Source organism: Lissotriton vulgaris, chromosome 12 (assembly GCF_964263255.1).
Source record: "Lissotriton vulgaris chromosome 12, aLisVul1.2, whole genome shotgun sequence".
NCBI classification, from domain to species: Eukaryota; Metazoa; Chordata; class Amphibia; order Caudata; family Salamandridae; genus Lissotriton; species Lissotriton vulgaris.
Genome location: NC_141700.1, coordinates 538,472,388 through 538,760,745, shown reverse-complemented (window position 1 = coordinate 538,760,745; position 288,358 = coordinate 538,472,388). Strand labels below are relative to the sequence as shown.

Sequence of the window (288,358 nt, the reverse complement as noted above, 5' to 3'; positions counted from 1 at the left end):
CCCTCCGCCTGCACCATCTCTCCCTCTGCCTGCACCATCTCTCCCTCTGCCGGCACCATCTCCCCTCCACCTGCAACATCTCTCCCTCTGTCTGCACCATCTAACCTCCGCCTGCACCATCTCTCCCTTTGTCCACACCATCTCCCCTCTGGTTGCACCATCTCTCCCTGTGTCCACACCATCTCCCCTCCGCCTGCACCATCTCTCCCTCTGCCTGCACCATCTCTCCCTCTGCCTGCACCATCTCCCCTCTGCCTGTACCATCTCTCCCTCTGCCTGCACCATCTCCCCTCCGCCTGCACCATCTCTCCCTCTGTCTGCACCATCTCCCCCTCTGCCTGCACCATCTCCCCTCCACCTGCACCATCTCTCCCTCTGTCTGCACTATCTCCCCTCCGCTGCACCATCTCATCCCCTGCCTGCACCATCTCTCTCTCTCTCTGCCTGCACCATCTCACCCTCTGCCTGCACCATCTCCCCTCTGCCTGCACCATTTCTCCCTCTGCCTGCACCATCTCCCCTCCGCCTGCACCATCTCACCCTCTGCCTGCACCATCCCTCCCCCTCCGCCTGCACCCACTCCCCCGCCTGCTGCTCTTTTAACCCTTTCCTCGTCGCCTTCTCCCCCCCCATGGTTTCTCCCTCACAGTTCTCGGCTATTCTCAAAGTGACTGAAAAAAACACATGAAATGTGCTTTGAATTCGTGAGCGATCCGCTGAGGATAAGTTTAAATAGACACAGAGCAGAGGCGAGGCTGCAGAGCTCCGACCAGTCATTCTGGACCTTGGTAGCTCCATAGCCAACTCCAACCCGTAGAAACATTGCACGATCTTTCATTACATGTTTTAAGAAAGGCAATGTGCACATGAAACAGAACACACAAGTTATTTTTCGTACAAAACCGGCATCTTGACACAGAGCTGCCTTTCACATTTTCCAATGTGGGAGGCAGGACCTGGGGTGCTGCAGCCATTCTAGTGACTTCATAGAGACCACTGCGCCCTTCTTATGGCTACCATACGACCTTTAGTAATGACTTGAGATAAGATTTCATTGTCACCTACTTCAGATGGACCTCTATAATGATGGGTTTCTGGGAGATTGGCATTATTATGCAAGCCAGGAAAATGGGCCTAGTGCCTCAGTTTGGTTGCAAAAACAGATAAAGCTGGGGTGCATTGGGCCCCTCGCACCCAGAAGCACCAGTGCCATGCACCTGCTACACTGCAGATAATAACGTTGTTTCACACAGAACACGTCTTGCAAGTGATTGTGTCGGCGCTTAAGCCAAAAGCACTTTCTGCAATACTTCTACCAAGGGTAACAGAAAGGCAGCACTGGTGGGTTTTTAATGTATCCTAAGCAGCATATTGTTTGTTCTTCATAGAAACTAAAGGATGACAATATTTTATCCCCTTTCCAAAAAGCATATCTGAAAATGTGTGCTAGATCTGAAAGCTACAAATGCCATGTTTTGTGGTAGTAATGCACATGTGGTATATGGCCGGCGATCTGGTTTTTGGTTTTACACGAATATCAGACTCCTATTTTGTGCCACCGAACACAGGGCAGGCGTGTCATGAATTCGTGCCCACATCTTTAAAACAACACTCACCTTGTCTGGTTTGTTCAGCCCCTTACGGGTCACGCTCGCTGTAACCCTAGAAGACCTAAAATGTGTTTACCTTTTCTGTCTGTAACAGCAGAGCCGTCCGCTACCTTCCCTCGGCTCGAGATATTACTGCCATAAAGCCTCACGTGATGGATGGTGTCACCCCATGTGAGGGTGTCACCCGGTGCGATCCGCACCCCCGCACCCCCCTAGTGACGCTACTGCGCCTGATGTCCATGGGTGTGTACAGAACAGCGAGTATTTGTCATACACGGTTTCGGACCATAATCCCTTGTGGTCTGCCTTAGCTGGTCCAGGGTTAGAGTGAGGATTCCCACTTGGCGTCTTTGGCCAGAGAATTTGGAGGATCAGGTGTACCAGGCTGAGATCCGTGCAGTTACTGAACAATACTTTGCGGAGAACGCAGGGACTGCTTCCACACTCACGACGGAGTGGGAAGCGTATGAAGTGGTGCTCAGGAGTAGATGCATTTCTGCAGTGGGGGTTAAGGAGAACTCTTTTGCAGACACACTACAAGAAGAGCAAATCCTGCGTCGCATTGAACGTGTCAGTCCAGATAATGTAGATACACAAAGCGAGCTCCTGGAGGCATGGAGGAGGTGGTGGGACATGTAGAAAGGTTGCACTGTTTTGATTATAAGAACTGTATGGCAAGGGCACATTCTGAGAGGGAGAAGCCTGGAGGCTCTACTAGCTTGGCTGGCCAATCCGGCTAACAGGGGAACCGTTATCCTAGAAATGAGAGGGGACCAAGGAGAGGTGTGGCACCGCCAGCAGGATATTAACCAGCACTTCTCTGACTATAAAACCACCCTTTATAAAAGTAAAGCTTCCCCCACAGCTGCAGAACTCATCAACTTTATTAAGGGTGTTGAATTACCAACACTAGGTGAAGATGAGACAGAGGTCTGTCTTGGGGAGAGAGATAGAGCTTAGCGAGGGCTAAAAGCGCTGTTAAGACCATGGCCAGGAACAAGACGCCGGGCACGGATGGGTTCCCAATAGAATTCTATGCAACATATATAGACCTGCTGGGACCCCGATTGGTAACTTTATATAATCAGGCAAAACAGGAGGGGAACCTCCGGGAACCACTAGGGAGGTGTTGGTTGTTCCCTTATTAAAGCCAGGGCTGTTGATGCTCAGGCTTGACTATAAAATCCTGAGTAGGATACTGGCTTCTCAACCATTGCCACCGATGACGAGTCTCATACACTGGGACCAAGCTGGCTTCATATCAACAAGCAATACGGCAATGAATGTGCAATGGTTTATCCGAGTGCTGGGGGCAGACTCTTATTGTAAAGAAGAGGCTACTATCCTGACAATCAACTTTGAAAAGGCTTTCAATACTCTTTCATGGCAGTATTTATTTAGCGTGATGCAAACCTTCGGGTTAGGGCAGGAGTTTGAAGCATGGACTGCCCTGTTGTATAGAGACTCCACAGCTCGGGTTCGGACAGGAAAGCTTATATCAGACAGGCACGAGGTGGAAAGAGGGATGAGACAGGGGTGCCCCCTATCACCCTTACTGTTTGCGGCGGCTATGGAGACACTAGCTGCTAAAGCCAGAACTGGAAATTGGTACAATGGGCTCAGCGTAGAGGGACGTGATTCTGCTTCTCAGCAATACAGGAACAGACCTTGAGAGAGCCAAAGATCTGCTGTTAGCCCTAGAGAGAGTAGCAGGCCTCAAGGTGAACCGAAAGAAGTCATGTCTGTTTCCCATCATGCAGGGGCTAGAGAAACCGCAGACGGTGGAGGGGATTGAATGATTGATTGGGGTGCAAATATACCACAACAGGGTAGACATCTTGGAGGGAAATGTGGGAAAGGTCATACGGGGGGAAAAGCCAGTGTTGACTTCTGATGCACACTCCCCTTGTCGCTAGCGGGCAGGGCCTTCCTACTAAAGATGATGACTTTCCCGAGGCTCCTGTTTGTGTTTGGGGTGCTGCCGGTGTGGATCCCAGCAGAGAAGTTTCAGAAGCTCCGGACGATGGTGACAGAGTTCCTGTGGTGGACTGGAGGGAGGCGAGTGGCTTTGACCTTGATGCGGCCCAAAACAGAAGGGGGGTAGCGGTGCCGGATTTTGAATATTATTATATTGCAGCTCAAGTGCAATGCTGACAAAATGGGTGGCTAGCCAGCTCTGGGGAAAAGTGCAGCAGGGTGATGGGTGTCCAGCACCAGATCTCCTGCCTAGAATGGTGTTGCGATTACCTGTGCCAGAAAGGGATATGTCGGCGGAACTGCAGGTGGCTCATAAGTGTTGGGTCCGCAGCTTGTAGAGGGCTAAAATGAGGTGCCCCTATGTGCCGGAGATACCTCTGAAGTACTGCATGGAACTGCATGGTACGACCACACAGGGCAGATTGGAGGAGGCTAGAGGTATGGGAGGAGGCTGAGGTGCTCAACATGGGGCAGTTTTACGAGGATGCATGTTAATGCCATTTGACGTATTTAGTTAGAACAACGAGATACCTAGGGTGACTTCTTGCTTCATGCAGCCCTGACTGCCGCAATCCATAAACACTGTTTAAATAGGAGGATGAGCAAGGTGACACTCCTAGCGCTTCTGGGGCTGCAACAGAAGTGGGAGAAGGATTTAGGGGAGCCCATAGAGGACAAAGCATGGGTACAGCTCACGGAAAGGGTTAGTAGGGTCACCAGGAATGCTAGGTTTCAGCTGGTACACTTTTACACCTTCCATATGGCGTACCTCACCCCAGGGCACCTCAATAAGTATTTTAACCACATCGCTGCTATTGATATTTTGCTGCTGTGCTGCACCCTAATGATAATGGGTGTGGTCGTGACGGAACCATTCCGTCATCAGCACAGCTCAACCGTGACTGATGACGGAATGGTTCCGTCACCAGCATCGAAGGGGTTAATATTGTAACGGCAGCTTGTCCCAGATATAGAGAAATAGGCATAGAGTTCGTCCATATGTTTTGGGGTTGCCTGGTGGTAGGACATTTCTGTAGAGAGGTGACGGAGCTATTGGCCGAAATTACTGAACAGGAAATGCACATGAATCCAGGATACTGCATACTCCACATATTTCCACACACGGCCAAGAACAACGTCACCAGTAAATTTCAGGTCCTGGGATTGATACAAGCAAAGCAGGAAATCACAAGTTATTGGATGGCAATGGGAGGTCCTAGAAAGGCAGATGGAGAAGGCAGTTTGAGTTCTGGGCATGTTGTGAAGGAACAGCACGGCTAAGAGATGCTCACTGGCAGACGCTTTGTAAACTGCATTGGGTGGCTGCATGGGAGAGGAAAGAGGATGTGGCATGGTTCTCCTTTACCAATCTTCTGGAGCCCACAGATCATTTTCGATTACCTCCCCTGCTAATTAATCATCACAGGTTTGTTTAAATTGGGAACCTGACCCTGATAAGATGGGCCTCACTTATACTTTAATGAATTGACTAGTTGCTCTGACATGACAGCGCCGGCTGCAAGCATGGCACTGACTGTTGGAAACCGCCCTTCTCTGATGGTTCTACTTACATTTAAACCGTATGTAACCCAAACAGCACGGGCCTCCATATGAGGGGACTCGTGACAGATATGTTTTGGGCATAATTGTGTGAGTTTCTTTTAGTAAAATAACATTATAAACTTCAAATAATGAGGCCTCATGAAAAGAGGTAAAAGTATTTGGAATCTTCAAACTCTACACTGGATGTGGTCTTGAATTCTTTCCTTTAACAATTGAATAACAAAGTAATTTAAAAGTAATTTATAAGTAATACATGACAAATTATGTATGTTTCAAATTAAGTGTGAAGCTTTATATTACAATCTTATACGGATATTGCTTATCACTACAGATTTTTTAAAAAAAGAGTGCTGCTGGCAAAATTGATAGGAAAGTTGGCGACTTCTTACAGAAATTGTTTTTAAGGAACTACAATTTTTCAACCATAAACAAATTGAAAACGTGTAGAAAAGGATTTTAAATTTAAGGTGAGAATCATAACCCGTGAATATAGGGTATGTCCATAAAATTTAAGAGATTGGTTCATATTTTTTAATACGCATTGTTGAACTCTGTAGGTCACACCGATTTCAGAGGGAATCTTTTTACCTGTGAAACTAAGGTCAAATATATGAGCACCAGTCGGGAGGTAAGATAATACGTATACCAAAATAACAAAGTAGAAATTAATCTTTATAAAACTGAGTGCTCTAAAATTGTTTTTATGTTATAGAACCCACATTAGACAAGAGGCATGAAATTACTTAAGGGCTAATCTTGGACAATCATATGAAAGGTAATTAACCATATTTCTCCTGGAAATGAAAAATTGGGCCATCCATATAAACTTGGAGACAAAGTTAGTGATTATAAATAAAAACAAGATTCACTTTTTCGATATCATTTGGAAGTCCTTTAATAGGATAGTCTCTTGGTTGAATGGGTTGTCCCATTTGGATATTAGTATAATTGATTTTACTGAACTCTGTATATGTAAACCTGTTATGCATACATCAGATTTGTAACTATGTTCCATGTACATTTTTTATAGATGATTCTTGTCATTAACTAGAGTCCTGAAGAAGGTGGTATATCGATTTCCTTCTACCAAAATGCTGCGTCTGCAACTACATGCTACATAGCATATTTTAATTTTATGTGATATTTGTACAAGAAATATTGTTTATGTCATCTTGCTTATTTGAATTGCATGAAGCATCCCCTGTCTAGGGGATGTCCCTTAGTGCACAGCGTGTTGGCCGATTGGGTTTTCAATTTTTAAATCCACTTGATAATGAAAAATTCCACAGTAGAAATGTGATTAACTTAAGTTTTAATAATACGTAGTTCTCAAATCTGATAGAAATCTCAGTTCATAATTCTTTTCACAAGTAACTTTTTTATCATTCCAATGTCAAAAAACGTTCCCGATGCATTTCGGGCAACTAAGTGCCCTTCTTCAGGGAACTCATCTGTAGATGAAACCAAGCAAAATGCGCAATTCACCAACTGAAATATGTTACACATTCACAATACATAAAATCTATAAACATCATAGTCATGATAATGTCCGTAGTTCATATTCATGCAGTACAATTCTTGAATAATACAAAGATGGCAAGCAGTAGCAGTGGTGAAAACCGTCATGGAATATAGTGTCGATTAATGTGGAGAGATGTCCATTAATTTCAAACATCAAAGGCTACCGTGCTCAATTCGTATGGTGACTGATGTGAAATTTCATGCAATTTCAGTGTTGATGGTGGAGTATGATGTGTGAGATAGCTGTTTTCTGCTAGGTGCTTCCCTCGTGTGCTCTAGTCTAGCTAGATTGCTCTGGTTATTGGAATCTCCTAGCCTATCTAGCAATCTATGGTTAAGCCCCATTAGTGACCCAATGGTGGTTTTCAGGGCGCTGACCTCCTTATGTAAATCGGAAACAGAGATGCCAGCTTCAGGATTAGCTAAAAGTACATCGCCAGGTGGGGGAGTGCTTCCTTTTTTGCCCCCCTCAACTCATGGCTTATGTCCTCAGTTACAATGGTGGTTTCCAGAGGATCTTGTAATGGTAAAAATCTATTGTTGCTTAACAACTCAGTAGTAGAAGATGATAAATCAATGATCACGTTTTGCAACCTGAGTCGCACCCGAGGCTTTTTGAGGCTGTGGGTCTTTAACAGCATGCGCCTTCCAAAACATACAGGGTATGTGACCCTTTTTGACCGGGGCCTCGTGACTCATGGCAATTTTAGCACTAGAAACAGCATCAGCATTAGGAGGTGTTGGAGCCAACAGATGATCGCACTCTGCCAGTAAATCTTCAATGCAATCCAAAATGCCACCCCCACTGGTAAACTCTGTGCCTTCTTGGATTTCTTGGCTGCTTTTTGTGCCCCACCAACCCCTATTGCCCCCTCAACAACCTTTCTTTTCCCCATGGAGACTTTGGCGGGTTCCACAGGTGCTCTATCGGGAGCAAATATGAAGAAAAGTACACAGGGAGATGGTAAGCTCACTAGCCGGCTCGGCTAATGAAGACAACTAAATGATCGCAGAATGTTCTACATTGCATTTTCACAGAGCCTTACAGAACCTTAAAGTACCTTTGTTGAGATCCCTAGATGCAAATGTTAGAGGAGTGGCTCAGCCCAGCCTCTTCTGGGCTTTCACAGGCACAGAAGGGACCACCCTTGGCCCAGGCATGGCCCGACTATGCCCACACACATCCCACGCTGTGGGATACTGCAGCGGTTCTTGTTGGAGGGAGGCCCCTCCCTCTCCCTCAGGAAGGAGTGAAGCAGGCTGGGGGATCAAGTCCCACCCAGCAGGCAGCAACAGAGTGTGGAGTGATGCAGGCTAACAGAGCCTGTTGATCCCGTTGAGCACATCCCGCGCTGCGGGAGACTGCAGCGGTTCTTGATGGAGGAAGGCCCCTCCCTCTTTGTCAGGAAGGGTGAAGCAGGGTGGGGGACCTAGTTCCACCCCAGCAGGGGGCAACAGAGTGTGGAGTGATGCAGGCTAACATAGCCTGTTGATCCCGTCCAGCGTGTCCCGCGCTGCGGGAGACTGACGTGGTTCTTGTTGGAGGGAAGCCCTCCCTCTCCCTCAGGAAGCAGTGAAGCAGGCCAGGGGACTGAGTCCCACCCTAGCAGGCAGCAACATAGTGTGGAGTGATGCAGGATAACAGAGCCTGTTGATCCCGTTCAGCACGTCCCGCGCTGCGGGAGACTGCGTCGATTTTTGTTGATGTTGAAGTGAGGCTCCTCCCTCTCCCTCAGGAGGGAGTAAAGCGGGCCTGTTGATCCCATTCAGCATGTCCCTAGTATTGCAAATCAGCCTTGGCCCTGTTCCTCATGGGAACAGTCTAGGCCGAACTGCCAGGCCAGGTCCTCCCTAGATCAGAAAGAATCATGCTAGGACTGGTTTTGGGGTTTCACCCCCCATCAGCTAGGCTAGCTTGAATCAGTGGCACAGTGAGCCCAGGACCCATGTCTGGGCTTACCCGGCTCACTTAGGGTGAGAAAGCAAAAGGCATACTAATGATGTACTTAGGGATGGGGCAGAGGAGGCTGAGGCAGAGAGCTCTGAAACACTCCACTTACTGAGACTTCAGTGGTTGTTGTCATAGCAAAGACCAAAGCCTAATGCGGGGACTGGCCTTGGAATTGTAATATCTCCATTGTAGCTCCTTTTTAATGATTGTGAAATAATGACAAAAATAATTTAACATACATGACAACTTTGAAGACACGCCATGACATACAAACTAGAAAAGCTTTCTACGCACTAGGAAAGGCATGCAACAACAACAGGCAAATACTTAGAAAGAATACAGGAAAGAAACTATGACTGGAGGCAAATGGACTTTGACGTATAAGTAAAGGGGAGTCCCAACCACCTGCTATGCATGTAGTATACGGCTTGCCATAAATTATTATCCAAAATAAATTCTTCCTGGATTCTGAACTGAATGTATAGCCACACCGTATTGCTCTGGGAAGATCTAAACAAGTTTATCTTGAATAGATAATTTAGACGTACAGCCAAAAAGTGTTGCTTTAGGCTAGTAAAATTATTATACACTGAAATGTTCACCATATTTACATGGAAAAAAACGTATTTTCTGCAAGAATGTTCCCTCCCCTTGTAGAAGTGGACCTTTAACTGTCCTAACACCCAGGTGGATTGTAGGTAACTTTGATGCATGTGCCTTGGTTTGAACTCACAAATCTTCTAGGGGCCTGATTATGAGTGGCTGGTTATATTCCAAACCATGCGTAAGCCCTAGTTCATGCATTTGTCGGAATATAACAAACCACTCATAATTTGTTCCCTCGAAGATTTATGCACAGATCGGGATTACATGTTCCTTTTAGAGAGCCACCACTTTTTTATCCAACTTAAAGACCTGCCTGCACATATTTCTATATGGCTGATTGCAGCTAGCAGCTGTGGCTGCTTTCCAAAGCCAGGTTAGCACATTTTCTTCCAAAGTTGATGCTGCATGCATTGCAAGACACTGGGCAAGCACACACTTTAAAGGGCTGAAGTTGTCACGCTGTATAATTTGCAAATTACAGCAACTGTTGAACATATTAATGCAGTAAGATATGGGCCAGTTTTTAATGTGTTTAATATTTCAAGACTATTACGTTCCCAGTGCTTTCTAAGCTTTCCTTTATCAATAAATTAATGTGCTTAAAATGCACCATTTGCCAATCTTTTAACAATTTTTTCTGGGGATGAGGACCCACCCTGGACCCCACGTTGGTCCATTGAGCCTGCTCATGTCACTCTCTACATAAAAGTCATACCCACATTTTATGCCCCACAACTTTCCAAAGTCACCAGCCACTACTCGTTGTAGAGCATGTCAACAAGAAAGCTCTTTCCTGCTGCTGACAAGATCTGTGAGCTGCTACTTCAAATGAGGAGCTCCAGGTTTATGACATCTGCAAAAAAGCAAACAAATATATCTAAGCCCATTCCAGATCATGTACTCCACAGAGTAGTGTTAGAAGTGACAAAGAAAGCAATCATGTTTAAAAATCATCGTGTGACTCCACCATCACAGATGAAATGGACAATGCGTGAGTAATGTGACATTATCTTTGTGACATGAATACGGTGGTCAGGCTTCCAAATCTTCTGGAGAAAACAGGCCCTATAGAGATGTATGAAAAGCCAAGCTTTGTGTTCTTGCTTGCTGTAAAGATGGGAGTTTGGATGCATACCTCTGACTAGACCAAAGGATCCCTCCAATTACCATGGTGGCATGCAGAGGCTGAGGTGGGGCAGAACTCAGTTTTTATATCTGCCCAATATTGGCAAAGAAGGTCAAATACTGCACTTCCGGGAGTGGTCTAGAACACATTGGGGGTTCAAGGAATTAGGGGGTGGGGGGGGTGATGGAAAGAAGACAAAAAAATTGCATTCTATTGTTCTGTAGCATTTGTATTTGTAGCATTTCCTACTCCTTATGAAGTCTTAAAGCTCCTTTGGACTAGAAGAAGAGGCTAATCTATTATTCACATTTGGTAGAGTGTTTCTTTACAATGGCCTATTTGGGACGAACTTTGGTGTGCTTGAGGTTTCGTATTGTGTTCAAAACCTGTCATGGCAAAGTTGCAGCTGTGCGTAAGTATCTCCTGAGTTAGAGAGATTTATGAAGGATAGAGTCACATTTGAATATACTTATTCTAATTTCCCTAATTTATTACCTTCATGCTACTGGGTAAGCTCATAAGTTATCACGTCTAATTTGACCTGGATACCCAGGAAATCAACTGCATCCCCTACATACATGGGATTGTGCCTGCCCCAAAGTAGAAATGATGTAACCACGGACATCCACAAACACCACAAGAGTAGACATGTGGAGTCCACCCAGAAGTAGAGATGGCCTTACCCTTGCATAACAACAGATAACACCGTGGTAGATTCATGTGGTCCACCTAAGAGGGGTTAGGTGTAAGCTACATGAGTGAGTACTACTGGGAAAACGACAAGGAAATGATAAATGATAAACTTAAGGCAGAATTAATGTTTAAGTTTAAGATGGAGAGCGCGAGGTAGGATTGAACGGGAGTATATGAAAAGGAATGAATAGGTATGCGGTTGTGGTGAAAGACCCTTCTTGGTCCATTATGCCTGTGGAATCAACCTTCTTGTACCATGTAAGCACATTCGGTTGAGACACCAAAGACACTCACAGCTCTCTGACCTTCACAGAGATGTCTTAGCTGATGTCTTAGGAGGAGAATATCTAAATGGTCAGGAACAAGAAGAGAAGGTCCTATAAATAAGATGGCATAGCAAAGGGTGAGAGAATGAGAGTTAGCTAAGAGGAGGAGTAGCAGGGGCAGGCCCAGTTCACAAGAGGGCAGTGATTGGCAAGGAGCCAATCCATGTAGGAATACAGGCACAACTGCAAAAAAGATTCTCAACTGGGCAGGCAATCTGCATGCCTGAAACAGTGGCCTTATATATTATAGAGGCATGATTTAAAACAAAAAGAAATATCCCTAAAATTTAATGCTGAGGACTCCTATCATAGACGCTTTGGCAGCAAAAAGAATTATGAAAACATTAACGGGAATGTTTGCAATACAGTTGTCGTACATTAATAGTCAGTGAGCTTTACTCCAAGGGGGAAACAGCAAAAAAAACGACGGCCGAACCACGCTTTGGCTTTGCAATGTGGTCGGAACAACGAGTGCGCCTTAACCACATATTCCTTTACCATGCATGTTGTTACAACAACACGGCTTAGATACAGCGGCATTGGACTTTTAAGTCAAACGCATTCCATACTTTGCACAGAATGGAGTTGGAATAGTAAATTATACTGTTCCAAAGCCCAGCGCTTTCCCTACGGCAAGTCATTGTAAAGACTTGCGTGGTAAAGGAATGTGTGGTTAAGACGCATTTGTTGTTCCGACCGCGTTGTTAAGGCATGCATGGTTTAGCCATGTGTGGTTCTGTCATACAACCCTCACAGGACCTTTGATGAAGGTGGAATTCTACCTTCTGTTGACATAACGATCCATTACTCTGAAGATCCATTACTCCGATGAGCCCTTTCTTCCATCTTGTGTACACAATGCTCTCGCCATTATTCCAGGACGTCCCAGGATTAATCAAAACATGACCCCCCCCAGATCCCAGTACTGCAATGGTTAAACGGGAACTACTCCCGGATTCTCTGCCAAAACCCCCATAGTAGCATTTCTAAAAATATAATGTATTATATAATTACTTATCCTAAGAACGTGTTATAACGTGCTTGAAAACGATTGTTATTTATCAGAATGTATTCTGATGTACAAAGGACTCACAACCAAAATGGTGATAAATTAACCAGTTAGAATTTGAAAGTACCTCATAATTTCCTTCTGATGTTCGCCTTGTAACCCTGGCATATATGGTCAAGGGTGGCTCCTCATCATTGTCAGTCAAGAAATAAACTCCTCTGTCAGCTGCAGTACAAAGGCAAAGGAACAATGACATCATGAGAATTATATATTCAGTGTTTTCATATATTGTTACAAAAGGGAAGTATGGCTATGGTACGACTTTCACATCTTGGCCTGGTCTGCTAGCTTAGGGCTTCATGTGCTATAATCCATTTGCAAAAAAATGGTATCAAATAGTGCACTGACTTTGTGTGAATTTTATAAAACTGAACTATATACAAATAGATCAGTTCACAAAATACCGAATTGCCTGATTAATATTTCACATTCACAGGGATCGTAGCCTGCATGGATCAGCAGACCCCCATGCCTGTGTTAAAATATAGAAAAAACTTTTTAAGCCTGCCCATCTTATTTAAAGGAAACAGGACTGTTGTTAAAAAAAGTGGCATTTTTTTTAAAGATGCTCTACTGGGAGTTGCCAGTAGTCCAACACTCTCTTCCTTTTTCTTTTTTAAGATTCACCAAGTAGAAGAGGTCCAAAGGGGACCCAATTAACACTGTGAATCAGATACCACCACCCTTCGATGTGTTGACATCTGATAAATGGTTTGCAACCACAATTACAATCACAACAAGCATTTACAATGCAATGGTCTCTGCATTATTAAAGGTAGAGCTATTGGCATTGCTCATGACTTTTTTTTAAAATCATAAATAAATGGCATTGTCATTTACATTGCCAATAGCTTAATCATTAAATAAATGGCATTGTCATTTACAATGCCAATAGCTTAATCGCTCGCAAATGCATGACCGATTGCATTCACACCCACACAGAGCCACACACACAAAGCCAACCACACATACAGAGCCACCTACACAGAGCCACACACACAGAGCCACTCACACACACACAGAGCCACACAGAGCCCCCCACACACACAGAGCCCCCCACACCCACACAGAGCCCCCCACACACAGCCCCCCCACACACAGAGCCCCAGACAGATCCAGAGCCCCACACAGACCCAGAGACCCACACAGACCCAGAGCCCCACACACACCCAGAGCCACACACACACTCAGAGCCACACAGCCAGAGCCACATACACACCCAGAGCCACATACACACCCAGAGCCACATCCACACGCAGAGCCACATCTACACGCAGAGCCACATACACACACACAGAGCCACATACACACACAGAGCCACATACACACACAGTGAGGATCCTTGCTCCTAAGGGAGCAGATCTCTCGATCTGCCTCCTTGGCAGCCTTCACATATCGTCTTTGTGGGGGCCTACAAGCTGGACTTTTATCTGCGCCATCGTCCCATCTCTTTTTGTTTACCATATTCCAAAGCAGCCGCGGCCCACCGCTCTTATCTGCGTGGGCTGGACTGTTCCGAAGGCCAACCTGCACTAAACAGATACCACTACCATAATGCAACATAAAATCAAAGCAAATGAAAACTCAGCAAAATGTGATATACACTTAATTACAAGCAAAGTGCGAGCTCCTAGTGAAGGGGACAACGGATAATCTGCATACTGGGAGCCTGACTGTCTCTGGAGCTTCAGGTTCCATTATCTTTCATCTATTTATTTGTAGATAGCAAAGTACATACTAGATATGCAAGGAATACAAAATCAATGTAAACAAACAGTGTTATCAAAGTTGAAAAAAAATAATTCCAAAGCATCAGATATGCATTCTGTATGTCAAGGGCTGAACATTGAGGTGGTAAGCTGATACAGACCCCTTCCTGAATGTAGTCTACATGGGCCTGGAGAGCATGGGGCGTGTGTACAATACCCTGGACAGGTCATGGGGTTCAGGCCTGCCTGTATAGGCGCTTGAAAGACCAGCTGGTGCAGAGATTCACCCAGTGCCGGTCATGCATGTTGTGCAAACATTGAGGCCAGTTAGCCGTGAACGGCCAGCACCGGATGTATTAAAGTCTTTGCTATAGTATTTTTTACAGTAGCCTTCACAAATGTCAGCAACTTAGTCGTCAGTATTTAGGAGGCGTTGTTTGTTTATTGGCTGCGGTTTTATGATGTGGGGGGACATGTTTAAACAAGGCTCAGTCACTTCTGTTAAACATTATTTGAATTGACGGGCTGACGTCTCTTAGCATTCCTTCCCCGGGCCCCAGGAATTTCTCTTGGGAGTTTCCCTTGTGGAATTCCAGTTCTATCCAGTTGTCCCATGTGGCTAGTTTCGAGTATTGGGAAATGTTTGAGGTCAGCTCCCGTGGGGTGAACTGGTTTCGATCACTCTGCTGGCCTTCGTTGGTTTGAACTGCTCCGGTGGCTTTCAACCCATGTGTTTCAATCAGTATGTTACTTGCAGCAGAGTAGTTTTAAGGGTGGAGTATGTTTGGGGGTGTTACACCACCCTAATCAGTGTTTTCAGTAGTAAGTAACAGGGTACAACTCACAAGTGTTTTCAGTCGGGTATTGTGAGGTGTCTGTTCAATGTGAATAGACCACTACCCAATCACCTGAGAAGTAAAATTCTCATGGTGCGACGGGTCCCCTGGATAGGCACCTCGCACAAATCTATCTCAGGCGATTGTGTTATTGTCTCATTTGAAGATCCCAATACTGCACACTTTATCCATTCATGGAGCAATCACGGAGCTAATTCACCTATCGCAACTAGACCACTAACTTATTTTTATCCCCCGCGCCCCCAATTTCAAATGGGGGGAAACTGGAATTGGAACACGATGCCGGCACGAAACTGCATGCAGGGTGGGTCATCCAACTACTGGCAAGGCACCAATGGAGGGTGGAATGGGGTCCCCACCCACAACAGATTTGGATGCCTCGAGGACGTGGACTGACTTCAACATAGGGCAACTGATACTTCGTTCCCGGTAGATTTGCACACCTCTCTGTCTGACCCTTCACGTGGTCCTGTCCTAGTTACACCAATACCACATAGGATTACTGACACACTGGCATATTCACACTGCCCCCCACCACGTTTAGCCACACCTCCAGCACCGTATCTCCCTGGAGACTGCAAACAAATCACGGGCGATATTAAGTATAGGGAGGAGCAGGCCGTTGACGATTCCGAGGGGGGCACACCCACTGAGCATAAAAAAGACGAAGATGGTACCACCAACGCATGCCTAGCTGGTCATACCAACAAGAATAAAGCCCCTCTTGAGGTGCTCAACGCAACCTGCTCACTGGTACCAGAGGTTTTGTCCTTTTCTAACTACAGCCAGTCTAGGATAAGCAGGCGCCCATTGTCTTTCAATTCTACCGAGGAGCGGGGGGCACCGAGTACACTCTCGATACTTTCTTGGAATGTGGCCGGGTTGGCTAATAAATTGGATTCCACAGAGTGAGTGGAATTCATTGAGGAATATGATGTTTGTATGCTCCAGGAAACGTGGGCCAGAGAACAACACTCCCGTACAGGGTACGCAACCTTTGAGACAGTGGCAAAATGGGGAGGGAAGGGACGACCGTCTGGTGGTCTGTCGATCTGGGTAGGTTCCCATCTTGGATGCATGGTAAGAAACCTCGAAACCAACTCACCGGATTTGCAGTGTGTTGTCCTAGAGTGGGCATCCGGTGTGAGAGTAGCATTAATAAATGTATACTCCAGACCAGTTGGCATTACGGGCACTTCGGGAACTATCGAGGACTAATCTGCGTTTATCGATTGCACTACCCTCTGTCCATCACACATAATTGGGGGGGACTTTAACATTCAGTATGAGCCCCTCCCGGATCATATGGAAGGGGTAACTAATGAAGAGGATGATCTCTGGGAGATACCCACCTTGTTGGGCCCACCTGTAAAATCATGGTCACCTCTAGTCACTCAAATACTATCTTTTACCTTATCCCACTCATTGAGGGCTTGCAATGGGCGGGTTAAGGGAGACATCCCACCCCAGCCCACCTTCAATAGACCAGGGCACGAATCACGGATAGATTATATCCTGGTGCCGATAAAGGATTGGGCTAAAGTGAGGGACTTTACAATACTCAGTAGGACCGACAGTGACCATAATGCATTGTCACTGAGATTTGTTGTCCAGGGTGTTCCAATAGCAAACATAGATAAAAATTCAGCATTCCCTGAGGGTCTAGTTGCAACTAGCAACAGACGCAGAATCAGGTGGCCAACATTAGTGCAGAACCCACAAAATATTCAGAGGCTCTATGAGGCAGTCGTCCCTGCCCTTGAAAAGGTTAGGGATCTCTTTCCTCAGTCACCCACTCCTGATAAGTTCAGTGCGCTTGGGGATATTCATTCCGAGCTCTGTATCAATCTAGCAGAAGTATTGAACCCGGAGGCCAGGACGAAAAAGATCAAGGGGAGAAGAGCCTCTTGGTTCAATGCTGCTTGCAGAAGAGCAAAGGCTGCCCTCTTGGAGTCTCTTAAAATACGGGAAACTCCTAGTAAGATCAGGGCTAAACGGCTGGCCTATAAGTCTACCATTTGCAACGCCAAAATAGAATGGGACCAGGACAACTGGTCGGAAATGACGGCTGCCTTAGCAGTTCATGATGCCCGTAAATTCTGGCAGATCGTCAAGCACAGTTCAGCTGAACCAATAGTGGCAGTAAATGCAAATATTTCTGCCACTGTGTGGGAGGACCACTTTAAATCCTTGTACAGTGCCCCCGACCAGAGCCAATTAGGGAACCCACCTGAACCTGTAATGGATCGAACCCCTGAAAGCCTACCCCAGATGGAGGAGTTTACCCTGGGAGAGCTTAACACAGCAATTTTGGGTCTCGCGGCTGAAAAGGCGCCAGGCCTGGACAAGCTCCCAGGTGATCTTTATAGGCATGAAGTTAAGATCTAGGCTCCGTACTTGAGGGTGCTGTTCAACGCAATCTTGAACGGCATGATGATCCCCCCAACTTGGCTGGGGGCAGAGATAGTGCCTATATTTAAGAAGGGTTCGCCTCTGCTCCCTGCCAACTATAGGCCAATAAGCCTGATAGATGTTTCTCAGAAACTCTTCACCAGGCTACTTCTGGATCGTCTGTCGGAGTGGATGATAGATCACGATATTCTGAGCCCACTCCAGGCAGGATTCAGAAGGAAGATCTCCACCACAGACCAGGTCTTCCGGCTCGCCCTCATTTTTTGGAAAACGGTAGTGCTGGAGGGTGGCAGCCTCTACACTGTATTTGTGGACCTGAGGGCGGCCTTCGACCTGGTCCCCCGCAGAAAACTCTGAGAGGTGCTGGCCAATCTGGGGGTCCCGAGGGGCTTGTTGGAGATGATTATTCGTCTCCATACTGCCAACTTTGCTCAGGTGAGGTGCGGTAAGGATGGGGCGTTGTCAAATCGATTCCCCGTTGACAGGGGGGTAAGGCAAGGTTGTGTGCTCGCACCGACCCTGTTCTGCCTCTACGTCAACGGGGTAATCGCCCACCTCAATCAGGTTGCCAACTCAGACGCTCCTAAGCTGGCAGGCAGCAGGGTGCCAGCGATCATGTTCGCCGTTGACACCCTGCTGCTCTCAAAGTCCCCAATGGGGATACAGCGTGTCCTAAATGGTTTTGTGGATTTTTGTGGGGAACACGGCCTAGAAATCAACACTTTAAAGACAAAATTTATGGTCTTTAATTCCCCACCTAAATTACGTTTTACACCTATCATTGGCCGGAGCAGACTTGAAAGGGTACACACCTTCGAGTATCTTGGGGTCATGTCAAATGAGAAAATGACTTGGTGCACACACCAACAGAAAGCACTACTTAAATTGACCCAGTACTCGGGAGGGGTTTTGAGGCTAATAGGAAATAACAGGTCATCTATCAAACCCGTCGGCCCACCGCTCCAGATTTATAAGGCACAGGCAAGGGGGGCCGCAATGTATGGTTGTGAGTTATGGGGTCACGTAGCTTCCCCAGACCTGGTGAAAGAGGAGAACAAGTTCATTAGGCAGGTGGTCCGACTTCCGCCCAGTACGCCCCTTGTCCCACTAAGGTTAGATCTAGGGCTGCGACCTATAAGCGAAGAACTGGCACTGCGTCCCTTGGTTTATTGGCGGAGGCTGTGGGCAGTCCCGGAACTGATCAGCTATGGGCAGGCTCTACAAGAGGTCCTAGCCATGCCTAATGCTGGGAAAATTAAATGGCTAAAATTCATCAAAATTGAGCTAGAGGGCCTAGGCCTATCGACACTCTGGTCTGATCCCTCGACTGCATGTCCATTAATTTCCAGAAAAAGGCTGGCAAAGGTCTATCGCGACAGCAAACTAGCGGTACTGTGTCGTCAGGCAACTCTGGGGACACTTACGGATACATTTTTATGTATTAAGGATTATTACAGTTTTGAACCAGCCCTGGAAAAAATGTATCCCGTTTTACTCAGAAAACTCTACTTGCAATGGAGGCACGGGACCCTTCCACTACGAGCTCTAACTAGTAAGTGGAGAGATCCAACAATCAGTTTATGCCCGGCTTGTAGAGTGGCCAATGAATCAGAGCTCCACATGATCTTTTTCTGCCCGGCTTATAAAGCTCCCCGCAAGGAATGGATTGTCCCTATATGTAGGAGCCTGGGGTTTGCGGAGTGCTTGGCCGCGTTCAGAGTATTGAAAACAGACATGACTGATCACATTATCTTCCCTGTAGCCAAATACTTGGGAGCAATGTGGTCCCTGAGGATACAGTGCCTTAAGGCTGGTCACTGACTGTACCATAAAAATTTGAAACGTTGTATATTGTAAAATTTCTATGCATCCGGATGAATTGTGTTGTTTTTAAATGATTTTATCGTTTTAACAATTATGAATTGTATCTTGTGCATCTTTTATGGTGATAATATCACCGAAATAAAGATTTATGAAATGAAATGAAATGTTAGATTTCACCTGGCATTTTCACATACACACCGATTGACAAACACACACACACTCACTTATGAAGGTCTTAAAAACTGTTGGTTAGTTTGAAAAAGAAAGAGTTTTAAGTACTCTTAACACACTGCACCTTAAGCCCCCCTTGCCCTGCTTCTCATGTCATGTATTTTCACAAGATACTCCAGCGTGTTTGTTGGGAAATTTGAAGTCCCCCCCGCCCCCAATCTTGACCAAGCTACGCCCCTGGTGAAAGGTTACTCCAATTGTTGTTCCGCCGGTCAGCTGCTTTCGGTTCTTCGCAGACGCCCACAAATATATACTCTATATCTGGCTCCAGCACAACAATTTCCTAATTGACCTCTCGGAATTTTTATGGGGTGGCAGATAGATTCGATATTTTGGGCTGTGGTTAAATGCAAAATTATGCCAGCAACACCCTGGAAAATGTGATGCCCCCCGTATCCCCATCCATATCTCAGTTATTCATTGTCTTGGTTGGGGGAGCTGTGCCCGATCTACGCCCTGAATTTTGGAAGAGGCTGAAAGAGCGTGCCCATCACAGTGGCATAGCAACTGTGGTGCAAGCCAGGAAATACCCCTTCTTTCAAGCACTTTAGGTAGGATAAGAGAACCAAAATTGGATGCAGTGGGCTCCTCAGGTCTCCACCCGGTGCCACTGCACCTGCTGCACCGATGATAGATGCGACCCTCGTCTATTGAGCACCTCTGGAACAGAAGAAGCGTTTGTTCGGTTTGTTGTTTGTGGTTGTCATTCAGTCGGGGTCAGCAGGGTGTGTGTATTGCTGGTTACATTCACCTGTACTCCACGTCACTGTGACTGAGTGACTCAAGTGAGTGAGGTGAGCTGCAGGCGGGGTGATACTAGGCAACTGTTTCATTTCACTTTGCCTCCTTTTTTAAATGATCAAATATATGACCTAAAAATACATGACTTCAAGATCTATGCTTTACCAATCTTCTCCTATGTTTAATTTGCTAAAGACCTCAAAATACATAACTTCAAGATCTATGATTTACCAATCTTCTCTTATGTTTAATTTGATAACCTATAATGTTCCTCATGCATAATAGCAGCCCATGCCACAGAAAAATGTGCACACAACGGACTCACCTCTTAGCTCACCATTGGTATTGTTGTGGGTGGGGGTGGGGCAAGGGTGTCATTAATGTTTCTAGATTTCTGTTCGAAACTTATCACTTAAAATACTTCTCAATTTATCACTAAAAAATTGCTTCTCAATGCAGATATAATCTCAACGTACTACAGTGATTTGCTTCTGCAGGATAATAAAATACACTTTTTTTAATTTTGAAGAGACTTTACAATATTTTTACACATTTGTTGCAAGATGTTTTTAAAAATTAAGAGCTTTGTAAAGTTAAGTGGTGCAAGACACCTTCTGTTCTACTTTCCCTTTACTTCAATTAGGTATAAATAAACATTTTCACGATTATTTAACATCGCCTTATTGTGTGTGCTGAGTCGAGTAAACATAACCAAGAGCCCCATGTAATGGGCAGAGGGGCCACATACGGCCCTGGGCCTTATACAGAGTGTCACTCAGATGGAGGAATAGAGTAAACAAGTGGGAAGGAAAGGGAATGAGTGCGAATGTGGCAGGAGAGATGCCGAAAAGAGTGAGATATGGAGGGTCTGCAGTGAGGGATCGATAAAACGATGTGATATTACTCAAAACAATGAGCATGGAATGGGGGATGAGCCAGGAAGGGCAAAGGTGAGGCATGGAGAGGAGTGATAAGTAGAAAGAAGGAAAGAGAAAGGTGTGGGTTTAAAATGCAGAGGAATTGTGTAACAGAATTCGGAAAGGTATAATAGAGGGAATGTGTGAGGAATAGAGGAAGGAGTAAGAAAGGAGAAAATATTAAGGAATGAGAAAAGGAAGATGTGGGGGCTGAAGGAAGAGATGAGGGAAGTGGAGTGGGAGTAATGGATAGAGGGAAACAGTGCGACGTGAAGGAAGGGTATAAGAGACGGAAAGAAGGAGTGAGATATGAAGGAAGGAGACGAGGGATGGATAGGGGGATGGTGCTTGAGAGGGAGACTAGGACTGTGATGGAGGAAGGGAGTGATAGAGGGAAAGCAAGGAGGCATGAGACAAAGGAAACGAGGAGTGAGGGCTGTCAGGACGAAGTACGACCAGTTGGGAATGTTAAATGTGGAAAGGTGGTGAGGGAAAGAGTAAGAGTCGCTGCTCGGGTCCTACCTGCGTTGAAGCCCATTGGTGGGGCACTCAGGCTCGAGGAGCGGTGTCCTCAGTGCCAGATGGGGTCGAGCCGGGGCGGGGTCCTGTCAGGCTGCTGCAGGGGGGGGGGGGGGGGGGTTCAGGCCGCTGCGGAGTGTACAGCCGGTTCCATCGGAGGCAGCCCTGCTTTGAGGTTCTCCTGACGGGACCCCGAAGTCCATCTCCATTCCCAGCCTCTGTCTAAATGTTTATTTATTTTGGGGTTGGGGGCGGGGGGCGGTACTGTAAATAGTCCGCGGCCCCCTTGCTCTCCAAGTGACTAACCACAAGCGCCCTTGTGTCTGCCAAGCGCTGTGAGACCGAATAAGGGCAGTGAAGGTGCTATGCAAACAACAAGCATGGCTTGAAATAGCGACTGAGACCCCTGTGCGAGACAGATTATTATGATTTGATTATTGGATCGGTACATAAGCTCGTTACTTTTGGAAGACAGTGGTATTACTCTGGCCTTAGTCACAAGTGAGATGGACGTGGTGCCTCGTCGTGGACGCTCCGTGAAACTTCCTTCAAGCTGCTCTGACTGTCCTGCCCCCCAGCACTCCCTTCTGTAGTTTGGTATCGTTGGTGTATAGTCAGAGAGACCCCTTGGCTCCATTACTTGTCAGTAGCGTCACATGATGGAAAACTGTGAGTACAGAGACTCAGGTCAGGCACAGCAGCAGGCGCTCAGCCTACCCAGTTATTTCTTTGGCTCAGACCGCTGACCTTGCGCGCCCGGTTATTGGGCACAGGAGGCTGATAGCCGGGTTGGGAGAGGAGTGACAGGCAAAAGAAGAAACAAAGCGAGAGGAACAAAAGGAATATGAGAGAGCGGGACATGGGGAGCGCGAGCAAAAGTAAGCTTGCGAGAAACAGGCTGGAGAGAAAAACGTGAGCAAATGGGAATATTGGGGATGGAGAGAAATGAGTAAAAGAGAGGGAGAAACATAAGAAGAGAAAGATGGCATGAGAAGAAATGAGCTAGAAAGATGGGACATACGGTGGGACCAGAGCACACTGAGGAATTTACATGATGGTTTTTGCCTCCTCGGCTTCTGCTTTGGCTCTTAGAGCCAATCCAGTCTCCAGGCTTGGCTCTTCACATTATTTCTCAGGCTCGCTCAGACGCTCATCTCTCCCCCCAGTCTCTAACGCAGCGAGATGTGTTCGGAATGTGCAGTATTTCTGAAGGGACGGCCAGAATTTGGGAGGATGAAAGGAATGCGGCCTGCTTGGCGGGGAGGGGGTGGGGGCGCTGGCAGGTAGAGGGAGGGTTTGTTGATGTAATTAAGCCCTCTCAGCAGGTGAGTGTAACTTGAACCCACGGACACCTCTGTAGGCCGCTTTTTTTAATGTGCGCGAGGCTTTTCAGAGTAATGCATTTACATCACTGCATGACTCCCCCCTCTGCCGACAATGGATTGTTCGAGCAATCCCACGACTCTGTCATTCCGACCACACACACTGCTAAGTACGCTGCTTGATTCAGTAATGACCCTATATATCACATTCTAAAGGTTAATATCTGCTGTGGGCAAGTGACTCGCGATTTGCTCTGTGTTTTGTTGTGTTCAAATCAAAATATGATGAAAATTTAAGGCGGCATGGTTCACTATGAGTCGAACCGTAGTAGCTTGAATAAACATTAGTTTGTGTGTAGTGGTAGGTCCCGAGTTTGAGTCCGAATTAACAGCTGAGGTAGCCTTCCACGGATTGGCGAAATGAGTGTAATCAAATCGGGGTATATAATGCTGTTTATTAAAAGCGCTTTGAGACGAGAGAGGCGCTATAATAAACAAGTTCCCCCCAGAAGACTTACACACAAGCCGGGGCAGCATGGCGGCTGGAGAGGGAGGGAAGGGTGGGGGCCCGGGGGAGCGACGGAGGTGAGCTGCGGTGGGGTGGGGGGGGGTGCGACGGAGGAGGGCAGAGGGAAGGGGGGAGGCGAGCGGAGCCGAGCAGCTCCTGAAAGCAGAAGGGAGGCGAGCAGCTCCGGAAACACCACCACGTTTCTCCGAGGTGAGGTGGAAATGCCTCGGAAAAACACACGGTAATTTTCGCATTCGGGGGTGTGTTTATAGGTTTGAGTGACGGATGACGTCACAGGTAGAAAGAACCTAAAAAACACGCCCCCGAATCCGAAAAAGACGGAGCCTATTCGGAGGGACAGCTCTCTCCTCCAATGGCTGGCCTCCGTTTAGGAAGCCAGCCAATGGGAGAGAGGCAAAAACAGAGGCGGGACAAATAGTCCACTCTAAGAAACATAAAATCTCAGTACTTCCGGTTCTGTCTTCGGCAGACCGGATATTAGCTGGACCTAAAAACCACTCTTCTCTGAATTGAAAACAGGAGGGTTCCCCTCTCTCAAATCCCTCTTATTTGCTAGATGGACAGAGTCACAAAAGCCCTTTTATGAGTTTGAAAGAATTTGCCAAATCGTAAAAGGGCATCTGTACATTAAAAAAAGCCCTTTCACTGTTGCATACCCTGTAACTTTGCCAATTGTAGGCTTTACAATCACAAACGAGCCTAGTACGTGAGGTCTCTGCTTCCTACCAGTCTAGGAATGTACTGCTTTTTTGAATATCCATTCTTTGTTGTCAATTTGGGACTCCTATTCTTAGATACCCTGTGTTTTCACAAAAACAGGCAATGATTTAAACAATTTAGCTAAGTGCCCTAGTAGTACAAAGGCTACAATATATGTAAATCCCTTTTGCAACTCGTGACTGGATGTGGATTTCAGATTTTTATTTTTGAAAATATTGGTCTGAAAACTGAAGTTTCAGCTGAACCCTTGCCCTCCTTGGGTACTTAAATTAACAGGCCCTGCATAGCTGATTATATATGAACATGCTTCATCCCACCTTTCTCTCTAGGTAGTTACCAAATAACTACAATACAGCAGAAGTTGTCATATACTAAAAACAAGCAATGACACACCCAATAGGTAGCTGCATTTTTAATAGCAAGCCAGAACAAATGGCTTTACTTTGACTTTAATGTGCTAATACATGCAACATCAGATCAGTGAGGCAGGCTTTAATGTGCTAATGCCTGCAACATCGGTGAATCAGGTTCAACAGCACCTGGACTCAATGGCATAAGGGGCATGGTAAGATTTGTAGAGAGAGGCACAGTCTGAAATTTGTTGCACCACCCCCTCCTTTGCAGATGCAGCTTTCTTCCTCAGCATTTGAGCATATGTCCAAAATTCAACAAGAGGAGACGTCAATGGGGTTCACTTTCCAAATCGTAACATTAAGGCTGTATTAAATATAGCAACAATTATGAGGAATATTTTCTTCCTGGTCCCCAAGTGATCCAAGGTTTTATCCAAATGCGAAGTCTCCCCACGGTTTGTGAAAAGTGAACCCGTGTGACGTCTCTTCTTGTTGAATTTTGGACATATGATTATGAATACTTGTGGATTCATGTGTGGACTCCATCCTGGCTTGGAGGAGTTCTATTCCATTGAATAGCAGAGCGTTTAGGCCGTCTACATCCCTCTTGTCCTGAGGAAGACCCGCCATGATGTCGAACTATTGCTTACTATTGCTTTAAGGATCATGACATCCTTGCTCCTCCTCTGTTTCGTCTCTTAAGTAACCCTGGGCGGAGCAAGCGTAGTGCCTCTAAGCGAAGTTCCACAGAGTTGGAAAGCAACTCTGTGGAACTTCGCTCCGTTCCGCGCTCTCCTTCCTCCCAAAGTAATTAGAAGTAATTAAAAAGGCACTTACCTGCCCCGTGGCTGCCTCCCCCTCGACATGGCCACTCTCCTCCATCATCCTTGCTGTCCTTCTTCACTAATAACCCCTTCGTTGTACATCTTGCACGTGCGCAAGCGCACTTGCAAGACGTACAACATAGGGTTATCAATTTATAAGTGAAGATGGACGGCTAGGAGGAAGCAGGAGAGCTGCCATGTCGAGGAGGAGGCAGCCGCGGGCGGGTAAGTGCCTTTTTAATTACTATAAATTTCTTTGGGAGGGTGGAGGGGCGGGCTAAATACGCTTCGCCACGGAGTCATAGTGAGGCCTGAACTCCACATTTGCAATGGAACACAGAGTAGGCAAACCTACGTAAACTCCACTGGCGGAGAGTAGTTACCTCCTCGGGCTTACTCTTAAGCGCCCTCCATTCAGACAGCTGAAGAAAGAAAATCTCAGACTCAGAGAGAGGAGGTGATTGTTCCAAAATCACACACTGAAGTCAAATGGAAAGCCGGGATTAGAACTTAAGCCTACTATTCTTAATTCCATATATAATCAAGATTCAACCATACGAATGTATGCTACATCCATTGATACACAGGACAGAGGCAATCTGAGAGAAGTTTACCCCACAGGGGACTAACCCCCTGAACAAACCAATAAAGATAACTGCACAGGTGCATACAAGCAAATCACCACAGAGTACAATCGAGCATGCAGCAAACAAAACAAACTCAGGTCACAAAGGAGCCTTAGAAAATGACATTTACCCCAAAATGACACACATAAAATCCAAAAGGAAGGTTCCTGGTCCTGGTCTTTCTCATTATCTAATAATGTAGACCTTCTACAAGCCTTGGATCATAATACAGTTTGCCAAGAAGTTAATCAATCTGCCAGCCAAGAACAACGTTTCAAAGTATCTCAGATTTCCTGTGAGAACCAGCAGGAGTCGCTAAGGCAACAAATGAGATGGAAAGTGAAAGTGAGTCAAAAATGAACTCACAGGTAAAATTCAGGATGTCCCTCCATCACCGCTCACTTCCAGTCCACCCAGTGGAAGATTAACAAAAGGACAATTAAATCAGGCAAGAAAGGCCAGGCTCAGGTTTTCCAAGTAAACAGCACCTGGAACCAAACAAATCTATCCAATTTTTACACAACAGCTTAAGCCTAGCTTAAATAATATAGGTATAAAGGAATCAGCAGATGATAAGACCAGCTCTGAGTCAATGGCTCTAAGTCAATGGTTACCTCAAACAAATCTCCACAAAAAAGGTGCATGCCCCTGGCTCAAGAAACATTAACACACAGTTGAGACAAAAAGGAGCTACCCAAGCAAAAAATCCGGTCCCACAACAAAGAGGATTAAAGACGGAATCACCAGCACTAAGGCCGGAACTAAAAGATTGAAAAACAGACCCAGAAGAACACAAAGGAAATCTAGCCCTAAATCAGGTCTCGGCCCCAACATTATCCTTTGTAACTATTGAAGAAAAAGCAATAGTATCAACAAAAACAAGTCAGCAAGGAAATCAAATAAAACATGATCCTGGCAAATGGAATCCAATACAAGTAACAACAAATCGGCAAGGCCGCACAGGTAAAATAAATAACAAAGGAACTCCCAGTGCTGAACTTCCGCCGCTAAGGACCAGACAGAATGTAGGGAACTTGCTTTATGAGACAACAATAGAAAAGTTTAACATCTCAATCCTAGAAAACGTTCCACAGTACAAAATAGGCCCTAACAGACAAGTTCCCAAACATAATACAGATTATTTAAAATCCATTAACAAGAACTCCTCAAAAATAACAAAGGATTTACCAAACAAAACTAATATTTATGCCAGAATATTCAACTCAAGGGAGACAGGACACTCTAGACAGAGGCAATCTGTTAAAACTGTTTAGTGAGTTTCCTGAACTAAGCAAAACCTGACCTCCAACCACTAGAATTTCAGCAAATTAAAAATTGGCTCCAGGTAGAAGCACCATCAAAAACCGGGATTTACAATGAAATAGGTGTCTTGATCTATGCATTTAGAAATTCTTTTGAAGATTGGGGAATAACTTTCTTACATCAAAAGCCTCCTAAATACAGTATCCTCTGCTACAAAAAATAGGGTCACCAACACATCTTCCGGCCATAGACAAAGGCCCAACATCATTGCTGAGTTCGAGAAGTTCCTCACTTGAAGCACGGGCAAACTCAACCCAAATCCAGGTGGAATATAGTCAAAGCCAGACAGATTGCAAGCTAACGATAGAAAACAAGCAGGATGGACATGGGTTTCCAGGGCAATAGAACCTCAGCTGTCCGATGCAGCATTTGCAGCAAAAAGCAGGTGACTCATCAGGGGCCCAACTTAGAGCAAACACAGAGGAGCTCATCAAGATTTGGTCATGGAACATTCACGGTTTTTGAGAAATGTGGCAAGATAATAAGGAATCGACCCTCTTTCAAAGTTTTGATTTAATATTATCACAAGAAACCTGGAATCTAACACCAAGACCTATAGCAGGTTATGAGGAGCACCATATACTGGCAGAAAAATTCTGCAACTTTGGACACCCAAAGAGGGGCACGTCAATATATGCATCATATATGCCTCCTCAAAATATATTTGGACTACTGAAGAACTTGAAGCAGGAGTGAACTGGCTGCAATTCCTGAAACTTTAATGCAAAATTAGCCCCCAAACAAGGCTTGGACAGTTAATTATAATAAACGAATATATACCTCCGTAAAGAAAGAAAGATTGGCAAGCCTGGTAAACCTAAACGAAAAAAATTGCTGCAAACTTGCACCAGCATGGTCAAATAATTGTTTCAGGAGATTTAAACACCAATTTCATTAGGAGTAAATTAAACATGAGGAAGAATCAAAGTGCGCTAGAAGCTGTCAAACTACAACAACAGCTGGAAGGACAAGGCCTAATAACCATGAATGGAAAATCAAAGGCAGCATTTATGTTTTTGAGTGGAAAGAGCCAATCAACCATAGACTACACCTTTGTTAGTGAAGAGCTCATCCCCATGGTGATCTCCTGTAAAATTTACCCCTGTCTAGAGAGGGACCACCTCCCCCGAGTGTTGAGCATTAAACTCAAGCTGCAGCAGACAATTAAAACAAAGGACCTAACAGAATTACCTGTAAGTTACAAATTAATAAATCTAAAATGGCGCGGAACTAATACAGATCAAATTATGGACGTTGTCCACGAACACATAAATAAAAGGGGGACCTTGAGCAAGAAACAGATCATGAATGCATGGGTAATTCTAGGAAAGAAACTATTAAACAAATTTCCAGTAACACCGGCAACACACCGGAACTTCGACAAACAACAAGTTCAATGGGGCAGTAGGCACGAACCATGGTGTAACAAAAATCTGAGTGAAGACACAAGGAAAATAGCCAGGGAGGTAAGAACTCAGGCAGCAGCAGCAAGAAAGGGCATAATATCACATAAAAGTAAAATTGCAGCAATGAGGAAGAAATGTAAGAAAGATTGCAGAGAGGCAAAAATGTGTATATGGAAGAACAAATAATCAACAGAGAATGGATCACTTGTCCTTTAGTGTTACCAGGGTCTTAGGTTCTAACCATCTTAAAAACCCTCTTTGGTAACTATGTGAAAAGCATTCTTTTAGGGTCTTAATGTATAATTTCCTCCCCCTGGAGGAAGACCAACTGGTGATTACAGTAGTGATCAGAAATGGAAGTGAAGTGAATTTAAAATTACCTCCATCTCTGAAGATAAGTCGTTATTCTGTTGGAGATGAGGCTAGGTTAAAATAAGAAGCAGTGTGTGTCTAGAAGGGCTACTGTTCTATAGCACCTACTGTGAAAACGTGGGTGGTCGATATGTTTCAGCCTTTACAGTGCCTGGTCAGGTCAGAACCAGTGTGAGGCACATAACTGTTTGGTGAAATGCAGAGGTAAGATTTGCACTTACCCTTCTTCGCAGTGACCTATTAGATCACTGGGTGGCTATGGGTCTATAGTACCTATAACTGGAAAAAAGGAATAAAAAGAAAAAGACCATGACAACAGAATATGATGTTGATTTAACACATATGTAGATCTATTGCAAACAATGTCTGTCAGAAAAGATGCTTATAATAAATAGTTAATTAACTACACAAAACTTTGTGTAAGGGAAGAGTAGATCTAGAGAAACACACATACTTATGCAGGCAAATTGATAAAGAACACTTGGTTCTTTGCGGGGACATGTTTAGAACAATAAATTGATCTGTGCAGCAGGGTTTGGGCTGTGGTTAATTACGGAGACCAATGCGGGCCCGCTGCATTAATAATGCTAACATTACATGAGGAATTACCTGCGTGAGCTGTGTCATGTATCAATGTGGAAATTAGACTTAAAAATGTGTGCCGCTACTGCGGGCATGGCTGCGGCCCTACAGAGTGATAGTGACATAAGTTGGGGTGAGCTCATAGAGGTAGAATCAACTGGTTGGGAATCTTGCTGTTGCTGGGGGCAGCGCTGGTTTCAGTGTTAACGGTCCAGTATTTAGTAGGCGCATCCGTTACCATCTATAAAAGAATGAAAGCCTGATACTAGTCAATGTCTCAAGGACCACCCAGTTAATTTCATCAATAGTGTGCTTGGTCTTGATGAAATGGGTGCTAATTTTTGTAGTGGCCTTTTTACATTTGATGTTGTTCTTATGTTCATTGATTCTCTGTTTGATCTTGCGGCAGGTTATACATATATATTTGAGGTCACATGGACAGTGATCATGTAGATCACATGGGTGATGTTACAGTTTGTGTGATGTTGTAAGGTCCATTTTAGATCCGGTGTTAGTTGTATGGTCTTGGTTGCCTTGGTTAATTTCCAAACAGAGCAGGACCCACAAGGAAAGTGGCCAGTTACAGGCACCAGGTTCCAGATATTTGTGATTGATTCCATTCTGGGTTTTTCAGGAGGCAGTTTTGTGTGTACTAATAAGTCACATATGTTCTTTGTTCTTCTATTGGCAAATCTAAGTTTGGGCCATTTTAGGGATCCAGATGTGAGGATGTGCCAGTTCTTGTTCACAATTGTTTTCACAATGTTAGCGGCTGTGTTGTATGTTGTCACGCATGTGAGTAATTATTCAGTTGTTTCTTTTGTGGGCGTCTCCAGGAGGTTGTCTCTGTGCTGGTTTCTCACTCTCTTTTGGCATTTCTTTATTACACTGTTTGGGTAATCTCTTGCTTTTAATTTCTGGCACAAACCCTTTGCTTGTGTTTTATAGTTCTCTATTTTGCTGCAATTATGCTTGATGCGTAGAAATTGGATGTATGGACGATTTTCCCTCAGTGGGCGTGGGTGAAAGATGTTGAATGAAATAAGGCTGTTCTTTGCAGTTGATTTGTAGAACATCTTTCTATTGATGGTGTCATTATCTATGCAGATCGTTATGTCTGAAAATCCAATTTGTGGTTGTCTGCTATGTATGTGAATTGTAGAAACTCATCCCTTATGTTGATCCATCTATGGAATTCCTGCAAGCGGTCTGGGGTGTTGTTCCATATCATAATCACATCATCGATGTAACATTTCCACAAAAGTATTTTCGCTTTTTATGGGTTGGTGTCATTGAGAATGTGGATGTCTTCAAAGTTGCACATATACAGCCCTGCAATACTGGGGCGTATGTACTGCCCATCGAAGTTCCGTGGGACTGAAGGTATAGTGTTCCATTGTATTCAAAGAAGTCCTCGGTGAGGGCTAGCTGGCAACATTCTAATGCAAAAGTGTTGGGCCTCCACAGTTGTGCGAAAAGCATGTCTTCAATCGTCTGTAGTGTCCTTTTTTTTTTCTTAAGCAGTGGTCAACAAATTGAGATAAGGGCTCAAGCACTGAGCCAATCACAGAGACTATTGGTCGTCCTGGTGGTGGTGTCCTGTATTTGTGTGTTTTGGGTAGTGAATAAAAATATGTTGTTTTGGGAGATTTGGTCTTCAGAAAGTCAGCTTAATTCTTGGAAATACAAAGGTTAACCTCAGCTTCATCCACCATCAGTTTATCTGTGTCGGGTCCGTGGTTAGAATATTGTAGAAGTTCCTGTCAGACAGGAGATATCTGCATTGCTTGTCGTATTTTTTTTTTTGTCAGTATGACAATTTCCCCTCCTTTGCTCGCTGGTTTTATTATTTAGTCTTCATGTTCCTGTAAATCTTCCAGTGCTAAGCGTTCTCCTTTTGTAGTGTTCATAAAGAGCTTCTTTGTTGTGTTTTTCATGTTTTCCACCTCTCTGAACCGAGCTTGTTCGAAGGATTTTATCTCGACTGGGCGCAGATGTGTTGGGGGACAAAAGTTGGAATTATTCCGTAGCTTGGTGTCACTTGTAGCAGTGTTGGTTTCCTTATCTTTGAAGAAAGCTTTAAGTTTGATTTTCCTGCAAAATTCTGCAAATTCGCATTGCAGTTTGAACTGATCTAACAATGGTGTGGCTACGAAGCCCAGGTCTTTGCTCACGATTTTTTCTTGGTCTTCTGTCACCGTCCAACCTGTCAGGTTCACTATGAGCGAGTTGTCGTGTTGGGCCCCGGTCTCTCTTCGGACATGCTTCATGTTAGGACTTGACGTTCTTGTTCTGTCCAGGTCTCCCCTTTTCTTCTTCCTCTCCAGTTGTTGGGGCATCTCCCTAAAAAAGGCAGCCTGTGTGTTTGATGCTGTCCCATTAGTGGTCCCATAGGTGGTGGGCCTGGCATGTACGGGTTCATCCATTCCGGGAAATTTGGTGTATATGGTTGTGGATGGTCTCCAAACTGGGGTGTATGCCATGGGTTATTCCACCGGCGCAGATGGAGCCTATTTAGTCCACTGTTCTGTCGTTGGTAGCGTATTTAATCACCCCTCCAGTCAGAGGTGTCTGTGGACTTTCCTCCGTAAGACTCATTATCACTATGCTGCTCAGATGCAGTGTAGTCGTCTTTGGTATAGCGGTGCACTTTTTCCACCGAGAATCATTTTAAGTCTCTTCCCAATTTTTGAATTTTGTTTTGTGTAATGGGTTGTATGTCAGGACAACGCATGCTTTTACCCCGCATGCCATTGCAACGTGGGGATTACAACGCAAGTCGTTACAACGACTTGCGTTGGGGGGCTCTGGATAGTGGAATAGTTTAATTTTCTATTCCAACTCCAGTCCCCGTGGATAGTAGGGAAGGTGTTGGATAGAAAATTAAACTATTCCCTATCTAACAGCGCCCTCCAGCGAAAGTCGTTGTAACGACTTTCGTTGTAATCCCCGCGTTGTAATGGTAGTGCGGGGTAATAGTTGCGTCGTAAAGGATATTCCCCGTGTAATGTATTTTTTTGGTTTCATTAATTTCTTTGTTAATTTCTTCCAACCTCTTCTTATAGACCGAGATGTGGACGTTATCTTACGTTTGGCTTCACTTCACTTACTTGTATCTTGACGATCAGGGCTTCTGAGAGTCTGGTGGCTGTTTTTATAATGAGGACTAAGTAATCTCTTGTGCACTTCCAGGAGATGGCTGACTAGTATTTTTAGAACAGGATGTCCTGTAGGAAGATCCTTGGGGCATTGTGCACCCACAGGCTTCTAGGAGCGGTGTTAGTGCGAAAAATTCAGTCATAATAAGGCTGTGAATGGCCGTTCTGACTTGTTACTTTTTTGTTTCAATAAGCTCATCCCAATCGTTGGTCTGAGTTAGAGTTTGGTTAAGGTCACTCTCTTGCAGCAATGAGGGTCCAGGCAGGATGGCGTTGATTTAATCGTCTGTGTAACTGAGTCATGGGTTCTCTGCCATTCCAGAATATTATGATGTGTGTTTTCTCTTCTCGTTTTGCCGCCCAGAGGTAGTGGAGTATAGACGTTGTTCTCTTGGGAAATTTTCTCTCAAGAAGGTCGACGTGACGATTCCTGTACAGGAAGAACTCCCACAGCTGTGCACTGCTTCAATAATTTCTTAATCAATCAAGGGAGAGAAAAGCTGAGATTCATTTGGCTTCAGAAGCTTCGGAAGCAAAAATGGATCTCAGCTTCTCTCTCCCTTGATTGATTAGGAGAGTAATGGAAGAAAACCGGGGAAAATTACTCTGATCCGGCATACTGCTAATCAGTAAGGATTTTTGGGGTTTGATAAAGAGCCTAACTAAAGGCCAGGTACTGCACCAAAATGTTGTTATGTTATGTTGTTATTGGAGATTTCTAAATCACACATTCACCAACAGGTCTATTGGTGCTTGGTTTTATTCTGGAGTCACCTGTTAAAAAGTCCATGTTTAACTGTAAGCTTGGGTAAAAATCCAGGTCTCCAGCTTTTTCCTAAATTGTAAAAGGTCTGTTTCTAGTCTCAAGGATATGGGCAGAGAGTTCCAGAATTGGGGTCCCTGTATTTAGAAACGCCAGACTCCTCTCTGTTTGTGTCTTAATTTAGGGACCACCAATAGATTCATATGCATAGATCTTAGGATGCGCTGTGGGAAGTATCTGTTAAACAGGATACATCCTGTTTTAAACATGGAGCACTGCTCCACTGGGTGCCAGTGGAGCTTCTTCAGCAGTGGTCTGACGTGACATCGTCTACCTTGTTGATAGATGATTCTGGTGGCTCGATCTGAAATCAGCTGCAGATGATATTTCTGGTTACACAGGAGGCCTAAATAAATTGTTGCATAATCAGTTTTTGATAAAATCCAGGCAATAATGATTTGGAAAATTGTATTTATAAACTCCTTGTGGTCCCTGTTGGTTTTTAATTTACCTGAAGAACATTTCTGACCAGATTGTGGTTGCCCCGTTGTTACGATGGCTGAGAATATGTGCTCAACTGACCCCGAATGCAAACCAATTCATTATTTCGTATTGTATTGCCCTGAAGGGGGCTTTATATATTCCATGGCTGAAATACTTCAAGGATCAGACAAGATGTCTTGGTTGCCCTGAGCTGTTTTTGACACCTAGGCCCTGGGGCAACACCACTATTAGAGACCTTAAACAGCAGTTAATGGACACACAGCCCTTAGGGAGGAAATTGAACTAGCTAAGCCCTCAGTAAGAAGGTTTGTCACAATGTGCCTGGGTGCGCAGATTCAACCATAATTATCCTATATAAACAAGTCACATCACCATTTTGTTTTGACACAATTTCGGTTGAATATGGTTCCCTGGTTACTGACATATACTAAAGGTTACTCAAAACCAGAATTACTGAAACCCTGTCTCTGTGACAATTTCTCGGAGCAGGATACCCTACACCTAATGTTCTTCTGTGCTTTTTAGGATCTTTTGCACAGTAAGTTCATTCTTCCCCTACTCAAAGATTTTCAATTTGTTCAAGCGAGGCTGGCCTTGCTTTATCTCCAAATGCTAGCTTCACCCAGGGTTTTTTAGTGTGTTGTTTTGAGGTGGCAAGTTTTCTGACTGGGGCCATTGGACAAAGGAGTAAGCTGCCCATGAAATAGAGACCCTGTCTTATTGGCCAGTGTAAATATGTGAATCTAATTTATGTAATATATTTTTAATATGATAATATCCATGGTCTTGGCTCTTTGTTTCAGCACTGTTACACTTTACATTATAAATCCTTTGTAGGTTTTTAATGAGATTATTGTAATTGTAATGTTGGATGTTTTTTTATTATATAATGTATTTTGATGCAATATGCATTTTTATAAAACTGTTTGCTTTTATGGCTCTTGGCTGCCAAATAAAGTACTGATAACTGACTGCCTGTTTGGATACTCGCCTCTCTGCTTAAAAACCTTCTGATGTTTTGTAATTTTCCGAGTTGGAAAAAGCAGGCAGAGGTGACCGAACCGATCTACGAGCGCATGGAAAGATCTGAGTCGATCTGTATGCCTAGGCTCTTGATTGTGTTTCTGGGAATATGTGCAGAACCTAGCTCAGAGGGCCAGTGTGCAGGAGTCCAGAGCAGTAGTTTGTTGTTGGGGATGATGATTTCAGTTTTTTCAGAGTTTAGTTTTAATTGCTTATTGTTCATCCAATTCCTGATGAACAGCATAGTGTTCCTAAGAAACTCCGTGGATTTTGATGAGTCATCGATGGAAAAGTTCAGCTGCATAACGCAACGTAGGTAAAGATCTTTACCCCCATCTGACGAAGCATAAGTATGAGAGGGTGAATGTAGACATTGAAGAGGAGAGGCGACAGAGAGGAACCCTGCGGTACTCCACAGTTCATATTGACAATGCCGTATTTGTAGGGCGAAAGCCACACTGTTTGCTGCCGGTCCACTAAGAAGGATTTAAACCAATTTAGGGCAGTGCCTCTGAGACCTGCTGTGGCAATACGTTCCATCAGAATGTCATGGTTGATGATATCGAAGGCTGCAGATTGGTCCAAGAGAACCAAGGCCTGAGTGCAGTACTCGTCGACCTTTCCTTTTAGGTTGTCCATGATGGATAGTATGATAGATTCGGTTGAAAACCTGCCTGATGAGAATCTAAGAAATTAGTTTTCTCAATGAAGGTGCTAAAAGGTTTGGCTGCATGTGTCTCTAGTAGTTTAGCTGGACAGGGAAGAAGGAATATAGGCCTGTATTGTCTAGCTTCTGAGGGTCAACACCTTGTGTTTTTTTAAAGCGGAATAATCACTGCTTCTTTAAAGGCTGATGGCACAATCCCTTGTGTCAAGGATAGATTCAGCAGGGTGAGGATAATCTCCGGAAATGCAGTAAAGATGGATTTTTGTATATGGGGGGACAGGCATCTTTAGGGGAGCCTGACTTTGCTTTGTTTACAAGTTCAGTGAGATTTTCTTTATTTAGGTGTGGAAACGCAGCCATAAAGTTGGAGTTGGTGTTTCCTGAACATTCTTATACAACCTTTTGATTGAAATCTAAGGATTCTCTAATTTTCTTGATTTTATCTACTATGGGCCAGATGTAGGTAAATTCAATTTAGCGAGTCCTTAATAGCGATTTTTACCGAATCGCTATTAAGGATTTGCTAAATTGAATGTAGGTAGGAATCGCTAAAATATTATTGATTCCTTAATATTCCTTAATAACGAATCGGTAATTGAGATTTGTTATTAAGGAATACCTAGCCATTCATTCGATGGGCTAGTAGGCCCATAGGAATGAATGGGAAGATATTCACGATTTGGGATTAGGTATTAATAATAGTGGGAGGTATTTCAAGGGTGCCAGGGTGTCCAAAAGACACCCTGTTGCACCCCTGAAATGTGCATGTGTGCACATGTGGCGCACATACATGCCCTAAAGGCATGGATGTGTGCCACATAGCACTTTTAAAAAAGTGCTTTTTTAAAGAAAATCGCTACTTACCACCAACTTTTCCTTAAGACTGAAGTGCACGTTTGTTAGTGCTACTTATATTGCATTTAAGGAATCACTATTTCCGATTCCTTAAATGCAAGAGCAAAATAAGGAATCACAATTTTGCAATTCCTTATTTTGCAAGTAGGTTGAAACTCACCTACATGGCTCTCAGCCAACTACGGGTTGGTAACACAGAAATTCTGCGAATTTCTGCGTTACCGCGTGGTATTTGGCCACCTACATCTGGCCCAAAGAAGGAGTTTAAGTCATTACTTACTTTTTGTGTAGCAGTAATGGAGGGGGGGGGTCACACGATCAGGGATTGATAGCTCCCTTACTGTATTGAAAATGTATTTTGTCTTATTATTTGAGTTTAATACTTTGGTAGTGAAAAAAGATTTTTTTGCCTCCGAGATGGCTTTTTTATAGGCTGTTAGGCTCAATTTGTATTGTTCTCTAGATTCTGTCGAATAGGTGTTACGCCATTTCCATTTGGCCTGACGTGCTCTCAGTTTAGGAGATTTTAGGTCAGCAGTAAACCATTTGGATGCTTCATGCAGGAATATGCGAAGAAACCTGGAAAATAAATGTGTGGAAAATGTATACTATTTCCCCTAATAGGAAGATAACCCAGGAGATGAAGGGGCAAGAAGTTTTATTCCCGGAAAATCCAAAGTTCAGACAAAACCAAATTCAGCACACCAAAGGACCAATGGCAGAAATACGAAAGGGAATGAATAGGGTACTAAAATCTAGCATCCAACGTTAGGAAGGTGAGGAACCAGAAGGGGAAATTCCCAATTCAACCATACATGGACCTAAAGCATTAACTGATGGAAAACTTGCAGAAGGGATAGTAAAAAAATTAAAGACCAAGGGAGCAGCTGGGCCAAACGTCTCCTCAATACATTATTTAGGCAAGCTTCAGGTGTCTGGGCAGAGTTTTTCACACCTCTTTTTAATTACATCTTTCACACAATATACAAAAACGGAAGTCGCACCATGCCGTAAAATTACAGGCTGACAGCCTTGATTGACATGGAAGCACAATTATGTGCCTCCTGTATCCTATCACACTTACAAGTATGGGTGGAGGAGAATAGCGTGATTCTAAAAATCCACACAGGATTTAGGCCAGGCATGGAAACCACAACAAACCTAACAGTCTTAGCAATGTTAACAGAAAAAGCTAGAAGAAGGAAATCTTGGTTGTTTGCCTGTTTCATAGACTTCAGATTCAGATTCAGATTAGCTTTATTCGATTTTCATAGCGTAAAATCATAAAAGCAGTAGTACATATATATATATACATCTTAATATTTCAAGTATTAATAAATAAATAACATTTAGGTTTAAAAAGGTATTAAATCAGAATTATACATAATCTGTCACATATCAAAATTTAGCTAATCATTAATTTACGTTTCCTTAAACACTTTTTAAAAAACCTATCATAACCATGGTACATTTAACGTTTCCCAGCTGTTGCAGGCCAAGGTACCCGGGCCTACATTGCCGCCAGGCTCCCTGTCTCAGGTATTCTTTGGTCCATCTACTACGCTCCCCCTCATACAGTTTGCAGAACAGCACCACGTGAAAAGTAGATTGCAACGACATATTATGACATGGGCATGGTTCTAGGGTTCTGGTCCAGTCGTTTTTGGTTGGAAATGTGACCAGCCGATGAAATATGTTAAACCTAAAACTGGTCAAAATAAAACGGTCAAAGCCTATTGTGCTTAAAGTTAGGTAAGGTTGTATTGTATAACAGATCAAAGACAGTTGGTGTTGAATTACCGTTTTCTTTGTAATCTCCTCTGAGCATCTTAATAGGTCAAAATGGTTCATGCATAGCTTTTTTAGTACTTTCTTTGGTACCCCACAGATCAAATCCGGGTTACTAAATAGCTCTGGCCTTTGCGGGTCAGTTAGCGATTCCTGACATACTCGAGCCAGGCAATGCGCTTCGCATTATCCAGGCCCATTATATCCCTTATGATACCCTGGTTTAAGCGAAGTGCTTTAGTGGCCCATACTCTTCGCCAGAGCAAGATCGGTTGCAGTCTGATCAGGTCTGGTATATGGTCCATGCCAAGTTCTGCGTGACAGTTAAAAACAGACGTGCCCTGTGGGAGAGCCAGTACGTATCTAAAGAAGTTATTTTCTACAATTTGCATGGAAGATGTGTCGTGGTACCCGCAGATCCCTTCCCCGTACAGTGCAATACTTCTGCATTTGGCCACATACGTTTTTAGCATAATTTCGGGCAGTCTTTTGCCTAGTTTGGTAGAAAAATTCATCAACCCCGCCATGGATCGTTTAAAAGATAGGGTCCTGTTCTTAACCTCGGGTCCCCAAGTGCCCGAACCATCAATTAGTACCCCCAGGTATGGAAAGGTGTTGGTATGTTCGTTTTTTAGACCTGCCGCTTTAAGGTGTTTGCAAGAAGCAAAACCTTTGCCACAAAGCATCACAAATGATTTTTTTGCATTGATTTTAAGGCCCCTGGCTTCCATAAATTCTACATACTTCAGAAGGGCCTTCTGGGCACCCACCTTCGTTCTGGCCATCAGTCCCGCATCGTCCGCATAAAGAAGGGAGACAATCTGTTTGTTACCATACCTCGGGGAGTCAATTGTGCTGGCCCCCAGTTCCGCCTCCAGGTTGTTCGTGTATAGGGAGAAAAGGAAGGGGGCCAGCACGCAGCCTTGTCTTACACCCTTCTCTATGCGGAAAGACCCCGTACACTCCCCCCTCAGGCCATGTCTAACCTTGCCTGTTGCCCCTGAATAGAGCTGCCGGAGAAAAAGCATGATGGCGGGCTCAACATTAATTTCCTCCAGTATTTGCCACAGCTTTGCATGTTCCACGCAATCAAAGGCGGCCGAAAGGTCGACAAAGATTGCGTAAAGACATCCATCCTTGGCCCAGGTGTATTTCCCTTGTAGCATTACAAAGTTTAGGACCTGCTCCACGGTGCCCATCCCTTCTCGGAACCCGTACTGTACAGGGCTTAATATGCCATGCTCCTCAGCCCAAGTTTGCATTTTGTTTAGAACCACTCTACCTGCAATTTTCAAGAGGGAGTCTAGTAGGGATATAGGTCTATAATTAAAATCAGCAATCAATAGAGTACCACAAGATCGGCTCTGGATAAAATTGAAAGCATGGGAACTACCAAAAAAATTGCTTAATGCTATAATAGCACAATAAACAGCGATACGTGGGCTCAGGTGAAACTTGGAGACCCCAGCCAAGTGACAGCCAAAATTAACTTGAACAAGGTTGTGTGTTGGCACCGAGCCTACTTAATTTGTATTTGTCCGACATGAATAACTATTTTATACACTTTGAGAGCCATCCACCCAAACTGGCACACAAGTCAATTAAATGCCTGCAATAAGTAGATGACATTGTGGTTCTGAACCAATGCCGATCGGCCTGCAAGAGTAATTAACACCATGGCAAGTTACATCGAGTTGCAAGGGCTGGAGCTGAACCTGGGGAAAACCAAAGTGGTAAACTTAGTGGATACTCAGTTCAAAACATACAAATGGTACATAAAAGGCGAACAGGTAGAATCTGTCCGCTCATACAAGTACTTGGGAATAAACATGGGATCACTAACTGAACAAACAACTTTAATGCAAGCCAAAGCTCAATCATAATTATTCGCTTTTGATGGAGCGAGATGCTGAATAAAATTTTGTTCAGACTCGCAAAGTTAAACTTCCATAATACATGTAACAGCATTAATAGCATGTGTTGAATTTACTAACCAACCTAGTTTAGAATTGCATACATTACACGTGGGACTAATGTGCTTTTATGTTGCACTTTCAAGTATGTGGAAAATAATAAACTAACCTTGTCGATTGTTATTGTCGGTAGTAATGCGCATGTGCTATATTTGTGAGCACATGTTTTGTTGTGTCTTTTCTGTGGCAAAGGTTCGTGGAGAAACCCGGTGACCTGAAAGAAGAAGGTTAATATACATGCTGCTTTATGTGCTTTTGCTAGGTAACATAGATAAATGGGTTAATATTTAGCAAAGGGGAGGGTAACAGATTGGGTTTCAATTCTTTGATTAATTACTGTCTTCTGTTTGTTTGAATATAGTTCCCATGAGAGTGAGAGGCCTTTTGGGGCCTTCTGAAGATGGCGTTTTTTAAACCTGTCCAGAGAGGAGCCTTGCAAACACGAGAAGTGGAAAGTTTTACCACGTTGCAGAAATCAAATTATTCTTGAATAAAAAGACTTGCATAATGTGCTCATAAAGTTTGTTCAAGGACAGGAAGCGGCAGGATGGCAAAGTGAGGAAGTCATGTTTTGTAACTCGAAAGAACTTATTCTGATACATTTTCGAGGAAGCAAGTGACACGAACAATAGGGCTAAAGAAGAGCCCGTTTCTGGTTCGAAAGCAGTGATGACATGGATGGTCTGACATAAGTCAGCCAATGAGAACTCTGATGGCAAGGAAAAGTGAACTTTTTGAGAAGATTAGCTAGTTAGAAAGGTATAAAATCTGGCCCTACAGGCAGGAGAGGGCTCTTGCTTCCCGATTCCTGAATGACGTGCTGTTGGACTCTTTGGTGCACGTAAGGATAGCAGTCTTTATTAAATATTTTTAGGTAAAGAGGGTTTAGTCAGAGAGAATAGAATTAGGGAATGGGAACTTCTATTTGCTTTATTTCATGCTAAGTGATTTACTTTGAAATGTCAGACTAATAAGCCATCCTTAAATTTGCTTTCAAATTGCTAATAAAATAATGATTTCTGAATAAATGCTCTTTCTTTGACTATAATAAAGCTAATAAAAATTAGATTTTTGAAATGACAAGCTGGTCTTGTTTATTCATGGTCTAGTTATCATTATTAGATCCATTCGCCTATGTGACTTAATTAATGTCATATGTTTTAAACCATGATAAGAAATGACCTGTAGTTGTATATATTTTGTAAACAGTCTGAAAATAGTTCTGATTAATTAGGTCACATGATTCAGTCACTCAAAATTGTCTCATTGATTATGGGCCTTGGTGTAGAGATTTATGATTAATGGTGAGTATTGTTGTGATAGGTAGCGTTAGTGAGACAGTTTTTCATTAGGAGCGCTGGATCAATTACTTGGTAGCAGAGTTACGGTTACTATGGTAACTGTCATGCTACATGGTAGATACATAGGATACATGTCTAAAACATGTTAAGTTTGTCCAGTTGTTACATGTAGTCGAAAGGTCTTTCCCAGCAGTGTGAAAATTCCTGGATTGCCGGCAAACAGTTAAGTGTGACAAGTGACGTTACACAGTGCATTTGTTCTGTTTCAAAATAGTGGTATCAACATATATCACTAGTGTTGTGGATGTACAGCACAAGTTTAGGGATTTTTAGGTGTGATAGGTTGAATGTATAGTGAGGATTGTCTATGAAATTGTAGCTTTCGAGTATAGGGACAGCTGTCTGTTCTAAAACTTACTGTGAAAAGAGTAGTAGAAATTATCCAAGCTTGAGTGAAGGGTAAGGAAGCATCATCTTTTCTTACTGACAAGTGAGGATTTCTTTTGGTAGGTTAAAGTCCAGCCAAGAATTTCATGTATGAATGGTTAGGGATTCTTTCCGTATGATTGTATGAATCTTGTGAAAATAGCGTTGTCTATTTCACGCGAAAGGATACTTGAACGATTGAGAAAACTATCTCTTTATTTTAGCAAAACAGACAAATGGAAAGGGGCGACCACTCGGTCCCCCCGAACGTATGGCAGAGTGCCTCGATCCCCCCGGGAAGCCATTTTGGGCGGGAGGCGCGTCTCGGCTGGTATGCCCGAAGCGGCGTAGCCGGGGCGCGCTTTTTCCCGCCCTAGAGTGGGCTGGCCTAGACACTGACGCAGCCGGCCACGCCCTCGGGGCAGGCAGGGGCGGGTTTACGCCCGCCCTGAAGATGGATAAAAAGAGACGCAAGTCCAGAAGACATCCTCTTGTTCCTGTGCTCTGAAGCTGCACCTCCTCGCTGCACGTGAGCTCGAGACGGAACGAAGAGCCAATTTTGAGCGTTTTAATCGTTCTTGTTTGTTTTTCAGTTACTTTGTTGGAGAATGCCGAAGAAGGTGGGAAAGCGCATGACTACCGACCAGATGCTGCGTGTTCTCATGAAGGAGATGTCCGAGCTAAAGAAGCGGGTGGACAAGAATGAGGAAAAGGGTCCAAAACGTCCTTTGGCGGGAGCAGCCCCGGGAGGGAAAAACAAGAGGCCCAGGAGGGGGGCAGCGGGTGAAGACATCCCCGGTCCCAGTGCCCCGCTCGAGGCTCCAACTCCCGTGCCGGAGGAGGGGAATCCGATTCCCGTTGTGGTCACCCCCGTGTCCGAGGATGATATGCCGCCCGAGCTGGCAGCACAATTGGCAGCGTGGTTGGGTAAAGGTAACGAGGGCGCCACGGCTGTCGAGGCGCAGGCGCTGATAAAGCAATTGCGTGAGAAACGTGAAGCAGCCAAGGTGCCCGTGCCGGCTGCAGTAGGGGACAAGACACCAGGGACGATTGCGACCACAGAGGCAGCGTCAGGTGCAGGTAAGCGGCCATTGCCGATCGCGAGGGATGAGTCAACACCCTCTCGGAGAGAAAAGTTGGGGCAACATGTTCCTTTGGCAATTAAGGAAAAGATTTGGGCGGGGGAGTATGTGAATATTTTTTCATTGCTTGTTGACCATTATGAGGTAGAGCATGTAAAGAGTCAGAAGGATCTCATGCATCCGAGTGTTTGGCGCGCAAAAATGGCCGCCTTTAAAGTGAATGAGAATATTGGCAATTGGGGCAATGCCTGGGGAATCTTTACATCAATCTTGGGGGAACGTAGACCGGAGTTGCTTTCCGAGTTCCCAATCTATCAATCACGAATCATGGGGTATTCGACATCGCACCAGGGTAATCATTGGTTTTGTTACGATAATATGTTCAGAAAAGAAAAGGAGCATAATAAAAGTTTAACCTGGGATTGTTATGATGCCTTGACTTGGGATAAAATGAAGGAGTCAGGAATGTTGAAAATGCCGTTGGTTGGAAGTAATGTTGGCGAATCCTCCCGGCAGTATGGGGGGACCCCCTTTCGTTCAAGTACGGGTGCCGACGATCACTCGAAACCTACCGGCAATACTGGAAGAAAGGGTTTCTGCTTTAATTACAACAGAGGTAAATGTACGAGACCGCAGGGATCGTGTAAATTCAAACATGAATGTAGTGGTTGTGGGTCGTCCCATCCTGAGGCCTCGTGCAGAGCCAGAACGGGTGATAACGGGGGGAGAGGAGGTGCCAAACAGGTCTAATCTAGTCCGAGGGGCGCCTTTACCCACTCCGATTGATACCCTGGCGATGATTCCTTGGCTCAGTGATTACCCGGATCGTACTTCTGCTGGGGTGCTGCGGAACGGTTTTTCGTATGGTTTCCGCATCCCGGTAGGGGACTTTCAGGGTGTGGATAAGTGTAAAAATCAACTTTCCGTCCTGCAGCATACAACCGTAGTACAGGATAAGATCCGGAAAGAGGTGACTCGAGGTCGGGTCGCCGGCCCGTTTAGTGTACCCCCGGTCCAGAATTTTGTTTGTTCTCCCTTAGGGGTAGTCCCCAAGAAAGACCCTGGTGAGTTCCGACTGATTCATAATTTATCAGCTCCACGAGGTCTTTCCGTAAATGAGGCAATCGATCCAGAAGTGTGTTCGGTGCGGTACGCATCCTTCGATGAGGCCGTAGCCATTTTGAATCGCCTGGGGCCCGGGGCGCTGATGGCGAAGTCAGATATCGAGTCAGCGTTCCGATTGCTCCCGGTACACCCAGACGACCAGCGTCTCCTAGGTTTCATGTTTCAGGGTTGTTATTACATGGATAGGTGTATGCCAATGGGGTGTTCTATATCCTGTGCTTATTTCGAGAAATTCAGTAGTTTTCTACAATGGGTCTTCACAAAGAGAACGGGTTTCCAAGATGTAATGCACTACCTTGATGATTTCCTGTTTCTTGGGGCAGCCGGGGGTCTTGAATGTGGCCGGGCCTTGGCCGAATTTTGTGTGTTGATGAAACAGTTTGGTGTGCCATTGGCGCCGGGTAAAACAGTGGGTCCTACGACTTGCCTCGAGTTTCTGGGGATCGAGTTGGACTCCATTGAGGGGTGTTTCCGTTTGCCAGCCGAGAAAGTGTTGAAGTTCAGGGCTGCGCTGCAAATGTGTATAAATGCTTCGAAAGTTACGCTGCAACAATTACAGCAGGTGGTGGGACAGTTGAATTTTGCCTTGAGGGTAATACCAATGGCCCGCCCCTTTTCCCGTTCAATTGCCCAAGCGATGGTCGGCCTTAAAGAAGCCCATCATCGCACGAGACTATCGGCCGAGATCCGCCAGGACATGCGTATTTGGTTAGCATTCTTGGCGGATTTCAATGGTAGAATCGTCTGGAATGAACCAGCCGTGTCTTCTGAAGAGCTGGGGCTATGGACAGATTCGGCAGGAAGCATAGGTTTTGGCGCCATCTTCGGCACGAAATGGTCGGCACAAAGATGGCCGACATGGTGGCATGAGAATGGTCTGACGAGTAATATTGCTTTCCTCGAACTGTTTCCCATCTTGGTGGCCTTGAGAGCATGGCCCGATGGGTTCAGAGATCACTCTGTCATATTTTGGTCTGACAATATGACCGTGGTCGAGTGCATCAATAGTCAGGCAGCACATTGTAAACTGATTTTAAGACTGCTTAAGGAAATTGTTTTACTGTGTATGCAATTGAACGTGCTATTCAGAGCAAAACACGTTCCAGGGGTGATGAATCAGGCGGCTGACGCACTGTCTCGTTTTCAAATGCAGGCTTTTTCGGGTTTCCTTCCCTCAGCGGACCCAGAGCCGGCACCCTTTCCCGAAGCTCTCTGGTCTCTCGGTGCCCCGAACTTCGTCACCTCGTGGGAGAGAGTCTAGCCCCAAGGACGAGGAAGGCATATGAAGGGGCGTTTCGGGCCTATTTAGCCTTTTTGGGGAGTGATAAAGAGCGACTTTGGGGTCACGAGGAATGGGTAGTGAATTTCCTGATGTCCTTACGGAGGGCTGGGAAATCGGTGGCTACGGCCCAGAGGCATCGTGCTGCCATTTCCTTTGTTGCCAGAGCACACGCTATCCAGGACCCAACAGCGTCTTTCGTTGTACAGAAAGCGCTGCGTGGGTGGCAACGCCTTGAGGGTCGCAGAGTAGATGAAAGGCGCCCGATAGGTTTGGATAGATTGTCCCAGTTGTTGGCGACACTCCCTGCCACATGTTCATCTCAGTTTGAGGCGGTACTGTTCCGAGCCGCTTTTACGCTAGCATTTCACGGAGCAATGCGGGTAAGCGAACTAGTTGCAAGGAACAAACTGGATGTGGCGGGGGGTTTGTGCCAAGAACACGTTCAGATCAGGGGAGAAACAATGACTGTCTCCTTTGTAAGGTCCAAGACTGACCAAGATGGGATGGGTGACTGCGTCATCATACGCAGGATTCCTGGGTCCTCCATATGTCCGGTAAAGTGTTTAGAGGATTACCTAGCACGAAGGGTGGCATCATGGGGGGGGACTTTGTTAAGACACGCGGACGCCACCCCACTGACGAAATTTCAGTTTCAGCGGGTGCTTGCGATGTCAATTGCCGCTGCGGGCTTTAACCCGGGCGAGTTTGGGACCCATTCCTTTCGGATAGGGGCTGCTACGGAAGCTACAGCCAGGGGTCTTAATGTTGAGCAAGTGAAACGAGTGGGGCGTTGGTCCTCCAATTGTTATAAGAGATACGTGCGGTTGCACATGTTGTGAAGCTGTAATAATGTACTCACGCTTCTTGTTTTTGTTTGGTTTTCAGTTTCGCAAGCCTACGAGGCGGGGCGGACTATGCAGTCGACCCTACACCGGGCCAGCGGTCAGACATCACCGACTGTGAAAAAGGAGGTGTGGGTCGTGGGCCACTCATACGTGAGGCGTGCCGCAGACGTATTCAAAGCAGGTGACATGATTCACGTAGCTGGGGAATACGGGTACAGGATGTCCTTCTACGGAAGGGGCGGTCTCTGTATTGACCAGTTTCAATCATTTTTCGAGGGTTTGTTAGGGCGGACAAGGTCACCGCCGTCAATAGTTATAGTGCATGTTGGGGGCAATGATTTGGTCACCATCGGTAGACGACTACTCCTGGAGGCAATGCTTTCCACTGTAAGTTGGTTGGCGAGGAGAGTTCCGGGGTGCACGATTGCATGGTCCCATTTGATTCCACGAAGGGTGTGGCGGGGGGCTATCTCTATACCTGCTTTGAATCATTCTGTTAGAAAGCTTAACAAAAAAGTGAGTAGGTTGTTCCGTTCCAGGACATTGCATTCTATTTCTCATAGCTGTATTAATGATGACAGTATGTATTCGGGGGATGGTGTGCATTTGTCTTGGGTGGGGAATGAGTTACTCTTAAGAGACTTCTTAGCATGGTTAAAATCTTTGAAACATGACCTTTAGGTAGGAGTTTTGTGGGGGGTCCGGATAGCCGGTCAACTATCCGGCCTGTGGCGGTAAGGTCATGATCGGTGAGCACTAATTGGAAGATCCCTATGAGTGGGCGTCACCCAACACGGATGGGAGCGCTCGGGGGAGGTGGCCTTTGGCCCCTCAACGGGGAGGCGGTCCCTTCTAAGGATGGGTCGCCGAAAGAAGAGGAAAGGCGGTCAAGGCCCCTTCCTGTGTAGGAGGGGTTACAGCCCCCTCCTAGGGAATTTCCCGGGGCCAGTGACATCTGCGACGGCAGATGCGGTAAGTTGTGTGGGGTTGGGGGGAGGTCTACGATACCTTCTAGATACCTCACACGAGTCTTCGAACGACCTTTAACTGGCGTCGAGTTGATAAGTGCCCCCGTCAAGTCAAGGGAAATTGGTAGTAGTTGCACGTGAGTACGCCTCAGTGCTGTCGCCCCTCCCAAGTGGGGGGGGTATGTCTGGTTAGGGATCTTGACACCGGTTACGACCTTGCCGTTGGCCCTTAAACGTTAGGATGTACAATTTCAATATTTCAAGTAAATGTTTTGTAGGATGTTAGTTCGGCTAGGAGAACCTCTGTATTAGAGAATCTGTTAAGGTTAGCCAAACATCGCAATGTGGTATGAAATTGTACATTAATGTTTAAATGTTTTAATTTTTTGTTTTAATAAATACGGCCGGGAGGGTCACTCCCTCCCACTTCCAAAAACTTCAAGAACTGTTTCCGGTTTCCCTCATTTGGGGATTGTGTTGAGAGGGGGTGGCGGGTATCTCAGCCATATGGAAAGGGGCGACCACTCGGTCCCCCCGAACGTATGGCAGAGTGCCTCGATCCCCCCGGGAAGCCATTTTGGGCGGGAGGCGCGTCTCGGCTGGTATGCCCGAAGCGGCGTAGCCGGGGCGCGCTTTTTCCCGCCCTAGAGTGGGCTGGCCTAGACACTGACGCAGCCGGCCACGCCCTCGGGGCAGGCAGGGGCGGGTTTACGCCCGCCCTGAAGATGGATAAAAAGAGACGCAAGTCCAGAAGACATCCTCTTGTTCCTGTGCTCTGAAGCTGCACCTCCTCGCTGCACGTGAGCTCGAGACGGAACGAAGAGCCAATTTTGACCCACCCACCAGCCCCTGAGGACAGCTAGTTGTTTTAATAAAGTTGATCAGTTATTCTATTTCGTTTTCAGGTTGTTTTGGTGTTATGTTGATATTTAATGTGTAATAAAGATTGGTCTAATTTTACAAGTTTGTGATTAGAGAACTTCGGATTCAAGGTCCATTTATAAACAAGCGTTTTTCGGTCATAGTGGCCAATGTAGTTTCGTTTAGTTAGCATTTGTCGTATTTATTTCGGTCAGGCGGTAGGCGGTAAGGTCATGATCGGTGAGCACTAATTGGAAGATCCCTATGAGTGGGCGTCACCCAACACGGATGGGAGCGCTCGGGGGAGGTGGCCTTTGGCCCCTCAACGGGGAGGCGGTCCCTTCTAAGGATGGGTCGCCGAAAGAAGAGGAAAGGCGGTCAAGGCCCCTTCCTGTGTAGGAGGGGTTACAGCCCCCTCCTAGGGAATTTCCCGGGGCCAGTGACATCTGCGACGGCAGATGCGGTAAGTTGTGTGGGGTTGGGGGGAGGTCTACGATACCTTCTAGATACCTCACACGAGTCTTCGAACGACCTTTAACTGGCGTCGAGTTGATAAGTGCCCCCGTCAAGTCAAGGGAAATTGGTAGTAGTTGCACGTGAGTACGCCTCAGTGCTGTCGCCCCTCCCAAGTGGGGGGGGTATGTCTGGTTAGGGATCTTGACACCGGTTACGACCTTGCCGTTGGCCCTTAAACGTTAGGATGTACAATTTCAATATTTCAAGTAAATGTTTTGTAGGATGTTAGTTCGGCTAGGAGAACCTCTGTATTAGAGAATCTGTTAAGGTTAGCCAAACATCGCAATGTGGTATGAAATTGTACATTAATGTTTAAATGTTTTAATTTTTTGTTTTAATAAATACGGCCGGGAGGGTCACTCCCTCCCACTTCCAAAAACTTCAAGAACTGTTTCCGGTTTCCCTCATTTGGGGATTGTGTTGAGAGGGGGTGGCGGGTATCTCAGCCATATGGTTTGTTATTTGTGAAGTTACTAACTAAATTTCATTGAAAGATTTGTAAAAATATGGCGCTGTGAAAATATTTTGTAAAGGAGGGGTCATTGTAAGAGCGGAGCGAGGACAGCAAAGCTGCAGCGGCAGCATACGTCACAAGGTTCGCGCTGTGATTGGTTAGCATACGTCACAGTATTCGCGCACTGATTGGCTCATGTGACTAGACAAGCTTGTACCTGATTGGTTCATCTAGAAATTCAGTAATTCTATTCGCTGAACAGAATAGTGACGTGTCTTAACCTGATTGGCTTGTTGGTGACTTTCGCGCACGGATTGGCTAGTGTAGCGGAATAACAAGGAAATATTTACGATCTTTTCTAAATAAGCGGAATTATTTTAAAACATGGATTATTAACACAGGCAAGAGGAAAAGAAGCCTTCATGGTTTCAGAAAATGAAAAATCTTTTTAAAAGTGACAAGAAATTAGAAACGCGAGTTGGAAGATGAATTCATTAGTACAAAACACCTGCAGCCTATATGTTAGGTGAATATGGTTATCATACTTGCCTTTGGATGGAGAACTGGATGGAATATACCAAGAACAATGGTGTTTGGGCTTGGCCGGAAGATGGGTCATTTAACATTAAGGTGTTGAAAAACTTGAGAGAAAAAATGATGGGTCTCGTACCAAAACCTAGACCTACCCAATTTGAGGCTTTAGTTGAATGGGAAGATGAAATGATTGAATTAGAACGATAAAACAGAGGTGTAAGAAGAGGCACAAGATTAGACATTAATAGAGAAACTCATCAAGACAGAATGCGTCGTTGGAGACGCATGGATATGTGTAATGGCTTATACCCAGCAAGATTTAGTGAAGAATCTGGTCAAAAGAATACTGAAAAGAAAAATAATATTGGTGAAGACAGTGAATTAGAAGACTCAGTTTTAGAAGAGATTTATAACACAAAACTGAAACCGCCACCTTATCAACCAGTTTGCTCATGGTCTACCCCGAGAATTCCTCAAGGAACTTCTCCAAGTGCTCCTCCTAGAGAAATTAATGATGAATCTCCACCTAGATTAAATCTGAATAATGCAAAATTTCCTGAAAGAGTAGAAACAAGGACTAATTCTAGTACATCTGGAGAAAGTAGAAATTATATTGAAACTCCAGTTCAGAGAAATTAAATCCCAAGAAATGTAAAAATAACAGAAAGACTTGAGGATAATCCAGATATTTCAGAATATCTACGATCAAAAGAAGAGCTAATACAGCAGTTAACTAAAGGCATGGAAGCAGAAACGGTACCAGTAACTATTGGACCTGTTGTTCCAGTCTTTGATCAGAAAGAAATCAGACATTCAGCTTTAACTATTCCTTTAAATGCAGAAATTCAGAAAGTAGCTGAAAAATGTTTTCAGATTTAACAGAAATTCATCGAGAGAAAAAGATGCCAGACTTAACTTTTAATCAAAGTTATTCAAATGGTCAAACTCCATCTGTTGCAGAATCTGATTCTGGAACTCCAGAAAAGAGCATAAATAAAATGAATTTAACTCAGACCCCACAGCCCCCAGAATTTAAATTACTTGATGTTGCAACATTGAAAGCAGATTTAGAGGAATTGATTATTGGCACAATTGGACCTGACAATTTAAAGTTATATCAGGATGATTAATTAATTATTATTTGTAAAAGCATACAACGGAAAACGAAAAACAAATATGATCTGTTAGAAGAAATGGCTGCTGAATTAGAAATAGATATAAATAGACAGAAAAACTTGCAGAAACATTACAGAGTGGATTTCTCTGAAAAAGATATTGAAAATATGAACACTACAGGAAGGATAACTCATATAAAAGAATTAATAGTCTTTCTAAAAAGATTAGGTGAATTAAGCAAATGGAGAGTGAAATGGACTAAGAAAAGAGAGGAAGATAAAAGAGAAAGAGGGAAAAATTGCAAATGAGTTTCCTATGAGAGAATTAGCTGGTGGAGGTTATGTTCATGTTCCTTGGTCAAGACAGGAGATTTTATTGTTCACAAATGATTTCCCACGATTGAGAGAAAAACCTGTGGAATGGTATCGACAAGTGGAAAGATTTGTTAAAGTTTCAAAAGTTCTGTGGATTGATCTTGATGGATTCTTTGACATTGTTGTTCCTTCAGATCTTTGGACAGAATGTAAAAATTTCTATAGCTTGGCCAAAAGAAGAACCTACCCGAGATAAAATAACAGGTGCACCTTCAGCTGATGTTATAACTCTGTATGACAAAGTAATTGTGTGGCTGAAAAACAAGATTCCCCCAAAAGAAGTTGATTGGGTTAAAATAGACAGAACAAATCAGGAGCCAAAAGAATCAGTACATTCCTATTATGAAAGATTACTGCTGGTATTCAAACAATACAGTGGTTACGAAAAATTAAGTGAAAAGGATATGAGTCACTTCATATACAGATTTGTTTATGGTTTGAGACCTGAAATTTATGAAATGATCAGATCAGGAATAGTTGGTTGGCAATCAATTACAGTTGATGATATCCTGAGAAAAGCAAAATACTGCAGTGATGAGATAAACGCTAAGCAAAAGAAGCTGAAAGAAAAAGCAATGTGGGCTCAGGTAAAAGTAGCTGAACAACAAATTGCAACTTTAGAAAACAGAAATGTTTATCAGAATCAAGGGAAATTTAAGGGTAATTTTAATAAGCCAAAGTTAACAGGTAATATTGAAGAATTAAAGCATAAACTCCCATGTTTTAATTGCGGCGAAATTGGACACTGGAAGCGTGAGTGTAAGAATCCGCCCAGAAATGTTAAAAATGCATCATCATTAAATCCACAGATGCAGAATGAGGTAAATCAGCAGCAACAGCTACAGAGACACAGTTAAACTAAATAAATCAGCAGCAACAGCTACAGCGACAGTTAGTGAATCTGCAGAGTCAGATTCCACAACCGCCACTTCCAAATTGTGTTAATGTCCAGAGATACAATTCAGAAACAGGATTCTGCGGAGGTGAGCAGGTAAACAGATCACCAAGAGTGAATGTGTCGAATCTTTCTCAACAATATTGGTTGAAAGAGAATGATGGAAGCGAGTCTGAAGATTACTTATGACGGTGCCTGAGAGAGGAGGAACAGTGTGTGCTTGGAGCCACTCTTGAGGTAGATCAGGCTGGCCATTTGTAAATGGAAAAGTGAATGATGTAGAAATCACTTTTCTAGTGGACACAGGTGCTACCCGTTCTACTGTTAGATCAGTGGAAATAGAAAACCTGCCTCTCTCTGGTGACACTATCCAAGTAGTTGGTGTAGCTAATCAGCGAATTAAAACAGATTTGACAGAACCAGTTAAAGTTGAAATTGGCAAATTTAAAGACAAACACAGATTTGTAGTCTGTGATAGCAGCCCTGTAAACTTGTTAGGAAGGGACATCCTTTGTAAAATGAATTGTAAAATATATTGCTCACCTGATGGTATTAAGTTACAAACTCCAGATGAAGTAGATGGCCTTTATAAATTAACAATGTTTATGGATGAAGCAGAAGAAAGTAAATTATTTCCTGCTTTTGATAAAAACGATTTACCTGAAGAATTAAAAGAGACAGTCAATATTAAAATTTGGGATTTGACTGGAGATGAAATGGGTTTGATGAAACATGTAGACCCAGTACAAATTACAGTAAGACAAGGAGCAGATTATCCAAATATTCCTCAGTATAAAATGAAAGCTGAGACAATTGAGGGAGTTATTCCTGTAATTGAAAAATTCATTAAACAAGGTGTTCTGAAAGAAATTGAGAGCAGCCTATGTAATTCACCGATTGTGGGAATCAAAAAAGCCAAACGGAACTTACAGAATTGTTCAGGACCTGAGAAAGGTTAATCAAATAATTGTTCAATGTTGCCCAGTTGTACCAAACCCAGCGGTAATTCTTTATCAGATTCGGCATGATGCAGAATGGTATACAGTTATAGACCTTTGCAATGCATTCTTTACTGTTTCATTGCATCCAGAAAGCCAACACATTTTTGCTTTCAGATTCCAAGAGCGTATCTTAGCATGGTGTCGTATCCCTCAGGGGTATACAGAAAGTCCATCTATTTTTAATCAACTGCTAAAGAAATCTTTGGAGAATCTAGATTTGCCTGGTAAATCGACATTAGTGCAATACATTGATGATCTCCTTGTAGCTGCAAAAACATGAGATAATTGTGTGACAGATACTATTATTCTTTTAAATCATTTGGCTGATGAGGGACATAGAGTGTCACCTGCAAAATTACAGTTCTGCAAACTAGAAGTAAAATATCTTGGTCACAGGATTGCAAAAGGAATTAGACAAGTTACACTTGAAAGAATAAAAATGATTCGAGCAATGCAATCGCCAAAAACACAGAGACAGGTCAGAATGTTTCTAGGAATGGTAGGTTATTGTCGTCAATGGATCAGTGGATTTTCGGTAATTGCAAAACCATTGCAGAGACTAACAAAAGCAGACATGAACGGCCCGATTACCTTCACAAAAACTGAGTTAGAGGCCTTTGAGCAGTTAAAAAGAAGTTTGTGTGAAGCACCAGCATTGGGAATGCCAGATTATGAAAAAGAATTTAAGCTGTATTGCAGTGAAAGGGAAGGATGTGCATTATCAGTTTTGATTCAAAGACATGGAAAACTGAGAAAGCCAATTGCTTACTTCTCAGCAGTTCTTGACCCCGTTGCAAAAGCATTACCAGGTTGCTTAAAGGCAGTGGCTGCAACAAGTGTGAGTTTCGAACAAAGTGAAGGGATAATAATAGGGTTTCCTGTAAAAGTATATGTGCCCCATTCAGTCGAGATTTTCCTTACTAGGAACAAAACTCAGCATTTAACGAGTAATAGATTGACAAGATATGAAAAAGTTATTCTGGGATCAGATAACGTTTCGATTGCAAGATGTGTGAACCTGAATCCTTCTACATTATTGCCTGATGGTACTGTGACAGAAATCAGAAATAAGAATGACATAGATCATGAATGCTTGGATGTTTTAGAATATTGCACCAAACCTAGACAGGACATAAAAGATGTTCCACTGTCTGAATCTGATTTTTTTTATTTTGTTGATGGTTCTTGCTTGAGGACAGATGAGGGCATTTTGAGTGCTGCATACTCTGTTTGCACAGTTGGAGATGTGGTTGAAGTCTCCTGTCTCAAAGGAATTCGTTCAGCTCAAATAGCAGAATTGATTGCTTTGATTCGTGCTTGTGAAAGAGCAACTGGTTTGAAAATTACCATAGTGACTGATAGTCAGTATGGATAAGGTGTAGTCCATGACTATGGCCAGCTCTGGTCTCAAAGAGGTTATTTAACTTCTGCTGGAACACCTATCAGAAATGCAAAATTGATCAAAAGGCTGACGATGGCATTCAGCTCCCAGAAAAAATTGCTGTAGTAAAATGTGCAGCGCATAAAAAGGGGGATGATTATATGACTAAGGGAAATGCTTACGCTGATGAGATTGCCAAATTTTGCGCGAAAAATAATATGTCCATTAATCAAGAAAAAGAGATTGAACATGTTTTGAGCTCACTCATGCTAACATCTGTAGTTGAGACATGGCAAGGAGTAAAAGATTTACAAGATGAGGCAGATGATGAGGAAAAAGACACATGGCTAAAAGCAGGTTGTAGACAGCGAGAAGAAGATGGAATTTGGGTTTACAAAGATGACAGACCAGTAATGCCAAATTGCATGATTGCTGACATGGCACGAATGTATCATGGTCCAGGTCATTAAGGCAGAGATTCAATAATTAGGTTGTTTAGGCAGACATGGTACAATCCAAAATTCTGAATTATTGTAGAATCTTTTTGCCAAAGATGCTTGATCTGTCAGCAGATCAATCCGAACAGAAAAACAGTTGTAAGCCTGGGAACCATAGGATGGGAGGGTGGTCCTTTTACTGGGTTACAGATGGATTTCATTGATATGCCTCCACACAACAGATTGAGATATGTCCTAGTGATAATCTGTCTGTTTTCAAGATGGGTGGAAGCTTTTCCAACTCGTCATAATGATTCAGTTACTGTGGCAAAATTGCTTTTGAGAGAAATCATACCTAGGTACGGATTTCCTGTGACGGAAACTGATCGCGGCACATATTTTGAAAACAGATTGATGCAGATGATTTGTGAAGCACTTGGTATACAACAAAAGCTACACTGTGCTTACAGACCAGAAGCATCAGGCTTCGTTGAACAAGTCAATGGTACAATCAAAAATAGGCTTGCGAAAATGTGCTTGTCTACAGGAATGAAGTGGACTGATGCACTTCCTCTTGTGTTGATGTCTCTGAGAAGTACCCCAGATAGAAAAACTGGTTTAAGTCCTCATGATATCATCATGGGCAGAGTAATGAGACAAGCATTTGTTCCAGTTAGTAAAGTTCTTAGCATAAATGACAGTGCAATTATGGAATACTGTAAAACACTCTCTGACGTGGTGACTTCTGTGTTCCATCAGGTAGGAATTGAAGTACATTCAAAAGAAAAGGAACAGGCTCATGATCTTTTGCCAGGAGATTGGGTGAGGACAAAGGTTCATCGAAGAAGAAATTGTCTGGTACCCAGGTGGCAGAAGGCAAGGCAGGTGATATTAATCACAACAAATGCAGTAAAGTGTAGAGGTCTGAAAAGGTGGATACATGCTAGTCATACTATTCGAGTATCACCACCTGAGAATCCTGATGAAGAAGGTGATACAACAACTGATTCAGACTCTGAAGACGAACCTGAAATTCCTGATACTGAAGATCGACAAGAAAGTCGAGATCTGGAAGATGCAGATGTGAATCAGGCGTCGAATGAAAAAGATATAGAAAGTATGGTACTAGACTCTGAAAATGATAAAGATCTGCTAGAAAAAGAAGCAGAAAAAGAGTCTGAAAAAGAAGTCAATCAAGTAAATCAAGATCAGGACGGTATTGAAAAGCAGATTGGGAGCTCTAGAAGAAGGAATGAAAATTCTGAAACTGGTGGATTGGAAGTAATTCAAGAAGAAGAAGAAGACGAATTACCAAGCACCAGCTATAAGGATACTGTTCCTAATGGAGTGAAGATGCCGAGTAAAGAAGTATCTGAATCAAGATTTCAGATTTCAGAAAGTGAAACTCATGAAAGTGACGAAGAATCTAAAGTGAGAGAACTCAGAAAAAGAGCTTGGAGAAATGAATGCAATGAAACTGAGCCAAGGAAGAAGCTCTTAAGAAAAGGAGATAATTGGCCAGATGAAAATTTGAAATTCAAATTAGTGAATAAGTCAAAAGAACAGATTAATGAGATTTCCAGTCAGAAAAGTGTATTAGATAAGAAAAATCAAACAGGAAAGAAAATAGAAGTGATTAGCAGTAGAGCAAAAAGAATGTTAAAACCTAATCAGAAGTATAAGTCTCCTGAGTGGACATATATAATTATTCCACCAGTGGTGGAAGTGAGCAGTAGTAGTCAAGAAGAAATAGAAGACACAAGTGACAATGATTAAGTCTGTTTTTCTCTGTAGGTTAAAATTGTAGGTGACATAAGGTCGAAGAAAATGTGTTAGGTGACACAAGGTCGAAGAAATTGTGTTAGCTGGAAAAACGCATTGTAAGACGTAAGGTCGAAGAAAAGCTGTTAGTGGATTCGTTAAAAAAAATAAAAAAGGGGGGTGTATATTAATCATTATTATTTCATTAATATTTTTAAATTTTTGTTTTTTGTGAAAGGCTCTTGTCTCAAGTAAAAGATGCCTAATTCTAACAATAATTCAAGATGCTCTATTTAAATGAGATGTTGCAAAATGTCTTCTATTTGTGAGATTTTAATAATTTTGGTTTGGTTAATCTTAGCTGTCATTTTCCCGTTTGGAATTGACAAAGAAATGTACAGAGCTAATATGACTAGTAAAGTTGAAACTAAACAAGTTATTCATGATGTAGTAGGTAAGACTAATAGGGTCATTGAGCACAAACCAGAGATCCACCAAGATAGATCTGTTGGTGATTTTTCTAGTAATACTTTTTTCTAGACTCCTATCTGAATATGTTAAAGTGATGAATGAAAAATAACTGTTATATCTGTGTGAAATTACCTGCTTCTGTTTTGGAAGGGGTAACCTATAATATGCTTCCCCTAACTTATGGCATTACTTGTAGTGTAATAACAAGTTTGTTTTATGGGACTGGTCGGTTGGAATATTATTATTCTGACTATGACGAAATTTTTGCAAATCTAAAAGTTGTAAATAGCTTAAACAAAGTAAAACCTGCAAAACAGATGAGGGAATTTTTCTAAGTGACTGGTGAACTCAATTATGAGCATGCTTTTAAAAATAATTTAACATGTAAGTTGAGAACGGAGGAAAAGACATTGTTGAATATGGTAGAAGAGAGAAGAGCAATCTATAAGAGAAATATGATGCTGAAATAAACCAAATCTAAGTTTTGGCAGATTGAGGACGAGAAACTTAATGGAAAAAATGAAAATGTTGCTATTAACATAGATAAACCTGATAGAGGAAAGCTTTGCATTAGGAGAGATAATACACTTTATGATAATTTCTTTGTGGGAGCAAGTCAATGTGAAGATACCTATCGTATTATAGGGGGTTGGGGATTTAAAGGGGGCAAAGATCCAATTTTTAGTGGAATCTATTTCATTTGTGGGAATAAGGCTTACTACAGTCTCCCAGACCATTGGTATGGGACTTGTTTTGTTGGTTTAGTTTTTCCTAAAATATTTCATGTTGATAGAAATTCAAAAGGTTCTTTTGACATTGGTAATCACCTGAGTAGATTTAAAAGAGAAAGCTTTCCAGAAATTATAGGAGATATATTTGGCGCAATAATACCTATGGTGGGTATTACTCTGAATGCAAATAAAATCAGAAAAGTTTCTACAATTGTTGATAGATTATCAACAGACACTGCAAATGGATTTCAATTAGTTGACACTGAACTTGTTGCCATGAGATCCATGGTAATGCAGAACCGTCTTGCTTTAGACATTCTGCTAGCAAAAGAGGGAGGAGTTTGTGGGATATTACATGTGCAACACTGCTGTAACTTTATTCCTGATAAGAGTGGGGATATAGAAATGTATATAAAGAATTTAACAGAATTACATGCTGAAATTGAACCTGTTGAAGATGAGAGTTTCACAGAGCGCATGGCTAAAAGAGTCGCAGCAATTAGACACTGGTTTCAAGAGATTGGTAGTTCAATCATTGGGAAAATACTTTATCCTGTAATAGTTATAGTCATAGTGATACTTTTGTTAAAAATTAGTTGCATGATTCACAAGAGAAAGAAAATTGTGAGGGAAAACAAAAGAATTTATAAGCTCAAGAAAGAACAGGAGAAGGAAATGGAACTGGAAGAGTTTTGTAGAGCTCAATATGAGAGTAGTAGACAAATTGCTGAATCTAAGCTTTAGAAAAACTAATACAGTGAAAGTTCAAAACATAATTCAATAGATTAAAATGTTGCTAACATTTTTGGGTGTAGTTTGGTGATTTAGAAATAACCAGATGAGGGAGTTGATGGAGCGAGATGCTGAATAAAATGTTGTTCAGACTCGCAAAGTTAAACTTCCATAATCCATGTAACTGCATTAATAGCATGTGTTGAATTTACTAACCAACCTAGTTTAAAATTGCATACATTACACGTGGGACTAATGTGCTTTTATGTTGCACTTGCAAGTATGTGGAAAATAATAAACTAACCTTGTCTATTGTTATTGTCGGTAGTAATGCGCCTGTTTTAATTAATGGCATGTGCTATATTTGTGTGCATATGTTTTGTTGTGTCTTTTCTGTGGCAAAGGTTCGTGGAGAAACCCGGTGACCTGAAAGAAGAAGGTTGATATACATGCTGCTTTATGTGCTTTTGCTAGGTAACATAGATTAATGGGTTAATATTTAGCAAAGGGGAGGGTAACAGATTGGGTTTCACTTCTTTAATTAATTACTGTCTTCTGTTTGTTTGAATAATAGTTCCCATGAGAGTGAGAGGCCTTTTGGGGCCTTCTAAAGATGACGTTTTTGAAACCTGTCCAGAGAGGAGCCTTGCACACACGAGAAGTGGAAAGTTTTACCACGTTGCAGAAATCAAATTATTCTTGAATAAAAAGACGTGCATAATGTGCTCATAAAGTTTGTTCAAGGACAGGAAGCGGCAGGATGGCAAAGCGAGGAAGTCATGTTTTGTAACTCGAAAGAACTTATTCTGATACATTTTCGAGGAAGCAAGTGACACGAACAATAGGGCTAAAGAAGAGCCCGTTTCTGGTTCGAAAGCGGTGATGACATGGATGGTCTGACATAAGTCAGCCAATGAGAACTCTGATGGCAAGGAAAAGTGAACTTTTTGAGAAGATTAGCTAGTTGGAAAGGTATAAAATCTGGCCCTACAGGCAGGAGGGGGCTCTTGCTTCCCGATTCCTGAATGATGTGCTGTTGGACTCTTTGGCGCACATAAGGATAGCAGTCTTTATTAAATATTTTTAGGTAAAGAGGGTTTAGTCAGAGAGAACAGAATTAGGGAATGGGAACTTTTATTTGCTTTATTTCATGCTAAGTGATTTACTTTGAAATGTTAGACTAATAAGCCATCCTTGAATTTGCTTTCAAAAAGCTAATAAAATAATGATTTCTGAATAAATGCTCTTTCTTTGACTATAATAAAGCTAATAAAAATTAGATTTTTGAAATGACAAGCTGGTCTTGTTTATTCATGGTCTAGTTATCATTATTGGATCCATTCGCCTATGTGACTTAATTAATGTCATATGTTTTAAACCATGGTAAGAAATGATAAACTGCAGTTGTATATATTTTGTAAACAGTCTGAAAATAGTTCTGATTAATTAGGTCACATGATTCAGTTGCTCAAAATTGTCTCATTGGTTATGGGCCTTGGTGTAGATTTATGATTAATTGTGAGTTTTGTGGAGATAGGTAGCGTTAGTGAGACAGTTTTTCATTAGGAGCGCTGGATCACTTCCAACTTTCAAACTTTAAAAAATAAAAGATGTTGCTCTTTGCATAGCCACTTGATGAAAGTAATGGCAGCACAGATCCTACCCTCGCTGACATATGGCTTGGAATAGGGCATGGTAAGAAAATAGACATACTGAACAAGCTACAAACCATGGTGTACAAAGCAGTATACTGCCTCCCCAGGTAGCCTCTCCATCCCAGGTTCGTCTAGAATTTGGACTTCAAAATCAGAAATTCCAAAGAATTAATACCTTCGTAAAACTGTGCTGAAAACTTAATGCCTCAGAAGGTGGATCACTGAATAACCTATGCTGGGAAGATATTAAGGCACATATGGAGCAAAAGCAATTCATGGGGCGCCCATCTGGGAAAAGCATTATCCAAATTAGGTATCCAAGAAGCATGGAACAGCAAGCTGGGCAGAGCAGTATTTACAAGGCTAAATAATGTGATAGTAAAGAAAATGTTGCTTCTGGATGACAAAAATACCCTGGCTAAACGGCGACATGCATGGACCGTGATAAATTCTTACACCTACTTGAGGCCGCAAGGATGCATATCAGCGCATTTCCATCCAGCCATAAAAAGGAGCTTCACATTCTACCGCTTAGAATCCCTTTACTCAAAGATCTGCTTCCAACATGGAAATGCAGGAAGCAAAAAACAAATTACTGTTTATGCAGATACAGAATAGAATCTATAAGTCATGTGATGTATACATTCCCAATAGTGATGGACCTAAGAAAGATACTTCTTAAACCAATTTTTTTGAGAACTAAACATCCGTTCCTGTAGGCAAGCTGTTATCTGCTGGATAGGAGGTGCCTCTAACAACTTGATATGTCGAGGAGTAAAATTCTTCTTACGAATAAGCGGCCTCCTCCGAAAAGCAGACCTACAACATTAACGGGCTAAATAATAGAGAAATATAAACCTGATAAATGGATAGGTTTATGAACTCTAATGAACGGTAATGAATTATTTAGATAGTGATATTATATTAATGGCATGCATGCAAATGTAGATGAAAAGTATTTGAGGGTAAGGGTAAAACAAATATCTTTTTAACTTTTGTAAAACGTACATTTTATACAGTGAACATTTTTTTTTAATGAAGCACACTTTATGGTTATGAATAACCCAATGAATGACTGATGTCTTACTACTAACACATAGACATAGGGTTGAAATGTCAACAGCAATCCAATTGTTGCATATTCTCCGTCAACCATCTTAAAGAAGTGCCAATAATGATTTAGGATATTTGTTGAACTATGGCTCTGAAAGACAACAGAAATCTTTGTAAGCATTTTTCAATGTCTATCACGTTAAGGTCAGTCTTTGTCTATATTGTGTAATGTCCAACTTATTTTTTCACTGTATGTAAAGGCCTAATTATGAGTTTGGCTGTCCGACTGCCGAAGGACTGCGTCCGTGACTGCAAGGAGATTTCCTTTGGCCTTCTGACTGCCATATTACAAATTTCCAGAAGGGCGGGCGATGTGGCTAAGCCAGTCTTGTGGTGGTGGGCAGGGTATTTCCATACATATAGATGCCTGTGAGGACATTCTGACTGCATATGTGTCGAATGTACACATATGCATGATATTTGTGGAAAAATACCACCTACCTATTGCCAGAGTATGACCAATGTGTGAGCACTCCCGGTAATGGGTACATGGTACCAAAGCACTTACCTGTATTTCACCAAAGACAAGGTAGTATTCTTCCAGGTGAAGATGCTCCTGCATAGGGGGACCTGGGAAAGGGATCCACGTCTAAATCTGCTGGGAAGAACTGGAAAGGGGTGAGGATGCACCCCAAATCCTTTGTTCCCGCCATCATTAAGGCAGTGGGTGGACCTTCACGGTCGGCTCAACAGATATTCAACTCGCAATACAGGCAGTGGTTTGCCCTTCTGTACCACCCAATTGAGGCTGCCTTTCCCGACTACAACTCCGGCGGTCAGCGGTGTGCTGCTGGTCCATGCGGTCTCAATAAAGCCAATCTACCCAACTTGTAATACTGTGAATGGCTTTCTGCCATCGGACCGCCACTGCTGGGACAGCAGCACACTGACCTCCGAATTCGTGATGAGGCCCTAAGTCATATCTTTAGATTTATTTTTGTGTTTTTTGACAGCCTTATATGTAAAAGAAAATGTGTGCATATTATTTAGATATGGGACTTCCAATATACTAAAAGGTTATAACTGTTGTTGCGTGTTTTTTGTTTAGGCGATTTACTGTAGGGGTGTTGAATCATGGTCTATATAGGCCTCACTCTTCCAGCTCCTTGGAAAATGTACATTGATCTTCTCATATAAATGTGACTTTCTAACACCTTTTTTTCATGCAAAGAAATTACGGCACCCGACAGAACTCATTGTAGTTCATAACATTCATTTAGGGGTCGATCTTGACTGCTTTGCCGTTTCTGGTTCTCCCCTATGCAATCTCTCTTCTGTTCTGTGAACACTTAGAGATCTCGGTCTGTCTGCTGCCTGGACTGCCTCCCCTCTAAAAGACAGAATTTGTTATGTCTATGTATGTTACTGGCCCTTGTTCAAGACATTTCCCCAGTGGGCCGGAGCCTTTGGAGTTATTTTTTAATTGCAGGGAGCACCCATGGTGCCGCTGTCACATTTTTCAGCTATCCCAGGTAATTACAGCAGGCATGGGTGGAGCTGCAGGAGAGAGAGAGAGAGAGAGAGAGAGAGAGAGAGAGAGATGCAGAGAGTGAGAGAGGGTGAAAAGAGAGAGTGATGAGAGAGCAAGGAGGAATTAAGCAGGTCTGCATGAACATTTTTGCCAGGGCTGCTTATGGTTCAAAAGTCAGGCTCTGCTTAGTCTCTTGAAAAAAGGGCATCAAAACTGGGATTTTGTCTGTTTATGCCCGTTGGTGCTAAGACAGTTTTTCTGTCATGAGGACATAAGAAGACATTTGTATTCTAAATATATTTCACACCTCTGCTCAATCATAAATAAATAATACACTCTAAGTGAGAAAAATATTGGAGTTAATCAACTTTACAACATATCACTTATTCAATGTGTTCTTGCAAGAACTGATGCAGAGACAGTAAATCTATTGGTTATTTCTTCCTTCATAGTCAGAAGGATATCCGCTAATGTAGATGTAACATCGGATTTACTAGTATTTTCCGCAGGTGTTACTGCGAATTCATCAATAGTGATTTCGTTATTTACCACTTTTCCTGATGCTCCTTGTTTTTTCCGTACAACTGCACAGGATAAGACCGTGGCGCAGACTTCTGAATTACTAGTTGCCAAAACAGAGTATTTATTCAACAAGCTTACTTCTGGGTGTATTGTCATCGGAGCTTCTACTGCTTCCTGCTCACTGGTTAGTTTATTAGTTGCTCCATATACTAAATTTATATTGTTACCAGAGCTGCTAATATCAGTAATGGTGAGTCCCCCCTGCTCTGCTTTTAAGTGAGTAGGAGTTATTGGAGTTAACGAAGTAGTACTAGTGGCCATGACCTTATAGTAGGTTTTAAGTGAGGGCGTAACTTTTATCTGGGGTGGAGTACCCTTCTTAGCCTTCCCCCTCCTTCTACCAACAACAACGTCGCTCTTTTTTGTTCTGACCTCATCGCCCTCGTCCGGGTTACAAGCTTTAAATTTACCCCGTCTGTTGCTGGTTCTATCCTCAGAAATGGGGGGAGAAATACTTGGGGGATAGCCTAATCTCTCCTGCAGAGGATCTAAGACCAGCCTGGCTCGGACGGCGTACCTATTAATTTTAAGATTCTGCACCTGAGCCTCTTTTTGTGATGTCCCTTCTGTGGTTTCCGTGCCCTCCTGTCCAGGTGAACCAGCAAGATTACCGATGTTGAACCCACCGTCGACATCCATCCATCTGCCTGTATCCCCAGGGTCACTTTTCCCCTTTTCTTTTAGTACAGTAAATCCCTCTGCATGCAGAGAACTCCTACAGACACTCTTCAGGGTGTACCCTCTAATAAAATGTCGACTTCCTACCTTCGCAGCAGCACTAACCCCGGTTTCACTTCTTACACTGAGACCCACAGCTCTCTCCTCCTCCACCGACGAGACAGCACCCACACCACCTCCTCGACCACCGCTGCTGTCTCCACTGCTTGTGACCCGGAACATGAACAGGGCCGAGTCGCGTCTCCTACGCGCTCGGGCTGCCTCCGCCCAACGTGCACACCAGCCGCGTCCGCTGCTACTGCCCTCTTCGCTGCTCTCTTCGGTCCTCTCGCCAATTGGAGCATTCTCCAGCCAAATGCCAAGTAGGAGGGAAAAAGGGGGGGCTTTGTTAAAGTATATCCGCTATTTGCTTTGGCAGGAACCGCGTGGAAATTCTTTACTTTAATGCATCTGCCGAGGGAGCTGAGCCGCGGCCGTTCAGATAGCGGCCTCCATGTTCCTCCCCCAACTCAACTGCCGAGATGGCAAGTAGATTTTTAACTTCCGAGGCAAATCAGGCAGCAATTCAAGCTTCATGTGAAGCGCCAACTAAGAGACTGGATGATGTCACACTAAGAATGGAAGTTATGGAAAAAGAAATCCCGATGATGAGGGATTCACTCCGATCTACTGAAGTGGAAGTAGCCAAATTGTCTGTACAGGATAGAGAGTTGAAAGAGGACATTGAACGCCTAGAAAATCATTCCTGGCGGAATAATTTTAAATTGCTGAATGTCCCTGAAGCTCTAGAAGGGGCCGATCTAAAGGGGTATGTGATCTCGTTGCTGAAGGGAACAGTCTTGAAAGGAGTTGACGACGTGGTCTTAGTCTGAGAAATTTAAAGGGTACATCTTGACCCCTTCCGAAGGAACCCTGCTAGGCAAAAGCCAAAGAAGATTCTGCTCAATTTGTTTACCTATTCAGTTAAGGAACAGATCCTGTCTTTGGCCCTGAAGGAAAGGTCAATTGTATTCAATAGCTCCAATTCCTTCTCCTTCCAAATCAGATCAGATATTTCCCATGTAACAGCTACTAGACAGTGGGAGCTGGGGAAAAGGCTAGAAGAGCTGAACGGGTTGGGGGCAAAGGCACAGCTTAAGTTCCCTGCACTACTCCGGGTGATGCGGAATAACCGTATGCATCAGATCAAAGCAGGAGAGGAGGTGGATGCTCTGATTGTAAAGATCAGGGAGGAGCAGAGGGAGAAGAAGGGGGTTTGTTTTTCTTCGATTTAATAATGATAAGTACTGAGAAAGAAGAAAGCAATTTCTTTTTTATCTGCTGAGCATATAGTATTATAGAGCGACATATCCGCAGGAACGTAGTTTAATTAGATCTTGCATCTCATGTGGGGAGGAGGAGCTAAATAGGCCTCGCCTATTGGAAGGGAGGGTTCCTCATGGGGTAAAGGGCACAGGCACTGGGGTCTAGGGAGGGGGGGGTCACCCAGGTGGGGAGCATAGGGTAAAATATTAAAAAAACAATCTCATCTCACCTAACATTAAATTGTGACATGTCAAGTCAAGGAGTCAGATACACAGGTTATACAGGTAGACAGGAGAGATGGCGGAGGACCGAGGATTAAGGGGTAGACGGACCATTTTCACTTCATGGAACGTTAACGGAAGGAGATGTCCTCGAAGGCAGAGACTAATTCTTAAATATTTGGAATTGTCCAGCGCCCAAGTCTGTCTCCTGCAGGAGACTCATTTGAGCCTAACAGAAAGCCGTTTAATTTTCTCTAAAGTTCATTGGATAAAATATTTCAGTGTGTCTCATCAGACCTCGCATAGCAGAGGTGTAGCAATATTGGTGAAACAAGGCACTTCTTGCTCTATAAGGGGAACTCAAACAGACTCCTCTTGGAGATGGTTAGGGGCCCAAATGACGTTAAACAATATAGACATTACATGTGCTTAATTTTATGGCCCTAACATTGATGATTCTTCCTATTTGCTCAAATTACAATCAATATTGACTTTGGAGTCACCTGGGTGGAGATTTCAATGTTTTATTGAATCCCATAAATGATAGGTCCAATCTGAGCCACTATAAAGGAGCTCCCAAGATACGTTGTGCACTGTTAAACATGATTCATGACTTAGATTTGGCAGATGTTTGGAGGGGAAACATCCTTTACAACACAACTTTTACCACACAGTGCCTTTACGACGCAACTTTTATAACGCAAACCATTACAACGCATTGCGCTGGGGGGCGCTCTAGGATAGGGAATACGTTTAATTTAATATCCAACACCTTCCCTAGTGTCCACGGGGACTGGAGTTGGAATAGTAAATTAAACTATTCACTATCCAGCACCCCAAAGCGATATGCATTGTAAAGGTTTTCGTTGTAAAAACCATGTTGTAAAGGCATGCGTGGTAAAAGCATGCGTTGTAATGTCATACATCCATTTGGAGAGCCATGAAAGGCATCCAGCGGGGCTTTACATTTTATAGTAATAAATTCGGACATTCTTCCAGGATTGACTATGTCTTTATAGATAGACAATCTCTTATTGACATAGAGGACATTACTGTTAAGCCTAGTCATCTTTCAGACCATGCTTCATTGCAGTTTGTCTTTCTGAGCAAAGGTCTGCAGGCACAGTCGAGATGGACGTTAAAGAGAGCTATGCTTTTTAACTCTGATGTTATCGAATCCATTAAGTCCTTTTCTTTGAAATTTTTCCCACATAATATTGGCTCCTCAACCTTGGACTTTATTTGGGATGCCTATAAAGCCTGTTTAAGGGGAAGATTACATGGCATCATATGTGCTAAGAACAGGGCAGAGGCTAAGACGTTGAAGGACATCGAGGGAAGAATAAGTCAGTTAGATCTGGAAAGGACTGGCTTGAATAGTGAAGACTCGGAGCGACTTCTGCAAGTTTAGCCTGACGTGGACGAGGCAAGACAGGAGTATAGAGGGAAACTGGATGCAAGGTGTAAAACTTAATGGGATTCCAGAAACATGGAAAATTTCGAGTATGGGGAAAAAGCAGGAGCACTATTGGCCTGGAAAGCCAGAGTCGATCGAGCTAAGTACGATATTAAAGAACTTATTGTTAATGGCAACAGGGAAATATCGAGCAAAGTCGAGGATATGCAAACTTGTCTCCTCTCGATGTTCTCAGATCTTTACAAAGAAAATCTTGCTTCATCCCCAGACACCATACGTCTATGGTTGAGCAATAAAATACTGCCAACTTTGTCTGAGGAGGGCAGGAACAGCTTAGATGCCGCCATTACAGTGAAGGAAATAGTAGAATAGATTAGGAAATCGAAAAATAAAAAAGCTGCTGGCTTGGATGCACCTCCAAGTGAAGTATATAAACATCTAGCAGAAGAGTTGTCTCCTGTTCTGGGTACAATTATTAATTTGGTTTATACCCCTGCAGGCAGAGTGCCTAATTCATGGAAAGAGGCTATAATTGTCTTAATTTTGAAGCCAGGTAAGGACCCCTTAAGGGAAGACTCGTATCGGCCAATCTCCCTGCTGAACGCTGATTATAAGATCTTTATGGGCATTCTAGGTGGGAGATTAGCTAAATTGGCACCCAAGTTGATCCACACAGACCAGAAGGGGTTTGTGGCCGGAAGGCACATTGAAGATCAGACTCACCTCTTAATTGGGAATATAGATATAGCCATACAAAGATCGGAACCCTTGGCCGTAGTCGCATTAGACACGGCCAAGGAATTTGACAGAGCCTGCTGGGTGTACCTTTGGGTGGTCTTGGAGGAAATGGGGTTTGGCCCCGTATTTATCCAGACCTTACTGAACTGTTATCAGGGCGCCTCTGCGCGGATCCTCCTAAATGGCTTATTAACATCTAGTTTTAGTATACAGCGAGGTACTAGGCAGGGGTGCCCTATTTCCCCATTATTATTCAATATGTATATTGAACCCCTGGCACAAGCCATTAGGCTTAATGAATTAATTGCCCAGTTCCAGTCTGGGCCTTATAGCTCCAAATTGGCCCTCTACGCAGATGACCTGTTATTGTATACAAGTGATCCGGTTGCGGCGATCCCTCAGGTCGAGGAGTTGTTGGTAGAATTCGGGTCTATATCAGATTATGCGGCAAACAGATCAAAAACAGAGGTGATGTGTTGGAATCTGGACCAATGGAGGGGCCCAGTGAATTCCGAGTTCAGATATGTGGGGATATACATTGTGAAAGATCTGGAAAAACTTCTCCAGCTAAATCTAAATAGAGTGACCAGAGAAATAGATCGTTTGTTAAGTAGATGGAGAAATCTTCCCTTGACCATCTATGGGAAAATTAACATTGTGAAAATGGTCACTCTCCCCAAGCTTTCCTATCTATTTTCCACTACACCTCTAACCTTCCCAAACAAGAATATCAGCGAGGTGCAGAGTAAGATAGGAAGCTTTATATGGAGGGATAAAGGGGTTCGACTAACTTGGAAAAAGCTCAGACGAAGACTAATTAAAGGAGGGTTGGCTCTTCCCGACATTAGCCTGTATGCAGTAGAATTCCAGTTTAGGAGCATTCGGATGCTACTTATGAATCCAGATGGGTCGGCCTGGGGCAGATTGTTGGGAGAAATGGTGAGAGTGGAAGGGGGAGGTGGAGGAGAGGCTTTCATGTATAAGTTTGGATCCCCCAGATTTTTCAAGCGGGTTCGTCTGAAGGTTCTAAGGCCAGCTCTGGAGTTGTGGCACAGGGCGAGGCTCAGCTGGGGGATTGGTTATTATTCAGATTTGGCTCCTGTCTGGGACTCGCCCAGAACCCCGGAATGTTTGAGAGATACCTTGGCACTACCAATAAAGAGGGCAGGAATCACCACCTGGATGAAATTGATAGATGTTGAAGGAGTACATCCATGGGAATATCTGAGGGTAAAGATAGGGATTGGATTATCCAGATTCAAATATCTTCAGCTAGTATCTTGGTATGGTGTGGAACGGGAGGAGATAAAGGGAAATGGAGAAATTGAGAGGTTGTGCCAATCCACCCTACCATTTAAAAAGGAAATATCTATGTGGTACAATCACTTATTAAAAGCTGAAGATCTTGTGATCCCTCCCCTCAGAGGCGGTATGGAGTCAATCCTTCATGGGATCTCAGGCAGGAGCCCAATTGGAGCCATCTTTAAAGACACTATATAAGTTTAAAAACCGGCCTGTTTGAAAAAGAATCACTTTTTCGTCATCAACAGACTTTATTATACTCCCTATAAGATAGCAAAATTCGACCCAGCACCTCCACCTAAATGTCTGAGATGTCATACTCCGCTAGCCAATGACATCCATATCTTCTATGAATGTACAGAGTTGGAACACTTTTGGGAAGAGGTAGGGGACACTCTTTTGGAAGTTTTTAAAACTAGGGTGGAGGTTAATCTCTCCTTAGTTTTATTTGGAGATGATGGTCTTTTTTGTCAGACTGCTTCACGGCAGGACAAAGGTCTGTTACTATATATGATCCTATTGGCGAGGAGAGAGATCTGTAGCAGATGGAAAGATCCCCTCCCCCCAAAAAGAGAGGACTAGCTTAAAGCATTGTTTGTTATGGCCCGGCTGGAGTATGAGGGTGTAGAGGATAAGCCGACTACCATCTGGCATCCTCTAATGAGTTGGGGACGTAGTCTAAGACTGATCTAGTTGGTCCAATGATTACACCACGTCCCCGTACAAAAAGAGGATGGGTCAGGTGACCCGAGCGAGTGCGGCAAGCCGAGTGGTCCCCAGTTAGCGAACATGGCTGTACAAGTTCTGCAGCAGCTTGACATGGTGAGATGAGGATCAAACAAATATTTTTTTTAAAAGGAAGAACCGATGCATTCAGAAAAATACAACCTTGCTTTTCAGTATCACTTTCTTACTTTTCTAACCTTATACTGTCAATGTATAAGCCACATACTGATAAAACCACATTTTGTATGTCTGTATATATGTGGTACTTGTATAGTGCAGACCGCACCAAAAGAAAGTTTGCTGCTGTTTGGGGTAAAACACAAGGATAAAGGCACCAAGTGATTGGAGAGGTAATTCGTTTTTGGACTGTTACTGCATCATGATTCCTGAATTGAAGCAGGATTGGGGAGGTCCTGATGGATAAGGGGATGTCTTTCCTGATCCTGGTTACACAGACAAAAAACACTTTTTAGTCTCTGGTCTGATGGATTTCTGTCTGCAGGTGTGCCAAGAGCCCTTAGAAATAGCGAAATTGCCAGTCAGATACACAGGGTCGGATCACAATGGATTTATTAAGGATGCATCTGGCTTTGAAAATGGTGCAGGCCTGCAGTTGGATCAAATACAGTTCCATCAGGATGGAAGTGATGTGATCATAATTCTTCAGGCCCTTGATGAGACATGCTGACACAAGTAGGCTTGAACAGCGGTTGCTTTCTAGGATCAACTGTTTCACTTTCATCAGTAAAGATAGCTTGTACAAGGATATCTTTCGTTTTTTTGACGGTGAGATTGAATCCAAGTGACTTTGGTGACTTGTTATTTGTGACCATCACCATGATTTACAACCAACCTGTTGCTTGTGTCCAGCCTCATCTTGTTCTTTGTTTAAACTTCTGGTCAAGTGTTGCCATAGGAACTCTAATGATACTGCTAATCAGTACATTTCACGTAGCCAGTGCTCTCAGAAAAACTCTGCTGACAACACTTACCAGCAGTCTCGCTGAAGACCATTCTTAGGGCCCTCTCCGTGTTTGTTTTTTTCTTAAAATATCAGTTAATTTAGAATACAGCCTATTCAATTCTGCATATTTTCTTCCCATTCTGAGTGCATTCAGAGAATGGTCGACCTGATGCAGCAAGGAATATGACACTGGAGATTGAAGGTTATGGACAGAAGATATGAGGGAGGCTAATGGAAGCCAACGCCTAAGCTCCCTGCTGTGGTGGTGGGAGATACATTTTTTTAAAGATGGTTTCTGAATGGTTGACATTATTTTGTGGACACTTTTTGCTGAGTTCATATTTTTTAAATAGTGCAGTTTCACAGCAGCGTGTGCAGTAATGCCTCCTTCAGCTGCAATCCTCTCGACTTTCTTATCTCAGATGATCAGAGTAGGTATTGCTTGAGGGAAACTGAAGTTTAGTGCACATGAGTTTGTGAACTAACTTTTTATTAGGCATTCTTTCTTGTTTGAATCAAAATACTATGAGCAAGATGATTGTAGCCTTTTTTCAGTTGCAAAGGGCTCAATTAGCAAAATCCAGTTGTTTTAGACAGCAAAAAGGCTTTTCTTCATGTACAAACCACAAATAGACATTTGGTAACATGATATGAATCGCTATTTGGGGTTGGCATGTTTAGCAGTCCTTTCCAAATATTGATTTGCATTGATATGTATTAATGTTTTGCCTATGTTTTCTGCCCACAAAACATTAATCTTTACTTCCTCGTCAGTGAAGGTGGTAAGTCAGTTGCAAATGGGAAGAGGACCTCTTTCCCTTTGTGAATGTTGCCCAAAATATTTTCAAGAGTAGGCAGTGGTCCCATATATTTTTTAACATAAAATAAGGTAATATTACCAGACCTAACAATTACATCATATCAATCTTTGTGTTTTTTTCTGTGACTCTTTAAGTAGGAAATTATTATTACCCCTTACTATAACGTCACTTTAACCATTTTTTCCCAAAATATTTCATGGGATCTTTTGAACATAAAATGTTACTAACATACCTAACTGTACATTGTAGGCTATGGGTTGCAAATGGAGGCTTGGCTATGTGGAGGGGTGAGCTCTCAGTAAAGAGCTGCACAGAGAGCACAGCCTCTGATTAGCAGTGGCTGGTCCAGCTAATTGGGCTTTGGTGTCCGGAAAAGGTGCGCTCTTCATGAGGAGCAGCATAGTGAGCCCAGGCTATGCATAGCTTTGGCATGCCCACCTAAGGGAGCTTGGATGCCTGGTGAAAATGGGTTCTACACACAGTCTATGCACTGATAGCATACTGTGCGTACAAGGGGTTGGTCCAGGTAATGTAGCTGGGGTCAATTGTGTGAGTGGGTTCTGGGCACAGTCTGAACATTGAACACTTGCTGTGTGTAGTAGCGGTTTTCCCAACTAATAAGGCTTTGAGTTACTGGAGGGAGTGAGATCGCTGCACCAACTGGGCTCTGACCACTGACTATATGTAGTAGGGGCTTAAAATGTGGTTTGAATCTCTGTAGGGAGTGGACTCTCTTCACAGTTTGCATACTGAATTGTGGAAATTCATCTAATAGGTTTGCCCACTTAATGGGGCTTGCATGTCTGGTGAAAGTGAGCTCTAAGCACAGTCTGCGCACAGAGTGCTGAGTATGTTAAGCATGGCCTTGCCCACCTAATGGGGCATGTCTGGAGGGAGTATGCCGTACGAACAGTCTGCGCACTAAGCACAAACTGTGCATAGTCGGGGCTTGCCTATTTAATTTGGCTTAGGTATCTGGAGGAAGTGCAGACTGTGCAAAGTTGGAGCTTGCACTCTTAATGAAGCTTCATAGTGTATTGGGAATGCACTTCCTGTATCCGAAGTCTGTACCTGTACCTGGATTTATTTTTTTGGTCTCTCCCGCAAGACCTTGCAACCCAAAAACAATATTTTACTACCTTGTCCAAAAGATGGATCCCTGTGGGGCCTCCCCATATGGCCCAGCAGGTCAAGGTACTCCTACTCAGCCCCCTTGTATGTTTTTTATTTAATTTCTGGGATTCAGGACCGGGTCCATGTTTCCTGTAAAGGTAGCTGCAACATTTCTGAAACTGTTGCGGTCAGCCAATCATGGCATAGAATCTTACCATCTTGCTTCTAAGTCACATGGAGGTAAAATGGTCAACAGGAGAAAGGTTTATCTCAGCCGGTTCAAAACAATTAATTTTTCATTTTTGCGTTTGTTGGACTACTGCAGGAGTCTGCAGGACAAACTGTCAATGTATCTGTAAATGTTGAACCTTAATTTCTCAAAACTTACTCAACAGATTTACACCAAATCACAAATAGCTCGCTGTCTGGGTAAAGATCTAGCTTTATGCTAAGTTTGGTGTATTTATGTTCAGCTGTTTTGGCAGTAGATCTGTCTGACATTCCCTATTGAAACTGCATGGGGAAAAAGCTTTTTTGGGACGAACCATTTTTCTCAGCCCCTGCTTGACAGATCTCCCCAAAACTTCCCAGGAAGAAACTGATGGATGAACTTTTTTGTTGGAAAGTTTTGTGAAGATTTGTCAAACTGCGCCAGTTATTAGTAAAACAAAAAAGCTCTTTCACAGTGATGACCACCATTGTGTAATTATTTGTATATACAAACACACATGCATGCACACACACACACACACACACAGAGACTGCTTCCTAAATGGAAAGGGCATGCACACACACACACACACACACACACATATTTATACACACACACATACATATATACACACACACACCTATATATTTATATATACATATATATACATACACACATACATTTATATATAGTCACTGGAAAAAAACAAAGGTTACAGCAACACTATAGTTAGGTTCACATTTTACACACAAAAAACATAGAAATTCAGCAGTTATAGATATCTCAGCTAAACTCTATCTTACTCCCCACAAATGCACTGCTTATGACCTCACATACTACATTACTATCAATCATGACATGGTCAGTGACATCACTGATTAAACCATTCATGACATCTCAAATGACATCACTAATGACATCAACCACAGAACCACAGACATATCCACTCACTCATCCATAGAGTCCGTGTCTATAGATATCTATACTTCTTTTTTTCTTTAATAGTTCCACAACTACTGAACGGATTTACACCAAATAGGAAAAAGGGTTCTTTCTGGACCAACAGCTACCTCTCTCCCAAATTTGGTGTAATTCCATCCAGTACTGTAGTCATGTACAAAATCTCTATTAGTAAGTGCATGGGAAACACACATTTTTGACACCCCCTCTTGATGGATCATTTCAAATCTTTCCATGCAGAACTAAACATACTGTGCACCTTTTCTTGAATTTTTTTCTTACTATGTTCTAACTAAAACTATCTCCTGGAAACTGCCAGTAGGTAATATGCACATATCTCAATAGGAGTAAACAGGATAAGAAGGTATATGAAACTGTGCCTACCAAAACAAAAAATAAAAATTACTAACAAAATTGAAGCAAACTCTGCGTATATTAAACAAAAAGCAAAATATTAGTGGAGACAGACTCAATTTGTGAGAATGGGAGACAGGCGTGCCAAATGCAATTTAAAAGACAGGGCACTCTTTGGGATTCAAGATAATAATGCAGATACCTCTGAAGTTAAACAAGGGGGAATATAGCTGACTCTGAGCAAACTAATAAAGGAGTTGGAGCAGACACAGACCACGGAAATCAACAAGTGGTGGGAGGTGATCACACTTATGAACTATATTGAATGTGAAGAGTCCTGAGAGGAATGCATATTTTTGTGCTTCCTACATTTAATGATTTAGATTCAGACCTATTGGGATAGTGGCAAATGGACACAACGGAGTGTTTGATTAAACTGATGAACACATTAATCATACATGCAGAAAGAAAACTATCGAAACCCACCAAAAATATCAAAGAATTGGAAAAGTTACTGAAACCTCAAAAGGACAATGAAGAGGTAAAAAAAGCCTGGCAATTATGGAAAAGAAGTTAGAAAACATGAGATGGCAATTGAAATGAAGAAAGCTAAAAAGTTCAACCGAGATAGCATAGAATATGGGACAGGCAGGAAATCATGGGGCATATTACAAGCAATAGCGATAATTATCGCTATTGCTTGGTTAGAGACAAACATTTACCACTGAGCTGCGGCGATTTTTATCGCAAATAAACCTTGGTATTACCAAGGTTTATCGCAAATGCGATAAAAATCGTCCGCAATGCATGAATATCGCTGAAAAGTCAGCGATATTCATGCATTACCGAGCTAATGCTCTTAGCCATGTTATCCACCTCCCATTGGATAACATGGCTAAGAACTGCTCAGGGCAGGTGTTAGCTTTTGGAGATATTCGCGCCTAGCGCAAATATCTCCAAAAGTTGGTAATAAGAGATAGCGATGTTAGCGACTGTTTCCAGTCGCTAACATCTTGGCACGCCCACTTTGCATGTCATTAGTGATAAATATCACTGACATGAAAAGTGGGGCCCAAGATGGTCGCTATCTCCTACTAGCTGTCGCTAACTGGTGATAGCGACAGCTAGGTAATAGGGAGATAATTTTATCTCCTCTTTCTTTGCTTTTAAAGTAAAAAAAGCAGAGATAAACACCCTTGATAATATGCCCCGTTATTATCTGTATAACAGATACAGAATTGAGGAGAAGATGATAACAGAAACAGACTTGGCAGACATAGATATATCTGAGATCAGTTCAGGGGATGATGGACCAATAACCTTGAGGCACATATTAGATTGTTCCGGGGCGATGAGACTGTGCCAAATGGAAACAAGGAGTTGAGGCAGAAGAGCCCCAAGCCACAAAAAAGGGAAATGCCCCTCCACAAGACGGAGAACAAGGAGGTCCAAAAGGAGTGATAAGAGAATAAGGGTCAATGGGAGAAAGGACATAATGGATTCAACAAATAACAATTTGGTCATAAGTCTATCGCACAAAGTGTTGAATAAAAATACATCAAATTGTTGAGCACAGGATTACAATTTTGCTCTATTGTTGAGATGGATTTAGCAAATGCCAGAATAGACTGATGTATGTTTTCCAGGAAACTGAAGTTAAGGAAATATTTTGCACAAAAATCAAGTAATAATTATGGAGGAAGAGAAAAAGAAGAGAGAAGGAAAATTGTAATATAAGAACTGACATCTAGGGATATGGTACATCTGAGGTCATTGACCTCCCTTGCAATAGAAACTGACAACACAATGACACAGAAGAATCTAGAAAGCATGTCAGACTTACAGCTCTGTGGATACACGGGGATCTTTCCAGATGAGTCAGTTAGCAGCAAATGTAAACCAAAATCTAAGTTCTGTCCTCAACTCCCAGCAGGGAACAAAAGCAACATCTTTCATGAGATGATGACTGAGGTGTTGCATGGAATTAATGAAAATCATCCTCTAAAGAAAGGGAAGCGGCCTAATAGCATGATGAAAGATGATTGCCTGGCACTCTCGGATCTACAGAATGATGGGAACATCATCATTAAAGCCTCAGACAAGGGGGGCAACATTGTGATGCTGAGTAGGGAACAATACATAGAAGAAGCAAGGAAACAATTTGGAAACAAAGTACACTGTGAAAGGCTCCTCGGGGACCCCACTAAGGAATACATGGAGATATTCCACCAAAAATGAACAAGCTGGCATGAAAGGAAACTGTTGGATGATAATGAGTATTTGTATCTGAAAGCTAGCCACCCTATAACATCAACAATTTATTTCTTACCCAAAGTGCACTAAGACAAAGTTAACCCTTCAGGTAGGCCCATCGTTAGTTCAATAGGGGCCCTCTGTGACAATATTTCAAAGTTTATTGACATTTTTCTCTTTCTCCATGTAACTGTATTTCCATCATATCTGAGAGACTCCCAGAATTTCCTTATCAGGATAGATAGGATACCATGGAAGTCAAGTTACTGGGTGGACACAGTTGACTTGACCTCTCTTTATACTCCTTTCAAACACTCAGACATAATCAAGGCTTGTGAATATTTCTTGAGATATGAAAATTATGGATTTCTACCTTTGCCACAATGCCTTTTTATTCAATAACGAGGGCTTCCTTCAAAAACAAGGGTCAGTCATGGGCACCCCCTTCATGCCAACATATGCAAATCTCACCATGGTTTGGTGGGAGGCACAGGCCATGTGGAGTGATCACAACATGAGGAAAATGGACCAGGTTATTATGCGGGTCTGCCACATCGATGATTCATGCCTTATACGAGAAGGTGAAAGAAGGGGCTTTGAACAATTTTTTGAGTCCATGACAAACAACCCTCAAAGTCTCAAATTCACCTTTGATATCAGCGATAAAGAAATTAACTATCTTGACATCAGTGTTTATGTAAAAAAAAGCAGAAATTGTACAAGAATCCACAGAAAACCTACAAGCAGCAATAGTACCCTTTATGCCAGGAGTAGGCACCCACGGTCCCTTAAATGGACTATCCTATATGGGGAATTCCTCCATGCAAATATTATCTGTTCAGAAATGGAAGAATTTGTGAACAAATGGAAGAGACGTATTAACGGTTTAAGATTAAAGGATAAATGAAGAAGGTCATAGATGATGCCCTCAAGAGAGTGAGGGAAAAGAGAAGAGAAGATCTGCTTGTGGTAAAACCAAAAACCCCTAAAGACAGTGAAAGAATGGAGACAGTACAAGATATAATGGATTATGATTCATCAAACCAAGAAACTATGGAACTCCTAAAACGGAATTGGAGGATTCTTAAAGTGGATAACACCCTCAAGTATCTCCTAACAGAACACCCCAATATCACTTATAAAAAATACACTCTCTCTAGGGGATAGGTAACAAGCAGTTAAATGTGAAAAGAAAGGGCCGAGAAATCAGGAATATTACATGTTCCTTATAACGCCAAATTTGAAACACAGCATGGAATGTGCAGGAATATCAAAGAATGGATAACATGTGAAACCTCGTTTCTCATGTATATGCTAGAGTGCTCCTGTGGGAAAAGATACATGGGGAGCACCGTAAACGAGCTAAAAAAAAGGATTCTTCAGCACATGAGGGCCATTAAGAACAAGGTATTTTCCTATACTATTTCTAAACACCTCTGGGGAAATGCATGATCGAACTTTTACAAATATGTCCTTTTGTGGGATCCAAATGTCCCAAAAAAAAGCTGTGTTGGGGATAGAGAACTGGATCATAACAATGATGACTGAACAACCATGGGTTTGAATACGGTTGCAGAGCTATATGTACATCTATAGAAGAGCATCACCACCCCAAGGATGTACTCATGAGCCATGAAGGACAAAGTCTGATTACTGTTGCATGTATTTTTTTAAAACCTTTAAGTTTCCAATTAGGGAGGGATTGTGACTAATGACTGTGGCAATAAAGAGATTTTGCTAAGAGGTTGCTGTAAATAACAGATTATCTGTCCCTCCTCCTCTCCTATCCTTAGCATCTTGAACTGTTTGGTTTTGATCACATCTGAGTGGGAATCCTGGGGTATTAATTACTGCATTTATTGATGACAGTATTTCTCTGCCATGGTAGTTGTTCACAATAAAGTATGATTTTTTTGACCTGTGATGCCATTAATCAAATGACATGCCATAGGGCGCAATAATGCCTAAAAAATCTTATGTATGATTTTACAGGTATACGTACACTTGTAGCACATTACCTTCACATGAGGCATGTGTTTTTTAGCAACCAATGTAGCATATCAAAACCTGCACGTCACTTTACCCGCTTATGGGAGAACTGTTGTATTGACTGAAGTCCACAGGGATATGTACACTTCAAAATGCGTACTTTGCACAAGAGGCAGCTTAATCATTGTATTTAGAATATGATACTTTATCAGGGTTTGACAGGAGCACATTTATTATTTTCTCTATGTTTTTATGGTTTACCTTTAAACCGAATGAAGAACTTTGATGATGATGAAGATAGCAGCACATGCACTTTAAAGCGTTATTTTGCATGAGTATATGTTGCACTTTATGTCACTGATTTGTCTCAATATATTTCATATGATTGGCAGGAAATGGAGACCTTAGCTCAGATGTTGAAGAGCTGGAATATTTGCACTATTTTGCACTAAAATGCAGTCCATGGAGGAATGCACTTTAGACATGAACTTTGCACAAGTCGCAACCTAAATTGTGAACTTCTTCTCATTAAGAACAAAAGCGATAGTGGTAGGGAGCACTTGCACTTTAAATGCTCTAATTTGCACAAGCATATGATGCTAGCTTGCACTATTATATCTAGTGAGGTCTGCAATAAATGATAGCCCTGGCTCCAATGTTGGTATATTGTAGCTTACAATTGCTGCATTCTTTAACACTAAAATGCTCTATACCTTCATAGGTTGTTCTACAGAGATACACATTACCCTGATGTTAACTACATTTAACCTGTGATATCCTAGAACATTGAAAAACATCATATATAGGGACAGGGAGTGGACAATCCACTTCAAGCCCCTTCATTCTAAAGCACTAAAAGACACATCACTCAACTCTACTCTATTATATGCTGCTGCATTCTACTCCAATCTACTCTACAACATACCACCCCACTCTATACTGCTCCACTTTACACCATGCTACTCTATGCCACACAACTCTACACCTCGTTACTGTATGCTATAGCACTGTACACCATAACACTCTATAATACAACGGTGTATGCTAAGACAATCTATGGCACTTAATGCTACTCTTCACCACTATACATCATTCTACCACACTCTACGCAACTCCCACTATTCCACTGCACACCACTTTACGCCACTGTACTCTATGGCCCAACACTCCACTCTATTCCACTACTGCAATCTAAACCACTCCACTTTAACACACAGTAAAAACGACACTCAGTGACAGATCTCCACTCTACTCCATGACATGCCACTTCAGTCTACAACACTTAATTCCACTCTGTGACCTTCCACTCTATACCACTTTACTCTACTCTATGACATTGTAGGACACGCCATGTCACAGCACTTTACGACATGGCACTCTAATGTGTGACATGGCACTCTGCTCTATGACACACCACTCCACTTTATGACACTCTACTCCACTGTACAACACTACACCACTCCACTTTAGGACATGTCACCCTACTCTATGGCATGCCACTACACTGTATGCCCCTTCACCTTATGCTCGTCCACTGTAGGCCACTGTATGACACACCACTCTATGACATGCCACTCCACTCTACTTTACAACACACCACTCCACTGTGTGCCATTTCATTCTAACCTATGCCACTCTACTCTACTCCACTCTATGCCTCTCAACTGTATGACTCTCTACTCCAATGTATGCCAGTCTACAACTCTGTGCTCCACTGTACAACACTCTACACAACTCAATCTACACCAAAAGATGCTGCTTTACTCCATTGTACTCTATGACATGCTACTCAACTCATCTCTACTCTACTCCACTACACTATTCTATGCCACTCCTCTGTAACACAATGTACAACCCACACCTCTATGACACGCCACTCCATTCTACTACACTTTACACTACTCCACTCTATGCCAAACCATTCTGCAACACTCTACTTCACTCTATAGCCATCCACTTGTTATTCACCAAACTGTTTGACAGTGTATGACATGCCACTCTTCTCTACTGTACAACGCACCAATTTACTCCATGTCACTGCACTATGCATCACTCTACTCCACTGTATGTCCCTACATTCTACACCACTCAAATTCACTGTAGGACACTGTATACAACATGCCACTCCACTCTATGGCACTCAACTGTATGACATGCCTTTCCACTTTACTACACACCACACTACTCCATGCCACTCCATTGTACGACACACCAGTCCACTCTATGACATGCCACTAGTATGTCACTCTACTCTGTGCCTGACAATGCATGAAACACCATTCTACTCTACGTCACACCATTGCATTGTACATCACTCCATTCTGTGCCACTCTGCTCTACACCAATCTACACCCCTCCACTGTACGCCCCTCCACTCTTCTCCAATCATTGCCAGTCAATGACCCTGTACTCCACTGTACAACACTCTACATAACTCCTTCTATGCCACCAGATGCTATTTTGCTCCACTGTACTCTATGACACAATACTCTACTCTACTCGATTTTATTCCACTACTTAACTCTATGCCACTGCACTCTACGCCTCTCAACTGTAACACAGTGTACAACACACCACTCTATGATACCACAGTCCGCTGTACTCCACTCTACGCCAATCCAATCTAAAACATTCTACTCCACTCTATGTCTTTCCATTTTATACCAATCTACTCCCCTATGTGACAGTGTACAACACACCACTCTATGACACGCCCCTCCAATCTACTGTACGTTTCACCACTCCACTCAAAGCCACTGCACCATACAATACTCTACTTCACTGTATCCCCCCGCACTCTACGTCACTCTTCTCCACTGTACAATACTATGCGACACACCACTCCATTCCATGACACACCACTCAACTGTATGACATACCTCTCTACTTTACGACACACTACTCCACTCTACCACACTCACCTCCACTCTACAACACTCCAAGCCACTCCAATGTATGGCACATCAATCCCCCTACAACTCTGCTACTACACTGTATAGCACTCTACTCAACGACACTCCAAGCCACTCACATTTACGGCAAATCACTCTACTCTACCGTATGCTACTCTATTCCACTCCACTCTACACCCCTCCTCTCTATGACACTCTACTCTACTTTATGGCAGTCAATAATACTGTACTCCACTGCATGACACTCTATGTAACTACCTCTAAGCCACTTCACATTATTTTACTGTACCGTACTTTATGTACACTACTCTGCTCTATTACTTTACTCTATTTCACTATGATCTACACCAATCCACTACAACACAGTGTACAACATGCCCCTCTATGACACCCCACTCTACTCTACTCTACTCTACGAGATGCCTCTACACTCTATGCCACTCCACTCTACAACACGCTACTCTACTCTATGACCGTCCACGCTACGACAATCTACTCCAATATACAAGACTATAACAGGCCACTCTATGATTACTACTACTCTCTACAGTACAACATGCCACTCAGGTGACACCACTGTACATTACAATACTCTATTCCATGGGGCAAAAAGGTTTGCTCCTTGGTGTGACCGAGGGCCGCATTGATTCCAGCAGGGTGGCGGTTTGGACGGAAGGGGGGAAGGTGGGTGTTGTGGAAGCTATGCATGTACATCTAGTGGCTGAATTGTACAATTGAAATCAGAGAACTTGGGTACAATCCCACCTTCCCCAAGTGACCAAATTGTGTGATCCTAGGCAATTATTTTATTTCACTTTGCCTCCTTTTTCTTCATTATTACATACAAGAGCTCCTTAAAAATACACGAGTTAGGCTGTGTGCTATACACAACCTTCTTTTGTGTTTGATTTGATAAACAATAATGTTCACAATATTCTTTGGGTTGCAGGATTTATGTGCCCGGTTTTACAAACTCAGATCACCAGTTCTTCAACCGATAGTAAGTCCATATGGAAATGAAGTATGTATGATCCTAGAAAAAGACTCTTAGAACAGATCAGTCCACTTTAAGTCAATGAATATGATTTTATTCCACTTCATACATCAATAATTAGCACTGTCAGCCAATATATATGTTTTGTGACACAGTTGCTTCTTCAGGGCTGTTAATTAAAATAAAACCATCTTATGTAAATACCTCCAAGCATATGTTGTAACAACCAAAAGCTGATATTTTGCTACATCATTATATCAGTCAAAATTGCATATCTTGGTAAGAAATCCTTATCAAAAGAGGCATATTAATTAAATGATACAATAAAATTCTCTACTTCACACTTCTCAATATAACTTTTGGATCCACTGGTACATGACACCATAGCCAGTCTACAACACTGTACTCTACTGCACAATGCTCTTCATAACGCACTACACGCTACTTTACTCCACTGTACTCTTTAGCACAGTAATCGACTATACTATACTCAACTCCACTATTCTACCATATGCCATTTCACTTGAAACCACTCCACTATAACACAATGTACAATGCACCTCTCTATGACACGCCACTCCACTGTACTTCATGAGATGCCACTCTGTGGCACACCAGTCCTCTGTAGTCTGGAACGCTATTCCAATCTACACTACTCCACTGTACCACACGCCACTCCACTCTACGACACTCTACTCCACTCTGTGACACATCATGCGACTCCACTCTATGACACTTTACTCCACTCTATTTATTTATTTATTTATTTATTGGGCTTTTAAAGGGCGACAGCTACCCAAAAAGGGTACGCCACTATACTGTACTCCACTACACTGTACTCCACTCTGCAACACTCCACTGTATTACACCATGCTCTACAACACTCCACTTAACAACACTCCACTCTAAGACACTCCACTGTAAGACAATGCACTCTACAACACTCTTCTCCACTGTACTCCACCACACTCCACTTAACAACACTCCATTCGGTGACTCTCCACTCTAAGATTTCGAACAAATTAATATAAAAAAATAAAAACAATTGGAATTCAATGAAAAAAGCAAAGCTTAGTTATATTTTGAACAACTTTAGTCTTTCTATACAAACCTAACTTAATCTACACAAGCATTAGAAATTCTAAAGTTATAGTTATAACTTAAATGTATAGTTTATGCACCACCTTCAAATTATTATAACTCAAATCTCCGTACACAGTGTTGTCAACTCATTAATGACATTACATTAACTGCAACTCACACCTTTATGATGCATTGCTTATACCCTTTCATATACATTGCTTATACCATGTGAAATCATAACCATCATAACAACACTTATGGCATCTAAAGTGACAATATTTGTGCGAACAATGTGCATGGTAGAGGGGCATGTTAAGTCAAGGTCATGACAAAACCACTTAAGGCTTTTAAAAATTCTGAATACCTGCCTTTGTCTTTCCTTTTCATTTTCCTCTTCTTCTTCATCTTCGAGACAGCAAAAATTCCAAGGAGTAACAAAAAGATTAGCAAAGAGAATAGGGCAATCCGGATAGTGTAATACTGACACATGTGGGAATCGATACAATTGCCTAGAATGAGAGAAAAAATACTGAAAAATCCCTGCATATATTAAAACAGATATACTTCCATGAATTTTGCATTAACATAGTACTACTAATTTTAAACACATTAACATCAAAGTAAAGTGTCTGAATAGCAAAAAAATGAAGAAATAAATAGATACCTCGTAAAATAAATAACAAGCATTGACAGTATCAGTAAGTCAAGCTACATAGTAAGTAAAAGTGATTTCGCAAAGTTCTTTCTCAATGAGGAGTTCGTGTTGATGGGCAAGTCTGTTAAGTGGGTTAACTGTCGAATGAATGAGGATGTGTAACTTTCTGGATGAAGTTCCTGGATGAACAGGTGAGAGCATAGGTGGCTGTAGTTAGTTTACAGCACTCCAACAGGCTCAAGCCGCAGGAGTAAAAGTGAGATAAAATGCCAATAATTACTAATATATGCCAGTACAAGCATTACATCACAAAGGTACAACAGTGTCAAGCATTGTCTCCATTATATACTGTGCAAAAGAGTTAGAATGAATACAAGTGGGACCAATAAAACCCAAATGTTCCCATGACGAATATTAATTGTTACTTCCCAGGTCAGTACTTTGTGGTCCATAACATTGAGAGTTCTTTTATATTGCATTATTTGGCATCTGCAGTATTCTTTCATTGAAGGTAGGTTGACCAGTATTTTTTAACCTTTTTAAAATGTAATATATATGTATTTAATTATACATTTGAATACATATATATTCATAAAATTATATATGGAAATGTTGCATTCTAACTCAAAATAAGTTTGAATGCTAAAATTAATTTTACGTAAATATACTTAATTCCTGAAGCCTAATAACCTCCTTTATAACTCTAAACACTCTCTATCCCTGAACCCTAAATTTCGCTACTACCCCAAAACACTACCCATATTTTAACCCTAAAGGCTCCTTAGTAGCACTTACCTATTCCAATCACTGAACTGTATAAACTTCTTTCTATCCACAGCCCCTCACCCCAAGCCTACCATAGTCCCTTGGGATCCCATCCCCCGGGTCTGCTTTTATCATAGGTGGGTGCCCCGATGCCCACCCATGGTACCCACAAACAACACAATGGGGCCTCAGGGGCCCAACAGTTCCAGCCGGCTCCCTGCATGGTGCGGGAGCCAGTATTGCTATTCCACAGCAATTTATGCTGCTCCCTCTGGCAGCCTCAGTGTGAACAGTGAAACAGGTCACAAGTCAGCTTCCAGATGGCGGAAGCATTTTTGAAAGCTCCTGCAGACTGAGAGCAGACTTTGTATTTGTTACTGTATGGAGGGAGATTTGAAAACGTGTTTGCTCTGCCAGACAGGAGCAAACACGTTTCCCTGACTGTGATAGTGCAAGCAGCTAAACGGCTGTATCCCAGGGGTGGGCTCCAAAGGACACAGTAAGTAAGCTGGCATCGACGGCAGCACAACCCCCCTTTCTTTTATTTTAAGTGGCTACCCAGGGGCATGGGGTCTCTGGGGCCTTTTTAAGACTTGGGGAGGAGGCTGCATGGCCCCCCTCCCCTTATGAAACTCATTGGGCCCGAGATATGCGTTCCCCAGGGGCCGAATATGGCTTGAAGAGGAGGGATGCACACTCCTCCCCTTAATCAAGCCATTGGGCCCTGTGAGATGTGGTTCCCCATAGCCAAGAACAGTTTGGGGAGGAGAAGCTGCTCGACCTTCCCCTTATTAGATTGGCCCCAGGGATGGGGTCCCCAAGGCAAAAATGGCTTGGAGAGGGGGGCTGCTTCCCGCTCCCCATAAACGACATACCCGGCCCGGGGGGATATACTAGACGAGGGGGCCCTACTCAGACACCACTCCCCATTCACTTAAAGAAATGGCGACCACAATTTATATTTGCTTTTGCAAAAACTGCTGATTTGTTTTTATTTTGGCCCAATGGGGTCTCTCAGGGTCCCCCCACAGGGCCTACCTAGGGGGGCAGGGAATTGCTACCATGCCCCCTTATTTTATACTTTTTAAAATTCAGGACAGGTGACTAAGTCCCTGTGTCCGTCCTGTAATGGCTGCCAGCAACATTTTTCAAATGTTGCTGGCAGCCTATCAGAGTGCTTGTTCCTGTGGGAGTCTGACTCCCATGGAAACGAGATGGTCCAAGGGGAAACAACTAATTGGGCCACTTAGAACCCTACATTTTTAAATTGGCGCTACCACAAGAAGTTTCGAGATGATCCATCAAGCTGGAACCGAGAAAAAATGGGGCATCCCATAATGCAAAATCCCCATGCATTTTCCATAGGCTTCTTTAGAAAGGCTACAGCGATAACTGTTGAATAGAATTGCACCAAATTTGGCATAAAGTTAGATCTTGGTGCACAGATTGTGCTTTGTGTGATTTGTTGTAAATCCATTTTGCAGTTTTTAAGAAGTTAAGGTTAAAAAAATAGATATCTGGACATTTTTTTTACAAACAGAGCATTCTGATTGACCTAGGGAGTTTATTCTTTTCAGTGCTCTGATTGGTTGCCAACAATATGAGAACAATGTTGGTGGCAGCCATTGCAGAACTCAGGGACTTAGTACCCTGTCCTGAAGTTTGAAAAAAGAATCACATAAGGGGTCAGGGTAGGGGTACCCTGCACCTCTATGCCCCATGGTGGAGACCCAGACGGATCTCCACCTGGGGCCAAAACGCTAAACAAATCAGCCTTTTTTCCATGATCCAGCAGGATGCTAACAATGCTGTCATTTGAGATGTCATCAGTGATATCATGAATGATGTCATTGAGCATGTAATGACAGATGTAATATTTGAGGCCAAAAACAGTGTATGGAGGGGATACTAGTTTTAGTTAGCTCTGCTAACTATAACTAGTGGATTTCTGTGTTTTTTTAGTTCAAAATGTCAATGTTGTCATTGACATATTCAGCTAACTATGGTGTTACTTTAACCTTTTTGTTTTTCAGTCAATATATATGAATAAAAAGCAGTGGTTAAAGTGACGTTTTAGTTAGGTGTGGTACTAGGATCTTAACTTGGGTTAAAAAACACCTCAGCAATACCCTGAAAATAAACAAAGGTTAAAGTGATGTTATAGTTAGGAATGGTAATAACATCATAACCTTTTGTTAAAAAAAAACTCGATCATTCACCAGAAAAAGAAAGGATATAGTCTCTGGAATTGCCTACTTAATGCTTTATGACAAACAGTGAATAACTGTACATGACACAGGGTGTTGAAGTTCCTCATCATCTATTAATGTTTTTGAACACTTTGAATTTTGGTTTGCAACTTTTAAGAGATTTTCCAGTACCCCGATGCCCTTGGGTGAATGTGAGCTTGTAAGTTACAAGCGGTCAATAGCTGACTGACGAGGAACCTGTAGGTTCACCGTGACCCTAAAACCCATGATGAGTGTGTTACTGCAGGGTTTAGCTCCCTCATCATGTCCTGGATACAAAAGTAACTAAGCATGGGCCTAAAATCCGTTCCGTTCACGGAATTTGCAGAATTTCTGCAATTTCGCGGTCCATGAATCTCGCGAAATTGCAGAAAAATCCGCGAAATCACGTTCGGGACATATTTTCAAAAACTGAAGTACATGAAGCACTTACAGGGTTAGAGCAGGTGCCCAAGTTGAAGCTAATTTCTTTGTAACCATTTACAAAATGGTTACAAGGAAATTAACGTCAACTTGGGCACCTGCTGTTACCCTGTGTGTGCTACCTGAACGGCGCCTCCAGAGTTGTTGCCTACTTGCAACTATTCTATGACCCTGCTCTGACCCTCGAAGCCGGGTCAGAGAATAGTTAAAGTTGGCACAATGCTCCAGGCTGTCACAAAAATTAAAGCACAACAGGAAGCACTTACAAATAAGGAAGCAGGTGCCGGACATAAAGCTCAAATTCATTAACACATTAACCAGCCCCCGGTTGAGGTTGGGCAGGTGTGGTTTCTCCCCATAATCTACAGTGGTGAACCAGAGGGTGTTGTGATGAACCAAAAGGTGCAGTTGTGAACCAGAGGGTGCTGTGATGAACCAGAGGGTGGCAGTGGTGAAGCAGGGGGTGGTAGTGGTGAACCAGAGGGTGCTGTGATGAGCCACAGGGTGGCAGTGATGAACCAGAGGGTGGCAGCGATGAACCAGAGGGTGACAGTGATGAACCAGAGGGTGGCAGTGGTGATCCAGAGGGTGGCAGTGATGAACCAGAGGGTGGCAGTGGTGAACCAGAGGGTGTCAGTGGTGAACCAGAGGGTGGCAGCGGTGAACCAGAGGGTGCTGTGATGAACCAGAGGGTGGCAGTGATGACCCAGAGGGTGGCAGTGATGATCCAGAGAGTGGCAGTGGTGAACCAGAGGGTGGCAGTGATGAACTAGAGGGTGGCAGTGATGAACCAGAGGGTGGCAGTGGTGAACCAGAGGGTGGCAGTGGTGAACCAGAGGGTGCTGTGATGAACCAGAGGGTGGCAGTGATGAACCAGAGGGTGGCAGTGGTGAACCAGAGGGAGCTGTGATGAAACAGAGGGGGCAGTGATGAACCAGAGGGTGGCAGTGGTGAACCAGAGGATGCTGTGATGAACCATTTTAATAAGTTACTTTCTCTAAGGGAGCACTGTTGGAAATGGCCCTTTTTGCAGGGTTATCCCCAAACTTTTTGCTTCTTCCTCCTTTATTTTTCCTGACCTGTGGTTGTTTGCTATAGAACTCTGGGCCCCTTACCACTGCTGATCAGTGCTAAAGTGCATATGCTCTCTGTATAAATTGTTATTATGATTGGTTATCCATGATTGGCAGATCTGTTTCATCAGTAGGTCCCTAGTAAAGTGCACTGAATGTGCCAGGGCTCATTATTCAAATGCTACTAGTGGGCCTGCAGCACTGATTGTGCCACTCACATGAGTAGTCCTAAAATGGTGTCTCAGGCCTGCCACTGCAGTGCTTGTGTTCAATTGCTAACTGCCATGCTGACCTGGCCAGGGTTCCCGCTGGACAGACCTGATTCCTTCTCTTTCTGTACACATTTTACACCCCTCTGTCTTAAGTTTGTCTTAAAACAAACTTAAGACAAAATCCTAACTTCTGTGAATACCAAAAGTAGTAAGTTTAAGATTTTGTCTTAAGTTAGTTCTGTGAATCGGCCCTTCATTGTTTATACTAAAATAATTTGTAATTTAAAACCCTCTTTAATGGTGAATTTGGATTTTAAGTTATTTATTTATTTGATTTATAAAGTTTTATTTAGAAGTTCAGTTCTGAAAATGTCAGTTTTAGAAAGCTGTCATTTTCTAATCCTAACCATTTGTGTCTTCAGCAGGTATCCTGTGTCACATGAATGTGAATGGCTCTACTGTTGGGGTTTGTGTATTCCTTCTAGAGAGTGACCCAAAAGGGACCTATGGGTTGACAGGATGGGCCTTGTGAATGCCAACCGTACCAGGGATGGTGGCCTGCTGGGCTCAGCAGACCACCATGTCTGGGACTGCTTTTTAATAAAGCAGTTTAAAAAAAAAATGCAGCCAGTTTTCCCTAAAGGAAAACGGGATGCATTTAAAAAAAAAAAAAAAATGAAACCCATTTGAGCATGCAAAACGGGTCGTATATCTGGCCCTATATGTCATGTCTCTTTTACCACCAATGATGCTCACTTCATTTACTTCATTTGAGGGAGCTTGATTAATACACACCCCATTAACTATCTGCAACATAATCCCTCACAGTCCGGGCGTTACTGGGGTGCTGTTGGACTGCTTAGTGCCTTGTCAGAGTTTACTCAAGATATATACTTGGCTAAATAATGTGCTTCCTTAGAGAAAGTAACCTATTACAAATTGAGAAAAAACATCATTATGGCATGAAGAACAAATTTAGACCTCTGCTTAGCTTCAGAGAGGTTTACCAGAAGGAAATCTGTTAGAATGTATTTGTCTGGATCTGAGTAGAAAAAGTGTATTTATTTAAACCCTTTTGCTCTCTTGAGTTAACTATGTTAGATATTGGGGTCTCTAGTTGGCAGAGCTAGGTACCAATGTCCAAGTAGGGACCCCGGCTCCTAGTCAGGAAAAGGGGGATACACTCTTTAGATAACCCCTGCTCACCCCCTTGGTAACTTGGCACGAGCAGACAGGTTTATCAAAGGCAATGTGTAAAGTATTTGTACTAGCACTCACAGAAACACAGTGAAAATACCACAAATGAACTCCACACCAGTTTAGAAAAATAACGGTGCCGATGGAGGTTCTCAGCCTAGTGTTGACTCACCCAGCCATCTGGAGCCACCCCAGCCCTTGTCACTCACAAACCAAACATTCAATTCACAAACAGGCAGAGGCACACAGAAAGGTCAGACAAGAAAACAGCCAATTTCTAAACGTGCTGTTTTCAAACACAGGATTTAAAAACCATCCTTCGTAAAAGATGGGTTATTAAATTCTGAGTTCAGGGATACCAGATGATTTATCATTACCGTTTCAAAGATATGAAACATAATTCCGGTACACCTTCCTCATCAGGTATTACAGCTTAAAAGTGAATTAAGGAATTCCCAATGTTAATCTATGAGAGGAGTAGGCCTTGCAGTAGTGAAAAACAAATGTAGCTGTTTGTTACTACCAGGACATGCAAAACGTACAAGTACATGTCCTACTTTTGAGATAAACTGCACCCTGCCCATAGGACCACCAAGGGGATTTTAAGGCTTGGCAAGTACTTTTTAAAGGCAAGTCGAAGTGGCAGGAAACTGCACAAGCAGACTTGGCAGTGGCAGGCCCGAGGCAGGTTTGAAAGGCTACTTGTTTGTGTGGCACAATCTGTGCTGCAGTTCCGCCAGTAGCATTTAGAGTACAGGCCCTGAGTACATGGCATAGCACTTTACAAGGGAATTAAATATGCTAATTGGGTAAACAACAATGTCACCATGTTTAAGGGACCAGCACATGTCATTGTGTACTGGTTAGCAGAGTTAGAGTGCTCAGAGTCCAAAGGTCAACAAAAAGAATCAACAAAAAGAGGATGTTTCAAACAAAAGGTTAATGGGAACACCACCCTAAGGATGGCAGCTATAACAACCCTCTCTAGAGATCTGTTTAAAAACTGTTAATTTAGACATTGAGGCATTATGCCAGTTATCTCAAGACAGCAAAAGGGTTTAAATAAATATCCTTTTTCTGCTCAGATCCAGAGAAATACATTCTAACAGATTTCTTTCTGGTAAACCTCTCTGAAACTAAGCAGAGGTCTAACTTTGTCCTTCGTGCCATAATGATGTTTTTTATACATTTTTAATAAGTTACTTTCTCTAAGGGAGCACTGTTGGAAATTGCCCTTTTTGCAGGGTTATCCCCAAACTTTTTGCTTCTTCCTCCTTTATTTTTCCTGACCTGTGGTTGTTGGCTATAGAACTCTGGGCACCTTACCACTGCTGATCAGTGCTAAAGTGCATATGCTCTCTGTATAAATTGTTATTATGATTGGTTATCCATGATTGGCAGATCTGTTTCATCAGTAGGTCCCTAGTAAAGTGCACTTAATGTGCCAGGGCTCAATATTCAAATGCTACTAGTGGGCCTGCAGCACTGATTGTGCCACTCACATGAGTAGTCCTAAAATGGTGTCTCAGGCCTGCCACCGCAGTGCTTGTGTTCAATTGCTAACTGCCATGCTGACCTGGCCAGGGTTCTCACTGGACAGGCCTGATTCCTTCCCTTTCTGTACACATTTTACACCCCTCTGGAAGGCCCAAGGTACCCCCCTGGACATGGTTCAGTGTATGTGAAAGGTAGAGCATGTACTAGTGTTGGTGACATGCTCTGATAGTGAACTACTGCCAATTCCGTTTTCTCTATTGAAAGGCTATCTTGCCCATAGGCTAGAATGGGGAATGCTGTGTATAATGTTTACTTGCATATCTTCAGTTTTCTGAGGTTGACTAAATGAATACTGTTAAATGGAGTAAACAGTAAATTATTGACTGTGACACCAAGAACTCCACACATATAATACTATATTATCAATGTGCTCATTAAAATAATTGTAAACCACACCTCTGATTACCTACTTTGACCTCCTTCCCATCCCCAGGGCAATTCAACCACCCACACCTTTGCATCTGCATGCAACAATCACCTTGCAGGCCCTGCCTCCAAACCCTGATTTCTCATCTAAAGTTTATTTTGTTGCATGCGAAGAGCGAGGAGGGTAACTTCAGTAGGTGCACGTGATATGTCACTGAATCGATCCCGGTCCTTCTGACTTTCAAAAGCAGAGTACAGCTCAATTATCCCTCTTACAGCCTTATAAGTTATAAGCTGTGCAACGGCTGAAGTCCACACACCTGCATGAACATGGAGTGTGGCTTGTTCTTGTCCAGCTGGTGCAGGTTGCAAAGAACAGCTGGTGCATCTGCCCAGGGGGCAGGTTGGGACCCCTCTTCTTCCAGGAAGCCATAAACAGGAACAGTTCCAGGGCGATCAGGACACCCACCACCAGCAGGGAGAGCATGATTGCAGCACAGCCTCCTTCGTCACCTACTGTACAGTCTCCCATACTGAGCTCAGGCACCCATGAGCAAGGACTATAGTCCTCCCTCCCCTTCACCCTGGCACCATGTACACACATGGCTAGGAAACCGACAATCTCTGCGGGACACAATGCTATCTCAGTCATGCGGCCTGAATTCAGAATGGGCAGGCAGCGCGCTCCTTTCCGGTCATGAAGCGAAGGGCTCCTCGACCACTGCCAAACGCAGGAACTTATGGGAAGTGAGCATATTTTTTATAGTTATTCACCATGGAGTTTTCTCCATGGCCGTCTGACTGGATTGGTGTCACTACAATGCAGGCTATTACAACGCCTGCCGTTACAACGCGGTTTTTACATTGCATACCACTACAACGCATAGTGCTTTTAAGCGCTGGATAGTGATTTATTTAATTTACTATTCCAACTCCAGTCCTCGTGGATAGTAGGGAAGGTGTTGGATAGTAAATTAAATATATTCCCTATCCTAGAGCGCCCCCCAGCGCAATGCGTTGTAATGGTTTGCGTTGTAATGGTTGCGTTGTAATGGTAGTGCGTTGTAATAAATGCGTTGTAAGTGATGTTCCCCGTCTGACTCTACTCCATACCATTTAGCCAGTATTGTATTCTATTCTCTGCCTAGTACTTTTGCTCCTTTTATTTACTGTGCTGAGCTTGGTGGCAAAATGTGGATAAAAAGATGTATGGTTCTTGACCAATCATGATCCTTTTCTGTGATTTTAACTGATTGACTCTTTTCTGTTACAGTGTGACCAATGAGCAGCCACTCATTAATTCAATAACCTTTTTTCGATCTATTGAGATAGACCATAAAAGTTCAGGATGATAAAATAGATTACAGTACGATACATGCAAAGAAATATATCCAAAGAAATGGTTAAAATGTATACATTTACATTTAAAATACAAGTTGATGAGAGACAAAAAACTGAAAACCTCAGTTAGCAGCCCACTATGCATTTCAGTCTACCCAAATTTCCCTGGTCAGCCAAGTTTAGTTGGCCCGTGCGGGTGAAATCCACTATGCAGTGGCGGGAGGCGAAGTTTTTACCGAACTCTGCACTCCAGCTCCAACTAGTTTGTTGCACAAATACTTTAAAGATTGTCTTGTTCAATAAGCTGGACTGCTCTGTGCCAATCTAACAGAGGGTTACTACAGGTTATCTTTTAGTGCGTATCTAGCTTACCCTGATTAGAGTGGTGGTTCCTACTTGGATAGGGTGTACACCTCTGCCAACCAGAAACTCAAGTGTGCAACAGAGGGTCGCAGATGACTTTGAGGAATGGAGAGACTGCAGAGTTTAGTCCGATCATAAAGATGGACACACTTGACTTTTCTGCCTTTTGGTTTGGGCGGCCTTTTTGTGTGCTTGTTGAGTCTTGCTTACGGCATCTTGGAGATTGCATCTATTGTGTCCTGCTGGAGATCCAATTTATTGATGTTACCAAGGAGAGAATACTTCTTGGCAACTATCGAACATGACAATCCTGTCCCATCAGGGATCATGGAAACAGTACAGTACTTTTCCCTCAGTCACTCATGCTCACTTTGTCTACGAGAAATACACAGAATAAATGGTGTGGACATTTTCAATAAGCATTTATTGAACCAGCGTCATTTTAATGTAAAATAGGTGGGCTGAAACAACCATAAGACAGAAACTGCTATAAATGATTATGAGCACTAACAGAGTAAATGGGTGGGAGGTTTCTACCATAGTGCTAAAAACAACGAATACAGGCAGGAATTTAAATACATGACAGTAATAATGCATACTCCTACAATACAACCTTAACTAGATGTGCCTAAGTGTACTTAGCATGTATGTAGGTATTGAGCCAAGAATTCCCCTAGGCTGAAGCAAACCCCATTACCTGACGTAAGAGACTGTGGGACCCTGTCTTGGTCTCCATATGGAAACCCCGCGAGGATGTCATACCTCTGCATGCTAGAGTGTCTGTGTGCAGGAACCTCAGCGTCTCACATCAGTGTGTCAGCATGGAAGTCTTTCTCCTCCGCCTGCCTTGGCAAAGATATGGTGTATATATACCCAAAAGGTACCCTCAGGGGATTCTACCTTGCGTTGTCATGTCAGCCGAGGATGACGGAAGGGATGACCCTTATACATAGTTATTATGCAGAAGATGGTAATCCTGCTGTGATTCTGAGTATCCTCATGCATAATTGATTAGGCTAGTTTTCAGGGCAAACCACACAACATTTTATGCAGCGCTTAACTAGGAAAAAGGTCAATACCAAAACTTGTTATGTAGTGTAATGGTACAGTAAATTAAGTTGAAGGGTTCGGAGAATTCTCAGGCCTATATAGGGGTACTCTATGAACATAACTTAACCAGAGGAATGAAGTCAATCAATTTCCATTGTCTGGGAATGCTCTCCATTGTCTCGCCCGTGCAAACCCATGGGCATCAATTATTATCTATTATCTTTTGTAGATAATAGGTGAGAACTGTTAAGGGTGAACAGCACATGCCATCTGCTCCAGCATTTGCAGAATCTCCTTTTCAATGTTTGCATTATTTACCATTTATATTCTCTTTCACATTGCTATGATCATGGGGTGACTGTTTCCTACATGTGCTGCATAAATCTCCTGTTGTTCTCGAATATATGCATTTTCCCATTACTTTACACTTCCAACTCCTTAGCTAATTAGCTGTCATTTCTTCAGTGGTGGTTTAGTGGTACTTGAGCAGTGGACTGACGGTTCGTCTGATCTAATGCCCACCAGAGTACCTAATAGAGCACAATATCACATGTGCATATTGTTATGTTATGTTATGTTATGTTATGTGGTTTTTGTATAGCGCGCGGATGCCGCAGCAAAGTGGCGTCCCGGCGCTTGGAGAATAATAACACAACACGACAGAAAAAAAGGAGAGGATTAAAAGGAGGGCCTAAATTGTAGCAAAAAGGAAGGTTTTAAGTGCCTTCCTGAAAGGAAGCAACTCAGGAATGGAGCGCAATGGAGCCGGCAGAGAGTTCCAGAGGGATGCTGCCAGCACTGAAAAGGAGCGGCCGCCCATCCTTGATTTTTTTAAACCGTGGCACTATAGCCAGATTAGATCCGGCAGAGCGAAGAGCTCTGGTAGGGACATAGTGCTGAATGGTCTGTGCAAGGATAGGAGGGGAGGCTGTTTTGAGAATTTTAAAAGTTAAGCAGAGAGCTTTAAACTTAATTCTCTGCCCCACCGGCAGCCAATGAAGATCCTGAATGGTCCGACGAGCCGAGACAAACTTTGGAAGGCCAACAAGCATCCTAGCCGCCGCATTCTGAACCCTCTGAAGGCGAGATAGCTCAGCCTGGTTTAGGCCCAAAAACAGGGAACTAGCGTAATCCAGTCTGGTAAGAACCAGGGCTTGAACAATAATCTGTCTAGTCTCCGCATCGAAAAACTTGAAAATAGGTCGGAGACACTGCAGAGTACCAAAGCAAGTACCGGCCACCCGTTTTGTGTGGGAAGTGAAAGAAAGCTTATTGTCAAACCACACCCCGAGGTTTCTAACCTCTGCCACAGGGGCGGGGACAGGGCCAAGATCGGAAGGCCACCACTGATCTCCTCATAATTCACTTTCCCTACCAAAAATAATGACCTCAGTCTTAGAGGCATTAGGTTGAAGCCGATTGTTCGCCATCCAGCCTGCCACAGCTTTAAGGGCTGACTGAAAGGTGGGGGCATCCATGTTGGAGTCGCCGTTGAGTGCCACCGCCAGCTGCGTGTCATCGGCGTATGACACTAAGGAGAGACCAAAGCTGTGGGCTACCTCCGCTAATGGCTGGACATATAAATTAAACAAGGTAGGGCTTAGGGCCGACCCTTGGGGGACACCCTGGAGTATAGGGCGAGAGGCAGAAACAAAAGGAGGAGTGGAAACCTTAAAGGCACGATCCTTAAGAAAGGAGCGAAATCACTCAAGTGCCCCCTCTCCAACTCCGGCTTCCATCAGGCGAAGTAGCAGAATCTGGTGAGACACAGTGTCGAATGCGGCACTGAGATCCAGAAGGATCAGTGCCGCCGTCTGACCCAGATCCAACAAATGCCTGATGTGTTCCACCACCGCCAGAAGGGCAGTTTCTGTGCTGTGGCCTGCACGAAATCCATTTTGGGAATTATCCAATATATTAGCTTCCTGCAGATGAGAAGATAATATAGCATTAGCGTGAGCTTCTGCCAGTTTAGCTGGCCAAGGAAGAAGAGATATAGGTCGGTAGTGTTCAGGCTTGGTAGGATCAAGGGCGGGTTTTTTAAGGATCGGAATAACCGTCGCCTGTTTCCAAGCTTTAGGCACACTACCCGTGCTGAAGGATAAGTTAATAAGGCCATGCAGAGCAGGATAGCAGCCTTCAGCAAATTCCCGAAATTGATTGGGTCTCATGGGGTCGTCCGGGGAGCCGGATTTAACTTTAGTCGTCAGGGCAATGAATTCATCCAAGGTCGGGCTCGGAATGATCAGTAGTGGTTTATGGACCAGTGACATAGAGCTAGTCTCCGCAATAGGGAGCTGGGCGAATGACTTGTAAATAGCCTCCACCTTTTCTACGAAAAATAAGGCTAAGTTCTCACAGTGTGTCATGGAAGGTTGGAGAGCGGCAGTATCAATCCTTTTACCAGTAAGGTCCTTACACACCCTGAAAATAACCTTGGTGGGGTTGGTGCTGTTCTTTATTTCCAGGGAGTAAAACGCAGCCCTGGCCGTGCATATAGCCCGATGATACACTCTAGTGCAGGCCCTGTAGGCTGCCTTGAGGTCAGTATCATACGTTTTACGCCATGCGCGTTCTGCCTTTTTACAGGAGATTTTGAGAGTTTTAAGAGAATCATTGTACCAGGGGCTGGAAGGACTAGATCTAGTCTTGCTCCACTTAGCCGGAATAAGTAAGTCTAGTGAGTGATTTAACCACTCACAGAAACTGTCGTAGCCGCTAGAAACTTCAGTAGGGGGTGATGGATGAAATTTCAACAGGAGCTGATGAAAATGCTCTAAATTTAAGTTTCTCCAGGGGCGTCTAAGACTGGCAGAAGAATTATTCTTTGGTGAAGAGAAGGAAGTTGTGATATGAAATTCAATAAGATGATGGTCAGTCCATGCCATGGGTCTGGGATGGAGTACTGAAATATTCGTAGAGAGGTTGGTCAAAATGGGATCTAGTAGATGACCGCCTGTATGGGTTGGAAATTGTACCAATTGAGTCAGTTGGAACGCCTCTAAATCAGCCAGCAAGCTATGGATCGAGTTTGAAAGAGGAGCATCCATATGCAGGTTGAGGTCGCCGATAATCGTGAAGTTGGCGGTTTTTAGAGCTAAGGAGGAAATCACCTCAGGGAGGCTTTGACGAAACGCGGCGTCAGGCCCAGGTGGTCTATAGATTAAAAGTCCCGTGAAAGTGAAATGGGGATTCACTGAGATGTTAAAGAGAGCACTCTCGCAACCAGCTATGGTGACAGGTTTCCAGATGCAGGGATAACAGGTTTTTATCGCAACTGCAATACCTCCACCTCTGGTTTTGCGAGGGAGGGAGTGCATAATATAGCCCGCAGGAAGTGCTAGATTAATGACCGCCATGGATTGGTCATGTAACCAGGTTTCCGTAAAAAAGAAAATGTCCGGATTGTCATCTGAAATCAAAGAAAAGACTTCTTGGGAGTGACAAGACATGGATCTAACATTCAAATGCATCACTTTAAGGGTGGATTGATTAACTATGCCTATGGTATCAGTCGATAGATTAATAGCCGGGGGCTTCGACTGAAGACTGTTAATGCACAGTGGCAAAGGAAGTTTAAAAGGGCAAGTGGGGCATTGAAAAGGACCACTAAGAGGATCCAAGGAGCCAACGCAGGATTCACATACCTGATGCCGTAAAAGACGCAGATTCTCTGCAGATATCATGCTAAAAGGTCCAGAGTCCCCTGCCCTAGCCCTGCCTTAGCGCTGACGGGCGCAGACGGGCAGGACTCTGGCGAGACTCAGGCGTAGCGAAGGCGCGACCGCTGCGCTAGACCGCTACATCAGAAGCGAGCATTAAGTAGGCGAGTGGCGGAACAAGCGCTAGCGCGCTAACCCCCAGCAGGAAGGAACCAGCCTTCCCAAGATGGCGTCGTCACAAAGAAATCACGTGACTCGAGGAACCCGGGAGCCCGGACCCGCTAAGTAGCGGTGCTTTAATTTGTTTTATAGTGCAGTAAGGGCCAGGGGGGGGTCGCAGCAATGGCGAGGATAAAAGCAGGGTAATAAGAACGCAAGTTAAAAAAAAATACAGAAAGGGTTTTTTAAAAATGCGAGCACAAGCCACAGCGCAACGCAGTTCAAATAATTACTCTGAGCGCAATAGGAACGCGGTGGTCACCTTCTCCAGGCTGACCCCGAGTAACAGCTCACCTTAAGTAGGCGAGTGGCGGAACAAGCGCTAGCGCGCTAACCCCCAGCAGGAAGGAACCAGCCTTCCCAAGATGGCGTCGTCACGAAGAAATCACGTGACTCGAGGAACCCGGGAGCCCGGACCCGCTAAGTAGCGGTGCTTTAATTTGTTTTATAGTGCAGTAAGGGCCAGGGGGGGGTCGCAGCAATGGCGAGGATAAAAGCAGGGTAATAAGAACGCAAGTTAAAAAAAAATACAGAAAGGGTTTTTTAAAAATGCGAGCACAAGCCACAGCGCAACGCAGTTCAAATAATTGCTCTGAGCGCAATAGGAACGCGGTGGTCACCTTCTCCAGGCTGACCCCGAGTAACAGCTCACCTTAAGTAGGTGAGTGGCGGAACAAGCGCTAGCGCGCTAACCCCCAGCAGGAAGGAACCAGCCTTCCCAAGATGGCGTCGTCACGAAGAAATCACGTGACTCGAGGAACCCGGGAGCCCGGACCCGCTAAGTAGCGGTGCTTTAATTTGTTTTATAGTGCAGTAAGGGCCAGGGGGGGGTCGCAGCAATGGCGAGGATAAAAGCAGGGTAATAAGAACGCAAGTTAAAAAAAAATACAGAAAGGGTTTTTTAAAAATGCGAGCACAAGCCACAGCGCAACGCAGTTCAAATAATTGCTCTGAGCGCAATAGGAACGCGGTGGTCACCTTCTCCAGGCTGACCCCGAGTAACAGCTCACCTTAAGTAGGCGAGTGGCGGAACAAGCGCTAGCGCGCTAACCCCCAGCAGGAAGGAACCAGCCTTCCCAAGATGGCGTCGTCACGAAGAAATCACGTGACTCGAGGCACCCGGGAGCCCGGACCCGCTAAGTAGCGGTGCTTTAATTTGTTTTATAGTGCAGTAAGGGCCAGGGGGGGGTCGCAGCAATGGCGAGGATAAAAGCAGGGTAATAAGAACGCAAGTTAAAAAAAAATACAGAAAGGGTTTTTTAAAAATGCGAGCACAAGCCACAGCGCAACGCAGTTCAAATAATTGCTCTGAGCGCAATAGGAACGCGGTGGTCACCTTCTCCAGGCTGACCCCAAGTAACAGCTCACCTTAAGTAGGCGAGTGGCGGAACAAGCGCTAGCGCGCTAACCCCCAGCAGGAAGGAACCAGCCTTCCCAAGATGGCGTCGTCACGAAGAAATCACGTGACTCGAGGAACCCGGGAGCCCGGACCCGCTAAGTAGCGGTGCTTTAATTTGTTTTATAGTGCAGTAAGGGCCAGGGGGGGGTCGCAGCAATGGCGAGGATAAAAGCAGGGTAATAAGAACGCAAGTTAAAAAAAAATACAGAAAGGGTTTTTTAAAAATGCGAGCACAAGCCACAGCGCAACGCAGTTCAAATAATTGCTCTGAGCGCAATAGGAACGCGGTGGTCACCTTCTCCAGGCTGACCCCGAGTAACAGCTCACCTTAAGTAGGCGAGTGGCGGAACAAGCGCTAGCGCGCTAACCCCCAGCAGGAAGGAACCAGCCTTCCCAAGATGGCGTCGTCACGAAGAAATCACGTGACTCGAGGAACCCGGGAGCCCGGACCCGCTAAGTAGCGGTGCTTTAATTTGTTTTATAGTGCAGTAAGGGCCAGGGGGGGGTCGCAGCAATGGCGAGGATAAAAGCAGGGTAATAAGAACGCAAGTTAAAAAAAAATACAGAAAGGGTTTTTTAAAAATGCGAGCACAAGCCACAGCGCAACGCAGTTCAAATAATTGCTCTGAGCGCAATAGGAACGCAGTGGTCACCTTCTCCAGGCTGACCCCGAGTAACAGCTCACCTTAAGTAGGCGAGTGGCGGAACAAGCGCTAGCGCGCTAACCCCCAGCAGGAAGGAACCAGCCTTCCCAAGATGGCGTCGTCACGAAGAAATCACGTGACTCGAGGAACCCGGGAGCCCGGACCCGCTAAGTAGCGGTGCTTTCATTTGTTTTATAGTGCAGTAAGGGCCAGGGGGGGGTCGCAGCAATGGCGAGGATAAAAGCAGGGTAATAAGAATGCAAGTTAAAAAAAAATACAGAAAGGGTTTTTTAAAAATGCGAGCACAAGCCACAGCGTAACGCAGTTCAAATAATTGCTCTGAGCGCAATAGGAACGCGGTGGTCACCTTCTCCAGGCTGACCCCGAGTAACAGCTCACCTTAAGTAGGCGAGTGGCGGAACAAGCGCTAGCGCGCTAACCCCCAGCAGGAAGGAACCAGCCTTCCCAAGATGGCGTCGTCACGAAGAAATCACGTGACTCGAGGAACCCGGGAGCCCGGACCCGCTAAGTAGCGGTGCTTTAATTTGTTTTATAGTGCAGTAAGGGCCAGGGGGGGGTCGCAGCAATTGCGAGGATAAAAGCAGGGTAATAAGAACGCAAGTTAAAAAAAAATACAGAAAGGGTTTTTTAAAAATGCGAGCACAAGCCACAGCGCAACGCAGTTCAAATAATTGCTCTGAGCGCAATAGGAACGCGGTGGTCACCTTCTCCAGGCTGACCCCGAGTAACAGCTCACCTTAAGTAGGCGAGTGGCGGAACAAGCGCTAGCGCACTAACCCCCAGCAGGAAGGAACCAGCCTTCCCAAGATGGCGTCGTCACGAAGAAATCACGTGACTCGAGGAACCCGGGAGTCCGGACCCGCTAAGTAGCGGTGCTTTAATTTGTTTTATAGTGCAGTAAGGGCCAGGGGGGGGGTCGCAGCAATGGCGAGGATAAAAGCAGGGTAATAAGAACGCAAGTTAAAAAAAAATACAGAAAGGGTTTTTTAAAAATGCGAGCACAAGCCACAGCGTAACGCAGTTCAAATAATTGCTCTGAGCGCAATAGGAACGCGGTGGTCACCTTCTCCAGGCTGACCCCGAGTAACAGCTCACCTTAAGTAGGCGAGTGGCGGAACAAGCGCTAGCGCGCTAACCCCCAGCAGGAAGGAACCAGCCTTCCCAAGATGGCGTCGTCACGAAGAAATCACGTGACTCGAGGAACCCGGGAGCCCGGACCCGCTAAGTAGCGGTGCTTTAATTTGTTTTATAGTGCAGTAAGGGCCAGGGGGGGGTCGCAGCAATGGCGAGGATAAAAGCAGGGTAATAAGAACGCAAGTTAAAAAAAAATACAGAAAGGGTTTTTTAAAAATGCGAGCACAAGCCACAGCGCAACGCAGTTCAAATAATTGCTCTGAGCGCAATAGGAACGCAGTGGTCACCTTCTCCAGTGTTGCATCCTCCAATTCCATGCTAACTGAAAACCCCTCCTTTATATTACCAAATCTCTACATGAAATCAGTTTACTTCTGTTTGTTGGCACTCTTTACTTCCTTCGAATGACACTTTTCGAATTTCCATCCTTGCAAGCCGCCTCTATAAACACAATCTGCTCTGTCATATGGTATGTACCTTAATCTGTATTATTGCATTCCCGCAAATTGCAGACACCTCATTTTAGACATCATAGCAAACTCCTCTGCAAGTAATACCAATGCATCCCCTCTATCTCTCTATCCCCTCTATCTCTTTTATTTATCCCACCAACCATCTGCATGAACTCCCATGCCCCCAACTAATGGTCTCACTTACGTCCTATTCAATTTACAGCATAAAAATGCTAAGTAAATGCTCATAGAGATCATAAGATCTTTCACAATAATAAATAGACACTGGACTAACCACTAACAGAGGGTTACTGGAGCAGAGTGCTGCCCAGTGAAAGGCTTCAATACCTCATCAGGGGTAGAAAGCGCTATATTAATGCTCTTACTATACAGTACAACACAATGGAAGGGAACGGATCAACAAATTACCTCTTGGGCAGACATGGGAAGTGGAAGTGTTCTTGCAGTCAGCAGGATTGCTGACCAGGCAAAAGTATTGTGCATCCATTCGGTTTGTACTTAGTGACAGCCTCAACGTTTGTCCATCAGAGATGTTCTGGTACCTGGTCGATTCTCTCGTATCTCTCTTTAGCCAGAAGAAATTGAAATCATGTCCACTGGATATCCGACACACCAGTGTGACATTGCACCCATCATTGGTAGTGCTGAGTGCTTCCTTTTCTATATGTAGGTCTGGAACAGGATCTGTTTGTACATAAATATAAAATAATGGGATTTTTATTGGAAATTCGTTACAGTATTTTAATGTAAGGTGCTAAACGTAGCTGCAAATCCACATAATTAATTTGGTTATATTTATCTTAGTCGCATATGGCTTCAGCAACATTTGTGTTTTAGAGCGAAACACGTCAACAGTTGTGTAACTGTTTGTTTAGTGCAGAATAACATCCTAGAGGTGTTCAGACTATGATGTACTTTTTTTATACTGAGGATTTAGAATGTAAGCACGTGAAATAAAGCAAATTAAAGTGTAGCACTCATTCACATGATAGTTTATTGACCTTTTTTTATTATTATACGTATCCTGTTGAAGCCATGCTGCTTGCCCAAATTTTCTTATGGGTAGTGCTACTGTGTAGTACATAAGTCAACTCTGCTGCCTTTTTTGCATAATTATTTATTTGCCATACTTGCCAAATAATCCACCTTGACAACATTTGTAGATTGCAACATAAATATGTGGCTAGTTTAAGCGTATTAAAAGTCACTTACATTATGAGGTGCTGTGCATTGGCAGATTGGTCACCTTTTAGTGGCTGCTTGATATATTCACATGCTAAATTAGTACTAGTAGAAAGCCAGAATGCCTTCCATTAACACTAAAAGTGACACATGGTCCAGCCCTTAAATGAGGGTACTTCTAGTGACAGGACATTCAGGGCTAAGAGCCTGGAACCTTGGAGTGACATCAAAGGCCAAGTAGCCAGGATGTGATGTATATCCCAAGCCCTGACTTGAAAGGCCATGTATTCAGGATGTCATGTCAACCATGAGCCCTGACCCTTGAGCCAAAGTAATCCAAAGCGTTGGCCCTTGGACTAGTTAACTTCATCCCGGACCTAATTGGCCTGGAACAGTCTGGTTTTGTTAAAAATAGAAACACAGCCGACAATTCTCATCCTTTTTAAAAAATATTATTAACAAAGCTTCTATAATGGCCATCCCTATTGTTGCACTTATTTTGATTCTTGAGGTTACTGATTGTTATGTGGAGGCTGAGGCAGAAAAGGTTGTCTTGTTGATGGGCTCGTCCTTGCTTATTCCTTTTCAATCCCAGTCTTGAGCAATCATTCACTTCTGTTTTCAAATTGACCTAATAGAATGTATTAGCATGTAACAGTCTAGTTTTGTTAAAATCCTTTTTTAAATATTATTACCAAAGCTTCTAAAATGGTCATCCATACTGTTGCACTTATGTTTATGCAGAGAAAGCTTTTGACAGTATTATCTGGTGGTAAATTGATACCTTGAATACTTGCGTTGCAGGGATCTTGAAAAAATGTGAGCGTGTTGATCGTTTTTAGCTGCATCAGAAACGCAAACGCAAACTTTGTCTGTAAATCCTACCTCAGCCCCGCCCCTGAAGGTCTATTCAGACCCTAGGCCAGTCATAGGGAAGGCTATTGGGGGTTCTGAAATCCAATTCTCCCCTTCACACGTTGGAGGGAAGATAGTAAGGAAGAATGACCGTGTGGCTCCATTGGGTCATCGGGAGGGGGGTAAGGTCATCAATTGTGCTATCTCTAACCCCTTAACCAGGGATCCGGAAGGGGCCATTAGAGAAGCCTCACCATTTCCTGTTAAGAGCAACGCACCAGAAGCTACTCCCTTGGTGGTTTCCTATTGAAGCATTGAAATGGGATTATTTTGGTCCCAAATTTTTATAACTTACTTCATTATTCTATTCTTCTCCTAAGTTGTCAGCAATAGTAAATGCCACGCAATCCCTTTATTTTCCCCTTAATAGGGCTACCCCTCAACACGAGACACACTGTTACACAGGCCATCATCACCAGCCAACTGGACTACGTCAATGCCCTCTACATAGGGATCGCTGCACACCTCCTCCAGAAACTTCAGAACATACACAATTCCACAGTCAGATTCAGCCTTGACCCATCCTGACGAATCCATGTCACACCCCACCTCAGCAACTCCACTGCCGCCCTGTACAGATGAGATTCCAATTCAACCTGCTGACCCACACACACTAGGCTCTACACAACCAAGGACTCCTCCTACATTAACCACAGTCTGAACTTCCACCTACTGTCAAGAAGAATACACTCTTATTTATTTATTTAAAGGTTTTATATAGCCCTGGCTAGACCCAGGGGTATCAGAGTACTTTACAGGAGTATAAGGAGGAATGGAAATAAAAAACATTTATTCAATGAAATAGAAATAAGAACCATTAGACCGAAGAGAGCAAATGCATGTGAGTGCTATTTACATAAAGGATATATTAAGCTAAAGAGGGCGGTGAGTATTTAGGCTAGGGTAGGTGGGTAAAGAAAATATAAGGGAAGGGGAAGAAGTATACGAGGCGGGAGACAGTGGGAAGGGTTGTGTAAGGATAGGTCTAGGATGAGTAGATAGAGGCAGGGAGGAGGTTAGGGGGGAGGAGAGAGAGTAGCGTGAGGGTGCTGAGGTAAGAGGGGGAATGGGGAGAAAGACTGAAGGGCAATAGAGGGGAACCTGACAGGGGAGCAGAGTAGGAGTCAGTGTCAGAGGCAAGTATTATGGACCCCAATATTTGTTGAGGAAGTGCAGTTTTAGGTCTTTTTTTAAGCTGAAGTAGGAGGGGTTACAGTGCAGGTCTTTAGGCAGGGTATTCCAGATGGTTGGAGCATTTCCGGAGAAGGAGCGCGCTTGTGTGCATTTCTTCTTTAACAGAGGGGGGACTAGAATGAGGGCGTTGGTGCTCCTCGTCGGTCGGGCGCAGCCCGCTTTGTGGAGTTTATCTGAGAGGTACCGCGGGATGTTTTGGTGAAGGGCTTTGTGCATGATGCATGCAAACTTGTAGGTGGATATGCCTTTGACGGGTAGCCACTGAGGGTTTTAAGGGCAGGGGAGATGTGGTCAAAACGTTTGTAGTTGTAGATAAGTCTAGCAACTAGGTTGAGCACAGATTTGAGTGGTGCTTGGTGGACTTTAGGTGTTACAGCGAGGATAGCGTTCCCATAGTTGATTCTCGACAGGACCAGCGATTGGACAACAGATTTAAAGTCCTCAGCAGGGATGAAGGGTTTAATTTTCTTGAGATGACGGAGGGTGAAGAGTGCTCATTTGGCCAAGTTTTTTATGTGGGAAATAAGAGTAAGGCTATTATAAATGGTAATGCAGAGAGATTTAACTGAGTTGGAAATGGTGAGTGAACAGTTGAGAGCATTAAGGTAGGATATCCAGTCTTGTATGGTGTGTGGGTTGTTTTTAGGAGAAAAAAGAAAGATTTCGTTTTTTTAGGGTTGAGTTTAAGATGATTGTGGTGGAACCATGCTTGGATCTTAGTCAGGGTGTCATTGAGGTGAAGGACATCAGAGCGAGTTTTAATCTTATAACGAAGTTGAGTGTCGTCGGCATAGAGGTGGTAATTGATTCCTGCTTGTTTGAGAATGAGGGTAAGGGGTTCCATGAAGAGGTTGAAGAGAGCGGGAGAGAGACTAGATCCCTGAGGGACACCGAGGGAGATTGGTGTAGGGTTAGAAAGGCAGTCATCGATTTAGATTTGTTGAGTTCTGTGATGGAAAAAGGAGGTGAACCATTAGAGGACAAGGCCATTGAGTCCAAAGCAGACTTTAAAAGTGTTAAGTAAGAAGGAGTCGTTAACTGTATCAAATGCAGCAGGGAGGTCGAGGAGAATGAGTAGGCAAGACTCGCCATTGTCGAGGGGGTGATGCATGTCATCAACTATATTAAGCATGGCAGATTCTGTGCTGCACTCTTTTCTGGAGCCAGTTTGCAGTGAGTCAAAAAGGTTGAAAGTCTTGATATGATTATCCAGTTGGAGCTTTGGAGAGAAGAGGGAGGTTAGAGATAGTGCGGAGGTTATTTGGGTTGTTAGGATCGGAATTGGGATTTTTGGCAATGGGCGCGATTTGACCCAGTTGTAGGGAGGCAGGGACACACCCCGTGGTGAGGGAGGAGTTGATAATAGTGGTCCAATATGGGGCAATGATATGTTTTCGGTCTTGGACTAGGTTAGAAGGCATAGGGTCTTTGGTATGAGAGGATGGTTTTAGCTTAGTGATGATGTTATAGACTTCGTGCTCAGGAACAGGGTGCATATTATGCCAGGAGGCCTTATTTTTTTGCTGGGGAATATAGGGGTTGATTTCAGGAGGGAAGGTAATGAGAGAGAGATGTGATGAGTCAGGGGGAAGAGTTGATATGGATGGAGATTCAGGAGAAATGTCATTGGAAAATAGTGGGTTGGGTGAGAGGGGATTTAAGAGGAAGGATTGATCAATTTTGATGATTTTATCAAAGAAGAAGTTTGCAATTTCTTCGCATTTCTCACTTGAGGCTGTCAACTTTGGGGGGGCAGAGGATGTTTGGTTTTTGACTATGCTGAACAGTTCTTTCTGTCTATTTTTGACTCGAACAAGTTATGTATGGAAGAAGGAGGCCTTTTTATTGAGGATGTGTTTTTTGTAGTTGGACCTAGCGGATCGGATGAGGGCTTGAAGAGAGGGGGACGGGTGTTGCCTCCAGGTTCTTTCAGTCAATCTAAGAGAGCATCTTTCGCTGTTGAGATCAGAGTTGAACCAGGATTTGGAAGGCATGTTTCTTTGAGTTTTTAGTTTGGGAGGGGCCATTAGGTCTAGGACCTCATTGACTGATTTATTAAAATGTTCGGTGAGGGCGAAAGCATTTTGGGAGAGGGGAGTGAGCAGAATTAGGGCTTTGAGTTTAGTCTCCAGTTCGCCGGGGGGGATAAGATGAAGGTCTCTGGTCAATTTCCTGTGTTTGATGCTTTTAGTAGGGGGGAGGTGGGGCCATGGTGGTGATCGTGAAGAGGATGAGGTGATAGTTGGACCAGTCGATGGGGATGATGTTGGAAAGGGAGACCAAATCATTGTTTCTGATGTTGGCGTCAAGTGTGGCCCATTTGGTGTGAGTTGGAGAATGGCAAAGTTGTTTAAGGTCACTAATCTCCAGAAGATTCTTGAGGAGAATAACTGTAGAGTCCTCGGTATCATTCCAGTGGAGGTTGAAGTCTCCAAGGAAGAGATTTTTAGAGTTGTAAAGTGAGGATTGGTTGAGGAGGTCGGAATGTTCCTCTACGAAGGGAAGAGGGTCACCAGGAGGATGGTAGATATTCTGTAGACAAATTGGTGGATAACCCTGAGTTTTAAGTTCTGCTCCGAGGTATTCAAATGTAATAGGGTCAGAGTTCTTAACAAGTGAGAGTTGTAGTTCATTTTTAAAGATTATGGCTAGACCACCTCCTATTCTGTCCTGTCTGTCTTTTCTGAGTATGGAGTAACCGGGGGGGGGGGAGTAAGTCAAGGATAGATGTAGAGTGGACATAGAGCCAAGTTTCCGTAAGGAAGGCGATGTCAATGGCTTTGCTGAGGATGGTTTCAGCTATTTCTGTCGCATGCCGGACAGCTGAGGGGCAGCAGGCTTATCCTGGAATATGACAAATGCTTGAGGGACTAGAATTGTAATTCTTTTAGGGATACTATTAAAATCAATACAAATGAAATAGTTGGTAAAGTCTGTCACCTTACATAAAAAATGGTCTCCCTTATCATTATTTTGTGCATTGACACAATCAAGATGATGATTCTCTCAATTATAAACGTTTTTCTTATGATGATGCCGGTTAAAAGTTTTAAAATGTTTTTTGGTTTCTTGGATACCATATTATCTAACTTTCTTTAGAATGGGAAGAAACCAGAACATTTCCCTAGATAGATTTAAAAATCCTAAAATGTCTGACGATGTACATTTCCAGATTTCTACACTTATCACAGGGCATTTGGAATTAAACAAATTCATGTTCATTTAGTGTATCTTGTCTCCAACATTGGCAAGTTATAGTTCTATCTAGAGCAGGATATGGTTTTCCTTTTTTTGCCACAAAAGTTTTCTTTTTATGTCTAAACCACTGAAGTCACTGTTTACTATATCATATTATTATTCAAAATATTAGCTTTTGATCAGTTTTCAGGGGTTCCTTTGGTATAAAAAAATTGATTAAGAAAAACAGTAAAACCATATTGTGGAAAAAGTGGACGGATAGGAGCATTTTCACCATTTCACAATTGTTAAAGGACAACTTCACTCTTTCTTTTTCAGAACTAGCCAGCACATATAATCTCACAAGCAATATGTTCACGCAATATATTGAGCTGAAAGGTGTCCTTCACATTGCACTTGGGTCACTCACTTCTTCTAGCCTTCCGGCTGCACATCTGCAGAATAGTCCTAATTCTAGGAAATTGCTCTCAAAAGCTGCTGTATTCACAAATTGCTCTGACCACCTAATATGGACAGACCGAAATTTCCTAAAAAAGCTTAGTGGGAATAGGAGTTGGATTGTACATGGTCGGTTTTCACCTGGGATCAAATCTGGGCTAAAGTGTATTTTACAGCTCGCTCCACAACTTTAATGCAAAGTCATTTTTTGTATAATCGATTATTTTACACTCCATTTTTTTTTTTAAACTAAACTCATTGAACAAGACACCTGTTGGCGTTGTGATGCACATGCTGATTCATAACTGAATATTTTTTTTCTATACCCTGTTGTTTTTCAATTGTAGACTCATGATTGGAAAAATTGTAAACCTCTTAAAAGCAATTGCTTCAAAAATCATTACTTTAAACTGAAAATCCAGAGAAAATATTTCAATTAACTGTTGGTGAAATTTAGTATGTCACAACCACAGATTGGAATGTTTTAATCTCAACTCTCTACAGTTAGCAGTTAAACGTGAGAAACTGTTTACCTGTCACCAATTATTTATCTCATAGTGTTATAATTAATGCTACTATATCTCCACAAGACTAACCACCTTTTTTGATAAATTTCATCCAATTCATGCGTTATTATTCCTGTCATATTTCACTCTGATTTTAATAGAATATTTGTTATCATCTCTTACTATATAAGAGTTTTGTCTCAACATGTACTTGATATCCTTCTTATTTTCTTCTTTATACTATCTTCTTTTTCCTTCTCTTTTTTCTTCTTTTAGCTTTCATTCTTCTTTTCTATTTTAATTGCACTCCATATATTGCCTTTTTGGTGGCCATCATTTTGGGTTTTTTGCTTTCTTTTTATTTTTATATATTGTTCATATCCTACTATATTACTAACTTTAAGACATACTGACTTATGTTACGATTTATTGCTCTTATTTTTCAATTAACAAATTTACTAAAAACAAATACCATAAATGGAAATATATTTTTTCCTGCTTTTTTTCTTGTCTGTTTAGTAGCATTATTTGCTAGGAGACAAGTCAATGAAGCTTGTTTGTGTATTCCTTTTGACTGTTCTAGTCTCTTTGGTTCCTTTATGCTTCTCCCACATGCTCATACAAATATTGCTCTCAAGTGTGTACTTTCCCCCAAATCTTTGCACTTGACATCATGGATCACTTGTATCCTTCCACAGTTCATATCAGGGAAGTACGTTTTTCTTTTTGTTTGAGTATTCCAAGGAAGTGCATGTGTTTTCTTTCTCTCTCCCCTACCTTCTGATTCTCCCCTCACATCCCATCAGGCCAGCTTCCGTCCAGCCCATTCAACGGAATCTGTGGTCCTCTCTGTCCTGGATGAGCTTAGGCAGAGTGCGGACGACAACTCCTCCCAGGTCCTCGTTCTCCTCGATCTGTCCGCCACCTTCGACATGGTCGACCACTCCATCCTTCTCGACCGTGTCGGCGGCGCCGGCATTCGGGGGACTGACTGACCTGGCTCTCCTCTATCCTACAGGATTGGACACAGGCCGTTCATTTAGACGGCTTCTCTGCCCCCTCCTATTCTGTCACTTGTGGGGTCCCCCTAAGTTCCTCCCTTTCCCCTCTGTTATTCAATCTTTACATCCACCCTCTCATTGCTGCTCTACAAAACATGGAGGTGTCAGTTTTCAACTATGCTGACGACCTCCATCTCATCTTTAATATGTCTCCTTCCCATGATTCTATTCTTAAATTCCACACTTTACTTACCTTTATCTATGATTGGATGAACTCCAATCATTTAAAACTTAACCCGGACAAGACGGAGCTGATCCTCACTGGTAGAAGCCCTAGCCCCTGGACCCCTGCCTTCTGGCCCCCTGCGCTTGGTCCCTCCCCTTCCCCTTCTACTAAAGCTAAAACCCTGGGTATTCAAATCAGCCAAGATTTGACCTTGCGCCCCCAGATAAGCTCAGTCGTCTTGTCCTGTTTCTTGTCCCTTCGTATGATTCGGAAAATTTCTCTTTTTTTTTCCATTGATGCCCTTAGCTCATCATATTGGCCATTATCGTCTCCTACCTGGATTATGGCAATAGCCTCTATGTTGGGATACCGGCATATGAGCTCAGGCGCCTCCAGCTGATTCAAAACCAGTCTGCGCACCTTATCTATAGGCTTCCCAAGTGTCACCGCGTTACCCCTCTACTTAAATCTCTCCATTGATTACCCATCCTACAACGCTCTCTGTTTAAGCTAGGCTGCCTTACTTTCATGGCTCTTGCCAGCACTGCCCCAGGGTTTATCAATTCAAAAATTCGTGCCTACTGCCCCATCAGAAAACTCTGCTCCTCCACTCAAGTCCTCTTGGAGGTTCCCCGCTTTAGGAGGAAAAAACAGGGAGGCATGCGTTTCTCCATTTTGGCCCCTCATTTTTGGAATGCCCTTCCTTTCACTATCTGGCCCCTTTCCACCTACATGGACTTTCGTAAAGCTTTAAAAACTCACCTTTTCTCTTTAGCTTTTCCTTTGCAATAATCTCCCGGCTCGTCCTTCCTCTTATGCCAAGTCACAGCGCCAAGAAACCGCTAGGTGTTAGTGCGCTCTATAAATGTTTTAAATTTCAACTTCAACTTCAACATCCCTGCCAAGAGCATTCCGTGTTGCTCCCCACCCCTCCCAGCTCATTGATTAAAGCAGATTACAGATTTCACTTTATAACGTTGGTTTTGTTTAATCTCCTTTGTTCCACATGTAGCTTGAAAACCCAGGCATTTGAAAACAAAGGAAAGGGTGGGCTGCTCCACTCAATCAGTCAGTGTTTGAGGCAGAAGATAACTTTATCCCAGATTGTTTAGGAGCACCAGATTGCCTGAGCTTTTGTTTCAGTTCCAAGTTGCCCTTGGCAAGTTTTTAACTTTACATTTAGACAGTTCCTAAATTATGCCCTCAGCCATTTCCTACCTCCTTATAAGGACATGCAGCTAGCCCTCTGTGTTATTTCTAATCTGGATGAAGTGCGACACGCTTTATGTACATTCTGTTAGAGTTTCCTGAGTGAAAAAGGATTAGAAAAATAACCCATGTCCTTTCTAAGGATTGATCATATTGAATGCAACTGTTACTTTCAATATCCCTTAAGATATGTTTTTTCTTGTCCTTCAGTATTTCAATTTTTTTTAAAGTACTTTACAAACAAGTATTAGCAAAGCCAATAGCCTTGCCCTGTTTTATACCTGCAAGACCTGTTGACTTTGCCAATGCGTGTTTATGACAGTATGCACCAAAGATGCGACGAGTACAAATAGATACTTTTTAAGTTGCCTGCTGGTGATAACCCATTCCCAACTTCTTCTGTCAACACTTGCTGACTGATTGTCAGTCAGCAGCCGCGGTCTGTAGTGGGATGACCTGCAGGGCGGTGACGTGGGGAGGACGAGGGGCTGGGTTGGGGGTGGTAATGTATGGATTACGGAGTTTTACAGGTAAGTAAACATTTAAATAAATGCAACGAAATTCGTTTTATTTGTTTATATGTTTACTTACCTGTAAAACTCTGTGATCCATACATTACTACCCCCCACCCTGCCCCTCCCCCTCCCCAAGTCACCGCCCTTCAGGTCATCCCACTACCGACAGCGGCTGTCAGTCAGTCAGAATACTTTATTCGATTTTAGACATCTTTTAAAATCATAAAAGCAAACAATAAAATCAATTCAAACAATAAAAGTAAAATTTACTATGCAAATTCCACTAAACCAGTAGAGCACTTTTCAGTGTAAGTTTTATTCAGGGATGTATGACATTACAACGCATGCTTTTACCACGCATGCTTTTACATCGCAAGTTTTAAGACGCATGCCTTTACAACGCATAGTGTTGAGGGGTGCTGGATAGTGAATAGTTTAATTTACTATTCCAACTCCAGTCCCTGTGGATAGTAGGGAAGATGTTGGATAGTAAATTAAATCTATTCCCTATCCTAGAGCGCCCCCCAGCGCAATGCGTTGTAATGGTTTGCGTTGTAAAAGTTGCGATGTAAAGGCACTGCGTGGTAAAAGTTGCGTTGTAAAGGATGTTTCCCTTTATTCAGTTATGCTTTTTCTTTTCCTCACTATACTTTTCAAAAATCCAGCATAATACCTACGCAATAAACATTTTTCAATAGTTGTAAATATAAGAATGCTGGACGACTTTGCCTCCAGCCCCCCTGCTTCAAATGGCAGGATCCATCTTGCTCTTTCATTTAAATAGACTTTACAAAATAAAATCACATGGATTGTTGATTGAAATGATATGCTGTTGGATGGGCAATGACAAAGATCTCTGGATGAATCATTTATGACTGGAAAAGTAACCAGACAAACCTATACCTTGTGAGGACAAATCTATTGTACCCTCCCATGCACCGTTCCAGATGAGGTTGAATACGTTAGGTGACCAGAGTCAATTGATGCTGGATCACCATACATTTATTAAGTTCTAACACAACTCTTAAGGACTCTAAATGTGTCATGCACAATAATTTAAACTCCTTCCTTGAGGTAGAACTCAAGTTTCCTGGAGAAATATAAAAATTGGGTCTGCCCAGATCCATTAAAAATGTTTTAACATAATTCAGCTAGGGAATTTTATTTGCATGATGCAATTTCATGGAGTCCTTGAAAATATCTCTATTCAACCATGTACTGGTAGAGGTCCAGACTCGATGCCACAGTAAGATAGGTTGCATTTTAATTACATCTGAAATATAGGGAATCCCCAATTCGCTGTGACAATTAAAAACTGGAGCTCTGTGGTACTGCTAAAATAAACCTTAAAAAGCATTTTCTACTAACTGAATTGGGGAAACATCATAAAAACCCCATACCCCCGCCCCATACATTGCAATACTCAAGCATTTGGCTTGATACATTTTAAGAAGAATCCCCGGTGGCCTTTAGCCCTTTTAAAAAAAATTAACCACTGCTGCGGTAGACCTCCTAAAAGGAGAAGTATACTCTTGACCACGGGTCCCCAGGACCCAGTATCCTCAAATAGGACCCCAAGTAAGAGAATGTTTTAGTTGAATCTATCCTGCAGTTTCCTACAGACATGCTTCTACATTTAATTTTCCCCTTCCCGCAAGACATTACAAAAGGTTTTTTTACATTGAGTTTAAGGCCCTGATTATCCATGAAACTAACATATGCGGCAAGGGCTCTCTGTAGGCCCAGCTAAGTTACAGCCATTAATACTGCATCATCCTTGTAGAGAATGGAAACTATTGGTTTGTTGTTAATCTGTGGTGGATCTTTCGCCCTCGTCACTAATTCCTCTTCTAGAGTGTTGGTATACAGGGTGAAAAGGAACAGCGCCAGGACGCAGCCTTATCTCACACTCTTTTACACGCGGAATGGGGCCGTACATTCGCCCTGTAATCTGTACCTCACCTTAGCAGTGGCCCCTGCAAATAATTGTCTCCGAAATTGCACCAATAACGGATCAGTTTTTAAGTCCTCAAGAATTTTCCACAATCTACTAAGAATGCCACATTCGAATGCGGCAATAAGATCGACAAATGGCACGTAAAATTTCCCAGCCTTAGCTTGAGTATACTTTCCCATTAAAATATAGAGATTTAAAACCTGCTCGTTTGTCCCCGGCCCCTGTCTAAAATCATATTGAACCGGACTTAAAATATTATTATCTTCAGCCCATGTTTAAAGCCTATTAAGAACAATCCTTCCTGCTATTTTCACCAGGAAATCTAGAAGGGAAAGGGGTCGGTAACAAGCCGGATTTACTCAATCTACTTTTTTAAAGGTTGGAATTATCAAGGACTCCGACCAAGACTTAATAAATCCCTTTGCACAATATGCTTCTAAAACCAGAGTAAACAAGGGGGACCATAACGCTGGGTTACATTTTTTTATTTTTTTTATTTTTTAAGTTTTTATTGCCAGCATGAGACAAATCCGGTTACATACACATAATCATCATTAAGGAACCAAGAATAAAAAAGAAAAAAGAAAAAGAAGAGTTTTTTTTATAGAAATGGATGAGCAAGATTAGAGATTTCAGAAGAAAATATAACAAAGGAAAAAAAAACTCATATTATCGGTCCCCAGATTTTCTCCAGTTTCCGCATTGATCGTATCCCCCTTGTTTTGGCCAAGGCATATTCCATATCATATGTATCCTTGACCAGACTCCACCATTCCAAGACTGTCGGTGGGCTCTGCAGTATCCAAACCCGGGCTATTGTCAGTCTGGCACAAACAATTAAAATAGTTATTACATCAATGTGACCAATATTCCGATTATACCCGCCCACTAATACCTTCTGAAGCTGTAAGTGTGATGGGTAGTCCAAATTTCTGCGAAAGAATATTAATAACTCCTTCCCAAAATTCTGTTAGTTTGGGGCACAAAAAGAACATATGTGTCAGATCTGCAGCCCTCTGATCACATTTTGGGCATTTGGTACGATCATTGTTATTATGATTTGATGACCATTTCGTTATCCTTTCCGGGTGTAATAGCCTTCTCCTCTCCTAACCCTCCGCAGTCCTCCTTTGCTGCCTGCTTGCACGTGTGGTGCCGCGCAGGAGAATTCATCGCTGTCCCTTACCCTATCGGCCGATTAGGCGCCGTGGGGGTTTATGCTACATGTAGGAGGAGTGTTTGGGGAGCGGCCATCTTGGGGGGAGACAGGCACGCTGGTCGGCGGACTAGTGGTGCACTTGCTCTTAGAGGAGACGGCATAAATCTGAGGTAACTGACAGCCCTGGTTAGACCTTTGACCCTACTCCTCTTTGCCTAAGGCGAACGCTGAGTGTGAGCGAGTGGGTAATAGCGCTGCTGATTACGAGCATCATTCTTCAACTGCCTTTTAAATAAAGTATGTGTGTTGCGCGCTGATTGCTAGCGCTGCGCTTTTTAGCTGCACTGTTGTTTTTATTGTGTACTTTGCCCTAATCTAATTTCCTTTTTCGTTACCTGAGGCGGTTGCCGGGTAACATCTCGTTCTAGCCTTCTCCTCTCCTAACTCTCCGCAGTCCTCCTTCGCTGTCTGCTTGCACGTGTGGTGGCGCGCAGGAGAATTCATCGCTGTCCCTTACCCTATCGGCCGATTAGGCGCCGTGGGGGTTTATGGTACATGTAGGAGGAGTGTTTGTGGAGTAGCCATCTTGGGGGGAGACAGGCACTCTGGTTGGCGGACTAGTGGTGCGCTTGCTCTCGGAGGAGACGGCATAAATTTAGAGGCTCTCCTCTCCGCGCAGCGGTCGCGCATTGCGGGCGTGCCTCCTTCGCACCAAAGGAGCGCCCAAGGAAAGCCCGTCTGCGCCCGTCAGCATCCCGGAGGCTACCAGGTGCGGCCAGGCTGGGCTATAAATTTTATCTCCCATTGATTTTAGCATTATGTTGGCCTACAAGGCTGCCAAGCTTATCTCTCACAGGGGAAAGGCGGGTTGTAGTCGTATGGTTTTCCGTGGTCGGTTTAAAGGTAAGAGGCGTTGTCCCGGTTGTGGTTGGCTCCCGGGCAACACCCTGGCCTCTACCCCTTCTGTTTCTCCTAAAAAGAGCTCATGTTTGCTCCTTAATACTAGATCCCTTAGCAAGCATGCCCTTGATATATATGAACTGTTGGTCGAGGCAAAGCCGATCTGTTTGTTTCTCACTGAGACATGGTTAGGGGACTGTTCGAGTCCAGACATTGCCATTGCAATTCCCCCTAATTACGTTATCTTTAGGAAAGATAGGTTAAATGGCAGGGGTGGGGGTGTGGCGATAGTGGTGGACAAGCGTTTTACCTGCTTTACCATCCAAACCGATGAGATTCAGGGGTGCGAGTCCCTAGGGTTTTCTCTGTCCCTATCCCCGTATCAATCTTGCACAGGGCCATTGGTCTATAGGCCACCGGGTCCCACAGGCGCCTTTCACGAAGAACTGTATAGTTTGGTTTCGGCTCTCTGCCTAATATCTGAGCATTGTGTGGTATTGGTGATTTTAATATCCACATGGACATTGGGACTGATCCAGATGCCATTAAGATTTTTGACACTACTCACCCTTTGGGACTTTCCCCTTACTTGTCCACCCCCACTCACATCAAAGGCCACACGCTAGACCAAGTTTTTTCCACACTGCCGATTGATATTGCCACCCCTACATCGGTCCTTTGGTCGGACCATTTTTTGGTTAATTTTCAAATCCTTCATTTGGACAAACCTTTGCACAACATGTCCAATCGTCCTCTTCAGGCTTCACGTGCTTATCATCGTATCACCCCTAAGATGCTAGCTCAGGCTCTTTTATCCCATCCGTGCCCTTTGTCAGGCTCCCTGGAGAAGGACCTAGCCCTCCTGCAGACGTGGCTGGAGGAAAGACTGGAGGAATTTGCCCCTGTTACATCGTCCCGCAGACCCGCCTGTCGGGTCTCCGCTCCTTGGTTCACTGAAGCTTTGTTCGTGAAGCGTCAGCAATGTAAGATGGAAGAAAGGGCATGGCGCCGCCATTATGACATTGCTGCCAAAATGGCGTAAAGGGTATCCATCAATGCCTATCACCGCGACATTTTGTTAGAGAAAAAAGCTTATTTCTCAAAAATAATTGAGGCTGCCTCAAGTACCTGTAAGGAAATTTTTTCAATAGTGAAGGAATTTACCTCTCCTAAGATGAGCTCAGCACCGTGTGCTCATTCGGCATCCTGGGTTATGTCATTGGTGGAATTTTTTACCAATAAAATTAAGACTATCCAGGATTCCTTTGCGCGGTCTGGGGTATTGGCAGTTTCTGATATGACCCCTCCTCTTTTGTCTTCCCTGAGTGATGGGGCCTCCACTCTCTCAGAATTCCCGCCGCTTTCCTGTGTAACTTCATTGAATCTGATCACTAAACTTAAATCTGGTTCCCCTCTAGACCCTTGTCCAGCCAAATTCTTAGGTAGAATGGCGGAAGTGTTAAATCCCCTGATAAACCCGGTGCTTAATCTTTCTCTCAGCACGGGAGTGGTCCCTCCTGCCTGGAAGCAAGCTCTGGTCATCCCGCTTCTCAAGAAGCCCAATCTGGATCCGGCTGAACACGCCAACTATAGGCCAATCTCCCTTCTGCCAGCCCTTGCCAAAGTTGTGGAGAAATATGTACATTCTACTCTCTCCAACTTCCTTGAAACGAACAGCATTCTGCATTGCACTCAATCCGGCTTTCGCACCAACATGAGCACGGAGACAGCGTTGCTTGAAGTAACGGAGGCAATAAAGGAGGCTTTGGATGCGGGGGGCAAGGCTATGCTGGTGATGCTTGACCTGTCGGCGGCTTTTGATACTGTCCCCCATGCCGGTCTCCTTTTGAGACTCAGTGAGATTGGTTTGCGGGGGACGGTGTTCAGCTGGTTCAAGTCCTTTCTAGCGGACCGGCGTCAAATGGTCTGGGCCCCTCCGTTCTCTGCAGTGGTGCCGCCATTGGAGGTGGGAGTTCCTCAGGGCTCTATCCTGAACCCGACTCTTTTTAACATCTTTATGGCCCCCCTGGCGGCACTAGCGGAGTCGTTTGGTGCCCAGATCATGTCGTACGCGGACGACACCCAGCTCCTTTTCACGTGTGAAAAGGGGGGAGACTTCGATGGGGAGAGCATCAGAGGTTGCCATGGGGCTGTATTTCAGTGGTTTCTGCAAAGCAGCCTTAAGTGCAACTCGGATAAATCCGAAGTGCTCTTTTTTGGGCGTCGGTCCGATCCTGTGTGGCATTCTTGGTGGCCTGTGGATATGTTTCCGCCTTCGGTAGCTTCGACAGTGGCCAAGAACCTCGGAGTACAAATTGACAATACTCTTTCGTTGAAGCCCCAGATTCTTGGCCTAGTTGGGAAATGTTTCGGCCTTCTTAAAATGCTCCGAAAATTTCTCCCTCTACTCTCGCAGGCACATAGGAAAATCACAGTGCAGGCTCTAATCGGGTCTCGCCTTGATTACGCCAATGTCCTGTATCTTGGGTTGCAGGAGTATCTTCTCCAACGCCTGCAGATAGTCCAAAACTCGGCAGCTAGAGCCGTTTTTGGCCTCCATCGGAGAGCCAGAGTCTCTGAATTTCTGACGACCCTTCACTGGCTCCCCATCCATAAGCGAATCATTTTTAAGGCGCTTACTCTGGCCTTCAAAGCTCTCCATGCTATGGGTGCTAAATACATCCAACGGCGGCTGGCCTTCTATCTGCCTACTAGGTCACTCAGGTCAGCATCACTAGCTTTGGCCTCGGTCCCTATTATCAGGAGAGCACGGATTGGAGGGCGGTCATTTAGATGTCTGGCGCCTCAACTATGGAACACCGTGCCTGTATCTCTGAGAAAGAGCACAAACCTGTTGGCCTTCAGGAAGGAGTTGAAATCCTGGTTGTTTGTTCAGTAGTGCCTGCCCCCCTTTTCTTTTGCCTGTCCCGTGTTTGTCTTAGGTCAGAAGTGCCGGGACACTCCCTGGAGTAGCTGAGCGCTATATAAAACACCACCTAACATAACATAACTGGCATATTGTTTTATATTGTTGCTGCCTAAGACTAGAAGAGTGCACTGATCTACTTTTGCTACTAAGGGCTGTGGAGATAGTAGTTGCGGTAACATCAATATTCAATTTTCTGATCCATTTCTCCGCTACTTTCACACAATCGTCATTCTTAAGGCCATTAAGACTTTTATATCCAACACTGATCAAGGATTTATCTTTTTCTGCATATAAACAGTTCCAGATATCAGAGTCAGAAATGGCTATAAGGTTTAGCCTACGTGTGAAATAGTCACGTATCTGATAATACTTAAAACGCGCCCCTTCTGTGAGATTGTAAACAGCCTTCAGTGTTTGAAATGTCATAAAGCCATTATGGTTGTATAAATCCCCCAAAGTTTTTATACCCAGACTGAATAGATGTTTACCAGCTTTATCATGGAAAATTTCCGAAAAACCGGGGTTGCCCCACAAGGGTAATCTACGATGATAAAGTGATGTCTTACATTTAGTGAAAAATGCACGCCAGATAGTTACAATGTCCTGTACAGTCTTGAACTTGAACCGCTTAAACAGCATACATTTATGAAAAAAAGACTATTAGTAGGATTTAGTAAGCTACGGAAGCGGCTAAGAAAAGTTGACCAAAAATATAATTTAAAATCTGGGAAATCAAGACCTCCCTGGTTAAATGGAAGTTTTAATAGGGCAATTGCCCGGCGAGCTTTTTTATACCCCCAAATAAAACTGCTAAGGATCCCGTCTAACCGTTTAAAGTAAAGGTTGTCCACCCATAAAGGGATAGAACAAAATAAATAAAGATATTTAGGCAACATTTTTATTTTTATTAAGTTTATTCGACCAATGATACCTAACGGCACCTTATGCCACTTTTTAAGTGAAATATCAGTTTCTTTTAGAAGTACCTCGTAGTTTAATGCAGATATTTCACTTATTTTTGCAGAAATTCTGACCCCTAGATAGGTAGCGACATTACATACTCCCTGTATAGGGGCCAGGGATTTATAATTCATTAGAACTTTGGTCTTGTTGGTATTAAGTCTATATCCAGAGACGGCTCCAAATCTTTTTGCCTCCTGTATAATTCCTTTCATAGCTTCGGACAAATCTGTGGAATATATTGCGATGTCATCCGCATATGCTGTAATTTTAAGAGAGTTTAAGCTGACTACAAAAGGAGCTATCCGGGATTTATTCTGTAAAGCTAATAAGAAAGGCTCCATTGTTAGGGCGAATAGCAAAGGTGAAAGAGGGCACCCTTGTCGCGTGCCTCGCAGTATTGGAAAAGTATAGGAATACATCCCTGCGTAGCTGATTTTGGCAATCCGGTTATCGTATAAGCCTGGATCCAATTCAAGAATTGACCATTAAAACCAAATGCTAATAACGTAGCCCAGAGAAAGTCCCACCCCACTCGGTCAAATGCTTTTTCAGCATCTAACAATATCATACCGAGTGGGGTTGACTTGATCTGAGCAACTTCGAACGCCGTCACAGCCATGTTAATATTGGATGTGGTATCCCTTTTTGTGATGAACCCGTGTTGCTGAGGTGAAACCATACTCGACAATATTGGTGCCTACCGTGTTGCCAAAATTTTGGCAAATATTTTAGCGTCATTATTTATAAGCAAAATGGGTCTATAAGACCCACATTCATCAGCTGGCTTGTTTTTTTTTTTTAAAAAGATAATTTGTGTAAAATTCCAAGATTTAGGGGCCTTTTTCCCTACCCCTATAGAACGAATGACCTGGCTGAAAAGTGGAATCAGTTCTTCTATGCATGCGTTGTATAATTCCAGAGGTATTGAATCCTCCCCTGTTGCTTTGCCAGATGGCAATGCATTGATGGCAAGTCTGATTTCTGCTCTTGTAATATCACCTGTTAATGAATCAGTGTTCATCCCCCATATTTCTAATGATACTCCTGTCAATATATCTAAGTATCTCATCTTTGACTGTCTCATTTTCAGGAGTGTAAAGTTCTTGGTAATAATTAACAAATTGTTGCAGGGTTAGCCTATGGTTATTATAAACCTGATTATTAGGCCCCTTGATTTCTTTTATAGAAGTTTTAGCCCTGTCCTCTGCTACTTTATATGCCAGTATCTTGCCAATCTTTTCTCCACTTTCGTTCTGTGACAGTTGATATTTCTTCAGTTTATCAATACTTTTTTCCCTAAAAATGTTTTCCAGAGCAGATTTAAGATCTATCAGGCTTTAGCTCAGTTCTTCTATCTTTGCCTACCCCGAGAGTAGGTATACACCCGTTACAACGCATCTTTTACTCCGCACTACCATTACAACGCGACTTTTACAACGCATACCATTACAACGCATTGCGCTGGGGGGCGCTCTAGGATAGGGAATAAGTATAATTTACTATCCAACCCCTTCCCTAGGGTCCACGGGGACTGGAGTTAGAATAGTAAATTATACTTACCACTATCCAGCACCTCAAAGCGCTATGCGTTGTAATGGTATGCGTTGTAATGGTCGCGTTGTAACGGTAGGTAGTTGTAATAGTATGCGTTGTAACGTCATACATCCCCGAGAGTAGTGCCTCAGCTAGTCGATTCTCAATTGAGGTTATATTAGCAATAATTTTCTCGTTTTCTCTCTTGCGTTTCCTATTCTGTCTCCATATAAATTGTTGAGCAAACCCCCGTATGCTAGCATTGCAGGCGTCCCATACAACTATTGATGAGGTCGAGCCAATGTTTATATTAATAAATTCTTTTAGAAGTTTAAAAATAAATATCTAGGGAATGAAAAAGACCTAGGGCCTTGTCTCTCTGCTGTGATATTGAAGGAGAGGAGAATGGGATTATGATCGGAGGTAACTCTTGGGCAGATTTCCATAGTGCTTGATTCTAGGATCCTGTCCCATACACAAGCATTGTCTATGCGCGAGCATAATTTATGTGTAGCTGAATAATAAGTGTAACCAGCTATATTTGGGTGTAATACCCGCCATGCATCTTTTATGGCATGTATACGGCCCAGATCTATGATGGCAGCACGTGTCTTTCGCATTCTCTGAAACGACCCCCGTCTGGTAGTATCGATACCATAACTCATAATACAGTTAAAAAAACCCCATTAGTATGCACTACCCCTCCCAACCCAGCAGCTCCATATTAACTTGATCTAAAATTGATGGCTTGTCTATATTTGAGCCATATATGCAACAAAATGTGTATTTACAACCTTCAAGTATCAGCTGTGCTATAGCCCATCTCCCCGCCTTATCGACAGAGGTTTTACCAATTTCTGCTCTGAGCTGCCTTTGTTTAAGAATAGCTACTCCTCGTATTGAAGCATTTAAATTAGTACAAACAAAAACATCATAACCCAATTGTTTAAGCAAATTTCGATCTTTATATGCAATATGAGTCTCCGAGATAAGAGCTAGTTGTGGGTTGTACATCTTTAACTCTTCCAAGACTAATCTTCTTTTATTCCTGCTATTCAAGCCCGCCACGTTCCATGCCAAACATCTCAGCCAATACATCTTATATAATTTTGCTTCCCATCCTTGCACAGTTCAAACAAAAAAATCTTGCTAATCTTTTTCTCTGCACTAACTATCCTAAGGCTGCTTTTTTCCCCCCAGTTACTTCTCCCATCCCCAAAACCCACCCTCTACCCTTGCTTGACCCACCCACCGAAAACCACCCCTTTGCCCCCAGAGAAGACCTCCTCTTTTGACCGAGCTGCCGCTGTCTTGGGCAGCCAAACAGATTCACAGCTATGGGGATCTGACCTGCGCCTATGCTACCCGTATTGCTCTGCCCGAAAAGAGAAAAAAAAAATATATATATATATACAGTTCAGTTTCATCGTTTCTGCCTCTTAAATAGAGAAGGGAAAGTAAGAACAATAAAGGGGGAAAAAAAAGAAGAGAAAGGAAATATCAGAAAAATGGAGACTTTAAAACCCCCATTTGCATTTGACAAGTCAATCATCAAGGTGGGGAATCCAGGCATCTTTCTATCCAGTTCTAGTAGTCTGCATGATCTTAGTTGTCACTTATTTTGCATTTTTATCGGCCACTTTAGTTTGCCATTTAATTACAAATTGCTCTGCTTCTTTTTCTTCATCTGAAAAAAACGAGAAACTGAAAACTTTTAACCGTGCAGGCTCCAGCAGAAAGACTTTCCCACCGAGGGCCTTTATTAAATCGATGAATTGGCACAATTTCCAGCGCCTCTCCATTGTGGCTTTGCTCAGATCCGATCTCACAAAAAAGTGACTGGAGTATTAGGTCTTGCTTTTAATGAAATAGCCTGTCGTAGTAAAAAATTTCCTAAATTAATCAAAAATGGACGAGGATATTGACCCCCCTCGTTTCTTTGTGTCAGCGGCAGTCTATGGGCCTGTTGAATCTGTGAATCCAAATCCCAGTCGGAGAGATCGGGGAATGCCTTCTGGAATAGTTGCACCACATATGCCCATGAATCGGCTCCTTCGGCCCCTTCTGCAATCCCGAAAAGTCTGAGATTTTGTCGGCGTTGCCGATATTCCATGTCCTCGAGCTTGGTCTGCATACTCGCTATCTGAGCCTCATGCCTATTCACAATAGTTTCTGTGTGTGTTGATTTTTCTTTGGTATCCATGACCCTTTGCTTCAGCTCTTCAACCTCTTGAGATATGCAGCCCAATTTGCCTGCCATATCCTGTAACGAGGACTGTGTTTTACTGTTATCTTCTCGCATCTGTAATTAATGCTCTTGTGCCTCCTGCCTTTGTTCATTTAGCATTCATAGTATCAAACTAAATGCCGAAGGTGATTCCTCTTGACTACCTCCCACAAAGGTTACACAAGACTGTAAGATAGCTGGAGGTAAGTCAGTGGCTTCAGTATCAGGGACCTTGGCAGTAGGTGACGAAGAAACACTTGGAGCTGCTGTCGCCATAGATACTGGTTTTGGTACTACCTTTGGAGCAGGGGCTGATGTGATAGCCGACGTTGCAGGTTGACCCCCCTCCGGTAACCTCCGTTTAGATTTAGAGTTAGTTTTATCAGATGTGTCTGTTTTGTCAGGCGCTGGAATTCCATCAGTAGGACTGGTTCCGGAGAGTCGTGGAGCCATAGACTTGACACCGCCTTTCGCCTGTACCCATTTCCTCAGAGGGCTGTTTTCTGCGATTACTTTTTCCATTGAAGCAGTAGCTTTCTGTTTACTAGTTATTTTTTTAGTCTTATTTTTAGATTGGCCTCTTCCTTTCTTAATGCCAGCAAGTTTGTTTGTACCCAGAGGTGCACGACTCATTAATTCCACATAATCTTCATCGGTATCTGCTTCCTTTATTGCGTCCATCTCATCCGTCTCCTCTATTGTTTCGTCTGCAGCTGGAGGAGTCTTGGCACCCAGATCCACCCCTATATCATGATTTAGAGCCGCAACCATAGTAGAAGCTAAAGCAACAAAGCCTGGGTCTGGTACTGACGACAGGCTCCTCATTAAAAAAGCATTTGGGCTTCCCCCGGGAGCCTTCTCCTCTCGTACTTTCTCCCCTAGTGTTTTTGGGATCTCAAAATGTAAAGTTACCGGCACGTCAATGTTTTTCCGGACCCCGGGGTCTAAATCTGAAACCCGGCTCTCAGCTGATTCATATATTTCTGACTCTGTCTCCATGATATCTCCTTCAGGAGCAATGGCAACTTCGTTATTATTCCTTTTAGCTGTGGCTACAATGTTGCAGGCTAGATCAGCAATTGGCCCTAGAGTCACATTGTTTCCACAGCGCTCCCCTGCAGCAGTCCCCACACTCTCCGCACAGCCGACAAAAGACTCTGTTATTTTACCAAGCAACGGTAAGCGTAGGAGAGGCTTACCAGCTATCAGCCCTGCTTTCTTGGTTATTCTCGCTCGATAGCTGAATCCGCTAGTTCACCGCCATCGGTTGTATTTGCTTCATTTGTGCCGGCAATTCGCCCAGCACAAGTGTTCCTTGATAGAATTTTAGGCACCATTTCCCATGCTGCTGCTGCAGGGGCAATCCTGGGAATCATTCCCAGACTCAACCAGCCGAGCGCTGACCAGCCGACCGGGCCCAATGAGGGAAGACGAACAGAATGGAGCAGCCTCCTGAAGCGGCTCCTAAACGACCCCCACATCCGCTCCCAGGTCGGATTGCACCTTGAGCTGCGCCTCGGGGGAGCTTTTTTTTTCACCACCAAACAGGTCTTTGATTCAAAGCGTGAGGAAAAACAATCCTGCAAGGCTAAGAGGGCAGGTAGGTGCTATTCAGAGTCCTCTGGCATTAGCACGGCCGGATCCACTATCGGCTGTGCTCCGGAGCGGCGGCTTCAGTCCGCCATCTTGCTCCTCCCACTCAAGGAAGAACGTTGGGTTAAATTTGAACAGGTCCAACAGCACCCTATCTGGTCCTGGTGCCTTACCTCCTTTACTGGCATTAATAGCCATTAATACCTCATCATGAGTAATATGTATCTCAATAGGCAAGAAACCAGCAGAAGCTCCACAATATTGCAAATCAGGAACTATAAGTTTCCTCATTCCCCTTATTACTATACAAATTAGAGAAAAAAATCGATCCACGATTTTTCATCGATTACGACCTCAATCTTAGCTCCCTCATCATTAGAAAAAACAGAGCCTTTATAGCTTGCCAGAAGGAAGTACAATCCTTGTGCAGGGATGCTTCATAAAGATTAGCCCAAGCTTGTTCTTTGAGTTCTTTCTTGTGAATTTTCCTGACAAGGTTATATGCCCTCCTGCATGCTCTAATTTCTGCTTGGTCTTTCTCAGTTCTATGAAGTGTAGCCTTCAAACAAGAATAGGATTTATTGCAATTGGAGTCAAAGCATCCATTAACCACGGTGGTGAAACCCTTACTTGGAGCTTTGCATTACTGTTGTAATTTGGGAAAATGCTCTTAAGTATCCTCATAGGTTATACCTTCTTGTAAACACTCAACAATGGGAACCAAGACTTTAACAATAATCTCTTTGTTCAACACCTCCGGATCTTTCACACCCCATTGCAAGGAGTAACCGTTATGACGAACCAACGCAATATCTTGGGTCCATGACAAACTGTTAATAGTTAATTGGGTACCTGTTTTGGGAAGAATTATATTAATACTTAGCGGCAAATGATCACTCAGAACTTTAAAGTGGGTTTTAAATTTATCAAACCACTTAGCAGAACTATTTGGGAGAATAATACAATCAATTAATGATTCAAAACCTCTACCAATGAACGTATGGCCAAAGTCCAATGGTGGGGAACACAACGTATTAACAAAACCCAAATTGTGAGATGCCATGATTTTGTTAAACTTCTCGCCCCTTTCAGAGTGAGAAAAATGAAACATGTGATTGTTTTCTTCAAATTCTGCGCCACATAACCCATGTTCAGCCTGAGGACAAATATTGACATTAAAATCTCCTCCCCAGATCATAATTGTATCCATGCCTTTTGAGGCCCCTAATTTACCCAAATCATCACTATGGTCTTCAAGATGTCACCCAGTTGACACCTATCTGTGTTATTATAAAAATCTACTATAGCCACAACCAAATTTGAGACCAGGTAATTGGTTACAATTTGATGGAACATAGTCGATTTTATCATCACAATCTTTTTTACCCCCAGCACATTTGAGATATAAACACAAATACCGCCTTTATGTCTCCCGTGAACTGACCGCCTGGCTGGTGTATGAAATGTCTTATAACCATCAATGTTAATCTCATCCAGCTGCCAGGTCTCCTGAAAACATAGGTTGTCAAAGTAATGGATAAAATCGGACCAAAGAGGGTTATTCACCTTTGTCTGAAGGCCAGCAATATTCCAAAAAAGCACTCAAATATACCCTGGAACAGTTACATTTGATATGGGAGTAGCCTGACAATTCAGGACATGTCCAGGGCTCTCCACCCTACTCGCATCCCCAATCGTACTTGTATCAATATTTGCTTTAGGCAATAGGCCTAACAATTCTCCCCTGTTGAGAACCTCTCTCTGAACAACATTAAGTGCCTCAAAAGATCCAGTTAAGGTTGTCTCTATTGGATTTTTGACAATATGCACAAAAGTTGCTCTGAGTACAAATAGATACGTTTTAAGTTACCTGCTGGTGATAACCCATTCCCAAATTCTTCTGTCAACACTTGCTGACTGATTGACATTTTATTTATTTATTTATTTAATTTCTTGTATAGCGCAAGAATCGACCCCGATCGGGGTATCTCCGCGCTTTGCTCGCTAAGATGGTGAAAAAAAACAGGGGCATTGCAGATGAGCTGAGATTACAGTGGTGGGACTACAGTTAGTTATTCCTCTATGAACAAGTTGGTTTTTAGCCTTTTTCTAAATGATAAGTGATTTGTGATCTGTCTGAGGCTAAGGGGCAAATTGTTCCACAAGGTCGGCCCCACTAAAGAGAGGGCTCGGCCGCCTTGTCTGGTCTTTTTGATAAGAGGGGGTTTTAGTAGAAATTGATTGCTTGACCGCAGATCTCGGTCCGGTTTGTAAAGCTGTAGTTTTTGGGTTAAGTAGTTGGGGCCGTTTCCAAACAGGCACTTGTGGACAGTACAGCAGATCTTAAATTTGACACGTTGGCGTATTGGGAGCCAGTGAAGTTCTCTCAACAGGGGTCTGGAAGATGTTCTTGAGGGAGCATTCAGAATCAATCTGGCCGCCGTGTTCTGAACCACCTGTAGTCGATTAATGGCGTCCTCATTAGCTTGTATCAGAAGCCCATTGCAATAGTCTAATCGACTTATTACCAGGGCCTGTACAAGGGTCTTTCTGTAGGTGTCCGGTAAGAGAGGGAAAACTCGCCTGAGCAGGCCAATGGTGTGGAAACAAGCTCCTGCAATCACGTTTGCGTGTTCTTTTAGGGTTAGGTTTTGGTCCAGTTTCACACCCAGATTTTTGACGGTTAGTTTTGGGGAAGGTACTGATCCTAAATCCAGAGGCCACCAGTCGGGAGACCAGAGTATGCTAGCTTTCCCAAAGAGTATCACTTCTGTCTTCCCGACATTACATTGGAGGTAGTTGGAAGCCATCCAATTTGAAACAGCCCTCATACCTTCCGCAAAGTTTTCCCTAACATTAGAGTTGAGGGCATGGAAAGGGTAGAGGAGTTGAGTGTCGTCGGCGTAAGACACTGGTGTGAATCCATACTTCCTCACAATCTCAGCAAGGGGGGCCACATACACATTAAATAATGTGGGGCTTAGGCATGAGCCCTGTGGCACCCCCTTCGTGAGCGCCCTGGAGATGGAATGGTAGGGGCCCAAGCTGACAGATTGTGAGCGTCCGGAGAGGAAACTTTCCAACCATGCAAGGGCTTGACCTCCAATGCCCACTCCTTGCAGTCGGCTCAACAAGATTTTATGAGACACAGTATCAAAAGCGGCTGACAGGTCTAACAGCACCAGAATCATCGAGCCTCCTCTATCCTGTGACATCTTGATGTTATCGGTCACGGAGAGGAGTGCTGATTCGGTGCTGTAGTTGGGCCTGAACCCAGATTGAGATTGGTCCAGGCCCCCTGTCGCTTCTATGAAGCTGGAAATCTGGGTGTTAACAAATTTCTCAGCCAACTTGCTCAGGAGGGGTAGAAGAGAGATGGGGCGGAGGTTGGAGAGTTCCGTCCAAGGAGAGGTGGTATTCTTGCGTATCGGATTCACTACTGCCTCTTTCCACTGCTGGGGGAGTTTACCTTCTTTAAAGGAGAGATTGAGGATTTTTTGAATGATTGGGCATAATGTTCTGCTCAGGTTGTTTGTCAGTCTGGCAGGGAGAAGATCATGAGGGGAGCCAGATTTCATGTTGCTCAGTAGTGATAGAATATCACTCTCCGTGACTTCTGGGATGTCATTGAAGGTCTCTGTGGGTTTTTTTTTGCATGGGCTACTAAGGTCTTCCGAGTTATTGGGGTGTTTGGCCAGGATTTTATTGTAGATAGTGTCAATCTTATGCTCAAAAAATTGAGAAATGTTATTACACAACTCTTGAGAGAAAGTGTCGGGGCTTTCGCAAGCCGAGGGGTTGGTAAAGGTTTTGAGGATTTTATATAATTCTCTACTTGAGTTGCCAGCTTCATCAAGCTGAGATAGTAAGCAGGTTTTTCTTGCCTTTTTAATATTTTTATAGTAGGTAGATATTGCCTGCAGATAAAGTTCCTTACTGGCGAGAGAATTATTCTTTCTCCATTGTTTTTCCAGCTTTCTGCATTTTTGTTTCTCTATTTTTAGTGTTTCGGTGTACCATGTTTCTTTTTTGGTGGTCGAGGATTGTTTGACTATCTTTTGTGGGGCTAGAGAGTTTATGGTATCCAGAAGGGTATTATTTAGTTTGGATAGAGCCGATTCAGTGTTATCAGAGTCAGAGATAGTAGGCTCTCTCCAGACTTGCTCAAAAGAGTCCGGGGTGATTTTATGCCATGATCTCCGTTTAATGCTCAAAGTAGTAGGGGGATCAGAAGGTTTAGCTAGTTGTAAAAAGGAAAATTCCAGCATACTATGATCGGACCAGTTAATGGATTTGGGGGGGTGGCAATGTATTGAGGGATGGTTGGTAAATATTAAATCCAGAGGGTGGCCTTTCCTATGGGTGGGGCCACAGTTTCTTAAATGAAGACCTAAAAGAGCAAGGTCGGCTAGAAGGAGTTTGGTATCAGAGTCTTCAGCTACGTCTGCATGAAAATTAAAATCTCCAAGTAAGATAAAATTTTCTTTTGCTCTCATGTGTAGGGCTAGTATTTCGGTTAAGGCTAGTGAAAAGCCAGCATTGGGGCCCGGGGGCCGGTATACTAGAGCGCCTCTCCAGTGGTCCTTAGTTCTGGTGTTAATTTTAAAAATCATTATTTCCATAGTAGGCAAAATAGTTTGTTCTAACACTGTAATATGGAGTTTTTCTTTGTAAATAATGGCGGTTCCGCTACCAGTTTTTACTGGGCGGTCCTGTCTTAAAATTTTATATCCCTGAGGGATACCCAGAGTTATGGATGGAACAGTATGGGTCTTCAGCCAAGTTTCCGTAAGGAAACATACTTCTGGTTTGAGGCTCTGGATAGTGTCCCAGATCTCGACATGGTGCCCGGGGAGTGATCGAACATTTAAAAGAAAGCTTTTCCAGCCTTTAGTTTCAGTGTTAGTATTAGTAGCCCTTGTGAAACCAGTAATGATGGAGTCGGAAGTGGCTTGAAATCTGCATTGAAGACAAGAGAACGGGCCTTCAGGAAAAGGCCAGTTGTCACAGGCACACCTCGGTTGTCCCTGAGGTCGGAGAGCTAATAGGGATTGTGGGGTGTACATGAGGCGTATGCCCTTTGAAGAAGCCATGGTAGATAATAGTAATTAGGGTAGAGTGAGTGGCCCCTGGCCCCGTCCTGTCGCGGACGGGCGCAGACGGGCTTCTCTCTGGCGCATCTCAGGCGCTTCGCTGCGCGCGATCGCTGCGCGCTCCCTGTGACGAGGGAGCTAAATACCCCTCAGCATGCAGCGCCTAGAGCGCTAACCACTCGCTGTAGGCAGAAGTGACCTGGCTCTGCCTGACCCGCCCTCCGCTCAACGGCACTGGTTGCCGAGTCGGACCGGGGCGGGCAGGACGAATGATCGAGCACAGGCTGGCTTAGATGGTAAGTTTTGTTAGTTTGGCCTGCAAATGTTGCCCTGAGGCGTGTAGCGCTATTATAAAACAAATAGACTACAAGGGCTCCAAGCGTTATTAAAAATCGGCGCTATTAAATCAGCTATTAAATCAGCAATTCAATTTAAAATCAATTTAAAATCATTCATTTGCAAGGTCAGTCAGTTGTTCATCACCTGAGGCGTCAGCGGGTCGGGGAGACACTGCCACCGTCCTCCCTACCCCATGAATGGTATAATATAATACAGTGGATTTGCAAATGCGCCCAACGAAAATGCCTTCGCTCACACTGAAGAGAGCCAGTTTCTCAAGAGAGCTGGTGCATTACCCCAAGCTGTATGCTATTGTTGGGAATAATCTAAATATAACAATACAACAGATCAATGGATGAAGAGGCTGGCTTAAAGCCCCTAATATTAAGCATACCAGGTATACATATATTAGTTATGTAAACATGTAATTCATGTAGAAAAGTGCATCTCTAAGTTCCTTATTACAGTTGACCTGTGACATCGCTAGTCACATGTAATAAAGAAATAAAGTAGCTGCTCAACTGTAATAAGTGTTGTCTGACACTATATTGACTTTACTGCTGATACCAGGAGCTGTTTTTTGTAACTAGTGGTACCCCTGAGGGGAAAGTCCATTGTAAAAAGATCACCTTATGCCCGGCATCTGTGTGCTTTTCCAGCACAGAAGTTTTGGATGTTGCAGGGGGTGAGCCACCGCGAGGTGCAGCCGCTGGAGCACTACAATGTCCAAAATCCCCTGTGGGAACCACAGCTGGCTGCAATCAGCCCTATCTTAGGGCTCCAGAGTCCCACTGCACAGTCAGTGCCCAGGTAAGGCCCAGGCCAAGGGCGGGCCCATCCTTGCCTGTCCTAGCCCAACATTGCCAGAATTAGCCAGGGAGGGCCACCCCCCTTATTTTAAGACATCCAGGAATTTGTGAGTAAACCTAGAGATGTTTTTAATCTGTGTGTAAAGATGCTTTTGCTAAAGTACTGCCCAATAAACCACCAAATATGAAGTTACACTGTTATCGGATTAAAACCTTTAAGTCAGAGGTCTTCAATCTGTGGGGCACGACCTCCAGGGGCCGTGGAGGCCTGGGAAGGGGGTCGCACAATCCCCAGCTTCACTTGTAACACTATAGCTTCTAGGAGGGTGTTATAAATGCTTAAATAAATGGCTTTCAGTTTTTATAGCTGGTTAAAGCTTACTTTCATTGTTTCATTGATGAATCTCCGATCTGCCCATATGTAAAGTTTTCCCAGTATGCACACAGTTCATCTAACCTCCCACTTCCTGTATTTATTTATTATAATTTTTTTTATTTAAGAAGTTTTATATAGCGCTAGCCTGACCGGAAGGTATCGGAGCGCTTTAGAACAAGTAGAAAGCAGTGCAAAAGAAAGCAAATATAATACAGTCAGCAAGACATTCAGGATACGAGTCGTAGTAGAGAGGGTGCTGATGAGTTACAAAAACAGGTCTTAACAAACCGCATCATAGAGGAGAGCAGTGGCATTTTAAACACTCCGAGCAGTTCCTATCTGTTCGATAGGGAGCGGTCACGGAAAAGGATTTTGAGCTGGCTTTTGAATTTCGGGAAGAAGGTAATAGTTCTGATGTGGGGGGGTTGAGTTCCATATTTTGGTAGCATTTCCGGCAAAGGACCTGACCTTTTTTGTTTTCGTGCTTTTAGTGGCATAAGAAGTAGGGTGTTAGAGCTTCTGAGAGTCCGGTTCTGACCCGCTTTTCTGAGTTTGGATGCCAGATATTCAGGTTTGCCTGTGTGAAGGGCTTTGTGAGTGAGGCAGACTGTTCTAAAGTTTGCCCGCATTTCTATTGGTAGCCATTTGAGTTCTTTTAGTGCCGGAGAAATGTGATCACATTTCTTTACTCCAGTGACCATTCTGGCGGCCGCATTGAGGGTTGTTTTCAGAGGAGCAAGGTGAGTTTTGGCTATTCCCGTGAGGTTTGCATTTCCATAGTCCAGTCGTGACAACACCAATGATTGGGTGGCTTGTTTGAGATATTTGGATGGAACGAAAGGTTTAATTTTGTTTAGTGTTTCAAGTTAAGTAAGGCACTCTTTGCCGAGATTTTGATGTGTTTGATCAGGTCAAGTTTAGAGTCTAGCGTGATGCCTAATGATTTGGCGGAGTCAGCCAAGGAGAGGTTCCCATTGAGTGCATCAATATCTTTTAGCCATTCGATCATTTGTGGGTTCTCTTCTTTGTTCGAGATAAGAAGTAGTTCAGTTTTGTCCAGGTTAAGATGTAAATGGTTGCTTGACAGCCAACGTTGGACATCCTTTAGTGTTTCATTTAGTCTATGGATGTCTTTAGAAGAGGAGATTTCCAGGTAGAGTTGTGTATCATCAGCGTAGAGGTGAAAGGGCATGTTAGCTTTTCTGAGAAGGGTGGTGAGGGGTTCCATGTAGATGTTGAAGAGTTGGGGGAGAGCACTGAGCCTTGGGGTACTCCCCTTTTGACTGGGTGAAGGTCGGATTCAAAGCTTCTGATTTTGATACTTTGGGAGCGGTTGTGCAAGAATGAGGAGAACCAGTTGAGGACCACGTCGTCGAGTCCGGCCTTTTCCTCCAGAGCTTTGAGGAGAAGAATGTGATCGACCGTGTCAAATGCCGCCAATAAGTCTAGGAGAATGTGGAGGCAGCAATGGTCTAAGTCCAGTGATTTGTGTAAGTCATCAATTACGTTGAGGATTGCAGTTTCTGTGCTGCACCCTTTCCTGAATCCCGATTGATGTGAGTCGGGTAGGCTGGTATTGTCCAAGTGCCGAGTTAGTTGGTGGAGAACACATCTTTCTAGGATTTTGGAGAGAAGAGGAAGGTTAGAGACGGGTCTGAAGTTGTTTAAGTAATTTCTGCCCAGGCCAGGTTTTTTAGTAGTGGGGTGACTTGTCCCACTTTCAAACAGTCTGGGACTACTCCAGTTTTTAGGGAGCTGTTGATAATCCTGCACCACAGTGGGGCAAGGGAGAGTTTCAGTTTTTTGGTGAATTGAGCAGGAAGGGGGTCAAGGGTGTAAGATGAAGGTTTGGAGGTGGCGATAAGTTTGACTATCTCTTCCTCTAGAATGGGCTGAAAGAGTGACCAGGGTTTAGTAGTGGGAGGGGGGGGGGGCGCTACCCAGCACCCCACCATGTCTGCTGTGGGGGGGGGGAGCAGTTGGTGACCAGAGAGTGCTTGATCTTGGAGATCTTATCATCAAAGAAGTTGGCGAAGTTTTCGCTTCGTTCTTTGGAGGCCTGCTCCAGGGAAGTGTCTAGTTTGGAGGTTTGCTGTCTAATGATACTGAAGAGTTCCTTAGGTCTGTTTTTTGCGCTCTCCAGAGCAGAGCAGAAGAACATCGATTTTTTGTTCTTGATGTCATTATTGTATTTCTTCCGGATAGTTCTGAGTTTGTCGTGATAGCAGGTAGTGGGCAAGCTTCTCCAGCATCTTTCTGCGGCTCTTAGTTGTCTCCTTTCTTCATTAGTGTCAGAGTCGAACCAGGATCTGGATGGGATGGCTCACTTTTTTTTTAGTTTCAAGGGTGCTAGTTGGTCAAGAAGGAATCCCAAATTTGCGTTGTAGAGCGAGGTGAGGTCGTTTGTGGAGAGACCTTTGTCATTGGGTAGGAGCAACTTGAGTCTCTCCTCCATGATGTCCAGGGGGATCTGGTTTAGATTTCTTGACCATTTGGGGGATCTTGAGCAGGAGGCAGGGATAGGACTCTTTGATTGATGTGGAATAGAATCATGTGATGATCCGACCAGTCCACTGGGAGGATGTTGTCGATCGTGATTTCGTCTTGATGGGAAATGATGGCATCCAGGGTCGCTCTTTGTTGTGGGTTTCTTCAGAGCAGTGTTGGGAAAGGTTATTATCACAAAGGAGATTGTTGAGAGATTGAATTAGTGTGTTGCTGGCTTCCTTTCAGCGTAAATTCAGATCACCCAGGATTATGAAGTTAGTGTCTTTGAGAGCGCAGTGGGCAATCAGGTCAGATAGGTGTTCGCCAAAAGTGGGGGAATTGCCAGGTGTGTGATAGAGAAGGTGAACAACTAAAGAGCGGTTATCCTTGGTCTTGATGGTGACAGATAGACATTCAAAAGAGCTATATTTGCATGCGTCCGTTACAGCGATGTCAATGTCATCTTTATGGATGATGGCTACACCACCCCCGCTTTGACCTTTTCTGTCTTTATTGATGATGGTGAAATCTGGGGGTACCAGCATTTCTAGACAGGGTAGGGAGGTCTCATTTAGCCATGTCTCCGTGATGAGCGCAATGTCAAGGTCCTGAGAGAGGATGGTTTCAGCTAATTCTGTTGTATGCTTGGGGGAGGATCTGCAGTTAATGAGCATGCAGTTAGTCGCTGGATTATTTTTGTTCAGATGCTTTCCTAATGGGGCCCTCGGTATGGAGGTGAGGAAGGGCGGGGGTCTTGAAGTTTTCGCGAGAGGGAGGTCTCTTCCGAAGCGTGTGATCACTTGTATATTGGAGTTAGTGGGCATTGGGAAAGAGGAGTCATAAGTGGAGGCTAGGTCCGCAGCTTCTTTGGCGGACATAGCTGCTTCCATTCTGGATGGTCTTTGTTTTTGGGTCTCCACATCCTTGTTAGTGTGGCTCTGAGCTCCGGACGTGGGGGTTTTGATTCCTGGAAGAGATTGAGGAGGGATCATAGCGTCGGTTTTAGTGGGCCTCAGAAGTTTGTTCCTGCGGGCGGGAGCAGTGTCAAGTTGGGGCTTTAGTGGGGTAGACTCAGCCAGATAGGAAAGCATTGGTTGGGAATGTTGGGGCTTTCGCGCCTTGTCTAGGTTGGAAAGGATTTCATCAAGGCCTCTGAATATAATTTCTGGTATGTGGCGCGTGCCCACCTGTGGTACCCACATAGATCACACGCACAAGTACACACAGAAACAACGGTCACCCATACACGGAGACCAACACACACATAGGCAGCCAAACATACCAGTACCCTTGCACATTAACCAGCAGACATACAGACACCGGTGCACACATGACAATGGGCATTTAGGCACATACGTGCACCAAAATGAAAGCAGGCACCCAGAGAAATAAACACAGAAATACTCATGTACACAGTCAACATGCAGGCACCCATGACAGACCAGGCGCGCAGATGAGTAGGCATAAAGAAACCCTTGCACACACACTACCATACACACACACCATTGAAGATAGGCCTAGAGACACACACGTTCCAACACACATAAACTAACAGATAGACACCGATGCACACGGATCGTGGTTACCCAAAGGCCTCCCAGCGCTAGAACACTATTATAGCAACATTTCACCTGTTACACATACTGTCACCAAGCATAGAGAATAATAGACATACAAACTGCAATCCACGGAGACCACCACCCAGGTATCCAAGCACAGAGAACAATATACACACAGGCTTCAATGCACACAGACAAACACACAGGCAATAGACATAGAGACACCACAGCACACAGACTAACACAGAGGCATTCAAGCACAGAGAACCATAGACATACAGACACTGATGCACACAGACTAGCACACAGGCATCCAAGCACAGAGAACAATAGACATACAGACACCGATGCACACAGGCATCCAAGCACAGAGAACAATAGACATACAGACACCGATGCATACAGACTACCACACAGGCATCCAAGCAAAGAGAACAATAGACACACAAGCTTCAAATTCCCAGTAGCATAATGAAAGCAATAAAACAAAGATAAATATACGCTAGCAAAGAAGAGACATATCCATCTCTATTTTGCGGACCTAAGCGGTGCTTTCGACTGCATTAATCATGTCAAGTTATTGAGGATCAAGATGGACATGGGGGCCCCAGATGAAATTATATCACATCTGGCACAGATATATTCTCCCTTGACAGTGAGGTAAGATATGGGTTGGAAGGGTAATTATAAATTTTTGGTCATGTTATGTTCCCTAGCGCGTACCCCACCGACTCCATGTACCAGCTTTAAGTGCATGTAACTTCCCTCCTGTACCAGTTATGAAGACGTAAATACATTTGCGTCCAACGTCAACTTGTCCTCTTTCAGATCCACCCTGAATGGATTATATAGTCCGTTCCTAAGTATGCTATGCCACCGTCTTTTTGTAGTACACTTTACATGTTTTTCCTGCTCTGACAGAGTAGGCCCTGAATTTCTGCCATCGAGCCTCTTTCCTGGCTCTTGACTCTGACAGCCTCTGCCCAGGCTACCTCTGTACCCGTGAACTCTGACTTACTTTCAGCGCGGCCCCTCGCGCTCAGCTCAGCCTGCTTTCTGCCAAGACTGACTATAACCTTCGAGTTATCTGTCCCGTTCCTCGAGAATGCATTCCTGCCTACTAACTCCAGTAAACATCCTCTCCAGCTGCAGAGCCAAAGGGCCGACCTGTCTCAATGCAAGTAATTCATAGCCTCTGTTGCCATGCTTCCATGGAAGGCCCCGTGCCCCCACGCTTCACATTCAGACACTTAGGCGCTTATACACGCATCCACAGTTAGCATAGAATAGCTTCTGCCCTAGAGACCTTTCCGCCCAGATAGTATGGTTCCTAAACATCAGATATCAGATATGATAGAAGTACAAGTTGATCTGACATGCCAGACTTCTGTCTCTTTCCGTCAGTGTAAATGTCAAGTCCCCTGCACCCCGTCAATCACACGTCATGCAGCTGCGCGCGCATCCAAGCTTCCGATTTCTGCTGACATCGCAACAATTCTGTTAGCACCACCCCTTGGTGCCACCCACTTGCGTCACCTATCAGTGACGTTTCTAGCACACACCTCTGGTTCACGCCTAGTTCACGCCTCTTGATTACGTACTAGTACCACGTGTATACTGTTATCTTGTCTTCTCTCAGCTGTTACGCCTCTTACATTACTTCTTATGGTATAAATCAAGTATATAAGCTATGTATTGTTAATAAACGAGAGCGCTCTATCCCTTCTGACACCCCTGTGGTGTTCAGAACATGATATCCTGGTCTTGACCATTCCTTTATGAGGAATAAAACCCTTAGAAACTCTAACACCACGGACTCTGTCTTTTTTCATCCGATCTGAGTTATTATTGATTAAGTACTTACCTGCATAGAAATTAAGAGAGTAAATTAATTATTTACGTCATTTTGGCGCCCGAATAGGGACCCCTCCCCCACCTCACGCGCCGGTTGGTGCGTTGCAAGCTATGTCCCCTGCCATCAGTTAGATGGAACATACGCGTACTGGCAGGATTTCCTGCATCTCCCTCTGACCCACGGAGGTGACGAAGACTGCGATCAGTGCCCAGACGAGGCGGTGAGGAGTGCGGAGGATCCCGACCAGAGCCTAGCCGAAAGAAGCAAGGTCCGAAGTGTCAAGAGGCCCACCAGGTTTCCGAAGTTTTCCGAAGTTTTCCGAAGTTTTCCGAAGTACCGAGTCGAGTCCAGTCGAGTTTTCCGAGGCCTTCTGTTTCCGTGCTTCCCGGTGAGTACCATTGCTGGGTCGTATCTAGACGGGTTTGGGTACGCAAGTCCGGTCTGCACTGTTTTTAGGCAGTGTATCTGTACTGTTTAGCAGTATATCTAGTATTCCGAATTTCTGCACTGTTACACCAGTGTATCTGTACTGTTTAGCAGTACATCCAGTAGAGGGGGGTAGTCATCTATGTCTTCAATGTTCTTATGTGATTAATGTTGTGGTATGAATGTGACTGTTTAACGTGTATTATTGTGTTTCTCGTATAACCTAGCTGTCAAGAGTATTAAGGAATAGGGATTGAGTATTCAGTAATAAGTAAGCAAAATGCCGTTTTTCAACAAGTTAAAGCAGATAGGAACTAGGAAAGGGATACTGGAGGAAGAAATTCCTATTCCCCCTAGGGACACTCCCGGCAATTTTATGTACCAGAAGCATGGCATAGATGCCATATTATATCTAGATTTATGGGCCGATTACACCAAACACCTAGACGAAAGACACAGATGGCCTGTCACCGGAACATGGGATGCCGAATGCATCATGAGGGTAGAAGAAGCATTATGGAAAAAGAAAGCTAGACAATCTCAGAAGGACGCCATAGAATTTTGGCGTAAGGAATCACGTAAGCGTGCTGACAAAGCACTCCGTAAAGAAGACAGACTTAAAGAATCAGAGAAAGACCAAGAAAACGAATTAGTTACTGAAGGGATCCGAGTAAAAACAGAACAAATAGACCGTGCCCGAAATAATCTTGTAAACGGTATGTATCTTGCAGCAGATGGCACATCTGAAGCCCTATCAGAAATACCGAAAAACTTACCGACACCATTAGTCCCAACTAAAGTAATGCATAAAACTACTAAAGACATATTCCTAAATTCATATTTAGAGGATGTAGCCCCAGCTTACGCCAATCTGCCTGTTCGTGCCCTGCCTACTGACAGGGATGGGGGTGGCACTACGCCCCCAGATCATGTTCCGCCAGTACCGCGACAGACTTCCCCTGTTCCGCCAGCTCCGCCACTTCCCGCACTCAAGATTGACTTACCGAAACAGGTCCTACCTGATCCTACTAAACGACAAATTCAAGCTCAGATCCAGACTCCGCAGAGAGATAATGCCCAAGCATCCGCCTCAGGAGGTGCGACTGCGGGTCCTCAGACCCCGCCATTAACACACAGATTCAATTTAAGGGACACGCAGAATCCTTTCACGTTCCAGTCCCCCCGCCTTGACGCATTAAAGGAAAACATGTCAGTTTGTAGATATGATCCAGTACCCGGAAGAAACGATCTAATGATATTGGCATCCTTACGGTTAAGATCTGCCACTGATATCTTGCTATGCTATGTAGGAATGAAGGAGCGTCTCGATAGAATATACGAGTTTATACAGACAGGGAAAGACCCTGACAGTGTCAAAGATGCCATGCATAAACAGAAAGTTGACATTCAAGCCCAGATATTACGATTTTTCATAAATTGTCTAATAAGAGAACGAGACAGGCCCGAGACAGATCAAAGTGAATTAGATGGACTAACAAAGTGGGGTCAAAATATAGCCGAAGGAAAACATGACAAGGGGGCTTGCATAGCCAGTATGTCCCAGAAAATTAGAAAGGCAGTATTAATTGCACACCAGGAAGGGAATGATAAAGCTTCCTCCGAGGAGGAAGAAGAACTTACAGAACAAGGAAGGTCTACAGATACTATAGCGTATGTAGGTAAGGGAAACTACCTTAGGAAAGGCATCCGTCCGGAAAACAAGAGAGTTTTTCTCTCTGCTTTAACAAACCCGAATTCTTCTGAACATCAGTTCCAGGAAACTGATAAAAGGCTTCGAGACCGAATGGGGTACCATGTACTCAATTCTATGGATGAACAGGAACTAGCCCGGTCAGCCGTGTTATGGGCCGAAAACCCAGACATATATATAGACGATACGCTAGCACAGACATTCTTGAACCTTTCCCCAGACGAGCAGAAATTAGCAGGGGTATACATGATTCAGCACCTCCTCATCAAGTTCAGAAACAACCATTCCGATCCAGGTCCCTTACATGAAACATTAGAAGCACTACTCATGGATAGATGGAGAGGTTTCAGTACTAAGTTAATACAAATAATTCTAGAACAACGACGTAAATATAACACCTTCATAAGTTCTGAATATGTTCCCGCCCCGCCTCCAGAAAGAAAAACGTATCACATGCAATGCCTGAGTGGCATTGAAAGTCAGAACCCCTTACGAGAAGTACACCCAGTTATGGGTGCGGATCAAGTCTTGAGGCGTGTATATGTCCACACACCACTGACTAAGTTAGAACTGTTAGAAATGAAGAAATTAGTCCCGTGTCACGATAAAGACCCTGCAGGTTTTCACAGAGAGCTCAAAGACATGTTACTGATGGGAGATTACACGTATGATGATATTATGAAAATGTTGAAAGTACTGTTGCCCACGGGCATTTACGAGAAATTAAAGGAAAAGGATTGGGAGGTGGGAGAGTCTAAGATAGCATGGGCAGAAATAGAAGACGAAGAAAGCAAACGAATCCCAGGGGTAGGCCTTGGGGATAGGACTAAAGCATTGCCTGGATTAATAGTACAGGTTTTGCCAAGATTATTGACAACTAGAAAGGAAGATTGGGACGCAATCTCGTCCTGTAAACAGAAACAAGATGAAGATACTAGTGACTTCTATTCAAGATTCGAGAAATGTTTCATTATAAATAGTGGCCTACAACCCAGCAGCGAGTCATATCCACACCTTTTCGTATCAAAGTTAGTCGAGAATTCCCTACCATTAGTTAAAAATAGAGTGTACAAGGTTGAAAGTACTTGGCAGGCAAATACGCCATCCCAGATGTTACAAATGTTACAATATCATCAGAACAGAATTAGAGAAGAACAAGATCAGGAACAGAAGCGTAGGAAGGACACGAAAATGAAAATGTTGGTAGCTCAGTCGGTCCCAGCCGACGGTCAGAGAAAAGGTGGGGCCCAGACCAATCACCCTACAGCTCCCGTTAAAGGGACATGTAATTACTGCAAGCAGCCAGGTCACTATGTACATGAATGCCCAGTCCTGAAACATAACATCTCAACAGGTAAAACTAAAGAAAGACCGCATCCGCCTAGACATGAACATGATCATCAACAGACCTCACAGAATGTACAGCCAATACAGAATACACAGCCTAAGCATGCTCCATCTCACACAGCACAGACAGTAGCAGTACCACAGCCACAGCCCATTGCCGCGACTCAGCAAGTCTCACAACAGATGTACCAGTATGCCCAATCTGCATATCCAGATTACCCCCGATACACATGAAACAGCCTAGAGAGGGAAGGTGGTTTGCCTCTTATTGAAATTCCTGTAGATCAAGAAGGTCCTTATGTACACAGTCACGTATTGGGAAAAGACAGAAAGTTTTTAATTGACACAGGGGCAAGTCGCACTACCATCAGTCACAATGAAGTCCCAGGGGCACCCCTCTCAGGCTCACAGAATGTTTCCCTTGGGTTTTCAGGACAGCCTATTGTAAATGAAGTATCGGAACCAGTACCATTAGCTGTGGGTCCGTTATCACGAGTTACAGATTTGTTACTTACGAAATCATGCCCAGAAAATCTGTTAGGAATTAAAACACTGAAGGCTCTAGGAGCTATAATATGCTGTTCCCCGGAGGGAGTCAGACTCTTTCTACGGGATTTCAAGGGTCATTATGTTTTACGTGATTTTGATGTCAGATTGAAAAATGTACCAGATCACTTATGGGCAAAAGGCCCAGCCGACGTAGGTTGTATGCATATCACTCCATACCGTGTTACACTCAAGACAGGAGTTGTTCTACCCAGAATCAGACAATACAAGTTACCACCCGATGCTGTAGTGGCTTTACTGAAAATCATTGAAGAGCTTATTGCCCAGGGAGTGGTCGTAGAGACCGACTCCAATATCTGTAATTCACCCATCATTCCAATTCTTAAACGTACAGACCCCAATGCACCGCCAGTATATCGGCTGGTGATTGATCTTCGAGAGCTGAATAAATGCATTGTACCGCAGTACCCTGTGGTCCCCGATATCTCTTCCCTATTGACTGCTATTGATTCAGAAGCAACGTTCTTTACTGTAATTGACCTCAAGAACGCTTTCTTCAGTGTACCTATTGACCCGGAGAGCCAATATCTCTTCGGATTCAGTTTAAATGGACGAAGTTTCAAATTTTCCCGCGCACCTCAAGGATTCACAGAAAGCCCCAGCATCTATAGTCAAGCACTGAAAAGACAACTAGATTGTGTTCAAATGCCAGTTGACACCGCTTTACTGCAATACGTCGATGATCTACTGATCACCGCACGAAGTGAGCCCGAATGTGAACAAGCATCATTGACAGTTTTACATTTCCTGGCCGACAAGGGACACAAGGTGTCTCCTTCGAAGCTACAATTCTGTGTTCAGCAAGTTGTGTACTTGGGTCACTTGCTGTCCAAAGTGGGGAGACAGCTCACTCCCGATCGCATTCAGTTAATTACAAAAGGAAGTGCGGGCCTTTATAGGCCTCACCTCGTACTGCAGACAATGGATTCCTCAATATGCATTTCTAGCTAAACCACTCATCCAGTTAACGACGCAGGAGGCAGCAACTTCGCCTGCCCTCCCTTGGACTCAGGAACACACACAAGCCTTTGAGGAATTAAAAGCATTATGCCAAGCACCAGTTTTAGCGACACCATGTTACAGCAAACCGTTTACACTTTTTGTTACAGAACGTGACGGTACAGCATTGTCTGTCCTCACTCAAGATCAAGCAGGTTCACATAAGCCTTGCGCTTATTTTTCAAGTACATTGGACTCAGTAGCCCAGGCACTCCCTGCGTGCTTAAAGTCAGTAGCAGCAACAGCGTTAGCAATCAGACAGAGCGATTCAATTGTCCTAGGTCATCAGTTAACAGTACAAGTTCCACACTCTGTAGAGGTTCTGTTAAACAGAACTCAAACTCAACACTTGACTATAGCACGACTGACAGGTTACAAATTAACGCTATTCCAGCCACACATAGAAATCAGACGCTGCAGCATCCTGAACCCAGCAACACTGTTACCTACAGTTATGACAGATCCAGCTCCGCATGATTGCATAGAGATCATTAATGCAGTAACAAAGCCCCGACGAGATTTAACAGATGTTCCATTGACAAATCCAGACCTGACACTTTATGTGGATGGGTCATGTATGAGAACAAGTACAGGAGAATTAGTGGCCGCGTATGCCGTGACCACTGAAACTGAAGTTAAAGAGACACATCGTATTGATACACTGTCTGCTCAAGCGGCAGAGCTCATCGCTCTGACCCGAGCCTGTATTCTAGCCAAGAACAGAAATGTCAACATATACACTGATTCCCGTTACGCGTTCGGAGTCGTACACGACTTCGGCATGCTGTGGCAAGAACGAGGTTTTCTGACCTCTCATGGTGCCAAGATACAACACGGTCCTCTCATTCAAGCACTGTTAGAAGCAATACATCTGCCTTCAGCCATATCCGTCATGAAGTGTAAAGCACATACTAAAGTCACAGACTCTGTTTCCCAGGGTAACGACCTGGCAGACCAGACAGCAAAACATACAGCACTGACTCACACTCAGACAACTGATACGACAAAGACAACAGATCCGACAAACTGTATGACAGTCAGGGATCCCACACTAGATGTTATTGACATTCAGACACATGCTACTCCAGAAGAAATAAAGAAATGGATTGAACTAGGAGGGATCCTGACAGATCAAGGGTGGATGACGAAGGGAAAATCTACATGGTTTCTCCCTGATTCTATGGTTCAAGTCATGATAAATACAGCACATAGTCCTGCACATCTAGGAGAGAAAGCAATGTTAGACAGTTTGCAAAATCTCTGGAACAATAAACACTTACGAGCAGCCGCAAAACAGAAAGTGCGTACTTGCATGATCTGTTGTCAGTTCAATCCAGGTAAAAGCGTCCCTGTAGAGCAAGGTGGATTTCATCCTCCCGATCACCCTTTTGAAGTCCTCCAGATGGATTATATCCAGATGGACCGCTGTCGAGGATTCAAATATGTTCTCGTAATTGTCTGTGCTCTGTCCCGCTGGACCGAAGCATACCCAGTCCCAGATTACACTGCTCCGACCACTGCCAAGCAGCTGGTTCGTGAATTCTTCCCACGATACGGCTTGCCTCGTGTCGTGTACTCAGATAACGGTCAGCCATTCTCATCTGCATTAATGAAGGAAGTTTCCTTATTACTGGGATACCAGTGGAAGTTCCATTGTGTCCGACATCCCGAAGCAGCAGGCCTTGTAGAAAGGCATAACCAGACACTAAAGATCCGCCTTGCCAAAATATGTCAGGAGAAAGGGGTCGACTGGATAGTCGCCCTGCCAGTGGCACTATTCTACATGAGGATGGTCGCCCATTCGAGATCAGGGCTATCCCCGTACGAGGTGGTCTTTGGCAGACCACCGAATATGTGGGGGACGCCCATTCCGAAAAAAATTACTGATGTTGATGGTAATATGTTGACAGATTATCTTGCCTCCTTGATGTCTGCACTCCAATCATGTCGTTCACAGGTTGCCGCAGCCTTCCCTGACAACACTGATGTAAAGCCACACGACGTCCGTCCTGGTGACCTTGTGTTCGTCCGCAACTTCGACAGGAAAAGTCCGATGGAGCCCCGCTGGAAGTCTCCGAAGACCGTACTTCTTACAACAAGGACGGCCGTGAAAATCGAAGGAAGAAAGGGGTGGGTCCACACGAGTCATATAAAAAAATTCTCTGGACTGAAACCTGACCGAGACTCGTCCACCCCCACCAAAGACTGTGTCGAACAAAAAGACTTTACAGAATCTGAACGAGAAAAGACTCCTCAAGAAAATTATCGCATGAAACTCCGATCTAGCAAGTCAGACAGTTTAATTGTTTAAGTCCTCCCCTAGGTGAATCGGTTAAATAGTCTCTGACATGTATCCCCTAGATCGAGATAGAGAGAGAGAGAGAGAAGCCAAGAAACGTACATATTGTAAATCACTTCGTAGTCACTGTATAGTGACACTATTAATCATGTTTATTCTCAGTATTCTAATTATTATTGTCAGCATCGTATTACCCATCTATTATCCTATTTTCAAGCGTGAACATTCTGCCTATAATGTCTCTGCTGAACACACTTTTAGCAAGTTACCTCCACACGAGCTTTCCTACAGACTTGCGCTGCGCAACAATACATTCATTAGTATGCTACATCATTCCCATCAAACTAACAATGCTACAGACTGCTGGATATGTGGCCGACTCCCTCCCTACCAGAATTACAAGGGAGCTCTGCCCCTCTTTCCGTACCCGTTCACTCACAATGGCTCCTGCGGAGCATGGTTTAAAATAATTAATTCTTTAGATCCCGATATTGCTGTTTTCGATGGGGGTTGGGTTTGGGGAAACCTGAACTTGGTCCTGCTCGACGTCTGTTACCCAGATAAGGAGGGACTCCCCACTAGAATAGGAACTGATCTAGAAAATGAAGTATATGGATTAGGTAATTATACAATTAGCCTTATGATTCTTACTGTCGAGTCCGAAGCTGCACCAGTTCTACCAATTATGTCAGTACTGCCAGTCACTGGTGAATTATGTATCAAGAAGAAAGGTTCAGTACACTTAGGTCATAGTAAATGCACTACTATGATCGAATTCAGTGATCATGGAAAATCGTCCTTCAAAGCTATTAGTCATTCTTACTTTGTTTGTGGTCATACCGCATACATTCGTCTACCTCCAGATTGGGATGGTACCTGTTACATTGCATTCCTTCTGCCACCTGTTTTTCTAGCTCCTCCTGATTACCACAGAAATACTAATCTAGTAAAGAATAGACACAGAAGAGATATCCCACTTGTCGACTACACAGAAACGGCATGGGAACAGTACACCGACTTTAATAAAGGATTCTTTTTCTTCTTAGGACCTGTTCAGAATAGTAAATTAATACGCAGATTAACTAGAACACTTGAAGCAGTAGTGAATGAAACTGCCTCCGCCTTAGGTAACTTAACCGAAGAGCAGTCCGCCATGCGGGTTGTTGTCCTTCAGAATTGTCTTGTTATTGACGTCATCTTGGCAGATAGAGGTGGAGCCTGTAAGGTCATCGGGTCAAGTTGCTGTGTTTTCATACCACAAAACGCACCATCTGTATATCAAGCTATTACACGTCTCCATAAAATTGCAAATCAGATACATCAGAATCCAGGCACCTGGACTTGGTCCGGTTGGTTCTGGACAACGTTAACCGCTTGGGGATGGAAGATCCTATCCTTCCTAGGCATTGGCCTAGTCCTAGTATTCAGTTGCTGCCTGTGCCTACAGTGTGGGCCAGCGATTTGTGGACTGTGTGCCACGTCATGTATTGAACATTCCAGTTTTCTCTCAAAACGTAAACAAAAGAAGGAAGAACAAATGATGTTACAAGAACAATCTGATAGATTTATGAGGATCGATATATCATGAAGGGTCCGTAGGGAACAAGGAGGGAATGAGGAAATATAAATTTTTGGTCATGTTATGTTCCCTAGCGCGTACCCCACCGACTCCATGTACCAGCTTTAAGTGCATGTAACTTCCCTCCTGTACCAGTTATGAAGACGTAAATACATTTGCGTCCAACGTCAACTTGTCCTCTTTCAGATCCACCCTGAATGGATTATATAGTCCGTTCCTAAGTATGCTATGCCACCGTCTTTTTGTAGTACACTTTACATGTTTTTCCTGCTCTGACAGAGTAGGCCCTGAATTTCTGCCATCGAGCCTCTTTCCTGGCTCTTGACTCTGACAGCCTCTGCCCAGGCTACCTCTGTACCCGTGAACTCTGACTTACTTTCAGCGCGGCCCCTCGCGCTCAGCTCAGCCTGCTTTCTGCCAAGACTGACTATAACCTTCGAGTTATCTGTCCCGTTCCTCGAGAATGCATTCCTGCCTACTAACTCCAGTAAACATCCTCTCCAGCTGCAGAGCCAAAGGGCCGACCTGTCTCAATGCAAGTAATTCATAGCCTCTGTTGCCATGCTTCCATGGAAGGCCCCGTGCCCCCACGCTTCACATTCAGACACTTAGGCGCTTATACACGCATCCACAGTTAGCATAGAATAGCTTCTGCCCTAGAGACCTTTCCGCCCAGATAGTATGGTTCCTAAACATCAGATATCAGATATGATAGAAGTACAAGTTGATCTGACATGCCAGACTTCTGTCTCTTTCCGTCAGTGTAAATGTCAAGTCCCCTGCACCCCGTCAATCACACGTCATGCAGCTGCGCGCGCATCCAAGCTTCCGATTTCTGCTGACATCGCAACAATTCTGTTAGCACCACCCCTTGGTGCCACCCACTTGCGTCACCTATCAGTGACGTTTCTAGCACACACCTCTGGTTCACGCCTAGTTCACGCCTCTTGATTACGTACTAGTACCACGTGTATACTGTTATCTTGTCTTCTCTCAGCTGTTACGCCTCTTACATTACTTCTTATGGTATAAATCAAGTATATAAGCTATGTATTGTTAATAAACGAGAGCGCTCTATCCCTTCTGACACCCCTGTGGTGTTCAGAACATGATATCCTGGTCTTGACCATTCCTTTATGAGGAATAAAACCCTTAGAAACTCTAACACCACGGACTCTGTCTTTTTTCATCCGATCTGAGTTATTATTGATTAAGTACTTACCTGCATAGAAATTAAGAGAGTAAATTAATTATTTACGTCAGCTAGTTTCAAGGTTATCAGACATGGCTGCGTCCTTGCTTCACTTCTTTTCTCCCCTTATATCAACTGGGTAGACAGCTTCTTGCAACAGGCAGATGCTGATGTACCAAAAGTGGGTTCTCGCCCGACTCCATTGCTCCTGTATGCAGACAATGCGGTCCTTATATCAAGAACCACAAATGGTCTACAATAATTGATCAATTTATCTTTTGCATACATGGAGCAAAAATTATAAAATTTAAAGAAAACCTTTGTGATGGTTTGTGGAGGGGGGAATGCCAAGGAAAAATCCTACTTTGTGAGGGACCACAAAGTAGAAGAAGTGCAAAGAATTAGGGCCCCATTAGGATGGTGGGCGGATCGCCCCCGCCGGGCCGGCGGTCCGCCTGCCATCCTTGCTGCAAAGACCCCCCACCATATTACTATGGCTGGGGGGTCACTATGGGTGGCGGGGTCTGTTAGACACTGCCAGCCATATTAAGATGTGGGCAGGAACATGCCTTTCCGTGGCGGCATTGCCGCCATGGAAAGGTTTGCGGTTATTTCTTGCAGGGGCCCGTTGCGGGCCCCAGGTACTCTGGGGGGTGGGAGGTGCACATGGGGGGTACCTATGGTACCCCCCTGCATTTCAATGTACAATGTGGCAGGCACCGCGCAGTGCCTGTCACATTGTGCATTGAAAAGCACAACATGCATTTTTGGCAACCATCTAGAAATGGCAAAATCTAAGTTGGTTAGATCGGTGGAAGAATTATTTAGACTTGCTGGGAAAATAGGAAACAAACACCTTTGTGAAATGTTACAGCTCTTTAAGAGCAAGTGCATACCAACAGTCTCCTATGGAGGATCTATTTGTGGTTTCGCTGACTTGTCAAAAAAACTCTTTTCAATGTAAAATTTTAGCTGTCCCATGTTCTGATCCTGCCTTCATAACACCTGGTGAAACAAATGTTTCCTATCTTGAAGATATAGTAATGGTCAGCGTGATCACTAGTTAGACGTTAGTGAAATAAGAGAAGGCAAAAAAACGTGCATGCAAAGATATATGTCAGGCCCTATTCATCAAGGACTACATGGGTATTTAATAAGAGATACAAATGTCCAAGAGCATTTTTATCCGACCAGACTATGGTTGGGCATTTTGTACTATTTAGTCATACCAAAAAAGAGGCATGGGCACAATACATACCTAGGTGTCTGTGTGATGTGAAGGCCATTATACACTACACATGTCCTATGCCCTTGTAACGATATCTCAGAGCAGACTACAATTCACACTGTATTTTTCTGTAAATTGTATAATTTGCAAAGGAAAAAATGGCTATTACCGATTTTAAAGAAATTAGATTTAGAAAGATGCCAAACAGCGTTTTTAGCATTGCAACTTTTAAATAATAAATTTGTCATTTGGTGTCTAATACATTTTTTGAAAAGTGTGGTAAAATGCAGGAAATAAATAATAATATGATTGAGTATGATTCATAAAAACCTGATACTTCTGTGAAAAAAATAGATTTTGTAACTATTAAAATTGCGTCTATATTTATGTATGAATTTGTATGTGCTTTTATGATTCTCGTTTTCAGAAATCGAATAAAGCTTTTCTGCTACTACTACTACAGTGCAACCCAATGAAATTCTTAGCCATATAACAAGTCCCCCCATTGTTCTTCCTGCGGCAGTATCGAGTGCATGATTACTGTAGGGAATAAAACGTTGTCTAAAAATATCTGAGGTGACCCATGTCTCCTGCAGTAAACACATATCAAAATTAGCTATATACAGTCCCCAATCAACATCATGTAATTTGACCCTCAGCCCTGCTATGTTCCATGAGATAAGTGTTGGAGAAGGATCTGTGGGTTTCCAAGGAATGTGGCTTTTTAAATGCAGCCGTTCTAACCGATTAGTGGTTTCAGATTTAGAAACACTTTGCTGGATCAGGCCTATGAGGTCCTTCACTTCAACAACAGTAGGCCTAGGAGAGATTTTCGCTGATACCACTTCATAGGTGTTATTAAAAGTAGGGGTTGTTATTAAAATAGGGAAAATATCAATATTACTAGAATCTGAATTGTTGATCAAGGATTCGCCAACGATCGATGTGATATCACTATTCTGCTGTGGATGAGTACTAGTAGAGACCCTCATTTGGCAATGGCTACAAATAGGGACTCCCTTATCGCTATTCGCCTCCAAGTGTGCCTCCACTGTGCTAGCGAACTGAGTATTGGGCTAATGCATGTGGGCGGGGGCTTGCGTCTAACACAGCCAAATTATCTGCCAATAGTGAGGAAGTCAGAGTCAACTCAACATTGTCGAGCCCTGTCCTTCTATTCGCTCTTCTTACTACTCCAACAATGTCGTCACAAATAAGTGACCAACTGCCCTGAACATGAGATAGCCAATAAATGCACTTGTCCAATAGGGGCTCTTCAGTCTCTATTGCCGTAGTTTTGGTAAGTTTTGGGACATTAATCATTATGAAGTAGTCAAGAGTGACATTTTCCCTTCCACTCACTTGGGGTCAATTCCCCCATGTTTTCTCTGTGGGATCATATATGGCTGTACATGAACCATGGGAAAAACCTGATCCCTTGAATGTGGAGGCTTGTCATCTGGGATGTCAATTGTCTTCTGGTCCTGCCACTGCATAGAACGCTTGGTCTGGAACATGTGGGGGTTGTTGGATTACAGGAGGCCAGAAGAGCGCCCCCTACTTCTGCCAGCCCCTCCAAAAATCTGTTGGCTGAAAACCTTTTTGATAGACTGCTGGGCTTTATCCAGCGGCGAGAAGGTGTTCACAAAACATGAGAGTTCCTTGATAAAGGGATCACGGAAGAAACCCCCATTGGCCACCCCCTCAGGCCTCCATGGAAGCCAGCTCACCCAATTGTGGTTCAATTTTGATGAGCAATTAGCGTCTCCACTCAGTGGATAAAGCACAATTGGCGTTGCCAAGAAAGCAAAGGTCTTGCGGTGCCCAGCCCGAGAGGATCTGGGGATCTATCATATGCCCTCTTTCTTTGGCATCCTCTGCCATGTCCATGATTTTAGTAAGTGGTCCTAGGATGTCTAGAACCTTATCCTGGCATGAACCCCAGGATCGGTCCAGACCCTTCTTAGGGTCCTTAATGAACTTGCAGAGGAAGGTGGCCATCTGTTAGGGTTTGTGCATAGCAAAGAGCATGTCCCAACTCATGGCACTAGTGGTCTCTGTAATAGCTCTCTTTAAACATACTACTGAAAGCCGTTCTTGTTATCTCAGCCACTCCCTAAGCCTTCTGTGTATGTTGCTCAATGTATTCACAGGTTTGGACATTGCTGTCTTGTTTGCACATTGGACCTTGCTTTTACCAAGGCTTATTTAGAAAACATTGGACCTTGCTTTTACCAAGGCTTATTTAGAACACTCCTCCCTAGGCCAAGTGTTACTTCAACTCATTAGCATAATAACTGAAGCTCTGCACACCTGCTTGTGAGAACCACACCCAGTTCTTCGAACCACACCCAGCTCTTCGAACCACACCAAGCCATGTCTATAAAAGGCAGCCCCTGAGCCTCACCCAGTGCTTGTGCTCGTCTACCTCCCACTTACCTGAGAACAGATCCTTCGGCGCTGGCACTCCTGCTCTCTCCAGACCTTCATTGACTTCAACGGGCGCGGCTTCTGGCTCTTCCTTCTTCTGGTTTCCGGCTACTTCTTGCCTCAGCCCCTCTTCTGTCCACTGCAATCAACCTGCAAAAGAGAAAGAGGTCAAGGTTACACTGATCAGTATCCCTTTTCAGCAACAGGTAAGTGCAAAACCTTTTATTACCTGAAAGAACTTTATCAGCGATTTCTGGATTCATGTAAAGACAATTTGGAACAAGTTATCTCCCACGAACTTTGTGGTTCAAACCCTTTGTTACAAGAATACTTTGTGGAACTTTGTGAAATAAACATTGTTTTACATGGAACTTTTTTAAGAATCGAACAGGGGAAACCATTGACAGCAAGGCAAACAGTAAATCAAGGACTTGCACAAATGACTTGCTGTATTTTGATGTAAAAGTACAATGTTTGTTTTATAAAAAGTCTGGAAATGTGTGAAAAGTGAGTTTGCTATTAAGAATTTAGGCTTTAGTTATATTAAGGTGAATGTTAGACGTTGGTAATTCTGATAATGATATTCGTTTTATTTTACAGAAGTTTTACAGTAATAGAAAGCACATCAATCAATCAATCAATCAATCATGACATTTGTATAGCGCGCTACTCACCCAGAAGGGTCTCAAGGCGCTGGGTGAGGGGAAACGTTACTGCACGAATAGCCAGGTCTTGAGTCGCTTCCTGAAGGAAAGATGGTCCTGGGTCAGCCAAAGGTGGATGGGGAGGGAGTTCCATGTCTTGGCTGCCAGGTAGGCGAAGGATCTTCCTCCGGCGGTGGCTCTGCGGATGCGTGGTACGGCGGCGAGGAAGAGACTGGTCGATCGTAGCTGGCGGATGGGCGTGTAGAAGGTCAGGCGGTTGTTGAGGTACTTGGGGCCCAGGTCGTGGAGAGCCTTGTGTGCGTGGGTGAGGAGCCTGAATGCGAATCCTCTTGCTGACGGGGAGCCAGTGCAGGTCTCTCAGGTGGCCGGAGATGTGGCTGTGCCGAGGGGTGTCCAGGACGAGTCGTGCGGAGGCGTTCTGGATACGTTGGAGTCGTTTCTGCAGTTTGGCTGTGGTTCCAGCATAGAGGGTGTTTCCGTAGTCCAGTCGGCTGGTGACAAGTGCCTGGGTGACCGTCTTCCTGGTCTCGGTGGGGATCCAACAGAAGATCTTACGGAGCGTACAGAGGGTGTTGAAGCACGATGAGGAGACGGCGTTGACTTGTCTGGTCATTGAGAGGGAGGAGTGCAGGATGAAGCACAGGTTGCGTGCGTGGTCCGTTGGCTTGGGAGTGGAGCCCAGGGCAGGGGGCCACCAGGAGTCATCCCCGGAGGAGGGCGATGATCCCAGGATGAGGACTTCTGTCTTGCCTGAGTTCAGTTTCAGGTGGCTGTTCTTCATTCACTCAGCGACGTCTTTCATCCCTTCGTGTAGGCTAGTTCTGGCGGTGGCGGGGTCGTTGGTGAGGGGAGGATCAGCTGGGTGTCGTCGGCGTAGGAGATGATGTTGAGGTTGTGTTGTCGTGCGATGGCTGCGAGGGGGCTCATGTAGATGTTGAAGAGGGTAGGGCTGAGGGATGATCCTTGTGGTACGCCGCAGATGAAGATGGGTCCGCTGTTGGTTTCTTCAGGAGTGCGCTGAGCTCGGCGTGCTTCCAGCTCTCCGGGAAGGTGGTGGCGTGGAAGGAGGTGTTGATAATGTCCCGCAGATGGGGTGCGATGATGGAGTCGGCCTTGTTGAAGACGTGGTGGGGGCATGGGTCGGTTGTGATCCGGAGTGGATGGTGTTCATCGTGCAGGTGGTGTCTTCGGTGCTGACCGGGGTCCAGTTGCAGAGGGTGGTGGTAGGGGGTGTTGGTTCGGCGGGTGGGTGCGTGGTTGGTGCGCCGAAGCTGTTGTGTATGTCGGTGATCTTGCGGTGGAAGAACGAGGCGAGAGAGTCGCAGAGGTCTTGTGAGGGGGTGATGTTGTTGTTTCCGGAGCTGGGGTTGGAGAGCTCTTTGACGGTGCTGAAGAGTTCCTTGCTGTCATGGGCGTTGTTGTCCAGTCGTTCTTTGAATGCTGTCTTCTTGGTGGTGCGGATCAGCTGGTGGTGCTTGCGGGTGGCGTGCTTGAGGGCGGTCATGTTGTCTGTGGTCTGGTCGTGGCGCCAGGCTTTCTCGAGGGTGCGGCAGTTCTTCCTGGAGTCCTTGAGTTCGTCGGAGAACCAGGGAGCTTTCTTGCTGCCGGGCCTGTTGTGAGGGTTTTTTAGTGGTGCGAGGTCATCGGCGCAGGCGGTCAGCCACTGTGTGAAGTTGCTGGCCGCTTCGTTGGGGTCCGTGGTGCCGGCGGGAGGGTTCTAGCTGAGGGAGGTGGCGAGCTGCTCGGCGGTGATCTTGCTCCAGCTCCGGCGAGGAACTTGTTGTGGGTGGTGGTGGGTCGTGTTTCTCCTGAAGCTGAAGTGGACGCAGCTGTGATCGGTCCAGTGAAGTCCAATGGAGTGGCTGAAGGAGATGTGTTTGCTGGAGGAGAAGATGGGGTCGAGCATGTGGCCGGCGTAGTGGGTGGGGGTGTTCACCAGTTTCTTGAGTCCGAGGTTGGCGAGGTTGTCCAGCAGGGTGGTGGTGTTGCTGTCATTGTTGTTCTCCAGGTGGAAGTTGAGGTCCCCTAGGAGGATGTAGTCAGGGGAGGCGAGTGCGTGCGGGCCATCCCAGAACAGTAACACATTCCAAACCTGGAAGCTTGAGACCAGGATCCAAGAGGTACTTTTAGAAGAGAATTTCTAATAAGATTAAGGTTTAGTCAGGAACACATTTAGGGATAGGTTGCACTTTCCTGTTCTTTGTTTATGTTTCATTAGGCACCAGTTTCTACAGAAGTCAGAGAGGGCCGCAGATTTTAGCAGCTCTTCTACAGTGGAAACGCAAGAACGGTGTTGTCTCTTTTTTATTTTCTCCACTTCCCCCCTTCCCTTGAGCTTCTGGTTCTTAGTGCATTGTTTAAAAACTAGTGTGCTGGAACAAGCAGTTTCAGGGTGGGGTCGGACTGTCTTCAACCTCCATCAGAACTGAACAGAAACTCAGGTGAGCTGGGCTTTGACACCATCTTGGCATCAATATCGGGGGTACACGCCACCTTACCTGGGAGGGACAGCTGAGGGCATTCACCCCTTAAGCGGCCTCAGACCTCCTGGTCCATGAGCTTCAGAATCTAGCTGGCCACATAGGACGCTACCAAGGGTGCAGGAACCCACTCAACAGAGTGGGGTGATAGATTTCATCTGGGTTCAGTAAACCAGAGATATCAACCGAGTCCTAAGGTACCTCCAACCGGGCTGTCTTCGCGCCCCTTTCCAGGCACCAGGGTATGCTTTGACCTGGTTCCCCCTCTGACTCCTCATTTGGAGCCTCTGAGTCATCCCCAGTATCTCTGTCTTCCCCCTCAGGGTGGCAGGAATTGTCGCTGGGGGAATTCTCTGGTTGGGTATCCTCGGGCCGGTCCGTGGTATCCAGGCATCGGATCACTGAAATAATATCGAGGGACAAAATATCGACTTGCACAAATATAGTGGACAAAATATCGACAGTCAAAATATCGAGTTTGTATCTACAAACAGGTAAGTACAAAAATATTGAGTACAAAATATCGTTTACAATAGTATAGTTGTAAAAAATATCGACTTTATTAAAAACAGTGTTAAATTAAATTAATATTAAAATTTAATTACTAAAATATACTTAAAAATACTTACATTAACTTATAATAATTAAATAATAGATGAAAGTAATAAAAACATTTTTTTACAATATTATTTGTTAAAACATATATATATAGTAACATACTATAATTAAATAAGATACTGAAAACTGACCCTGAACCCTAAAAATACCCCTTTACCCAAAAACCCAAAACTGACCCTGAACCCTAAAAATACCCCTTTACCCAAAAACTGAAAACTGACCCTGAACCCTAAAAATACCCCTTTACTCAAAAACTGAAAACTGACCCTGAACCCTAAAAATACCCCTTTACCCAAAAACTGAAAACTGACCCTGAACCCTAAAAATACCCCTTTACCTCAAAAACTGAAAACTGACCCTGAACCCTAAAAATACCCCTTTACCCAAAAACTGAAAACTGACCCTGAACCCTAAAAATACCCCTTTACCCAAAAACTGAAAACTGACCCTGAACCCTAAAAATACTCCTTTACCCACAATTAATTAATATTATTTAATTACCAATTAATTATTAATTAACAATAACAATAAAGTAAATATATTAGCACATTAGCTGTAATTAATTTAATTTAATAATTAATATTATTTTTCCCAAATAATTAATTAACAATAACTAAAAATTATATATATAAATAAATTACTCTAATTAATGTAATTAACTAATTAATATTATTTAATTACCGATTAATTACTAACTATAAATATGTACAAAATTATATTAATTAATTAACTAATTAATATTAATTAATTACCAATTAATTAATAATTTAAAAAAATTACAATCATATATTAATTAATTATTATTAAATTACTCCCCACCCTTATCCCCTATTAACCCAACATCCCGCTACTAAACATTAACTACAATTTATATTACTATTAATAAAAATGTGTTAATTTTTTAACCTTTTTTCTACATATTATTGAAATTTTTTACTTTGACTATATATATTTTGTCCATATTTTTGTACTCGATATTTTTTTATCATTATTTTAATCGATATTTTGACCAACGATATTTTTATGATCGATATTTTATTATTATCGATATTTTTAACTCGATATTTTGTCCATTCAATATTTTGGAGTCGATATTTTGTCTGTGCACCCCAGGCATCTCTTGAGGAAAGCCTGGCGCAGTATCTCAAAGGTGTCGGGCGAGGTGAGGTCCCTGGTAGGATGACCCCGGGCTTTCACTTTGCCCTCACCCTTGGATGGTGCCCCCGGAGGGGTAGGAACGGCCCCAGACCAGTCGCCCTCAGTAGAGGAAACCACCCTGCGCTGAACTGTAAGTTTGATGATACATCTGCTTAAGGGCTCAAGGGTCGAGAAGACAGCCCTTTCCAGTGATGCATTGGTCGCATCCACCAAACACAAATGAACAGGGAGTAGCGACTGGTCCTCCTCCTCTTGTTCCCAGGCATTAAATGCACCTGCCATAATCAGGCTGAAATAACTGGCCAATGGGGAGAAAAACCAAAAGAGCTGTACCAAAAAGAATTGGTTGTGCCATTGCTTGTTGAGCACACTGAAATGTTACCAAGCTCTGCGGGAGAAACCGCACTGCTGGAGCTAATTAACCATAGCACAGAACTGCGGGAGATAATTAGGCGAAGCGACTGTGAAAGGCACACTCAGGTGCGATAAACGACCTCCACTACACAGCAGGAAACCGTTATCATGCGCCAAGGAGAGCCGGCAAGATGAGGAGGGTCTCCCTTTCCCTGAGGGCAAGCGCGTGCACGTCAAGCCCTCTATCGGGGTGAGTGATGCACCACACAGGAGGGGGGAAGACCCGAAGTGAAGCACCACTGGGCGAGAAAAAAGTTCGGCCGGACCACTGAACTCTCTGAAAGACGACCTCCTGCAATGCCTGGGAGTCGCACACTAGCATGAGGGGAGCGTTTCCCTATGGGAACAAAGAAACTGTACCAGCAAGAGCTTGTAAACAAGTAAGCCCCATACAATAATCAATTACATTTCTCAAACTCTATCCATATAAACAGAGACAAAGGAAAAGCACTTATTTGGCTGCTGAGCAGTGAAGAAAGAGGAAGTGGTGTTCCTGGACTCTGTTTATATGAGACTATGATTGTTTGTTTTGATAAAAACTCATGGGATTTGTAGTCTTTACTGTGTTTTACTGTTAAGGCTGCTGAGCAATAAAATGGAAGAGATTAGCATAATCTGAAGCATCCGGTCCTGCCATAGAATTCCAATGAAAATGAAAAAAAAGAACACTGTAACCAAGAGCTAAGAATAGGACAATACCCAACCCAACTCAAACCAACTAAACACATCATGAAACCTTAGTATTCAAAGTAGACTCTTTACTAACAATGGTGAACGGACATAATATCAAATGAAAAATGTCGATATGACATAATTTTGAGTTTTTAATATTGAATGAATTAAAATATTGATGTAATGTATATCGAATGCCAATATATCATTTTCCCCCCAAAAAATAAAAAAATGAATTCTAAAATATCGAGTTCAAAATATCGTAATGACAAAATATAGTTATAGTGTAAAGGTAATACATATCGAAAATGATAATATAGAATGTTAAAAATATCGAAATGTTTAAATATATCTGAATGTTAATGTAATAATAAGAATTGTAAAAATAGTTTAAATAATATTTGTTAAAATTAATTAAAAAAATAATTTGTAATCTAAATTTTAGGAGTGGGATGTTGGGTTATTAGGGGATAAGGGTGGGGAGTGTTTTAAAAATATAGATATTGATAAAATAGATTACATTTTTTATTTTTGGGGAGAGTAAATAAATAATATTTAAATTTTTAAAATTTTAAAGTTTAAATATTAGCAATGTTTTGAAATAAGATTTTTATATTTTTTGAGAGGAAGTACATATTTATGACATTTCTAAAATGTTAGCTTATAAATGTTAAATATTTAAAATTTGAGAAATGTAAATTAAAATTTGTATTTTGTTGATACTAAATTCATATTTTAGAATTAATTGTAAATTGTGAACTAATATTTGTTAAAATTACTTTAATAAAAAATTTACTATAAATTTCAGGAGCGAGATGTTGGGTTATTAGGGGATAAGGGTGGGGAGCGTTTTAAAAATATAAAGATTGAAAAAATGGAAAGACATTTTTTTTGTTGAGAGTAAATAAATATTTATGTCATTTTTTAAATTTTATAGTTTAAATATTAAAAATGTTTTGAAATACAAAATATGTTTTTTAGAGGAAAAACATATTTATGAAATTTTTAAAATTTACACCATTTAAATGTTAAATATTTTACAATTAAGAATTGTCAATTTTAAATTAAACTTTGTTGAGAGTAAATAAGTAATTTTGAAATATTAGTAAATTATGATGTACATTTTTATAAATAATTTTAATAACTAAAATGAATTTCATAAAACTATTTATATTATATTACATTTTTATATGTAATTGTAATGTAATGTAATGTAATGCGTCTTTTATACCGCGCTACTGTCGCTCCAAGGAGCATCTAGGCGCCCATGAGTGACCCAAAGATGTATGAGACGGTCAGACTGCTTATGTTAACTAGTCCAACTATCACACTAGTGCTCTAGGGTGATAGGTGGATTATTTAACAAAATATGTTATTTTTAACGATGGGTTTGTTGAATTCATAATTAATTAATAGATTATATAAATTGGGAATGTAACAAAAATATAAAATTTAATAACATTTGCAGTATAATTATAACAGTAAATTTGTTGTTGAAATCTATATTGTGGGTAATTAAAATTGTTTAATATATGTGTTATAAAATTACATTTTTTTTATATTTTCAACATTACAAATTTAAATTATTTAATATTAACTGGAGTGGGAATAGTGCATTATATTTATTTACTATCCAGCACCTTCCCTGATTTAATACTGGCTGGAGTGGGAATAGTAAATTATATTTTTTACTATCCAGCACCTTCCCTGATTTAATACTGACTGAAGTGGGAATAGTAAACTATATTTATGTACTATACAGCACCTTCCCTGATTTAATACTGACTGGAGTGGGAATAGTAAATTATATGTATTTACTATCCAGCTCCTTCCCTGATTTAATACTGACTAGAGTGGGAATAGTAAATTATTTGCTATCTTTTTTAATAAATATTATATATTCTGGGAAATTGTTATTGATAAACAATAGTATTTTTGGTAAACAAAATTTATTTTTAATAAACATTTAATAAAAATACAAACATTGGTAAATAATTAGACTTTGAAGTAGGGTGACCAAATATTTTATGTTTATTAGGATATAGTTAGATGAAAAATTTAATTTTAATAGGTAAAAGATATTTTGATGAAGACATATGTTGAAAATATTTACAACATTTATTTGTTGGCATTACATTTTTAGAACATATTACAATGTTTACAATATATATTTTTACACATATATAATTTATACATTGTTATGTTTAATCATACATGTATAGATAATTGATAACATATTTTTTTTATGTTTGTTAGTAACAATTGTTTAATACAAAATAATATTGGTATATTACTTATCAGTTTATTTTTCCATGTTTCACATTTTCTAATATAAAATAAAAATATTGGTCAACAGAATATTGCATTTTAATATACTTGTATTTAACAAAACATTAATATTTTTACAGAACATTTTAACATATACACAATAAATATTTCTTATTAATATTATTAATATGTGTATACTTAATAATAATAATTACATTGTTTAAACTTTTATTATTGTTGTAAAAAGAATATTGCATTATAATTTACTTGTATTTAACAAAACATAATACTAGTTTCATAGAACATTTTTTCAATATACAAAAGATAAGTTTTTTTATATTAATAATATGTTTATTATTAATAATTGCATTATTTACGTTTCTATGTTTTTTGACAAAAGATATGTATTTATTTAACATTTTCATATATTTTATGCATATATTTTAAATGTATAGTAAGTAATACAAAAAAATTATTTATTTTAATAATTAATATATACATGATATATTATTTATTAGTATAAATTAACAATGTTGGAACATTTTTACAATACTTGTTCTATGTATATTAAAAAAATAAAAATTTTAAAAATTAGATTTGTTATTTATTTGTGAGTTTAGTTCATGTTTTTATATTATTTAAGTTTAACAAATATATTTATTCAGCCATTTTTGTTCAGGGTACTACTTTTGTAACTGCTACCTGTTGTTTTGGGTCATTTCTCCGGGGATTGGATCGCCGTTGGGAGCTGCGTCGCTCTGAGCCAGGTGAGACTCATTTATTTTTGTTTAAACTTGAGGCCCATTAGTAAGTCGGGCAGACCGCCACTGCCCGCATGGCAGTGGCGATCCATCTGACATTTTTGCCCGACCGCATGCCAATTCCCCCGCCATCATACTATGGTGGGGGGGACCCAGGCAGACGGAAAGGCCGTTTTTCCGCCGGTAGGCAATTTTTGATTGCCTACCGGCTGGAAAAGCTGTTAATATGGTGGCGGTGTCTGGTAGACACCGCCATCCATATTATGATGCATGCACGGTTTTGCCTTTCCGTGTCGGCAATGCTGCCACAGAAAGGCAGGCGGTTCTCACCATTGGGGGCCCGTAGCAGGCCCCCAGCGATTCTGGGGGTTGAGGGTGGCCCATGGGGGGGGGGGGCTACATTTGACAGTACAACTGCCACATTGTACTGTCAAATGCACAACTTGCATTTCTGGCATTGCACCGCCCGCCACAATGTCAGAAATGCAGGATGCTCGTGCCACTGTGGCGGGCGCATCCTAATGGGATGTGCGGGACTGCATCATGCATTGCAGGCGGTCCCATTTCCCGGGGGTATGGCGGGCGGACAAAGTTCGCCCACCTTGCAATTGACCCCCTAAGTTTTAATTTAATTTGGATAGAGTTAGGTGGTGTATTTAGTGTTAGGTAGTTGTGTTTTTGGTGTGATTTAGGTGTATGTTCGGTTTATTTACTTTTGACTAGATTTGATGTTTGAGGCCTAGTGCCCCATTATGATAGAGGGGGGAAAACCACCCCGACCGCCATTGAGGCGGGAAACAACCGCCCGCCTGGCCCGCGGATAAACTGGCGGTCAAATTAGGACAACTGCCAGAAAAGAACGACAGTGGCGGTAGCGGGCAAAACAAAACCGCCTGACGTGGGCGGTGATGTCCGTAAAACCGACCGCAGCGGTCGGAAACGCTGCGGAAAAGCTACAACCCACCGCAAGCAAAGCAGAGACACCGCACGGGAAATTAGTATATCCCCGATGGTCCCGCAGTATGATCTGCTGTTTCCGACCGCCACGGTTGCACACAGGAGCGACAGTGGAAGAGCTTCAGCATAGCCACCGCAGCAGACGAGACATGAAATACATGGTAGACGATGCTAAAACACAGCAACAATGCCAAACTTTGCACAAATCAAAGTAGCCATGCCCTCCAAATACATAAAACACATACCAATGAAAAAACAAATGCCAAAAGAAAATACATACAATTCCCAGGACAACACCCACAACACACCTGACAGCAAAATCCCATTTGGACACACCCATACAGCTGAGTATAAAACCAGCCCCTTTACTGACCACAATCCTTTGCAACACTCCAGAAGAGAAGGGCATAGACCAGATCTGACAGGAAAGACAAAAGAACACTCCACACACGCCACCACCATCACTACCACCATCACACCAGCACCAACAATCCCCCACCACAAAACACACCTAACACATCAACACCACACCCACCACACACACCCCTGCACCCACAAACACTTCAAACACCACGCACCATGGCAGCACAGAAAATGCCCAAATTCACAGAGAGTGAGTTCCTCTGCTCCTTCGACTCAGGTACCCCCCACGGAGGCATGGGTGAGTGCCCTTGCCAATTTCTTCACCTCCAAGATCAAACTGATTCAGGACTCTTTTCCCCTGAAGGGGTCTGAAGTTTCTCACTATTCAGAGGGTGTCTCTGTTTTAACAGCTAGTGCAGACCCGGTTCTGGCAGACTTTCCACCACTTTCAGTTTCCTCGTCCTTGGGCCTGATGGCCTGCCTTAAATCAGGATCACCTCTTGACGCATGCCCTGCCAAATTTTTGGCTAAGATGGCTGAAGTCATTAATCCCATCGTGAATCCTATTTTGAACCGCTCTCTGAGTGAGGGTGTGGTCCCTCAGGCCTGGAAGCAGGCGATGATCATCCCTCTGCTTAAAAAGCCCGGCCTGGACTCGGAGGTGTTGGCTAATTACAGGCCTATTTCGCTTCTGCCCGCCTTTGCCAAGATCCTCGAGAAGCACGCGCACATGGTGCTCTCCGATTATCTAGAATCCCATGATCTACTGCACTCCACCCAATCCGGCTTCCGTTCCAACCTGAGCACCGAAACAGCGCTCCTGGAAGTTTCGGAAGCAATTAAGGAGGTGCTGGATTCAGGAGGCAAAGTGATGCTCGTGATGCTCGATCTGTCGGCGGCCTTTGACACTGTCCACCACGAGGGTCTCCTCGTCAGACTTTATGAGATCGGTCTGAGGGGGACGGTGTTCAGCTGGTTTTGATCATTCTTGGCTGACGGCGACAAACGGTCTGGGCCTCCTCCAGCTACGCCGAGATGCCGTCACTGGGTGTCGGAGTCCCTCAGGGCTCAGTGCTGAGCCCGACTCTTTTTAACATCTTTATGACCCCTCTGGCGGCACTGGCGGAATCTTTCGGGGCCCAGATCTTTTCCTATGCCGATGACACCCAGCTCCTCTTTACTTGCGGGAAAGGAGCAGATTTTGATGGAGAGAGTATCCGGGGTTGCCTTGGGGCTGTTTTTAATTGGTTCCAGCTTAACAGCCTCAAGTGCAACTCGGATAAATCGGAGGTACTTTTCTTCGGCTGCAGATCGGACCCAGACTGGCAGGAATGGTGGCCTGCTAATATGTTTCCCCCTGCAGGCTCTTCCCAGTTAGCCAAGAACCTGGGGATTAAGATCGATAATGGCCTGACGCTGAGATCCCAGATTCTTGGTCTCACTGGCACCTGTTTCGGTCTCCTCCAGATGCTCCGCAAGTTTCTTCCTATACTACCGGAGGATCACAGGAAGATAACGGTTCAGGCTATAATCGGCTCGAGAATGGATTATTCAAATATCCTCTATCTCGGCCTGCCGGAGTATCTGCTGCAACAACTGCAGGTGGTCCAGAACTCGGCAGCACGGGCCATTTTTGAATTACCCGGCTGTGCTAGAACCTCGGGCCTCCTGCAGTCACTCCATTGGCTCCCCATCCGGAAGCGGATAGTCTTCAAGGCCCTGACCTTGGCCCATAAAGCTTTACATGCTTCAGGAGCAAAATATCTTCAAAAAAGGCTAGCTTTTTACCATCCTGCAAGGTCCCTGAGGTCGGGGTCTTTGTTTCTTGCCGTGGTCCCTCGAATAACAAGGTCACATATAGGAGGTCGATCTTTCAGACTGTTGGCTCCGCAGCTTTGGAATACTCTGCCAGTGACACTGCGCAGTACCTCCAATCTGCTGGCGTTCAGGAAGGGCCTTAAAACCTGGCTTTTTACTCTGTAGATATTAGTCTTGATTGTTAGTTAGGGATCTCCCCATTTTTCTGTTTTTCCTTTCCGTTATGTTGTGATACTGGTTTGCAATAAAGCGCCGGGACACTCTTTGGAGTAGCCGTGCGCTTTACAAGACAAAAATAACATAACATAACATAACATAACAGTCATGGTCAATGAGATAGTGAAAGTGGAACCACAACTGTTTGGTAGCCTGGTCCAACAGACACCATTAGCCACAAGGACACAAATGTGGGAAAGGATAGTTCAAAGGGTCAATGCAGTAGGGACCGCCCCGCGATCCAAGAAGGAGAATATGAAGTGGTGGCATGATCTCAAGAGGGTTGTCAAAGAGAGGAGGAGAAAGAACTGGGAACTGGCTAACCGGACTGGCAGTGGCCCTCCCATCCCACAGAAAACATTCGCACCATGGGAGGAGAAGGTGCTTTCCATATTGTATCCTGAGAGCCTCACAGGAGTATCCGGGGGAATGGAGGCTGGCAAGTACAAACAAATGGCAACCAACACACTGATAAGTACTTCCTTGCTCAACCCAAACACCATTGCATTATTCACCCTCACCTAACAGGTAGCTAGCCATCTTGCTTGGGAGGCTTGCTTGGGGTTGGGATGCCTGTACTACGATTCCCACCATGCCCCCTGTCCCACACCTCAGCAAGATAGAGGCCTCCCCCACCCAGGAGCATGTGTCAGCCATTGCACTGTTCACCTTCACCTAACAGGTAGGTAGCCATCTTGCGTGGGAGGCTTGTTTGGGGGTGGGAGGCCTGTACCATGACTCCCACCATGCCCCTGTCCCACAACCCAGCAGCATGGAGGCCTCCCCCACACAGAATCATGTGTCAGCCATTGCACTGTTCACCCTCACCTAACAGATAGGTAGCCATTTTGCTTGGGAGGCTTGTTTGCGAGTGGGAGGCCTGTACCACGACTCCCACCATGCCCCCTGTCCCACACCTGAGCAGGATAGAGGCCTCTCCCACCCAGGAGCATGTGTCAGCCATTGCACTGTTTACCCTCACCTAACAGGTAGGTAGCCATCTTGCTTGGGAGGCTTGTTTGGGGGTGGGAGGCCTGTACCATGACTCCCACCATGCCCCCTGTCCCACACCCCAGCAGCATGGAGGCCTCCCCCACCCATTAGCATGTGTCAGCCATTGCATTGTTCACCAAAAAAACTTACAGGTAGGTAGCCATCTTGCATGGGAGGCTTTTTGGGGGTGGGAGGCCTGTACCATGGCTCCCACCATGCCCCCTGTCCCACACCCCAGCAGCATGAAGGCCTCCCCCACCCAGGAGCATGTGTCAGCCATTGCACTGTTCACCCTCACCTAACAAGCAGGTAGCCATCTTGCTTGGGAGGCTTGTTTAGGGGTGGGAGGCCTGTACCACGACTCCCACCATGCCCCCTGTCCCACAACTGAGCAGGATAGAAGCCTTCTCCACCCAGGAGCATGCGTCAGCAATTGCACTGTTCACCCTCACCTAACAGGTAGGTAGCCATCTTGCTTGGGAGGCTTGTTTGGGGGTGGGAGGCCTACCACGACTCCCACCATGCCCCCTGTCCCACACTCCAGCAGCATGGAGGCATTTCCCACCCATTAGCATGTGTCAGCCATTGCATTGTTCACCAAACAAACTTACAGGTAGGTAGCCATCTTGCATGGGAGGCTTTTTGAGGATGGGAGGCCTGTACCACGACTCCCACCATGCCCCCATGTCCCACACCCCAGAAGCATGGAGGCCTCCCCCACCCAGGAGCATGCGTCAGCCATTGCATTGTTCACCAAACAAACTTACAGGTAGGTAGCCATCTTCACTGGGTTGGTTGTTTGTGGTTGGGAGACCTGCAGCACTACACACAGCACCAATTGCATGCAATGCATCAATGCCTGACATGTACGAGTAATTGTTGTTCCTCTGCACCATGTAATAACGCACAGTATTGCACTTAATAATAATAGTGAAGATCTCTCAATTGTGTAGTGTACAGACAGTGGATGACACGCTGCTAACAGAATACTTGCACAGTGCCCAACACTGACCATTACCCATCTAATCCATAGGTGATGAAGAACTCACTACTGAGGACAACAACGACCAGCAGAGCCAGTCTCCACCCCTGGTACATGGACTCTCGGATGTTGACTCCCAGGATAGTTTGGACAATGAGCGCCAGGCTGGCCCATCTGGTGTGCCAGGGACCAACAGGTCCCAACAGGTCCCAGACCCCATCCTCCCCACCACCACGTCTGCTGCAACAACAACAGCACAGCAGACCCCTGCAGTCACGGCCTGTGCCTCCACCGCTGCCACCTCCACCACTACCACCTGCAGCACCCTCCCTGTCTCAGAGGATGACCACCCCACACCAACAACTGTGGACGGCAGGGAGAATGTGGGGGGACCCACAGTGGCGAGGCAACAGGTCCGTGGCAGCAGGGCAGGTGGGAGGGCCAGGGTCACCCCCAGACCTCAGGAGGTTGTCACACCATCCCTGGACCACTTCACCGGTGTCATCGTGGCATATGAACAGGTCCATCGACAAAGTGGCCGGTTTGACAAACTATTACGTGAGCTCATCCTGCTGATGAGGTCCATTGACACACGCATTGGACAAATGGTGGACCTTATGGCCCAGCAACAGAGGGGGGTGAGTCCTCAGACACCGCTGGCCATGCAGCAGCCCCCGCCAAAGCGATCAAGGGGGCGTCCAAAGTAGATCCCGGGAGTCTCTGGAGGCAAAGCACCAGCCACACGCCAGTCACGGAGCCAGCCCTGATGGCAACCCTCTTCCCTACTGCATTGACTGTTTGGTCTGTCCATCCCAACACTGCCTTGTGAATGCCACCTGTCTGTTGGACTGGGTCACTACATCGATGTGGTGTCTTCTCTTGCATCTCATTTACCATGACTGTGAACTCACTGCTCTATCACCACCTTCATGTAAATATGCCCGCACCCCTCACATGTCAACTTTGTAAATAAAATACCTTGCACACTTCAATTGGTGCAGCTTTGTCTTTAGTGCAATATTTACAGTGTTCAAAATGTCCATGATGTATCCAAAAGATGTACAGTATGTAGGCCTGGATAATTTTGAGGCACCTTGGGAGACACAACAGAACAACAGTCACTGCCGTTAGTGTGGCATCACAGACACCACCACATAGGTCTACAGGCAGACAACACAATGTGCAACAAGTGTCAACAAACAGAGTTCTGTATATGTTCACATGTAAAATGTCACCGCCATATTTCCATACATAGGTGACTCAACATGTGCCTGTCTATACCATCCGTACATAGCCCTTCACAACAACAGCAATCACACCAGACAATGTACAAGTTGTACCCCGTCACCCACCTTCAAAGGAAGTAGCAGGTGATGAGCTGTTGACGCATGTCAACTCCTTCCTCCTCTCCACTGTCCTCATCACTGGACTCGGGGCCCTGAACAGGCGGGGGCCTTGGGTCCTCACCATCATCCAGGAGCAGGGGAATACCCTTGTGATTGGCCATGTTGTGGAGCATGCAGCATGCCACAATGATCTTGCAGACCTTCCCAGGCAAGTATGACAGTGCACCTCCAGTCCTGTCAAGGCAGCGGAATCTTGACTTGAGCAGGCCAAAAGTCCTCTCAATGACACAACGTGTCCTGCCATGGGCCTCATTTTACCTGACGTCAGCTGGGGTCGTGGGATTCCGTAGTGGGCTTTGCAGCCATGGACGGCTGGGATATGCAGAGTCACCTGTGAATGACAAACACACATTACAATGTTGCACAGGCAGAGGGCAGTAGGTCACACACACAGCACGCCATATCACTAGGCATACTCACCCACAATCCAAGCACGTTCGGGAAGCAGATTAACCATCAGCCTGGGCACAATGCTGTTCCTCAGGATGTAGGAGTTATGGGCAGAGCCAGGAAATCTGGCACACACATGCAATATGGTCATGTCCGCAAGGCACACCACGTGCCCATTGATAGAGTAATAATGTTTTCTATTCCTAAAAATGTGCTCACTCACCTGTGGTGGCACAAGACCGACATGGGTGCAATCTATGGCACCAACAACATGGGGGATTTTCCCAAGCGGATAGCAGTCTCCCTTCACACTGGCCAATTCTGCTCCCTGGGGAAATGTATGTATTGATCCTTATATATCATCATGGCTGCAAGAATATCCCTCAGCACCAGGCTGAACATGGGTTGTGACATCCCTGCAGTGCTGGCGACGGTCTCCAGGAAGGAACCAGTTGCAAAAAAGTGGAGGGCTGCCATCACTTTGTATGTATGTGTGAATGCTGTTTGGTAGTGGCGATGAGGTTGCAAGTGGGGCTCCAACAGATCACAAAGGGTTTTCAGTGTTGGTCTGTCAAGGCGGAATTTGCGAATGATCGCTATATCCTCCATGTCCTCCAGCACTGTCAGGTGATGTATGAGATTAGGCCTCATCCTAGTTGAGATGTAAATGGACACATGTCAATGACAACCATCATGAGATGGCCACAGCACATCCCATTAAGGATGTCATGGAAAAACAAAGACTGCCATGAGAGATGCGTGGCACACCAGCTTACATGGGTGGACATTTGAGACACACAGAGGGCACACCTCTCCATTTACAATACACAAGTGCCCCAAATAACACATAGGTCAATGTGATTGCACCATACTGAACCCCACATTTCACATGTGCACGCCTCGTACCGTACCATCCACCAATGTGTGTAAAATGGCCATGACTGTTTCATACCCATCTGCTATATCTGTCACACCTCAATGCATCATGTAAACTTGGCACAAATCCACAACCCAATGATCACAGTAGCTGGAAAACTGTCACTTGTGTGCATGAGCTGATATGAAAGCACAAGTAAGTAACAACACCATACAGTGAGACAAGCCTTGCCTTGGTCAGCACTGACCCACAACACATTGATTGGTTACACATTATTGACAGCAGCTTAACACTGTCAAACATCATCAACCATCAAATGCATAAGAGACATGGGAGGGACCACAGACCAATGTGCGCCACACATAACGTGCATCCACCTGAGGATTACATGGAATAATGGCATTGTGTGCACAATGATGTGCCCTAAACCATGTTGCTGCTGTGTACTGATGCAGTGTTCATGATGGACATTGCCATTGCATGTGCCCAAAATTGCGGTACCTACCGCCTGGCCACGGCGGTGTGACACCAGCACCACCCCCTTCACAAGTGCGGTAGCCATTAGCATGGAGACATGGGTAGATGGCGGTGGGCATGCCCCGGCACCCAAATCGTGGTAGCTACTGCCTGCCCACGGCGGTGTGACACCGTCATGGGACATTGCCTACAGCCAAAGGGAGAGATGATTGCTGTGGCATGATGCATTTTTTAAAATTGCAGAAGACGTGCTTCGCCACTGCGGATGTGGTCATTGGATGGGTTTGAAAGATGCACCATCGCGGTAGCGCACCCCGGGCCCCTGCATTGCATCACCGCCATGGAGCATTCCCTACAGCCAATGGGAACGATGATGGCGGTGGCATGATGCAGTTTTGAAAATCGCGGAAGGTGTGCTCCGCCACTGCGGATGCGGTCATTGGATGGGTTTGAAAGATGCACCATCGCGCTAGCGCACCCGGGCCCCTGTGGTGCATCACCGCCATGGAGCATTTCCTACAGCCAATGGGAACGATGATTGCGGTTGCGTGATGCAGTTTTGAAAATCGTGGAAGGCGTGCTCCGCCACCGCGGAGGCGGTCATTGGATGCTCTTCAATGAGGCTGACCTGGACAACCAATTGTTGCAGCTTTGCACCTTACAAATGACCCCAGAGGGCTATAAATCTGTGGGAGTGAGCCTCACATTTCCACTGCTCACAGAGCCTGCTGCCTGGGACCCTCTCCTGCTGCTACCTCAAGTGCCTGCTGCCTGGGACCCTCTCCTGCTGCTGCCTCAAGTGCCTGCTGCCTGGGGCCCCTCACCACTCACTTCCACCACAGGTGTTCCATGTCCACAGGGATTGCAAGGACAGAGAAGATCCGTGCCAGTCCATTCACAAGCGAGGAGCTGGAGGTCCTAGTGGACGAGGGGCTGGCACAGTACCTAAGGCTTTATGGTGGCCTCAATGTAGTGGTAAGTCTTCATGAAGGGAGCAGTAGGGCAGGGGGGTGTCAGACATGTAGTTGTGCTGCTGCAGTATATGCCTGAGGGTGTGGGGGTTGTGTCATACACTGACAAACAAGCTGTCTCCAGGGCAAGGGAGTGTGTGTGTCCAAATGTCACTGTTTTCCCTGCCTGCAGTTGTATGTGTGAGTGGAGTGTGTTTCATTGTCAGCCACACAGAGCCACAGGATGTTGGACATGTAGGTATCAAGACAGAAATTGCTCGGGTGATTGTTTCTGTGTGCCCCTGTTGTCCGACTCAGTGTGAACCCAGAGACTAGGCACAGTGCCTACCCACCCAAACAAAAACACATCACGGAACTTAGATGGTCCTCGCTCCGGTTCATTCACACTGAAAAGAAGATATGCACCATCTCAACCCTGTATAATTGCACACAAACACACTTCTGTAGATGGCTATTTTGTTGGTGAGTCCATGTGCCCCGAGGCCATACACATTACAAACACATATGTTCACAGGACATGCTCATTGAATGCTGCCCAGTCATGCACACAGTGCTTCTAGACACAGACACAGGTAGATAAGTGATATATGTAGTGGGCAGACATGCATGGGATGGTGATGTCTGCAAACCACTGAGGGGGTTCAGTGCAGTCATCCTGCATGTGTGTGAGATTATCAGGGACCCTCTACGCCCTCATGTATGCATGCAATCACATCTGTTCGCCCCATGCAGAGTGCCCTTGTGAGGTGTTCCCCAGTATGGGATGGAGGGAGATTACAATAGGTCATGAGTCTGTGTCTTGCTACTGTACTGATTGATGTAGGTACATGACACTGTGTCAATGGTCATTTACCCTTCTTTTCTACCATACCTGCAGCTCAAGGTACACCAGCGTAAGGCCGTGTGGAGGGCCATTGCAGCAAAGGTGCGAGCCCTGGGGGTATCCAACCGACGACGCACCCACTGCCACAAGAGGTGGGACAACATCAGCCGGCTGGCAAAGAATGTGGCAGAGATGACATTGGGGCTGCTACCGCGTACTGGGCGTTTGGCACGGCCCAACATAACACCACTGATGGGCCGCATATTGGCAGTGACTCATCCGGAGCTGGATGCACGTCGGAAGGAGCATCACCAGCAAGGCAGGGGTGAGTATTTGGGGAGGGTGACTTTGGCTGTGAGCGGATGCATGTGTACAGGGCCTGTGGCAGCGGTGGCCCATGTGATGTTCGTGTGGCGGCTGGGATGTGTGCTAGTGTCAGGCATTGGGCCAAACTGTGAAAGACTACCTTGGATTGGGGGTCTAAAGGGATATTTTATAGACCACTAGGTGTACGCTCCCAAACTGGCCTTACAAAGCTGATCCTCCCTGCTGTGCTTTCTCATAGTCAGATGTGTTAGGATCTACATGGTAATTCGGCATTGGGATAGTGTGGGGAATCTATGAGGGGGTGAACAGCAGGGTCCACTATCTGAGTGTGACTTCATGTATGCCTACTTTGCATGCACCATGATCAGTGAGGCCCACACATCTGACAACATGGTGCCCCAGAGTACCACATGGTGGTTGGTATGACCTACTTGGCATTGTGGACTGTCATGTCCTAATAGGTTTGTGTGTTGTCCCCTCCTGTTCCCTGAAGGCCTGTCAGTGGCAATGAGTGTTGTCCCCACATCATGTCCCTAGGTGTGGGCAGGGAAAGTTGTGTGTCTGGTAAACTTCATCCACGGGCAGGGTGTTGTGCTGTGTGGCCTCAACATGGCTCAGTCATGGCAGATATTCAGGGTTACAGGCACTGTTGTGGTCTATGTAGTGTGTTGCTGCAATGTGATTGCAGGGTGTGGTGGTCACCATGTTGATTTGGGCCTCTCCTGTACTGCTTTGATTGGATTGATTTGTCCTGATGATGACACTAACACAACCCTGCATCTGTCTCTCATGCAGAATCGCAGAACGGGAGCCAGAAACCAGTGGTGGCGAGAGTAGCACCACAGCTGCATCGGAGGCCAGTGACACAGAGCTCACCAGCGCATCTGAGGGGGACAGTAGTATACAGGAGGAATCTGTTTGCTGAGACACAGAGTACTACATCATCTGATGCCAGCGGTGATGCATCCATGTTGGCAGGCACAGGGGATGGGGAGTCTGCAACATCATCTACCACACAGCGGCCAGTGCCCAGCCTCCCATCCACTTCATCTGATGCTGCCCATGTCCGTGTCAGTCAGAGGGGATGAGTTACATTCACACCTGGCACCGCTGAGCCTGCACCTGTCCCCCCTGCTGCCCTGCAGAGCTCCTGTGCCACCTTTGTGTGTGCCAGACCGCCCTGCTCAATGCCTTCAGTGACCATGACAAGAAATTAGGCAAGGTGGTTGCCTAAATTGAGGGCATACACTCTGACGTGGGTGGGCTACACAGTACAGTCCTGGCTTTGTCATCCGCAGTTACGTCTGCCCTTCAACAGGCACATGCTCCCATTCCTGCTCAGGTGCCGTTATCCACCCCCAGTCAGTGGCCACATCAGATGACAGGGACCACGGTTCGCATGTGTCACAGACACAATACAGCACAAGGAGCACACAGCAGACACAACCCAAGCGGTCCCGCCCACAGACACCATGCCCACAGAAGAGCAGAGCCAGCCCAGAATGCAAAGACAGGAGCCCGTCATGGAAGAGCAAGGCTGAAAAAGCAATGAGGCTGACATCAGGCTCACATGCCTCAGAGGCATCACCAGCAAAGGACCCTCCTGTCCCTAAAACTTCACGCAGAGCTAGGTGTGCAGTGTCTGTGCCCACTGAGGAGGTGTTGTATGGCAAGTGTACACCTAGGAAGGGCACAGGGCCACATCCCCCCACCACATCAACTCCAATTCCAAGCTCAGTGAAGCAGGTAGAGGAGGGCACTGTACGGGCTAGCCCTGGAAAAGAGGCAAAGGAGGGCACTGTAAGTGGGACACCTGGCAAGCAGGGGTAGGTGGTCCAGAGGCATAGCCAGACAAAGCGATCCGCAGGATCCAGCACGTCACCAGAGGGAGTGCCAGTGTCTGCATCTGATGCGAGACAGTTGGTGTGTGCGCCTGTTGTGTCATCATCAGTTCCCACTGACCCCAAGACAGGGAAGCCATTTTGTATCCCCAAGAAGGGGCACCCCTCAAACCTCTCCCACTCACACTGTGTCACAGGTCTGCATGACTCCACCTCCACGTGCCTCCATGCCACCTTGTCCACACAGCCCTCCAGCTTGCCAAACCACTGATAGCCCTACATCACCTGGCCCTCTGTCTCCCCAGTCAAGTGTTCCTGCTGTCCCCGACACACAGCCAGCTCTAAGTCTGCCTGACAGCCAAATGTGAGTGGCAGCCCCCCTCAAACACCTGTCTCTCATACAGGTATGCTAGTCCTGCCCATTGTTTGCCACCTGGGTGAGTTGCTGGTTATGGACGGGTACCGTCAAACACACTCACTGTGCATCTTCTCATGTCCTGACTCAGCACTTCTCCCTGCATGCTGGCCCTGTTGCTCTGCTGTGTTGGACTCTCCCCTGTGCAGCCTCTCATGTACTTGCTGTGCCACCTGCCATGGACACTGGCCCCGTTACTCTGCTGTGTTAGACTCTTCCCAGTGCAGCCTCTCATGTACTTGCTTTGCCACCTGCCATGGCACTGGCCCTGTTGCTCTGCTGTGTTGGGCTCTGCCCTGTGCAGCCTCTCATGTACTTGCTGTGCCACCTGCAATGCACACTGGCCCGTTGTTCTGCTGTGTTTGGATCTCCCTTGTGCCATGGACACTGGCCCTGTTGCTCTGCTTTTTGGGCTCTCCCCTGTGCAGCCTCTCATGTACTTGCTGTGCCACCTGCCATGGACACTGGCCCTGTTGCTCTGCTGTGTTGTGCTCTCCCCTGTGCCATGGATACTGGCCCTGTTGCTCTGCTGTGTTGGGCTCTCCCCTGTGCAGCCTCTCATGTACTTGCTGTGCCACCTGCCATGGACACTGGCCCTGTTGCTCTGCTGTATTGTGCTCTCCCCTGTGCCATGGATACTGGCCCTGTTGCTCTGCTGTGTTGGGCTCTCCCCTGTGCAGCCTCTCATGTACTTGCTGTGCCACCTGCCATGGACACTGGCCCTGTTGCTCTGCTGTGTTGGGCTCTCTCCTGTGCAGCCGCTCATGTACTTGCTTTGCCACCTGCCCTGGACACTGGCCCTGTTGCTCTGCTGTGTTGGGATCTCCCCTGTGCAGCCTCTCATGTACTTGCTGTGCCACCTGCAATGCATACTGGCCCGTTGTTCTGCTGTGTTTGGATATCCCTTGTGCCATGGACACTGGCCCAGTTGCTCTGCTGTGTTGGGCTCTCCCCTGTGCAGCCTCTCATGTACTTGCTGTGCCACCTGCCATGGACACTGGCCCTGTTGCTCTGCTGTGTTGGGCTCTCCTCTGTGTAGCCTCTCATGTACTTGCTGTGCCACCTGCCATGGACACTAGCTCTGTTGCTCTGCTGTGTTGTGCTCTCCCCTGTGCCATGGACACTAGCCCGTTTGCTCTGCTGTGTTGGGCTCTCCCCTGTGCAGCCTCTCATGTACTTGCTGTGCCACCTGCCATGGACACTGACCCTGTTGCTCGGCTGTGTTGGGCTCTCCCCTGTGCCATGGACACTGGCCCTGTTGTTCTGCTGTGTTGGGCTCTCCACTGTGCCATGGACACTGGTCCTGTTGGTCTGCTGTGTTGTGCTCTCCCCTGTGCCATGGGCACTGGTCCTGTTGCTCTGATGTGTTGGACTCTCCCCAGTGCCATGCCCTCTGGCCTTTATTATTATTATGGAATTTGATAGAGCGCACGGCTACCCCCCACCGGGGGTGTCCCGGCGCTAAGGACAGGGACATCAGTGATTAGGCAACTAGCAGCATGAGAACAGGTATGTTTTTAACTTGGATCTGAAGAGGCATTCTGATTCGGCAAGTCTGAGGTCCAGCGGCAGGGAGTTCCACAGCTTGGCGGTAACTACCGCAAAAGCTCTACCACCTCTTCTTGAACTATGGAAACGGGGAGGAAGTATGAGACGGAGTCCTTCCTGTTTGTAGTTTGCCTGTGCAGATTATCTTGCATATGATCAGCATTTTGTGCCTTGATCTTGTCCACTGTTGTTCTACTGTCACACCTGTGCAATATGTGAATAAAGACAGTTACTCCTGTTATGTGTTTTGTCAGTGTCCTTGCTGATTAAAGTTCTTTTGGTGTGTGCATCTGGTTGCCTGTGCCCTATGCTCTATGTGTCACTTCAACATTGCCAGGCTCTTTGCCCGCATCACATTTTTAGACAGGTGTGACAGTGTCTTCAGTCCATTCAGACACTGATACTAGTTTTATCTGTAATGGCTATTTTACCTGTCATGCAGTTTTCTTTTTAGTGGTTTGCTATTATTGGCTATATTGTTGCCATGTCAGGTTGGGGGACACTGCCAGCACAGGGTGTGATGCTGTGCACATGTTTGCATGCAGGCTGGGCAATGACATGATGTGTGTGTGTGTGTGTTATTCCTGTATATGTGCCCAGGTGTGTATGTGTATGGTCATCTTGTGTTGGCCCTTAGTCCTGGTACCCTGGCCTACTTGAGATGTGTGCTCTTGGGTGGTCAAGAGGTGTGCAGTGTGAAGGGTGTGACTTTGTAGTGGGTGTGGATGTGTGTGTGTGCCCCTGGATTGTGATAGACACCCATGTGTCACCCAGGAGTTCTGTGCCTGTTGTTTGGATTGTCCTGCCCTGTGTAAATTATTGTATGCACATGTGTGAGTTGTCTGTTGTGCACTGTGCAGTATGTTGGTGTGTCCATGCAGTTCTGTGTGACTCCTCCTTGTTGTTTTGGTCACATATGAGTGAGCAAAGTGTGTGACTTGCACATCAGTGTTGTGTTTGTTTGATCATCAATGTGTCTTGAGTGTGTTTGTGTAGACTGTGTGGCCCTTCTGCTCCTCACTGGCATTGTGTTTGTGTTTCACATGCATTGCAGGCACATGGTGCCTTTTTCTCCTCCTGTATGGCATGGTGTGCGTGGCATGGTATGTGTGGTGTAATGCCATCCCCTATGTGTGCCACTTGTGGCTAGCCATTGTGGGTCTGCACTCCCTCGATTTGTGTATGGTACACCCCTTGCATGTCTACTGCTGACATGCAAGTCAGTTGACTTTGATGTCAGCTGTCCCCTTTGTTTACATTTGTATGTGCCTCACTTCATTTGTGAGACTGTGCCATGGGGTGCAGTTCTTGGGCCAATAGTGATGTTCCACTCTGGACATTGCCCCAATGGTTTATGTGTGAGGTTCTTGTGTTATTAATCAGTGAGGATTGCTCATGTGCACTTCAGCTGTGTGTGCTGCCCATTGCTCTGGTGAAGATGGTTCTGCTCTTGTATCCCAGAGTCGTGCATCCTGTTGTTGTTGTGTTGGATGTCTGTGTGTTGGCTGTGGTATTGATTCACTTCCTGGGTGTGCTGTTTTATTTGTGCTGTGATGATTCGTGGTGTGTGTGTTGCGGTTGTGTCAGTCATGTCTGTGTGTGGTTGTTGTGCTTGTTGTGCACACACTGCTTATTGTGCATACAGTGCTGTGTGTATGTGGCCTTGGCACTGCCTGATGTACATCCCCTGATGTCCTGTGATGTTTGTTGATTTTAAATTCCATGTGCATCTGTGGTTGGTTTGATGTCGCAGTGTAGTTCTGTGCAGGTGCATTTCTTGTGTGATTTGTGGTATGTTGTGTGTGTTTTGTTCCTGAGTGATAATGTTGTGCACTCATGTTGTGTATGTGCTCTCATTGCGTTTCCACAGTTTGGCTGACAGGGTATGTGTGTTTAAGTTGGGGTTCTGTGTGTGTTCCTGTGCTGTTTGTGTGTTGGTTTTGGTCAGGCATCTGTTCAGGCTTCCCTGTGTGTGGGTTATGTTTTTAGCTACACCCAAGGTGTGTGTTTGTGTGTGTATGTGCTGGCAAGGATTGTCAGCCTTCAGTGTGTGTGGCACTGGTGTTGTGTGTTCCTTGGCAGCCACTCCTGCAGTGGCTGTCTCCGTGGTTGTTTGTTGTGTGGGGCAGGGTGTGTATTGTGCTTGCTTTGCTTGTTGCTGTGCATGGGGGTGCACAGGATGGGCACCTGGCCTGTGACTTGATGGGGGGGGTTGATGTGTACTGTTTGTTCCCTGCCTATGCCTCGGAGTGGCCTTGCCTTCTGCGTTGTGCGCATGTGTTGACCGGTGCGGTGAAGTGACCGGGACGTTGCTGCTAGTTCGCGGTCGATGTGTGTCCAGGATGCAGTGGGGTGACTTGGTGGCAGGTGGGTCATGTGTGGGTGCCCTTGTGGATGAGTTGTTACACCCAGCAGGGTGTCTGTGGTGGAATTGCACCCTGTGTCAGCCTGTGTGTTGTGTGTTGTATTTGCATAGTTGCATACCTGCGGCGTCGTCTGCAGCCACCCATTTGTTGGTAGTGCTGTAGAGCAGGTACATCACCGGATGCATATGTAAGGCTGGGTCCATGGCGTTCATGACAAGGTGGTGTGGACCAGGTCTCTGCTATCACACTCCGCTGTTGAGTTTCCGCCGTCTATGGTTGTGCGGTGTCTCCGCTGCGGTGCGTCTGCCTGTTTGGCCCATCCTAATTTGTGGAGCGGGCGGACATCATTCCGCACGGCGGAGAGTCTCTATTGGCTCCCACCGCCGCGTTGGCGGGCGCACTTTGATGGCGATGCGCGGCTCTCCGCAGCAGACGGGAAATGACCTATGTTTTTCTATACTAATATGGCGGAAGTGAGTACCGCTGCTCGCGGGCAGAAAAAGGTGTTTTTCCGCCCCTCCAGCATCATGGTGGTGCCACCGCCCGCTATCCTAATGGACCCCCCAGTGTTTTGAGTGTAGTATATGCCGATAAATTTATGTGTATTGTTTTTAAACAGTTATGAAAAATATTCTGAAGTTGTATATTTGTATTTTTGTGTGGGTGAGTATGTTTTTCTTTTTTTTACAGACTTTTGTTTTACGACTTTGCGTTTTGGAGAAGATTGCCTTTTTTTAAGAGGTGTTTATTCCTTTTGCAAACTTATCTTTATTTAATACACTTTTACTTTTTCGGCTTTTAATGGAGCATTTTTTTAGCTATACTACGTTTTCCGGCTTTTTATGGGACTTGCCAATAGGATTTATCGAAAGAGGATTTGTGTTTGGAGACATTTGCATTTTTGCATTTTTTGGAGGGTTTATTTTAAATTATTTTCAAGAAATCGACGACTGGATGGATGTAGAAGTTGTGTTCAGTTAGCTTTGGAGCTGCAACAACTGTAAGTAATTTTTAAAATGCTATGTGGGAGGGAAATGTAATTTCATTATATTTTAATATGTGTTATATTTTGTAAAATATTTTTATTTTGTTAATATATATTTTGAATTTTATAAATGATATATATTTGAAAAATTAGTAATGTTTTATGAAATGTAAAAAGAATTTATATACATACATATGTTGTGTTTTAGAAGAAAATGTTTTTATTACTGTTTAATTTTGCGTTAAAAAATGCTTTGTGCAATTAGGGATAAGTATTCTAGGCCTCTAGTTTTAGGAAATAGCGTAACTTGACTTTGTAAAAGGTCCTACATTTTATTAGTTTGCTTCATTAGTTTTGGTCCAATTAGTGTAATGGATTGTTGCATTTGTAGTTCTTGGTAACCTTGCTCCTTTTGGATACATTGTAGTAATTTGTGAAGTGTAGGTGTACCTCTGCCTGTTGTTGCTTGGAAGGAATTATGCCATCCTTCAATGGCGTTGTTAGTTTTGGCTTGCTTGTTTAGGTTACTAAGGTACACATTCCACCACGGAATGTGGAACTTAGGTAATCTTGATCGATGTACTCTACACACCCATGTGTCCTTGAGATAATCAAGTAGTGGGCTTAATTTCTCCTCATTTCTTTTGTAGTAGAGACTCTCTATTAGTAGGTTGTAGTGTTCTACTAAATCAGTCACAGGCACATAGGCTAGGGCTACAAGTTTTTTTATTTGATGTGCTAAGGTGCTGTCTGTTGCATATTCAACACTTAGGGGCTCAATAGTATTGCGGGCAGGTTTTGTCCACCCACCATAGGCCCAGGAAATGGGACCGCCCGCTATGTATGTGGCAGTCCTGCATTAGGCATTAGGATGCCCCCACCATACTGGCGGGCGCATCCTGCATGCCTGACATTGCGGCGGGCGGTGCTTTCAGCAGCACCCTCCGCAATGTCAGAAATGCATGTTGTGCATTTGCATGCACAACGTGGCAGGCACCGCGTGGTGCCTGCCACCTGTGCATGAAAATGCAGGGGGGTACCATAGGTACCCCCATGTGCACCCCCAACCCCCCCAACACCTGGGGGGCCTGCAACGGGCCCCAAATAGAAAACTGCATGCTTTTCCATGGCGGAGGCTCCATGGAAAGGCACATCTCCGCCATTATAGTAGTATGAATATAGTAGTATGAATGGCGGTGGCTGCAAGGCACCACCACCTTATTGCTTTTCTTTTCCGCCCTGTAGGCAATTGGGTGGATTGCCTACCGGCGGAATACCGGCAGACGGTCTTCCCGTCCGCCATTGTCCTCCCCGCCATAGTAGTATGGCAGGGGAAATGGATTGCGGGTAGTGGCTTTTCGCGGGTGGATCGCCACTGCCATACGGGCGGTGGCGATCTGCCTGCTATAGTAATCATCCCCTTAGTGTTGACTTTTGGGGGTGTCTCCACAAACACTGATTAAAATGATAGTCGCACCCTTGGATAGCTGTATGAGGGTATGTTTTCAGAATGGCGTTAATCATGGCTTGTTCAAAATCCATGATTAGTTTCAGTGGAAAACAATTTGGGTTTTGTTTTTTAATTTGGATAAGAATCTCTAGATAGGTAGTTTGGTTTTAATTTGGGAGTAAGCAATAGATGAAGGGAAAATTAGTATTTTGAAATACAGCATGTACTGTGTATAGTTGATATAATGGTTTGGGACGTATTTTAAATGTCCCATCCTTCATCCAGGTGATGGATTGCTGAAGGTTTATTAAGTTATTTGCTGTGGCAAACATAATTATACATTTTTCACTGTTTTCATTGTGAAAGAAAATAAATGGTTCGTTATTATGGCTAATGCTTAGTTCAGGTAGGATAAGTACTTCTTGGAATGTTTTAGGGACAGGTTTGTTAGTTGTTATTTTCTTTTTCTGTCTAATTATAACTTATTTCAATGCATCTTTGGATGGTAATTGTCCAGATGCGTATTGGGGTATTTTAAGTAGTTGTTCTTTTAATATTTCACTAGGGGGTTTGTCTGTACTATTGCTTCTTTAATATTTTCTAGAGCTTCCCTAACTTCAATTTCAGTTATAGTTGGGGGGTGGTTGTGCTCTTTCACAGATAAAACAGTAGTTTCTTGGGTTATGGCTCTTCCGTTGTATTTGTTGGAATAGAACTTGCTACATTTCCAGAACACTTTTAAATCTTTCTGCTTTTCCCGTGTATATACATAACCCATAAAACATAGGAGCATTTTTCCCTTTTGGGACTCAACGAATTCTGCGCCTTCAGTCATGGTTGTATCTTTAATGCTACAGAAAATGTATATAGAATTTAGTTAATATAATACAGTGTATTATTTTGTTTTGGAAAATATACATGTGCTGCAATATACTTACAATGTTGAATTAGATGTTAAGAAGAATGTTCTTTTGATGTGTTGAATTTGTTATTTTCGGAATGTTGAAGATATATCTGTTGATATCATTTTAAAAAATGTTAAGATATTTTAATACATTTTTTGTAGGTGATAGGGGAATTGGGAAAGAGTTTGTTTTAGTTTGCTAAACTTGGGGTCTTGTTTATTTTCTGAGCTGTTGTAGAGAATTTTTCTGAAGCCGGAAAATTCTGTAGTGGAGATATAAATAAAGAAAAATATATTTTAGTTTATTAAGATTGAGATGTACTTTTTAGAGAATGTTAGCAGTAACGGACTATTAAAAAAGTTTATTTACTTACTTATTGTAGTTTCAAAGCTTTGTTTTGAAAAAAAATTGTGTGATCAGGAAGCAATCTGGTAGAGTTTCCTCTTCTTTTCTCTTGTAGTGTTGAAGTGGAAATGAACAAACCTTTTTCTGGCGTTTATACTGTTTAATTAATTAGTTCATTTATATGATTGGTTCTTTTTTTTAGTGCTAGCATTCTATTTGCTGTTGTGCAAATTTTGAATTTTGTGTTAGTTTGTTTCCTTATATGGAAGATGCTGATTAAGGAGTTGTATTTTTTTGTATATTCTGTTGTTGAAATGTGTTGTATAATGAATTAAATGTTATATATTTAGTGAATTATATGTGTAAAGTATTTATTTTTTTTAGGACTTAAGCGATATTTGCAAATTTCATTTATTTGGGTGTTAATGTGTTTATAAAACATATATTTATATTTATTAATTTTGTTGTGTATGTTTATATCGTGAAATTGTTTGTTTTATATGAATATATGTATATTAAAGTGTTTTTCATTTATTTGATTTTATTAATGAATCTATAATATTGGATGTCTATATTGTGAGATTCGATATAATGGTTCTTTGTTAGTTATTTGAATGTTTTCTGATATATATATTTTTTAATATTTTGTTTTTTCATAAAGTCAGAAACAATATTTCTTGTATTCGATATAGTTGGTTCGATATTTTAGTGTTTTGTTTATTAAGTATTGGTGGCGAAATTATTGTTTTCGATAATTTGGCATCGATATTTTGTCAAGTCGATATTTTGTCTCTCAATATTAAGTCACTGATCCACTAACAACACAGGGCTACCATAATCAGACTTAATAGGAGAAACCCTATCTAAATAAACTACACTAAACAACAATATTTAATCTCCTTAAATATGAACACTGAAACTGTATTAATACTCATTAAAATACATTTAAAATATCAATCTGAATAAAAAAATAGTTCACACAACAAAAATTCAGATTGCTAGTTGAAAGTTATTATAAAAAATACCGACAGGTCTACCCAAGGTTGAAAAGTCATGGGTGAGAAAATAGTTTTTGGCTTTAAGGCAATAGGATCAGGAGTTGCTGGAGTTCACTAAACCCAGATTAAGGAATAAATTGAGATCAAAACCTCCCCCTGGGGTAGAGACTTTTTTGGACTTTGCTTTACATGCTAGGTATAGGTCCATTTTGACTAGTTCCATCTAGGAATCATTGGATGGCAGCTATGTTTCCCCTAGGAGAGTACGATCAAACCTCTGTTATGCTCTACCTATGTGATGAAAGAGCTCTACAAATTCTGCTTCATTTTGTATTTTTGTGTGGATTTTATTCTTGTTTTGCGAAACAGTTTTAAATTCCTTTTTTATGGGGATTAGGTCGTAACAAATGTAAATTGGCACTATTATATTTGCCGAAGCTGGGCACCTCAAAAATCTGTATTAATAGCTGGTTGTTTCAGCCATCGGGATCACAATAACAGATTCTGACAGTATTTCCGTGCTGGCCTTTTTGATATGGAAAGGCTGTTGGAAAGCGACTTTGGGGGCTCCTAACAGGGCCCCCTTGCCTCCACGTCCTATGGTTGGTGGCTGAGGGGGTACCTTAGGAACCTCCCTGTAAAAGCCTGCACTCTGTGGCAGGCACCATGGGTTGACTGTGACAGGGTGCAGGGCTTTATGCTCCCCATTACTCCATAGAAACTTGTCTTACACCTGGTTTACGGCCGTAACACAAGCTCCTATAGGCAATAATGGGAATTGAACCGAACAGTGTTCGGTTGTATCGTAATCCAGCGGTCAGAACCGCTGATCGCCTGTCGGTCAGTCCCAAGTCAGAGATGGTGTTGGTCGGAGGCTTTCCGACCGACATCGTAATGAGCCCCTATATGTCACAATAAGGTCCCCCAAAATACTGTAAACTAACACACATACACTAAAATAACATTCAATAATAAACACTACCATAACTATGTTTAAACATATCCTCCATGCAAATAAACCCCCGCAAAAATACATTTAACATATTCTTCCTTGAACTGGAGACAAACAAGGAAGAAAACTTCATAAACTGCCTAAAACGATGAAGAAAGACTGAAGGAACCTGGAAAAAATGGCAGAAAAGTAAAAAAAGACTCCCACCTCATAGAAAACAATATTAAAAGATATTGTATTTAATAATCTTTATAAACTAATAAGCATTTAAAAAATATAATTGTTTTATCTGCTTTGAAAAAAGTTTCAAGAATGTTTCATGTATAAATATATTGTAAAGGTACTGAAAAAATAGAACCCAATTTTGAAAGCACTTTGTAATATAAGATCATGTTTAAAAAATGTAAGTAACATAAAAAATTACTGTCCAACATGTTGACAAATTGTATAACTGAAAATAAAAATGTATATACATTACAATTATATCATATGTGTAACTGTATTATTCTGAAATAAAAACATTTATTTTTATGGAAATGAACAAAAAGTGTAAATATTTACAAATATTGCACATTAAAACTGTTCTTTAGATATTGTTTGTAACAAAATGTTTTAAAAAGTATACTTTAGCAAAACTGTATTGATAATTAAACAAAAAATATATGCTATAAATGGGTATACATTTTTAATGGTCAAAATAAAAAAACAAATAAAATACACGGTAACAGTTAATGACGTCATATTTACTGTTCCCGATAAAGTCATACTCACACTGGGGAATTTTGGGGATGATTCAGATTTTCTTTTCCAGCTCTGGGGAAAGGGCTGGACTTTTGTGATCAGTGGGTTCAGATTTACTATTCCAACTCCAAAGTTTGTTTTTTGAATTTACATTATACAACTCAAATTGAGTAACCAACAGCATTGTCAAAACATAGCATGAGGCAAACCACTAGGAGCTCCTCCAATCTGCTCCTGATACCTCAACAATTTACTAAGAAGAAAACTTACAATCGGACCTTCCTGGGAATGGCTCCCAGGATTTGACATGCCTTGCCCGTAGAAACCAGACAGAACCCATCAGCTGCATTTTTTAAAGCGATTCTTATGGCCAAATTCCCTTGAACTCTTCACAAAGACACGTATATATTTGCTAGTCTGTAAATTACAGTATTCTTATGTATATGTTTATCACCTAACCCTCACTACAATTGTTCTTTCAAACAGTTGCGTTTATATCTGCTATTCTGTAATTGCCTCGAAATAGTTTCCACTTCTGTATTAGTACACCTTATATTATTTCTCTGTTTATGTCCATCACCTACAATTGCCTTGTAAAGCGCTCTGATACCCACAAGGGTCTTGTTCGCGCTACACAAAACCTTCAAAATAAATAAGACAGTTAAATAGAGGCGGTTGAACAGAAAAAAGTGGTAGCAGACAAGTCCAGGGGCTGATCTCCAGAGCCCACAAAGTACATATAACAGATCTTCCAGACAGCGCAAGCATCGCCTAGGCTCGAGGTTTTGAGCTTTGCAGAGTGCATGTAGTCGAAGTTCTGTGAACCTGTCCAGTTCTTTACAATCCTAGGTCGTTATAAGGGATGGAAAAATCTAGGAATTGCCCATCGGAATAAGCATTTCCCATCTGATGCAACCTCCAATCTCCAATTCTGCAGAGGACGTGCGACTTGTGTGTGAGCTGAATCAAAAAGGAATGGGTTTGAGGCTGTGCCTGGGGCATAGAGCACCTATAGTTTCAATCTGCAATGGGTGCAGACCACATACTTGTTGGGTACAGGCCACTAATCTGGTCCAAGAGTGGACACAAGTGGGCTACTGGCCAATCAGTGCCCTGACAGTGTATAGCGGAGCAGTGTTGTGTGGATCATTGTATGCGTCATGTGCAGTTGGGGATGTAGTCAATAGTGGACAAAATGCGCCTAAGCAGATACCTGATATAGCTCAAAATCTGGTGCCGCTAGGCCAGCCTAGGTATACAGTAGGGTAAGATTTTCCCTACGGACCCTCAGCTGCCTGGCCATTCATGCCAGGGAGATACAAAGTTCCCCACTTTTGGGGAAAGTGTTGGTATATTAGAGGTGAGGGTGAAGTCAAATGTACTATCCCCCATCTAAACTGAAGCACATTCAAGTGTTGGGCTTTGGAAATTTAGATTTAGTATTCCAACTCCAAAATTAATCACATTGGGAAAAGTGCTAGACTCTTTGAGGGCTTCAGATTTACCATTCTCACTCCAAACACTTTGGGGAAAGTATTGAAAGAGGTAAATTTACTGTTAGCACTGCAAACTCAATCAAGCTGAAGAAAGTGTTCGTGATTGAGTGGATAAACGTTTACTATTCCCACTCCAAACTTAACCACATTGTGGGAAGTGTTGCCTTTGAAGAGGTCAAAAATACCATTCCCACTCAAAACCTAGCCACAATGATGAAACTGTTGGACTTTTAGAGGGGGTCATATTAACTATTCAAACTCCAAATCTAACCACATTGGGGAAAACGTTGGACTTTGGAGTGTCAAATTTACTTTTCCCACTCCAAACTTAACCACACTCGGGCTGGATTTTAGGGAAGGGGGATCATATTTACTATTTCAATCCACATGTAATCACATTGGGGAAAGCGCAGGATTTTGGGTGGCTTATATTTACAATTCCCACTCCAACCTTAACCAAATTGCGGAACTTATTGGGCTTTGGGGGTTTTGATTAACTATTCCTTATCCAATCTTTTTCACATTAGGAAAAGTGTTGTAGTTTGGGGGGGGAGTTGAATGTGCTTTTTGCAATCCAGAATTAACCACACAGAGCCTAGTGCTAAATTGCGGAGGAGTTGGGTCAGATTTACTTTCACAACTCAAAACCTAACCACATTGGGTAAAGTATTATATGTATTTCTATTTATTTATTACATTTAATATGCATATCAAAATATACATACTTCTAAAATGTTATAACATATGAAATAATTTAAAACTTAACATATACAATAAGACATGCTGATGTTTAACAAACAACAGAGTCTAAAAACATGAAGGGCCTTACTACGAGCTGGCGGTCCTCCTGTCGGCCCGCTACCGCCGCACCAACAGGAGGACCACCAAGCCCATCGAGCGCCAGCCTGCTGGAATACAATTGTAATCTATGCCGGGTGGGGAGTGCTGCAGCCGTCTCACAGAGGTGGCTGTATAAGGCCCTAAATGTTTTAAAAATTCATTCAGTAAGACTGATCAAAGTGGCAGGAATTGTAAAGCTGCATAATTAATTAAAGGGGAAAGTGTTGTAATTTAGGGGGATCAAATTGACTACTTTGGACTTTGAGCGGATATGATATACTTTTACCACTCCAAACTTAATAAAAAAAGGAAAAGTGCTGCACTTTTAAATCTAAAAATGAAGTATTCTCACAATAAAATTATAGACATAACACTTAAAAGAGTACACTACAGAAATCCAATATTTAGTTAGCCCAAAATATAAATTACACAACATAAAAAATAAATAAAGAGTACTACCAAAACATCTAAAATAATATTTGCTATACATTTTAAATTAATAAATAATGAATTTAAAAAATCAAATATTTAAAAATAGCCATTTTATTAAATGATAACATTTAATTACATAAATGCAATACTCCAAATGTGAACAGAAATGCACAAGTTACAACACTCAAATGCAAATAATTAAATAGTATTATATTAGTTGAAAACAAAAACTTTAATTGTAATTATCAGGAACAAAAACGTTGAGTAAAACATTAAATACAAAAAAAATCTACCTAGAAATGTATCAAATATGACAATATTTAAACATTACACAGACACATTTGAATGGCACTATCATACCCTGGCTGTCGAGGTTATGCACGGGAGAGCTAAGGGAGTGATTATCTTTCCAATAATCTGATTTTAAAAGGGGTTATAGAGCCCATCAAAGATACTCATTTTCAGTTCTTGGTATTTGATCTGGACTCTGACACTTCGATTGCCCTGGTTAACTTCTATAATAATATTCCCCTGGGTGAAGTATCAAATGTTATTAATAACATGTCTAAAGTATTGTCCTCCCAGGTTATAAACAATAGGAAAGATATGATGATTCTTCTGGTAGGATATTTTAATTGTACTTTATGTAGAATGGCTGAACATAATAGATGCAGAGTGTTATGGGAAGAGGGCTTGTGTCAATCTTATTTTAATCATACTCCTCTGGGTGAACAGTTAAATGAAGTACTTAGCAATTTTGATCTTGGATTTGCTAATGAACTATGTGCATCTCCATCCTTCTTACCTCCAACATTTAATGGTAGGGGCTGCTGCACTACTATTGATTATGCCCTTGCATCTAGTAATCACACCCACAGAATTCATTCTTTTAAAGTCTCTGACAACGCACTAAGCGATTACTTCCAGCTCTGTATGGCCATACTACTGCCAACGAAGAACACCTTAAGGACTAATAATGAAAAAGATAGAGTACGAGAAAACCTATCTATCCATACTAATATAATACAGAGAGAGCTCAAACCTTTGAGGCGGGTAATCTCAGGAACCACAGCACCAATCACAACACCCAATACAGCGTTGGAAAGGGCAGTTGCAGCAGAAGGACATAGGCTATGCAGACGCCCACCATATACATTTAAAAGGTAAAAGAACCGTGCCAGCAAAGTAGTCTCTTGTGGGAGTGTCTGCGTTGTGCTGTGGGCATGTGCTGGGGGCGTGACAAACTCTGGGGGCGTGTGGTACGTTCCGCCCTTCATGCCATGTCTCATATAGTGTGCTGTGGGCATGTGCTGGGGGCCTGGGAGTGTGCGGGCGCGGGATTACGGAAAAGAAAGCGAGCATTGTGCCCAATATTTCATTGTTTTTTCTTCCCAGGTTCTGTACATTCCAGCTCCAGGTGTCCACCCTGCTCCCTTTAAATACCCCTGCACCCCATAATCATAACCCACCCTTACTCCTTAAAATACCCCAACACCCTTAAACACTAACCCATCTTAACCCTATAAATATACCCTGTACCCCAAAACCCAAACCTATCCCTAAACCCTAAAAATACCCCTGTACCCCAAAACCCAAACCTAGCCCTGTACCCTATAAATACCCCTGTCCCTCAAAACCAAAACCTAGCCCTGAACCCTAAAAATACCCCTGTACCCCAAAACCCAAACCTAACCCTGAACCCTAAAAATATCCCTGTACCCCAAAACCCAAACCTACCCCTGAACCCTAAAATACCCCTGTACCTCAAATCCCAAGCCTAGCCCTGAACCCTTAAAATACCCCGTACCCCAAAACCCAAACCTAGCCCTGAACCCTAAAAATACCCCTGTACCCCAAAACCCAAACCTACCCCTGAACCCTAAAATACCCCTGTACCTCAAAACCCAAGCCTAGCCCTGAACCTTTAAAATACCCCTGTACCCCAAAACCCAAACCTAGCCCAGTACCCTTAAAATACCCCTGTACCCCAAAACCCAAACCTACCCCTGAACCCTAAAAATACCCCTATACCCCAAAACCCAAACCAAGCCCTGAACCCTAAAAAAACCCTGTACCCCAAAACCCATACCTATCCCTAAACCCTAAAACTACCCCTGTACCCCATAACCCAAAACTATATCTGAACCCTTAAAATACCCAAACACCCCAAAACATATACCTCAGTACCCCAAAACATATACCCCTATACCCATACTTACCTTATCCAAACATTAAAAAAAAAACATGCTTTTACCATTCATGCATTTACAACGAATTTCGTTGTAAATGCATGCGTGGTAAAAGCATATAAAATGTAATGCCATGCGTTATAATGGCATTGCGGAGTCATGGTACTTTCCTAATGAAAGTATGCGGAGTGATGGTATGCGGAAAGAAAGTTGCGGAATAATGGGTGTTTACCCTCCCCCGGTAAGTACATTGGTGGCGCGGCGGCCCACATCTCCAGCAACATTCTCATATTTTATCACCACAGATTTGAAAAATGCACAGGTCTCTCTCATTGATGGCCAGCAGCGACATACACTTATAGACACACCTCCCGCCACAAGTTCTAGAATTGCAAACTTTAGAGCTGGGGAGCTACATTCGAATATCGGCATCAGCTCGACATCCAGTGATTCCAGGCAAATCGCTTTGTCTCCCCGTGCCTACCACAAATGAATGTGTTCTTCTGTAATGTAAATTGTGCTCATGCCATGTTGTCGAGTTTGCGCTATATAATATTGCAAGGAAAAATAAAGTAGGGAAACTTGAGTTCACACACTATTGAACGCGCACTCTTAAGTGCATCAGCAGTGCACTGTGAATCGGAGCGTTTCACAGGCCTGTCACAGATAAGAAATGCTATCAAAACGAAATCCTACAAAACAATATACTACTGGCCGGCAGCAATTCATACCCGGCCAACGTCGGGACGGGCTGCTAGTTGGTAGTATAAACGGGTACTCGTTACGGTGGGCCATGGTCGATCAAACTGAAATACTTAATAAAGTAATCAGCAAATGTATATCAGAGTTTGCAATATGCTTGGGGGTAGATTCCGCCCCGGAAACGCTCCTTGCGTCCTTTTTAACTATTACAAATGTAATAAGGAATTTCCTTATGAGGCAGCGTAAAAACAATAGAGACCAGGGAGGATGGTTTAACTCTAACTGCACCCAAGCCTACGCACTCCTAAAGAAAGAACTGCACAAAAACCCAAGAAGTATTATGGAGGTGAGGAGACTTAGGAAAGAATATAAGTTGGCTGTCAGAGACAGGAAGACTATGTTAAAAGTAGAGGCATTTGAAGCCTTGCACGCAGCATCTGTAAATAATGATAGTGCAGGCTTCTGGAAGATTATCAGAACCCCCTTTCTGGTGGAAGAGACTGGTCCCACAATAGAGATAGCGATCCCAGAAGCAGACTGGATTGGGCATTTTGCTCAGGTATATGAGGGGGAGGAATTATCATCTTCCCCTTGCACACCTATTTCCTATTCCAGATCAAGGAATTTGGCTTTTACCTTGGATGAGGTTGAAAAAGCACTCCACGCCAGTCAGGGTGGCAAGGCTCCTGGCCCGGATGGTCTCCCCATAGACATTTTTAAGGCTATTATACCTCTGTGGGCTCCCCTTCTGGTCCAGGTGCTTAATGCAAGTTGCACTACAGGATTTTTGTCTACCTGGGTGGAGTCCATAATCGTGCCTATCTTCAAAAAAGGGGATAGACACGACCCGGGATGTTACAGACCTATCTCTCTGTTGGACTTTTTTACGAAGATAGCTGGGCGGATAATTTTGGACCGTCTTTTGGACTGGGCTGATGACAATTCAATTTTATCTGACCTACAATATGGATTTCGGTCCGGCCTAGGAACAGTGGAGCAGGGCTTAAACCTTTCTAATGTTGGTGGGAAAGTACACAAGGGCCAAGAAAGGTAATTTGTTTCTGACCTTTGTGGACCTCTCGGCCGCATTTGATTGTGTGGTTCATTCTGAATTGTGGACTCTGCTAGGACAATTAGGGGTTGTTGAAAATATTATTTATTTTCGTAAACGTTTTTATAATGACGCGTCAGCTCGCGTCCAATATGACCTGAAGGGGGAACGCACGGCCAAAATCCCAATCAGGAGTGGAGGCAGGCAGGGATGTGTCCTGGCTCCATTCCTTTTTAATCTGTATATAAATGGCTTGGAGGGAGCTTTGTGCAGAGTTAGCTTAGATTCCCCATATGTAGCAGGCCTCCCAATCCCAGCCCTTTTGTACGCAGACAATGCTGTGTTAATGTCTCGTACCCAAGTGGGTCTTCAGCGCGTGGTGGATAGTTTTACCCTTTTCATGAAAGATCTGGGGTTAAGGGTACACTCATCTAAAACATTCATCATGCGCTGTGGCAAGGATTTTAAAACTTAAAGGGCCATTTTTATTGCAGGACAGAAGCTTGAGGCAACCAAGCAATTTTCCTATTTAGGTATAATATTTGCTCAGAATGAGTCATGGGCCCAAGCAGTAGCAGCTAAGAAACTGGCGATGGTACGTTCTACTGCTGCCCTCAAGACTTTTGCCCAAAAATTGGGTCCAAGACCTCCTGTTGAGGTCATTAAAATTTATAAAGCCAAATGTGTATCTGCTGCTATTTATGGGAGTGGGGTATGGGGTTTTGTAGACCCGACACCCATTCAGGTAGTTGAAAACTATTTCCTGAAATACATTCTAGCCGTGCCAAATAGTACCTCAAGTTATATCTGCCATGCAGAATTAGGCCTTCCATTCATATCCGATTTGATTAAGCTTGAGCCTGTGCTTTTATGGCACAGGCTGTGGACTAAAGAGGAAACCAAGCTGAATAGGGATATTTTGTCAGATATCTTGAAATTGGAAGGAGTGATGAGGATCCCATGGCTGAGTTATGTGTTTAAGGTTTGCAAGGATCTTGGCAAACCTGAATACTTTTTAAATCCTTTCACTATCTCGGCCATTTCTAAAAAAGATTTGAGGAAAGAGGGCCTGACTCTGTTGGATACATTAAGAACATCAACAGAGGTCCTAAAACCAACTGTCCTGCAACACCAATTGTTATTAACTACTTTTATTATTCAACCCTATTTGGTTTGTGTTCCTGGCAATTATGACAGATTTTTATTATCTCGTTTTAAGTTGGGAATCTTTCATAGATTGGTTAGTTTTCCAACCGCTAATGACTGGTCGCGTGATCTACAGCCTTGTCCTTGTGACGATGTGTCTTCCCAAAGCACTATGCATGTCCTTTTATTTTGCAAATTTTACACTTTTCTTAGGCGCAGGATCTTACTGCCTCTATTGAGGCAGATGGGTCTGGGCCATTGTCGTCCGGCCCTGCTATGTACACAATATTTGGATAATGAAAGGGATGTTGTAATAATCACAGTCTTCCTGAAAAAAGTGATATATTGCAGAAAAACTATGAACATGTAGTGCACTTGATGTATAGTGAGGTTGACTTGAATGGTAATTTCCCACTAATGAACAGTTGTATATGTTTTTTCTTCTATTATGGTGATCTTGTAAAATGAAATGAAACGTGATGAATTTTTTAACTTGTACGCATTTATGATTGCTTTTTTAACAATCGAATAAAGCTATTCTTGACTTGACTTGAATGGCACTAACTTACAAAACTAAAACTTATACAATTAAAAACATAATTTAATAAGAAATAATTATAAAAATAATCAATAAAAAATAATCATGAAAAATGTAACAATTAGACTAAAGATTGAAAAATGTAATTTCTGCCTACTCTATTCCCTTATGAATCCAACATACCACTCCTAAAATTATTATACAAAAATGAAAAGATTTTAAAACAAATACACTTAAAAATGATATAGGCTACAACAATATAACACACAAAAATATTTTCAACATAAAAAATATTTAAAAAAGGGAATCTAATATCCATACTGTGACCCAAACTATTTATGACATCACTCTATTTAAGATATGATATATGTTTCTCACAATATTCTTTCCAATTTATTTTGACAAAACTCCTTAATATGTTACTACAGTTGAATTCTGAGTAGGCCTGGGAGGAGTTTGAAGAGGTCTACTACACAGAACTCTTGTGAAGTGTTAAAAAAACTCTGCAAGTAGCAGAGTGTGGTGATTTAGGCATCTCATGCTGATTTTTAGCTCCAGGAGTTTATCTCACACTGTAAAATCAGTGTGAACATCACCACGAGCAGTGCAAGAGGATGATGCTGCTTTCTGCCACTCAAGTAGATGTTCAACTGAAGAGGCAGTTTCTTCAACCTGAGCAGCAGGCTTCTCATTGTGAGTGGAAGCAACTTGCCACTACCGCCAGTGTTGAGAAATCTTGCCAGGGGGTGGTTTAGTGTATGCTTTTGCTTGCTCACGCTCACCAACTTGACATTGGTGAGCTGTGTAAGAAAACATCACTCTGTGCCGGTTTGGGAATTTTTCAGTACTCCACGCTCTATGAGTAGCGGGTAATGTGGGCAAAATTCTGTGAACTCCGCCTCGGAGCAGAGTTCACCACCCATCCCTAATTCTGAGGTCACAAGCCCCACTAACAAATTCAGCTGCAGTGGTGTAAGGCTGTTCACTGAGCGTAATTACAGCTGCAGTTTAAAATTTAAAAATAGGGAACAGGCTCTTCTTTCTTCTGTTACCTTTTTCTAAAACAAAACTAATCATGTTTTCACACAATCTGACCCACAGCATTTTGTTAACTTAACTTACATTGAATTAATTATTTTTGTAAACATGAATAACTTGTTGTTTGGTATGTAGAATTTCACAGTTCAGTTTCTTGGAAGGGTGATAGTACGTCCATCTATTATAAGGAATAAACTACCCACTAAACCTGAGTTCCATTTCCTTGCAAAGGAACTTGACCTTCACCCTTGGTCCTTTATGGTCATGGAACTTCTCTGTGATTTGCAATATCCTTATAATGTACAGCATGGGATATTTTATAACATACATAATTCTAATAAAATCAAAAGACCTTGACTATTTCCAGTCCTAAAATGTGCATAATGCAACCTATTCTCTCAAAAAACCTAATATATTCAAAGAAAAATATATTTATCAATCAAAAAGACTTTATTGCAGTTGTATATAACCATAAAAGCACATTCAAATTTCGTCAATTACAGATCCAGGGAAAATTAGAGGTATAATTTAGTAACGTACATTGGCATTTGGGCATAATAAAACAATATCATTACTTAAAAATCATCATATGAAAGTTTCATAAATATAAAACACACTTTAAAAATGTAAATTAAGTGTACAAATTCTAAAAATTCTAAAAATACTGCACTGATCTCCCGATCCCAAACTACGTAAAGCTAAATCGCCCTCCATCACAGACTAAGGTTAAAAGCTCCATGATACCAGGTAAGAAAAAGAGGGTGCTATACAATACTAGAGGTCTAATCCGATTTTAACACATTTCTACAAATTGTCCACATAGAAAACAGAAACTTTGCTATTGCAACCACATAAACTGGGTCAGTATCTGTTTTTAGGATCTTGAAGAAATCAGGATAATTCCTAATGCCCAGGTTCCTACACAATCGAATAATCCATTTCTGCCTGGCTTTTTTATATGCTGCACAGAAGAGGATTACGTGGACTGCAGTTTCCTCCTCTGCTAGGCATCCAGGGCAAAGGCGATTTGGAACTCCCGCCCGCCTGTTTGTAATTGCGTGTAGCGGGAGAGTTCCATATCTGAATTGGAGGAACAGCTTTTTTGCTAAAGTCAGTTGTATTAAATCTAGCACCTGCTCAAATTCATAGTTACACTTAAAATCCAGAAACCCGTATGTAAGGCTCGTTAAATTTACTGACCGAAAAGTTTCCATCAATTTATACTCTTTAAGTGCATTTGTCAGTGTTTTCTTGGGAGTCGCTAAAAACAGGAGACTTCCGGATTTATCCAGAGATTCTCCATACCAATTGCGCTAAAAGAGTGCCTTACAAATGATAACCAAGGTATACTGCCTGCCCCTAGTGATGTCATTACCGCTTTCAGTTCTTCCCTGTAGCTGGCCAGCTCGGGAGTGCACCACAACTGCCGCCAATAAAGTAGCGGACGTGTTGCAATAGCATCAGAAATTGGAAGAATATTTAAGTCCATCCTTAGCAGTACTAGTGGTGTGTTTTTCGGCATTTCTTTGATAAAATTATTTTCAGATGATGTGAGGGTGTTTGAGGGTCTGTGCCCCCACAATTCCGCCCCATATAGAGATGCTGACCTAGCTTGGACTTTATAAATTTCAAGAGGTTGGCTTAAAGTTTTTAAAAGACAATTCTATTGGATTTTTTAAATTCCCCCCATAGCCTTCATTAACTTCAAATTAGCCTTATCCATCTGAGGGCACCACCCCATTTTGTCATTCAGCGTGAGGCCCAAATAATCGAAGACGGATACCCTTTCCAGGGGTCTATCCTCCGTCATCGGATGAGGGCAATTAATGGAATTAGCATTAAAACCCATGTATTTGGTTTTATTGATATTGCCCACTAGATTCCTCTTTTACAGAACTGGCTAAATTCATTTAACACACGCTGCATGCCCATAGCTGACTTTGAGAGCAGCAGGGTGTCATCTGCGAACATTAATGCGGGAAAACTACGTGAAGCCAGTTTAGGGGAGTCTATATCCTTGACGGCAAGAAGATCTTCTATCAGCCCATTTAGAAAGAGGGAGAAAAGGGTCGGCGTGAGCACACAACCCTGCCTAACCCCCTTGTGTACAGGAAACGGAGCCGTCAGTTGCCTATTCTTTTCATACCTTACTCTCGCAAAGGAGCCATTCGTTAAGTTGTTTAAACTTAAAGCAATAATATGGTGGAATCCCCATAGCCAGCAAAATACTCCACAGCTGGTTCGGGTCCACCATATCAAATGCCGATTTCTAGTCTACGAAGGTTAAGTATAGGCTACCCCCTCCCAACACTACATGCTTCCAGTGTATTAACTGAAGCCTAAATAGCTGGTTGATTGCAGAGGTTTTGGCCCTAAAGCCTGCTTGTAACAGGGTCAAAATCTCTTGGTCGCTAATCCATTCTTGCAATCGTTGTAATAAAACCCTTGCATAATTTTTTCAGGATACATCGATCAGGCTAATTGGCCTGTAGTTAACCGGATCCATAGAGGATCCCTTTTTATAAATGGGGATAATCTCCACCCCCGCCCACGTACAGGGGGCTGGAAGACCCTGTAGAATTACGTTAAATAATAATTGAAGATAAGGAAGCCACATTACCTGTTCCTCTCTGTACAGATCTCCGGGAATCCTATCTAAAGCAGGTGCTTTATTTCGTTGGAGCTTCGCTAAAGCCAATTGTACCTCAGCCACTTTGCAGGGTGGTATGCACCATGTGGGATCGGGAGTTAAAAGGCAGGCTGGCAACTCACTTGCTTCAACTAACAAGTTTGAATATAATTCTTTAAAATGTAAGCGCCATGGATATGTAGGTGAGACGTCCCGCATGATAAAGACCAGGCTGACTGAGCATAGGTCAGCCATTAAAACACAGAAGATTTCAGCCCCACTGGTAAACCATTTTATGGAATACAAACACACACCAGAAGAACTAAAATGGCGCATCCTGGAAAAAATCCATCTACAGAAGAACCAAGGAGGTGATGAAATACGCAAAAAAAGAGAGGTTTTTTGGATCTTCATCCTTGGGACATTTAACCAGGGATTGAACCAAGATCTACCCTGGGAGAACGCGATAATATAGCAGCAACATCGAATCAATTATGATTTGGTATGCATAAATAGGGCTCTAATAATGATAACATAACGAAAAATTGCCACCATTTAAGATCTGTTTCATATAAATCAGAGTAAAGATACAGATATTTAACCCGTAGTTACTTAAGCAAAATACCGCTTTAAATATGGGCGAAGTCTGCTCTGGATATAAATAGTAGTAGAAAAAGGACTTCGCATAATCCTCCTTTTCTACACAAACCGCTGAGGGAAGCAGACACGTCTCGAGCTACTTGAGCGATAAAACGGTAAGAGTCCGAGAAACTCCGCAGAAACTCGGCAGTACCTAAGCAGAACTCCGCGAAGCCTTCCCCCATCTACTTAATGCCCTATTCTAAACATAGTTTTGTTTCTCTGTACCCTTCTTATACTTAGCGGGCGTTGTACCTTTAACGGACATCCCATTTGAACTGAAATATCTTAATCATCGAGTGGAGAGAGAGAAAAAAAGCGTGAAAAGTCGGTAACAACCCTCATCTCTTTTGCAAGCGATATCGAGGTAACAAACTTAAGCTTTTAACCTAGAGAACTGAAAAATCCCTGAAAACTGAACTGTTATCGATAATATGGTTCAACTCTGTATTTTAGAACTGGCCAGAGACTACATTTACAACGGAGGCAGGCCCCAGAACAAGCCCGTTTGCATCTGATTTTGATACGACTAACCAACCGACAGTCCGTTTTTCCTCCCCTCTTTTTGGAAATCATAAGTTAATAAAGGTAAATAACAAAAAAGAGAGGCAACTTTGAACTATTGGAGGTTTTAAATATCAATTGGTATAAATCCATATACTCTCTCTAATTAAACAGATGATCAACTTTAGTAACTACAACGCATTGTGTGGGCGAGAATGACGGAGAACGCTTGATGTTCCTCCCTTTTAAAGCCGGCAAGAATTAGATGAAGGTAGAAGCAAGATGGGAGCAGTGAACACTGTTTAAACAGGTAATAATATGGACCCATAGAATTGAAAACTACAGAGAGTAGAATTTAGAAACCTTTTTAAGTTTTTCTATAAAATAATAAATCGTAATCTTTCCTTTTAAAACAGATATCACATACCTACTCCAGATATTAAAGGAAAGGTGCCTTACTCCCTTCATCAACTCTGAACAGTTTATTTCAAAATTTGTTTTTAGGTAAGATCATGTTAGGAAAAATAATAAGAAATAAGAGATAAACATTGATAGATTAAAGAAGGTCTTTTTCAATTTGTTCAAGTAAAATGTATTTTCTTTTTGATCCCTGTATTCAGAAAGAACAAACAATAAGAAATTCTGGTCAAATTGAATTTATTTTAAATAATTCCTGTTTTTCTCATAAAATGCCTTGTTAAACCTTTTTCTAAAACACAGGCCCGTCTTGCTCATAGTACGCCTTTCTAGAAAATTCTTTTTTCTAAACGTAGGCCGGTTAGCATAAAAGAACTTAGTAATTTCTAGACAAACCGAATAGGGATTATACTCAGAATGTCTTTGTTTAGTAGCACAAATCACCATTACTGATACAGATACCCTTTTTCACGTTAAAACGTCAAAATGTTACGCCAACTTCTATTTAACATTTTTATGTATGTTTAGTAATGTTTTGTTATCTTAACTATGGAGATACATTAGAGACTATTTATACTATGAGATATGTATGTTTTCCAACTTTCTTGTTCTAACAGTTCGTATAAAAATACAAGTCTGGCTAAGAAGATTTTTTATCAAATGAATGATATTCTATTTTTTGAAATATCTGATATATATAGTGAACAAAGAGGCAATGCACTGTCACCTTGATGTCATCTAAAAATATTGTTTTATTCTGTTTAGAAAAAGTGGCTGAATATTCATTTGTCCTGATGAAGACAAAAGACTTTGTCGAAACGCGTTGACACACACAGCCCTACTCTTCATAACCAGAGATATAAAAAAGGAAAAATATTTTTTTATTAAATTGCTATGATTTCTTATGATGTGTTAAAGAAAGGTCACACAAAGAATCAATAGTTTTTATTGTGTATATCCTGTATACAAATCTATATGTATTTATTCATTTTAATATCGGAATTAAAAATTATTTTTTGATATCATTTCAGTCCATTGCACTAATTTCTTCATTGATGTTTATATAATGTGTTTTCTAAATAGCCAGTTTCTTGTACTGTAAGTCTGCCTGGGTATATACCCTTACATAAAAAAAGCGCCATGCTTCCTCACAGATATTTGGGTCAATAGTAGACTTGCTCTCTGGCTTCCCAGTATGGACCAAATTCCAGAAGGCCCTTGCATCTTTTGCGTCTAAGGCACACTTAATGGTCTGCCATCTTTCTGCTTCCCATTCTGTTTTTGCTTTAAAAATATATTTTTTTAAATCTGTCCTTGCTTCCTTAATACGTAACCGATTACCCTCCTCGAGGGACGTTATCAGAGTTCGCTTTGCTACCCTACATCCCCTACTAAACCACAGATTTTTGTCACCACAGTATTTACTCTTGGTAGGCCTGGTATTATAAAAAAATCCGCCAGCGTTACAACCATTTCCTGGTGGATTTCTCCCAGATCCTCACCAATACCACTATTGACAGAGTTTTCTGAAACAATGCTTGCCTTTTCTATCAAGGGAATTATACTGTTATACATTCTTGCCATTGTTTCTGTAGATTAATTAATTTTAGACCAGCAAATACGCCTCCCTCCATCCACTACTCTGAGATCACTTCTGAGAGTGATTACAGAACCTTGGTCTGTGTTATGTTATGTTATGTTACTGTTTGTTTTATAGAGCGCTCAGCTGCTCCAAAGAGCGTCCAGGCGCTAAAGATCATCACACCTAATACCAGCAGCAAACAAACAGCCATAACGGAAAAAAAATAACCAGAATTAACCATAGCAGCATTGCAAAGCAAACAGATGAGTTTTAAGTCCCTTCTTAAAAACCGAGAGATTGGTGCACGTCCGCAACGTCAAGGGCAGTGTGTTCCAAAGACGGGGTGCAAGGTAACTAAAGGAGCGACCTCCACAGCGAGCACGCTTCACTGTTGGGACGATAGCCTTGGCCTGGGCAGCAGATCTCAGAGGTCTAGATGGGAGATAGAAATTGACCCTTCTCTGCAGAAATTCAGCGCCGAAATTGTGAAGCGCCCTAAAAGCTGTAGTTAGGGTCTTGAAGAAGATGCGCTTACGAATCGGCAACCAATGCAGAGAGACAAGGAGATTGCTGGCCCTAGATCTTCTAGTTAGACCGAAGATTGCCCTGGCTGCAGAATTTTGAACTATCTGCAGACGAGTCAGCAGATATTCAGGAAGACCTAAGTAAAGGATGTTGGCGTAGTCTAGGCGCGAGCCTATTAGTGCTTGCACCGTGATTTTCTTATGCTCCAAAGATAAATAGGGCAAAAACTTACGCAACATCCTTAAGATGGCAAAGCACTTCCCAGTCAAGCCAGCAACCTGGGCTTTGAAGGAAAGAGTGTTGTCAACCATCATACCCAGGTTCTTAGCTGTGACCGAATCGCTGGCAGGGGGAAACATGGCCGAAGGCCACCATTGCTTCCATCTTGGGTCTGCAGGACATCCAAAGAACAATATCTCGGATTTGTCGGAGTTGCATTTGAGGCCACTTTTCCCGAACCAGTCAAACACAAACTCCAAACACTTCTGAATGGCTGCTCCATCGAAGTCACAGCCCCTGTCACAAGTGAACAGGAGCTGTGTGTCATCCGCATAGGATATGATCTGGACCCCTAGCTCCTCCACCCGTGCCGCAAGAGGTGTAAAGAAGATATTAAAGAGGGAGGGACTAAGAATGGAGCCCTGCGGGACCCCTACCTCAAGCTGCGGCATCAGGGCAGAGAAAGGGGGAGCCCAGATCGTTTGTCTCCGATCGGCCAAAAAAGACTGAAACCATGCGAACACCGTTCCCCGCAGCCCAATCTCCCAGAGTCTAATTAGGAGGAGGTCGTGGGGGACGGTGTCGAAGGCCGCCGACAAATCAAGCATGATAAGCAGGGCCTTTCCACCCCTGTCGAGGGTCTCCTTCACAGTCTCAGTTACCTCAAGTAGAGCGGTTTCGGTGCTCAGGTTAGATCTAAAACCAGACTGTGACTGATGTAATAGGGAGTTACCCTCTACAAAGTTGGTAAGGGTGGTATGAACATACTTTTCAGTGACCTTGGCCAGAGCAGGAAGCAGCGAGATTGGCCTATAGTTGGAATGTAGTTTGGCATCTGCATTCGGTTTTTTAATGAGGGGAAGAACTAGGGCCTGTTTCCAAGAGGAGGGGACTTTGCCCGACTTCAGAGATGCATTAATGAGAGGGTTGATGATCGGGTTGAGGGCAGGTGCCAGGGTCGCAAGACACATGGCGGGACAAGGGTCCAGTGGAGAGCCAGATTTCAGGCTAGACAAAAGGTCCAGCGAGGCCTGAGGCTCTAAAGAGGGAAAACAGTGCAGGGTAGGGCCCACAAAGTCCATATGCATAGCTGGTGGGCATAACCAGGGGATGGAAAGGCCGTCGACCGCTGAACCCGTACTCACAATGTTCTGGGTTCCTTGCAAAGCGGACTGGATAGTACGTATTTTATTAGTAAAAAATACTGCAAGCTCCATGATCCAAGGTTCCGAAAAAGCAGACGCAGGAGTACAGCAGGAGGGAGAGGTGAATTATTTAACAATCTTAAAGATCTCTTTGCAGGAGCTATCTGCTTCCTCGATCCTTTTAGCCAAGAAGGATTTTTTCTCTGCAACGATCTCCCTGTGATATTCTTTTACTGCTACTCTGTAAGACTGCTTAGCAGATGTATCATAGTGCCTCCTCCAAATTCTCTCCAGCCTCTTGCAGTGCCTTCTCTTGGCCGCCAAAGCAGCAGAGAACCACGGGGCTGATGCTCTTGCCAGTTCAGATCTAACCTGGCGAGGTGGTGCCAAGGCTTCCAAACGTGCAGTGAGCCAATTCTGAAAACACACCACATCGTCCTCCAGACTACCCGTAAAAACACAAGGATGGGTTTCTAAAGCCTGGGTGATCATGGCCGGGGTGACTTTGTGGAAGGCTCTAGAGCTGCGAGCAGCTAGCCGCTTCGAAATGCGGGCGGCCACTGGCTGATGTACTAACGTAAAATCCGCTAGGAAATGGTCCGACCAGAGGACTGGGGCAAGGGAGGAAAGGACCACCGGAACGGTCGAAAAAATTTGATCTAAAATATGCCCCTTCTCATGTGTAGGAGATTGCAGGTACATATGAAGTCCCACCGACGATGTCATATCCAAGAATTTTTGCACTTCAGAATCCTCGCCCTTATCCATGTGGATGTTAAAGTCCCCGAGTATTAGGCAGTGTTTTGCTCTAAGACTCAGTGTGGAAATGATCGATAGCAAATCCTCAGTAAAGGAGCCAAGAGGGCCAGGTGGTCTATAAAGCAAAAGCCCCAAGCAGGATTGATGGGGGGATAGGGTCAGGGAGAAGGCAAGGGTTTCACAGCCAGGTAAATCATCCGTCAACAAGATGGTACAAGGAATGTGCCTCTTAATGATAAGAGCCACTCCGCCTCCCCTTTCTTTGCATCTATCTCGACGGAAAATAGCATAAGAGGGAGGGATGGCAATAGCCAGATCAGGTTCCGAGCCCACACCGAGCCATGTTTCTGTGAGAAAGAGACAATCTGTGTCATCTTGTGTTAAGAGATTATGGATGTCGAGAACGTGCTGAGAAAGGGACCTGGTATTTAACAAGGCGCATTTACTACCTAATGGAGGGAGCTTGCCCGAACAGGAAATAATGGGGACCGGCACCCACCCACATGTGGGGCACTTAGTGATATCCCCAGCAGAGTAGGGGATAGCTCGCTGACATGGAGCAGTGTGTACATTGTAGGACAGAAGGTCATCTCTAGTGTACATCAAGCCAAGAGCTAAATGGAACCCACCAGAATCGCTCCCGAGCGCCTCCGAGACGCGGACGGGCGCAGACGGGCTGACTCAGGCGAGACTCCGGCGCAGTGACGGCGCCCCCGCAAATGCGACCGCTAGCGCGGTAGAACGCTGTTTCCTTATATGTGGTACACTAGAGCGCTGCCACCACTCTAGTCCCCACTCAAGATGGCCGCCGAGTGCAGAAAAGCCTGAGCCCGGTTTGAAGCTCTAAAGGCAGCTAACGCCGTGATAGATGGGCGAAAATGCATGCAGGTGTATTAGAGGTATGCTGAGTGCATTACAAAGTGAAAATACAACAGTTTTAAAATTTGTTAAAAATCACAAAAAACGATCCGTTTTGCTCACGGAGCGCAGGATAGAATACACATGCTCTGTGCTTCACCAATATCAATTCAGACTGGTACAAGGGATAGATCTCGCGAGCGCTGCTTCAGGGCTCCTTATATGTGGTACACTAGAGCGCTGCCACCACTCTAGCCCCCACTCATATCGTTACAACAGATATCTAACAAAGTGACCAGAGGATTGTGGTCACTTTCAATGCGCTGCACAACGCTACAATCTAAAACTTTGTGCCATAATTCTACACTAATTAAAAAATAATCAATTGCCGATGTTTGGCCTGATCTTTCAAAGTTTGATTGCCCTGGGTTATCATTAGTGAATCTCCCATTACAAGCCCTTATAGAAAAGGTGAGAGTAAGGGAAGTCATTTGGAGGACAAGTGGAGTTCACCCCTTTGCTGGATATGTGTTTGGCGGTGGAACTAACCAAATTGCATCCTCATCAGCAGTAATAGGTTTCGGAAAACCATTGAGGGGTTCATAGTGACAATTAAAGTCCCCGCCAATTAGAAAATGCACATCACCCGAGAGAGAGTTCAAAAGACTTTTCAAGGAATCCAATGTCGGGGAGGTCCCTCCATACTGAACTGGACGAGAAAAGATATTAATAAGTGCCAGTTTTCCTGAATTTTTATAAGTCAGGAGAATACAAGTTATGTCTGGGCAGTGGGTATCAACTCTCTTCACCACACATCCAAGGTGGAGTCCCACCCATATACGCAATCCCCTCGATGGTCTACCTTTGAGTTCCTTAACAGCTGGCTCATGGTATGTGACAAACCCAGCTCTATGAACGGGAGTTACAGCCCAAGTCTCTTGTAAGAGACAGATCCCATGTGAGTCAATAAAGTCTTCCCAATTTAGTAAATCAAATTTAGACAGAAGGCCCGCGATGTTCCAAGACAGCAATTTTAGGCCACCATTAAAGCCCTCTAGGGCACTCCCATCATTAACGTCTGGACCTGTGTTCTCCAGTGAACCTGGGGGGTCAATACATAAATGAGGATGTGAGACATCTTCAAGATATAATATGCCTTCACTAGGTACATTAGATATCTCCTTTGTTGAAACTTGGTTACCACCTTCAGGATCAAAATCAACTCTGGATAATCTTCCATTATCACTAACCCCTACTTCCTCGGTTATTGTGTAGTCTTGCATCTTCCCCCCAGGGACCCCTTCTTTGGTTATAACCCTCTGCCTCTTTGGTGGAATAGCTGAGAATATATTTCTGTTTCCCTAAAGATAGCTGCACGGTTTCCTTATACAGTATTATATCATTATTGCAGCCTCACTAACACGTGGAATGCAATGCAGATGCCAAGCGGTTCTGAGGAGTCGTGGATTCCTAGTGATCTTAATTAAATCACTTCCTTTTAACGTTTTAAGGTTCCCTGAATTCTCCTTCAATCCCTTAGCATCATCCAATACATCACTTGAAATTTAAACTGCACTTTTACATTATTTAATAGCTTTAATGCCTCTGCCAAATCAAGTATTATTAGCTTGTCTATTTTGCCTTTTGTCACACCTGCTATCTTCACACTCTCATTCCAAAGAACAACCCTAATTTATCTTTTGTGCTGGGCTTAAAGGGTGGTAATAGCCATCATTTTAGAGAAAGACAGCCTTCCATTCTCAATTAATTATCGTTTTGAGTTGCTAACTTTGTCTTAATTTAGTAATGACCTAGCCACAAAAATAAGCACACTTCAGCAGAACCTAGAGTGTTTTACTATTGAAGTCTTTACTTGCCGGTCCACTGATCCACCACCATTGGTGGAGATTAGTTGGTTTGAACTTATTCAGAACCCTCTCCCATTTTGTCTAGATATCCTGCATATGAGCTCTTCAGCCCCAATATGGTGTGAATGTTATGCACATGAAACTGTTTTAACAGGCATAATACCACTTTGCTAATAGAATTATATAAAAAGTTTGGCCTATCCACCCCATCGAAGGCTGCACTCCAGTACACCACACAATTCAATCTTCTATCCTTAATAATTAAGTAGGATAATATAATAAAATGGGACACCGTCACAATAGGTATACCCCCTGAATATCGAATCCACAATATCAGTGGAACAGAATCTCGAGAATATGTTAAATGCGTATTATATTAATGTATGCCATTGTTTTAATGTATAACAGGAACGTTTGCTATCATCATCAGCATAATAATTTAATTGTTAATCCAGTTTGCTTTGCAGCATCTTCTGTTCATACAGTTGACCCTCCTTACTACCGCACCCACTGAGTGAGTTCAGGGTAGAGGGGGCAGCAGAACACACGGGGGCATCACTACAGTCCTACGGGTTACACTAGTTTATGCCTAGCTACACCTTTTTATTGTTGCAGGTTTCCTCTTATATTAACGGATGATATTTAAATGTAATCACTATCTGATCCTGACTGTATATAAAGCTGTTGATTAGAGTGCAGCAGCATTTCTTTATACCAGACAACTGAAAGGAAATGCTAGGTTTTCAAGCTCCAGAGAGATTGCTGCAGCTTCACATGTAAATGCTGGCAACTGGCACACAGGCTGATGCCTTTAGGAATATTGTGGAAGAAAGAGAAAAATAATCACAATCCCCAAATAAGATAGGATGCGTCTCTGTCAGAAAACCAAACCTATTAGTATAACAGTATATTTGTAACAATACCTTTCAAAACCAAAGCATTTTGTTTAGACTGATATTAGATGTTTATAGTTGCCTTCAAATATGAAAGGCTGTGCCTACCCACTGGTGCAAGAATCAGTTACCACAAGACTAAACACATACCCCTGAAATAGATGTATTAGTCTACTGAACCATCATACTGGATTTTCTGGATTCCAATGCATTGAAATTTTGAGCATCGCGGGCAGTGAGCGAGAGGAAAGTATAGGATGATGAAACATGAAAGTGATAATGGAGAGCTTAAGGGGGTCAGCTCGTCAACTGATCCAAACATTCTGATGCCCTGTTATAGTAAATTGCAGCACATATCGAGGTCCCTCAGGATGGGGTGCATGGCACTGCAGAAACAAGGCTTATAGGGGCAGCATCACAAATATGCATTGGCAATGCCTATAGGTCTGACTTTAAAAGAATGTTGTATGATAATGTGAGGTATTACAAGTAAATAGTGTAAGAATAAATATATATTCGAGTAGACACAAAGAATTGTAGAATAATATTGGTCTAGGTTATAAATATTTAGGTGGGAGTTGCACTGTCAAGATAGACCTTAAACTCCAAGTAGGTAGCTGTTCTCCTCCAATATGTGCTCCTGCCAGAAACAAAATCCATAAATGATCTAGTTATCTAGGACAATTTATTAGCATGTGTATGCCCTTGAAAATTCAAGCACAGGCAGCTGGATAAATAAACAAAATGATCACAGCTGTGTTAGGAGCAGGCACTTTTTGTTTGAAGCACAACTTCTGCCCAATCAAAACATGTTATCTTGGCTCCCACTATGTTGGCAGAGCCAAAGCCCCTCTCTTGGTGTTCTCACATAATTGTCCAGCGACAGCTGCACTGCCAAGCCAAACCATAAAAAATATAGATGTACGGGTAAACAAATAAACCTAAACTTGAATACACATCAAGAAGCTGGGCCCCACGGGGAACACGGCGGCGGCAGGCTAACGCCTGGTCGCGGAGTTCCATAGCTCGGCAGGCACTGTGGCGGTGGTCAGACAGTTAGCGGAGGAGTGAAGTTGGAAGACTGGATGGCAGTCCCCTACGGAGGCGGTGAGAGGATGGGGGCTAGTGTTTGGTAGGTGCCCGGGCGTTTTTCAGTGACCAGCATTCGTTTCTTTGTCGGTAGCGGCGGCGGAGCAGAAACAACGAAACAGCGCTCCGGTGCGCTAGGACCCAGAGGCGCATGGGGATAGTGGACGCGGCGGCATTTGTTGGCGGCAGGCAGGATTGCCTTACATCGACGGAAGCAGGAGCAGTTTCGGTGGCTCCCCCAACAGTGAGAGGGGGCCGGCGTAGCCAGTGGAATCAGGCACGAGTGGCTCTCCTCCTACTACATTTCAGAGGTCGAGTTTGCTGGGGCAAATTTCTGCAGCAGCAGCTCTCTGCACAGTACATTCATACGCTGGTAAGGAGGCTCCAAGTGGGGGAGGCTGTATGGAGTTGGCGCTACCTACAATAGCAGCAGCTGAATCATTGAACTTGGTTAACCCCTTTGGAGAGGTGGGGGGGCGCTACACAAGCGTCTACAGTGCCTGGGGCTCCTGACATAGCGGTAGTTCTCCCTGTATTTTGTGGTACTAAACAGAGTGAGACTGTGGCTGAGTTAACACAGAAACAGGTATCAGCTAAGGTCCAAATAAGAGTTAAAGGGTGTGTTGGACACTGCAGCTACAGTGGAGAGGGGGGGGCAACCCCTTTAACTCCATATAAAAAGAAGAAAAAGTGGGGGGCTAAGAAAGTTGGAGGTACTAAGGCGTCTCAGCAGTTGCAGGTACAAAAGAACACCCCATCACTTAAAAGCTATTTTAAGATCATGGAGCAGCTGGTGGGTCCTAAGGAGGCAGCGGTAACAGAGGCGGGGATAGAGTTTCGGTTTTGGAGCCAGCAATAGAGGCCAGCCTGACTATTGAGAATAGATACTCGCCTTTGGGACCTATTCAGGATGCGGAATTCGAAGAGAGCCAAGAAGTGGGGAGGGGTGCGGAGGGTAGTCCTGCTATTGTAGGCTCTTTAAGTGATGTCCCTCTCTCTACAACAGTCCCTCCAATAGTCCCTAAAAAGTCAGTGGAGCCTCAGGTTGAACCCGCAGATCCGTTTTTGCCTCTGGTCTCAGCTGGCCTTTGTAAGACTCAGGCCCCACAGTCTCTTCTAGCACAGTCCCAATTCCAGTCTCAGTCCCAGTCCCTGGTCACCGTTCAGGTTCCGGCACAGGTTCTGGTTCATGCTCATGCTCTTTCTCCGACACAGGCTCAGTCGATGTCCCAGGTCAGTCCAGTCTCTCAGCAGCCAGGAGACTCAGCAGGTACTGAATTAGAGGGGGACAGGATCAGTCTCAGATTTCAAGCATTGAGACAAGACCTAATGTGTAAGTTTGAATTCTCTGAGGCTAATCAAAGGGGGTTGCATGACAGATTTGATGTGTTGGAGAATAAGCTAGAGGATATATGTACCCGAACTAGTGCATTGGAGAGTAAGGTTTCCATGATATCGGAGTCCACATAGGGGAATTCAAAGGATATCGCTACTCTAAAGGCTCAGAATCGGTCTCTATTGATGGACATGGAGAGGTTGGAGATGCAGACCCGGAGGAACAACTTGAGAAATTTGAAAATTCCGGAGGGGGAGGAATTGGAGGACATCAAGTGGTTTGTGTGTAATTTACTACGGGACGGGGTTCTGAAAGATCGACCCGACATTGATCTTGAAGCAGAGATTAAAAGGGTGCATAGAGACCCCTTTAGGTTGCACCCCGATCGGAAAGCACCTAGGAAAATCCTTGTCAATTTCCAGACATATAGTGTCAAGGAATTAATTCTAAGTAGGTGTCTCACACGTTCCACCCTCCACTACAGAGCCAACCCGTATCAAATTAGATCTGATATAGGAGGCCGGACTGCTCAGAGACAGTGGGAATTAGGTTTGAGGATGCCGGAACTTAGGTCATTGGGGGCACACGTCCAGATGAAATTCCCAGCTCTCCTAAAGGTGATGTGGAACTATAAAATGCATAATTTTAATCACCCGGAGAAAGTGAACGAACTTTTGGTCCAGATGAGGAAATAGTTATATGCTCAAGTGATAAGATGAACACTTAAACAGGTGGATTGACACTTGGTGAGGGATATAGATGGGAAAAAAGAAAAAAAAAGTTAAAAAAAAGATGGGGGGGCCAAAAGTGTATACCTTTTTTTTTCTCACTGGAAGTGTATTAGGGGGGAAATAAGGACTTAAGAGGGGAAAAGAGGGGATAAGGAAAGAGAAAAAGGGAGAGAGACAGAGAAAAGGGGAAAAAAAAAGGGAAATGTATAATGGTATATTGACTCCGCAAAATTAAAACAATAAACAACTGCACCGCCGAGGGTGCCAAGGAAGCAGGGGGCTCCATATAGGCGAGAACAGCGCCTGGTAGATGGGTGGGTTCCCTGGGGGAGGGTTTGGGAGGGGTGAAAATGAAACAATGTCCTCATATGTTGCAAAGTTGCTAGTTTACTGGTTGGAGCTCTGGAAGGTGGTTGCGCTTCGGTTTAAGTTCAGATATGGCTGTCAGTAGGGTTATTAGTAATAAATTCCTCTCCTGGAACCTTAACGGTTTAGGGGGTAGAAGAAAACAATCTAGGGTCTGTGAATATTTAAAAAAAGCCGAACCCTATGTGTATTTACTACAGGAGACGCATTTAGAGGATAAACTCTGCAAACAAGTTTTTGGAAAATTAGGTTGGGTCCAAGAGGTACTATGTTCTAGGCAAAAGGGTATTTCTAGGGGGGTAGCCATCATTGTTAGAGCAAATAAGGGGATTAGGGTCCTGAAATGGGACACTGATCAGTCAGGCAGATGGTTGGTGGCAGCCCTCTCCATAGGCAGATCACCGTACACGTGTATATATATTATGGTCCCAATGAAGATAATTCCAGTTTTCTTTTGAAATTAGGGGGTATATTATTACAATATACTGCTCCGGTTATATTGGGGGGAGACTTTAATTTAATTTTTGATAATCAGTTAGACCGTACTTCTAGAGTGAAAGATTGTGTCTTTTTCAGTTCTTAGGAATATAATGAGGGACTTTAACTTACAGGATGTATGGAGAACTAAATATGGAGCTGTTAGAGAATATTCGTTTTATAGCAAAAGATATAAACAATTCACCAGAATTGATTATTTTTTGGTAGATCGGGCTATAATGCCAGATGTAGTGTCTGTAGCTCATATCCCAACAGGTCTGTCTGACCACTCAGTGGTGGAGTTAGCAATTAAGTTAAAGGCAAGGCCTATAGAGGTTAGATGAACTTTGGATAGAACGCTTCTGTTGGATGCGGAAAGTAAACTTAAGCTTAGGGAAAGTATTATAGAGTTTTTTCATTTTAATACAGGCTCTGGTACAGAGCAAGTGGTGTGGGAAACTTTTAAGGCTTATTTGAGAGGCATACTTAGATCACAGATGATTTATAGAAGGAGATTAATAAAGAAAAGAGATGCTGATGACCTGGAAACTATTAAGCAGAAAGAATTACAACTACAAGCAGCAGCTACAGGAGATAGGGATGATATTCCGAGGCTGAAAAAAGAACTCCTGGAATTACAGTCAGGATTTAAAGCAAGGGGTGATAAAATAACTCAGGATAGGTGGGAGGTTAGCAGACTGAAAAAAATTTGTGTACGGAGAGAAGTGTGGTGCTCTCTTGGCCTGGAAGGCGAGATCAGAGCGGAGCTGGAATAATATCAACTCATTAATCCAGCAGGACTCAGGGGCATTACTGTTGGAAGAAGAAAAAATTAGGGAGGAAGAAAGGGGGTTCAAGAGGAGGTTATATCAAGAGGATAGGTGTTGTGGAGTTGAGGAGATGGAGGCTTGGCTTAGGTTGAGAGATCTGCCACAACTGTGTGAAGCTGATAAGACTGGGTTGGACATGGAAATCTCAGAGGGAGACATACGGGTCCAAGTGAAGAAGATGAGTCGAGGGAAAGCAGCTGGCCCTGACGGCTTGCCAACAGAGGTTGTATCCTGACAACCTGGAGGAAATTCTGCCTGGGATCCTGACACTTTTCAATAGAATTTCCCTACAGGGAGGTGAAGTTCCCCCTTCATGGCTGGAGGCTACAATTGCTTTAATCATAAAACCGAACAAGGATCCCCAAAAAAAGGATCCCCAAAAAATAGAGTCATATAGACCGATTTCTCTCTTAAATTCCGATTTGGAGATATTCTCTGGAATCCTAGCAACCAGACTAGCTAAGGTAATCAAGTCCATAAATCACCCTGACCAGAGAGGGTTTATACCAGGCAGGCAGCTCAACTAGCTTTTTTTCCAAGTGATTGGGGCAATTGATTTAGCTCAGGATAAAGGACTACCACTCACCATTGTCGCAATTGATGCTGCTAAAGCATTCGATCAGGTTAACTGGGTGTTTTTATGGGAGACTATGATTCATTTTGGGTTTCCCTCTATTTTCATAGACCGAGTTAAATCTCTGTACAGGAGTCCTCGGGCAAAGGTATTGGTGAATGGGGGTCTGACGGACTGGTTTAACGTCTCCAGAGGAACGAGACAGGGCTGCCCCCTGTCTCTTCTCCTGTTCGATGTATATATCGAGCCTTTCATTTGCTTCCTGAGATCGGATGCTGTTATCACACCGTTTAGAATGGGGGAATTGGAACTTAAAACAGCCTTGTATGCAGACGATCTCCTCCTTTATACTGATAACCCTATAGAGGCTATTCCCAGATTGTTTAAATTAGCTGAATATTTTTAGAGGGTATCCGGATATAAAATTAATATAGAAAAAACAGATATAATGAGCTGGAATAACATAGATCCGGTACAGGGGGCTAAACCCAAAATTAGATACCTAGGTATATATCTTACACTGAGAATAGAGGATACATCTAAAACTAGTTGGAACATCGTGGTGAAGGAGGTAGATACATGATTAACCAGGTGGGGGGGTTTGCCCCATAACATTTATAGGAGGGTGAATTTGGTTAAAATGACCATCCTTCCAAAAATTACTTTTTGTTTAATTGCATACCTCTAATATTTAATCCTAAAGATATCGCCAAACTCCAAGGCAAGATTTGGTCATTTATCTGGGCCACAAAACCTCCAAGGATAGCGTGGAAGAAATTGAGAAGGGGGTTGAAACTGGGTGGCTTGGCTTTACCTGATTTGCTTTTTTATTGCTATGCCTTCCAGTTCAAGAATTTTAGAATCCTGTCTAATAAGTTGGACTTTTCCTCACATGGCCGACTTTATCGGACAATGCTATTGGACCAGCCCCAAGGCTTCGAATTTTTTCTATATAAATTTGGGGATAACATTTCTTTCAAAAAGGTTCGATTAAAGATTTTATAGATGGCACTTAAAATTGTTTTGCATATTCGGGAGATCCTGGGGATCCCTTACTATAACACACATGCCCGATTTGGGATTCCCCGGGCACCCCGGACTGCTTGTAAGACAGACTGGCACAACTATTGAGGGATGCAGGCTTGGGAAAGTGGGGGGACCTCTGTGTTAACACTCAACTTTTGGATTGGGAATCCTTATTTAACTTAACTGGTCAGTCCCTCACAAGATTTAAATATTACCAATTGTCATCATGGTGGGGAAGTCAGTGCTGGGGAGAGGCTGAGGAGACCCGGTCCTTAGACTTGGTGAGCAAAGGAGGAGGCTGGAAGCGGGAAGTTGCCTTCTGGTATAACACTTTGGTCAATGCAAAAGATTGTTTGGACTCTGATATAATAGGTCTTTGGGGTAATTCTATGATGGAGAATAGTGAGGAGATATAGAAAGTCTGGGTTGATTCATTTACTATTTCACAAAAGATAATAAAACCAGCCAATCTCAGAAGAAACCACTTATTCACCACCTATAGGTTTTATTGGACCCCTGCCAAACTGTCTAGGATATCCGCTGATAATTATTATTGCCTGAGGTGTAATTCTTCCTCTGCAGATGATCTGCACATGTTTATGGATTGCCGAGAAATTACCAGCTATTGGGGACATGTGTTTGATTTTCTGGAGGAGGTTTTACTAATACCAACTACCTGTTCCTCTAGATTGATTTGTTTTGGCCTTCCGCAGGGGTATTCAATGAACAGCCCAGTTACACAGTTCTTGTTTTATGTCGTAGTTATTGCCAGAAGGGAAATCTGTAGAGAGTGGAAGTCGAAGGCCCCCCCAAGATTCGCTGATTGCTTGAAAAATATTATGATGATTGCCCAGTCAGATAGGTTGTGTGGTGGAGAGAGTGCCAATAAGATCTGGTCCATGCTAAAAGATTGGTCGGAAAAGTAAGAGTCCAATGATTATGCCAGAGGTTTGTGGTCCGGTCCTTCCAGGTAATAAGGTAATAGGGAGTTGGACAAGGAGACAGCCTACCTCTGGGCGATTTTGGTAGGCCGCGCACATAATCCAGGGGCGGAATCTAAGGCTATATGTGCGAAAGGCTCTGAAAGATCCCATCTAGAGCATACTCTGTCTGGTGGCATATATGAGGACAAAAAAAAAAAAAAGCTTGAATACACATCTACACTTCTTGGAAAGACATCTGACTTTATTCAGGGAGTTCTTTATCACAAACTGGAGTTGCACAGTACCCTCTCCGAAAATCCCTTTTTCTATATGCAATTACATGGTTCATTTACTATGAAAATTATTTTCCTGGTGGGGAAATCCCTTCTTCCTGCACTCTCTCGTCTTGAAGCTGTTTGTCAGTGTTCAAAAACAGTTTTGTTTTTTTAAACTTTATTTTCAATTTTACACATGCATGTCAATAAACAATGCACATATCGGTACAATGGCAAGGCGCATTCACACATATAGGGTCATGAAAAAAGAAAAAGAAAAAACATGACATGGTACTAGTCCAGGCTTCCGAAAAAAAAGGAAAATATATGCAGGCCACATTGAGAGCAATCCATCATGTACGTTCCCGACTCCCGGAGTCATCCTGCCACCCCTCCTAATGCAAGTCCAAATGCACAGCGACATACATGTATATCACATAGGCAAAACCATGTCCAATGAGTACACATATTTCAACAAAATTTCTAGCCTGCACCTACGGGGACAATGCCATTGGCAGCTTGTGTATTTGCTTTGCTACGCCTACGGGTAATATATGCTATATATGGGCCCCAAATGTCTATCGGGCGGGAGGAGCTGGGAACAAGAGCCGCATATTCCCCGCAGTTCACATTACAGTGCGCCAGACTGCGAAACCACGCATGGGAAGTGGGGGCTCTCCTGCTACCCCAGAGCAATGCAACTTCTCGCTTGGTAAGTAGGAATCCCAATGCAGCGAGCCTTCTGACTTTTTTGGGGAAGTTTGTCACATATCCCAACAATGTAATTTCGGGAGTGGGTACCAGTGTCATAGAAAGTATGTCACCTTGCATGTCGTGTATCAGCACCCAATAGTGATGCAACTTTGGGCAGGTCCAGGAGAGGTGAGCGAAGTCAGCGTGTGGAGCATGGCATTTCTGACAATGGTGAGGCCTAGAGGGGTTTATCCTGTGTGACCAAGCGAAGGTATGGTAGGTACATCCTGCGAAGAAATTTGAAATGCAATAGCTTGTGCCTACTGTTCAGAGAAACCTCTTTCGTGACCCTGGAACATTCGTCCCATTGGTCATCCGTTATAGGATGGCCCAGGTCCCGTTCCCATGCCGTACGGGCCTTGACGTCAGAAAAGGGAAAAACCATAACGTACTGCCTATACATTTTGGAAACCAAATGTGCACCCGTTAGATTCTCAATTATTAATGACAGTGGAGTGACCAGTTGTTCTGACCGAATTTTTGCCCCTTTTTCGTGAGTGAAGGTGATTGAAGGTGACTTTAGTCTGCTATCATTCTAATAGGAGGACTAGAACCTTAGACCGGGCCTATTTACAAGGTATTTGATGCAATCCCCTACCCTTTCTTTTATTCTAGGGCTTATAAACTTATTTTAAGGGATAGATTCCTTGGTATTAGTATTAATCCGTCCTTTTGTAAGAGTGCTAGTATATTTCTGATGGAGTTATGCTTATTTCAGGCCTTGTAGGCCTCGAACGGGAGAGACTCCATCTTTCTTTCTGCCTCAGCGGCTTGAGATGCTTCTAGGTCAAATGTAATGTTTTAGTTATGAGGTGTTGTTCGCTTGGAGAGAACCGGCTCAGGCTGGCCCTTATCGAAGAACTGTATTTTTCTTTGCATCGAAGACATAACACCAGGCCGGCCGGCTGAGAACGTGTCCTTGGTACGGGGAGGTACAAGAATTTGGTGGGCGGCAGGTTACTGGCCGTAACTTTCCATGCATGAACAAGGTTCCATATTAGCGAAAGCATGAGGTAGTGAGTCAGTCAGTTCGTAGGTGGCAGCTAGCCGTTAGCATCATTGCGATTAATCATCTTAAGGCAGACAGTCGCCATCTTGAAGTCCAAGAAAGACCGAGAAGCTAATACTCTCTTAGAAAGATTGAAGTTATTTTAGTTGGAGCAGCTGGTGAGCTTTGACATTAAGATCAGAGCATACAGAGTAAAGCAGTTAGCAGAGAGAACGAATACCAGAGTGGTAGAAACTGATTTATAAGATCGAAGCTGAAAAGTGAAGACAGTCCGTGATTGAGAGGAGAGAGAAGTAGTGCAAAGCAGAGAGAGAGAGAGAGAGCAGCTGACGAGACAGAGAATAGGAAGAAGGTTCCAGTGACTTGGAGGAGAACGAAGGAGACAGAGCATAACGATGCAGACGTGTATCCGTGACTGCACGGGTGATCCCAAGACGAGCCAAGACACAGACGAGAAGGGAACCCAGATGACTACCGAGTCCAGACTTCATACTCATAAGGTGACGTCGACCCTTTCTTATTAGTGTGCACACATATTCTAACCTTTTCTTTTGCTTTTCAGGCTATGTGTAATATTGTAGTGTTATATGGTTAATGTTATTAATGCATAGAGATACCCCAGTTCTTAGTGAACTAATGTGTAATCGTTGCTTTCTTATGATAAAGTTAACCTTTCTTCTAGTCAGATGCTGTTATGTGGACGGATGCAACTCCCGTCCAGGTAAATGGTAACTGAGCAAGGGAGTAGAGGAGCACTCGAAATAGGGAATGACCTTTACACAGTGTAATTTGGCCATTCTTGTGTGGGAGAGGATCGACCTGTCTATCTGTCCCATAGTCGATAACATTGTATTATCCCAGTAGGAGAGAGAGAGAGTTCCCCAATATGGAGGAGGTATTCATAGGAAAGTGATGGTGGTTGTGTAGCGGCGTTATACCCACAGGATTGTGGCTTGCGAGAGCACCAGGAGGACCTGGTGTGTAACGAGAGCACTGATAGAGGTCAGTGTGTATACCCACCAGATTGTGGCTTGTGTAAGTAATATACCCACCAGATTGTGGCTTGCGGGAGCACTGATTGTGGTCAGTGTGTATACCCACAAGATTGTGGCTTGTGTAAGTAATATACCCACCAGATTGTGGCTTGCAAGAGCACTGATTGTGGTCAGTGTGTATACCCACCAGATTGTGGCTTGTGTGAGCACTGATGGTTACCAGTGTGTAATGGTAGATAATCGGAACTGCCTCAGGGTAGTCTAGTCTGGGCCCTTGCTGCCACGAGACTATGAGGTATGAGTGTGGTGTTGTAGAAGATCTAAGCTTGTATATTGCTAATTCCCCATCCTTGGGTAGGTACACAGGTGCCTTTTATAAGTAGGTCCTGAGGAAGTAGATAGTTACGATTCGGCCGGGTTAGTGGTGTTCTAGTCTGATTCTATCTGGTCCGAAAATCCGGTCGTTACATCTGGCGTCACGAACCGTTTATGAAAGCCTGTTTGTGCGGAGTTGTTTCTATCTTGTTAGTTTGCGCTCGGCACGTACGGATTTCATTTTGTATATTATTTTTTTATAGTTGTACATATCTTTTTCGTTTCACACAATGTTTTTGAAAAAGTGTAAATCTACTTTTAAATTGCCTGTTGAAATTCCCGGCTGGGATTCAACGCCTTACGAGGCTTTGGCCCGTGAGTGGGCCGATTCTACTGGTTTGAGTGAAAATTGGAGTTCCTGTTTGGAACTGGCGGAGCCGTCTAATGTGATTGCTTGCCTGCAGAAAGCGCCAATTGTGAAGGGGGAGGAGCTTCCAATTTTGGGACGCAGAGGTTGGATTGTTTTATCTGCGTATAGGATTGTACATGAGAAATTTTTGAAATTACAGAAACAATATGTGGATATGGAAGAAAAGTTTGTTGAAGTGCAGAATGCTCACACTCTTTTGCGATGTCAAAATAAATTGCTTGCCGACAAACTTGAGACTTATCAGACTATTGCTGAAAGGGCTGCTGTTCGTATTGCAAAATACAAATATAAGAATCGTCGCGGTCGTGTTTGTAAACGGAAAGTGCGTCTGGTTGAGGCGAAAGCCGGACTGGACTGGAATCCTGATGAATGGGATGGTAATATCTGGGACTCGAATGATTCTGGTTCCTCGGCTGAGGAACCTGACAAGCGCGAGTCTTCTCGCACTGGACGTGATTGTAAATCTAATTCTTGTGACAAAATTGATGATTCCGGTGACCGTGGTCGCTGTTTGAATTCTGATGACATTTCTCGATCGGACTATCCCTCTAAATCTATTGATCGAGCTTCTTCTGATGCTCGTCCTGAAGTTTCTGCGCATCCGGTTTTTCGACGTAAATTACAACAGGCTCCTGGTCCCCGAATGGTATTCCTTTGGATAGTTTGGAGGATTTTACACAACAGGAGATTAGTGATATTTTGCAACGGTTTCGGCAACGGCCTGGTGAGGCCTTGCTTCCATGGATGGTGCGCCTTTACGAGCTTGGTGCTGCTTGTTAGATGCAGGAGATGCCTTGAAATTTTGTTCTTTGAGTTCTGATTCTACGGTTCAGGATCATTTCTGTAATTATAACGTCCCTGGTCAAATTAGTCTGCTTCAGTTGGTGACTGAAGGTTGTAATAACAAATACCCTACTGAATCTGATTGGCCCTCGAATGATAAACCGTGGTACACATTGCACGATGCGGCGCAAAGACTGAAGGAGGAAGTGATGAAAACTGCCATTTTTCTGGGTACATCTGACAGATTGTTGGATGGTTTATTAACATCTTCTGTGCGGAATCACATTATCCGTTTTTCCCCTGTTGCTTATAAACAGGTTATGATGACTTTGTTGATTAATCAAACTGGCAATGCATTGTCTATGGTGCTTGAATCTGTACGTCAGCTTGGTGAGCTGGGCGAGTGGCTTAAACCTGAAAGACAGTCCAGACCTGAGGGTCGTACTGCTGGGAATTACAAATTTACTAGACGTGATATGTTTCTTGCTTTATTGGATGATGGTGTGAAAAAGGAAGACATTGATGGTGAACCTAATAATCGCAGGTGGGCTCACAGAGACAATAGACCCTATGTAGATATTGAAATTTTTTGGAAACATCGTAATATCCAAAGGGCCCGAGCATTGGTAGATACAGGAGCGGAGGCCACTCTTATTCATGGAAAATCAAAGAAATGTAAAGGTCAGTTTTTCACAATTACTGGTTTAGGTGGAAAAGAAACCCCCGCAGTGCAAACAAAACTTGAAATGAAAATAGGTAGAATTCCCCGAAAAGAATATTCTGTTTTAGTTGTGCCACTCTTGGAATACATAATTGGAATTGATATTTTGAAAGGTATGACGTTGCATTTAGATGACGGCTGTTATCAATTTGGAAGTAAAAGTTATATATCATCCAGACCTGTACGGGTTGGTCATTTGAGAATGCCCCCTATAAAAATTCCTCAGGCTACAAAAGTTGTTTCCCAAAAGCAGTATCGTATCCCAGATGGTCACAAAGAGATTAGTTCTACAATTCAGGATTTAGTGGATGCAGGAGTTATAACTCCGGTTACTTCTGCTTGGAATAATCCCGTTTGGCCTGTACGTAAAAGTGATAATTCTTGGCGTATGACTGTTGATTACCGCAAATTGAATAAACATACACCCCCTTTGACTGTTGCAGTACCAGACATGATTACTTTAATTGAGAGAATTCAGAAGCATCCAGGAATATGGTATGCGTCTATTGATATTGCTAATGCTTTCTTTTCAATCCCAATTGCCCCTGAGTGTCAGGAACAGTTCAGTTTTACATGGAATGGACGTCAAATGACGTTTAGAAGTCTTCCCCAAGGTTATGTACACAGTCCTACGATTTGTCACCGGCTGGTGGCGGAGCATTTATCTGAAATACCCATAAATCCACAAATTCAGATGTGTCATTATATTGACGACATTTTGATTCAAGGTGAGACACAAGATCAAGTTCAAACTCAGTTGGATCAGGTCATTGATCATTTACGTGAAAAAGGTTGGGAAATGAATCCCGACAAGTTGCAAGGTCCATCACAAAGTGTGAAATTTTTAGGCATCAATTGGCATAAAGGTAACAGAGAAGTGATTCCACAAGTAAAACAGAAAATTCTTGATTTTGCGGTTCCAAGGAACCGGAAAGAAGCCCAAAGCTTTATTGGTTTATTTGGTTTTTGGCGTCAACACATCCCACATTTGAGTCAGATATTGGCCCCTTTATACAGAATTACCCGTAAAAAGAATGCATTTGAGTGGAGTAAACCGCAGCAGGATGCGTTTGATTTGGCGAAAGAAGCAATTCAGTATGCTTTGGATTTGTGGCCTGTGCGTGATGGTAATGTGGACCTGAATGTGTCTGTGCAAGGTCTTTATGCAAATTGGAGTTTGTGGCAAAAACAAGGCAGAAATAAAGTACCATTAGGCTTTTGGACTAAATAGTTACCTGATGCTGGTGAGCGTTATACACCTTTTGAGAAACAATTACTTGCAAGTTATTGGGCTCTGGTGGATACCGAGCAATTGACTTTGGGGCATGATGTGGTTTTGAGACCTGAAATTCCTATTATGCAATGGGTTTTAAGTTCGCCGAAAACTCATCGAATTGGACATGCTCAAGAGGCGAGTGTGAATAAATGGAAATGATACATACAAGACAGGGCACGCGTGGGACCGAAAGGTGTAGCATCGTTACATGAGCAAGTGGAGCAGGCGCCATCGAATGAGACTGGGAATGATTGCTTTAGTACAGGAATCCCCTGTTAAGTGGGGTAAGCCATTTGCTGATCTGTCCGCGGAGGACAGAAACCATGTGTGGTTTACAGGTGGTTCAGCGAGGTACATAGGAGAGAAGAGGCATTGGAAGGCAGTGTCCTATAATCCCATCACACAAAAATTGCTGAGTACGACTGGTGAAGGAAAGAGTAGTCAATTTGCTGAATTATATGCTGTCTACCAAGTTTTAAAACAAGAGTTACCTGGTACATGTCATCTTTTTACTGATTCCTGGTCCACTGCTAATGGACTGGCAGTTTGGTTACCAAAATGGCATTCTCATAATTGGGAACTGCATTCTAAAGAACTTTGGGGTAAAGAATTATGGCAAGAAATTTGGGAGCTACTCCCACAAAGTACTGTTACAATCTTTCATGTGGATGCTCATACATCAATAGACTCCCTTAACAAATTCTTTCACAACATTGCAGATGAGAAATCTAAAATTGCTGAGGCAGTGGTGGACATGCAGGATTCTGATTTGGCGGGATTGGCGAAATGGGCCCACCAGAAAGCAGGACATTTTGGAGAGAGAGCCACTAGCAGGTGGGCTGCTGACCGAGGAATTTATATTCCTTTAAATTTGATTAAAGATACAATATTGCATTGTCCTATCTGTCAACATTCTAGACAGCGAAAAGTGCCTTAAATTGTTAAAGGACATTTACATTGAGGAAAACTGCCCGCTCAAATTTGGCAGATTGATTATATTGATCCACTCCCTATGAGTAAAAATGTCCAATATATTTGCACCAACTGGAAATTTTAGATTGATTGCCCCTAGATCGGGCCTGGCCTTAAAAGGCATTCAAATACTTGGAGGTGTCATTGACAGTGATTATCAGGGAGAGATTAAGGTACTCCTGCTGAATAGCAGTGAAGTCGATTTACCGATCCATGAGACTGACTCAGTTGCTAATCATGCCTGTTTTCAGTGGTGAGATTCAGAAAGGCACTGCCCCAACTTTGTTAACTGTTCGAGGACAAAAAGGTTTTGGCTCCACAGATAATCCAGGAGCGAGAGTGTGGGTGTAATCGCCTAAAAATACCCCTGAACAAGCTGAAGTTATTGCAACCGGACATGATAACACAGTACTCGTCATGAGACCAGGGAAAGATAGCTGGGAAGCTGTCCCGGCTGACAAATGTTACTTACGAGAATGAATAATGCCTGTATTTGATTTTCTTACAGATCACTCTTTGGACTGCTGTTGCAGGATGTGCCGGCGTTGGACTCCTTTTGGCCTGCTACGTCGGGAAAGGAGGGAGCCCACAGACTTTGGTTGATTCGATAGTCCGAGTACCGCGTTCCTTTGCTGCGTGGGATTCATCATCTAACTTTTGGACTACCTTGGCACGAAGGGTGATAAATTCCCCACATTTCTGTTTAACACCGATGCGTTCGGTGACTGACATATTAGCGACCTGTTTGGTTGCCGTCCCGCTTCGTTGGAGACTCTGGCCCATATTTTTAATATATCAAATGCTCGTCCTAATATTATTCTTGGTGATTTCGCTGCGCATGAGTATTGTCCTCTATGTACTGTACTTTCTGATCCAGTACCCCCAATTCATACCCAGATAATTACTTATAATATCACACAGGGTGATTTATGTTTTTAACTTACCTGTGACCCAAATGCTATAACGGAGTGTGTGCGTCTGAAACTGAAAGGTGCTACTTCATTCACAGATCATGAAAGAACTTTATGTTCCCGAAGATCACCGAAGTCATGTATCTCAGTTAAGAATAATATGACCTGCAAAAGTCTAGTAGTTACCCCTAGTCACTATCGTACAATGCTATTACCTTCTGGATGGCTTTTCTCTTGTGGTAATACATCCAGGCCTTACATTCCTGCAAATATTTCTGGAGGACCTTGTGCCATTACCAGACTGAGTTTATTGATGTTTTCCTCACATCCTAATATGCATTCCCGTGTTGTTCGTGATGCAGTAATGTTACATGACAATTGTGACTCTACACTTCATTTATTTTCTGAATCTGAATATCTTAGTTTAGCTTTTTCAATTCTAGGTGTCCCTGCCTTAGCAGTCTATAATGCTAAATCCTTCGGGAAAATGGCCTGTTGGATGGTTAAATCTATCAATCATACTTCTACAATTCTATCTGACATGCTACTGGACGCCCAGGGTGAACGCAGAGTTATTTTGCAGAACCGGGCTGCCATCGACTATCTTTTACTTAAACATGGACATGACTGTTCTGACTTTGAGGGCCTTTGTTGTTTCAATTTATCAGATCATACTAGATCCATTCAGGCTCATATCGACAAACTTCATGACTTGACCAAAGAAGTTAGAAAACACATTGACCAGGGCTGGTTTGACTGGCTCTTTAATTGGTTACCTGATTTACATTCTTTACATCAGATATTAGGGGGTATCCTGATTACTATTTGCATTTTAGTAGCTATTTGCTGCTTTATTCAGTGCATTCCTTCTTTACTCCAGACCTGTAGCCGTGGTACTAGAAATAGATCAGTTAGTTTTGTTTCATATTATTCCTCTACCGATGTTAGTTCCATTTAGCGAATGATTAGTAGCCTAAAGTCAAGGGTGAAGTGTTCTGACCGACTTTTTGCCCCTTTTTCGTGAGTGAAGGTGATTGAAGGTGACTTTAGTCTGCTATCATTCTAATAGGAGGACTAGAACCTTAGACCGGGCCTATTTACAAGGAGTTTGATGCAATCCCCTACCCTTTCTTTTATTCTAGGGCTTATAAACATATGTTAAGGGATAGATTCCTTGGTATTAGTATTAATCTGTCCTTTTGTAAGAGTGCTAGTATATTTCTGATGGAGTTATGCTTATTTCGGGCCTTGTAGGCCTCGAACGGGAGAGACTCCATCTTTCTTTCTGCCTCAGCAGCTTGAGATGCTTCTAGGTCAAATGTCATGTTTTAGTTATGAGGTGTTGTTCGCTTGGAGAGAACCGGCTCAGGCTGGCCCTCATCGAAGAACTGTATTTTTCTTTGTATCGAAGACATAACATCAGGCCGGCCGGCTGAGAACATGCCCTAGGTACGGGGAGGTACAAGAATTTGGTGGGCGGCAGGTTACTGGCCGTAACTTTCCATGCATGAACAAGGTTCCATATTAGCGAAAGCATGAGGTAGTGAGTCAGTCAGTTCGTAGGCGGCAGCTAGCCGTTAGCATCATTGCGATTAATCATCTTAAGGCAGACAGTCGCCATCTTGAAGTCCAAGAAAGACCGAGAAGCTAATACTCTCTTAGAAAGATTGAAGTTATTTTAGTTGGAGCAGCTGGTGAGCTTTGACATTAAGATCAGAGCATACAGAGTGAAGCAGTTAGCAGAGAGAACGAATACCAGAGTGGTAGAAACCGATTTATAAGATCGAAGCTGAAAAGGGAAGACAGTCCATGATTGAGAGGAGAGAGAAGTAGTGCAAAGCAGAGAGAGAGAGCAGCTGACGAGACAGAGAATAGGAAGAAGGTTCCAGTGACTTGGAGGAGAACGAAGGAGACAGAGCATAACGGTGCAGACGTGTATCCGTGACTGCAGGGGTGATCCCAAGACGAGCCAAGACACAGACGAGAAGGGAACCCAGCTGACTACCGAGTCCAGACTTCATACTCATAAGGTGACGTCGACCCTTTCTTATTAGTGTGCACACATATTCTAACCTTTCCTTTTGCTTTTCATGCTATGTGTAATATTGTAGTGTTATATGGTTAATGTTATTAATGAATAAAGATACCCCAGTTCTTAGTGAACTAATGTGTAATCGTTGCTTTCTTATGATAAAGTTAACCTTTCTTCTAGTCAGATGCTGTTATGTGGACGGATGCAACTCCCGTCCAGGTAAATGGTAACTGAGCAAGGGAGTAGAGGAGCACTCGAAATAGGGAATAACCTTTACACAGTGTAATTTGGCCATTCTTGTGTGGGAGAGGATCGACCTGTCTATCTGTCCCATAGTCGATAACATTGTATTATCCCAGTAGGAGAGAGAGAGTTCCCCAATATGGAGAAGGTATTCATAGGAAAGTGATCGTCGTTGTGTAGCTGCGTTATACCCACAGGATTGTGGCTTGCGAGAGCACCAGGAGGACCTGGTGTGTAACGAGAGCACTGATAGAGGTCAGTGTGTATACCCACCAGATTGTGGCTTGTGTAAGTAATATACCCACCAGATTGTGGCTTGCAAGAGCACTGATTGTGGTCAGTGTGTATACCCACCAGATTGTGGCTTGTGTGAGCACTGATGGTTACCAGTGTGTAATGGTAGATAATCGGAACTGCCTCAGGGTAGTCTAATCTGGGCCCTTGCTGCCGCGAGACTATAAGGTGTGAGTGTGGTGTTGTAGAAGATCTAAGCTTGTATATTGCTAATTCCCCATCCTTGGGTAGGTACACAGGTGCCTTTTGTAAGTAGGTCCTGAGGAGGGAGATGGTTAAGGGATTCAGGCGTCTGGGTGGTACCAAGCATAGGAGTAACAACCCAGTACAGTGAAATAGTATAGATACATATCTGTGACTCCCAGTCTGCCTAGCTCCAATGACAGCGTCTGAACCCTACAACTTACCTGTGGACGTTTGCCACCCCATATCAGGTGCAAAAGGGTTTGGCGTAGTTGTACAAACAAGGATTAGGTAAGAGGAATGGGAATGTTGTTAAAAAGATACAAAAACCTCGGGAGAACTACCATTTTAATAATGGCCACTCTACCTGCCATCGACAAAGGCAGCCGCAACCATCTATCTACCAGTGATTCCAACGCGCTAATTGCTTGGCCATAGTTTAGCCTAATGATGGAGGTAGTATCTAAATGAATATAAACCCCAAGGTATTTAACCGCGTCATGGCACCATTCCAGTGGGAATTCACAGTCCCATGTAGTAGTACTGCTTGTTAACGGAAAGATCACTGACCTATGCTAGTTGATGCAAAGACCGGAGAACCTGCCAAAACGGATGATTTCCCTGATAAGTGGTTTGAGATTAAGGTGGGGTTGCCGAACATATAAAACAGTATCATCAGCATATAATGACATCAAGAGAGGGCCGGTGTGTAACTGCAAGCCACAGTGTAAATGTTTCTCTTTGAAATGCCGCACCAAGGGTTCTATCACTAAGATGAAAAGTAAACGACACAGGGGGCAGCCCTGTCGGGTGCCGCGGGACAAACGGAAGGGCTGGGGGATAGTGCCATTCAGGCGCAATCTATCGGTGGTCTCCCTGTATAGCAGAGCAGTGGTAGAGACGAAGCACTCAGGCATGCCCATAAGACGCATCACTGAAAGGAAGAAAGGCCACTTAAGGGAGTCGAATGCCTTCTCAGCGTCAAGCAGCACTGTGGTGGCCTGAGTGGCGGGGTCTATCCTATGCAATACTGTAAATAATGTGTGCAGATTAGGGAAGTGGATCTATGAGGGACGAAGCCGGATTGCATCAGTGAAATAATATACTCCATCAGGAAAGACAATCGGATGGCAATTACCTTGGCTAAAATTTTATAATCAAGATTCAGCGGAGATAATGGTTGGTAGGAGTAACAGAGTGAGGGGTCTTTGCCGGGCTTGGGGAGAAGGATGATAACAGCTTTCCTGAAGGTAGGGGGGAGAATACCGATCTGGAGCACTTCCAAATATACCTCTATCAATCTTGGAACTAGCACATCCGTATATGCTTCATAAAAATCCGCGGAGAACCCGTCAAGGCCGGGCGCCGAGGAGCCTCTAAGTGCGTCTACCGCCTCCACCACACTATCCTGGGTTATGGGAATGGCCAGAAAGTCCTGCATATGCCATTCAAGGTAAACTAAGGCAATTTGGCAATATATTCCCTCTGTTCACGAAGGTCCCCGGTGAGTCTAGTGGCGTACAGAGCTTTAAAATGTGATAGGAAAGCGTTGCATATCTCTGGAGTGGAGTGTAACAACTGACCGCCCGGGCCTTTTATTTCAGTAATATAAGCATTGCTACGTGGGGGGTGGAGTGTATGTGCTAATATCCTGCCAGGTCCCTCACCCTCTCCATACCACCTGGCTACATGCTGTTTGCCAAGAAATAAGAGTTCGCGTTCAGCTGTCTCCCTAAACTCCATCATTAAAGCCAAATGACGATCCTCCCTGGCGTCCGACAGACAGACCAACAGCTCCTCCTCTAGAGTGGCGATGGCGGTCTCATGACGGCTTAAAGTAGATCGTAGATCTCTCAGGACCCCAGCGTTCTTAGTAATACAAACCCCTCTGATATAGGCCTTGAAACCTTCCCAAAGGACCGCCCAGGTATCCACAGACCCAGTGTTAATCTCAAAATAAATCTCAATAGCCTCCCTCACCTCCTCACGAAACACTTGATCTTGCCCTACCAGGAAACCACCACTGCCTCTCATAACCCCCAGGCCGAGGAATGTTAATGCGGAGTATGACTGGTGAGTGATCCGAAAATGTATGTTACATTGTATCCACCCCAAGGAACCACATAGTGACTCCCGGTGAAACTAACCAATAGTCTATTCTTGTTCAAGAGTTGTGGAACCCAGAGTTATGTGTATAAGCTGTGCGGGCCGGATGATGTGTGCGTTCAATATCTAACAAAGAGAACTGCTTGCAGATGTCATGCATGACTAGATGCGAGCGATGCTTAACGTCGGGAGAGGAGGAAATGCTGTCCCTAGCAGGATTTAACAATAAAATAAAATCGCCTCCCAAGATCAGGAGGCAGGAGTCCAGAGCCAGGAGGTGCACTTGCAACACATTGTAAAATTCCGGTGAGTCCACATTAGGTCCGTATATGCTCACTAGAGCAACATTGTGACCCAGCAGAGTGCCGACAACTATCAATAAATGGCCATCCACATCAGTGATAACCTTAGAAAGGGAGAAAGGAACTCTCTTATGGATAAATATGGCCACACCTCTAGCATAACTGCTTTAATTGGAAAAGTATCTATAGGGCCCCCAGCACATTGCCATGGACGGCGAGTCTGACTTGGGCAAGTGTGTTTCCTGCATATAAAGTATGTCAATGTTGTAACGAGCAACATAGTTGAGAACCTGCCTTCTTTTCCGTGTATTGTTCAATCCTCTGACATTCCATGACATCAAAGAAAGTCCGGAAGGACCGGGCTGCCAGTCTAACTGTACCATCTAACAAGTGTACCTACTAGCACATGTCTAAAAAAGCGGAACCAGCGCCATGTGTCATTGACCTGTGTAATGCTAACTAAACAAACATGGAAAAACAGCAGGTATCCCCCCACCCACCACCCAGCCCTACATTGTCCCTGGCAAGGCAAAACCCAACCCCAAAAACTAAATATTGGTGCAGTTCGAACAAGCATTGCAATACAATAAGCACAATTGTACACCATAAATTCGACAAAAGCAACAAACATGTCATGGTGTACCCCATGAGGCGCAGCAATGCCTCGCCAACCGGGCAAAATGGAGCGTTATATTGACAAATGGGGGAAATAAAAGAGAAGACAATGGAATATATATTACAGAGCCTCCAAGCACCAACCGGAATCAGCCAGTCCCTGGATTGGAGAAGAGTTCCACAATGGCATCTGAACCGCTGTGTGGGGGATATGTCGCACGTGGAGCAGTCGGCGCACCATTGTTGTTCTTCTTGTACTCATGGCAAAACTCTTGTGCCTCAGTAGGATTCTCAAAAAAGCGGGATCTGGCGTCGACATCCACCCTCAGTCTAGCTGGGTAGAGCATTCCATATCTAAGGCCCAGGTTCATCAGAGCAGCCTTCACCCCGTTGAACTTACATCTTGCATCTTGCACCACAACTGTTAAGTCCAGAACAAAGGAGAGTCTCCTTCCCTGCCACTGGACGTCTCCACGCTCATGGGCAGAATGAAGGGCAGAGTCCCTGTCCCTGAAGTTCATGAGTCTGGCTATGTTGGGCCTCGGAGGTTGACCAGGTTTGGGGCAAGGCCCCAGTGATCTATGGGCATGCTCCACCACAAATCCCTGAATAAAGGTCTCCCCTCCAAATAGATCCGATAATAGTTGCTCCACTAAGACATCCATCTGCCCCGAGGTGGCTGTCTCCTTAAGAATTCTTTCCACCCTTTCTAGCCGTTTCAGTGATTGTGTTGCACTGTCGTCTATATCGGAGACCCTGGCCTCAACCACATCCAGCCGATGATCGTGTACCTGCACCTTCGTGCCCATACCTGCCAGTTTCTTATCCAGCGCGTCAAACCTGCCATCCAGGGCTTTGAAGCCAGCCCTCATCTCCTTAAGCCTGGCAACAGTAAGCGAAGCAGGGTCGTCTACATCTTCGCCGCCCTGTGCACCATCGGCAGCGTCAGTGGGGTCATCGGCAGTAGAGTCTGTGACCTTCTCGAACTGCAGCATCCGCTGTTTAAGATGTTTCCGCTCCATAGCGCAACGTTTCGTGCCCACCTGGGCAGGTAAAGATGGACAGAAGTGTGCCTCCAAAAAAGTGGGGGGCGTAGGATCAGTATAATAAGATTGCAAACCAGCAGGGGGGGCAAGCTTCTGGATCCGGCCGTGTAGCATAGAACCCCACTGCGAAGGGTAATGAGCTAGGCACAAAGAGCGAGCACCATGGGGCCAGGCACTCAGAGGTATGATGGCAGTATCCCTTAGGGTGGGCAGCTGGTGGAGCGAGGTAGAGGATCACAAGGGCAGTCCACCGCCGGTCCGCCAGTCAGCAGGATAGGAGTGTCAGCGGGAATGGGCAGACCAGGGCTCAGGTGCAGTTAATGTAAAGGGCAGAGAAACAGCAGATATGTAGAGCAGCGCAGGGGGGTATAACACAGTCCTGCAGGCAAGTCTCGCCCTCAGAGTCCAGAGTGGTAGCGGAACCAGGAGTCACACTCCAGTGTGCTAGTTGCAGAGGTGCAGCCGGTCAAAAAAGGGCAGACATCCATTACGGCCTTCAGAGCGCTGCAGCGGTGAGAGCAGATAGATCCCAGCATGTCCGGGGACCAGGGTCGGCACAGGGCAGTGACTACAGCCCCCGGGGCAGCAAACAGATCCAGGATGAGAGAGAGAAGGGAGCCAGCACGCCCAACCAGGCCTCCCGCCGCCTCGACCCCCAATGCGATACAAATCGGGCCTCCCTCACTGGACCCGCCACACCCCCAGCTGCTGCAACGCAAATCGAGGCTGGCGGGGCCGCGACCACAAGGCCCAGAGGAAGCCCCGCAGCGCCGCGCTCTACCGAGATTGACATACCAAGCGCCACCAGGAGGGGCGGGGGGAGGAACACCACTGCCAGCGGAGACTGGGGGGCTGATACCAGCAGAAGAGGACATCAATCAGGGGCCTGCCCTCAACTCCGGAGTCCCAGCCGCATCACAAATCATTCGAGCCGCCTCCGGGAAGGCCACAGGGCCGCAGCACCATCCAAAGAAGCGCAGATTCTGGCCGAGGGCGATCTGCTGCTCGGATCAGAGCGGCGACGCAATCTCCATGCTCCGCGAGTCCCCCAGAGAAAAATGTCGAGGCATCTGAAAAGGTATGTGCACAATGAATATAGGAAATAGGGCTAGAAAGCGCCCGGCGCAAGCACTTAGGTTAGATCCTCAGATTACCCCCTTTTGCGTGCAAGATTTCAATGTCAAACTTGCCCTATATGTAGACGATTTGTTAGTCTACACTAGTAACCCTACTGTGGTTTTACCTAAAGTGGAGGACATTTTAACCGAGTATGGACGACATTCTGGGTATGCAGTTAATCCTTCAAAGACGGAGATTATGTGTTGGGGAGTGGAAGGATGGGAAAGGAGTGCCAGCTCTGCATTTAAATATCTGGGGATCAATATTGAGCAGGACCTGGCAAACATTCCTTTGACAAATTTGAGGAGAGTCTTAAAGAAAATTGATCATCTTTTCCTTAGGTGGAGGAATCTTCCACTAACAATATATGGTCGTGTGAACATAGTCAAAATGGTAACATTGCCTAAGCTAACATATCTGTTCAGTGCCATCCCCCTCGACCTCCCTGGTAAACTTCTTGGGAGAATCCAGAGCAAGATCGGAAGCTTTATTTGGGCCAATAAAACCTCCAGACTATCGTGGAAGAAGTTAAAAAGAAGGCTACTCAAGGGAGGCTTAGCATTACCAGATATCCTCTGTTACTGTCTTACGTTCCAGTTTAAAAATATTCGATGTTTACTGGCCAGCCCCACTGATAACATCTGGGGGAGGATCCTGAACGCCATGGTAACCCAGGAGGGGGAGGGACTGGATTTTTGTATAAGTTCGGGGCCCCCAGGTTCTTCAAGAAAGTATGCCTAAAGGTAATTAGATCTGCACTTAATACTTGGCAAAATCTTAAAGCATGGTGGGGGATTAAATATTACTCAGATTTTGCCCCTATTTGGGACTCCCCTGGACTCCCTGACTGCTTGAAAGACAGCTTGGCTGTCCCAATAGAGCGTGCTGGTATCCAGATGTGGTCCGATATAATATCTACAGATGGAGTCCTACCCTGGGAGTTTTTGAGAGCAAAGATTGGCGATTCCTTCTTTTGCTTCAAATGTTTACAACTTTGCTCCTGGTATGCGGCAGAAAAGGCGAATATAGGTGGGAACTATGAGATAGAGTTAAAACTCCAAAATCCAGCTCCAATGAAAAAAGAGGTTGGGATATGGTATAGAAGCTTTTTAGATAGAGAGGATACTGTATATCCTCCACCATATCTTGTTTGGGACTCATCCATATTGGAGAACAGCTCTGCGGAGGTTTACTTCCTATCTATAAATAATTTATACAAGTTTGTTAAGTCTGCCTCATTGAAGAAAAATCATTTTTTTACCATTAATAGGTTGTACTACACCCCCCCAAAAATTGCTAAGTTCGCTCCAGATCCTCCTCCCTGTTGCCCTAAATGTGGTATAATAGCGGCAGACGATCTGCATATGTTTTTTGAGTGTACTCAGTTAAGGGGCTATTGGCAGAATATAGAGTTGGCCTTGTCTGGAATTTTTGGTCATGGGATCCCTCTAGATCTAGTCTTGGTTATATTTGGCTTAAACCCGTCCCTTATAATTCAGCTATCCAGAGTACAAATGGGACTATTTCTTTGTTTAATCTTGTTGGCCCGAAGGGAAATATGCATATTGTGGAAAGATCCGGCCCCTCCATTATATGAGAAGTGGGTTTGGGCAGCACTTAATATGGCAAGACTTGACAAAAGCGAAGGAAACATCTGGTCGCCATTGGTCTGTTGGGGCAAGGAACTAAGACGGGTGTAAGATAGTCCGATGATTACACCAAGCCTCGTACAAAGAAGCTGGCCTGGTGGGCCCGAAAGCGAATGCAGCAACATGGACCCAGGGCGTACAGGATCAACAGGGTATTTTATGTTACGATGGCAGACGCTTACGGTGCTATGAGGAGAATATTAAAAGAAAGTAAAAAAAAAAAAAAGAAAGCGCCCGGCCGGCGGAGCTTCAAGCTCAGGCGGCCATCTCAGTCGCCTGCGTGGCCACGCCCCCCAAAAACTAAATTGTTTGTGGATATTCATAAATTTACAATGCTCACTAGAAAATGCAAAATACTGGATAGGAGGGAGAACATACATCTCTTATGGTGAACCCTTAGAAAAGAGGCAGAAATCTCAATCATTTGAAAATATTGTACTGCAGAAGATTTCTGAACTAAAACAAGAGCTAAGGCTCAACTACCTTTTGCTAAGTTGAAACAAGGCAAAATTTGAGTTCCCCTTAGCATCGGCAAGACAACGGAAGCACCATTTGTTCTGATGGGCTTAGGAGACAAATGATCCAGCTGCCATGAGGAACAGATGAGAGTCCTGGCATGACAAACATTGTCTACACGGAGGAGCTGGAACTGGAAAGGAATTGTAGAGGAAATTGAACTGTATGGTTTGACAACCTCTGGAGTCTTCAGTGTATGAATATGAGATGTTCATTACTTTTGCACCATACCCCTTTTAAATGGAAATGTAGTCATTTACACAGAAGAATCAGGCTGGAAAAAAAGAAGTCAAGAAATATGATGATGTGCCATATGACAAGGCATAATCCAATTTTTTAACAACTTTTTAAGTACTTATAATACATATAGCTCTTTAGCTAATCATTAGCTGACAAATCAACTATTTGCAATGATTTCTGGGTAAGGGTGAGGTAAAACGCCTCTGGTGATAGTAAAGAATACCAGGCACAGCACAAAAAAGTGGAATACTTCTACCTGGATCTCTGGATTTTTAGTCAATCTATGCGAAAATAATCTTTCAAAATCTGGCTGAATATTTGTTATGTTTTTAGGGAGAATCCCGCTCTACAGAGAAAGCCAGGCTCTCTCATTTGGCTCAGTTGGTCAAACCTTTCCAAGCTAGAAATGTATGTACCATCACTTTCAAACTGTACCTGCCTTCACTGCTTAAGCATTGATACATTTCCAGACTGTCTAAACAATGCTCACGTTAAGCTCACAAAGTCAAGCTCCAGACCCCCAAAAAATTAGAAGTTAGAATACAGATTGTTAAGTTAGAATATAGATTGTTAAGTGATTGCTGTTTCATTATGAGCTACTGTGTACGTACAGCAGTCAGACTAACCTAATATTTATTAATTTGATGTTACTGTTTTCATTATGTTTGTCCTGGTGTATGGCTTTTCCAATAAAGCTCTTTCTTAATACTACGTGTGGGTTGTTTGGACTACCACATTTTGGTGGCAAAACGGATTTCATCCCCAAAGGGATCCATGCAATAATATATATAGGCCAAGTAGTCACCTTCATGCAATTTATCTTACCTGCACAGAGCCTGTGGAAGCTACTTCAGCTGTTTGTGTTCCTGCTAAGCAGCTATCATTTAAGGCATCTTGTTATACCCTTGGAAATTGTGTCAGAATAAGGAGTGTCCCACTTTATTTTTGCTTGACGTCCAATTTCTGTTGAGATTGTGCTGCTCTGGGGTGATTACTTGTCCATTTTAAGGCACACGGGTGAAATTGGCCGCAGTGCAGTGGTAAGACCATGGTATATTTTGGTGTCCACAGTGCTGAGGAGGAACAAACATCAGCACGAGGATGGGTGTGACAAATATTTCCTGGTCTGTGGTGCCCTGGAGGTGTGAGCATCGGTGGGAGGAGAGGTGTGACATGAGCGAGGGTGAGAGGTTCCACCTGAGAAGATAACTTTCTGGGGCTCATGCAGGCACTGATGGAAGGCTGCAGAACAACTAGATGACATGTTTACAACTGGTATGACATACTATGTGGGAATTGTGGGAAATTGACAACATCATGTCTATGTCAATTGTCTCTGTGGGAACTGCTTAACAATGTGTCCCGCAGTACCAGGAAGGTTTGCAGAAATGATTGACTTTTGAATACTAACACTGACAAACTTTATTAATCAGTAGTTCTTCTATGTACCCCACAGGCAATAGAAGCAGGGGATTATGATTGTTTTACAAAGGCTCTAGATAGACCCAAAAAGAGATTGACAGAAGAGCCACACATGGTCTTAGAAAGATTTCATTTTTACACTTGTCATCAATTAATTGATGAGTCAGTTGATTCATATGTATCTTGTTTAAGAATACTTGCTGCTGTTTGTGCATTTGGGACACACATATGTACCTATGTTAGGGATCAATTGATAATACATTGTTTAAACAAGAAAATTCAGGGACAGCTTCTGCGTTAGTGAACTCCAACCTTGCAGGAAGCCATAGAAATTGCAAAAAGTGTTGAATTGTCCATTACCTCATTTAATACAATTAATGTGGAGCATGTATCTGTTGGAGTGGCTGCATTGGTTGTAAAAATCGTCATTGTCTAGGGGGAAATTGTTTAAGTCAAGTGTACCTAATGTTAGAGGCAATAGTTTACAGTGTAACTGTTGTGGTTCAAAATCACACTTGTATCAATTTAAAACTTGTCGGACTAGAGGTAAAGCATGTTTCAAATGTAAAAAGAAGATTCATTTTACGAGCAAAAGGTTGTTGAGTGTACTAGAAAATAATGTGGAAAATTTTCAGGAGGATAAACAGTTTTTGAGAATACTGTGCTTTTTGTGAAAGAACAGGGAAAAACTCAAGATGGAAACATGGATGAAAGTATGAATATTCAAGTAGTGTGTAAAACTATGTCAACAAATACAATTGATAATGGGCCATATGTACCAACATTGTGTGCAATCCTTATTGATGGAAAAATGTAGAGGTTATTGGCGATTCTGGATCTCCATATTCAATTATTTCTGACTCTTTGTTTAGCAAAAATTGGGAAAACTAAATTCTGAAACCAAATTAATGGGGTCATTAGGATGGCGGACGGAAGGACGTCCGCCGGCATGAAGTAGGCGGAAAATGCCTTTTTTCAGTCCGCCAGCCTCGGTCTGTCCGTCCACCACATTAGGATGGGAATCACTGTCAAAAGTACGTACGCCGCGGAAGAACAAGCGGAAATACACCCGACCCCGCGGTGGACATAACCAACCAGAGACACCGCCGTAGGGAATGACATCTCCGACCGTCCACGTAATTACGATAGCGGATAAGACAGCAAATCGCAGTGGAAAAACCACCAGCCTGAACACGGCGGATTCACCAAAGCGGAGAGCCAAGACATTGCAGAGATACCCACCAAAGGCAGATCTCCCTCATGGACCCAGTTCTGAACGCATTTCCGATCCTCTTTGTGCTCCACCACCAACAAGTCATGGACCGCCGCCGCAGGTACGCAAACACAACAATCAATGCCGGAAGGGGAGTACCTGCCGGGGCTGTGACGTGGGGAGGGGGGAGGTGAATGTTGGGTAAACAGCATTTACAATACCACCAATATATCAACAATGCAAGTACACAACCAGGAATGACACACAGAAACCACTACACACGATTACATTGTTTATTGCACATATTCCAAAATACCTCCAAGAGTAGGCAGGAGCATGGGCACTGGATACAACAGAAAAGTTACATCTGAGGTCGCACATGATAGGGCACAATGCAGTATCATTACAGCAACAGGGCAGTCTTCATAACAGAGCAGGTACATCAGAGGCAGCACAAGAGAGGGGCACAGAGCATCAACAGTCCATGGCACAGAGCAGGGACATCAGTGGCAGCACATGAGAGGGCACAATGCTGCATCCTAACAGCAACAGGGCACTGTACGTAACAGAGCAGGTACATCAGAGGCATCACATGAGAGGGGCACAGAGCATCAACAGTCCATGGCACAGAGCAGGGACATCAGTGGCAGCACATGAGAGGGGCCAAGTGCATCAACAGTCCATGGCACAGAGCAGGTACATCAGAGGCAGCACATGAGAGGGGCCAAGTGCATCAACAGTCCATGGCACAGAGCAGGGACATCAGTGGCAGCACATGAGAGGGCACAATGCTGCATCCTAACAGCAACAGGGCACTGTACGTAACAGAGCAGGGACATCAGAGGCATCACATGAGAGGGGCACAGAGCATCAACAGTCCATGGCACAGAGCAGGTACATCAGAGGCAGCACATGAGAGGGGCCAAGTGCATCAACCGTCCATGTCACATAGCAGGTACATCAGAGGCAGCACAAAAGAGGGGCCAAGTGCATCAACAGTCCATGGCACAGAGCAGGGACATCAGAGGCAGCACATGAGAGGGGCCAATTGCATCAACAGTCCATGGCACAGAGCAGGTACATCAGAGGCAGCACATGAGAGGGCACAATGTAGCATCATAATAGCAACAGGGCAGTGTTCACAACAGAGCAGGTACATCTGAGGCAGCACATGAGAGGGGCACAGAGCATCAACAGTCCATGGCACAGAGCAGGGACATCAGTGGCAGCACATGAGAGGGCACAATCCTGCATCCTAACAGCAACAGGGCACTGTACGTAAGAGAGTAGGTACATTCAGAGGCAGCACATGAGAGGGGCACAGAGCATCAACAGTCCATGGCACAGAGCAGGTACATCAGAGGCAGCACATGAGAGGGGCCAAGTGCATCAACAGTTCATGGCACAGAGCAGGGACATCAGTGGCAGCACATGAGAGGGAACAATGCTTCATCCTAACAGCAACAGGGCACTGTACATAACAGAGCAGGTACATCAGAGGCGTCACATGAGAGTGGCACAGAGCATCAACAGTCCATGGCACAGAGCAGGTACATCAGAGGCAGCACATGAGAGGGGCCAAGTGCATCAACAGTCCATGGCACAGAGCAGGTGCATCAGAGGCAGCACATGAGAGGGGCCAAGTGCATCAACAGTTCATGGCACAGAGAAGGTACATCAGAAGCAGCACATGAGAGGGGCCAAGTGCAGCAACAGTCCATGGCACAGAGCAGGGACATCAGAAGCAGCACATGAGAGGGGCACAGAGCATCAACAGTCCATGGCACAGAGCAGGGACATCAGTGGCAGCACATGAGAGGGGCCAATGCTGCATCATAACAGCAGCAGGGCACTGTACGTAACAGAGCAGGTACATCAGAGGCAGCACATGAGAGGGGCACAGAGCATCAACAGTCCATGGCACAGAGCAGGTACATCTGAGGCAGCACATGAGAGGCACAATGCAGCATCCTAACAGCAACAGGGCACTGTTCGTAACAGAGCAGGAACATCTGAGGCAGCACAAGGACGTGTGCCAAGCGGCCCGTCCCATGGACATAAATAATGCAAGGGTGTTTAAAATGGACTATCTACACACCAAGTAAAATGCCATGCGAGTGATGTGAACTACACCTCACAGCACTGAATCTGGTGGAGTGCTCGACCCAGTAGCCTCGAACACAGTGACAGGGTCTGATACCGAAATGTGAGACACAGCCATAGCACTAGTGACTGACACATGAGCCATAGACCCAGACACACTGGCAGCACCACAAACAGGCGTGTGGGACACAGCCACAGCTCTAGTGACTGACACATGAGCCATAGACCCAGACACACTGCCTGCACCAGAAACAGGAGTGTGGGACACAGCCACAGCTCTAGTGACTGACACATGAGCCATAGACCCAGACACACTGCCAGCACCAGAAACAGGAGTGTTGGACACAGCCACAGATGTAGTGACTGACACATGAGCCATAGACCCAGACAAAGCGCCAGCACCAGAAACAGGAGTGTGGGACACAGCCACAGCTCTAGTGACTGACACATGAGCCATAGACCCAGACACACTCCCAGGACATGACCGTGCACAGTGACCAACAAATACAATGCCAGCATCTGAGACATGAGAGTGGCGGACACACACATTGGTAGTACCTGAAACAGGAGAGGGCACAACTGACACAGTGCTACTACATGAGGCATGACAGCGAACAACAGACACAGTACCACTATCTGACACATGAGAGTGAACAGCAGCTGACCCACTAGGACCACTGAAATGAGGAGCCACAGGGCTGTATGGGCCAGTAGGCAGGGTGGCTCTGGGAGCTGGGGACAGCTGTACTTGAGCGACATTGGGGTGGGCTAGTGTCACAGGTGTGTGTCTCCGTTTCTTTGGGATATGGAAGAGCATCCTGGACATGACTGGACTGGTAAGTGGTGTGGCCTCATCATGAACATCACCCAACAAAGGTGGATTATGTGCTGGTGTGGGTCTGCTCTCTGGGGACGTGCTGGACCCTGCTTGACGTTTGCTGTGGCCCTGCCTTCTGCCCTCTGCATCATGTGTAATGGGGGATGCAACAACAGTGTACTCCTTCCTCTGCTTCTGCATGGTGTGGATGGGAGTAGAGGTAAGGGGGGACTCCACCGCTGACACATGTGTTTTACGTTCCTTCTCCAACATCAGCCTCAGGGCATCCATGGGTAATGTATGCCTGTCCTTGATGGTGCTCGTTTCCATGGGAGAACCCTTGTCCCTGGGAGTTGCCTTGCCTGTAGGATGTGTCCTGTCTCTGGAATGTGCCTGACTGTGGGCGGTGCCCTCTCCCTGGGAGTTGGCTTGTCCTTAGTAGTGTCCCGGTACATTGTAGTGTCCCTTTCCTTTGCAGTGTACTTGTCCTTGGGAGTGTCCCTGGCCTTGGGAGGTGCCCTTTTCCCTTTGCAGTGTTCTTGTCCTTTGCAGTGTCCCTGGCCTTGGGAGTGCCCTTTCCTTTGCAGTGTCCTTGTCCTTGGCAGTATCCCTGGCCTTGGGAGGTGCCCTTTCCTTTGCAGTGTCCTTGTCCTTTGCAGTGTCCCTGGCCTTTGGAGGTGCCCTTTCCTTTGCAGTGTCCTTGTCCTTGGGAGTGTCCCTGGCGTTGGGAGGTGCCCTTTCCTTTGCAGTGTCCTTGTCCTTAGGAGTGTCCTTGGCCTTGGGAGGTGCCCTTTCCTTTGCAGTGTCCTTGTCCTTGTGAGCGTCCCTTGCCTTGGGAGGTGCCCTTGCTTTTGGGAGTACCTTTTGAGGGGGATGCCTGTGTTACATGTGAATCCCTGTCACCCAACACCCCTTGATCATCCTGTGTGTCAACTCCAGGGTAGCTGATGTTGTGGTCTGTGAAAGATTTGCCTGTCCTAGGGGATGGGGTCTGTGCCCTCCGTGCCCTGCCTTGGTGCCTGTGGCTGCTTCTAGTGCAATATCCCGAAAATGAGCCCTGCTCAGAATTGTCACTCTCCGCTGACACATCAAGTGGTGTGGATGGGGGAACTGAAGTAGAAGCTTGTGCCTGCGAATTTTGAATGGCTGCAGACACTGTGCTGGTTAACGCTTGAACTGTTCTGTGTAGACCAGCAACATCGCCATGCATCCCCTCCATGAATGCTACCACCTGCCCCAACTTCCTATCGTGGTCTAGGAATGCATTGATCATGTTGGTCTGCCCTACACACAGCTGTCGCAGCAGATCAACTGCCTCAGCACAAAGGGCATTTTGTGTCACAGGGGCAGGGGCAGCGGTGCCTTCCCCGAAGGCCACTCTGCTCCCCTTTCTCTGGCGAGCACGAGCAGTACTTGTTGCAGTTGTTGGCAGTGTTGGCCCTGTGTGCTGGGTACCGGCTGAAGGTGTAGATTGCCCACTCCCTGTGTCTAGCAACAGGGCTGACTAACCAACACCGTCTGAAGATGAGGACGATGGAGTCTCCACATGTGAGTCCTCAGGGACAGTCCTGTCCCCCTCTCCGGGGCTGCTCTCTTTAGTCTCAGTCTGCGTGTGTGTGTTTCTGGTTTCTGATGCATTGCCACCACTGAGCTCTGTCGTTTGTGGGTCAGTGCCCTTGGCCGAAGCTGAAAGAGAGAAAAGAGGTATATGTAAGTGCCACACTCACGTACTGAAAATTTCTAAACACAAAACACCTTGACTGCTGACCAACATGTAGCCCCCATCCTGCACAAGATCCACCCCTACCATATATCTTCATGTCAAGGAACCGGGGGTGCCTGTGAAACATGTACTTCTCACTCGCAGGGCAAGTGCATGCCGACTACCACACATGTGTCGCCATGAGAACACAGACCTCAAGGGCATGTCCTGTGACCCTCCACTACAATGCAACTAGTGTGTCCACCTGGCTGACATGGGTGCCAACGCACACTCCGACAATAGCACCAACATGCCATTGCAGCACAACATACACACCACGGATGTCACTACTGGGTGTGGCATCAATACTTGCATGCACTCACAAGTCACAGACACATTCAGTGTGCTTACCGCTAGTTTGCTGCTGATCCCCTCTCAAACGGGCGGACAGGTCAGGATGCGTCACTGCAATGATACGGAGCATCAGAGGGGTCATGGTGCGTCGTGTAAGCCGGGATGTACATGGAATCTGCCCCAGTGTCATCTCTGCAACATTCTTGCTGAGCCTGGAGAAGTCGTCCCAGCGCTTGTGGCAGTGTGTGTGTCGCCTATTGCACACCCCCACTGCCCGTACATCACGTGCTATGGTCCCCCACACGGCCTTGCGAAGGTGCAGCTTGACCTACCATGATGGGAGTCAAAATTGGAAAGTCAGTGGACATTTGGACAGCCACACAGATAGGAGCAACATGTATCCTGCAGCAGCCATGCACAGTACAGCACATGTGAAGGTCCCACAGCACACCGCCAAGATTGCAGAAGCCAGGAGTCAGTGACCACCTCATGCACACCAACATGTCCCCCACTGCACTTACCACCTGTCCGGGGGCACCGTAGAGCCGGTCATAGTTGCGGAGCACACCGTCCACAAGGACATTGAGCTCCGCTGCGGTGAAGGGACGAGACCGGATCTCTCGCACTCTCGACATGGCAGGGTCCCTGACTGTAGCACAACAGCAGCAGTTGGATGATTGGTCAGCAGCAGCAGGTAGAGGTGATGGTTGCAGATAGCAGTTGGCGGACTGGTCAGCAGCAGCAGGTAGAGGTGATGGTTGCAGGCAGCAGTTGGCGGACTGGTCAGCAGCAGCAGGTAGAGGTGATGGTTGCAGGCAGCAGTTGGCGGACTGGTCAGCAGCAGCAGGTAGAGGTGATGGGTGCAGGCAGCAGTGGCTGAAAGCAGTGGATGTGTGCTGCAGAGATACACACATATATAGGGCCCTGAGCTGATATCAGTGGCACACGTCTGCTGCAATTGGTTTTCCCGGGCTGCCTCTTTCAAAAAGAGCCAATGACTGGCCCTGCTGTGGCAGTGCACGGCTTCGGATATTTTTTTTAATTGCTTACGCACCCCGCATAACCTGTTTCTATTGGCTACATGTCCAAGGACCGTCACGGTCACACACCGGCAACCGCATGTGCGAGCTACCACGATGGTGCATCATTTGAAATTAAGCACTCACTGGCGTCGCAATGGCGGAGCACGCATTCTGCGTGGGTGGGGCAGGATTACACATACATTTGAATGTGCAAGTGGGAATGGCAGTTGGAACCCCCCCTTAAGTCACATTGCAGCACCCACAGCACACAGCCGGGCCTGGCCGCTCACCGACCGCCAGGTGCAGGCGGTGGGTGACCGACGGGTGCAGGCGGTGGCTGAGCACCGGGTGCAGGCGGTGGCTGACCGCCGGGTGTGTGCGGTGGTGAACCGCCATGTGTACATATATCAGCCTGGCATGGTTGCCCCTGGCCGCTCACACACCGCCTGCACCCGGCAGTGGGTGAGCAGCCAGGGGCAACCATGCCAGACTGATATCTGTACACATGGCGGTTCACCACCGCCCGCACCCGGCGGTCAGCCACCGCCTGCACCCAGCGCTCAGCCACTGCCTGCACCCGCCAGTCACCCACCGCCTGCACCCGCCGGTCACCCACCGCCTGCACCCAGCGATGGGTGAGCGGCCAGGGGCAACCATGCCAGGCTGATATCTTTACACATGGCGGTTCACCACCGCCCGCACCCGGCGTTCAACCACTGCCTGCACCCGCCGGGCACCCACCGCCTGCACCTGGTGGTGGGTGTGCGGCCAGGCCCGTCGGTCTGTGGTGGGTGCTGCTATGTGACTGTAAGGGGGGATAACAACTGGCATTTCTAGTTGTCCGTTCAAATGTATGTGTTAGCCTGCCCTGGCCACGCGGAATGTGTGCTCCGCCATTGCTATGCCAGTGAGTGATGTTTTTCAAATGATGCACCGTCTTGGTATTGCGCACATGCTGTTTGCGGGGTGTGACCGTGATGGTCCTTGCAAACTCAGCAAATGTAATGCACTATTGCACAGTCAGGTATCAACACATGTGTTGGGGGAAGGCGTGCCCGGATGTCGTGTGTCCACACAATGCATGTCTCCACACACATGTTATGTTCATAGTTGTACATGTGTGTCAGGACATGTCCGTAAATCGACAGTATTCATCATGTCATAACAATGGCTCGTGTACACGTGTGTCAGTTATGTCCATTGTTGACATGTGTGGCCATACTATTGACCTAGCAGTGTTGAACATAGGCCTGTGATGTGAGCTCAAGTTGCGTCACATGTGCATGGCTATGTGTTTACGTCTTGGTTTTGGGGTCACACGTTTCTATTGGTACACATCTACACAGTACATCACGGCTGTGTACCCACATCCAGAAGTTGTCGTGAGTGTGTGGTTTGTGTGTGCAAGTTGCATTGATGGTGGTATACATGCTTACTGGGTATGCGTATGTGTGTCGCTTGTTGTATGCCCATGCCTGTCATGTGAGGATGCAGAGCATTGTAGGTGGGGTATTGGGTGCATGATGACAATGAGGGTGTGATCCATGTTTGTGTTGTGTGTGCATGTCATGGTGTGTCTGTGTCGACGCTTCTTCACACTTGGGCAATCTGTCATGTTATGTTGGCAGTCCTTTCAACATGTCTGCACGTGACCTTCGACATTTTAGCACAACGGATGTTGTTTCAGGATGTACATTGTGTGTGTAGGCAGCTGTAGTGCCTTATAGTTTGGTCACATCACACATACAATCATTGTCTGCTACATGTATAATTTGTATTGTGTTGGTCAAGATGTGATGGTGTGGGCCAGATGTGCGTTGTTGGTGATTTGACAACTGCTCCCATCTACTCCCACACAGGAGGGCTCCAAATGTGCATCGACCATACACTGTGCTGGAGGACATGGTTGACGAGGAGGTGATCTGCAAATTCCGGCTGGACAGACGGAGGTTGGAGGACCTTGTAGGCCAATTGTCACCTCATCTTCAGCCACGCAGGACATATCCAGGATCAATTACACCCACAGCAAAGGTGATTGTGGCACTTCACTTCTTTGCAACTGGCACTTTCCAGTACATAGTTGGTCATGCCGGGGGGATGTCCCAATCCATGTTCATCATGGTACTGCGGGATGTGCTGGATGCCATGATGTCTTACAAGGATGATTACATCCATTTCCCATGTCCGGCAGAGCTGCCTGCAGTGAAGGGTGACTTCTATGCCCTGGCCCAGATTCCACACGTAGTGGGTGCCTTTGAGTGGACACATATTGGTCTGATTCCACCCCAGGCACGTGAAGCCGTCTATCGTAATAGGAAGTATTACCACTCTATTAATGTGCAAGTGGTGCGCCTGGCTGACAACATCATCTCACATGTGCGTGCAAGTTTTCCAGGGTCCGCACATGACTCCCACATCCTGCGGAGCAGCATTGTCCCCCAACTGATGGCTAATTTGCATGAACAATGTGCGTGGCTTGTAGGTGAGTGTGCTGTGATGACTACTGTGTTGTATGTGTGACATGCTATTAACAACAATCCTGGTAATGATGTATGTGTCTGTCATCCCCCCACCTAGGCGACTCTGCGTACCCAAACCGACCATGGCTGCTGAGCCCCCTACGGAATCCAACTACCCCAGGAGATATGCACTACAATGATGCCCATGGGAGGACACGGAGGATGGTGGAACGTACGTTTGGACTGCTGAAGTCTAGGTTTCGCTGCCTTGATAAAACCGGGAGGGCCCTGCCATACTCACCCGGAAAAGTATGCAAAATCGTGGTTGCCTGCTGCATGCTCCACAACCTGGCCTTACGCAACAACATTGCACTGATCATGGACCCTGCAGACCAACAGGTTGCTCCGCCTCCCATACCACCCATGTCCAGTGATGAGGATAGTGGGGAGGAAGAAGGTGTGGACAAGAGGCGTCAGCTCATTGCTCGCTACTTTAGTTAAATGTGAGTAACTACCTCTTGTGCTGGTGTTCAAAGCGTGATGTATGTTAGCTGGTGATGTGTGGATGTGGTGTGTGGATGGTGCCTGTTCTGGTATGTTCTGTTTGCAAATGGGTGTGGGAGATGGTGTACATCAAATGCTCCCTGATGTGTGTCCTGTGATCCGCTTAATTTGAGATGAGTGTGGTTTGTGGGATGTTGCTGTATGTTGTGGTGTGATGGTTGTGAATCAGATTCCAGACCTGTGCTTGTTGTTGGCTCATTTTCCCTAGGTCACTCCCACAGAGAAATGATTGTCAAGTACATTGATACCTGCACCTGGTAATAACGAGTACTAAGACAAAGCTTTGAATGAAACATGGAGGTCACACAGCATTGAGTGTTTACGTGGTGTTTATTTATAGGATGTGGATTACTGTTAGTGCATATTTACAAATAGGTGTTGGTGGGGAAGTGAGAGTTGAAGGTCAAATCAGATGAAAACACCGTGGGGACACCACATTGTGTGATGTACACATAGTCCAACGGACGTGTGCCAATGCTTGGCATTGTGGTGCAGGATAGTTCGCAGAGTGAATGGCAAGGTCAAGGAAGGGTGAAGTCAGTGGCGGCCCCTCTTTGAGCAGGTGGTTGGTGCATTGCCACTGCTGTGAGCTGTATCCAGCCTCTGACGACCCCTCCGTCTTGGAGCCGGAGCGGTGCCAGCTGTGGGGGCAGGTTGTTGTGGGGCAACCTCCCTGTCAGTGGCCTCAGGTGATGGTGGTGATGGTGTTGGTGGCCTGTCCCGCTGGCCACTTGGGGGTGGGGGGGTGGTGTTGGTGCCCTATCACGCTGGCCACTTGGGGAGGGGGAGGTGGGCTTGGTGCCCTATCCCGCAGACCAGTTGGGGGAGGGGAGGTGGTGTGGTGCGGGATAACCACTCCCTCCAAAGAGCTGCTAGCTGCCCCATGATGTCAACTATTTGTCCCAAACGGGTGTCCACTGACCGCAACAGCTGGCAGGTGTCTATGGTGTCTTGGTGGGCACGATCGGCATTTGCCTGCGACCACTCGTAGGAGGCTTTCACTCTGGCAATGGCATCCAGTCTCTCTCTCCAAGGATGGGCTGGGTGTTGTTCACGGCCTCGCCTTGCAGCTGCACTCCTGTAAGTGACCTGGGCCATCACCTGTGTCCTCACCCGTCCACTCTGCCTGCTAGCCTGTGATGTTGATGGACCATCATCGTCCGATGGGTCAGTCAGGATATCCGTGGCAGGGGTGGTGGTGGTGGTAGCTGCAGAGGTCACAGTGGCAGTAGTTGCTGTTGGTCCAGTATTGCTGGCGGTGGTGGAAGGGTTGTCCTGTGAGCCTGATGGCCCTGGAAGTGTAGTTGGGCCGGCATCGTCCTACGCACCCGAGGTGTCCACCGGATCATCGCCTGAGAGTCCATGCTGTGAGGTGGGCGACTGGTGCTGGCAGCTGCTGGTTTCTCCTGTCAGTTCACGTTCACCTGAGGGACAAGATTATGGAAATCAATGCTGTGGACATGACAGGTTCGTTGTTGTGTCATTTCTATTTAGTAGGGCATGAGGACATGGTTGTTGGTGTCATCAAATTGGTGTGTTCAACAGTAGTGGGCATTATGATGGTGGGGAGGTGGGGAGACAATACTTGGAGATGTGTGGGCCTGTCCTGCTGTTGGATGGTGCCCCTGTGAAGAAGGACACCTACATATGAGTTTGCAGAGGGAGGTGCAGTGGTCTGCACATGGTAGGCGGACTCCATCTTGCTGTGGGACGGGACATGGGTGCCTGTTGGGAGTTGTAGTGCTGGAGCAACCCCCCTCCCCCACACTCCACCACCCTCCCTGTGAATATGGGGCCTGTTGGGAGTTGTAGTACTGGACCAACACCCCCTCCCCTACACTCCACCACCCTCCCTGTGAACATGGGTGCCTGTTGGGAGTTGTAGTGCTGGACCAACCCCCCCTCCTCCACACTCCACCACCCTCCCTGTGAACATGGGTACCTGTTGGGAGTAGTAGTGCTGGACCACCCCCCCCCTCCCCCACACTCCACTACCCTCCCTGTGAACATGGGTGCCTGTTGGGAGTTGTAGTGCTGGACCAACCCCCCCCCACACTCCACCACCCTGCCTGTGAACATGGGTGCCTGTTGGGAGTTGTAGTGCTGGACCAACCCCCATCCCTTCCCCCACACTCCACCACCCTCCCTGTGAACATGGGTGCCTGTTGGGAGTTATAGTGCTGGACCCCCCCCTCCCCTACACTCTACCACCCTCCCTGTGAACATGGGGGCCTGTTGGGAGTTGTACTGCTGTGTGCTAGTGGTCATTATTTTGTACTTACCAGCCTCAACTCCCTCTTCTATTCCTTCAAGGCTCTCTGGGTGCAGTATGCCCAGCACCTTCTCCTCCCATTCTGTAAATGGTATGGGCTCCGGAGGAGTACCGCCGCCAGTGTGGTGTGCCCGCAGGTGGTTCTTGGCCCTGATGCCTTTCACCCTTGCCTTTCACCCTTGCCACCGCTTCTGGATCTCGTGTTTGGTGCGTGGCACGGTCCCTGAAGCATTGACTCTGGTCACTATCCTGTCCCACATGTTGGTTTTGGTTGCCAAGGTGGTCTGCTGGACTAGGTTGCCGAAAAGGTGTGGTTCCACACGGATGATTTCATCCACCATGACCTTCAACTCTGTGTCTGTGAACTTGGGGTTTTTCTTGGGTGCCATGGTGTGTGATGTGCAAGGTGTGGGTGGTGTGGGGTGGGGTGTGCAGGTGTGTGGGATGTAGGGATGGTGTTGTGGAGGTTTGTGTGGTGGGTGTGCTGGTTTGCAGGTTCTATGTGTGTGTGTGTGTGTGCCTCTGCTGTTTGTGGTATTCTGCCTCTTTCTTCCTAGTGTGCTATGATGCAATGGATTGTGGTCATGGAAGGGATTCCGTTTATACTCTGTGTGGTTCTGGTGTCCCAATGGTTGTTGGCAGTCAGGTGTCCTGTGGGTGTGGTGACTTGGGTGCTCTTGTTTGTGTTGTGGGGGCCTTGGGGCGTGTAGTGGTGGTGGGTGTTTCAGGTGGGTGGATGTCCTGTTTTGTGTGTTTTGTATTTACTTCCGTCCGCCATTTTAGAATTGGTTTGACGGCAGGGCTGATGTTCGTTTGGTCCTTCCGCAGTCATACTCCATTTTCCGATCATTCCGCGGCGGTCGTGGGAGCTGGTGAGTTCCGTTGGGGTTGCGGGGTTATCCTAATCGTGCGGCCGGACCCTCCGCAGGTTGTGCGGCGGTTGGCCCTGTTTCCGCTGTGTTTGCATCCGCGGCGGTGGGAATTTATGTAGTACCGTCCGCCTGTGGCGGTCTTTCATGTTATCCATCCACCGCGGTCGGTGTTTGATGTGGTCTGTCCGCCGCGGTCGGTGTTTGCTGTCAGTTGTGTCCTAATCGCTACCGCGAATTATCCGCGGAGCGGTCAGGAGTATTTTTACCGTGACCATGGCGGACGGAACACGTTTCCGTCCGCCATCCTAATCGACCCCTAAGTACGAGTATATGGTTTGTGAGGGAAGAAAATTGACATTTTAGGGTATTTTATTTCTGAAATATCTTTCAAATACAAGACCACTATTGGGAAAGTGTATGTTGCTGTAGGTGGTCTACAAGTGCTTTACTGGAGACATCAAGGAAAATTCAACATTACTTTAAATCCCAAATCAAAAGTACAAGTTTGAATGGTAGAAGAAATGTTGATGGTACAAAGTGTTAAAGAGGGCGATAGTAATGACCAGGAGAGTATTCTCAATAAGCATAAGAGTGTGTTTAGAAAAGAAGTAGGGAAAGTGAAAATGTTTTCTCATCAAATTCAATTGAAGAAGACTGCTCGACCAACTAAACAATAACTGAGACATGTTTCATTATCGGTGCGAGATGACTGATATGAAATGATCAAAACGTTATGTGAAGAAGGTGTAATTGAACCAGTTGATGCGACTGAATGGCTTTCTCCCATAGTTTCTTTTTTTTATAAATGGGGAGCCTAGGATGTGTGTTGATCTGAGGTCTGTCAACAAGCAAATTGTGGTAGAATGTGGGGGACATAGCAGCTCACCAGGGGTCCCGCATCGCCTCAGAAGGACTTTCCCAGCCTGCCTGCAGCCGCGGCGCTCTCTGCCACCGAGCGCCGCCGCAGAGCAGAGACCTGGGCTCGGGGAAACAAGGACTTCAACCCCCAGCATCCCTAGCGGCCGGAAGCCGCACACCGCGATTTGGCGCCAGGCGGCGCATAAACTGCAGCACCACCCCCGCGATGCGGGAGTGCGCGGGAGGCGCCCGGGAGAAGCCCGGGACAAGGGCGGGACAGTCTACAGCAGTCCACGGCAGGAACAGGCAGGGATGGGCCATCCATTGTACATCTGCTGTTAATATGGGTAAGCGAAAAAATGGAGCTACAACAGATGATGGTGGGAAGAAGGCAAAAGTTGCCAAACAATCCGACTCCATTATGTCCTACCTTACCTCTGCGGTTGGGGCTTTAACTAAAGAAATTGCTACAGCACAGCAAGAACTAAGCTTATTAGCCAAGTCTCCTTCTACAACTGTACTAACCCCAGCGCAAGTTATCCCCTTAGAGCCTGATGTCATTATCATGAAACCCTCTATTGCTACTGTTCCTAGTTTACCTCAAACTTGCGCACCCCAAACTCTGCTACCCACAGTGACTTTGGACTCACCTGATAACCCAAAACCATCCGCGAAAAAGAGAAAGAAGGGTGAGGGAGATCCACAAGCTATAAAAGGGGTGGAGGAGACTTTGAAGGACCATCTTGAGGCTCTCTTCGAGGAACAAATTGAACCCCTTTTAGTGGGTATTGCGAAGGACATAGTTGATACTATGAATACATGCCTCGAAGGATTGTTAAAAAAATGTGTCCTGATAGACGATCTAGTGAAAAAATGTGATAGTACGTCTAAGGGTGCTACACTGGGTTCAGAACACCAAAGTGAACGGCAGACACCACCACCATTATTGGTACCTATTAATGATTCTATGGCAGTTTATAGTGTAGGGCCAGGAGAACCCCAGCCGCTTATATCTACCATCCCACAGGAGGTTCCTCCATCACTACGGGAGCCCACTCATCTAGAAAGCAAGATCCATCTAAACTTGCCCCCAGCAGTAGTACCTTTTGTGGCCGTATTTATAGGGGTGCCCCCGTTAAGGAAAGGTGAGGTTGAATCCACTGCTACACTCATAGGAAAGGCACAAAAATGGTGTGATGACTCTAGTAGTGGTGAATCTAATACGTCCTCCAGTATTATTGTGGCGAGAAGGGTGGGGTGGGTGGGAAAGCGAGCTAAAACTGTGAAAGGTGACTGTGTGGTGATAAATTTCAATAATTCTCATTGCCCGACCAGTCTGTTTTGGGATGGATCAGACATACGGGAGAATGATACTCTCAGGGCGGTCCCCTTAGGGTTCTTTTATCCCCCGCAAACCCGCTTTAACTCATATATGAATGTACCCCCCAATATAGAGCCAGTGGGAAAGGGGTGGCAAACAGTAACTAGGAAAGCGAGATTAAATAGACCAACACGGGGCGGCGCTAGGGGGCGCACAGCGGAATGGCTGGGTGAGTTCGCAGCTCCGCCGGACGGCTGAGATCAAGGCGCCCTAAGACCGTCAAAATGCCCGCTACCACCGCCCAAAACGGACCGACAGGCGTATGAAGACAGCGTGCATGTGGTGTGCAAAGACCTAGTGCCAGACATGAACGATTGCAGCTAAACGGCGGCGTTTTCCGCTCCGGAGCTTGGGAGTGAACAAGATGGCGCCCGCCGCTCTCCCCTGATCGCACGACCTACTGGCGACATTCTGACCACCAGCGCTCGCCTGAGCATATTGATTGGAGTGGCACGTTATGACCTCGCAGCGACACGGGTATGACTGCCCTGTCGGGCTAGGGGACCTACGTGGCGGCAATTCGGTGTGGCCAAGACCTGGCGGAAACAACATGGCGGCTCTCACAGGTGCAGCTGCGGTGGTGGATTGCTGAGCATCGACGGAGCGCCCACCGCGATCAATCGCCGTCAGGGACTGGTGTCCACCTCCCGCCTTGGTACAGGGTTCGACTGTAGTGGACCTTGGTCACGCTCAGCTAACGATCGGATACGGCAGTGGGTGCAGCTTTGGCCGGGCGCGAGGAGACGCTCGTGGGCGCCATTTCCAAATCTCTGCCCTCACCTCACATGGGCTGCGCATACGAAGGCTTTGTGCTCGGTGTCCCCCTGTACTAGCAGATATCCACCGCGGAAGTGCAAGAGGTGCACGGCCTCACCACGGCGACAGGCAACCGGATAACGCGCTCTACGCCGCGGTTCAGGGCACCGCTCACGCCATCTTCGGCGGCAATGGGGAAGCCGGAGAAGCAACAACAAAAGTTATCCTTCGAAGCGAAGAAATCGTTGAAAGCTACGGACGCGGGGTCTCCTGCAATGAACGACACACCGAGCGACCAGGAGGCAGGCAGCAACATGGAGAAGATCCTCTTGGCCATCCAATCGAATCTGCAGGACATCAATGGGATACTAGACAATCTCACATATAGAATGGATGGAATGGCGGCCAAGTTGGAGAAACACGGGGAGAGGCTGGACACTGCAGAAACGAGAATATCGGGGGTTGAGGACGAATCCCATGCCACCACTGCCAAATGCGCGGCCATGGAGAAGGTGTTGGAGGTGATAAAGGCGAGAGAGGAGGACTTGGAAGCGCGTTCGAGGCGCAACAACGTGCGCATAGCGGGACTACCGGAATCCACCAACACCGGAAAAATGGAGCAGTACGTCGAGAAATTGTGTAGGGACGTGTTTGGCGAAGACTCTTTCTCACACACACATTTTTGTTATTAAGCGTGCACATAGATCCCTTGCGCCCCGACCACCGCCGGGAGCCTCGCCAAGACCGATTGTGGCCAGAGTTTTGAATTACCGGGACAGAGACACCATCTTGAGGTTGGCGAGGGAGAAGGGGCCTATCACTCATCAAGGCAATAAACTGGAATTCTTTCCGGACCACACGGTAGCGGTACAGCAAGCACGCAAGGAATACTCGGCGGTAAAGGCCAAGCTTCGTGAGCTTCAAGTCCCTTACTCTATGCTTTACCCAGCTCGTCTTCGGGTACAATGGGAGGGTAAACCGTTGATACTGGCGAACCCGAAGACGGCACATGACTTTGTGAAACGAATCTTCACACAGAAAAAAGCTGAGGCACGTAACGGACAACAAGCCGACTCTGACTGAGCTGGAGGGGTCGTCGTATTCCTTCTGCTGACTGTGAGTATGTAACGGCTGGCCCCCACGTGGTCCCCCTGGGGCCCTGTCGGCAGTGCAGGCCGAGATGGACTAATGGCGGAACTGATGTTAAACTCTGGGATTATCACTGCCTATGCATCACTTGCATATTGTCTTTTTGATATTAATTGTGCCTTGTATAAAATTCGGGGTGGGACAGTGTTGTGCTGGGTCCTGTGGGTTAGGCCTTCCTGGCGGGCGGACTTCCCTGCTCGGAGACATATCAAAATGGCGCCCACATCACTCGATCTTTAGCCCCGGTGCATGGTCTAGCCTGCTCTTCCTAGAGGAGGGGCTGCCTGTTAACACTACTTGAGAATAATCTGCCCGGTGGTGGGCTACCCTGTTATTTTTCTGCATTGCTTATGGGATTTAGTACTAACTGTTCTGAGGGATGGCGACGGGTTGGGGGAGCGGGAACTTGCGGGTGTGTCACGGACCGGAGCACGCTGCCCGCCTATTGATCATGTTTCTGACATCAGCTATGTTCTGCACTGTTGACTAGTTAACTGGGGGCATGCACTATCAGCTTGTTATCAGGGCCTAGGAATGGTTCCTTCCTGGAACGGACTATGCATCGCCTAGCGGTCGTTTGCAGTTTATTTATGTTTATCTCGCACATGAGGGCTTCGAGGGTCTGGGGTGTTGAGTATGGTAACGTGTCTTGTTATAAACAGCGAGAACGCCGTCCGCACTCAATAGCTTGAGTGCAGAGTTGTGCCCCCGGCGGACCTCCACTAGGGAGTTCCCCACAAAAGTTCTACGGGTTGGTTCTGATGTTCGGCCCTGACATGGTTTTGAGGGCATTGGGGAGGGAAGACTGGCTTCGGCATGTTTGGGTTGCTGGAGTGGGAGGGGGTGGGGGGGATATGTTGTATTTTGCGGTTCTGAGACCTTTGCAGGCAACTCTTGTCCATCATGTGTTTATGCTCGATCTGGTACATATTGCACCACATTTCACTACCCTTGGTCACCCCTCACATACCCCCAGGGAGTCGAATACTGTGCCGCGCCTATGTACACTACCACCGCACTGATGACTCAGAGACAGGCTCACTCACCTGACATGCATATCAACCTCTTGACATGGAATGTGAGAGGACTAACACAGCCGAGAAAAATTAGGAGAGTTTTTGCATATTTGACCAGACACCACATTGATGTTGCTTTTTTACAGGAAACACACATCGCTCCCAACACGCATCAATCTATTGGTCTTAAGTGGGCTGAATCTGTCTATGTCGCAACGTACTCATCCTACTCCAGGGGAGTAATGATACTGTTGAGGAAGGGTCTCAATTTCAAAGTCTCACGGACACTGCATGATCCGGGAGGCAGATATGTTCTAATATCGGGTACGCTACAGGGTGTGGCACTGACTTTGCTTAATGTGTACGGCCCTAATGTGGACTCGCCTGGTTTTTTCCGCGAGTTATGGGGACATCTACAACAATTCACACACACTAAGATCTTGTGCGGGGGGGCTGGAACGTGACCCTCGCTGACGAGCTGGATCGCTCAGCACACTCCACCGAGTCACACAAACAGGCCAGAACACAGCTTCACAACATACTAGCAGATGTGGGACTGACGGACATATGGAGGCATAACTATCCAAGGGACACGGGGGCTACACACATTTCTGCGTGCCATAACAGTTGGTTGCGGCTGGATTACTGGTTGGGCGCAGAAGACATTGTACATTGGTCTAGCGGCATGAAGGTGCTTCCCAGAACGCTGTCGGACCATAACCCGGTTTTGTTAACACTGAAGATCCCCGGACATGTTCCACCTCCTCGTCATTGGAGATTTAACTCACGGGCCTTAACTGACATTGTACACGCTGACACTATTCATAAAGCTATCAAGGATTATTTCCTGCTTAATGAACCAACGACAGATGACCCATGCATCTTGTGGGAAGCCTTTAAGGCGACTATAAGGGGGGTTTGCATGAGCACCACCTTTGGAATCCTTAGAGACCTTAGGCATCAAATTAAGAAATGTGATACACAGTTAAGGGATTTGGAACGGGACTATGAAGCTACTCGAGACCCTACGATTCTGGGACGTCTGCGTACATTACACACGGAACATCAATCGTTGGTAGATGATGAGATCAAATATATCGATAAACGACACACGGCAAGACGATTTGGGGAGGGTGGCAGACCGGGAGGGCTGCTGGCGGCCAAAATATGTGATGGGAAGAAACACACCGCAGTGCTGGGTATAAAAGCTGAGAATGATGTCATCTTGACACAGCCGGAGGATATTTTGCGTGGCTTTGTGTCCTCCTTTAGCACATTGTATGCTTCGCAGCCGATTGCACCCACAGAGGACATCAACGAGTACCTCAGGGATGTGGCTATTGTGTGGTTATCTGATCGTCAGAGGGAATATCTGGTGGCGCCCATTACGGAGGACGAGGTCGCGGAGGTGATAAAAGCGCTTCCGAATGGCAAGGCGCCAGGCCCAGATGGCTACGCAGCCGAATTTTATAAACATTATGTGGACATCCTGGCTCCCAGGCTGACGGAGATGTACGGGGCGGCATTCGACAAAGGTGAACTTCCCCCCACACTTCGTGAAGCAGTCATTATAGCCCTATTGAAACCCTCTAAAGACCCCACCCACTGTGACTCTTATAGGCCACTGTCATTGATTAATGTCGACTCCAAAATCCTGGCAAAACTCTTGGCCATGAGACTAAAGCCGTTGATGACCAATTTGGTTTTGCCTGATCAGGCGGGGTTCGTTCCGACCCGATCCACGTCTCACAATACCAGAACACTGTTCGCTCTGGCCCATTATCTACACCCCCAGAAGAAAGCGGTTGCAGTTTTATTAGACGCAGCAAAGGCGTTCGATTCGATCGAATGGAGGTACCTCATCACTGTACTGCATCGCATGGGCTTCCCGAAACGGTTTGTCCAATGGGTGTCCCTCTTATACACTAACCCCAGAGCCAGGGTCCGGATTAACGGGCACCTGTCCGGCGAGTTTGCGGTGGAGCGCGGCACCAGGCAAGGCTGTCCGCTCTCCCCTCTGATATTCGCTCTGGCACTGGAACCGTTGGCCTGTATTATAAGACAAAACTATAACACATCTGCCCTACACTTCCCCGCCCGTCCGCTACACATTTCGTTGTACGCGGATGACATGGTTCTTTATGTGAGGGATCCGCATGTCCACCTCAATCAACTTCTGCGAGGGTACATCAAATTCGGTGGTCACTCGGGGCTTACGATAAACTGGTCTAAGTCCTCCATTATTCCCCTTACGGATTCTACGACTCCCATCGATATTGACTACCCCTTGGAGTGGCAGTCCGACCCGGTGCGATACCTGGGGGTGCAATTTCATAGAGACCCGGAAGTAGTGCTGCGTGCGAATTATGGCATTACTATTTCCGCGCTGGAGGACAAAGTGAAACGCTGGATACAGCTGCCACTATCTCTGGCTGACCGTATCGCCATAGTCAAGATGAATGTGTTGCCCAAACTACTCTACCTCTTCTCCAACATCCCTATCACTCCACCTAGTGAGGTGTTCCGAAGACTCAAGTCGTTGACACTGCAACTCATTTGGGCAGGGAAACAAGCACGGGTTGACCTCCAAACTCTGACGCTCCCATACACCAAAGGGGGTTTTGGGGTGCCGGATTTCAGGCTCTATTACTTGTGTGCACAGACGCAATATGCAGCATATTGGTTCCATATGGTGCCGTATTTGACCCACACAGCCATTGAAGAGGGAGATGCGGCCCCGATCCCTCTGAATGCGGTACTGTTACACAAACGCCCACCACTGCACACACGGGACATCAACACAGTAGACACCACCATCAAGGCATGGCATGAACTTGGGAGGCTGGCACACAAACTACCACTCTATACTCGTAACATGCCACTGCATGACCACGCAGCGCTATCTGTCACTTGTGAGAAGGTGGGGATGTCGCTACTACAGAGGGTGGGCATTGCGCAGATGGGTGATCTGTTTCCGGAGGGCAGATTCGTGGAGGTGGAGGATTTACAGTACATACACAACAGGACACAAATGTTCTCCTTCACGTACTACAGATTAAAGAGAGCACTGATGGAATTGTACCCCACTTTTCCGGAAGAACCGGCTGTATTAGATACACTGCAGCTTCTCATTGCTTCACAGGATCTGTCCCACCTGACTTCGAGGTTGTACTATGCGGCACAGGCTGACATCCCACGAACCACGGACAAGGCCAAAAATAGGTGGGACTTGGTGCTCGATGACCCACTGACGGAGAAGGAATGGGAACAGGCTTGCGCGCTTACACAAATCCTGACTCCTAACGGTAACCTCAAAATCATACACTACAAGTATCTTCATCAGGCCTACTACACCCCGGCGCGTATGGGTAGGTTTGGCATGAGGGAGGACACCGGGTGCAAAAGGTGCGGTGCCGAAGGCGCTGATTTTATTCATTTAGCCTGGGGTTGTTCTGCAATACAGAAGTACTGGTCGGAGGTAACTACTACACTTACAACGATGGTGGGGGCTGAGGTGCAGTGCACAATTCGTTGCTGCTTACTGGGCATTCTGCCACAACTTAAATCATCCAGGCGTAAATTCTGTGCGATTGCCCTGCTGTTGGCCAAGAGACAAGTGTCCCAGTGCTGGCACTCTACACAGGTGCCCACTACTAAAAAGTGGTTCATGGATATGTCAAGCTGCAGGGACAGACTACAGACATATGAGGAAAGTTTGCCTGCCAGCTCTAGACCCAAAGACTTCTGGTCCTACTTTACTGACTATTTGGTCACGTTGGAGTCTGACACGGAATGATGAGTAACACAGTGTGGATGGGGGTGCGGGGGATTGTTATGGGTAGGGGTTGGGTTGGGGGGGTGATCTGGGTGCATGGATCGAAGTTATTCCACTACGCTACTTGAATGGGACGATTAGTATGTGTGGGTCTCATGTTTGGGGAGTTCTTTGTTACTGTTTACTGTGTATGTTTTAATACACCAACAAAATCACCATAAAATAGGCCTCATTTATGTGCTTCACGCCGCCGGACGGAAGTTGTCGGCTGAATGGCTGTGTATACTACATGTTGAACAAGCACTTTATTTTGATTGCAGCCGGCCCCAGGGTTGTAGGCTCCTGGCTGTGTAACTCTCTGATGATGTGAATAAAGGTCTACCAAAAAAAATTAAAAAAAATAAAAATAGACCAACACATTATAGGGAAGGCCCAAGCCTGGACCTGGTAAACCGCTTCAATCCCCTATCTGACCTAAACACAAATGACTGACTATTAGCCCCAATAGCGACACCAATACAAGTAATTCCTGAGATGGTAGCTGCACCCCCATGTACAATCCTGACTTGGAATGTTGCAGAGACGAGAGCTAAAAAAACAGAACCAACTTGGGTAAAATATATCTCTAAATACAAGGTGATAGCTCTTCAAGAAACTTGGGACATCTCACCAACCTTCTTTTTAGATGGTTTCTTAAGTTTCACAATACCAGCAAGCTCTAGCAATGCTGGGAGAGCGAAAGGGGGGCTCACTATATTTTTTTCTCTAGACTTAGTAGGGATTTTTAATCAGCTAGACTCAGGTTCTCCAAACATCTTGGCAATAGAATGGACAGTTTCCCCAGGGTGTATTATACTCGTAATTCATTTTTATAATGCCTGGGGAGGACAAACTGAAACTGACCACGTGGATTACTTGGAGAATTTTATTAATAACTACAGTCAAAATACAAATATTCCTTTTGAAATCCTTTTATTGGGCGACTTCAATAGCCATAAATGTAAACTACCGTGCCACTCAGGTGATGCAGAGGCCCCAAATGAAGCTGGCATCCCTCACTTCGAACATACCAAAACAGGGGAGGCACTTGAATTATTGCTTGCTAGTTTTAATATGTATGAACCATATAAAACTGCAATAAATGAGATGGTACCCACTTTTAAAGGCTCAATCAATGGGTCGATAATTGATTATACATTCATTTCCCTAGGCCTCACCTCAAAGGTGAGAGATTATAAAGTAACTGCCTCACCCCATAGTGATCATAACCCTCTGTCGATTGAGATACACTGGAGTGGCTTATGGCGTAAACAAGTGGGACAATCCCGGGTTTGCACCATGGAGGTGCCGGATCACTGAAATAATATCTACTACCAAAATATCGAGTTCCCAAAATATCGATGACAAAATATCGAGGGACATAATATCGACTTTCTATCTTCACTAAGGTAAGTACAAAAATATCGACTTTAAAATATCGAGTGTTAAAAATATAGACTGTCAAAATATCGATTTTTTATGTCTTTAAAATAAGTTAAAACTATTATAATATTACATATATTTAATATAAACATTGTTAAAATTATTAAATAAATGTATTATTACATAATTAATGTAAATTTAAAAATTAATAATAATAATACATATATATATAAATACATGTTATTAATAAAACATATAGAATATATTTACAGTGGCATAGTAAAAGGTTTAAATTTAATGTAACCACTCCAGTGGGTGCTACATTACAGAGATCGTTGGATAGCGTAGGGGTAAAAATTACTATTCCCACTCCAGTGGGTGCTACAGTAGAGCAAGCGTACGCCTGTACCCCAAAAACCCAAAACTGACCCGGAACCCTAAAAATATCCCTGTACCCCAAAAACCCAAAACTGACCCGGAACCCTAAAAATACCCCTTTACCAAAAAACCCAAAACTGACCCTGAACCCTAAAAATACCCCTTTACCCAAAAACACAAAACTGACCCTGAACCCTAAAAATACCCCTTTACCCAAAAACTGAAAACTGACCCTGAACCCTAAAAATACCCCTTTACCCAAAAACTGAAAACTGACCCTGAACCCTAAATATACCCCTTTACCCAAAAACTGAAAACTGACCCTGTACCCTAAAAATACCCCTTTACCCAAAAACTGAAAACTGACCCTGAACCCTAAAAATACCCCTTTACCCAAAAACTGAAAACTGACCCTGAACCCTAAATATACCCCTTTACCCAAAAACTGAAAACTGACCCTGAACCCTATAAGCACACAACCCGCTACAGAAAATAAATTAAAAAAAAATAATTATTTATCAATTATTTATTTTAAATTAATTACCAATTATATTTTAATTATTTACCAATTATTATTTAATTAACAATTAGATTAAATTTACATAATTAATTATAATTAAATTACTTCCCACCCTATTCCCCTATAAACACACAACCCGCTACAGAAAATAAATTACTAAAAATTAATTATTTATCAATTAATCATTTTTAATTAATTAACTATTATGTTTTAATTAATTACCAATTATTATTTAAGTAACAATTACATTAAATTTACATAATTAATTATTTATAATTAAATTACTTCCCACCCTATTCCCCTATAAACCCACAACCCGCTACAGATTTATATTACTCAAATATTATTAAATATTAATAACTTACCTTATTTTCGATATTTTTGTAGTCTATATTTTTTCTAGTCTATATTATGTCTAGTCTATATTTTTGATTCGATATTTTGGCTATTCTAGTCCATATTAGTCGATATTTTTGTTGTCTATATTTTGTCTAGTCTATATTTTGTCCAGTCTATATTTTATACTCGATATTTTGTCCAATCGATATTTTGGACTCGATATTATGTCTGTTTACCGGAGGTGCCCAGTGATCAGGGCAGACGGCTCAAATGGGGTAAGGTTGTGGAGGAAAAGTTTATGGATACTTTATTGCCCAAAATTGAGGGACCATTGGAAACTTGTTTGGATCAAACTACTTCGAATCACCAAATCATTACAGCTTTTAATTTTATCTGTGCACAAACCGCCAGGGACCTCACAAAACCTTTATCACAGTACCCTATAAAGCCTCACAAATGGTTTGATACCAAATGCTCAAGGTCCCACAGAGATCTGAAACTGGCCCTTAAGGCTAAGGATAGAGATAAAGAACTAATCTCAAATTTGAGGCGGGCCTATAAAGCAAATGTTAAGGCAAGGAAAAACGAGATCAAAAACAATGCTTGGAATGATCTTCTTAATATAGATGTCCTCAAAAACAGCAAACAATTTTGGGACATTATTAATCATTCTTTTTTTTCGGGGGATGATAATATGGTTACAGATTGTGTAATTCCTGACGAAAAATGGGTACAGCATTTTAGTAATATATATGGAGGTAACAAAAATGAAACCATAGGCATTACTGAGATGGACCATTGTTTAGCCACAGTAGAGTTCACTGAAGAGGAGGTTTATAAAGCCATAATGGAATCTACAAAAAACAAGGCACCAGGCCCCGATGGAGTGCCGGCGAACTTTTTTAAATACTGCCCGACACTCTGGAGCAAAGTATTGGCTAGAGTGTTCAGAGTAACAAACGAAGGAACCCTCCCTGAAACATGGGCAACATCTATTATTGTACCTATTTTCAAGAAGGGAAATCGGGAGGACCCAGGGTGTTACCGCCCGATTTCCCTTATTGACTCTACCTTTAAAATCTTAGGTAGAGTCTTATTGGTCAAACTGAGGGATAATTTAGAACAGCATGGGGGGCTATCAAATATCCAATATGGGTTCCGTGAAAATAGAGGGACGCTTGAACAATGTTCCAATCTTCACCTCTTGGTTTCCAAGTATACGGTGGCCGGGGAGGGGTCAGTATATCTGGCTTTTATGGACCTCTCCTCGGCTTTCGACTTGGTGAACAGGAGTAAGCTATGGACTCTCCTTCTTGAGATAGGTATAGAGGAACATCTGGTGGCTTTTATTGCTAGGTTACATCAGGACCTTAATGCCAAAATAAGAGTCACTAGGGATGGAAGGTGTACGGACAGCTTTAAATCTGAGAAGGGGGTGCGCCAGGGTTGTATCCTGGCCCCCCTTCTCTTTACCATCTATATAAATGGGCTGGGGAAACACCTTGAAGCAGGAATGGCTGACGTACCGCGTGTAGGAGGAGAGCAGATACCAGCCCTCCTATACGCGGACGATGCCGTTTTAATTGCACGAACCGGTATCGGTCTACAGGCCCCTCTGGACCGTTTTGGCTCCTTTATGGAGAACTTAGATCTGAAAATTAATGTTTCAAAGTCTCATACCATGATCATAGGGCGTAAAGTAAATATGTTGCACAAAAAATCTTTTACCTGCAAGGGCGAGATTCTCTCTAGGGTACCAGTTTTTCCATACCTGGGGGTCCTTTTTGATCAAAGAGGGTCCTGGGTCCCCCAGATCAAAGCAAAGAGTCTTAGTCCAGCACGATCATCTTCAGCTCTGCTGGCCTTCACAAAAAGATTAGGAGCTAAACCGATGGAGGCAGTGATTAAAATATATAACAGCAAGTGTGTCCCAATTGCTATGTACAGGGCCGCTATGTGGGGATATGCAAACTTGGTAAAAATACAGAGGGTGGAAAATGGTATTATTAGGAAAATTCTATCTGTCCCAAATTCCACACCCACCTTCTCGATCCATGAAGAAATGGGCTTGCCCTACATTGTTGATAAATTAAAACTAGCCCCACTTCTTTTCTGGTCCAAAACATGGCTGAACCCCGAGCTAACGCTAAATCACGCCACCCTTAAAGATGTTATCTCAAGGGATAATGCCATGAGAATACCCTGGCTGAAATATATCAGATCTACTTTTTCTATGCTGGGGAGACCGGTACTCTTTAATGACCCAATTAACATCAGAAGGGAAGATATTGGATGGGTCAAGCAGGCGTTTCTGGAGAGGGCATGTATGGCAAGAGAGGAGTTGGAGCTGAAAAAACCCTCGGTAAGGGCGCATATAGTTTTAACGACCACCCCCTCCCTGGAACCGTACTTAAAAATTGTGACCAACCCACTCCATAGACTCCTACTTACAAAATTCAGGCTGAATTTAATTCATTATTCATTAGGAAATTTCCCTGTGTGGTCAAAACCTGAAGACGGCCCACCCTGTGATTGTGATCAATTCTCAGTACAAGATACCCTCCATTTTACATTTTTCTGTGGTTTTTACACTAGGGAGAGGGTAAAATATCTACTTCCTGTTTTAAGGGCCGTTGGTTTTACTCAAATAAGGCCAGCTTTAATTTTTCTTCAAATGTTGGAAGACACCCATACTATGTTTAGTGTTGCCTGTTATTTAACAGCTGCATTCAGATCAAGGAAGAAAAGATTACCTAACATAGCCTATTTTTAATCCAAACTTGGTTTTAAAAGGAGATTTTTAATAATTGTAAAAATGTTTAACTTTTGTAACTCTTTGGTAAAATGAAGTTAACATGTTGAAATTTAGTAACCAGATCAATTGATGTTTTAAATTGTATTTGTATGTTGTCCTTTTATGATTTTAACAAAAGTCGAATAAAGAGTATTTTGACTGACTGACTGACTGGTAGAATGTCAGCCTTTACCCAAGGTTAAAGTGTTGCTTGCAAGATTAGATGGTGCTAAATACTTTACCACCATTGATCTAAAAGCAGCGAACCATCAATTTGAACTGAGAGAAGATTCCAAGCACATTACAATATTCATATTTCCTGAAGGAACATTCAGGTATGTTAGCATGCCATTTGGGTTGTCGTCCACTACATCCATGATTTAGAAATTGATTAATTGACTCTTTCGGAACACTAATGGAGTGGTAGCATTCCAAGTTGACATTTTGATATACTCTGAAACTGCTAAAAAACATTGTGAGACAGTGAATAAAGTTCTAATGGTTCTGGAAGAGAAGGGAATGACAAGTCAACTAGACAAGTGCACATTTTCTGCATCAGAAGTACAATATTTAGGACATCAAGTTAGTGGAACAGGCATTTCTACTGAAAAGGTAGCATTGAACCTCACTTTGTTAGTGATACCGTAAAACTAAAGAATATTGAAGTGCCTGAACATTCTTCAAATATGTAAAGTGCTGTACGTACTGTAGAGGTTAGAAAAAGGAATAGTGCTTTATGTAATATATTTGAAAATTGTGTAATGTATTAGCAATGTAATGAAATTTAGTTTTTCAGCTATTTCTTTCCTTCTTTACTTTTTATATAAGGAAGGGAGGTGCATAGTAGTTAGAATATGGTTTGTTAAGTGATTGGTGTTCCATTATATTCTAGTGTGTATATACAGCAGTCAGACTAACCTGATATTGTATTAATATCATTTGATGTTATTGTTCCCATTATATTTATCCTTGGTGTACATTTTGAGCAGTGTTCCAGTGTCAGTTGCACTGCTCCTCTCCTGATGTATGGATGCTCCAAAAAAGCTATTTCTTAATACTACTTGTGGGTTGTTTGGATTACCATAAAACCCTTTCTAGATGGCAATGTGGTGGAGGAAGCTATAATTAGGGAATTATTGACTATGGATAGCATTGAAGTGATAAGTCATTGAAAAAGTGGGGGAAATTTTTATTTGGCTATTTCTTCACATAGTAATCTAGACTTTTATGTTTATGATGTCATGCTTATGACTACTCCCCAGCAGACACACTTTGAAGCAAATGCCACAACTGGTGAATCAAAAATTCAGTAGCTGTACTTTTTTACCAGAGAGTGGAGTCAGCAGTATTTTCAGTGACACGGGACTTTTTTTTTAGAGTTTTGGACATCTAACACTTTTTGGCAGATTTCCCGCACCCACTGAACTCTAAATATGGCTCAAAATGTCTATCTTTTTAACAGGTAACTTCAATATCATAGTGTGTTCAGTAAACTTGCACTTGGCAGTCAACCCATTTGATAGCCAAGACAAGTGCAGTTTCAACAATACTCTGTTCATCCAAAAGTGGCTATGAAACAGCTATGGTTGGAATTTCTAAATGAGGACCAATTTGTGATGCAGTAAAATATTTACATCTTTGCTCACTGAATGACTGTGCACTCTTTAATTATGTTGAACTCTGATAGGCTCACCACAGTTGTTCCAGTAAATTGGAGGCGTCCACCAATTGCATTAATTATCATTCCAACTATCTTCTGTTACGTAAATCACCCTTATTTGGGCGCAGTTTACAGCAGCTGCCAACATAAAAACCTTTAGACATCAGATGGTCTTCTTATGTTATGTTATGTTATGTTAATAACTTTTATTAGGCGCACAGCTGCCCCAGCAAAGGGGCGTCCTGGTGCCTGATCAAGTACCACAACACAACAAATCGTTGCTGAAAAGAGAGAGAATCAGTCAGCAGAAGCGAGCAGATGCTGAAAAGAGAGAAAATCAGTCAGCAATAGCAAGATTGACGCCTGTCTCCTCGTTCCCCACCAGTGGGTGCAGCACTTAATGAAGGATCTTGCATGCAGGGCATTACACAGGCCTCTGCAGTGCAGGAGCCCAATGTTTAAGGGGGCTTCCAAATATTCAGGGAGTCGTTATTCAGCCCAAGTCCAATGTACCACGTAAGATATGGGAAACCTAGGGGTACCTCGTCACTTTCTGCAGAAGAGGACAATATTTTGACTTACACCACTGCTTCTATGGGCAGAAAAACCTTTGACCCACTGAATAAACAGGAGAACATTTGCATTCCATATATTTATTAGGACCAAGGGCAGCACCTTTAGATCTGTGGCCCATTCTCTCAAGGGTCCCTCTATGGCAAGGGACCTCTCCACATCAGAGCTTCCTCCTTATCTTTTCTTGAATTCCTCAAGAAGCTGAAGACCTGGCTTTTCAATTAACCAGCCTACCCTAGGCAGGGCTGGGCACATACACCTGCACAGCCCAAGGATACAGTTGCAGGTGATAGTGCACTTTACAATTACACATAACAACAACAAGGAGTGAGCGTTGATGTCAGAGAAGATTTCTAACTGTATGGAAGCTCCCACCTTTACAGAACACCTCCACTTTACAGTGTCTTTCAGGTTAGCAATGGCAGAACCCTGTTGGTTCCTGATGGACTCTGTGGAGCAGTGACATAAGTGTTAGAGCGGAATGCAATGAAGGCTGGTTTAGAAAGTTAAGTTTGCAGTTACAAGCACACAAATAAAGACGTCATATTAAGCTCCAGGTGTTCAGTAGTCATTGGAGGGTAGTCAGGCTAGGGAAGACACTACAAATGGTGATGAGATAAGGGATGAGTAACCCGAAGATTGACACTGCTCTCACAGAGAGTTTGCTGTGGTCTAAGCCAACTGCCTATGCTTTTCACGTATGGTGTCATAGAAATACGTAATCAACGCCTAATGCACATGAAGTCAAAGCACATGCCTAGCCACTGTGAAGCAGTTGAAGATAATGAATGCAGGACAGAGAATCTAAATGTCATTGGCCGGGAAGCTGTGGGTCAGGTCATACATAAAGGCAATGTGCTGCCACACAAGATAAGGGTACACATTATACTGAGTGTACGGGGGATACGTACAGTGCAAAAAAGAAGTGCTAAAGACTGCATCAGCCAAATGCGAGGAAAAGATCCAAAAGCACTGGGCATGGAGGCCCAAGAAGAAGCCCCAGGTTTTGCTTACTGAGCTGTCCTATGCCTGAAGTGGTACATCACCAAATCTGCCAGGAGGCTCAGAATAACTCTAACGGTCTCCAGAAAGTGAAGGGCTCCTATCGAGACCAAGAAGGAGGTCACAGTCCCACAGACAGTCCAGGATGATCCAGGGGTTGATCCATTGCTGGGCTGGCGCAGAAGATTCAGGTCCTAGTGGACATCCGGCAATATCTGAAAAAGGTCCGCCTTCAATATCAGTCACTCCCATGAATGGTTACAATGCTGCTGCATTCCTGAACCCATCCACGGGGTCCAGCTGATGGGAGAATCCAAGTGTTGAACGGGTGCCTGGCTTTGGAGTCCGTGTGACTACAAACCACAGCCCCCCACCGGGACCCATGGTGTGAGGCTACCCTACATTATATAGTCACTTTGCTTTCAGGAATTCTGAAGGCCCCACTTAAAACCGTAAATTGCATCAGTATTTTTTACTACCACAGGTCAAGGTGCGCCTTAGCGTGTGCATACCTCCGTGATATATGGTCCTGACGAATGCCTCAGTAATGGCGATTGGAGGCAGAAACATATTGGCCACACCCCTTTTCTCACATAGAATGTAGCTGGTCAATGTATCCAGCCCAAAACATCCATCACACTGTTTTAACTGTGCCTGATTTTCCACTAATAAACTTTTTTTCTGGATGAAATCAAGGCATTTAACATTTTTTCACTATCACTTTTCAAACTCACAAAACACAAAAAAGAAACGCTCCGCTGTAGTCAAGCATCGTAGCACACCAGGGAGGCACTTGCCTCTCTCGTGGGAACCCAATGATGAAACATGACACCAACCAGGTTGGTGAGTGAGGGTTCTTTTATAAATCAAGAGTGACCACTCTTGCTGGCTCTTCATTTGTTGGTTCACTCTTTTGTTGTTTAAGTGGCATTCCTGAAACCACCACCACCTTTCAATACCTTCAAAAAGCAAAATATTGGCGATAGATGGATTGTTTATTTAGAGATATTTGAAGATTTCACTGATGCACTTTAAGAGACTAATAATAAAAAGATGATCAAATATCTCAGAAATCTTGCTTGTGATGGTGTTAAAGAAGTTATAAAGAAATGCTGCAAATTGAAGAGCAATCACACATCGTCAGATTACAGAAGCTTTGAATCGCAAGTATAATCCATTGCTCTGTGTTGATTATGTACAATGCATTTTCCACCAAGAATCACATAAAGTTGGTGAAACCATCAATGAATTTGTTGAGAGACTCGACATTCTCATCAAACATTGTAAGTTCAATTAATTCAATGATGACTAAGACATACATCTCACAGTTATTGATGGATGGATGTCAGATACATTCAGACGATGAAAGCTGCGAGAAACTCCTAGTCTGGAGTGAGAGTTAATGGCTACCAGAGATGAAGAGCATGTGCTTCAAGGCACAGCGTCAAGTGCCTTTCTACTGAGTTTCAGCACAGCTGCTTATAGGGGACTGATTTCATGAACTAGAACATGAATGCTCACCATGAAATAGTAAGTCAATTCCCTTCATTGTTTCATGGTTTTGGAAAGCTTAAAACTACGAAAGTATAGTTGCATAAAAATGAGGACGGTCTTCCTGTTGCTCAAATACATAGGCAAATTGCTTTTAATTTACAAGACGCTGTTAAAAAAGAACTCGAATCATTCTTTAAGCATGATATTATTGAGCGTTCCACTGGTCCCATGCCCTGGGTTTCTCCCATAATGGTAGGGCCAAAAAAGGACAGTGAAGGAGCTGTAAGAATATGAGTTGACATGCTTCAGGCAAACAAGACTATTGAACGAGAATGAAGTGCTCCATTGAGAGACTTGACAAAAAAGAATGTTAGAATGCTACCGAAATGACATATTTCAATCTGAAGCTTCATACAGACATTGTAGTTGGCGCTAGCCCATTCAGGTTAGGCACAATTTTTCCACAGCACAGCAGACACCCAAATGCCATATTCAAGTAGGTGTTTGTCCCAAACAGACCATGTTTATTCACAACATGAAAAAGAAAGTTTAGCCATGGCATGGGCTTGTGAACATTTCTATGTATTCCTGCACGGAAAGCCTTTTACACTGGTAACTGATCATCAAGCTTTCCTGACTAAATTTGCAATCCAAAGGCCAAGATGCCACCCCGCATTGAACAATGGGGACTACGAATGCAAGAATACAATTATAACATTGGGCATCATCCAGGGAAGGATCAGAACCCTGCTGACTACTTTTCTAGAATGCTTATACAAGGTCACAGTACTTCATCTAAGACTGTGGAAGCCTATATCAATTTCAATGTAAAATCAAACTCACCAGCTAACATTTCGTTAGCCCCGATTTTCACTGTTATGGGCCATGATAATGACATGCTAAAGTTGAAAGATATAATTGCACACCAGTCATGGAATCAACACCCTCAACCTCTCACCAGTGAGGATGAATATCAAAAATACAATGATGTCAAAGATAAACTGTCCATAACTAAGGAAGGAGTTTAACTGTGAGGTCAAGAATCCTGATTCCGGAGAGTCTGTGATAGAAGATGATTGAAGTGGCCCACAAATTACATCTTATAATCATTGCCACAAAGCAAGCTCTTCGAGACCGAGCATGGTTTGCGTATCTCGATGAGCAGGTTGAAATGGAATTAAAGGCCTGTCATATATGCAACTGCCTTTCTATGAAAGTTACTCAGCACACCTTAAGCATGTCAGAGCTAATGAAGCATGCATGAGAGAGAGTAGGCATCAACTTTTTCTGTCCTCTTGCAAAGGACCTCTCCTGATGGTGGTTGTAGATTAATATTCAGAATTTCACTAAATTGAAGATCTCTAAACAACCACTCAAGACCGAGTCATTCAGAGACTAGATGGCATCTTGGTGACATTGGATATTCCAGCCATTTTGAAATCTGACAATGGCCCACCTTTTAACAGTCAAGAGTTCAAATATTTCTTTGAGCACCTGAATATAAAGCATCAAAAGAGCACATCTCTGTGGCCGCAGACTTATTGAGCGCTTTATGAGTGTGCTAAAGAAAGCAATGCAGCATGCTACTCTTCAGAAGCTCGATTTAAAAGCTGTGTTAAACTCTTCCCTGAGAGCTTATTGTTCAACACCTCACTCGACCACAGGGAAAGGTCCTGTGACATTGATGTTAGGAAGAGAAATGACAACCAAGATACCTCTGTGGACTAACTAGAGAAAGAAAGCTGAGAAAGCAACTCATGAGAAGGACTTGGTTCATAAACAAAAAACGACTCGAAGAACAACATTTTTGCGAGAGGAGATCGAGTGCTCGCACGCCATATGCAGAAAAGAAAGTCTGATACCCCATTTGATGAGTGGTGTCTACCAAGTGGACACATGGTGTCTGCCGAGTGCACTGGAAAGCCGATTACCAGAAACTCTTCTAATTTTGGGGGTCTAACTCACCATTCATCAGATCTACATGTTGAAAGAGAACTTGGTCTGAAACATCAGTGACTGCTTTTGCCTCTCCATCATCAACAAAGACCCTAGACACTGATGGTGACCGTTCACAGCTTCCAATGACAAGATCAGGTCAAACAATTCAGCACCAAAAAGATTGACTAAAGGTATTTAATTATTTATGTGTACATATTTTGTAAAACAAATTGTAATTTTTTATTTAACAGACGGGGATATGTATTGTCTTGCTAGTTAGCAAAAACAAAGCCCTTTTGGTTCCTGATGACTCTGTACAGCTGTGACGTAAATGTTAGAGCAGAATGCAGTAAAGACTGGTTTATAGTGTTGAGTTCATGGTGACACACGCACGAATAAAGACATGTAATACTAATCTCCATGTGTGTGGTATGATCATTGACAGGTACCCAGGCTAGAGAAGATGCTACACCAACTTCCTACCAGTGTAGGAATTTACTGCTTTTTCGAATTTCCAGTCTTTGTTGTAAATTTGGGACTTCTATTCTTAGATACCCTGTGTTTTCAATTTAACCAAGTGCCCAAGTACCCGATGCTATCATGTATGTAAATTCATGTATCACCTCCTGACTGGATGTTGTTTTCAGATATGTTTTTTGTGAATATTGCTCTTAAAACTGAAGGTTCAGCTGAATTCTTGCCCTCTGAGAGTACTTAAATTAACAGGCCCTGCTGTTGCTGATGATATGTTAAAAATGCTTCGAGCCTTCTCTCTAGGCTTGTACCCAATAGGCAGAATAAGTCAGAAGTCATCCTATACTGAAAACAAGCAAACCGTTATGTGCTAATGCCGCGAATATTAGTGAAGCCAGTTTGACAGCACCTGGGCTCAATGGTGTAAGGAGTATAGTTAAATTAGTGGAGAGAGGCACAGTCTGAAATCTGATATTTGTCGCACCGCTTCTCCTTTACAGATATAGCTTTCTTCCTCAACATTTGAACACCTCATTTCACACTGAACAGGAGCTGGCTCAGTTGGGGGGGCGCTGTCAATTCATGTATGGGACAGTCTTGACTGCTTTGACTTTTCTTCTTCACCCCTATGCACTCTCTTCCTTTCTGTGAACACTGATAGATCCCTGTTTGTCTCCTCTTAAAGATAGAATTATTTCCAGTGGGGGTGAATGTGTTACGCTTATATATGGTACTGGGCCTGGCCCTTGTTTAAGTCATATCCTGACTTGGTCTCAGACTCGGGCAGCCCATTTCTTCCACTGGACGTTTACCCAGTGATGGGAAGCCTTTGGAATTGGTCTGAAAGTGCAGGTGAGCACTCCTGGTGTCTCTGTCACTTTTTCCAGATTTCCCAGGTAATTACAGCTTGCATAGGTGGAGCTTCAGGGAGAGAGGGAGAGAGGGAGTGAGGGAGAGAGGGAGAGAGAGATAGACACACATAGTCATTGGCGGGTACATAGGCTTGGGAAGACCCTACATAGTTTACAGCCTAAATCTTTGTTTTTTTTAAGACTTAATAATGTAACATGGCTGTAAATGGGACACTCACCATAGACCTTGAGCTGAAATTCCTTTTCCCCATTAAATCCACTTTCATACTGAACCTCAGCTCTATAGATCCCGCTGTCATTCTTTGCAAGATTGGTTATCCTTAGAGTTGTTGCATTCAACATTTCTAGTCTCTGAGTAATTGTAGGATTGGCTAGATGGAATGGCTGAAATGTCCTGCCTTTGAAATCACCAAGGCGTGCATTATTAGTAACTGATTTCCAACGCACCTCAAAGATACTTTGTCCTTGTGGTATAATGAGAGAAAGCAGGACTGAACCTCCCACAATTCCATTCACATCACGAGGGGATTCTTGTGCTTGGCTGGCGATGAAGCCTAGGGAAAAAAAAGGAAGAGAGACTTGTGAATACAATTAATGTCGACAGGTACCAATATAAAACAAGTACACATAAGTCCCGACCCATAACACATTCAAAACCAATCTCCTTCCCTGCAGATCCTCCGGACCCCAGCAATGGAGACATCCAGCTGCTCCTGTGTAATGCGCAAACACAACCCCTATTGTCAACAGCAGGGAGCACTCACTCCGCTATTCACTCAACTGGTGGTCGTTGTGTGGAGGCTGCTGTCCACCATGGTGGGCTGCTGTTCCGGCCTCCGAACGCACGCCCCATTTGTTGTGTTATGAGTGCGCTGCCATGGAAAAGGAACTGAGCGAATACAGCGACCATCTGAGAATGGTATTTTTAAGGAAACATTCTGAGATCTCAGACTGGATATACCCCAGGACATCCTAATTGGGGCATGACGTATTGTTTATCTGCTATTGCACCTTGATAATATCGATAAACGATGCAGTAGAAACAAATTCCAACTACCCTGTCATGATTTTTCTGCAGGTTTCACTACAAGACAGCAGCATGGGGCGGCGCTTTTGTAGAAGGCAGGAACGGGCGAGTGGGGGTGGGGCAGCGCTTTACATGAGCAGCAGTTGTAGAAGGTGTGATGATATGTTCATATTTATTCAATGCATTTCTATCATCCTTAACAGAATATGGAATGTATGTTCTTGTTCGTTCTATTGTAACATGCTCTGATTTGGAATGTCTTTGGAGTATTCTGGTCAGTTGACCAGTGACGGTTTGTGGCTGAGGTTTAATAAACCTATGCTCTTGAAACAATCTTCTAAATGTTTCTTTAATTTATATGTGGGAACACCACATTAATTTGGCGACGATCGGGTGAAAAATGGATTACCTCAACACAATACAGGGCTTATTTCTTTCTCCAATCCTCCAGCGGCAGAATTAGCATGAAGTGAAGCGTTGACTTCTCAGCTGTGGATTTGAAATGTTCTTCCGAATTCAATCTTCGGACAATGGTGAGGAGTATGGCGGGAGGTCTGTGAAGAGCTTTACGGGTAAATTTTTTAAAAATCGGAGCGGAGGTCTGTTAACTGGTTTGCGGGTCAGTGACGTATTACTTGGTCACGTCTGCGTTCCAGATTAATTACAGAGACGTGGTGCGTCCAATCGCACATGCGCAGGACGACAGTGACGTTTTGCTTGGGCACGTATGCGGTTCAACTTAAGGACAGAGACGTAGTGCGTCTAGTGTATGCGTTTCAACTTGATGAAAGAGACGTAGTCCGTGTAATGGTGCATGCGCGTAGCGTCTTTGAAAGGAAGATCTTCACGCTGATGTGTTAGCATTCCAGTGATGAAAGGGCGCTTATTACGTCAATGCCATTGTTCAATCAACAAGTGGAATATTCTTTAGTATTTCAAGGGCCGCATAGTAGTTGCCTGGCTACGAGACGACAAGGAAACTAAGGAAGAATCTGACTGGCATTTCAGCAATAAAGAAGAGGCTCCCCGTATTTTTTTTTCTTTTGGCTCAATAAATAAAAAATAAAAAAACGTTACTTTATTTTTTATTTAAAAAAAAAAGAGTTTGGGAATTGAGATGAGAAATAAGCATCATAATTGACACCATTACTGGGAATTAAAAGAAAGGTCAATATAAAGGTTAAAGGAAAAGAAATAACGACAAAATTTGAACAGAATTAAATTTACATATAATTGGACTAAATAAAAAAAATGCTGAATGTGACTCAACCTGCATTTTTCCTAACAAGTCCAGGAGAACCTAGTGTAAAGTGGCAGAAATGGAAGAACATTTTTGAAAACTATGCAAGGGTGTGTGGCACGAACTTGAATGCAGAAAGAAAGCATTCGCATTTGTTACATTGTCTGGAAGGTGAAGGACAGGATGTCTTGGAACACTTACTAGAATTAAGTGCGTCAGAGCAAAGGAATATAAATGAGTATGAAATAGCTATTGAACAGTTAGATCGACATTACCTACTCAGCCTGAGCATGATAACGGAAAGATATAATTTTGGTTTGCGTGGGCAAAAGAAAGATGAATCTGTGGAAGAATACGTCTCAGCACTAAGGAAGTTAGCTGCCTCATGCAAGTTTGGTCAAACATTGGAAGAAACGATTAGAGATCAGTTTGTCTTAAAATGTGCACATGATAACATAAGAAAAGAACTTTGGTTAAAAGATGAACCTCCTTTAGATGAGGTACTAGTTATTGCGAAACAAGTTGAGCACATGACAAAGTGTGTAGATGAACTCAAGGGAGAAAAAGAGAAGACAAATGACTCAGAAACAAAAGTTGAATCTAAAGTTGAAGAAGTTGTATGTCAAGTAAAGAAAGAAGATAAGGTTACAGTAGATAAAAGCAATTCTATGTTGAATAACTCAAGTACAAGTGTAGCAAATCTAAGCAACAGATTCTCATGTTTTAGATGTGGAAATCCTGGTCATTTGGCTAATTCCCCTAATTGTCCGGCAATAAAATCTATGTGTAATACTTATTGTAGGAGAGGGCATTTTTCGAAGTGTTGTAGGACCAAAGGATATGCAAATAAAAGGGAAGGTTCTGTTAGAAGATGGTCACAACCACAAGTAAAAACGGTGACTTTTCAGGTAAATTGAAATTTATTGGAACATCCTTCTCATTTGGTAAAAGTTGAAAATGCTGTCATTGAATTCAAATTTGATTCTTGTTCACAAATTACAATGATTGATGAAAAGCTGTATTTTCAACACTTTTCAAAAAATGTCAAATTATTAAGAAGTGATATCTATCCTTTAGGCTATGGGAGAAAACCCATCAAAATGCTGGGGTACTTCATGGCCACCATTGAGTTGGGTTGTCGCATTATTGGAGGGAAAGTTTATGTGGCCAAACAAGGTGATGCATTATTGGGTTGGCAACATCAGCGAGATCTAGGGGTTAAACTTAATCCAAATGCGTCACCTCAAGTTCAGATACAGAAAGTTGATGATATGTCCTCATTTTTTGCTGACAAATTTCCTAATGTTTTTAAAGAAAGTTTAGGATGTTTACAAGGTTACAAACACCGTATAAAGTTAAAAGAAAATGCTATTCCTGTTGTGGCAAAGGTGAGGACAATTCCGTTAAGTGAACAAATGAATGTACATAATGAAATTGATAAGCTTATAGAAAATCAAATTATTGAGCCGGTGGAAGCCACAGAATGGTTGGCACCAGTTGTAATTGCTAAGAAACCATCAGGTGAGATTCGTTTATGCATTGATTTACGCGTTTTGAACAAGGAAGTTGTGGTGGATAGATTTCCTTTGCCAAACATTGATGAAATGGTGGGAACATTGGAGGGTGCGGAATATTTTACCACCTTAGGCCTAGCTTCTGCTTACCATCAGGTAGAGTTAGATATAGCTTCTCAAGAGTTAACGGCTTTCATTACACCGATGGGGACATTCAAATTTAAAAGGATGCCTTTTGGGCTTATTTCGGCAGCTTCTGTGTTCCAACGCATCATGTCAAGAATTCTTAAAGGTCTTCTGGGTGTAAAATGTTATCAGGATGATTTGTTGATTTATGGTGGTAATATTCCTGAACACAATAAACATGTGTCTGCGGTGTTGGAACGGTTGAGTAAGGCAGGGCTAACATTTAAAAAAGAGAAGGGTAAATTTGGCATGGAGGAAGTGAATTATGTTAGACATTGTATTAAGGGTGATGGAGTTTTTCCAAAAGCTGAATTAGTAGATACCATTGACAAAATTGCTGAGCCAGTTAATAAAGAAGAACTTCTTTTTTTCTTGGCATTGTGGAGTTCTATGGGAAATGTATTATGCATTTTGCAGATAAAACACAACATTTAAGAAGACTTACTTCTAAGAGCGTGGTATTTGAGTGGTCTTGTGAGTGTAAAAGAGAGTTTGTGGAAATAAAGAAGGAGTTGAAGAAAGCTCCGTCTCTTCAAGCATTTGTTCCTGGTTTTCCAACTTACATGTTCACAGATGCGAGTGACAAAGGCCTTGGTGCTGTTCTGATTCAAAGTAAACATGGTAAAGAATCTCTTATTGCTTGTGCATCAAGGTGCCTTAGAGGCCCGGAGTTAAACTATTCTGTAATTGAGAAAGAATCGTTGGCAATTTTCTGGGTTCTGAGGAAATTAAAAAATTTGATTTGGGGAACTAAAGTTTGTGTTATGTCAGATCACAAACCTTTAAAGGAGTTGTTTTTGAAGAAAGGTTTGGATGCGATATCATCTAGGATTAGGAGGTGGATTATTTCTTTGCAGGAGTTTGATTTTGATGTACAATACATTCCTGGTGTTGCAAACAAGTCTGCAGATTGTTTGTCAAGGTTGGTGTATAGGGATGTTATAAGTGAGGAGGAGTTGTTGGGGGTTGAAGATTTATTCAATGTGTGTGAAGTCACAGGAGGGGTTGTTGAGGAAAACGAATGGAAAAAAGAATTGGAAAATGATGAGGAGTTAATCAAGGTTATAAAATTGTTGAGTGAAAACAGACATTTGGATAAACCTTGGTCTCTTGTCTGTGATGAATGATCAATTACTGATGGTATGTTGACTTGTGGCATGAAACTAGTACCTCCTTTAGGGATTAGGAGTAGGTTATTGACACATGCACACTGTGGACATTTAGGAATTGTTAAAACAAAGGAGATGTTGCATACACAATTCTGGTGGCCTTGATGGCTTTGGAGATAGAGAGGATGGTTAGAGAGTGTGTTGAATGTTGTGCCATTGACAAGATTCTCAAGACTAAACAAATGCCTATGGTTTGTAGGGATTTACCTTGTCATCCTTGGGATGAGATTGCCATAGATATTTTAGGTCCACTTAGTGGTGTTTCTGATACTCCTTATTTGATAATTGTTATAGATTTATACTCTAGAAGGATTGAGGTGTGTGCAGCCAGGGATATTACTTCTGACTCTGTGATCAAGTTCTTGGAGGATGTGTTCAAGAGGGAAAGTTTTCCAAACAGTATTCTTTCTGACAACGGGCCACAATTTTGTTCTAGTGTTTTTGAGAGTTTCTTGAAAAAATGTGGAGTGGTACATAAAAAATGTTCTTTGTATCATCCTGAAACCAATGGAGTTGTTGAAAGGGTTAATAAAACACTAAAAGAATGTATTCAGTTAGCCAGGGCAAATGGTTTGGATTGGAAGCAGGCTCTAAAAGAGAGAATAATTGCTTATCGTTGTTCTCCTCATTCCACTACTGGGAGATCTCCTTTTGAGTTGTTTTAAAGGGAGAATTCCCAACACAATGTGGTGTCCTTGGTGGATGAATTTGAATAAAGGTCTTATAGACAATGGAATAGGTGAGTGGAGAGAAAGGGAGTTGCGGAAGCTGATAGAAAAAATATTTTGAAGACAAAAAATGTGTTAAATTTCATGAGGTCAAGTTAGGTGACTTAGTTAAAATAAAAGCACCTGTTGGGCGCAAATCTTGGTCAAAGTATACTGATGTTAGACCTGTGGTTAAAGTTTTCAGGAATGCCATTAAAACACAAGATGGGAGGATTTGGAACAAGAGCCGTGTAGCAATTGTTAAATCTGATGCATGCAGTCAAAATGGTTTTGATTCTGATAACAAATTCTTTAATTCAGTTAACTCTTCTACAGATTGTTCCATGCCTTCTCTTCGTGTTCGTGAAAGGAGTCAAAGGATACCTAGGGCTCCTACTTACATGAAGGATTATGTATGACTACCTTCATTGTTTTTTTTTTTTTTCATGAGTCTATTATTCTTTTATGTTATATACTGTTATATTTATTTCTCTTTCCTTTGTTTTGTTGCGAAGGAAGGTATGTGATGATATGTTCATATTTATTCAATGCATTTCTATCATCCTTAACAGAATATGGAATGTATGTTCTTCTTGGTTCTATTGTAACATGCTCTGATTTGGAATGTCTTTGGAGTGTTCTGGTCAGTTGACCAGTGACGGTTTGCGGTTGAGGTTTAATAAACCTATGCTCTTGAAATAATCTTCTAAATGTTTCTTTAATTTATATGTGGGAACACCACAGAAGGTCCAAATGGGAGGGCAGGGCGAGACAGGAAGAAAATGTGTCTGTGCCTGGGAAGCACTCCATCAGTATCACAACATCACGTGCTTCAAAGAAAAAATACCAACAACCAAAACAATGCCCCTAATACAAGTAAAGGGGACAATAGCCATAGGCGGGGCTAAGAGCCCAAAAGGAGGGATTTAAAACACTATTAACAAATACCAACTACAGAAGGTCTGAAAGGCACACTGGAGAACAAATGAAACAACTATTTAAAAAGAGGCGGTCTTCCACTTACTAAAGTATATACTGCATGTCTACATTTCACCTTAGGTGGAACTCTGGTGTACCGGCCACCTGGCCATGCAGGTAAATTTTTAGAGGCACTAGAGGACATGATAGTCCCACGGGCCCTGAAATACTCCAGATATCTCCTTTGGGGGAATTTAATATTCATGTGGATCATCTAGATCTATCTGACACAGTTCGGCTAAACGATGCTTTTGCGATGGCCCAGCTAAAACAGTGGGTTAAGGCTCCCACCCATTCAGGGGGTCATGTCCTTGACCTAGTATGCACTAACTTCGATATAAATACGTCTGACCCTGAAATTGTAACCTGGTCTGACCATATGCTGATTAGATTCACCTGGTCCCTGTCCCGCCCCGCTGAGACCAATCATTCTGCTGCTCACACACAGAAAATTAATATAGTTACGCTCTGTGATCAACTAGATACCTCTCGCCCCACACTTCCCTCTGAAATTGAGTCAGCCGTTAGCTCTTTCAACTCGTGGATTGAATGTGGTGCTGTTTCTTCAACTAAAACAGGTCGTGTTTGTAGAGTGCGCTCTACCCCTTCTAAACCTTGGTTCTCCAATACTCTCCGCGATCTCAAATCAGGTTGTAAAAAACTTGAAAGACGTTGGAGACAAGCCTATCTCCCTGAGGCTAAGAAGGAATTGAGAACGGCACAAAAGAGGTACTATGCAGCAATTAAATCGGCAAAAAGTCTATACTACGACGGACGTTTAACCAAGGCTAATAACAATAGCAGGGAAATCTTTGCTGTTGTTAAAAGCTTTATTTCTCCGTGTGCCGCTCAACCTCTTTTAACCTCTTTGGCAAAATGGTGTGAAGAACTTTCTGTGTTCTTCGTGGACAAAATTGCAAAAATCCAAGACGATTTGCTCACTGTCTGTAATAATTTCCCATCCTCAATGACTATTCCTTCCCCCATTATGCCTGTCCCTATGGATCAGTTTGCCCTTTTCACACCAGTGGATAAAACAGATGTTGCTAAAATTCTTGCTACTCTACAATCAGGATCCCCTGCTGACCCTTGCCCTGCCAGAGTCCTTGCGGGCCTGGCTAATACAGTCGGCCAAGAGGTGACTCATATTGTCAACCTCTCCTTTTCCACTGCCACTGTCCCGGCATGTTGGAAGCAGGCCAAACTGCTACCACTTCTTAAGAAAAATGGCTTAGACCCGAAGGTTCCCGCTAATTTCCGGCCCATATCATTGTTGCCGGCCCTGGCAAAGATATGTGAAAAAGTCGCATTTACACAGCTGGATAAATTTGTTGAAAGCTCTCAGGCTCTTCATCCAGCGCAGTCAGGCTTCAGAGCTGCTTTCAGCACAGAGACGGCTTTAGTTGAGGTTTCTGAGGCTATTCGGGAATGCCTGGACGGAGGTGGCAGAGCGGCTCTGATTTTATTGGACCTCTCTGCCGCCTTCGATACGGTTCCTCACTCCCTCCTACTTACCAGACTAGCGGCCATAGGCATAACCGGCTCCGCTCTTGGCTGGCTGACATCCTTTTTAGACAACAGGTCCCAGCAAGTGTGGATGCCGCCTTTTTCCTCCTCTCCCAAAAAACTTTCAACTGGTGTCCCACAGGGCTCTACCCTCAGCCCCCTACTTTTTAATATATATATGACCCCCCTCATTTATCTTGCAGAACAGCTAGGAGCCAAAATTATGGCCTATGCCGATGATACTCAGCTTTTGTTCACATGGCCCAAAAACAACTCTGACACGTCGAGAGCTCAATTCTGTTTATCATCGGTTTTTCGCTGGCTGGCTTGTGCCCAACTTAAATGTAATGAAAGTAAATCCGAAATCTTGCTGTATGGCTCCTTTCCTGATAACTTTAGTGACTCTCTCTGGCCCACCGATCTCCCATGTCCTAAATCCATCGGTGGACCTGCAAAAAATCTAGGAGTCTGGTTTAGTAACAACCTCAGATTTGAGGACCATCTGAAAAAACTTACTGGAATTTGCTTCTCCACACTTAAAGCCCTGTGCAGATTTCTCCCTTTGCTTCCGAGAGAGGCCAAGGAGACGGTCATTCGTGCTCTCATATTATCCAGATTGGATTATGCGAATGCCCTCTTCTGCGGACTCCCGGCCTATCTGATCCACCGCCTCCAAGTTATTCAAAATGCTGCGGTCCGGCTGTTGTTTAATATACCCAGAAGTTCTAGTGTCCGCCAACCTCTCAGAACTCTTCACTGGCTCCCAGTTGCTCAAAGGATTTTATTTAAGATCCTCGTGCTGGCATACCGAGCAGTCCATCAAACGGGTCCTGCTTATTTGAGGAAAAGATTCTCCCTTTATGTCCCCAACCGCCCTCTCAGGTCAATCAATCTCCACCAAATGAATGTGCCAAAGTTTAAATATAGCAGGCTCGGCGGCCAATCCATCTCTGTCAGAGCGGCGAGAGCTTGGAATACCCTGCCTCTTCATTTGAGAACATCCTCATCCATTATGGCGTTTAGGAAAGGCCTAAAAACCCATTTCTTTAATATCACTGCCTAACGGATGTTTTCTCTGTTCTGGTTATAATGTGATCTGTTCTCCCCCTCTCTCGCGCCAGGATACTATTTTTTTAGTAACAGAGCGCGCTACAAAAGCCTCTATAATGTCTCGAGACAGTGCAAGCGCTGCCTAGGCGAGATCTAAACAAAGTTATAAATAGTATGCTGACATCATGAAATTCCGAAATACGTTCACATTTAATCTGCTATCACTGGTGTATCTTTATTAAAAGAACGTTTTCAGCTCATTGAAGCGCTTAGGGCCATGGTATAAGTTTCCTTGAATAACTTATAATATAGCATGCAATAGTGTACCAACGATGACTCTTCACTCAAATCAAAATAACTAGTGTTGCAAGTGATGTTTACTAGGACATGTTATGCTATGTTATGCTATGCTTTATGTATAAGTTTCAGATGTATTTACCAAACATGCATCAATATTTTCCTACTGCAAAAATATCAAAAATGCTCTAAAAAGGCACTGTATGCAATATTCATTTGAAAATATGAAAGGTTGTAATCAAGCACTATTTGCCAGCTTCATTAAGGTTGACACCACGTGATAGGCACAGCAGCAACAATTGAACACTGGAGATTTCAAAGAAGTTGCTGTCTAAGAGCAAGGCAAACACTGAGCTGGTTCTGTGTCCCCCTTTCATTTCAGAGCCATGTATAATCATCAGCTCTCAAAGGTTAGTGTGTAACTGACAATCGCAAAATGATGAGACGTGGAGGGCAGCCATCCCATATTATCCCATTGGAAACCACTGGCGTAGCTAGGGGGGCCGGGGGGGGGGGGGGAGAGGGGGGGGGGCGGTCCGCCCCCGGCGGCACTCTTTTGAGGGCGGCGGGTGCGCTGAACTGGCCTGTTGTGGCAGCCTTTATAATTTATTTGGGTACACTGACCCACAGTCAGAAGTGCAAGCGCTAAAAAGGGTGTCTGCAATGATGCACTCAGTGCTTGCTGAGTGAGAAAGAAACAACACCTTGGCACAGGAATCAGTGCACTGCCACTGCAGGCAGCAGAGGAGAGAAATAATTCCCGGAGCCTCAGGGGTGCTGCGTCACACAAGAGTTAATAAAGAGGCAGGGGGCGGGTGAGGCCTTTGACGTCCCCTGCCTCTGCCCTTTTGAACTCTTGTGTGGCGCAGCACCCCTGAGGCTCCGGGAATCATTTCTCTCCTCCGCTGAGCTGCCTGCAGTGGCAGTGCACCGATTAATTTGCTGCTGACTGACCTCGACCTTGCCCAGTGTCTGCTCCCAACTTGAAGACGGAAGGGCTGGGCAGCATCAGCATGCTCCCGCGATGTGTGGTCCGAGTTCCCTCCGGTGAGGTGAGGTCAGTGGTAGAAGTGGGCGGGATTGGCAGGGCACGGCGTGCCCCTACTTCTATAATTTAATGGATTCTGTTCCCCTACTTTTTTGTTTTAAACTCGCATCCCAGGACGGCAGAAAAAGACAATAGATAAGGCTAGGTGTTCCTGGCCGTTCGGGCATGAAGGAAAAGGCTTGTCTCTTGTATCTTGCTTAAAGAAGATAAGTGCGATGTCCATTTCTCCTGCTCTGCCGTGGTCAGCTGCCCTCACCTCCCTCTTTCTTACTCTTCCTCCCTCTGTTTTTATCTTGTTCCTCCTCACTTACTAAAAACCATAACTTCAAGAAACGGTTATTGCACCCTCTTTCCTCTTTTCGTTTATTTGTTTCCCTGTGAAATGAATCCAAAAAAGTAAAACACTTTTACTGGGCATGTCGTCTTTTTCGGACATGTCTCTATTCGAAAGTGCACCTGGGGATGGAGAGAAATAAAAAGTTCAAAATGTGAAAAAAAATAATATATAGCAAGATAGGATGTTCGCAAAGTGGCCAGATTGATGTTATTCACACCCAAACACATTAGCACCACTTTACAGAGTTTGCCAGTAAAGCGCTACTTTTGTTTTCTTGTCTTTCTTTTAACATTGTTTTCCCTGAGTGGGGAAGTGCACCATTGCTGGAGGAACTGTGCAATATATTCTTGATGGGTGGATTACAAAACAAATTGTGTACCCCGGCTCTGTGTTCAAGGATGTGGTCTTGTTAAACTATACCGTTTATGTTTTGTAAGGATATAAGCAATGGACATAGAAACGGGTTCCTTCCAGGCCCTGTAGATATGTCCTTAACCTTTCAAGGCAAAAACACATTAATTGCTGAATAATTAATGTAAAACCAATAAGGTAGTCATGTTTCTGCTTACATTTCACATGCTTTACTTAAATTTAAATTCCCTATGAGTGTTTGCTTTTTCCAGAATGCTATTGCTTTTTTTTCATGCATTTTACTCATGTGCGCAATTTGAATTGTGTCCAAGTGTTTATAGGGGGGCACATTTGGGTTGTAGTTGAAGTCAGTGTGAGTTTCTCTTAGAGGGGCAGTTTAGTGTTCAGTGGGGGAGAGAATGTGGCACTATGGCCAGAGCTGCTGAATTTGGAACTGGGGAGCCCGGTTCAACCTTCATGACCAGTCCCCCAGATCACTCTCCTAAGGGAGCACATTCCCATGCTAGACCTTAGAAGGCCCCACAAGACCTTAGAAGCCCTGGTGACATTGGAACTAGCAGGTGGACCCAGCAGAGGCCAGGGTGGGTTTACCTTGAAGGCTTGACATCCGCAATTCCTGCTGAATTTCAGCTCCAGTCTTGCCGACAGGCCAATGACGCATCACACCCTAGAGCAACAGTGACTCTGTCACTGAGGTCACAGGACCCTTGAGGTAGGGTGGCTCTAGAGCGGTGCGATTAGTCCGATCCAGGTGCTGACTTCAGGTGGGGCGTCATTTTTGCAAGTATATTATGTTTCTAAAAGCACTTCCTGCCTCCTTCCTGGCCTTCAGAAATTTTCAGCAAACATAAAAATGTCATGATAACTGGTGATTAATGTTCTTCCTAGAGGGAGATGGAGTTTTGTCAAGTGGAAGTTTTGATCTGTGGAAAGGTAGTGCAGCGAGTTTAATGTGCCTGCTGCAAAGAACATGTACCATGCAGATCACAAAGTGTACATAAAGTAAATTGGTCAGTGGGCTACTGCTTTTGTCAGAGAGATCCTTTTATTACTTGCAGCTTATATTGTTGTAAAGCTTTTATTCGACATTTTGCCATAAAGCCAACATATGAAATACATTTAACATAATTCTTAAAAACAAAATTACATCTTTTTAGAAAACTACAGTGTAAACGGATATACAGTCCCCATACAAATCCAGTTATTTACAATTCATATTAAATTATTTGCAATTCATAAGAGATACGTTACATTTTTACCTTCAAGGGGATTTACAGACCTAATATTAAAAACAGCTATGTACAATTTATAAATAGTTAAAAGCCAGTATTAAAAGAACTTTATATCTATGTTTTAAAACCATACTTTTTTCTTATCAAGCAGATGCTGAAAAGGAATCGACTGACTCCAAAAATTATCAGGCTAATAGTCGAGGATCTAAGTAATCTTTCCGCCTCTTTATATGAACGTATGCCCAAATTTTTACAAAGGGGTTTAATCCATTTTGTACGTTGCGCTTTATACAATGGACAAAAAAAAAGAATATGTGCCTCATCTTCCCTTTGTTTCAGGTCACACAATTTACAAAATGAATCATTTCTGTTAGAATTAGAATTTCCCCACCGGCAAGTATTAGCGTTTATTTGTAGAACCCCGTACCTATATTGAAGATACATAGTTTTAGCCAGAGGTGGTTCCACTTCATCCATAAAATGCTCAAATATGGGGGTATCCTTAAATTGCAAAAACTTAGTTGTTAGTGAACCAGTGGCATGGTCATATATATTAGTGTTCATATAATACCAGAAAGCAGATTTTACCTGATCTTTACAATTAGGTTGCATGGATGTTGGATTTTTCCAGAAGTGTGAGAGACCTATTTTAGTAAGCCATACAGATATATGTCTCAGCCACTTGATTGAATTGTAAGTGTCCAATTCCATAATTTCCAACAATCCCGCTCTATAGTCTGCGAGTTCCGGGGTGGACCATATTCTTACCCAATAAATCAATGGCCTCAACCAACATAGATAGTCTGTACGTTTTAGATTTATATCTAGAAAAACAGGAACTAAAGGTGTTCGTATTGGTAGCCTTAACAACCGCCTGCAGAACACATTTTCCACAATATGGAATGTTTGATTAACATAAGGCCCCCAGATCTCGGCACCATATAGGGCCGCAGATTGTGCTTTAGCTTTAAACACTTCGATCGCAGGTGTTATAGCTTTTGAAGTACTCCTTCCATGGATTTTTAGAATAGGGAGGGAGTTGTGTTTGAGTGTCAATCTACTTTTTTCTAGCTGGTTTAACCAGGACAATTTACTATCGAACCGAATGCCCAGGTAGTCAAAGGATTCCACGTACTCAAGTTTTGTGTTGTTTAGAGCCAGATTTTTCTTAAAAGATTTTGGAGGATTAATGGCCATATATTTAGTTTTAGTAGAATTAATTTCTAGCCCCTTCTTTTCGCAATAACTATCAAATTGATTTATTAAGTTTTGTAAACCTTTGGGTGTTTGAGATATTAAAATGGTGTCGTCTGCGAAAAGCAGCGCTGTAATTGCCTCATTGCATAATTTAGGGGAATCATGGTTACACTGTGCCAGGTAAGGGGGGATATCATTTACAAATAAAGAAAAAAGGGTCGGGCCAGCACGCACCCTTGCCGTACCCCCCGTCTAACTGGGTTGGCTTGGGTGAGTTCACCATTTCTTCCCCATCTTATTTTTGCAAAATTGTCAGTATGAAGTTTTATAAGGTTAGACAGCAGTTCTTCCGGGACGCCCATTTGCCCTAAGGTATTCCATAGCAGGGAGCGGGGGACGAGATCAAACGCTGAGCGTAGATCCATGAATGCTACATATATACTGCACTTCTTTATTTGGACGTATTTCCAACAAATACACATGAACCTATGTACCTGATCTACAGTACTTGTCCTAATTCTAAAACCTGCTTGATATTTTGAGAGGATTTTGGTTTCCTCTACCCAGTCTAAAAGGCGGTTTAAAATATGTCTGGCAAAGATTTTTTGTAATATATCTATTAAACTTATCGGTCTGTAATTACCGGGATTGTAACGGTCTCCTTTTTTATAAATGGTTACTATTTCCGCCCCCTTCCATGAATCGGGAATCGGAGTACCGAGCAAAATAGAATTGCACAAAAAGTTTATGTAGGGGCACCATACTTCAATGTTATGAGTAAACAGATCGCCTGGTAATTTATCAGGTCCTGGCACCTTACCTGCCTTAACTGCCTTTATTGCACACATTGTCTCTTTGGTGGTGAATTTTTCCAGATTGGAATGAGGAAGACGGGATCCGATGCAGGTGTCATCTAAGGGCACCTCAGTTGCATCATATAGTTTTGAAAAGTGGTCATACCAGATTTTTCCATCTAGAAAGAAGTCTCTATTGGAGCTCCCGGTTTTATTGTTTTTTGTTATTGTTAGGAATTAGGCAGTTTTTCTTTTTCTTCTTATCTATCTGTTTGCGTGAGAAAGTCCAGTGTCCTCTGTTTGTGTCTACCTTTCGGTAGCCTCCGCCCCCTTGTTTCTTCCATTGCTTCTATAACTAGGTGCCCGTGTCTCTGATCGGGGCTTGGTTTCTTACCTGGTTGGGTTTTTGGGTCCTTGCCAGTACATGTTGTGTGACTTTCCTCGGAATCCCGTTGTGAGCGTTTTTTCCTTCCTGGCGTCTTCCCGCTGTAAGCAGCGCTGCGCAGAACGAGGCTTCGTTCTGCCATTCAGATCTCCGTTGCCTGAAACACCGGTCCGAAAGTGGATGCAATCGGGAGAATTGAGCAGCGCTTCAGGTCCTGGAAGCGGGAAAAGGACTTGGGACAGTTTATTGCTGATTTGTGAAGTATTTTGGGGCTCGTCCAGAATTCAGTGAACGCTACTGCGGTGCCGATTTCCGGGGTCTTGAGTATCCGATCTGCATCATTGTGTGCAGTTTGGACCTTTTTCACGAAGCATTCTGCTTCTAGCGTTTCGTTTTAGAACGCTCTATAGTTTGTGGCCACAGATAGGATTGTTTAATGTATCCATGGCAATAAATGCTGGCATACTTATTTAAGGGGTTTTTTTAGTCAGAAGAATGACTTTTTCCCCGATATTGATTTAAAACGCTTGTATTTTGGGAGCGTGTTTACCAAATCCTGGTGGACTACTTGAAAAGCATCTCCCTTTGGAAGAGCCTTCTATGTTACACAGGTAAGGAGGAACAGGGGGTGTGTTGGGCAGTGATAAAGGTAAGGGAGGGGGATACATACGGAGGACACTGGAATTGTGAGTAACCCCATGTACTCTTCTTTGCTTTTTGTCTTGTCATGCTGCAGGTTAGAAAACTTATCCTAGAGGCCTATATCAAGTTTCTCTGGCGGTGACATAGAAAGAGCCTGGGCGTTTTTCTCTTTCTTTGCTTTATTTCTCCTACCTTCTTCCTTTGTTCGGTCCGCTTCCACGCTGAAAACTAAAGGGCGTGTGGCGTTCCGAATAGGGGTAGAGGAGTGGGGCCATCCTCGCTTCGGTGGTGTGGGATACGTTGGGGAGAAATCCAACAGAAAACCAAGCCCACGAAATTCACGCCACCTGAGCGAGAATGGATGATGAGGGGAATGTTTTGGAAGAGAGGGCCCCTACGATGCAGGAATTAATGGGGGCTGTCAATGCTCTTCAAATCAAAGTGCAGGAACTACAACAGGAAAATCAAGGGCTAAGACAGGAAATCAGTATAGGAAAGAGTAAGGAGCCTGTTTGGGGAATGGGCAAACCCTCTGTAGTTCAGCCTGCTACGTTCCATTTCGACAGGAGTGCTAGTGCTAGTACTAGTAACCCCCCTTTTACAGTGAATGTTACAACTCCTACCCCTGTCCCGTTGGCCGTCCCGGAGAGGTTTTCTGGTGATTCGAGTAAATACAGAGTATTTATGAATCAGTGTCATTTACACTTTATGTGTCGTCCTGCTTCATTCCCTAATGACACCTCCAAAGTGGCGTTTGTCATTTCATATTTGGCGGGTACCGCTGCCTCTTGGGCGGTGCCATTGGTGGACAATGATGATCCGGTTCTGTATAATTATGGAGCCTTCAAGGAGCAGATGCGTTGTTTATTTGCAAAACATGCGTTTATGCAAGCCAGTGATGCTGAGTTATTGAAATTGAGACAGGGGAAACAGGATTTATTGACTTATGTGTCCACATTTAATCGTTTGGTATCAGAGACCCACTGGCCTGTTGATAAACAAACCTCTTTGTTCTATCAAGGGTTGTCAGAGGACTTGAAGGACGTTGTTTCGCAAGTGGTGAATCCCCCTGAGGACTGTGTGGAGTTTATTGACCTAGTGGTAAAGCTGAATCACCGACTCCTGGAAAGGAAAGGTGAGAAAAACCGCTTTCAGTTGTCCAGAGTAGTTCCTACTAGAAGTGACGTTAAGAGTACAGGAGAAGGCAGAACAACTCCGGAACCTATGGAGATAGGAGGAGTTAGGGGTCCCCTGTCAGCAGAAGAGAAGAGTAGAAGACGTTTACAGAATTTGTGTCTGTATTGTGGGCAAGGAGGCCATTATGCCAGGGATTGTTCGGTAAAACCATCCTCTATTCCTTCCAAGAAAGTTGTAGCTTGTGCACAAACACCTGAAGTCTCAGTGTTAAACAAACGTAATCCGTCCTACCAGATTGCTGGTATAGTAAAGAGGGTTCCCAAACATTTCATGATTACTGTCTGTTTGGTTATATCTAACAGTCATAGGGCCCCTGTATCTGCATTATTGGATTCTGGTGCCACTGGCAATTTTATGGATATTCGGTTAGCTGAACAATTACAGGTGCCTTGGATTTTGAAGGACCAACCCGAACCTGTGAGGGCCATAGATGGCACTGAGTTGTCCTCTGGTACTATAACGAAACAGACTGAACCCTTGTGTATGATATGTGACAATGGCCATTCCGAATATCTCGGATTTGATTTGATTGATGCTCCTTCATTTGGTATTGTGTTGGGGGTACCTTGGTTACAGTCACACAATCCTAGAATTGATTGGTTTCGAAGAACTGTAACTCTGGATTCAGTTTATTGTCTGAAAGGTTGCTATAAGGTAGCCACGGATTGGGTTACTCCTTTAACCTGTGCGGTGGGAGATGGGTTGAGGTGTGACGTACAAAAGATTCCTGAGGCGTATGTAGAGTTTGCCGAGGTATTCGACAAAGGACGAGCTAGGGATTTGCCTCCTCATCGCTCGTTCGATTGTAGAATAGATTTGGTTCCCGGGGCTACTCTGCCATGTTGTCGCATTTATGCCTTGTCCGAACCAGAAGAACATCATTTGAAGGAGTACATAGACGAGATGTTAGCCAAAGGGTTTATTCGTCCTTCCTCCTCTCTGGCTTCCTCAGCTATTTTCTTCATTCCCAAACGTGAGGGTGGCCTCCGCGCTTGTGTAGATTATAGAGCGCTCAATAAGGGTACAATTAAGAACAAGTATCCTCTTCCCTTGATACCTGTGTTGCTGGATCAACTGAAGCATGCAACGGTTTTCACAAAATTAGATCTCCGCGGGGCATACCATCTCATACGAGTCCGTGAAGGCGATGAGTGGAAAACTGCCTTCCGGACTAAGTTCGGTCTGTATGAGTATTGTGTTATGCCCTTCGGATTGTGTAACGCTCCGGCTGCTTTTCAGTTCTTCATCAACGAAGTACTGAGGGAATATTTGGACTTGAGCGTTATAGTCTATATAGACGATATCCTGATTTTTTCATGCATGGAGAAAGAACATGAGATCCACGTGCGCCAGGTCTTACAAACCTTGAGAGACCACCAGTTGTTTGTGAGGCCTGAGAAGTGCTGTTTCCATACTGATAGAGTGGAGTTTTTGGGATTTCTGGTATCTGCTGAGGGGATCAGAATGGATCCACGCAAGATAGAGGCTATAACATCTTGGCCACCGCCTAAATGTGTCAAAGAGGTGCAGGTATTGCTAGGATTCGCTAATTTCTATCGGCGGTTTATCTCCCATTTCTCTGAGATTGTTGCTCCTATGACTGTTTTATTGCGAAAGGGAGTACCGTTTGTGTGGTCCTCTTTAGCACAAATGTCATTAGATCAATTGATTGGACGATTCACTTCAGCCCCTGTTCTTGTCCATCCTGACCCAGCGTTACCTTTTTTTGTTGAAGCGGATGCTTCCTTGAGTGCTGTCGGGGGCGTCTTGTCTCAGCGAGATGTAGAGACGGGGTTCATGCATCCTGTGGCCTTCTTTTCCAAAACCTTGTTACCCGCCGAAAGAAACTATACGGTGGCAGAACGGGAATTGTTGGCCATCAAGCTCTCCTTCGAGGAGTGGAGACATCACTTGTGGGGAGCTCGCCATTCCATTACCATTTACACGGACCATAAGAACCTTGAATTCTTCAGGTCCGCGCGGGCTTTGACCCCTAGGCAGATGAGGTGGGTTTCATTTTTTAATGAATACGATTTCATGATTACTTATCGGCCTGCCGCTCAGCAGTTGAAATCGGATGCCTTGTCCAGAATACATGTTAAACAGAACGAGTGGGGGACTGATAAAGATGTGGGGTCTTTCATTGCACCA

The 288,358-nt window shown here is 44.1% G+C and overlaps 1 protein-coding gene across 1 annotated transcript; it reads right to left on the bottom strand.

Annotated features, from left to right (window-relative positions):
* Positions 1 to 83,907: 83,907 nt before the first annotated feature.
* LOC147677685 (SLAM family member 9-like) lies at positions 83,908 to 270,300 on the bottom strand. Its single transcript, XM_086945575.1, has 4 exons — positions 270,291 to 270,300; positions 269,548 to 269,883; positions 102,807 to 103,082; positions 83,908 to 84,104 (listed from the first exon to the last, which is right to left on the bottom strand). Exons 1-4 carry the CDS (start codon positions 270,298 to 270,300, stop codon positions 83,908 to 83,910), a joined length of 819 nt encoding a protein of 272 aa, XP_086801701.1.
* Positions 270,301 to 288,358: the final 18,058 nt, after the last annotated feature.

Coding starts and splice junctions, on each gene's coding strand:
- LOC147677685 (XM_086945575.1), bottom strand. Junction 103,083..269,547: donor ATTTCAGCTCAAGGTCTATG/GTGAGTGTCCCA, acceptor ATGTACAAACAG/ATCCTGTTCCAGACCTACAT. Junction 84,105..102,806: donor TTCCCATGTCTGCCCAAGAG/GTAATTTGTTGA, acceptor CTCTCATTCTAG/GCAATTGTATCGATTCCCAC.